The sequence below is a fragment of the Emys orbicularis genome, chromosome 5, assembly GCF_028017835.1.
Source record: "Emys orbicularis isolate rEmyOrb1 chromosome 5, rEmyOrb1.hap1, whole genome shotgun sequence".
Lineage (NCBI taxonomy): Eukaryota > Metazoa > Chordata > Testudines > Emydidae > Emys > Emys orbicularis.
This window is the reverse complement of record NC_088687.1, coordinates 20,490,981-20,779,338: the sequence shown is the minus strand read 5'-3', so window position 1 is coordinate 20,779,338 and position 288,358 is coordinate 20,490,981. Positions and strand designations below refer to the sequence as shown.

The window sequence follows — 288,358 nt, the reverse complement described above, 5'->3', positions numbered from 1 at the left end:
AGGAACACACAGAGGTTCCCCTGCAGCATGTGTTGGTTTTAGGGCTGGGCTGAGGTGGAGCCATTGAGTTTTGTACTCAGGCATATGGTTGGATCATTTCTGTAATTCCCTCAGTTGTATAACCCAAAAGTGTCCAATTATGATTATAATGAACCGTGCCGAAGCTTCAGCTTATGTTGCATGTGTGCTATCCGGGCCTTTGGGAGTGAAGTTAGGGAAAATTTTCAGCTAAAAGATAATCAATTTAATGATATGGAAAATGATGCTCCATTTTGTGTGCAATTGTGTTTGTTCAACAGGATTTCCCAGAAAAACTGATGTTTGCTATTAACTTTGATAAATGACTTGGTAACCCATACAGCCTGGGAGATGTGAATTTATTTATTTATTTATTTATTTGCTCCCATGCTTTATTTAAGGTTGAAATGCATCATGAAATGTCATTGGTTTTTAATCTGTGTGGTGGTAAACTTGACACTTTTTATTGAGCATAAGAAATAAACAGTGACATGTTGTAAATGTGAAAGTTCCCATTTTCAGTTGTTGTTTTTTTAAAAATAGGTGCTCTTTCCTTGTTAGTTTGAAAGGCAGCTGTAGATAAGACTTTAGTAATATCACCTGCCATGAGTCAATAGTTGCTAACAATGCAGTGAGCAGACCCCTGTTCTAAGAAACACTAACCAGAGTATAGAACAGTCACTTTCTTCTCAGAAATGAAATGAGAGTGAGATAATAGCTAAAGCAAAATTGCTATTACTGTATGGTTTGCAAACTTGTTAAGACAGAATGGAGTTTGCATGAATATTTGGGTAGAAAATATTAAAAAATAACTAATTGGGATCTTGCAGAAATGGGAGGTTGTCAGGAATTGTATGAAACCTTTGAGAGCTTGAGAAACCTATTGTATGGCCTCATAGTCATTGCTGCAGAATTTAATTTGCTTTTCCTCTGCAGCTTAATACCTAGCACTTCTGGACTACATTTCAAGGAAAGTATATTTGCTTCGTTTGTTTTCCCCGTAATCTAAAAACCACCCTCCACGTGTATGCAATGGAATGCTAGGAAAAAAGCATCATTGAAAAATAAAGAATCCATTTCCAGGGTTTTGGAATTCCTCTGTTCACTTAAAAAATCAAAAAGAAACCCTAAATGCAGATACCAGTAGGATTTCTTTGGTGGAAAAAAATTAGTTTTCCATTTTAGCTCCATGACACTTCTGAATTTCTCTTGAAAAATTACCTAAAGAAGTGTGTGTTTCTCCTGTAGCCAGTGCTTGTCAGAACTTCTCCCTCTTTGCCCCCCACCCCTCAAATCTTTCTCCAGGGACAACCTCTGTTTTCATTACTAAACAGACTACTCTGTTGCCAAAACAACTGATTCACATTCACCGCAGATGGGTTTATTATTTCTTCTCAGGTATGGTACTTAAACTAATAGCAGTGGGTACAATAAATGTACCCAAAGAGATGCATTATTGCAATACAGCAGTTCTTAAAATCACAGTTACATATGTGATACTTGTTTAAAATATGGAAATATAATTTAAGGGATGATTCATGAAAAAATACTTGCAGATTCTGCATTGGGGAAATCTAAAAAAAATCAGTTCCTCTGGGGTTGAGCCAAGTGGCATGAAAGCTGGATGTATTTTCATCCTTAACTGGGTCCTGTATGTCCAAATTTTAATATTAATATTTTCAACAGCCACAGTTTTGACTATGTTATAGCTCTGAAGTATTTGTCAGGAAAAGAAATATTAAATTTAATGAAATGTTAAGTTCCTTTGTTCACTTTTCTGGGAGGGGAGAAGTAATAATAAACCAATTTTAGTGGTTGTTAATAGGCCACACATTTTAAGCTGCTATTTAAAGCTGACTTTTATGAAGTGCCATTCATTCGTGTTGAGGAGACCAAATCCATGTAAATTAGGTACATAGGAGTATTATGGACCAGGAAAATAAAATCATCCCTTAATAACACGCAAATATCCATCTATAATTTCTGTTGACTTAACCATAAAAAGCCATATCTTTATTGAATGTACCTTTCATTTTAAAAATGTTTTCCCCAGGTTTATCTAAATTTGACCTAACGAACCATTTAATTCTGTTGGTGATTGTAGTTCTTTCTCTATTCCAGCTTATGCGTTGTGTAAGATACCTTTCAATAGGTGAAACTTCAGTTGTCTTCTTGGTATTGGTCTAGTGCCACTCCCATCCTCAGCTTCAGGCTTTTTGCCTGGTGTTCAAGAGACACTTTCATAATAGGGTCAATAGGTATCATTGTGGAGACAGCTAGCAAATATTTTGAGGTAGTAACGTGCTTCTGATCAGGGTGAAAGAGGGAGAACAGTAGTCCTTGTGTTCAATGATCACACAGTGCAGAAGGTGTTTCCAAGAGGTCTGCTTTATTCTGAGCCTTAGGCTGGTCCCAGCTAGCTGACTGTCTGGAAAGCTGATCCTGTAAAGGCACAGACCCTCAATATCCCAGTCCTAGCGTACCGTTGCTGTATGAGGCATTGACACACATTCATATATGTCATTGTCATGTCTGTCATTACAGATACTGGCTTTTACTGGGGAAGGTGGTATATAGGAAATTGCAAGATAACATTTTCATAGAAAATACTTACAATGTCTGTCTCAGTTCTGGCTCCTTGGTATCAGTATATACAAGTTACATGCTGGATTCTGAACGGACTGGAAGCTTGGGAGAAATGTAGAGGCACAAAGGCACTTTATTGAGAAGATGATCAGAAATGTATTGTAATAAGACTGGAACAATAACTTTTTGTTTGTCCTTAACTTCACTGGACTGGGGTCTTGTTTCTAAACATAAGGTTTTCAAACCTTGATTTACCCTGAAACACTATTAGATAGGGCTTTTCTGACTGGCCAGCAGCTTACCCACCAAAGGGGAAAGTCCCCCCATTATACTGAAGGACCCAATTGTCTTCCCACCCCCTAACTAGCCCTTGTGTTTCACTTTGTCTTGGCATGGCTTTTCCTGCTTGTGCCCATTCCCAAAAGTCTTCGTCTGAAACATGCTTCTAAAACATTAGTATTGCTGTAAAAATATGGTCTCATTCTTGCATGGCCCAACATATGTCAGTATCTCATAAATCTTGCACACAAAATGTATTCATATTGGCCTGGATATATTTTTAGATTTTCATCTATCTGCAGTGTTCACCTTGCAAACATTGCCTCATTGTGCTAGTGCATGAGAAATTGAAAGTGAAATTGAGTAGAAACTGACTTTATAAACAGATGTGAAACTGACTAGCCTGCTGTCTTTGTCCACCTTGAAAGAAATACAAACTCTGGCCAGATCAGATTTTGAATGGCTGAAGAAATAGTTTACAGTTTAAACAAAAACAAACTCACTCTGGATTTTTCAGTTTATTTCAGTAGCTCTAGTTTAACTGAAATAATATAAAGTGGTACTGTGTGTAGAGGCATTCCTTCCAAGTAGCATTACAATCATTAAACTTAAGAAGCACAAATATACAGACCAAAGCAAAGCAAACCCCAAAACAGGGTAGCTCTTTCATTTTCTCAGGAACTTCCTATCTCAGTATAGCAACAAACCGCTGTCTATCTACTCATGGGAGAAAACCAGACCCTGTTCAAGGTCCCAGATGGGACTGCCTACTTAAGCTGACTTCGACACTTTTTTGGGGTTAACTTACAGAATCCCCACAGAGAGAGTGAGAGAATTCGGCCACAGCTGTCAGAAAATTTAAACCCTGGTAATGTTAAAAACACGTGGACTGATTTTCCTTAAATTTCACTTGATTTTTAAGTCTCCATGAATACATCTACACTGCAAAAAAATATATAAAAAATAAAATTCCCATGACTGTGAATCTCAGAGCCCAAGTCTATAGACTCAGGTTCGCGCTACAGAGCTAAAAATAACTGCATAGATGTTCCTGCTCGGAATGGAGCTTGGGTTCTAAGCCCACCTTTCTCCTGGGTTTCAGTGCTTGAGCTCCAGCCTGAATGAGAGTGTCTACACTGCCATTTTCAATGCCATAGCGTGAGCCGGAGTTTCTGAGACTCACTGTCACGGGTGGTTTTTTTGCAGTGTAGCTGTACGCAATGAGATCTAACAAACAAGCCTAATTTAAAATATCTTGTGTGGCAACTTGTCTAATTACAAAATTTCTGGTCGACACACATGGAAAATGAATGTTTTTCACTCGTTGATAACTCAGTAACACATAAATCAGTGTTACCTGGACTTAGGAAAATCATTCACTTTGAGCTAAGAGAATGATTCAGAAGAAACGTTTGATAAAGTTATGAGCATCTGACAAAGTTTGAGAACTGCTGTCCTAGCTTGCTGGTAAAATTTTCCAAATCATCCACCTGGAAGTCTGAGTCTCATTTTCAAAAGTGACGTAGGCATTTAGGAGCAATGAAGGCTCAGTGAAACAGAGGCTACTAAGTGCCTAAGTCACTCCAAATGCTTATCACTTGTAAACTAGAAAGTACTATGGTCTAAATGGCTTTTCTCAAGTCAAGTAATTTATTCTCTGAAAGGGACTTGAGCTGGCATCAATCAGCAAATGACAGTTCAAAACTCCCTTTGGCCTTGTGCATTTGTGTTCCGGTTTCATGAGTTCATGGCTTACAGCGTTACCCATTGGCGTAGCACATACAGTGCATTAAACACTAGCTAAGCAGAAAATCTTTCCTCAGTCTTATTTTTGGTACATTATCATATTTTCTGATTTTATTGATACAAATTTGAGATGAGATCTCTCATCTAAAAGGCTCAGTGCTGAAAGCTTATAGTGGGAATGCTTTTACGTACTTTTAATTCATATGGCTGGCAGTACAGCTGCTTTTGTTGCAGGCTGGAGGTGGGGTGGGAGAACCCTTATTTTAATTTAAAGCAACCAGAATATTTTCCAAGGCTTTAGTTATCAGTTTCTATCCACAAATTCTGTATAGTTTTTTATTTTAATTAGTAAAGGAATGTAAGTTAGAATTTGACCTCTGAGTGACCCACTTACTTATACTACCATGTAATCAGTTACACGGAGGCTTACAGATAACTTCAGATCTTTTTGTCAGTAGTTATTTAATTGGGAAGTGTGTTGCTTATTGGAGCATTTGACATGTGAGGTGAAAGATGTCAACTGTAGTACTACTGTGACCTCTGGTATCAGGGACATTTTCTTTAGTTTCCCAAGGGGCCCTCAGGCTGTAACAAATGCTGTAACAGAGGCAAGACATTCATTCCTATAAGGTAGGTAGTCATGTTTGAAAAATTCAGCCATTTAATAAAGGGATCATTTAAAGGGCACCTGCAGCTGAACACACAAATGCTGTTCATCTCAATAAGCTAGCCCGTTCTAATGGAAAAATTAACATTCCAAGATTTGAGGGCATTATTTTATTCCTAGTGATAGGAATAACTAAGAGGCTAAACCAATGAGTGAGGTAAAAGAGTTTCCCCCTCCCCTGTTGGTTTTGAGATTTTAGTCTTCATCCATCTTTTTACTTACATTGAGGGTGAGTATGTTAACAAAAATAGTGGCATACATACAGCAAAATATCTAGTGTCTGTTTTTTAGTAAAGGTTTTCGTGGGAATTGAGGCCTGTTGGCTTGGCGGAGGCGGGGTGGGGAGGAGTATTAAAGAGGCAAACATTTTGATTGTTGTAAAATGTGATGTAAAAAGTCAGGCGATTCTTGAGCATACTGTGTAGCTAGGAGCGGAGGTAATGTAATGTAGTGTCAGACAGAGAGAGTTGGTGCTTTCCTAATGCCAGCCTTCACTCCTGCATTGTTGCGCAACTTCGCATTCCCCTGGACTTTGCAGCATGGTTGCGCTGGGGAAGAGCCTCTTTTTTCCCTTCCCCACCTCCTTATTCAAACACAGAAGTCCACCGTGATTTGGCCCATAAGCCTTAAATTAAATGTATTGCATTACTTGAAATTAAACACATTTAATCTTGTTTTCTGTGTGCCGCTGCTGTTGTATTTAATCCAGATGGAAATGTATTAAAGAAAAAATCCAAGCATACGCTTAGGGGTCCAAGCCTGCCAAATGTTGAGCACCTCTTGTGAGGCACTAAGCACCACAAATCCCCTTGAAGTCCATGGACTTTAAATCAGTTAGCACCTTGTGGGATTGGGTCATAAATGTTTATATTAGCTTTGGACTGTAAAAGCTGTTAAGATTTTTATCATTTGCAGGTAAACAGACAACAGTTTGTACAAGTACTCACAGACTGTATTTTTTTCATAGACTTAACTTTCTACTTGAGGACACCAGTCATAAAAGAGAGCTGTGAAATACATTCTTTTATATAATGAATAATGAAAGGATTGTATTGTTTCTACTTGGGAATTGAGTCTAGGTTATTCAGAATTTTATGTACTTCACTTTTCACAAAACCAAAATACATAATATCAAATAATGGGAAAAAATGTCATTGGTGACTGTTCTGTTGCATGTAAATGGCCTTTGGACACTTCTGATTTTTAACTTGAAATATTTGTAGTTTTTTCATTGTTTTAAGTGTTCCATAATATTTTGTTTTCATATAAAAACCACCTGCCTTCATATTTCACCAAATGTGGCAGCTTTTGCAGTGGGAGCCAATTATATTGTTGCAAACATCATAATTCATGCATGTAAAGTGATAAGTTTTGCTAAGTCAACATATATGGGTATGCTCACAGCAGGAGGAACATATATTCATCTATATAAAACAGTATGAGTTATAAACTGGGAGATCCTTCATCTGCTACAGAATTCTTCTCAAACATATTTCATTCAAAAGATAGAGGTAAAAATTAATTCTTTGTATCTTGCTGAAACATGAGAACACAGTAATAGGATGAAATAATCCAGATTTTTCAACCAATTTACTGAATTATGTAATATTCTTTTCATAGTATGTGATAAAACTTAGTTTTGGAAACTAGTCAGGGAGAACATTAATATCTGTGAACATATATAAATTCTATACATCTGCTGTTTAATGTGAGTTAAACTTATCCTAAAAGTGCAAAATCAAATGGTATTTTGAAATAGACACACTCTGTAGAGATTATTTGCTAGTGACATGATTTACTATGCATACGCTGCTTTAAAGGGACAGTGTCAGGTCGAATCTGACCCAAAAGTTAAGTTTGGTAAAACCAAGTGTTGCTTCTACCGGTTTACAATGTAAGTAGATTGACACAATACAAAGCATGCTGGACGACCCAAAGGATGGTTCTGTCTAAGAGCATCTTTTTCAGGGATGGGGTTGTGGGGCATGGGACACAGCACTTTTACTAATATGGATTGGGATCTGTGGGCTTCTCGTAGCTAAGGTGTATGCTATCAGTGGGCATGTTGCTGAGATCAGACAACCCTGCACCATCATGACTATTAAGTCAGGATCCAGACTAGTTTTCTATGTAGTTCAGACTTGTTCTGCATTCTTTATAGAGCTATAAAAATTATTTTGACGTGTTTGGTGCCCTGTTGATTTGCCATTGGCCCTTGATCAGGTTGATCCTCCCCTGGCAAGGCAATATTTACCTGCTGGGTACATCGCCGTGATATTGGTCGTGGCCGAAGTGCTGTGATCATTCATGGCTTGAATTTATTGCTACAAGACCCTATGCACACTTTTGGGACTCTTCATACAAGAATCTTTGAAGTTTGCTTATTAAGAAACAAATTTATTGATATTTTTTTTATGAACAGACCCAAAGACTTGCATGGGAATCTATATAAAATAATAATAGCAGGCAGTAATTAATTCAGGAAGTGAAGAAGAATAGTTTATTCAATTTAAAGTCTAGAAGATAGGTATGCAGAAACCTGGCCAAAGCATTGGGGCTAGCACCCCTTCTCTTGTGAAATGTGCTACGGTATATTTAATGGCCACACGTGGTCAAAGTCCTTGGGTTTACATCTGATCTGAAAGACAACACTACAGTTTGGATCAGGAAGCAAAGGCAATGTGTTGAGTGCCCAGCAAAAATCATGCTCATACTAGATAACCTGGAAGGTGGATGGAGGCAGTGCCGGATCACCCAAGGAAATGACATGTTTCCTTAAAAGAAAAACACTTTTGGGCAAACATGTTTTTTTTTCCCCCAGCCCTGTTATATCACATGGCGTGATATCTGGGTTTATTTTATTTCCATAAAGAGTTCTCTGATTCCTGTTTTGTGTGTCTGTATCTCTGGGAATAATATATTATATGTGTGCACCACATGAAATAGAAAAGATTTATTTTGCAAGGCATAGGTCCCATGCAAAATGCAGCATCAGCAACACTGCAGCATACCCAGTATTTTTGGCAGCACCCATGTGTTATTAATGCCATCAGGTAGTGTAAAGTGTATTAGTCTTACACTGGAATATATTTCGCTATTGCGTGAGAGAGAAAAATGTCCAACTCCTGGTGCAGGCGGTAATCTGTGGAAGCAGTGCAACAGAGAGATCTGCTCTGTTCGGATAGTGGCTGACAGGAGTACTTATTCTATACAGCAAAAGCTGGGCACAGGCTAGCCTACCTGAGCTAGATTGAATCCACCTAGTGTGGGTAACAATAGTGAAGGAAGCAAAGCACAGGCTTCAACAAGCCTGGCATGCATCCTGGGTACATACTTCACTCACTAGCCCACTCTGAAGCCTGGGCTGTGCTGTCATTACTGCTACTGTTACCTGCAGTGGCTGGATTCAAGTTAGCTCAGGTAGGCTAGCCTGTGCCCAGCTTTTGCTGTGTAGACATACCTGTATATGGACATACGTAATCATACACAGTAGGCAATGCTATCTCAACAAACCTATGGATTTGTGATAAGGTTAGAATGTTTTTTTATTTATTTTTGGAGGTTGGGGAGCCAATTCATTTGAATGCAACCCTTCTCAATTTTCATGGCCTGTGAACCCATGTTCATTAGTTCAGGTGGGGAAAAACAGTTCTGTTCCCGATGCTTTCCCTTTCCCTCTCAAACCATTCCCATGATTCATTCCCTATGCTGCTGTCCATAAAACCTTGTGGGTTCTGATTCTGAACAGTCTCTTCCCAGTGCTGACATTCCTCCCAGTACATCCTGCTAACTGGCCTTCCTTCTCTTTTTGGTGACCTTCTCCGCTTGAGTCTCCTTCCTTATCCTCTAACCCAGTCTTCCATGATACTCCTTTCCTAGCTGTATTCCCAACCATTGAGTACATCAGGAGATAAGTTAACTTTACTTCCACAGTTAAATCACTTGCAAAAGTGATCCAATTTACTTGGGACATACTGGCACTTGTTTAACGTATGATTACACTATGTCTTGCCTAAGAGCAATTGCACTTATTTTAGTTTTTCTTTAATGAAATTTTTTAGTGTCTCAAGGTTTGTTTGTTTGTTTGTTGTTGTTGTTGTTCTCTGGCTTTATATCAGACGATCAGTACCAGTGCTAACTTATTTAAGAAAGATAATTTTATTGGTTTCATGTTGTACTGTACATAATATTATACTTTGTTACTGATAGGATGAAAACAGCAATTCAACCCGTCTGCAACAGTTCGAGATAATTTAACATGGGAACGTGAACGATTGTTTGCTTTTATTTTTCTCTACCTCTTTTTACTTTTTATTAACATTTTTGTATAAACGTGAATATGCTGCTATCAGCACTGATTCCCAATGCCTTTAACTTATAACAGTTTCTTTTACATCATCTTTTATAGATTCGTAGAACTTCAGGGCAGAAGGGATCTAATGAGATATAGTCTCACCTCATGAATATCCCAGGCCTTTAAATTTCACCCAGTTACCCCAGTATTGAGCCTAGTAACTTGTGTTTGGCTAAAGCATAACTTGTATTTAGCTTTAGCATGTATTTCAGAAAGGTACCCAGTCTTTGAAGACGTTAAGAGATGGAGAATCAACCACTTGCCTTTGTAGTTTGTTCCAGTCGTTTGTCACCCTCACTGTTGAAAAAAGAAAAAAGTGCCTTTTCTCTCATTTTCCTGGCTTCAGCTTCCAGCCAAGTGGTCTTATTCTTATCTCACCTAATTAAAGAACCTTTTAATACCTGCTGTCTTCTCCATATGAAGGTACATACATTGTGTAATCAAGTCAACTCTAATTTGTCTTTTTGCTAAACTAAACAGATTGACTTCTTTCAGTCTCTCCCTGTAAAGTATTTTCTCCAGCCCTCCGATCTTTTTTTGTGGTACTTTTCTTTTCCGCACCCTTGCTACTTTTTCAACATATTTTTTAAAACATGGACACCAGAACTGAATGCAGAGTTCTGAAATAAGTCTCACCATGGCCATAGACCAGTGGTTCCCAAACGGGGGTTCGTGAACCCCTGGGGGTTCGCAAAATGTTACAGGGGGTTCTCGGGAAAAAATTCCCTAATGGCGGACAGAGCTGTCCCTAGGGACCCTGGGCAGCACAGCCCGGAGCCGCTGGACTTCCAAGAGCTAAGCAGATCAAAGCAAGCAGATCTATCACACTGAGGAGATTGAAACTTCAAGACTCCTTATAAGAAATGGAAAGGGAGGTGGATATTTTTTGCTGTTTTTAAAATGAAATAGGCAGCTAGTATTGTTTTTAAAATTATTATGAAGAACAAGTTTAAGCTTTGTTGTAACGTGTGTTGTTTGCCTGGACTGCTCAAGACCTGAATGCTTGTGTAGGAGGAGCTCTTTGAGTTGGCTTCTTAAATACCTTCATGTTGTTTCACATCTGACACTCCTTGATGAAACATAGGAGCCTTGTCTTATAACAGGCTGATTCACATTGATACAAGCTACAAAAGTGATAACTTGGAAGAGTGTTGCCGTTTTCATAATGTAATAAAAATACTGTAACGATAAATAATAATAATAAATACTGTGCAATAAGCATGTCATAACAACAAATTTTATATTTCCAAGATCACTGCTTTTATAATTTATACTCGGGTAAAGGAGAAAATCCCTGGAAATATTCATTTTTAGGAGGGGGTTCGCGAGACCTGACATTTTAGTGAAAGGGGTTCCCAGGTTGTTGAAGTTTGGGAACCACTGCCATAGACAGAGGTCTCCTTAATCACCTCCTTAATCCTACTCTTCAGTTTATTTACCCAAGGATTGTGTTAGCCCTTTTAGTTACAGCATTGCATTGGGAGCTCATATGGAGTTGCTTGTCTGTTATGACCCCTTCATCTTTTTCAGAGTTACTGCTTACCAGGATACAGTCCCCAGTTCTGTACATATGGCTGAATGCCTTGTCTCTTAAATGTCTAACTTTTCATTTGGCTGCATTGTTAGTTTGGTAAGCTGGACCCATTCAATCTGGATTGCTCTGTATGACTGTCCCGTTCTCCTCATTACTTACCACTCCTCCAATCTTTGTGTCATTCACAAATATTATCAGCAGTGATTTTATATTTACTTCCAGACAATTAATGAAAATGTTAATTAGCATTGAGCCCGATGTCGAACTCTGTGGAGCTCCACGAGAAACACCAGCATTTGGTAATAATTCCTCACTGATAACTACTTCTTGACATCTGTCACTTAGCCAGTTCTTAATCCATTTAATGTGTGCTTTATTGATATTGTCTAGTGTTATTTTTAATCAGAATGTCATGAGGTACTAAATCAAGCACCTTACAAAAGTGTATTACATCTATGCAGTTATCTTTGTCATCCAAACTTGTAAGCTCGTAATAGAATGACATCAGGTTTGCTTGACAAGACCTATTTTCCAAACCACCATGTTGACTGGCATTAATTATATTTCGATTCTTTAATTTCTTTATTAATTGAATCCCTTATTGGCTTTTCCATGATTTTGTCTGGGAGAGCTGTCAGGGTAAATGACTTGTAATTACCCAAATTGAAGCCTCTCAAATCGATACATTTTTTCCCCACACATTACAGGTAGGTTTGTAAGAAGTAATTCAAACTGTTCTCTGTTTTGATTTGGTGGTCTTCTGCAGATCCCCACCAGTACCACCTCCTCAGCTTTGTTAGTTAGTACATTGTTCCATAGATACATATACACAAGATTCTGTGGTTCAGAGTTACTAATATCTCCAGCAGGTAAAGGTGTATTTAATGAAGAGCGCCACCCCCAGCCTCTTTTAACCATGCAATCCTTCCTAAACAGGTTATAACCAGAGATTTTAAGATTCTAACCATGTGAATCATTTGACCAGGTTTCAGCAATGCCAAGTAACTTTATGGGACTAAAAATTAAACATTAGCAACATGCAGCATTACTAGAGGCTATAATATGGCTATATTTTTTTAAAACAGGCATTCATCCAGATGTTAAGCAGCAGCTATGAATGTTTATTAGTGAAACCAAGTCCCCCCTCCCCTCCCTCCCCACAATATGATCTGTTCTCAATACCAAAGTCCAAATCCAGTGGTGATTAAACAGTGGTGTGCTGATAAATAGTATATTGATTGCAGACTGGTCATAAATTAGGTGGCAAAGTTGTACAGTAACTCCTCACTTAAAGTCATCCCGGTTAACGTTGTTTTGTTGTTACGTTGCTAATCAATTAGAGAACATGCTCATTTAAAGTTGTGCAATGCTCCCTTATAACGTTGTTTGGCAGCTGCCTGCTTTGTCCACTACTTGCAGGAAGAGCAACCTGTTGCAGCTAGCTGGTGGAGGCTTGGAACCAGGGTGGACCAGCAGCCCCCCTATCAGCTCCCCGCTCCCCTAAGTTCCCTGTGCAGCAGCCGCCCAGCAGGTTATCAGTTGCCGGCAGTTCAGCTGTCCCTCCTCCCACTGCCATGTGCTGCTCCTGCCCTCTGCCTTGGAGCTGCTCCCGGGAGCCTCCTGCTTTCTGTGCAGACGGGGGGAGAAAGGGAGGCTAATGTCAGGGTGTCTCCCTCCCCCCTGCTCCTGCCCCTCGCTTACCCCATCTCCAGAGAGCGGTGGGGGGCGGACACGACAGGGCTCAAGACGGAGGTAGCATGCTGGCAGCAGCTGCTGTCTCAACTTCCTGATATACTTAAAAAGGCAATGTACTTAGAGTGGTTCAGCGTATTTAAAGGGGCAATGCGCATCTCTCTCTCACAGAATATCAGGGTTGGAAGGGACCTTAGGAGGTCATCTAGTCCAACCCCCTGCTCAAAGCAGGACCAATCCGCAACAAAATCCCCAAATCCCTAAATGGCCCCCTCAAGGATTGAACTCACAACCCTGGGTTTAGTAGGCCAATGCTCAAACCACTGAGCTATCCCTCCCTCTGTCTCTGTCTGCCATGCTGTCTCCCTTCCCTCCATTCCTGGTGCCTTGTAGAGTGTGAGGCTACATTAACAACAATGGGTTAACCCTCAAGGGCTCAGCTGAGTTCTAGTTCATCATTTAGCAGTAAGGCATTTCCTGGGAAATATCCCACCTCTTCCATCCTCTGACTCCACCACCTCAACCAAGCTTCACAATCATCATTGCTGTGTACAGTATTAAATTGTTTGTTTAAAACTTATACTGTGTATACATATATATAATATAGTATTTTGTCTGGTGAAATTTTTTTCCCTGGAACCTAAGCCCCCCATTTACATTAATTCTTATGGGGAAATTGGATTAGCTTAACATCATTTTGCTTAAAGTCGCATTTTTCAGGAACATAACTACAATGTTAAGCGAGGAGTTACTGTACCTGAATGTATAACATAAGTACAACTTGTAGGTGCGGAAGAGAGGGATGTAGAAGTTTACAGAAGATCATGGAATATAAAATAGGCATCCTTCCTCCTCCCTCAACTTAAACCTCATGATGAGCAATGCTTCCAGAGCTAATTCAACCCTGATATAAGTGGGCACGCTGCTTAGATGAGGGCTAATTCCATACAGAATTCCAAATTGGTTTAAGTTACACTATTATCTGTAAACCCGCTAAAGAACGCCTTTTCCTAGTGTCTGACATACACCTCTATTTGTCACCACTGAATTTGACCCACTAATTGTAATATACAAATGTTTTAAACCTCTTCATCTTATTAGTATTCTGTTTTCAAAGATTAGCAGTGTTGATGTAATTTAACATCTGATTATCTGTGCAAGCATGCACTACTCTACATGACAGCAGTGAGTGCATATGTGGAGTTACAGTTCCCACAGCATTGTTAACTTGGCCACAATAGGAATATGAATAATTTTACATGGTAGCTTGTTGCTAAGTCTATGTATTTGTCAGCTTCAGTCCTCTATGCTCCTGCCAGTCACCAAATTTCCTTATGTACCTTAACGATGGTAGCAAACATTTTGGCAATACCTTTGGGGGACAGACAGTTTTTGCCTTTGGCTTTGTTTTCATTGCAGAGTTAAGTTATCGTCCCTCAAGCAAAATCATCTCAAGTAAACCAAGCTCGAGTGAGAGCAGCAACACTGCAAAATAACACGTACCCTGTACAGAGTGATTGTGTTTGCGGCTGATGCGTTGTCCTACCTCAAGCTTTAGCCTGTACACTATGATGGGCTGGCCAACTTGAGTTAAAATTACCACAAGGGTTTTTGTGTGTGGATGGATCTTGAGTTAACTCTGCAATGAAGACAAGTCCTTAGTCCTTTGTCTGAGTGCCCCTTCTGTCAGAGGTCATGAGTTCATTTTCCTTCTTTCCAAGAAGGGACTTCCTGGAAGTATGCCAAAATGATATCAGACCCAAATATCTCTAAACAATTAAAACAGTTGGTGAGGAGTATGAGAGTGTCATAGGAAATCAAATGGAAAATGGTATAAAATCTATCCTGTCTTGCACTAGATAAGAGTTTAGCTAGATAAGGCACCGTTCTTACAGAAATGAGAAATTATAAAAGAAAAAATTAATGTTCACATCTTTGGCTTACTGTTTGTTATTATCTCATAGCCTTTTTGTTCTTCCAGCACCATAGCTTGTGAATCCAGTGTTCCTTGGCACGAAATCTGCTTGGTGTCAGAGAACCACCCTAACCCTCCTCCCCCCCCCCCCGGACTTCCTGCTCCTGATGTGTTTTAAGGGAGTCTTTGAAGTAGGGTATGTTAGCATGTAAATTCAGGAGTTCTTAGTTTGTGTTCATGTCAGGATAAAGAACGTTTGTTCAGGTGTCCTGTTTTAGGAAACAAATTTATCTCTGTCTTGTCTCAATACAGTAACCATTGTACTGCATACTGATAATCGTACACGTTCTTTTTGAGACCTGGGATTATTTTACTAATTTCCTTTCCCCAAACCAGGAAATTCAAATGCTCCTTTGATCTTGCCTACATCTTGGTCAGATTGCAAGTGTTCTTCATTTGCATGTTAATGGTTCTCTCTCCCTGGGAGTTTCACTCTGTGCCCCTGAAATTATAGTCAGTAGATCAATCATCTTTCAGTCATCACCATAAAGTTACAGTGACGGTTTTTTACTAATTCCAGTACCACAACAAGCATGATTTCTTGATGGACAGTATCCAATAAGTCCCATTATCCTAGAAAGCAGAACCATTTATAGGGTGAAATCCTTCCCTCATTCAAGTCGACGATGTTTTGCCTTAGACTTTGGTGGGATCAGGATTTGGCCTTTAGTGAGTTAGAATGTAATATAGTACAGTATATACTACATTAATAGGGTAATCTCATATTGTTTCAGTATAACTTGTAAATTGCAGTTCTGGCTAGAGTTAACTTGGGACTTAGAGTAATGTGGCTCTGTGGGGATTAATGTAGGATTTTTCAGTGAATTATAGCAGTAGTGGATACTAGTTACTTTTGCTGTGGAGTTGCAGACTAAACAGACCCTTTTCAGTAGGGAAAAGGGTCTGTTTAGAAGAATCTTTTCCCTTTGCTGGAAATATAAACTGTCTACTCCAGGGGTAGGCAACCTATGGCACACGTGCTGAAGGCGGCACGCAAGCTGATTTTCAGTGGCACTCACACTGCCCGGGTCCTGGCCACCAGTCCGGGGGGTTCTGCATTTTAATTTAATTTTAAATGAAGCTTCTTAAACATTTTAAAAACCTTATTTACTTTACATACAACAATAGTTCAGTTATATATTATAGACTTGTAGAAAGAGACCTTCTAAAAACGTTAAAATGTATTACTGGCACGGGAAACCTTAAATTAGAGTGAATAAATGAAGACTCGGCACACTACTTCTGAAAGGTTGCCGACCCCTGGTCTACTCAGTCATAAAGAAGTGATTAACCATTTTATAAAAACACAACTTTTGTTTCTGTGTGAAAAGGCAATTTTTGTTTCTGTGTGATAGAAAACTAGGGGGTGCATTGGGATTGACATATAGCAAGCAACAAGGAAAGGTGAATGTAATAACTTCTTCCTTCTTTTGTGGATCCATATTGTTTCTGGTTTTGAACCAGGTGATTCCCTAGTGACCATGTTATTTCTTGTCTTTTAAAGTAGGGATAAGTATAGTTACTGTAAATAGATACTGAAATGACTTTAAAATATGCTTTCCGGTGCTCCAGGTTTGATATTATTTTCAGTTATAAAAAATGACCTATAGTACTAAAATGGCATAACTTATAATTGCAAAGGTGTTATTCATCTGAATATTGACTTTGTATTTATTGCTTGTTATATAACCATGCAAATTAAAGCTGGGAATCAACAGTTGGGTCATTGGTTTCATCCCCATTTATACTGGGAACCAGGGATTATGTCTTCCCCCGTGTTTCGAAATTATCTATGAGACTGTAGATGCTACTATATTTAGGGTGACCAGACAGCAAATGTGAAAAATCGGGACGGGGTGGGGGGGTAATAGGAGCCTATATAAGAAAAAGACCCACAAATCGGGACTGTCCCTATAAAATCGGGACATCTGGTCACCCTAACTACATTGTAGATAATAATAGTTAGTAGAAAGTTGTATAGCTTTTGCTTATGAGAAAAAGTTGCTTACATTCGAAATTAATGGAAAAGAGAATGGCAAATGTAATCAAATCCATTGTCTGGTCTGGGTTTCCTTATTGCTAATTATATTTGATTTTTTTTCCCTTCAAGAGTAATTTATTAAGAGAGGGTTGAGAAGTTGAGTACCTAGGGATAGTCAGTGCTTCCCTATTAGATTTTTTTTGGCTCTCTTGCATGTAGTCTGGGAAATTCATCCTAGACTAATCTCTTACTGATGTGTCTTTATATGCCACTGCTCCATACACCTGCTGCTGCCTGCCAGCCTGTTGCACTTTCAGTAGCAATGCCTCTTTACTATTCGAAAGAGATCTTTTGAAAATACATACTTTAAAAGTGAAAGGAGCATCAGAGGAGACGAGAGAGTGATGATGTTATCTTTTAAAGTTATACTTATGTTGCCTCCTCTGCTCTAGGGGGAGAAATGGAAGGGGGGAAGAAATTCTTCTATTGACAAGATATGTCATTTGTTTGTGTTGTGACTGCTTAAATTTTAAGTCTTTTACCAAATATGGCAAAACACAAACGGTTTGACTTGTTTTAGAGCTACTAACAATTCTGTTTTCTTGAGCTGTTTTTTGTACATTGTTAGCAAACTGTATTATATATTCTACTGGCATACAAGGCTTCTCAAACTTTTTCCCCAGTAGAGGTGCACTGTTTCTATTAAAGAGTTTTATGGGGCTCCCCACACAGCCTAGCATACTGGCTCTTAAAAATGGCTTTGAATACAATGCCAGGGCCCCCATGGTAACAGATTTATGGGCTCCCTGCAGCCTGTGAGCCCCCTGGTTGGGTAGTCCTTTTCTAGTGGTGTCTGAGTGAGGGATTTTCCAATTAAAATGATGAAATATTTGTTTTGTCTGGTTAAATTAAACATAGCCTACTTGCTGAATAAAACATGAAGCATTACGGAGCTTCATACATTCTTATTCTAAAAACATGCGCAAAGAAAAACTGGGAATAATCTGATGCTAAAATCTGAAAGCTGTCTGCATTTTACTGTTTTAAATGGAAGTTTTGCCTGAATAAAGATTTCTAGATTTGGCCCCTAAAATAGAAACTGAAATTTCAAGTACTGCTTCATCAAGGTAGGTCCTGTTGCTTCCAGACTCTTCAGTATATATTATTGTTCCTGAAGTGGATAAAACTTCATGAACCCAAATATTTTGTAATGCAGTCTTACAGATTTAAGAGAACTCATCAGTCTCCCTGAACATTTAGTTCTGAAATAGTGTGCTCAGAACACTTGCTTCATTATGTTTAAAAAGCTGAAGTAACAGCAACAACAACAAAAAAGCTCTGTAGCAGGACATGAGTAGAAAGCAGCCTTCTCTCCACCTCCCACTTTTTGTCTGAGCCCTGGAGTTGTTGCTTTTGGTACTGGCAAAGCTTCTTCCTGGCATACTCCACTTCTCTGTCCCCTGGGGTTGGGAACAGGATGTTTTTGAGACGGAAAGTGATATCTGACAGCATTTTTGTGAGCCTAGTTCAGGGGTAGTCAATAGGCAGACTGTGGGCCAAATACGGACCGCAAGACGCTTTTGAACGGACCCCAAAATCTTTTTATTTACTTATCATCATTATTGTTATATAGTTTTAGTATTTTCTCTGGTTTCTGGACCTTGACTGTACCTTGACCAAGCAATTTGGACCATGACCAGAATAAAAATTGACTACCCTGGCCTAGCTCTCTCTGGGTTAGAAGTAATACAAAGCCTATTGGATGAGGCATAACAAGTCTTACAGTGAGGTCTGTAGCAGTATAAGATGCCATATAGTGGATCCCATGTTCAAGTGACCAAAATTATAGAGTGCAAATTACAAATTGGAGTAACCTTAGTGATAACTTTACAAAGCTGCTGTTTTTTTAAAAAAAATCTTTGGAGCGAGAGAACTAGAATTTGTTCTTGTAGACCATTGCTGGAACTGTCTGTCAAACTTGTTCAGGTTTGGCAGCCAGGGCCGGCGCAACCCATTAGGCGACCTAGGTGGTTGCCTAGGACGCTACAATTTGGGGGGCGGCGACCGCGGCGGTATTTCGGCGGCGGGACCTTCCGCTGCCTCTGTGGTGGGCAGCATTTTGGGGTGGGACCTTCTGCCGCCTAGGGTGGCAGAAAAGCTGGCGGCGCTCCTGTTGGAAACCCAGATCATTCTGCAAAGTTTGACAGAAGAGTCTTTGTTAACTATCTGAAACAAAGATGTGGGGAAAACTTATTGCACTGTTGAGTTGTATTACTGTTTATATAAATATAATTGAAGAGTAACTGTCTCCCAAGGTAAATGGTATTCCTTCTAATGGTCTAAACAATATAGGCTGTTTTTAAATTGATATTTTTTCTTTTTCATTTTTGTTTTCTTATGTAATTGTAGTTGACTTTTGCTATGAAGCAATGATTATTATATGTTCCAATTTCCAATATGTATTTTATATTCATCTATAAAAAACACACAAACAATTTTCAAAAATGCTCAGACCATGCCCTGGTGTGATATTCACCTCGTGGAATCCTTGCTGAACAGTTAGGGCTTTGTTGCACACTTCCATGGGAAAACCAACAGCAGGGGAAAATGTAAGTAAATTCCACCTGGAGTTTCTGATATATCATTCTTTCCAGGAAATGTAAGGGGGCAGGGTACTTCGTTTTGTAACTACTCAGATGCCCTGAGATCTGTGGGGAAAATCTTAAATTAATAACTTAAAATGGAAGATTCTAATTCCATGTGGGATTGATTCATTTGTTAAAATTGATTAAAGAAATCAAAGCTGTGCATAATCTAGGCTCAGGTCCATCACATACTTACTCATTTGCATACACTCATTTATGGGCTGGATTCTGAACCCCTTGCTGCCATTGGTGAGCAGTTTCTCATACACACAATTGTGGTGAAATGAATGGGACCATTTGTGTCAGTAGCTGCTCACCAGTGGTTGGCCTAGGTGGTTAGCCAATATTTGGGGCCTTGGAGGTTGTTTCTATTAGAAGAAGAAGTTGATAATATAGTCCAGTGTTTATTTGATGCAATATAGTCCAGTATTTATTTGAATGCTGTGATAATCAGAGGAAATCAGGGCATCGCGGATAACATTCTGTGATAACTGTTGGCTAAGGCTGCTTTTAACAATAGAAAGCCCTCTTCTAGTGTTTAAGGGAAAGTGTCAACGGAGCTGTCCGCCACGGGAACTGAGACAAGCGTTGCGGGAAGTGCGGCTACTCCAACGAGACTCTGCCCCACATCCTGTGCAGCTGCAAACCCCACTCCAGAGCCTGGCAGCTGCGCTACAACGCCATCCAGAATTGCCTCGTGAAAGCCATCGCACCACGCCTGGGGGAGATCTCCGTGAACTGCACCATCCCTGGTACTGACAGCCAGCTACGACCTGACGTGGTCGTCACCAACGAGGCCCAGAAAAAGATCATCCTCGTCGACGTCACGGTCTCCTTTGAGAACAGGACCCTGGCATTTTGTGAAGCCCGAGCTCATAAGCTGGAAAAGTATGCCCCCCTGGCTGACACCCTGAGAGTGAAGGGCTATGAGGTGCAGATGGACGCCCTGATTGTCGGAGCTCTCGGCGCCTGGGACCCCTGCAACGAGCGTGTGCTGTGGACCTGCGGGATCGGTCGACGCTAGGCACGGCTCATGCAGCGCCTCATGGTCTCAGACACCATCCGATGGTCCAGGGACATCTACATCGAGCACATCACCGGCCACCGACAGTACCAGGAGGCGTGAGCCAGAGTGACATCATTCTCCCACTACGAGAAAGGGACCAAGTGACCTTTTCCGTTGGATCATATGAACTGGAACCATAAACTCCCTGAACGTTAAATCTCACCAAATGAGGGTCAATCCATCCTCATCATCATATCCACTCATTATACTCCACACCCGAACATAGCGCTCTATGAACTTCATACCCTCATTTCTCAATGCCTGTACTTTGACCCATCAACCTTTTACCCCCAATCGGAGATATTGCAGATTATGTATTCCTTATGCCACCTGATCTTAAACCAAACTTTGCACTGTCGATAATCTGTACGTTATTCCCTGATAACCAGAAACTTCTATGCTCAAACTCTGTTCACTTTTTTTTTTAACATCATCTTAGATTAACTCATCCATAACATATAAGCACAATGGACAAAAACTCATCCCTTCTGCAAAAATGTAGGGTCGTACCGAGTGGAGAAATAGATGTCCTTCTGTTTTAGTCATGATTTAAAACATCAAGCTAGTATGTAGAAATTCCTACCCCTTTAATTTGTATTGGTTAGTTTCACACCTGGGACCGGGGGGGAAGGAGAAGGGTTTATTGAGCACTGGACTGAGACTCAGGAGATATGGGTTCTATTCCTGGCTCTGAAGCTGGTCTACTGGGTGACCTGGGGCAAGTCACTTCACCTCTTTATGCCTTGGTTTCCCAATCTGTAAAATGGGGTTAATAGTAATGACCATTTGTAAAGTGTTTTGAGATCTACTGATGAAAAGCACAGTGTAAGAGCTAAGTAGTATTATTGTTAATTATTATTTATTAAAGAACTCTTATATATATATAAAGTTATGCATTTATAATTGACCTCAATTGATTCAAGCACTATTACATCTGATTTCTTGCATTATTTTTTTTATATACAATCTGCAGACAAAGATGAGAGTAGGGGTCTGAGTCTGTGCTCACAGCAAAAAACAACAACAAGAGGACCGCTGCAACTCCCAGTAGAGGTGATTTGGTTATGGTGGGATAAAATCAGTGTGAGATCAGAATCTGTGCGAATGAACTTTTCTTGATAACAAAATAATTGCATTTTATTTTTATTGAAGTATAGAAAGCTTAAAGGGAGACCAGCTCCCAGTCTGATTTCTAACTGGCTCTTCTGCTAGAACCTACTCCTGTACTGTCAGCATGCCAAGCTAGGGTCAGGAGAACTTTGTTCTCCCTTCACATATTTCTTTAGTTAGGGAACTTGAAAATGTTACTTCTTAGTCATCATATACAGAATAAAACTACTTGGCCATATTTGGCTGGCGATGTCACGTAGAAGGAAATTTGACACTTCAGGCTGAGAAACTCCTTTGATTTGTGAACAGTACTTCTGCTAGTGGGAAAATGTGCAATCTGTTGTCTGTGTTTATAAATATACTGTACATTCCCACACTTTCCCTTAAACACTAGAAGAGGGCTTTCTATTGTTAAAAGCAGCCTTAGCCAACAGTTATCACAGAATGTTATCCGCGATGCCCTGATTTCCCCTATGCCTAGAAAAGGAAATAACTGTAGTTATCTTATGGTGTATTTTGGCAAAAGGTAATAGTGAATACTATAACTTTATTATCATTGAGGTGTAGTCACAGGATGCATGTAATGGCACTTGTACTTTCCTGATGTTGCTGGGTAAAAAGAACCATGGATAGTTGAGAACTGGCATCGGCGACTAGAAAACTTGTCTCCTCCTAGATTTTGTAGATTTAAAGTTTAGTAGTTCATGCCAAAAAAAAAACAAAAAAAGCCAGCCTGCTGTTTCCAAATAGAATTAATAAATTTGTTCTTAAATGTGTCTTTTATGAAGATTTTGATACACATATGACACTGTAAAGGAAGCAAGGCTCTCAGCTCTTACTCGGGTGCTAAGTCATAAGAGGGATCCTCAAACCACAACGTATGGAGCTAGCAAACTTTACCTCAGATCTGCACGTGTATTCTGAATGCGAATGAGGGATCGATAGAGCTTCTGACTGGCTAACTTAGCCAATGACCAAATGCTACTCAGAGCAGTGGCGCAATGTTTTATCCTTACAGAACAGGTAGCTCCTAGAGCATCCCTACTTGGCTGAGATGATAGTTTCAGTGTTGTTGAGGCACTACATAGGGACTTAGAAGAACTGGGTTCAATTCTGGGGTATACAGATTTCCTGTGTGAGTGACCTTAGGCAAGACCCTTAATGTCCCTCTGTCTCAGTTCCCCATTTCTAAAATAAAATGGGGTATTGTACTACTTCCATTCTCCCATCCTTTGTTTGTATCGTCTATTTAGAGTGTAAGTTTTTCGGGTTAGGGCCTGTCTCTTATTATGTGCATGTACAAGTACCTAGCACAGTGGGACCCCAGTCTCTGAAGTTGGGGCCTCTAACTGCCACTAAATACAAATAATTATCAAGTATCAAAATTTCACTTGTTTACATGCAGATTTGATCCACATTAAAACTGTAGTGCAGTCTAGTAAACACAGCATTATGACAACAATGATTTTAACAAACAAGAGCAGAGAGACTGGCTCCAAGTGAATAATTCACAGTTTGTCTGAGGTTAGCTTCTTTGGCTGGCCGCAGAATAGCCTTAATCAGATTGCAGTTTTCTCAAATTTGTTATTCAAGTCATTGTAGGTGAGTATTTGATGTCTCTCTTAAAGATGTATTGTTTGGTAGTGAATGGTCTGAAGTCATATGATTTATTCTTTTTGGTTTGCTGAGTGCACAACTTCCAATGTGAATTTAAAAAAATATTTTTGTACATATTCTTGGATAAGCAGCTTTGAAATTTGCCTCCCTTGAACATTTATGTTAGTAAAAGTCAATGACATGAATATTAGCAGAAGCAAACACAGTAGAGACCTGAGCATGGGCAAAGCATTTAAAAATGTTCGTGAATAGTCACAATTTATTCCCCCATTATATATATTTAACTCAAGCAAGTAAAGCTTGGTGCTAACAGTTTCAATTTGTTGACACTATCACCATTTTTTAGGCTTAGTTTCCTTTTATCTGCACCTTTACAGTATTCTGAGCAGGAACATGTTTAATGCAGGAGTTTAATGTCAAAAGAAAGTGTTTGAAAGTGAGAAAACTAATCAGAATTTGAACTCCTTTCTCCCAACTTCCCCATACTGAGCTGTTAATGCACCTGAATGCTGACCAGGAAGTACCATCTCTGGAAATGAGACTCAGCAAATAGTTTAATTCTAAATTCCCATGTAATCCTGGCCCTCCTTGCCAACAAGATAGTGCCATTTGGGATAGTCGGTTTTGTGATGTGGATACTCTCCACTAAGAACTGAACTGAAACCACCAACTCATTTCACATATGTCAACAAATAGCCATTAGATGATTATGCCTGTAAGTCACTATGAACTTGGCTTGGATTTCAAGTGGTGACATAGAGTAGAAAGTCTCTGAATCCCATTACTAATCTCTTGAGCAATTGTGGTCAATTCAGGATTTTATACCTCAGAGTTGTAGGAATGTCATTTAAAAATGGTAGTGGGTGTACTTCTAGCTGCCATTTTGAATGCTTGAATGCAAGCTTGAAAAATGTGACATTGTTATGTAATTTGATTACGTTGTTTCAGTTAATTTTAGATAGGGGCCGCATTTCAAGAAGCACATACTGTACATCGTACTGTGATTTTCACCATTATTAGCAGGCTCTGCGGTGACGCTAAGAATTAAAAAGGCACGGGGAAAGAACGGGTTCCTCACCCCCAGATGTGAGCAGTGTTGAAGTACACACGTGGGGCAGTGTTTCTGCCACTGCCTCTGTTGAACTTGTCCTTGGAAAAAAATATAGCGCTGTAGTCTGCGGGGCTGCCAATCTTACGTCTTTCCCCAGTGCTAAATGAAATAGAATGAACCTGTTTTCACCACTGTATGCCCCATGATGAGGCCTCCTTTTTTAAAAAAATGACAGTGTTTACCATTTTAATTTTTCTTTGTTCTTAAGATTAAAAAAGCCACAAATATAAAAATTGACCTCTACTCTGTTTAAATTTAGATGTTAAAAATTAACATCTTCAGCATCAGGGCTCATCACCAAATATTTCTTCTCACAATTTTGTATGCACAGTCATTCATGACTTCTCAGTATAGCGTTTGTGTGTCAAAGTAATGTCTCTTGTGAGTATGGATGATTGTGCATGCAAAATAGCTGGTGCAAATGTACAGGGAGGTTTAAGTCTCCCTCCAAAATTTAGCCCAATAAGTTAAGTCAAAAGCAAAAGGCTAGCTGGAAAACAGCCTCATTCATGGTCTTGAGAGGTCTCCTTCTACTTTTAAAATATTACAATATAACAATCTGCCATGGTATTATCTCACTGAAAATGAAGCCAAATATCTTCCTGAAGGAAAGGTAGATAATTGTTTTGTTATATACCAACATTATATATCAACATTGTGCTTTATTAAATATAGATATCACTATTTTTTCCCTTAAAACCTGCTTTTGGTCCACCTTAGGGTAGCTAATTGATGTGGGCATAGTAATGTGATTTCTCAAAGTTGTATACTTTTTGTAGTGGACACCTATAAATACTTGTATTAATCTATCACATCTTACCCAGCAAATAATTATAAATCCAGATTTATAGGAGTGCGTATTTCTCCTTAAAGCATGTTAGGGGTGAATAATTACCTTTTGTTGCCTTGATTACGTCTTTTTATCCCTATGTCTTCTGAGGTCATCTAGTGATGAGGGTAAAGATAACTGACTGGAGGTGGGATCCTGCTTAATTCCATCAAATTGATCTTGATCTGAGAAGTTATGTCTGCCTTCAGCTCGACTGGAGCTTTGTAGTAATTATTTTCCATACTTTCCAGGAGCAAATGCCAGCATAATTATAGTCAGAACTTGGTTGCTGAAGGTGCTAACCTGAATTGTAATGCCAGGATATAACTGGTGTTTTAACAGCCTAATTAATTTGTCTCATGAACGGCAGGGCTGGGAATTAAATAGGGTGTACAGCACTATTGACTTATGAAAATAAAGGAAGTGGGAAGGAAAAGAGAAAATACATGAATTGTTTAGTGGACGTAAGCCAGATCTACACTAGAAAAGATTTGTTGGTATAGCTAACCTGATGAACCTTCCTAGTATAGATACATCTTGCCAAAAAGTGCTATTGCCAGTATAGTTTATATCAGTTCCCTGAGCAAAATAAGCTATACTGCCAAAAGTACTTTTTAGGTCTGTATAAATTTGTCTACAATAGGGCTTTTACCTGTATAGAAATGTAAAAAAATCACCCTGCTAACTGACAATACTATAGTGGCAAAAGTGTTTAGGGTAGACCTGGCCTTAATGTACTACACAACTATTTTGTAAAGCAGGGGTGGGCAAACTACGGCCGGGGGGCCGCATCCAGCCCTTCAGACGTTTTAATCAGGCCCTCCAGCTCCTGCCGGGGAGCGGGGTCCGGGGCCTACCCTGCTCCGGTGCTCCAGCCAGGGAGTGGGGTCGGGGGCTTGTCCCGCTCTGCGTGTGCTGTGGCTCTGCGCGGCTCCCACAGCTCCCATTGGCTGGCAACCATGGCCAATGGGAGCTGCAGGGGCGGCTCCTGGGGATGGGGCAGCACACAGTGCCACCTGGCCGCACCTCCATGTAGGAGCTGGAGGAGGGACATGCTGCTGCTTCTGGTAGCTGCTTGAGGTAAGCGCCGCCCGGAGCCTGCACCCGTCACCCCTTCCCGCGCCCCAACCCCCTGCCCCAGCCCTGATCCCTATCCCGCCCTCTGAACCCCTCGGTCCCAGCCTCCTCCTGCATCCCAGAGCCTGCACCCCCAGCTGGAGCATCCTCTCACCTGCACTCCAACCCCCTGCCCCAGCCCAGAGCCTCCTCCCATACCCTGAACTCCTAATTTCTGGCCCCACCACAGAGCCCAACCCCCAATTTCGTGAGCATTCATGGCCCACCATGCAATTTCCATACCCAGATGTGGCCCTCGGGCCAAAAAGTTTGCCCACCCCTGTTGTAAAGATTCATCTTCAGAAATCAATATTGACTGCTTTGTTCTTATGTTACTGTATTGTAAATGTTACTTTCTTGAATAAGATTTGAATTTGTTTTAGACGTTTAGCAACCCTCTATCTGCAAAGAGGAACACTTTCATCACAAATTTTAGTCATGTCACTACTAGACACTCAACAGGCCAACAAAAATTGTGGGTCTTGAAAAAAGAAATGGTACCCTATTAACTTTGGCTTTCCATTATGATTGCTGCTCTGCACTGAGTTAAGCCATTAAAATTGGGCTTCACTAACATACAACCATACTGCAGGAAAGAAGTTTCATCTTAGATCGATGACTCTTTTCTTTGACATTTGTATTGCAGTTACATCTACATTTCTTCCTGACTCATGGGGCAATGTTAGGTCATCACTCACTTTGAACCCCAGATAGATTGTGTGCTGCCATATTTTGTTATAACTGAAACTTTTAATTTTACATCTACATTTTTTAATTCATTTGGTTTTGTATCTTATTGTTCAGAGCCACTTTGATTACCCCATCCCTCCTCCAACCCCCCCTCCCAAATAGGAAGTAAATATGTTGTGCTTCAAGCAACTCCTGCCCTCTTTGAGCCCCCATACTCTGGGCCCAGTTGTTCCATTCTCTCCCTTGAGTAGACGCTTACTCCCATAAATACCTCATTGATTTCAACTGTATTACAGTGGGCCAGTAACCCCACTATTATTAAAATTGTTACTAGCTTACTGTTTAATTACACTGGTCTACAATTCTTGAGAAGTCATCTGCTTCAGAGATAAAATGTGCTATTTATTATGTATTTTGATGTGCTGAATTCAAATATGACAATTAAAACAACTGATTGGCTACTGTTTCTAAGATATTTAAGTTTTTACATTTTATGTCTATGTATATTGTGTAGATAGTAGAGTTTTAATCATAAATTGTAAACCTAGGTCTTTTCATGTGTTTATGGTTGCTTTACATGATAATATTTCACCTGTCCTGTTTATGTAACACGTTAAAAATCAGCAAAAGGGTTATATAAATAAAATGTATTATGAAACAAAAGGCAAAAAACTATTCTGTACATAGTTTAGTCCTATTCAGTGTCTACTCGGCGCTTCTTGGCTTGTCTCTTGTATTCATTAAATGGAGCATCTCTTGTCACTGTTCAGCAATAGTCTGCAAGCATAGATGGGCTCCATTTGCCCTGATAGCGTTTCTCCATTGTTGCAATGTCCTGGTGAAATCGATCGCCATGCTCGTCGCTCACTGCTCCGCAGTTCAGTGGAAGAAAATCTAGATGAGAGTGCAAAAAATGTATCTTTAGTGACATGTTGCAACCAAGGCTTTTGTATGCCTTGAGGAGGTTTTCCACCAACAACCTGTAGTTGTCTGCCTTGTTGTTTCCGAGAAAATTTATTGCCACTAACTGGAAGGCTTTCCATGCTGTCTTTTCCTTGCCACGCAGTGCATGGTCAAATGCATGATCTCGAAGAAGTTCACGAATCTGAGGACCAACAAAGACACCTTCCTTTATCTTAGCTTCACTTAACCTTGGAAATTTTCCAAGGAGGTACTTGAAAGCTGCTTGTGTTTTGTCAATGGCCTTGACAAAGTTCTTCATCAGACCCAGCTTGATGTGTAAGGGTGGTAACAAAATCTTCCTTGATTCAACAAGTGGTGGATGCTGAACACTTTTCCTCCCAGGCTCCAATGACTGTCAGAGTGGCCAATCTTTCTTGATGTAGTGGGAGTCTCTTGCACGACTATCCCATTCGCAGAGAAAACAGCAGTACTTTGTGTATCCAGTCTGCAGACCAAGCAAGAGAGCAACAACCTTCAAATCGCCACAAAGCTGCCACTGATGTTGGTCATAGTTTATGCACCTCAAAAGTTGTTTCATGTTGTCATAGGTTTCCTTCATATGGACTGCATGACCAACTGGAATTGATGGCAAAACATTGCCATTATGCAGTAAAACAGCTTTAAGACTCGTCTTCGATGAATCAATGAACAGTCTCCACTCATCTGGATCGTGAACGATTTTGAGGGCCGCCATCACACCATCGATGTTGTTGCAGGCTACAAGATCACCTTCCATGAAGAAGAATGGGACAAGATCCTTTTGACGGTCACGGAACATGGAAACCTAACATCACCTGCCAGGAGATTCCACTGCTGTAGTCTGGAGCCCAACAGCTCTGCCTTACTCTTGGGTAGTTCCAAATCCCTGACAAGGTCATTCAGTTCACCTTGTGTTATGAGGTGTGGTTCAGAGGAGGAGGATGGGAGAAAATGTGGGTCCTGTGACATTGATGGTTCAGGACCAGAAGTTTCATCCTCTTCCTCGTCTGACTCAAGTGAGAATGATTCTGGTGCATCAGGAACCGGCAGTCCTTCTCCGTGGGGTACTGGGCGTATAGCTGATGGAATGTTTGGATAATGCACAGTCCACTTTTTCTTCTTTGACACACCTTTCCCAAGTGGAGGCACCATGCAGAAGTAACAATTGCTGGTATGATCTGTTGGCTCTCTCCAAATCATTGGCACTGCAAAAGGCATAGATTTCCTTTTCCTGTTCAACCACTGGCGAAGATTTGTTGCACAAGTGTTGCAGCATATGTGTGGGGCCCACCTCTCGTCCTGATCTCCAATTTTGCAGCCAAAATAAAGGTGATAGGCTTTCTTAACCATAGTGGTTATACTGCGCTTTTGTGATGCAAAAGTCACTTCACCACAAACATAGCAGAAGTTATCTGCACTGTTCACACAAGTACGAGGCATCTCTGCTCACTTTGGCTAAACAGAAATGTGTCCCTTTGCAAAATCAAACACTGACAAATAAGAGAGCACGACACTGTATGATTTCTAGAGCTGATATAGGGCAATTTGTTCAGCAGAGTGATGTAAGCTTCGTTATGATTGCATCATCCATGACTTCTAGGAATAACATGATGCAATTCATATCATGTATGACGCAATACCAGCTTCAGATTGCATCATTCATTGTTTTGCCTAATAAGCAAGTACTGTGGAAACCCAGTCATAGATTTATTCATAGATCCAGTCAAAGATGTATTTTAGTCATTTCTGGTTTAAATTGAGATCCCTTCCCTTTATAACTCACGTATCCTCCGCCATTCTCAAGTCAAGGGTCGTATATACTGACCCAATAGCATATCTTGAAAGCTAGAGCCAATCAACAATTTTAAGCATCATTTTCGTTCTCAGTGACCCAGAATTAGTAAAGTTTGACTACATTTATTTCAGAAGCATTTTGGCTGTAGAGCAGTGTTATCGAATGAGTCTTCAGGGGACTGCTTGCAGACTAAGGCCTTTATTCTGCAAACACTCTCACATGACTTCTTCAATGGGACTACTTACATGGCTAAAGTTGGGCACATGAAGAAGTGTTTACAGGATCAAGCTCTAAACTTCTACTCAACACTAAATAGGGTGGAAGAACTGGGCTCTCAGATGGTGTAAGAGGCCTCATTATAGATGCATCTAGTGTGAGTTTATTAGGTGTGGAATTGGGCTCTCGGGTTTCTCTCCCACCATTCCAGAGCAGGTATCATTTGGCCCTAAGTATTGTGTGTGTTACTTTCTTGTGTTTGGAACACATACGTTTAAAAAAAAAAGGAGCAGAATGGGTGATCCCACTTGTCTGGTAAGAGCAGCACTAAAACAAAACCATCATCACAATGTAAGAGTCTCAATCAAGTCCCTTATGACTCTGTAGTAGTCAAGTCAGCTAAAATGTCCATTAAGTAATGGTAAATTATCATTGAAAATCTATGGAAATTTATTGTATACAAGAGCAGCACTAAATATATATTTTAAATAGCAGTCAAGGAAACTGGCTGAAACACCTAGGAACATGTCCAGCATGACAAGTGAAGGATTAAATTCACAGCTTCCATTCTTAATAGGGGATTGCATAGTAAAATCACTTACCTGGTACTTGAATTTGAAAGTCTGTTGATTGCAGTGTGATTATTGGCTTTTGTGCATTAATAAAATAATATTATTTTGTTTTGCTACGTTTCAGATTGTGAAATAATATTTAGGCTTCAGTCACCCTAATATTTAGGTTTCAGTATTCAGTAAAATGTAAATCAGATAAAAGTTTGAAGCAAGAAGGATTTTTTTATTTTTCCTGCAAGACTCAGAAGTTGACAGCAACTTAGAATGCTTTTGGTCTCAATACTACAGTTCTTACTCAAGTGACTAGTTTTATTGATTGTGTTGTTTAGTTGTAAAAATACTATGGTTTAGTGTCAGCATGAGTTTAATTATTTAATTTATATAACTGCAACATGAGCCATACAAGTAGAGAATGAAGGGCAATCAAAACATCTCCGTGTCTGAGCGTATATGTTGAAAGAGGGGAAAGGTACCTCTTATTAATATGTGCATTTCATGTTGTTTGATTCCTGCCAAACGTTTACTGTTTGGCACAAGTATCCATAAAAGGCATGCTACGGCAAGATAATAGCTAAATGTTTAACTGTTAATTTTCTCATTAAAGTGTAATTTGATGCTCATGTTAAATGTACCATATTATGTTGTCTTGATATATCTTTCTGCTCTATTGTAGGTCACCCAGCGGGGAATGCTCTTGTTTTGTTTAAAGCACAGAAGTGACAAGAAGATTTCTTGAACATTGGGAATTCTGCAGGTAAGGACTTATATCCATTTAATTGAATCAGTCATTTTGTTTATATTAAGGACATAGCTATTATTATTAAGCACCAGCATGAAGCAGACACAGAAGAAGAATGGCAGTTTATGAGCTGTAGTAAGAAAAACTAAATAAGAATAATTGAAAATATGCCGCTTTGTAATGGAATGAAAATGTATTTTGAGTGATCTACCATGGGGAAAGGTGGTTTCTGTTCGTATATGTGGGCTGCCACCCAAAACGTGAAAGGTAGGATGTTGCGTTCAGATATAATAATAGGAACCAACTGAGAAGTTACACGTTTAAATCCTCAAAGTGTAAATATCAGTACTGTGGCTCTGCAGTTAGCACAGAGAGTACCAGTAGCACCAGGCTTGACTTAATCTGGCTATCGTTGCCCATTTTAGATTTTCAGACAAGAATTGGTGGATCTACAATTTGTATCAGGAAACATTCTTCCTTCCCTTTGGGGGTATTGCTGAATAATAACATTTGTACAGAACTAGGTTGTCATTCTTTGATCTTTCCCATGAGATAAACAAGCAGTAGCTCTGTACTGGAAAAACCAGCAGTTCTTTGTTTAAACAGTTAAAACCCTGAGTTGTGCAAAGGAGGGAGGATTCTGAGGTTTTCGGTGTGTAGGTCCTGTACTCACTGGAGATGCTGTTATAAACTCCTGTGATGACAGCTGGCACAGAAAATAAAACTGAGTCTTGTTGTTTTACACCAGCAATACTGACATTTTTCTATGCAGACTGGCACACTACCGATTACTAGCATACACTCTTCCATAGCAAACAGCACGTGCAGTGACAAATTTCACAATAGTTTACAATATATGCTGTGATGGCTTATGAGATGTGAGCCCTAGGCTCTAGCATCTCAGGCAAATCAGCAGTTTCTGAGCTACTCTATCAACAGAACCTCTATCATCTAATTTGAGAGCTACATGCAAAGAGCCAGGAGTTTCTTGCAACTAGGGAAATAACTGAAAATCTTCCATAGTGAAGTAATAATTCTTGACAGTATGATATTTTATGTTGTTTGAGTGTGACGAAAAGTCAAAGCCTAAGATATAGAAATTATGTTGAGACTCTTACATTCTTGGAACTTTTCCTAGAGCAATTTCACTGCTTAATTTGCGTTTGGTGTTAGAAAGTTTATAGGACTCTGGTGCTTTGTTACCTAGGCCCAGGTTTTGAAAAGGAAAAATTGGATGTCTATTAATTTTAAAATAAAACTGTAACATTCTCTTATAAAAATAGGCATGTTGTTATTTAAATGTCGATGCAATGCTTGAAACTGTTAGACAACGTAGGGCAATTCCTGCCTTGAGAATCTTATATTGTGTACAGACAGTGTTAAGAGGGTACTTTTCAACTTTACACATTTTTGAGATCATTAAAGTAGTCATTTATTTTCTGTTCTGTTTTCCAAACTCCATTATCTTCACATCTCTGCTAGGAAAACTCCCCCCCCCCCCCAAAGTTTCACACCTTCTAAAGGCAAAGTTTTGAAATATTTCCTTTTGACATAAACTATAAAACAAATTAAAATGCTGTTGATTTTGAATCTACAGCTTAAGAACCCAAACTCATTTGAAAAGTTTTCTACTTATAGACAGTCCTGGATGCCACAAAACTGATGGCAAATGTTGGGCCTGGTTCTCTACTACTTTCCTCTTTATATATTCATTTACATCTGCACCAAGTGGGTGTGAAATATTATTACCAATTTGGGTGGAGAGTTCTGATTTGGTAGCATTTTACATTTTGCGCAGGTGTAAATGACTACACAAGATGCAGACACTGGAGAATGAGTCCCACTGGGTTTTGCTGGGTTCTGGTAACGTGACAGGCAACTTGGCTATATATTACTCGTTCCCGTCTTTCTCTCTGTCAGTGTACTAGCATCATTGTTGTTGCCAAATGTAATGTATGAAGGGACCCATCTGACCTATGTGCACAGAATGAGTAAAAAAATGAGGGAGAGAAAGGGAGTGGTCACCTGACAATAAGCAATATGGTGTTGTCTCTGAAATTCACACAGCACAAATAGTAGATTTTTTTGAAATTTGACTTATCATGAAATACTTGGGAGGAAACTTCCTCAAATTTACAGCTCTGTTTTTAATCTAAAAAAGCATTTATTTTTATGTAGTTTTTGTATTAGTTAATTTTTTTCACAGTTTGTTTACTCAAGGAACAACCATGTTAACAGTCTACAAATATTTGAAGTGTATAAATATTAACAAAGGAAAGCAACTGCTTAGGATATTACAAAGTGGTATTACTGGTCCCAGTCCTACAGTAAACGCTACATGGGCACATGGGTTTGCCTGCATGGTGCTGATTGCAGGATCAGGGCTACTAAGTATTGTCATCTTTCTTGCCACTTTTATAGCCATCTTCCAAAACTCATGATTATGTGCCAGGCTGTTATGTAGCTTGATCTCTCTGAGGTCTATTGATATCTTGTCTATGTACCAAGTCTTTGGCCTCTCCCTTGGTCGTTTTCCATCCACAAGCATTGCAAGAGCCACCCTACCAACATAAGTCTCCAATCTCCGCTGGATATACCCATACCAATGTAGTCTAGCCTACGAAGTCTGTGAACTTAAGGGAAATGGGGTCTGATCCTGCACCACTGAGGTCAATGGGAGTTTTGCCATCCACATGAGTACGGGAGCAGGATTGATACCATAAAGAGCAAGCTGACTGTCAAGTAAAAGTGAGTTCCATTAAATTTTCTCAAGCAAATTTTCTCAAGCAAAGTGATAGTAGTTCCAGTGCCCACTTTTAGCTATCAGTAGTATTTGTATGATCAGGGTCTAAGTCATTATAAGCAGTAGATCAATGGCAGTGTGATTGGGAAACTCTGAGACTCAAATACATATTTTATTAATTAGGGAAGAGTTGTATATTTCCCTTGCAGATTGCCTGGTATAGATATATGGGGCCAGACCCTGGCACCCAGTTTGTGTGCAACTAGTTTAGCTCAGTGGGTGCAAAGTTCTCTTTAAGCAGCCTTTAAGCCCTATGTCATCTCAGAGCTGGTGGGAGCTGGTCCAGTCCTCTGGTAGTTCTATGTTATGCTGGCTAACCATGGCCTGCTGGAGCGTAGGAATGTAACGGCCATAATCATTGTACTGGTAGCAAATGTGGTTTCGGTATAGCTGCTCTTATATTGGCTCAGCAAACCTGGGCTCCCCTTATGCAAGAGACATCCTACAAGGGCTGTTTCTGCTGGGTTTATGTTCACTTTGATTTGCAGAATTGGGCCCTTAATATTTATTAGATTTATAGTCTCTGTGACGGTGAACTAGATGTAAGATTTCACTAAAGGATAAGTAGGAAGCTCTGAGCAGGGCCATATCTGTTTGGTCTTGCGCACCCATTCCTCCACCACATTTACACATTCATCCTCTCCACCCACAACTTGAACTGTATTTTGAAAGATTTGCAACACACAGATTGTATATCAAATGCTTGGAGGAGCCATGATGTAATGTAATTCTTTTGAACACGGTTCATTGGGTATTCGATTATGCAATGTTTTAGTGCACATAGCATGAGCTACGTGAAGTCCGACAAGAGAACAGGGAAGAACCCAGCAAGAATCGTTAAAGTAGTATAGTAGTAACAAGCCAATTCATTAACAGACAGATTAGGAAAACTGCCACCCAAATAAATGTAAAGTGTCACCCAGCAGGCTTGAGTTACTCAGCTTGGTAGCATTATTGAGACATTTTTGTTGAGTTACTGTTCTTGAACATCTTTTCACGACTGTATAAATGTATTGTATTGTACAAATTACATAAGGTATAAACGTGCTTTGCTATAAATCATAGGGCCAATTTCAATCTCACGTATACTGGTGTAAATTTAGTTAATTCCTTTGAAATCAAGGAAGTTATTCCAGATTTACACTATTGTATCTGGCCATTTCTAAGCTAGTCTGTATTACAAAAGCGTAAATCATAACCAGGACTATCAAAATTTTTGCATTGTGAAGACTTTCCTCATTTGGGGTTCAATTTTGCAAACACTTAGACGTATGAGTAACCCCTCAATAGTCCGGTAGGTGTCTGTGTAAACTGTGGCGGCTGATTGCAGTTGCAGACAACATAGCACTGTGAAGAGATGCTCTACAGCCGCTAGCTCAAACTTACTTTCCAAGTATCATAATTGGGGTTGGAAGAATCCCAACAAGTCATTTAGATCACTTGCCTGGTTTTTGTGTGTCTTTGTTTGTGCGAGGTTTTTTTTTTTTTTCACTAGAGAGGGGTCTGTGTTCCAGAATTTGTATCTGTGTTTTGAATCCCCCAAAGTTGAAAGGGAGTTTGGATTTGAAGTTTTGGCTCAGCCTGTTATAGAAATTTGGGCCAGTCAGGAATTGTGATCTGGTTCCAGGTTTCGGTTCTTGACTTTCCTTCCCCAACAACAACAAAAAATTTAAGGATGTCGGATAAGGATTTATGTTTGACCTCATCCCTAATTTATATCACAGTTTAATTCATTTTATATTCCAGCTACTGAGTGTATTCCAAGATATGTATCCTATGTATCTTGTGGCTACAAGCATTAAACAGGGCCAGCCTTGTTTTACTTATCCAGCTGCTGAATATGCAAGAGAGTCAGCTTGAATGTTTAAATTCTCTCAGTAAATTTAGAAACAGAAGATCTCATCTTATCAGAAATGTCCAGTTATCCTGCCTCGCACCACATTAATGTAATGTAAACATCTTCAGATCCCCAGCAGAAGAAAATCTGTAAGGACCATTATAAGGGCAAAATAAATACTACTGTAGGCTCCCAAATGACTGTAGAACATGTGCAGTATCTCCCGTTTGCCTCTGACAACTTCACATCCCACTGCAGATCCTCTCCTCTTTAATGCTCCTCTATTAGAAGATGAGTAGGGGGTGAGCAGGCCCTGTGCGATGCCATGTACACTGCTTGAGCTCAGAAAGTAGTGTACAAACAGGCTGTTGCAAGAGATGGAATAGCCGAGCACATGTGGTTGCAGAAAGTCTGATTGCCAAGAATGGGTCAAATTGGATGCACATGTGGGGCTCCCATTGACTGCAGTGAGAGCTGCACTGATATATGTAAATGCAGTATTTGAGCCGCCACCCTTCTTACCTCTTAAAGAATGTACAAGTTGATGCTTTGTGTTTAATTTTTTACTTTTACTTCTGTGTACAGAATCTTTTTTGGGAGATGTTCTGAATTCCCTTATAGTCCCAGCTAGCCAGTGGCTTTAAAATAGTTTTAAACTGTTTGATGGATCAAAATGGGCTTGCTTGATATGGAGCTAGTACTGCAGCTTTTGTATGTTGCTTTATTGGGTAGTTCCAGTAGTAAACTGAGTTTATTAAAGTAAATTTATGAAAAGACCCTAATTGCCTGTCCTCAATAATATTTTAATACTCTCCAGTCTTTGCCTTTTTATACCGTAATGTAATGTACATGGCGCAACATGTGTACGCATATTGTTTAAGGGGCTTGAATGGCCTGCCTGTCTGAAACGTTTTACTAGATTCCAGCCTTTTTCCATGACATCATTAAAACAGACTTCCTTGAAAATATGAACAGCTGCTGTGTACTTTTTTTTTTCTGTGTTTTAGGTTACAAACTGTAGCAGCATTTCACAAATGACGGCGATAGGCCAGCTTGATGCAAAACAAAGTGAATGCAGCCAAACTCAGAGCTGTGGAGCTGTTAACAGACCAGTAATGAAACAGGTCCCCATGTCTGAAGCATTTCATAATGCAGTAGGGGATAACTTACAGAACTGTGGAGTCTGTTGTCGCATTTTGGCTAAAGGCTGGTCCTGTTCCCTCATCTCCCTCCTAAACTAAACTGTGCATGATTTAAGAAGATGAAAACAATATTGTTGTCAGACTTATGGCACAGATGGCAAGTCACTTGAAGTATTTTACTGTGGTTTTTGCAGTGCTGTTGTTCAGATCTTTCATAGATAGCCAGTCCCTTAAAGCTCTCTAGCCCAATCCACGGAAACTTACTTCCTTTATTTCTGTATGACTTTTGGAGTTCACACAAGAAAAGTGTGGGATGGAGCTCTCATTGTTGTAAAATAGAATTGCAGATTCAGCAACCCAGTTGGAAAGAATAATCTCCATTCTGCCTCTCCATGTAGTTGGGGGAATCATGTAACAGGAGAACGTGGACTGCTTGATCACTCTATTGCACCATTTTTATCATGGTTTAGCTTCATAGGAGTTTCACCTCTTCTAATGCTGGCATAAGAAATATACAAATTTTTAAATATTTCAAAGAATATATGTAATTTCACATAGCTCTTGGTAAAGAGTTATAGTTTTTATGTGCTGTACTATAGACACACAGAATTTGTTCCTATAATAGCCTATATCAGAATATGGAGAAGTCCTACTTGGCATCCAGCAAGTGGAGAGGTAACGCCCTGCTCAACGCTCTCCCTGGAGCTCAGGTTGGAGTGATGAGGAAGTGCTGATAGCTGAGGGCCCAATCAAGTGCTCATAGAAAATTCTGCCCCTTTTGTAGGGAGAAAGTATCGTCTCTCAGCTCTTCTGGGAGTAGGGGTGCATGATACAGGTGTGTGCCATACCACTCTGGCTGGTTCCATGATTGCCTCATTTACTGGGAGAGCTGCCCAATTGGGTTCAGTTGGCTGTAGGATATAAAAGAGCTTGTGCGGTGTGTCATCTACTTCCTGAAGTGGGATCTGAAGTTTAGTTAGCACCCTCTGCAAAAGTTCTTTGTGTTGCCTGTGGTCATCACGCAGGGATCAGGCGATTGCTCCATCGGATGAGGACGATGATATACCTGTCAGTACCGCCTGTAATGGTGGATCTGGCTCAGTGTCTTCCTCCTCTGTATACACTGGGGGAGTCGGTTGTTGTTGCCTTGCGGAAGAGGCCTCACATGATTTCAGGACGCCATACATACAGATCCCATGGACCCCAACAGGGGAATACAGATAGGGACTGCACCTCTCGAAGACCTTCCAATTACAGGTAAATGACTTCCATATATCTGTCAGAAGCTTCCAAAATATTTCTTTAATCAAACAAAATCATCTGGGTATTTTCCCAAGTCACTCTAATGTTCTTGAGTGCTGTTGTTTTCCCTTGGTTCATTTACCATAGCAGATATTCAGTATGTGTAAAAACATATGTTGCTGTCTAGTCACCTTGTTGATTCCAGATCAAAGGCGGCGATGAAAAGTGAGCTGTTCCATCTAGGGTGGGGAATAACTTATGCGTTTGAACTAAAGTTGAGTTAAGCAATTTTCAGAAGGTAGAAATTACAAATGAAAATGGTTCTGGTGGTCTCATGCTGTTTCCTAGTGGACAGTGATCCACCTCACAACTGTTGTGCACCTTGGCATGATTGGGAACCTCCACTTGGGTCTAGAATAGCTAAGGATCAAATGCTTCTGCAAAGCTGTGTGGTTGCCTAACTCTAGAAGGTACCCATGTAATATGTAGGTGGATATCAAATTAATGGAAATGAGCGGGTTTTTTAAAAATGTAGTTCAGAATTAATTTAGCCTCATTTCTTCCATTTTATCCCCTAGTTGATCCTTAGGTTAGTCACTGAGACTTTAGAATCTTGCAGCAACATGATGATGATGTAATACAATGAAAATTAATTAATTAGAACTTTTTTTTAAAAAGTGTGTTTACAAATAATTGATTTAGTATTTAGGGGAAAAGCATTCTAGGCCCATCTGTGCCTGGCGATGAATGAACACCCAGACATTTGTGGGGGGGGTTTGCTCCCCAGAGTGCAAATGTGAAGGGAATATGACTTAGGGGACTTGGGTTCAATTCCCAGCTCCACCACAAGACTTCCCGTGTGACCTTTGGCAAGTCACTAAGTCTCTTGAGGCCTCACTTCCCCATCTGTACAATGGGGATAATAGGCAAATACTATCTCACAGGGGTGTTGTATAGATAAATACATTTAAGATTTTGAGGTTCTCAGATACCACAATACCAGGGGCCATATAAATACCAAAGAAAGTACTGCTCTAGGCTTGTACTAGATGGTACTTGCCTCCCCACAAGGAGTGAGGGGAAACTGCCCTCTCCTTTCACTGGCCATTTTTTGTGAGCAAGTGGAAGCTTTCCCTGTGCCCCAGGAGGCAGTGTGTGCTATGAACCATGACTGTGCTCTCTGATTACATGATTTCTCAATACTGTTTTGAAAAAACAAACCGACAGTCTGAGCTTAAATATGCCAATGGGAAAAGATTACACTGCAAACTCATGCTGTTTGGAACCATTTTGCAACAAGTTAGGTTTCTCTTTCAGAAGTCTCGTGATGGGAATTAACAAGGATCTCCTTAAGCTAATGTGTTGACACATTTCTTCCCTAAATGCAGGAATATTATTTAGGTTGGCATGCATATAACTTTTTTCTAAAGGGGGTGTGGGGTTTGGGAGGGAAAGGTAACGAGGCATCATTGGAAATATTCCTGAAACCAAATTGCTCCCTAGAAGTGGATTTTAATTCTATGGGCAAAGCCAGACAGTCCGTTGTCATGTCCCGTCCCGCTCCTCCCCACCACCCTTTCTACAGGTCACTTCCATTTGGGGCTCAGAAGATGAGGAGCCATATAGTTACAGTTTAGCAGTAGATTGTTTCCAGTCCTGTATAGGTTCCAAAAAAAAAAAAAGGTGGGGGGGAGTGAGGGAGGAGAGAGAGGATACAAAAGTACTTTCTCCCCATACTGGTGCAGCTGTGCATTGTCCAGGCATAGATCAGGTCCTTGTGCTTCTAGGGTGCAAGGAATGGTGGGTTAGCCTGGTGCTGACAATGGTACAAGACTCCCCGAAAGAGCAAAGGAGTGGATATATGGGGCAAGGATAGAGTCACGGTCCTGTGGTCCCTCTTTATCTCTCCCCTCCCCACCCCCCCGCCAAACTCTACTGGCTAACTGAGAGAGGCGAAGGAGAAAGGGCATGCTGTGCTTAAAAAAAACATGGTAGTGCCCTCTAGAAAGAAAGAATTATAGGGGCCACTGAGGTCCACATTCCTGAGTGCATTTTGCTGGACAACTCTGTGGAGACCATCCTCCGTGGACCCCATCCCACCGCCAGCTGTAGTGGTTTAGAGCAACAATATTGCCAATAATATTCAGTGTTGAATACTTGATAGCTAACACTGGATTCCAATTCTCCAATCCCTGTCCCTCTCCTCCTCTTTCTTCCTCTTCCCTCCCCACCCCCCCAACTGCCGATGAGAAAAAGGTCTAATTCTGCATCAACTATCTGTCCTATTTGGTATGCATTGCAGATTGCTACCTTTTAGATTACAATAGGTAAACTGAAAAGATGGTGAATGGTGCTGGTCTTGCAAAGACAAACTCGGTGAAGTACCACATCCATATGAATGTTCCCATGCCTATGCATGGTTTATGGGTGTGCTGATGTACATGCAATCCTTCCTAAAAGAAATAACTGATATCTTTGATGACATATCAAGTAATATTCCTTCATGTTCAACTAACAAGGAATTACTATTGGAAAAGAATGAGTGGCTGATCTCCTCTATGTTGCACTTCAGATCCATAGGCAAAATTGAAAGGGCACACCTCCATCCTCTGCTGCATGGAATTGTAACACCTGATTAAACGCAGTAAGCCAAGTTCTGTGCTGATTTACACCTGAGGAACCTTAAGTCGTTGGGGAGTGGGGAGTGAGTGGGTGCAGAACATGAGCCAGTACATATCAGAAGCTAATGCTACTCTTTAGAATTTGTGAAGTATCCAGGTACCACAGGGACCAGTGTGGTATAAAAGGGTAGATGGCTTTAATCGACCTAGCACATGGTATAGTAACAAAAACTAACCACATCCACAGCCTCCTAAATCAACTCTCATCTGAATTATACGTTTAACACAAATTCAATCTCAGGATACCTTTTAATATTTTATATAATTAATTTATTTGTGGGCCTGGTCCTGCTTCCATTGAAGTCTGGCAAAACTCCCATTAATTTCATTGCGAGCAGGACTGAGCCCTATGTATAAGTATCCGTTTATTTCTATAGTTTATTTTTTTTTAAATCCTTAATATTTGGGATTTATTGTCAGACTATGGCCCTGCAATGTACTCAGTGTGAGCGGTCGTTTGTGCCTGCATGTATGTACTCTGAAGTTTAGCCACAGGAGCAAGCTGCAGGATCAGGACTGATTTTTCTACCAACTGTATGTAGATCATTTGTCTTTACAAAACAATCAAGGAATTGGCATTTTTTGTCAAGCCTTGTTATAGAAATTGTGGTTCATTGGTAACCTGTATTATATACTAGTTTTGGCAGCTTTGTACTGTGGAAATTGGTTGTGGATATTTTATTACCCTATTTAAGTAAATAACAATTCTAAATAACCATTTTTTAAAATGATCTTTCCGAAAAATCATGCCCAATTTTCTTTTACTAGTTGGAGAGCAATTTATTTTGCATAAATTCATATAAAAGGTTTTGAATAAAGTATCCACTGAGAAATAGAAAGGTCATTAAGAAACCTACAGAAATATTTCACTAAAGTACATTTGATTCCATAAAAGAAACATGGCAAATCTAAAGCTATTTGCTAATGATGAACACTGGAGTAAGCAATATGATTCTAGAGTTATTTATAATTACAATGTATATTATATGTACAGAACCAAGTAATTTAATGATGATAGAACACATTCTGATCAGGGTTACACCAGTTAAAATCTGCAGTAATTTGATTGTATCAGAGGGGTAGCCGTGTTAGTCTGGATCCGTAAACAGCAACAGAGAGTCCTGTGGCACTTTTAAGACTAACAGATGTATTGGAGCATAAGCTTTCGTGGGTGAATGCCCACTTCGTCGGATGTAATTTGATTGAAATCAATATACACCTCTACCTCGATATAATGCTGTCCTCGGGAGCCAATAAATCTTACCGCGTTATAGGTGAAACTGCATTATATCGAACTTGCTTTGATCCACCGGAGTGCGCAGCCCTGCCCCGCCCGGAGCACTGCTTTACCGCGTTATATCCGAATTCGTATTATATCGGGTCGCGTTATATCGGGGAAGAGGTGTAGTTAATTCATATTTATATTAGATAAAAATGTGACCATATAGTTGCAATTTGAACACCAAGAGAACAGGAACATTAGACTTCCAAGCCTCAGCCTCAGTGTAATCTTTACATTAATCCTTTGTTAAATGCATTCCTTCATGTAATAATCTGAACTTTGTAACAGAATAAATGCAAATAAGATAGTGCTCTAAAATTGATCTAATTTGTGGCCCACTAATCATGGTGAAAATGAAATGTGTATGCTAATGAGACTATTGATCTCTGTTTGAGAAGACACATAATGGAGAATATTGAAAATCAGCATGTTTTATAAATACCAGTACTTTGTATAGTAAAGGTACACTTTGCATGTTTTTCATTGGATCTGCTGATTATGAAATGTTGTTAATAGAGTAAAATGGGAAGTCCCCATATTTTAATAGAAAGTGTGTTTTCAAATCTTTATCACATTTCCTTTTAGCTCCAGTGCCAGAGCAGACGCATGAGACAAACAGTTCAGTCAACTATATTTAAACTGTACCTCAAAAACTAATAAATCTGAACATCCAAATTACAACAGTGATGTAGAGATATGCCTGAGACCAAACTTTCCAGAAAGCTGTGTTTACCTGAGTATGTGTTCTACCCTAAACTATAAATCCACATTCCCCTTGATAAACCACTTAGAATACAGTCAGCTGAAGATTGACAGAACGAGGCTTTTCGCTTGCATCTATAATGGAACAGCACCTACTACCATCATTATATATCAGCTTGGAAGTATTGCCATTGCATATCATCATAGCATTTATGTAATAAAACATAGTCATTTTCTTTATTAGTCCTAGTCAAAGTTTGCTATTTTGCATTTTTTGTTTTGTTTAACCTTTTGATAATTTGTGTCTTGTTTGTTTCCTAATGATGTGATGTTTGGAAGGAATACTCACGGCTCAGATAAATGATAATGGAAGCTATTCACCTCTACCGATCTGGGTCAGTTTCAAGATGGCTCTGGTTAGTAGTGAGCACAATTTATTATGAGCTGCTGACATTAATACCAGTAGCCTCCACTATGTGAAACAAATGGATGGCTTTTAGTCCAGTTGCTAGTGAAGAGAATTCTATAGGGCAAATCACCATCGCAACATCTTGTTGGCCGCCTTAGCAGGAAGGCAGAGAGTTGAATTGGCTTCTTTGTCCTGTGGAGTGGGCTCCTTCCAAGGCCAGGATGACTGGGTGGGTGGCACAAGGAACACATATCTAAGGTCTCAACAGTAGATCCTTCAGTATAGCTTACCTAAAATGCTGACTGTCTTTGACGGTTCTCTCAACCCCTTAATTAGCTTTAAATTGATCTTTGCATGGAAGGTACGTTTTGTTCTCCATGAGATCTGTTCTCCTTTCACTGCTTGAGAGAATTAGGAGCATACCTCCTCTTAATGCTAATTTTTTTTTTGTGTCTTGAGAGGCACTCGTCAAGGAATATTGTTCTCTGGGCATCTCTTTATTTTTCTGATGTATCTGATATGTGATGTGCCTAACTCAAAAGGATGGCCCTGTTCCAGTGTTCGTTCAGCTCTCTTATGTAGTTTTTAGAAACATTTGTAATTGTGAAAAACAGAAGACAAAAATATTTGGCATCCTGAGGTAAATTAGGTCTGAAGAGGTCTGCTGTAACTTAAAAACAAAAGAAGTAATGTTTCTAGCCAGAGAGCCAAATATCTTGGAGTCAAATGTGGAAAATGTTTATAGTGTTGTATAGTTTTATTACTACAGACTGAAGGAAAACAGTTTATTGAATGACTTTCAGGGACTAAGAGATTTTTTGTGCAGGTTGGTTATCAAGCAATGGGCAAAACAAAAGTCCCTCTGCCACAGGGAGCGAAGGACTTGTGTAGGGAATACACAGCTTTCATTTACTGCCTGTTAAGAGCCAGATGTTGTTCCCAGATCCCACTGTGAGCCTTGAAGGTCCTAAATGCAGTGAAATGGCGGTGGTTCTGATGCAGGGGTGGACAAGTTGTGAAGAGGCCACACAAGGGGCAACTTGGATGTACCGCATGCAAGCAGTATGTTTGAGGGACTCTTGCGAGGATGTGGGGAGTGAACTGTGGCTCCATAGGCCTAATGCATTTGCAGATTGCCACTTATGCATGCTATAGCACTAGCAGTGGTACAATGGCTTCCTTCCTATCTCCCCCTAACCCTTCATAGACCCCAGTGCAAAACCTATTTGGCTTTGTGCAGGGTGGTGGCAGGGAGGAGATGGCAGCACCACCAAACCATCTGAAATTCTTTAACTACACTTGCCCCTTGTTTGTTTAATGTGGTGGCGAGTTACCATGTGCAGTAGGATTATTTCCTTCTGCCACTGCCCAAACCAGGTATGATAACTGTAGGTGTATGCTGAAACTTGGATCCATTAGGCCTTGTGGAGAAACAAGTAGTTTTAAAGCAATGAAATCCAATAGTGAGCCGGCTGCTGGGTCTCATTCTTTTCCTTTTGGTTTCCTCTCTGTTTTTAGTTCTGTATGTTAGTGCCAGGCAATTGCACTAGATTATAGCTGTAGAGTGCAGTTAGGGCTACAGTGGAGTCTTGAATAGTTCAGCCTTTTATGCTGTTGGAGCAAGAGAACAAACAGTTCCCTCAGCATATTGCAGAATGAGGTGAGATTGAGCTCTCATGTCTTTCTGAGGAGCTGGAGCCGGGAAACTCTCTGAAGTTCAAGCCATGGCTTAAAAAATGTACCCGATGCCAAATAGCCAGGTTGAAAAAATACGTGCACTGCCATCCGCCCCAGAACCACTCCCTTTGAAAAGTAAAGAATAAAAAATGGCATGCTGTCTATTGTATCTGTGACGTAATGTCAGTCAGCATTCTGTTTCACACACTTTTGTATAATGTATTGACTCCCTTATTTTAAACATACTTGCTCGTACTTCCAGGCTTTACTCCGCTTTTTCTTTCCTATAAATCTTTTATGGTGGCATTGTCAGGGTTGGTTTCCTTTTTCTCTCTCACCCTCAATCTCCTTGAATACTTGTCCCAACAGTGGGTTCTTAGCTCCTCCCCTGCATTTTCGGTCTCTCCTTTCTTCTCCTTGTCTCCCAAACTTCTCTCTCTCAATACTGTACTTCTCTTTTCTAACCTATCCCACTCCTCCACATAGGGTTTGGAAGTTTTACCTGACAACTAGTGGCCAGAGGACTACGCCTACTTGCCAAATACCAACACAAAAGATGGGAGAGGGAAACTATCCACAGGCTAAAACCCAGATAAAAAGCCTACCACTGTCATAACCTGCAGGGGAAGTGCTAGGATTTCCATTGGCATGCTGTCCCTGGGCCATGCTGGGAGCAAGAGGGGCTCAGTCTTTCATATCAGCCTTTGGCTTGCAAGTGAATGATACATTTGAAACCACTTTGTGTGATAGAATGAAGTGGGCTCTCTCTATTTTCCCAACCTTGAGTATTTTGGCTGGTGCAAAGGTGGATGGCTATGGTGTCTTCATTATTCTACCCTTCCTACAATTTCAATTTTTGAGGATTCCTGCCTAATGAATAGCTTTGCCAAGCAGCAGCAGAGTGAAATTGACCTGATACTTACGGGTTCACTGCTTCCCATAGGATTCTTAATAGCAGCAGTGTCCTGCTGCAGTTTGGCACAACTATGCATGGCTGAAGAAGCATTGGAGTTGTCTGTAGACTTGGGAAGCTCGCACTGTACTGTTTATTCTCTAGTCACATTTGGAAAGTTGTCTTTGCAACCAAAAGGAAGCTTAGATTCTGCAGAGGTTTATGGCCCTTGCTCTGAAAAGCTTCCTTCTTGCCATGAGTGAGTCAGTGAATGAATTTCTAAGCTCTGGTTAAAGCGGAGGTACTGAGGCAGAAGTTCAGAGGAGCAGCACAGAGCATTTGGGAGCTGAAGTGGAAAGAAGCAAGGGCAGGTAGTGGAAGTAAGGCTGTAGGAGAAGAAGCATCATGTGAGGCCAAGAGATAAAGAAAATGAAGGAGAGAGACTGAAGAGCAAAATAACACTGGGATTGGATGGAACTCCATTAGAGTTGCAAATGGGTAAGAGAAAAAGGAGAAAAATTGTGTGATCTGTGTAGATGGAGCACGAAATAACGAGGCTCAGCCAAAAGTGCACTTGTGGAGGAGAGATCTGTCATCCAGTTATGTCTGATTTAAAAAAAAAAAAAAGTGAATGCATATAGGGTCCACCTTTAAGGTGACATGAGAGTTACACATCAATGAGTGAACATGTAAGGGACTTTGAGTTATTGTAAGTCACATCTGGAGAGGGCTGAAAGACAGGAATTTGCCCCAATTCACTTCTGAATGTGCCATGTTGACTTGCTGACTTTTGATTACTATAATGAAATAATAATGAATAATGTTTTGCACATGATGATGTTTTGCACTGAAATCAGAAGCTGGCCCCTTGAATTTAATTCTTGTGCAGTTCGTTGGCAGAAGGAAACAATCAGTCGGGATTAAAGTGAAATCTTTATTTAAGTTACTGTTCACCAGCGTATTAGCTGTCTACCACCATCTTTTCCTCCTGACTGCCTTCCCGGGTTTTCTCTGGTATTTTATAAGGACAGATTCTGATGCTCACATGTGGCTTCCACTGCCGTCAAGGGGAGCCACATGAATGCATATAAAGGCAGAATGTGCCTCCTGCTTCTTGACTTGGTTTTAGAAAATTGTATTAAAGAGACTATCTGATGAAAAAAATTTTAAGGGTTGGGGCTTAGATACTTTTGGTGGAGAAATTACATTAATTAAATAGGCTTTTGAGAGTAAAAACACAGAATATTTTAACAAGTAAGCATCACGAGGATAGTCTTGACTTTACAAGATCTCTTATGGAACTTTTTAAAACTTAATATTTATTTTAATTAAAAAATGGGGTTAAGTGTGGCATTCAAGGACTGATAGCACTGGCCAGAACCAGGTAGATAGATTCTGTGCAAATTTAATGTCACAGAGCTCTGCCAAGTAATGCATACCAATCCTGACCTATAACACTCCAACATTCTTCTAAAGCTAGTCCCGAGTTTCTCCTAAGCAGAGACTGACACATAAAATTGTGGGCCAGATTCTGCCATTTTTACTCACATTGAGAAATACCTGGCTCCATGAGTAGCAAATGGTGATGAGTTAAGTTACTGAATATGGCCCACAGATGCGACATCTCAGAAGTCCAAACACTTGCTTCAAAGGTTCTACCCATGGAGTAAGGGTGGCAGAATCTGGTCCTACATAAATTGAAATGAGTGGTATCCTCTGTGATGGTGCCACCTGGAACTGGGGTACCACTGAGCCCTCTGACTCACCAGCCTGGGCTCCCTCTCACACTGCTGCTCTGACAAGCTGCAGACCTGCTCCCGGTCCTATACTTCCACCAGCATTCACACAGGTAGAGACACACCCAGCTGCAGTTACATGCAGGCTGACCAGCCACTGCATGAACCAACAATAGAGAGGCTACAGCCAAAATAACCACCAGCTTCCCAGTCTAGGACCCCAGAGCTGTACCCTCCTGCCCTAGTCAAAACCTTGACCGGTATGAATTTATTATCCAGTTCGCCAACCCCTCAGTGTGGAGAGGAAATGCAGTAGCCCCTGATACAAGCAGGCTTGCAGAATCTTAAGGCACAGGCTGCCTTTGCTTTACAGCTTGGGTTTCCCCGGTTTCCATACACAGGCTAGAAATGTCTTTAGCCTGGGTCCAGCACTTCTACCAGTTCAGTCTTTGTTCCTCAGATGTTTTCAGGAGTACTCTTGTGTGGGGAATGAAGAACAATAGATGATGTCACTCCTTGCCTTATATAGCTTTAGCATATGGCAGGAACCCTTTGTTTCAAACTTGGTTCCCAGTCTGTGGAAAAATACAGGCTCCCAAAATGGAGAGCCCAGAGTCATGTGGCCTGGTCACATGCCCTTGCATACCTTGCTGAGTCATAGCAGCCATTACTTATAGGATGTCTGTAGCATTCTCAGGAAGACTCACCAGGTGGGGATAAGCTTCTCCTAAGGCCTATTGTTTTTCCTAATGGTCCATTACCTTCAATTGGCCCTTCAGAGCTGGCTATCTAGACTGGAACCATTTTGCCTAGTGGGTGTTACCCAGGTGTGACTACATGTGAAATACAGATACATAGTCAATATTCGCAACTTAAGATACAGAAAGAAATTATAAATGCATACAAATAAGATAATCATCTTCAGCAAATCATAACTTTTCCAATGATACCTCACATGACCCATCTTGTTGAAAATGCATCATAATTATATCATAATTATATCATCATCATCCAACTAGGAAGAATATGGGGTATAGTGCCACAGCCTCATGCATCTGAAGCTAGAAAAATCACTATACTTATTTTGTGAGACTGACTATTTACCAGAAGATAAATGTTCGACTAGGGCTGTGGGGAGGGGAGAGGGTGGAAATCCTGTTACCTCTTTATGGATCCTTGAAGATTTTTCCCATTATGCCACTGTCTTCAAGATCCTGTATTACTGCAACCATTCTTCTGGCTAAGGAGAATGGGATAAGACTCCATTCAGAGTTTATAAGTCTCCTGGAGAAGAAGAATTGCTGTTGAACTATACTGAGGACTCCTTCCCTTACAGAGACCATTGGGTTAGCCCCTGTGAGAACTGGGGTATCAAAGTAATCCCATAGGTAATCCCAAACACTCAGGGTTCTGCGACACCACACCTATGAGGGTCCTTCTAGGCCTGAGCTCAGGATAGCCCGGAGAGCCTGTAAACTTGGCTATGGGCCCTGTGCTGAGGGGGATAAACTGCAGCTCTGTCCCTTCCATTCCTTGTGGAATGAGCAAAAGGCTCTCTTGTTTCAGTTTCAGTCCTCCTGTTGTCCTTCCAGTGAGAAAAATGGCAGTGTCCATTTTCATAGGATTCCAGTGCTGCACTGAGGTCAGCACTGCCCATGTTCTGGGAGAAGGGGGTGCAGAAATGGGGGCGAGGTGGTTTTGTGAGAGGGAATAATGGTACAGAGGACCCTAGACATAAAAATCTTGAGAACCACTGTGCAGGAGCATTGAAATCTGGGAGTTCAGAAATCTGGATTCTGTTTCCCGCTCTGCCACTTGATTGGCTAAGTGATCATCTACGTTCAAGAGCTTCCCAGATTGAAGACGTAATAAGTTAAAGATTAAGTGTCTTGTCATAGTAAGTACTATAATATAAATAATGTGCTTTTAATTAATGCAAATAACTTTTACTCTTGAGTTTCTGTTTTTTAGTGCTAACTATAAAATGCTGCTTGGGAAGTGGAAAAGGCATTAACTTGAAGGGCAAAGTAAGCCTGCCATCTGCAGTGTCATGACACCTTTTATTAGAGATCAGCTTTCTTGAATATTCTTATAACAGAAGTGAAACATTGTGAGTGTGTTCTCTTCAGTAAATGCAATGGAAATACTATGTGTTGGTTTTTCTAGATGGATGAGTTAGCACCAAATGGCTTTTAATTTTTCTATCCATTGTTGTAAATTCACTACTACCTCACATTGTAGTGAGCATCCTCTGCACAATCCTTTCCCCATAACTTGACGCCATTTATACTTATTCCCCTTCAGGAATAATTTCTCCAGATAAATTAGTAGTCTAGAGTCTGCTGGAATTCACCATCAGTGAATCTTGGTGAGTTTTAGGTTATTTTTAACATGAATACCTTAATCCAGGACCTCAAAATGTCTGGACTTTGAGTAAACATTGGGTTGTTTTTCCCCCCAAACTTATGAAAAAGCCCCTCTTTCCCTCCCTCAAACCATGCACATATATGCAAATGGACATGCATGTAGAATGCCTACCATACTCATCTCCTCCAGTTGACGCTCCAGATCTGTAGTTGTCATCCTAGGGTGAGATGCAGGACCCTGCTCCACTTTCCACAGCAAAGGGGGACATGCCTGCTTTCCCAGCTTGACATCTCTTGTCCCCAGATCCTTTGAGGTAATAGGAGAGGGGCAATCCTTAGTGCAGATTAAAGGAGGGACCGGTGTTGCTGCTATTGTTCATGTGCTCATCAACAGTTAAATGTTCCCCTTTCTTCCTTACCTCTGTGCTATGAACTTGATTGCTCTGCACATAGATGGGAAGGACCATCTCCCCATTAATGGCTACCTATGAAAAGTAGTCTTGAGTGAAACTGCTGTGGGAGGTCCCTTATATTCTAGCTGGAGGAAGAAGGGAGCTCTCCTAGGCTAATCAACATCATTTTTTTGTCTGATTGGCTTGGAGAGGATGAACAAAGGGAATATGAAGAAAATGACAGATTGTGAGTGTATTCCCCTAATCTAGACAAGTCAAGATCCAACAGGCCTGATTCTCTTCTCACTTAACCCAGAGTAATTGCATTAACTTCTGCAGAGGTACTCCTGATTTACTCTGCTGTATTTGACAGGCCAATCAGGCCCGGCCTGATTTTGAAAATAAATAAATAAGTGGAGTTTTACACTGGGAGTTTTCCTATGTGTTTCCTTTGGGCATTGCTGGTGTAATGTATAACCTTGGATAGTAAAGAAGGGTTAAAAAATGCTGCAGGCTTAGCTTCTATGTGCATTTAGAATGTTGTATCTTTGTGGCGTCTTTATACACAGCATGTAAAACCTGTGGAAATCATTGGGATAACCAGTAATTGAGTCAAATATTGTGTCTGGATTTTCAAAACAGCTGGATAATGCACTGAACCCATTAAGTCCATATTCAGGCAAAACTCCCTTAAGTTCAAGTTTTTCCTGAGTATGGGCTGCAGGACTGGGCCCAATAATCATCATGCGTAGTAGGATCCAGCTAATCAAATCTCACGCTTCAGGCAATAAGATCACAACTTTCAGAGCTCAGGATGGAATCTTCTTTCCCTCCCCTATGTACAGCACTGTGCAATTTTAAGTCTTCCTCTAATATAGCAGATATTTGCCACTGTCAGGCTTTTCAGATAGTCTACATAGAGATTATAAACAAACTTCTTTTGGACTTGAGTAGATTTAATGGTGATGTTATTTTTGGAAATATGACTTATTATGTTATTGTGTTTTGGTTTTATACTGCTGCCTGTCACTATAGTATCTGAGTGCCTTCCATGTAAAACCAATAGCGAAGTCTCTAATGGATTGTGGAGTATGGTAACAATATTTGCATATTTATATAGATATTATACATATTTATTTCTCTTATTAAGGAATTGGAATAACTTCTGCTTCTTTATCACATTCAATAGATTTGACGCCCCAGAGCAGGGCGAATTTTAAATTGGAGTCTCCCTGCATAGGTTGAGGTATTGTTATGAGCTGGGTGAAACCTTGTTATGGGTAACTTTTAAACTCCTTCAAACTGATGTGTGAATGCACCCTTCATTTAAGATTGTTGTTAGAGGCAGGTAAGGGGCTACACCTAAGAAAACAAGGCCTATTAGTATCTGCCCAGAACCTAGCACTATATGGGCCAGGGGATTCCACTGGGTATTATGAATGGGGGCCAGGGACAGAGAGAGAACACATAGCAAGTGAGAACAGACAAGAACAGAGAGGCACACACAAAGAAAGAAAGCCATGCAGTAGCCTGTGAGCACAGTGTGACCCTGGAAAGAGCGAGAGAGAGAAATTTTGGGTCTGGTGTTGGCTAACAAGATTTGGGGCTAAAGCTAAGAAACTCCTATTGTTCTTAGTTTCTTCTGTGTTCACAAAAACAGGACTTTCGTTTCTGGGGGAATTCTGTGCCAAAAAGTTAAAAATTCTGTGCACAATATTTTAAAATTCTGCATATTTTATTTATCAAAATAACACAATATAATCACATCAGTTTCAATTATTTTTGGTCATTTATTTCAAAATACCTGTCAGCAAGTATGTCTGTAATAATACAGACAATAAAAAAGATTCGGGAAATGTCTTTTGACAAATAGATTCCTTACTAGGCACATTAATACAGTACTCTGAGTAATAGTTCATTAACACTACAATACAGAAACGTATTTCCCACACCCCTCAGAAGCAGTGCAAAGGCTTGGGGGAGTCAGGAGTAATGGAGGAGCTGAAGGAGAGGGAAGTAAATTGTTGGGAAGGAGCCTGGGTGTGAACCTGGAGAGTTGTTGGGTATGGGTGGGAAAAGTATGGAACAGGGTTTTTTGAGGGGCAGGGAGGGATTGTTAGGGAGCTTCCCCCATGCAGACCCTGCCTGACCCCTAGCCTCTCCCATTCAGTCAGGCACATCTGTCCCGTCCCCATGTGTTCCTGCACCCCCACGTGTACTTGCACCTGCTGTGCACATGTGTCCCTCTACCCCCACTCAGACACCCACTCTCCCCATCCCCATGTGTCTCTGTACCCCCACTCAGCCACCCTCTGTCCCTATGTAGCTCTGCACCTCCTCCCCCATTACCATATGGCCCTGCACCTCTCTACCCCCTGTGGCCCTGTGCGTCCACTCCCATTCAGCCCCTGCTGCAGTCTGCCGTCCCCCACTAACCCTTATGAGCTCCTGTCTGACACCCCCCCCAGCACCCCACGCTGTCCATCTCCCCATAGCCCCTGTCTCCTGACCTGGCCTGACAGGTGCTGCAAAGAAGACAGACTCTTTCTCTTCCCTAGCTGGTTGGGAGCTGCTGCTGTGTTCTATTGCCACAGCACCCTCTGTTGGGAAAAAGGTGGAACTGCAGCAATATTTTGGCAGAAGCTTTTTTCTGTGCAAAAAATTAAAAATGTGTGCCTCATTAATTATGCACACATGCTGTAGCACAGAATTCCCCCAGGAGTAGACTTTATACATTCCTTGCAAATAAACAAGATTGCATCTAAGAAAATAACAGACTCCATCAATTTCTACTTCCATCTGGAACATCCCCAGAGCCCCAAAATTTGCCTAGCCACTTAGGTCAAAAAGGAGCAATGGTATGTAGCAGTGATGGCATCTGATCCTTGAGGTGCTGAGATCCTTCAGTTTGATCAGGTCTATAAAACAGCCACAGTTTGCATGCAAGAAACTCAATCTCACTGTCTTTGCAACACTGAAAAAAAGAAAAGCAAAGGGATAAAAAAAATGAAAAATACTTAGTCTGCAGCACTGCCATGATTTGAATTGTGACCTTACAGGGGATAGAATTAAGTGAAATTAAGAGATCTGGTTGATTCATTCTGCCAGTTGCAGTACCCCAGCACAATCAGCATGTTATAAAGACCATTTTTTCCCCAGAAGAGGGAGTGTGTAGCTTTCTCAAACAAATAAAAAAAACAGTTCATTGCAGATGAGTGAATGGTATATATTAGATGTGATAGTGTCATCTGGCAAAGAACTAATTTAGATCTAGTTGACTTAACTTCAAGAATATAAATGAAAGTTGTGCAGTCACTCTCACTCTCATATAAAATGTTACTGTTGGCTTGGGTAGTCCCATGATGTTTATGCAATGAACTTTTCTTTGGATTTTGAAGTCTTCTGGCCCAGGTAAAATTGAATATCTGATATGTCCCTATCTGGGTTCTATATTTTGTCCTTACAGGGGGTAGGCCCGATGGCGTAATAGACTTGTTCTATATCTAAGTACTATGACTATAGTGATTTTTTGCTTTGTCTCAGCTTTCAGTTGCGGAAGACTCTTCTATAAACTTAAGAAGGTCTTTAGAACAAGTGTGACTCAACTTAAAAATCTACTGTTCTGTTCTTAAAATCTGATATCTTACACATCAGCAACAAAAACAGGATTTGTTTTTTTCCAGATACTGCAGCTGGACTAAGTTTTACCTTTCAAAGCATGTTTACTCAAGTTCTGCTTATTGAGCATTGGCCTTATTGTGGTTTCTTTCATTGAAGATTAAACTACCACAGAAAAATAATCCAATTTCTCCTTCCAGTTTTCAGCATGCTTGCAGGGAAGGGTTAGTGGTGGGGGTGGAGACTTTGAATGAGGCTGAAGTTGTATTTGTTTTTTGTGGTTTTTAAACTGGACAGTATTAGGAGTAAATTGGTCCAAATCAGTGATTGTTTAAGTATAAAGGGTAATGTTTATACACTTCATGGAAAATGCAAAGTACAATATTAGTGCAAAGTTGTAGTATTCTTTTCATTAGAAGAAGAAATTAAAAGATGGGGAAAGTAATATAATTAAAGGTGTATCTAAAAGGAAAATTCCTGTGGTTTTTTTTTTTTTTTTTTTTGTATTTACTAATTGTAAGGAAACACCACTTTTCTTCTCCAAGGGTGAACCTTACCCTTGGGCACAAATACTCTGACACAAGTTGTAAATTGCACCCTCCTGCAGAGAGAGAGAGAGAGAGAGAGTGTAACTTCTGAGAGATCTTATGCTGTTAACATTCAGTGGTACAACAAAAAGTGGAAAGAGCTATTTTAATAGCACCCACTCTTTTTAATGTCCAATTTATTTTGACCTGCCAGAAATGTTTTCAGAGGGCAGTTCAAATACTTTCAGTGTCAGGGAAACTTTACCAAGCACTGGTCTCTGGACAGTGATGAGACATTTTTTTAACCCACTCCCGAGAACCAAGTCATACAACATTCAGTTAGGAAGACATAAAGGAAGCCTATTGATTGGGGCGCTCAGCCTAGTGACATCAAATACTGTAATGTCAGATTTCGGAGGGTCTGAACCTGCAAACCTTCAAAGCACGGGAGTTCCATTGATTTCACTGGGAATCCCACACATAAAGGACTTGCTGGATCAAGCCCCTCATTTCCCTTTATGTTTACGTTTTTTTTTTAAATCATAAGAAAGCCACACAAGCATACTTTCCTGAGCTGCTGGCTTCCTTGATAGCTGAATAGAATTTTCTTTCTTGTGTTAACAAGCAATAACGTGCAGTTAATCAGCTTTTAATCAGTCACACAGTTAAAGGGAGAGAGATGGCTGAAGGCTTCATTTTATAACCCCGTGGACCATAATTGGCTTTCTGGCCACACGTTGTGTGCCCTCGCTGTGAAGTCATAAAATCAGTTTGCCACTGTGTGGAACAGAGTTCTGAACATACGTTCCTTTTTTTGTTTTCTTTTCAACTACTAGCCATCGGATCAAAGATTTGGTAGCAATTTAGGCGTAGAGCAGGAAAGTTTTCAACAAAAGGTTGTTTTTTGAAGGAAATGACCAGTGGTTTCTCAACTTTTGAAGTTTCATTTTAAATAACTTTTCACTATGGTACATGGGCTCTTTATCATTAAATATTAGCACTTTACAAAGGACTTGTTGTGAAGAGTGACAGAAAAAGATCCGTAAGGACTCCAAGTCTGTGAATAATTGTGGAAACAACCCTACTTGACTCGGAGCAAATTATGGTCCTTGGTCAAAGAATTGCTGGTCACACTTAAAATCTTTTCCCTACATTTCCTAATATTTTTTTTCTTACTGCTCCCTTTTTAGTACACTGCCTGGCTTCTACGGTATGTGGATTTGGTCAAATATATTCTTGAGTTCTTATGTTTACTTTTGGCGGTTTCATTAGTTCCCTTCTCCCTACTCCTAGATTTCAACACAGATTTGCCAAAGAGCTAATCAATAGCCAGAAAAGGGCTGAAAAATACCAAAGCCACTAGGTCTTCCTGTCTCTTTTTTGAATAAGATTTATGGTTGATTAATAAATGTGTCTGTTGGAAAATGACTCTGTACCAGCGCTTAGCTTAATCTAATAATATCTGTTATATTTCGTTAACGTGGGACACAATTCTCTGCACAAGTAGAAAAGTTGAAAAAGGGAATCAATGAGCAAATACAGCTTGGGTTCATTGTGTTTCATCTACAAAGACTGCTACTATATTTATTACTGAGATTAGTTGAACGATTCACTGGACTAATCTACAGAGTTCTGTTTCTGAATTGTAAGGAGCTCCTTTATATGAACCATCTTCAGATTTGCTCACCCGCTAAGTAGTGTTCAAATTGTCCCTAAATATTAATTTTTAAAAAAATCAACAATACTCGTAGACTTCAGTGAATCAGTATCTTATGCATGTGTCCCTGTTTACAAATCTTTTGTTATGACCTTTAAAGAGTAATAAAAATGGCATTAGAATTTATTGTATTGTGGTCAGCATCCAGTAGGATGTATAGTGGAGCCAACGTTTTGCCAGGCTGTATGACTGAATACATTAATTGCTTTGGCTTACTGGATTCATAAAATAATAGTGATCTGTAGTTTAGAAACCAGTGTTCTGTATGGGAGCACCTTGCTCTCAAACCATATAGTAATGTGAGTCAGGAGGACAGAGTAGTATTGTAATGGAGGTGGATGACACTGGATTTTGAAACCTCTTCAATGGTGCTTTTTCATCTTTAATTGAACCCCCTCTCTGAGTGTTATCCCCATGTTACACATGGGGAAACTGAGATATAGAGTGACTTGCCCACGGCTGCAAGGAGGAGTCAGTGTGAGAGTTAAGACTAGAACACGGGAGCTTCTGTGCCAGATTCTGCTTTACAGAGTAACCTTACAGGTCTCTTCAGCATCAGCGTTATTCTGGATTTCTGCTGATATGAACAAGTACAGAATCTGTCCTGAAGGCTCTTAGTCCTAAACTCAGGTCACTCAATCACTCTTCAATTTATTACTATTATTGTTAGCTTGTGGAATTCTAAGAATGGCAAACAGGGAGACAAGCAGGTAGAGAGAGTATATCTATAGCAACAAGGCAGAGTATTTTCTGGGTCTGTAACTGTTCTGCCTGGGTTGTGCCTGGCCATACATGTACATTTGAGTGATATGAGGCTTAGAACAACTAAAACCGTTTCAAAACTAATTATTATAGCATTGCACCAAGAAATCAATCAATTAAATGTATTTAAGAAACTGCTGTACCTTATGGAGTGAATTTTCCTTTTCCAGAAAGTGGACTGTTTAGAGCTTTATTTTATTCATCCCCTCCAATGAACCTATCTTCTGACTGTCAGGACATATGCTGGCAATGTGTGTTTTGGAAGGAATTTGACTCTAAACCAAATGTTTAGTCTGCTTCAAATGAACCCCATTCACGGCATATCATTACTTCTATTTTTCCCTCAGCCATGAGCACTGTAGCTATCCAGCAGTATTCATTCAGCTGGGAGGGCAGGCAAGCAGCTATTTGGGAAAGTTAGATGTCAGAAATAAAATGAACTACCTGTGGGAGGTCTGAGTATCTTTTATATATGTGGCATCAGTCACACACACAGTTTGCAGTGCTCTTTTACTATTGAAAAAATATCTGGATTCTAAACCAATTTGCTACCTTACAGTAAAGTTGTAAAAAATTAACCTCTATAAAATAATACAACTAAAAGTTATGCTGCTTTTTTGGGCTTGATTACAGTTTAACATAACTGGAAGTATCTTTCCTTAGTATAATTTTGCAATAAGGAGATGAATGATGTGTTAAATAGCAAAATATAAATAAACAGAAGTATTCAAATGCTTGATTTCTATCATGTAGTTAGCCAGTGTTAGTGCTCATCACTCAGGCTGTGGTGAAGCTCTCATACAAAGCAGTAAGGAAATAGGTATTGTTGTGTGGCAGCTATTTTAGTTATTTCAATTCCAGTGGTTCTGACAAACAGTGATGGACAGTTATATGGCAAAATGAAAAGTAGAAAGAAGACCCATTGGGCTTTTTACCTGTAAAAGGTATTCAGGGAGAAAACTAAAGCTTTTGTGAAAGAGGTTGAGGAATCACCAGGTGTTGGAGAAGTTAAGCATAGGGAGGAAAGAAGAAAATTACAAGGAATGTCTACAATTTATCCTCCAGTTTATATCTAGCTACTACTTCTCTAGATGGATGCTGTCTTTTCCTAAATTGCTATGCACTGCATTGCAGTGCACTGTTAAATAGCTGCTATGCTTCACCCTAGAGGTGGCTGTACTTCAGAGGTGAGTGAAATGGTTCCTGTGTATAATGTGCAAATATAGGATCTTTCAGAATGAAAGGCATTTTGTCAGTGTAAGATTGATAGGTTTTCATTAATACAGTACTAATCTTTTAGATTCATACATTCCAACACCAGAAGGTAGCATTGTGATAATCTGACCTGACCTCCTGTATAACACAGACCATAGAACTTCCTCAAAATAGTTCCCAGCGCAGATCTTTTAGAAAAACATCCAGTCTTGATTGAAAAATGGCCACTGCCAATGATGGAGATGTATACATTTACATTTAGCTGTATTAAAAACTCACATTGTTTGCTTGCCCTCAGTTTACCAAGCAATCCAGACCACTCGGAATCACTCTAGTTGCTAGATTCAGGGATTCAAATCACTCTTCCATGTGATTGCTTTAGGAATTCTGTCAAAGATGGTGGGGAGGAGGCAGTTCTGCATATGACAGTGACCAAGCTTGGAGCAAGCTGAGTTCCTGACATTGCTGGTCAACCACCAACCATGTGATGTGGCAGTGGAAGTGGGATAAGGGTGATGAAGAAGAGGAGGACAACGAGCAGTTGGTACTAGAGGACCAATTCCTGGATCAGCTACGCACCGTGCAGTGCTATTTCTGGGCTCAGGAGTCCACTGTGGATCAGTGGGGAAAGATTGTGCTGTGGACCTGCAGTGGCGTGAGAATTTCAGGATGGGAAGAGTTACCTTTTTTGAGATATCTACTGCTCTGACCCTTGAGCTGCAGCGGCAGCGTGCCTACATGTGGTTCCCCATCCCCATGAAGAAGTGGGTTGCCACTGCCATCTAGAAGCTAGCCACTCCAGAATGGTACTAGTCTGTGGCCAACCAGTCTGGTGTGGGGAGATCAACTTTTGGGGCCATTGCCATGCAGGTGTGTCATGCCTTGGGAAAGGTACTGGGTTATAAAGCTGGGTTATGTTTAGGAAATTATTGATGGCTTTGCATGCATGGGATTCCCAAAGTGTATTGGGGCAATTCATGGAACCCGTGTGTCTATCATTTCCCCCCACACTAGGGTTCAGAATTTATAAACAAAAAGGAGTATTTCTCCATGTTTCAAAGGCTGGTTGACCACTGTGGCAGACTAATAAACATCAATACAGGATGGTTAGGAAGGGTCCACGATGCTAGGATTGTTCAGAACTCAGCTGTATTTGAAGTAATGGAGAAAGGACTGTTTGCCCCCGGGTATGGACATTAATTGTGTTGGGATTTCTCCAGTTATTATGGGAGACCCAGCTTATTCCCTGCTTCCCTAGTTACTAAGCCATTTGCAGGCCAGTTGGATGGAAAGAAGAAACTTTTTAACTACCACCTCAGCAATTTCACAATGCTAGTGGAGTGTACATTTGACCATTTGAAATGGAGATAGATGCTGCTGTTTGTGGAGTAGGTTGGAAGCAGCAGAAAAAATATGCAACTATTATAGCTGCATGTTGTATTGTGCCCAATATTTGAGAGACTAATGGAGAAACCCTTAATGAGGGGTGGCTGAAGTAATGACCCTTGCTTGGTGGCTCAAGCACCCAATAAAGAGTCCCATAGAAAACCAAAATACCTGGGGAAATATTGTTAGGGATGCCTATTCTTATTTTGAGTCACATTCCTGAAAATGTTTGGCTGTATATCCAGCTGTTAGCCTGTGGACAGGGGTTTTTGGGGTTCATTGTGAACTGTGTGCTATAGTCTATGGCTGTTTGAATGTGTGACCTTGCCTGTGTACTTTTAAAAAAAACCCATTAATTATTTCATCTTTAAATAAAGGGATTTTTAGCTTCAATGCAGTGATGAGTTATAATAGATGAATTTTAAACTGTTTGAAGCTACAGACCACCAACTGTGGAAAAAACATTTTGAAAAACAACAGCACAGCCAAAACCCAGAGTGCAGTGCAAGGCAGGACAGTTAAGAGGTGGTTAAAGTCAGAGGCAAGTATATGCCTTCGCTCTTCACATCGTGTTCATGGGGCTTCTGGGGTGGAGTGGCATGGCTCAAACTTGTGAGGGGTGTTGGAGGGCTCAAAATAGCAGCAGGAGGAAGGGATGTGGGGGCTGGAGACTTGGAAAGGCTCCTAGCTTACATCGCTTAAAATGGCTGTGGCCATGGGGCACCCAGAACAGAAGCTAGCATAGTTGATCCAATAATAATAATTAATTGTAAAGATAGGTACTAACATGCCAAAGTTCCCTCCAGAGAATCTTCCTCTTTGATCTTGGCCTGGGTTACTGGCTCAGATTTGGACTTGGCCGGTGCAGGGCAGGAATTAGGCTGTGCTGTTGCAAGGCAAGAATCAAGTTGGCTTTCAGCTAGGTTTGCGTCAGAGTCCGGAGTCCCAAGCAGATCCTGGCTCTCAGGGAACAGCTCTTCTCTAGCCTTTTCCCATTTATTCTCCAATGAGTGTTGCTGGTTGTCCTCAGTGGGTGTAGGGAGGAAGGGAAGAGAGTTGGCAGCAGGATTCACAAACTGGGTTGGGTGGCTGTATAGTTGTTTAAAATATTGTCCAGTTCTTCATAAAATGGACAGGTCACATGGCCTGATGTTTTCCTTGCATTCCTCATTTGAATGTAGACCCTCCTGAGCTGCTTGCTCTTTATCAGACACTGGTCAGCATCCCAGTCATGATCACTTGCGGACATCTGCATTGCAGTGTCCACAAGCAGGTCTTTATTACAGTGGCTGACCACAAGAGCTCCCTGCACCGTTCCTTCTTCTTAGATGGCAGTGGGGATCCAGGCTCTCAGTGCAGCTCCAAGGAGCAGCAAGAAGCATGTTGTGGGGTTTGTGGAGGAGAATGATGGTAGACTCACAAGAATGCTGGTGCTCTTGAGGAGCACATGGCAAAATCTTGCCTTGTACCAGCTTTTATATGGGGGAGAGGGTCATACTGGGAACTTGACACCAAAGCAAGGGAGAACAACAGGTAGACATGTCAGTAATGATCGACCTCAAAGCAGTATGGGATGGCAGTTGGGAAGCATGCAAACAGTCATGTGCAGCTGTTGAGTGGACACAAACAGACCAAACTAATTTAATTCTCAGCAAACTTAGTCCACTTTGCAAGAGGACTCCAGAGTTTGCGGTAAGTGCGGAGTTAATGCACTGTGATGCAGTGCATTGTGTGTACACTAGTGTTTTAGAAGCAGATTAACCTGACTTGAACAAGCTTAAAACCCTATGTAGAAAAGCCCTATGTGTCTGGTGATATATGTATACTGTATGTTAGCAAATACTATAGTAGTATGGATCACTAGTATTATTTCTGTTATTTATTTGTTTTGGAGGAACTTCCATCCCATGCATCTCTCTTATGTACTTATATGGCTCCCATTACCAAAGTAGCTCAGCACCACGCAGTCTTCAAAGTATTTATCCTCACAATAGCCCTGTGAGGTAGAGAAGTACTATTGTCCTCATTTTACAGATGGGAACTGAGACACCAACAGACTAAGGTTATGTCTGCACTTCAATCACAGGGTGTGATTGGAGCTCAGCATGGGCTGTACAAGCCTGCTTGGGACTCTGGTGACTAGCCTCTACACTGAAATCCATGCTGCTTGCTGCTGGTACCTGAGCGAGCTAGATTAAAGCTAGCTCCGGCATGTCTACGTGTTGCAATCACATCCCATCGTTGCAGTGCAGACATATCAGACAAGGTCACACAGGAAAACTGGGGTGGAACAAACAAATTGAAACCCAGGTCTCCCAAATTCCAGACTAGAATCCTAACCACTGGGCCATACTTCCTCTTTTCTGTGGTTGCTCCCTCACGCCCCCCCAACCCAAAAAAACAAATGAAAACACAATAAAACTATCTGTTCTTCATGGAGTGCTGATCCCTACCTGTATTCCACACGTGGGTGTGCATATGTGCCATGCACCTGAGTCCAGAAATTCTAACAAGCAGGGTCCATTGACCAGTGCATGTGCAGTAGTTTACATCATGTTCCAGACCAAGGGCATAAGAAGCAGCACAGGCCAGGACCTCTCCACTTCCTTCTTACAGCTGCATGGCCTGAGTCAGAATCCATATGTCCAGAGATTTCTCCAGCTTTTATCCTTCTACTCAGGAAATACATTTGTAAATAGTTTATATTAGCATTGTTAGAGTTTTTGGTATAGTTAGTTTTTCCCATACCAGGGACTCCCTCCCCAAAGTCTGGGACTATGCCCCGAGTCCCAGGGTTCAAGAACATTGTCTCCTGACCTCGCTCCTTCTCTGTGAGCTATGATCATCAAAGCTGTCTCTACTGTTTGGGAAAGATGCATATTGCTGCAAAGTGTAGCACCTGTTGCTCTTTTCTGCCTTGAACTTGTAAAGCTCATGAGCTTAGATTAATAAAACATCTTGTGGAGAAGGCTGAGGCCTTGTTCTGATCTGGGCCAGGGAGACCTCCACGGTACATAGGCCCCATCAGATGAGCAGCGCAATAAAAGGAAAGGTGGTAGTGGAGGTGCTGCAATACTGCACCTCATCAAGTTCAGGGGTTGGGAGTATAAAATTCAATCATCCTGACACAATCTGCAGGTTGGATGTGTTCCCTGGGAGGAGGACACTGTTGATATTTATCCCATTGGAGTATAAATCCTTATGCCACATTACCCATAACACTGTACCAAGATATATATATAATACATCCAAGCCTCATTTTATGTAGACATTCAGATCACTTGTGATTATGCATGTCCTGCGTGCACTTAATTTCTATTGGTTTAATAATAACCCAGTTTCACTTAGTGGACTATTTATTAATTTAGCTAGGATGAATGGAAAACTGAAAATACATTCCAGAGATTATTTCCTCTGGTGTATTTATTTTTAAAATGTTTTTGTTTCTTCAGTAGTTATGTTACAGTATCGCTCCAGTTGAAAAGAACAAATGGCCTATTTATTAAGTGTTCAGTCAACACTATTTCAGCTATTAATGAATAAGCACTTACAATAATCTGTCAACAGTCAAGGTTTTTTGGAGTCATGTATGATCTTCCTGTCTAGTCCTAGGAGCCCAAAGTATTTATTACTTGGAAACAAAGAACCTTAGAGTCAAAGGTAAGCCACTGTTTGCTGAAAGAGCAATCACATGCCCATAAACTGGAGCATGGTAGAAAACATTTAATAATGGTCCTGTAGCAGGGCCCACTGTATATTCAGTATTCTCTCTCCACCCATTTCCATGTAAGCTATTTTATCTAAAAGTCACAGTTCTCTGCAGTTATGTTCATAGAGTGCGTTCGTACAACATACATATTTTACACACGTTCATTAGTCTGCGAGGAATGTGTCACCTTCCCATGTCATGATCATTTTGGCCAAACATCTAGGGCAGGGGTCGGTAACGTTTGGCACGCGGCTCACCAGGGTAAGCACCCTAGCGGGCCGGGCCAGTTTATTTACCTGCTGACGCGGCAGGTTCGGCCGATCGCGGCCCCCACTCGCCGCGGTTCGCCGTCCCGGGCCAATGGGGGCGGCGGGAAGCCGCGGCCAGCTCATCCCTCGCCTGCGCCGCTTCCCGCCGCCCCCATTGGCCCGGGACGGCGAACCGCGGCGAGTGGGGGCCGCGATCGGCCGAACCTGCCGCGTCAGCAGGTAAATAAACTGGCCCGGCCCGCTAGGGTGCTTACCCTGGTAAGCCAACCAAGGTTTGGGCATATATCCATCAACAATTGCTACTTTTATGGTGCTCTCAAGTGGTACAATAGCTTACCCTTGTAACCATGTGCTCTTATTTTTGTTACTCTAGTTTTCTTCCCCTGTTCATTCTTTATTACCATCACTTGTCGTATCTTGTCTCATTAGATTATAAACTCTTTGGGGGCAGGGACTGTCTTCCCTTGCGTCTAGCACAATGGGACCCCAATCCTGTTTGGGACCTGCAGGTGCCACTGCAGTACAAACAGTAAATAATAAGTTGAACAAGACAATTAATCTATATCGGAGACTGATAATGCGATATGCATAAGCATAGATTTTAAGTCACACTGCATATTTTAAATCTTAATTCATCATAGTTTGCTATGGAGAAGGGGATATTTATCTGCTTCATAATCAGGGAAATATTCAGAGAGAGAACATCTTAACAATTTTATGAATGAAATGTGTCTTTCTATTTGCATTAACTCTGTGAGCAAAAGGTTGCAAATATTATTTGCAAAGTTTACAAGGATCCATTGACCCTGAATATTACATTTCCATCTGAAGATATTGTTGTATCTCATGTTGTTGAAATGCAATGAGATTACTTGTATGAGTTAAAGTTGTAAGATTGAACCTTGATGTAAGAATGCATGAAACACTGTAAACCTTCCTGCATCAGGTAACACCTAGTTAAGAGTGTCAAAAATAGACATCCTGAAAGGTGAACGAGACAAATATACTTGCTCTTTCCTTTTTCATTTGAACAGATGTACATTCTTTGAGGTGTGTAAAATCTAATGCATTGACAATGGCGTGAGACCATCTTCCTTTCAGAACCTCTTTTCCAAGGTAGAGCTGTGTACACAGTACAAACAAAACACCTAATTAAATTTATAATCAGCATAGTTGTAAGAAGGTGCCTCAGGAGAGCAAGGATTTAATGGAGAACATACTGACCCTTTCAAAATAACTAGATTCTCTAAAACCACAATTGCTAATTTCACCAAGTTTGACTCAAATGTTCATCTTCTGGAATAGATGAATTAATTGCTTCTATGCTGTTTACTTTCAAATTACATCATTAGACCCATAACGCTTGTCTGAAGGGAAACTAAAATCCCCTGGCCCTTTGCATAAGATAAGTGTCTTGCCCTGGTGTTGTTGGCCCCAAATCATCTTCCTCTCCTGCTGCACCAGTTGATTGCAGCTTTTCGCCCAGTGATAACTACATTTTAATGGTACTGTGCTTGTAAGCTATTGAGTTCAGTAAAGATGCTATCAAATATGAAAATATCTGATATGCGAAGCTAGAATGTGCAGTAAAGCTCATTTCTGTGTTTGGGAGGAGAAAGTGGAGGGTTCCTAAAACTGACTGTTGTTTGATAAGCTCAGATTGTCAGCAGCTGTTGGTGTTTCCCTCTGGAGACGTGTTTGTCATTTCAAAGGACAACATTATTCACTATGTGCTGTTAGTTAAAAAATGGCACTACTCCTATATACAACATCTAATTTATCTAGGAATCAATATCTAGTAAATGGAGTGGTGTTGCATTCAAATGGACCAGTCAGCTGAAGAAATAATAACATTCCCTTAACAGTGGTTAATGCTGTTAGAAAACATGTATTGAACAAAAGTGGATCATACAGTTCTGTAAATCTCACTTAAAACCCATCTCTTAGCTTTTGATTGACCAGAGTAAATTTCTTTACTATGCATTGGAGACAGTAGATACTCTGTATTGGCTGGAATAATTTAGTCTGAATTTTAACCGTGGCAAATGCTTACATTTATAAACTCCTCTATTGACTCATCTGCCCTGTAAATATAATTGATCAAGAGCACTTGGTTACAAAAGAGTTAAATTTTGTAGTGTGGGTTGAATCTAGCCATTTCTTCTTACGTTGACTGAAATCTTGGACATAGGTTTCATCCTGCCCCCACAAAAAAAGATTAGCTGTATTGTAACCAGGTGTCTTGAGGTATAGGTGTGTCCATAGGTCAGTAGTCTATGTGTGTGCCTAGATTATTTTATCATCCTTAATATGGGAAGGAGACAGCTGTTTTCCATTGGTGGATTGGGGAGGATGTGTACAGATGCACCAGAAATGCCCTTCCATAGCAGCCTTTCCTTGGATTTTGGGAGGTGCCATAATCAAGGAAATTAATACTTCTGACAAATAGAAAATCGAAGCTTTTTAGATGTGGTGCTGGGAAAGACTCTTCTGTATCTCCTGGACGTAAAAGAAGATGAATGCTTATGTTAGAAATATTCTTGGAGAGAAATGGACTCTGTTCTCGGAAATCAACAGATGCTAACATATGTACTTTGGTCACAGGCTTAGAGATAGCCTTGAAAAAATGACCATGGAAGGAATGGTGGTGGGTCATCATAGTAGGGTGCAGCCAGCAAGGAGACGGATACGTAGTGTGTAGCAGTTCACTGGGAAGTCAGCTGCTGAGTCTGTGAAGCTAGTGATGGGTGGAGAAGGTTTCTGAAAATTCTGCTATGATGTCACCAGTATTGAGACATGAATATATAGACTTTACTGTACTTAATCAAGCTTCTCCCTCCGCCTGTTGCTTTTCTAGCGTGTAGCTACAGTACACAGAGTACAGGTCTGTCGCATCTTAGGTGCATTTAACATGCGCGGTTTCAGCTTTACACGGTCGGCAAAAACAAAACAGAAAAATAACAATTTAAATACTGTTTCTGTAGTGCGGGCGATTTCACCCGCCATTACACTCAATGTAATTTTGACTATACGCGATTTTCGCTTTAGGCGCTGACTGCAGAACGTAACCCCAGCGTAAGATGAGACAGACCTGTATGCTCAGAGGGTGTATGGTATATGCAGGAATATGTAACGTACACATGGTGTGTAGATTATGAGCTGTGCCAGTTATATATTTTGTGCATATACATTTCTTCAAGGAGTCTGTCACAGCCCGTTTCTCTCCTCACCTTTCCCCAGTTTGTATGGTAATGACTTTTAAACTTGTACAGGAAGTTAGGAGACAGTGACACTTGTGTCTGATAAATTCAACTCTAAAAACCTAAAATCATCTAGCGGAGCTGTTGGCTTTCATTTCAGTGGTTGGTACCATGGCATCCTGAAACTCATTTTTATTAGAAGAGCTCATTAGTAAATAGTAGCATGTATAATGTTAACTCTGTAGCAGCTTTCAGTAAATAAATAACCGAGACTAAGTCATTCCTATAAAATCTGGCACTGGGGGTTTGATTTGTTAACTAGGGGAGAACTACTCTTATCTGTTCTCCATTGTGTGAGCTCGCTACCTACTACATTACGGGTTGAAACTTAATGTTGCTTGTGAAAATGTAAGTAGCTTCTAATATTGCCAGACAGTATCAGAGACCAAAAGATGGAGTCAGAGGGACACCAAAGGAAAAGTAGAGAAGGTTGTTGGTTACTGTGGGTACGATATTGAAGTCTAGTCTCAATAGCTGAAATTATTTAAAGACTTTACATTTTATAGGCCGTAATTCAGCAAGTGAGAAGATGTTCATTTTCATGACTGCTTCCAACCTAACAAAGTACTGCCTATTTTGCTACAGTTGTGTCTTTCTAGTGCTGTTTTCAGCCTCTGTGTTAGGAAGTACAGTGTTGTGGTTGGGATATTACTTTTGAATTATTCGGAACACATCTTTTATTAAGCAGCTAAATTAATTTTGGATTAAAAGAAAGTTCAGTACTATATGTTTTGACTAACTTGCTGCTACTCTGAAACTTGATTTTTAAGTCTGTCTGTCAAAGAGTGTTAAGCAGAGTAAGTAAATGAGAAAACATTATTACATTAAACTATCATTAAGCCATTGACCTGCTAGTAACCAGTTTTAAGAGATAAGGAAATGGTTTTTGAAAAGTGTAAAGAGCTGGCCCTGTTATTATGAGCTGTGATAAGAACAATTCTTTATGCTTGACCTCAGGCCATAAAAGTTCAGGTATGTTCTGACTTCTTTTCTCACAGTTCACAAAAACGTCTTATGCTGGTGGCCAAATAAATGCATTGGATATACTGAGTATGTTTCTCCATTTGACTTTCATATTTCCTGGAAATAGTTGCGTATTGAGATGTTCCTTTTGCACCCTACTCCATTAAAATCAAGCATATTTAGTGTTATAAAATGGTCCTATAGTGAGTGATTATTATGGGGCTTAATGAGGTTGGTAACTGAAGTGAGTCATATATGGCTTAGTCCTGCTCCCATTCCAAACAATGGCAAAACCCCTATTGATATCATTGATGCAGGAGCAAGCTGCTAATGCTCCTGTTGTTCAAAAGAAAATCCTAATCAAGCAGTGATGTGATTTTAGGATGAAAAATAACTTCTAACAAAAAGAGACACAGAACAAGTAATTGTGGGCAATATCTTTTTTTGAATTAACTAGAAAATAATTACACAAACAAGCTTTTGGGACTCTATCATAGTGAAACAAATGAGATTTTAGTATCTGCATCTTTAATAGCAGATACAAATGTAATGTTGAATGCTAGAACTCAGTAAAGTAAAGAAATGGTGCAGGATTGAGGTAAGGGATCAATCGAGATATTCTTGTCTTTATTGGGTTCAGTTATGACTCTCAGGATTGGAGATCATCTGAAAATATGCATAACTTATGTTTGGATTTTTGTTTGTTTTTGGAAACACATGGTTAGCACCTTATTTTAGTAAATAAAAAAACAATTCAACAAAACCAAGGAGGAAGTAATACTAATGACTTTTCCATTAGATTTGTCTAGATCTGCTTTTTATTTAAAAACAATTTTTTGTATATATGTTACATGGGGTTTTCCCCCCCACCATCTAGCTCTGTCTGCATGCCTGCTCAGAACTGTTCCTGTGTTTACATGAAGTAAGTAGTTACTTCAGCGAATAAGGTTTATGCAATTGCAGTGATGCAATTTATATTGCAAGTGGTAACTTATATCAGAGTGCTTGTAGCCAGAGAAGACCATCATAACAAAAGCCAGGGAATAGAATCTGAAGTCAGTAAAGTTCAAACTGGAAAGAAGACACACATTTTTAACAGCAAAGGTCATTAACCATTGGAACAGGTTATCAGATGATATTGTACATTCGCCATTACCTGGAGGGCAAGATCCTCACATTTGCTCTAGCCCCTTTGTGCTGTATGAAAGGTCTGGAGTCATGTAAATGGGCTCTAAAAACCTGTCTCCAGCCCAGGGGAAATTCTCCAGTACAGGTGCTGTGGAAGATGGCCATGAGGCTGCCTTTCAAGGGCCTCTTTGCAAGTCCTGGAGAAGAAAAGTCATGATGGGGTTGGGTCCACAGCACATAATTCTATGCAGATTTCAGGCACCACTGTTGACCCATAGGGCAGCCCTGTGAGCCTGTCACAACGTAGGCCCTTAGGTCTGTCTGAATTATACTGGGGGCTGTGGAGCAGCCCAGGATTGGGAGGGTACAAAGGTATCTTAGTCACCTTATCCTACCTCCCTGCTGGGCTGTGAGTTCTGTGCACTCAGAATCTTTAAAGCAAAGTTGGAGGAGTTTCTAAAAGATATGATTGAGTTCAACCTCAGGTTATGGAGCTATCTACAGGAATCACTTGGCTAAATTCTGTGACCTGTGCTAAGGAAGAGGTCACAAACCGAGATGCTCATAATTGTCCCATCTTGCCTTAAAATTTATGAATCTATGGAAAGTTACAAACTCCATAAAAGTTACTCCAAAATCTTTCATTGCTTGTGGTATCCAGTAACATTTCTAACATATCCACTTCAATGCAGGTGAACATTTTAGTGCCATGCCTTCCTCTCTGTTAACCAATTTAAATGCAGAATTCAGTATACTTAATTATGTGCTAAGATTCATTATATTTGTGTCTAAGGGTCGGCTCCCATTGATTTCAGTAGGAGTTGGAACAGGCTCTTAAAGAAGGTTCTGACCTGTAACTTTCCTGTGCCCAGAGCTGCATTCCTAGAAGCCTTCATTTCAAAATCTCAGACAATTCTGAGTTTATAGTAATTCTCAGATTGGCACTATGGGGCAGAGTTAAGGCTAGCTGTGTAACCTTAATTGTGCATTTGAATGCTTCTTGAATATTTGAGATCTTTTCTTTTTCCCAGCTGAAGCTAAACATAAACTTGGAGTTTCTAGGCTTTCTAGAATTACAAGTTTATATGGTCCCCCCCCCAAAGTGTTAGATTCATTTAAACTTAGCTGTAGGTTAATTTTTTTTGTTTCAAATATATATAAACATTAAAGATATATGAAATATTAAGCCCACAAAAGAAATATTTGGAACCCATTCCTGCTTCCTTCAAAAGTCAAAGGCAGCTCCCATTGGCTTTGATCGGATTTGAGGCTGTTGATAGTTAACTGATTTAACAAATGCATTTTTATCAGTATTGTCTTACTAAAAATTGTAGCAAAAGTACTTTTGTACCTTTTTGAGACCCTGGAAGCAAACTATATTTTTTTGATCTTGTGATATGCTTGCTTTTACTCAACTATGATAATGAGAACGACAATTATGAAATACTTTTGGAATTGTCCTTAGCAGCTCCTCTTTCTAAATCCTGTTTAGCAGTGTTGTCAGAAGTTACACTTCACTGCTTATCTGGTTCACTACTGTCATGCTCACTTCCCTTTTTGATTGAAGAAATGTGAATTCTTGATCTATCTGGTCATAAAGAAACGGGAGGCAAGGGGTGAAGAGATGCAGTTTATTTCAGTGTGAGATCACCAAAATTACTTTATTTTTTTAATTTTTCTTAAAGTGGAAAGCATCCATGAAGCAGAAATTAATTTGCCTAATTTATGGACAATTAATATACTATATGAGAAAATCCTTGCTGTAATTTCCATAAATTTTACTGGTTGTTGAAGTGAAGAAATGACATCATCCGAGGCCAGAAGATTTCTTCTGGCTTACCCAGTTTCAAACCTTTCCTTTAAACAACTGTAATATCATTTGCTTTCATTATTTCTAGGTTTAGATGTATGCTAGGAATTATTTGTAGACCCACACAAATTTTGGGGCTAGATTCTGGAAGGATACCTGCACCAGTGTACATATATAAGAGACAGGAATGCGTGGGAACATGCAAAAGAAAAAATGTGCTATATGTATATTGGTAAAACAATGCATCAGAATGCATACTGCTACCCCTTTTCCTTTTAATCTATCAAGCCCTAAATGGCTTGGGTCCTGGTTGTTTGAAAACTCCCCCACTTCTTTACTAATACCATCTCTGATGATCTGGTGTAAGCTCTTGCAGGCTCTTCAAGAGGTTTGGAGATTGGTATTTTGGGGCAGTGTAGGGGTTGGTGCTTGGTTTGGATTGAGAAGCATTTTCTAAAGTATTTCTATCCCTGTCTATGATTTCAGGACATGTTGGTTGATAATTATGGTTTTTTTTTTACTTTTGTACTGTGGGAAGAGTTTATGATAGGTTGGCCCTCCATCTTCTTTAGGTGCCTTCATTTTTATCAGTAAATTGAATAAAATATAGGAATGAATAAAGTTATATTTTACTGAACTTCTTTTGCTTTACCCCTCTTTTTTGCATTTTTAGTTCCTTCCCCCCCATTTAATCCTCCACATGTTTTTTTCTATGACTTTCTGTTCTTTTCTTTCACAATTCTCTCCACCCTTCCTTGCTGACATGAAAATAACACAAAACCATCAATGTAGTGTGTGTGTGTGTGTGTGTGTGTGTGTGTGTGTGTTAGTTCAAGAAAAACAAAAATACTGTACTATTAAAATGATTTAAAACTTTAAAATTAAAGTCCACTGTGAAGGGAGGACATAGGGTTGCCAACTGTCTAATCGCACAAACCCAAACACCCTGGCCCTGCCCCTTCTCCGAGGCCCCGCCCCCGCTCACTCCAGCCCCCCTCCCTCGGTCGCTTGCTCTGTCCCACCCTCACTCACATTCACCGGGCTGGGACAGAGGGTTGAGGTGCGGGAGGGGGTGTGGGGCCAAGGGGTTCGGAGTGTAGGAGGTGGCTCTGGGCTGAGTCTGGGGCAGGGGATTGGGGTGCGGGAGGGGGTTCAGGCTCTGGGAGGGACTTTGGGTGCGGGAGAGGGCTCTGGGCTGAGCCTTGGGCAGGAGTTGAGTGCAGAAGGGGGTGCTGGCTCTGGGAGGGAGTTTGGATGTGGGAGGGGGTGCGGGCTCTGGGCTGGGGCAGGGGGTTGGGGTGCGGAGGGAGTGAGGGGGGCAGCGCTTACCTCGGGCGGCTCCTGAAAGCGATCGGCACATCCCTCTGGCAATGGCTCCTAGACTGGCTGCAGTTCCTGGTCAATGGGAGATGCAGAGTCAGCACTTGGGGAGGGTGCAGCGCCTGGAGACCCCTTGCCCTCTCCCTAGGGGCCGCAGGGATGTGCTGGCCACTTCAGGAAGCGGTGTGGCGCCACAGCAGGCAGGGAGCCTTCCTTAACCCCGCTGCTGTGCCGGGCCTTTAACGCCTAAAATCTCTCGGTTTGACTGCTGTAGCCTCCGGCAGATAAAGCGTGATTCCGGGAGACTCCCGGCGAAACCGGGAGGATTGGCAACCCTAGGAAGACAGTTTATTAGTTGTAGCAGCCAAATCCTTCCTTCTGTAGGCCTCGTTCAAAGCAAACTGCCACTGGGTCCAGTGCATATTTTCCTTAAGTAAGGCCTGCAGGATTAGGCCCATGATTACCAGACAACCTGATTGTGACTTTCATGAGCTTCTTTCTCCTCTGTTTCTTCATAGGTGTTTAGCATCCCAGTGACTGTCGAGAGACACTAGCACCCACTGACACTAAGGCCTTGGCTACACTCGGGACTTCACAGCGCTGCCGCGGCAGTGCTGTGAAGCGCGAGTGTAGTCGCGCCGCCAGCGCTGTGAGAGAGCTCTCGCAGCGCTGTAAGTACTCCACCTCTCCGAGGGGAGTCGCTTGCAGCGCTGCGAGCGAGCGTGCAGCACTGCAGGCTCTGATTACATTGGCGCTTTACAGCGCTGTACTCGCTGCGCTCAGGGCGGTGTTTTTTCACCCCCCTGAGCGCAGCAAGTTGCAGCGCTGTACACCGCCAGTGTAGCCACGGCCTAAACCTAATCTTCAGAATCAAACTTCTTTGGTCATGGGCCGACAAGTTGGAAAAATAAAAAATAGTAATTTGACGAGGATGGATCATTTACAGAACTACTTTCTGGAGATGGTACATGATTCATTATACTGAATGATCTCTTGCACTGTGCTGCTGAAACAATGAAAGTATTGACTGTTTGTAGTTGTTGTTTTAGATCCTTTTGACAACCAATTCTTGGGTTTTGTCCTTAAATTCCCCAAACCTCACACACATAACTGTGCTCATGTTCCCTGAATATCTTGTGTAGTTGTTTCACTTCTTTCTGACTATGTAATATGTGCACAAGGGTAGGCCATGATGAAGACTGTAAGAGCTCAAAGACTAACTACAGTTACACATCCTCTGCATTTGAACATGTATCCATTCTAGATGACAGATCTGCTTGTGTGGTTAAAACACGTTCTCCTAAGTTTTTTGCTACATTGCAAAAAAACTGAAGGACACTTATTTTCTTATTTTTCTTGGCCTATTGCAAGGTAGCACGATGGAATATCATAGTAGTTGGTCATTTTGCTTCAATAGCCTGTTCAAGGAACTTCCCTGGAATTTCCACTGTAGGTTCTACAACATGTATTAATCAGAGAAAACAGCAAAATGGCTTGTGGAAGATTAATATCTTGGATTTATAGCTGTAAGGGAACATCAGATCTCTCGTACAACACATTCTGCTTAATGACCAAATTGTACACAAACATCTTTGGTTAGCCTCCTGGTTTAAAACCAAAAAATGTGGCTACTGACTGTTACAGGTAAGCCCCAGTCCTATGAAGTTTCTGTGGGATACCCTAAATTTTTTGTAACTGCAGGCATTTTGGCTTTTACAAATGTAAAAAACAGGGAACAGAAATGAATTCAAGGTGTAACTCAAACAACATCAACTTGTATTTGTTAAATTATCATATTACAATGAGATATTGAAAGGTAGCACAATAGTTCTTCACATGGCTGTAGCTATCTATAAATTCAATATCTCCAAATGAGTTCCAAGTATTTTGGAGGATCGGGCCCATAATCTCTATTAGAATATTCTTTCTATTAGAGAGGAATCTTTTTTGGGACTCTTCATTAAACACAGCTAAAGTTGTAGTCTCAACTTTCTTACTTCATTACAGAGAATGAGAAGATCCAGCTAACAGCTTGCACTCTGAAAGGCAGATGCACATATATAAAGGGGTATTTAACTTAGGGGCAATTTAATTTCCCTATGGAAGTAGAGTTTGTAAAGACAGTTTCCAAGAGATATTATGGGTGCTTTTGTTGTTGCCAAATTCTGAACTTTTTTTCAATATATTAGAATTTTTAGCATGGGTTTACAGTATCCTAACAAAGGTAATAAATGAAAATGGAATAAGATGTTTCAAAAATGTATAGAATATTTGAAATTTTTCAACATGTTAACTAGTTTTCATTTGCCAAACCCAGGCTTATTGGCTAAATCCTGTTCTTATTCTCTGTTACAATCTTCTAGTTTTATAGTATTTCTGGAAACTATTTTTCCTTGTATTGCTTTTCTTAATTATACAAATCATTCCTCTTCTTTTTCCCTCCCAAATAAGCTGAAGTCTATATACCACTAGTTTTTCATTTTAAAATGTTACTTAACACTAGCAACAAGGACCATGATGTATATTTAAAAAAAAAAAAGATTTTTAAAAAGAATCTTGTTTCCACATTGTAGAAGCCCATAAAAGGCTGCCAGACCTAGAAGAAGGAATGGATAACTGAGAATTTTGCATATGTTCTTATATCCACATGCTGTCCTCATTGTGTGCAATCCTATATGATTTTAAGTTATTAATTTCTTTCATTTTCATTAGTTTCTTTCTTGAAGTGCTGAAACTATTGATCACATTTTAAGTGAATCTAGTCAGTCCAACTGTTAAGAGTGATAGAATTTTGGTGCTGGGTCACATGATTACATTTTGAGGTCTTCAACTAAAGTAGCATTATCCCAAAGATTATACATTTTTAAATCACAAAGACTTATTTGAGCTTCTGAAATGCAAGTAAAAGGTGATAATGCAATCTTCACTTTTCTTTTTCAACGTCACTGATTACTACACCCACTACTTTTACAAACTATGGGCCCTGATTGGCAATGACTTGTGCACATGCTCAACACTGTGCGGCGATGTGGTTATGACTTCATGAATAAGTGGCAGTTGATGTATGAAGGAATCCAAATCATAGCTCTGTCAGTTTATTGAGGCTTCCTCCAGTGTGTTCTCTTGCCCTCGTTATTATCCTATAACAGGCCCAAACTTCTCCTGTCAGTAAAGATTTGGTTGGAGGCATTCAGTAGCTCTAAGAAGCATTCCTGTGGTACCCAAGTAAGTGCCCAATTTATATGTTGTGTACACGCAGATATGAGATTTGAATACAGCAGCAACTGTGTCTAACAGAAAAGCCAGTAGAGGATTTGTTTCTGCTTTAGTTAAATAAGAAAAGGCAGCCATGATACCTTGCAAGCGTGGGAGAATAACAACAACTCATTCTACTGTGGGGCATGGTACTCAAATTTTCTGCGCCATAATTCTCTGACAAGGATCAGGATAACCAGCTGCTTGAGTGCTGGATTGGGGGTTAAGTAAATAAAACCTTGCTTCTCAAGCTCAGTGATCAACTCCTCCACGTACTGGTTGGGAATGGACCATGGCTTGGGCAAGCCTTTATTCTTGGCAGTTGAATGAACTGTGCTTGGAAGCGAAGACTAATCAGTCAGTGCCTTCTAAGCACTAATGGGACCTTACAGAGGTTTTGTATGTTTGCATGGATTTCAAAGATCCCACCGCATTTTAGTAAAAGAATTAGGAGTTTGCCCCAGTACCCTGGGCTAAAATGACACCTAAGGCCACACCACATCCTGACACATCACACTCTCTATGTCCTTGTGCAGATTTCTATACCCTTGTTGTCGACTTGGCAGCTGGCCTTCAGCAGTGGGTGAACATCAGTGGTGCTACTCCTATGTAGTTCATGAACTGCTTTAGGACCTTTCAGAATGGGAAGTGCTAATACATGTTTTATTAAAAATTAAGCTTCTTCTAACACAAATTATTTAGTGTCAGTCACTAACAAAATATATCATTCTAAAACTATAGATGGTCAAGAAGATCCTAAAGCTATAGATGTTCAAGAATATGTTTTCCATCTTACACTACACAGCAAGCTGTGCTTAGTAGTTAAGTAGCTTGCTTGATTTTATTAAGCCATTGTTTGTTTTTCTGGTTATCCAGGGAGTTGTTTGTGGCTGCTTAAAGGTTGATGCTTTGACATAATGATACTGTCACATTCAGTTAAATGCATTTGTGCTCTGTGCAGTACTTTTAGAAACTTATAACAAGCAAATTAGTTTGAAGAGCTTCCATCTGGCTGCTCACCGAGGGTTAGTGATTACTCATGGAAGCACAATTCACATTTTTTTAAAAGGAAAATGGTGCGGTGGTATCAATGATGCGCTTTCTAAAACAAGGTTTTCTAACTAACAGAAGCAGTATCTGTACCATATCAGCAAATGACACGCAAATGAGAAGCCTAATTTTTCATGCCTCTGTAGTAATAAAAGAATGAAGGCACACACAAAAATCAACCTTATGAGCTGCAGCTTAAAAAAAGAAAAGTGAATGTGGTGTGAGGGTGTGGGTTGATGAAAACTCCATGCTCATAAGTTATGTCAAACATCATGATTGCAAGGTGAACCAAAATCCTGCAGACTATTATTATTTATAGTCTATTACTACCTAGAGGGCCCAATCTGATTGGGCCTGTTGTGTTAGGTTTTACTTCCTAAAACTCCCATTGACATTAGCTGAAACTTTTGTGTTAATAAAAAAGGTTAAGAGGGGTGTCTCAATAAAGGCATGTGTGTGTCATGGAAAAGTGGTGACCATTCATAGTGGGGAGTATATTTATAATGCAAGTCAATCACCACCACAAATGCTACTTAGACTTACTGTGGTATTTCCCATTTGAAAACCCAAGTTATGTCTTGATACCACTGGAGTTGTACTGGGGTGCATGGTCAGATGTGTAGCAGCCAACCTGTAGTGATTGGAAACGTATCTGCATGTGGTAAAGGCAGGCATAATGCCTCTGGAGGTACTGGAGTAGGCTGTTGTGCCCTTAAGGCATAGCACCTCCACGTCCTCCTAGGTGTGCGGCAGTAGTTTCCTAGCCCGGTCCCCTGCCTTTTAGGTCCTTGCACCTTTGGGGTGTGCAGTATAGCTCATCTCGAGTGCTCAGGAAATGGTGCATGCTGAACCTTAAGGGGCTCCATGAATCTTCCACACTCCCTGCACAGCAGTGCAAAAGGAATTGTGGTCTTGTATGAAGTCATAAAGAATATGGCAGTAAAGTAAACCAATGTGCATGATTGATGTTGACTAGACTTTTTTTTTTTTTAAATGATACCTATAAGTATATACTAGAGCTGGTCGGAAACATGTAGTCAAAACATTTTTTCATTGGAATTGTTTTCCAGACCATCAAAATCAAAAAGTTCTGCAGGACCTTGTTGATTTCAATGACATTTCAATAAAAACTAGGTTTCAAAACCTGCCTGGGTTCTTGCCAGATCATCCACTCAGTTCCTTGGCAGCCCACCTAGCGAGTGACAGGGGACCAGGAGCTTGGAAGCCCTGGGAGTCCTGGTTCCCAGGATCCCAGCTTCTTGCCTGCTCAGGTGTCCAGTCTCCCTGACTCTGGGACAGCCTGCCAGATGGGTTGCTTCGAAGTCAGGGCTTCCAGGGTCCCTCACTCTAGGGCAGTCTGCCTGGAAGGCTGAGGCTTCCAGTAGAGCTGGGTGGAGAGAGGTGAATGCATTTCACAGAGAATTTAGAATGAAACCAGATTTTGAAATCCTCCTTGGAATGAAAGTGCCATTCTTCACCAAGCTCTTGGGTTGATATCTTTGTTGGTATCTTTTGTTAATTCATTCATGCTGTATATTAACATCACTCTGAATCTTGGGTATCAAGCATCTGACCTGGGTTGGCAAATATTTTCATAAGATGTATATTTCCATCACACTGAAAATATACTCAGTGTTCTTTTGGTGCTTTACTGCCAATTATGAAACGTCTGCACACTTTTAAGTCTATGAAAAACACATTATTATTTTTATTCAAGAAGTTAGTTTTAAAGAAAATGCTTTTCCAGAAATTTTTGACATCCTCATTATGCAGTAATTTTATGATCCTAGCGGAGTAATATTTAGTTATAAAGCACAGTTAAGGGGGTTTGAGATTATGCTGTTTGTCCAAAACAAAGGTAGTTCCTCCCTCTTTCCCCTCCCTTTTTTCCACCTGCTTGCAGAAAGCTATATTTCTTCAGACAAGGCTCATAAGTACCCTTCTGTGCTTGATTTGGGCCTCCAGGAAAGGCTCACAGCATCTGTAAAGCTGGCAGCAAAATGGTATTTCCAGGCAGACACAGTGTTGCAGGGTAGAGAGCCAATCCATGGCTTTGTCTGAGCAGCTGAGAACTTCATCCGAGTAATACCACGGTGTACAGTAACACAGACCTGTGCCATGAGCAAGTAAAGCATTGAGCAAGTGTTGGGGCCAATATTTATAGACCACTACGTAGCAGCCCTGGAGAGAGGGGGAGAGAGAGAGAGAGAGAGAAATCACTGGCTGAACTGAAGGCAATTTTATTTCAGATTTTTGCCTTTAAACAAAGTTTGGGTTTTTTTTCACTGTCAGGTTTAATCTCCTCTTGGCAAGTCCTAATAGTCTTGCTCCAAGCTCTGACTGGGAGGAAACAGAATTAAAACAAGAAGCTTGAAGGTAAGTAATTAGCTAATTCGGTATCACATTTACTTTGTGTCCTTGCCTGTGTGCTGCCCTTTGAGGGCACTGCATCAATAAGCAAGACCTAGGATACGTGTTCTGGCTAATAAGTAGTACTGCTGATGTTTAAGGATGTTTTTGGGAGTGTGGTTATTTTGTGTATAGTTACTGGGGAATGTCATGTTGATTCTTATTTAGTAATGTGCTTGAAAAGGGCAATTGGTGTTGGTGTGGGAACACTCACCTCACAGCAGAAAGTCATAACTTGGGAATGAGAACACTATTTATTAGTAATTTATTAATTGCTGTTTTTAAAGCATCTATTGCTTGCAGTATCTGGATGCTTGCATTTGCACCATAAGCTGTTCTTATGTCATCCTGTGTGTGCTGTATTCTTTTTAATAGCAGAAAGCTAAATAAAAATGTTGGGTAAGCTCTACTGAGTGAACTGCTATCTAAGTTGACAGTCAGAGTCACTGCTGTGATGGCTGTGCAGGAGGAGTAGGATAGTAGGTAATAGCAATGCTCAAACATTTCATGTAAAACAATATATTTGATTAGAAGGAGAGAGAGAAACTCTCCCTGGTGCTTGGATGATTCTTACAAGGTGATATAGAAAACACACTTTATAGAATGTTCTCTGATAATAGAAAGGAAATGAGTTTTTATAACAAACTGTTATAACCAAGGTGGAAGAAAGATTCTCCACCTTCTCCCTCCACACAGGTAGTTACAAACAGAATTTGAAAAATGAGTCTCTTTCCATTACATGCCATAACTTTTCAGCAACCTCCACCAAACATATGGGCTGCTGAGTTCATTAGTCTTCTTTGTTTGCATATTCCAGGGTGTAATTTTAAAAGCTGGGTTACCTAAAAAGGGGATAATTCTTCTAAACCTCTTTCCTGGCACAGGTAAAATCTGTGCATTTAGACATTTATGTTTACCATTCATAGTTCAGTGAAGATTAATTTGTTTCATAAAGAACACAGCATTTTCCTGAATGAAATTTATCAGTTGACAGCCCTGAAATTATTTTTTTAAGTTAAGAAAATATGGGCTTTGGCACTGGTTTAAGATTTTGGAGGACTGTTTGGGAGAGTAACTTGCAACTCTAGAGGGTTTTTAGACAAATACGCTGTGAATATATGTTAAAAACAAAAATGTATTAAAATAATTTTAAGGTTGAGGCACAAACTAACAAATACAAGGAACTGCAGGGTAAAGGCTCACAGTGTAGCCTTAACATGACCTGTTAACACTCTGCAACACATAGGGTATGTAACACCATCTACCATCCACTGTGTTGAGACTCCTAAGGACAACAAAGTGAGTTAAAGATCAAGTGTAGCAGCCATGAAGCTGTATTTGGTTTGTTTGGACCATTTGGATATTTAGCCTCTAATGTTGCTTTATTTTTTTATTGTGATGTAAAACTAACTTGGTTTGAGGAGATGTGATGGGTTCCCGGGGTACAACCTGGAACTGGGGTACCGTTGTGCCCCCTTAACTTTCCAGACTGGGCTGTCTCTCACAATGCTTTGCTAGTGACAAGCAGCAAACCCCTCCAGATGCTGTTGTCATTCAGTACAACAGCATGTGGAATCACACACCCAGCTAAATTGCATCAGTGCTCCCTGAGCCACGCATGAATCACACAGAGAAAGGCACCAGCAAATCTCCCAAGTCCCCAGAATAAACTATCTTGCCCTGGTCAGAAGCCTGACCAGTGTACGTTTATTACCCAGTCCACCCCTCCCTCTATGTGGAGAGGACACACACTAGCCTTTGTCAACTGAGCTGAAATATTTCCCAAGCACTTCAACCAAAACACACTGTTTTCGGTAAAATATAAAACAGATTTATTAACTACTCAAAGATAGATTTTAAGTGATTATAAGTGGGAGGCACAAAAGGTCAGAGATAGTTACCAAAGAAAATAAAAGGTAAGCACACAGTCTAAATCTTAAACCTTATTAGACTAGGCACTATTTAGATCAAGCAGTTTTTTTAATCCCACTGGATGTTGCAGGTAGGTTACAGTTATTAGTACACAGGCTTCCCCGTTAAGCCTGGGACCAGTCTCCTCAGTTCAAGTCTTTTTTCTCCCAGTGTTCTTGTTGCTTCCAGCATAGGTCGGGGAGGAGACAGGTAGCTGCATGATGCCACTGTCCCTTGTTTTATACCCTCAGTCCATGTGCCTGGAAAATGGAAAATATTAGCCCAGATATGTCCTGGTGGGCTTTGCTGAGACACAGAGTTGAGCAGTGCCCCGTTGTGTGATGCTTGCGCAACTCTCTTACAGAATTACAAATCCCTTGTTTACAACTCCCCTGCTGATTAACGGTCATGATGATCTTTCAGTGCCCACCCGTGTCAGTCACCTCCTTTGCTGTCACTGGAGAACTAACAGTGGACGACTCCCAACCTTACAACATATTTCAATAACAACTACCTGTATATAGCAAAATCTCATAACTTCATACATGCTAATGCTATACATATTTTGACAGAACAGTGGGTTTCAACAGATCATCACCTTTCATATGATGTCTTACATGGCATGCTTTATATGAAATATCACAACCATTTATGAATGATGAATATGGGGGCTACAGGGGGCTACTTTGAGGTACAGGGTGTCACAGGGGAGGGGAATTAGAAAGGAAAAATAATTAAAATCTCACTGATATTTTCAGTTAGCTATGAACCCCAATGATTTTCAAGAACTCCAGATGAAGAATGGGGACTTGCAGAGAAAAGATGCATAGTTAATAATCATGCTTTTATGTATACAAGATGTGCCCCTGCCCAAACATTCTGTATGTGTTGGAACACTTCTTGACATCACAGATACTAGAAATATTGGGAGGTTGTATTGGAAAATCCAGCAAAAAAGAAGGGAATATACTTATGGTACAAAGACAATTAACAATAACAGAACTGATCTGTAGGTAGGCAGAAATAAACACCTTTCGGTATGGAAGTTATAGCAGAAGATGGGCATTACAAATAAATGTGTAAAAATCTGCTGGGTCGCTGCTGGGCTTAATAAAACACAGGGTGTTGCATCAGTTTTTGAGGTTTATAAAAATACAACCAGCACAATTTCACCTCATAAAAATATATTTATGTATTTAACCACTTAAAGGTGATGTGGATGTCCCCTCTGTTCCCAGCAACATAGCTGAGAGGCAGCTGACTGGGGGTGAGAAAGGATGTAGCTGTTGTGAGAGTCTGAACTCTGCTATACGTGGGCACAACATGCCAGTGGACTGGACTCAGCAGCCTCAGAATTTCACAAGTCGTGAATGAGTAGGTTCCCATATTTCCGTAGACCTAGCAACACCAACCTCTGAAAATAGATTTGTTCTTGTGGTGTTGCACAAAGCCTGATTTTGCTTGCCTTGTGCACTTAAGTGGCTTATGAGGTGTGTTTTGGGCAAGCAAACACAGCAGACTTGTGTCAAAAACTGCTAATATCCCATTCCTAAAACACTCTCGTTTGAATTTTATTATTAATTATTATTTGTATGATCGTAGTGCCTATGAGCCCCAGCATGAACCAGGACTCCATAGTAGAAGGTGCTGTACAAACAAAGAGCTTACAGTCCAAGTATAAGACGAGACAACAGTTGGGTACAGACAGATGGGGCAGTACCAGGAAACAGTGAGACAACATTGGTCAGTATATTGGGCAGTGGTATCAGCACACTAGAAGTTTAACTGTTCTCAAGTTTGATTTATTTTACACCTTGTGTTCATGTCGATCTCGGTATAACCAAGTATAAAATTATGTATGATATGTAAACCTTTATAGGTAGCTTTTTTATTGTAATTCCCCCTCCTAAGTTTCATAAGCCTATATATAGATGCTTTAACTTCAGGGGGAGGAACCAAGTTAGCCTCTTGGTCAGTGGTTTCACTGGAATATTGCTGTCATGAGGTGGAGGGAGAGACTCTCTTTCAGATAGGCAGGACCAATCAAGTAAAGCCCATTTCGTCTGTATGCAATCACCTAAGTCTGACTTTCTTTCTGGGGTTAGGGTAGGGAGAGTCACAAAGTTCATGCTGACTGACTGTAGGAAGGATGATGTGATGAGATAAAACGGATTAGTTCTTGCCTGCCTGCCTGCTGTCTATACACCTGGGAGGACTCTTGAAGGGGCTGCTTCCTGAAACAGATGTAAGGGAAGGGGCCAATCAGAATTAAAATGTTCCTCCCACGACTTCACCAAATCGATGGCAATGGGAGTAATGAGAAGGGAAAGGAGTCTGTTTTTTGTAATGGTGGGCCCTGCACCAGTCTCTAGGAATCAGGGGAGAAGTGGGACCGAGTAAAACCCCTCCAAAACAAAATCCTCAACTTCTTTATTAGCTTTAAGAAAAAAGACCACCAGGTTCTTGTCCTGTCTCCCATGCTAGTGCTGTGTACGAGATTATTCCAGTGCGAGAGCTGTCATCTCCCCAAAATCATAAGATAAGACTTAAAAATCTTGATATTTTAAAAAAATAATTTAATCTGTTCCTTCTATTTGTGTTTTGGTTTTTTGAGCCTTTCAAGTTCATATTTTTAGACTTTCCTCAGCAAACACGAGGATTAGAAACTTCTGTTTTTAATGAAAACATGACTCCAGGAGCTGAGAGTTTGTGAAAAAACACCAAATATTATGAGACATGCAATAGAATTGTGAGAGTTGGCAGCACGGGGAGTTGCCATGCTTCTTTACAGCTCTATAATGCTTGAGCTTGGATCTGGATTATCTTTGTTTCCTCTTGAATGTCAGGCCAGCCTGGTCTCTGGCTTGGTCATGTGAGAGCTCAAGCAACCCATGTACCTTTAAATCACTTGTGTAGGCCAGGATTGTATAAAGTATAGGTGTTTTGTTCTATAAATTTGTTTCACTTACCTTCATGTTCCATTTGTGCAGTCTACTATCATTCCATATAACTAGCTGATCGGGAAGGAATGGCAGCTCCATCGAAGCTTCTACATGTGCAGACCGTGGGTACTCAGCAGAAAAATATTTTCCTCTCAGTAATTCCCATTAGAACTTTACCTTTGGTTCCTGGCTGTGTATTTACGTCTGTCTGCAGTTGTGACATGAAATGTTAAGTGACATGTTTCAACAGTTTTACTATTTTCTGCTGAGAAGTTTCTTGTGTTTGTTTTGCTAAGGCTGCTTTTGGTGTCAGAGGTTATCCTTTTGGTTATTTACCTCACTGAAAGTTACTGCTAAATGCAGAGCCTCACGGTAATTAACTGTGATTGCTGATAGTTTTGTGCTTTGTTTTAATTAGCCTAAAATTGTACAAGCAAAACATGACTCTCTTTTTCCAAACATATCCTGGGATTGGGATTCAGTCTACAAGGCTGTAGTATTTGTATTCCATTAGCACCCTCAGTGTGCTAGGTAGGGTTGAAACACAAAACAAGATGCAGTCCCTACATCGAAGAACTTAGTTTTACAAAAGTAATGTATGGAGATATACCTATCTCAGAGAACTGGAAGGGATCTTGAAAAGTCATCAAGTCCAGCCCCTGCCTTCACTAGCAGGACCAAGTACTGATTTTTGCCCCAGATCCCTAAGTGGCCTTCTCAAGGATTGAACTCACAACCCTGGGTTTAGCAGGCCAATGTCAAACCACTGAGCTAGCCCTCCCTCTGAAGGGAGGAAGAGGGGAATACAGTCAGAGAATGTGTGTGTACGTGAGCATGCATATAATTATAGATATATGCATTATTTATATTTTTATTGTTTATATTGGAGCTGTTTGGAGCCTTTACAAGGTGTTCAGAGCAAATAATATATGTGAGCCCTTCTGGCTAGGATGTAGGATGTTTAGCTTTTGTGTGTGTGTGTGTGTGTGTGTGTGTGTGTGCCTATGTCCATTTCTGGCATCTCCAGTTTTACAAGGACTTGCTATTTGTTGCGAGTTCTTGTGCATCTTTTGTAGATAGGAGAAGTGCTGCTGTACTGTAAAGGTCAAAGTCAGTATAGGGAAGACTTCTCTATTATTGCTGTGAGTACTCAAGTTGGGGAAAACCCTCAAGATGTAGGTGTGGAATAGAGCTGAGGCAGGTAATTAAGGGAAAGAATATTTTGGTTATCAATTTTATTTTTCTAACCTTGGTGTCCTTTCCTGAAGCTGTGACAATCAACTAACTCAGGATTTGTCTAATTATAGTATGTGCATTATGTATAAATTCTGCTCCTCCTTCATCAAACGAGCTCGCTAATGCCCCATTCTTGGAAGAACCAGGAACTTTGAAAGAAGCCCAGTTGCCAGAGGCTGAGTGGAAACTCACACTATGTGGGTTCAGTAGTATCTGTAGAAAGGGACTGTCAGGCGTTCTCTGTTCAGATTTCTTTTCTTTTGTAATGGTCTGAGTGATTTATTTCAATATTTGTAGTGTGTGTTCTATCATCTCTATCTTCAGTTCAGTCTACATCATTGGACCTGAAATGTAGCCTTAGGCAGGTCCCTATGCGATCCATAATGCAGCTGAACAAATGGCCATGTAATTTACCCTTTTTCCAAAATGCCACATAAATATGAGTGCTGCCTAACTCCAGAGAAATGTCTATCCACCTGCCTCTTTCTGTCTCCTCTATTTGCCTACCTATGACTTTGGGAGCATTGTCACAATAGAGGACTGTGTGACCAGCTGGGAGCAAATGGTGAAGCACAGAAAAGAGAGCTCGTGATACTGCATATCAGGGGAAGAGGAGTTTACCTTGTGGACTGACTCGATGTTCTGCTCCTATGTGGCATATGAGCCGCATGTGGTAGCCTCCAAGACAGTGGTTCAGCCATTCCTCCTCCTTTTGCTTGTGTTCCCTCTGTTTCACCCAGCTGGCCATATGGCTCAGAAGTGCTCTTCTCTTGCAGAGCTCCTCTTTCCTCCAGGAACATAGAGCCCTGCTTTGACTGGGTGTAGCTGTTCTGGGTTATTAGCCATCTTTTGCAAGTATCCTCTGCTGTGGTACATACATGCAATGTGGTGTTATGAATTACTGCAACCTGAATTAACATTGGACATTTTTTTAAATGGGAAAAATAAGGGTATTTGGCAGTCAGACTTGCATTTAGACGTCAATATAAAGTCTCTCTAATCAGAGTACTTTCCTTCTGATATAGATACAAATAGAAACTTCACTTTCTAACAGCAACATAACATGTAGATACCACAAAAGGCCTTAATGTCTGAGTAAAAGACTACTCAGCATGCATGCAGGTGCACATTTAATAGACTGTGTGTTTGCAGAAGGTAATATTTGTGGGCACCAAGTTTCCTTGATCATTGATCTTAATCTCTTTTCTTTCATGTAGGAAGTCCAGTCTTATGTGACTAAGCCTTGTTCTCTTATCCAGTTGTTGAAGTAATGCTCATTTAGATCAGATCAAGGATGCAAAGAATTACACGTGCTCACTCATTAATGCTTACTGGTTTAGAAATCATGTATGCAGTGTCAAACATCCCATTGCATTTTATTCAGGCTTTTCCATGAACATCAAGTAGTCCAATCAGTATGATTATCTCAGACTTTCATGCTGCTGTAGAACAGTGCAAAGTTTTGTTTTGTTGATGATTCTGGTTTATTTTTGGAGGGACTGTGTGTACCAGGCCATTCATGGCCCCCTGCTGGAGGACCCTGAGGTCCAACTATACCCCCTCCCAAGAAAGTAGTAATGAAGGTGGGTCCTTCAGGCCTGCCTAGAGAGGCTGCATGGAAGCAGCCAATCAGAGTCCAGCAGGATTACTGCAATCCACCCTGAATTTTTCTAAAATAACATCCCTCTATTGAAAATCACATTTGTCAAAAGTCTGAGACTGTGCCACACCAGTGCTAATAATACTGCTAGCCCAAGGCAACGGTGGAAATCTGATGTGGATTTAAGTTCTGATCTATCTCCTGAATGAGCAAGAGTACAAATAACTTGCTTGAATTCACAGAAGGAAGTGTTTGGGGAAGTGACTGGATCCTCTGAGCTGCTCTTGAGTTGGAGATGGTATACCTCTTATCAGCTGATTTCTGGATTTGAGCAGATAGGAAGGTGGAGAGTTATTCCGTAACCTGAACACACATGGAACTTTAGAAAAATTAACTGCCTGGAGGAAGAGTGAGCCTGTTTTCTAAACCATATATATGACGATGAAAGGCCTGCTGCCTACCATCTTGAGTTGGCACTCTAGAAACATTCCCTCTCAGCAGGGGACAAAATATACTGATTTTTCTTAGTGGTCTAGAATATGTTTCTTGGCCCCACAGGCCATATGTTTAAAATCTTTCTCTTAAGGTCAGCATAGCCTTTGCTTGGACTTTGCTCTGTGTGCCAGAGCACTGGAGCAGGACATACTGCTTTAGTAGAACTTGAAATAAATCAGTGAATTATAGTTTATTTACTGTATATCATCCCACCTCAGAAAGCTCAAGTGTAAAGTATGATTTTTAATTAACAAGCACATTGTCCCAGAGCTTTGACTTGGAAAATTACATATCAGTACATGTACTGTTTGGCAAACCATTCTTTTCTCCCAAGTAGCTATAAATAATATCCCTCTGCTTCCCAGCCACATTTTGTTTCCTCACATTTAAAAATCGTAGCTACATGTTCAGTATTAATTGCCAAAGTACAATAAATGACTGGCAATAATTGAATAAAGCTATGCAATTCTCTATGCAAAAATGATTTTTATTTTCCATCACCGCATCTCCTTAACTTCATCACTACAATGATCTGTCTTTACATCCAGTAGCAGTTTTGTCTACTAGCCTTGAAACATATCTCTATGTTTATTGTCAGAACTCTGCCAGCAAATTGAGCTTGACAATCAGAAGGGAAAATTGGGGAAAGCAGAGTGACCTAGGACACACAGTTCTACTAAAATCTTTCAAGGCTCTTGGAATACTTTTTCTTTTGGAGTGAATCAAATTACAAATGGAGAGGTTCGTTTTGTTAGCTAATCATTAATGTAGAACCAGTGAATTTTTGGGCTTGTAATCCTTTCTCTTGCTAATTAATGGCATATTTTTATTTTGGAAATATTCTTTCTCCTAGTCGTTAGCTAAAACATCTACAATTTAAAAGAGAGCACTTGGGGTCATGGATAGTGATTTGACCCTCTGTTATAACAATATTGCATAAGTCAGCCTTTCAGCTCCGGAGTAAACTAATTCTGTATGCACCCTCTAGTGGTCAGTGAAAAGTTAGAAACTATATTGCTATCGGAAGCATTGCTTGTCATTCCTCTTGCTTATCTTTGCAGCTTGAGACAAGTTGCTGAGAATCAATAAGAGGGCTGTTTCTAGGCCTTTTGTGTTTAAGGGGTGCGTTGAGGCCGAAACATTAAACTGTGCCCTTCACTTGACAAATTAATAGGTTAGAATGTAACAAAAGAATAACGATATCACCTGTATGTGTTATACTAAGAAGGAACTAGAACACCTCTGTTCAGGAATCCTGATCGCTTAATAGAGACAGAGGAGACTGTGTGTTCTGCTGCCTCTTTCACTCTAATTTTCCCTTTCACCTGCTTAACTCCATCCTTTATCCAAAAGTAATAAGAATGGAGATGTGCTTGTTTAATTCCTCCCCTCTTTTCCTCAAATGATTGCCCTAAATCTGCTTACTATTTAAATAGAAATTTAATTCTGATTTACTTTAGTCACAGCACCTCCAAGTGACTTGTACCACTGGGGTCACTCAAGTGATGCAAAATGTTCAACTCTATTCCTCCCTCCCTCCACTGCCTGTGCAGTGAGCCACTGCTGGTTCAGGGATGGAGCTAATATAGATCCCTGTCTGGCAGCGCTCTGATACTGTACTAAACTGGCAGGATTACCTCCGTTTTAAATGCTTCAGGGGTATCATGCCCCAAGTACTTTCTAACACAGGCCACCAACATAGTGTTAATCTCAGCACTGTTCATAGAGTGCATGTTCTCCCTGGTGTATGTCTTCGGGACTACTCTGCTGTGCTACTTTTGCCCCACTGTCCTTTTTGCTGAATGTAATGCAGTTGTGGTATAGGGAAAAGAGGGGAATAAAGAGGATTGACAGGGTAGCAGTATGGGCCCCAGCAGCAGTGTTGGAGGGATGTTATTGCATCTCTAAACACCTAGAGTTGTATATTGTGAGGAGGCAGAGAGGTGTGTGAAAGTTCCTTGCTATGTTCTTATATACTTAAAGCAAAAACAATTTTTATTTCATGGTGGGGTATTGTAAATATCTAATGTGAGCGGCTGTTAGTTATTAGCTCTCCCCAGCCTGCTTCCAATGATAATATACAACCTGAGTGCTTTTTGTCTCTTGACAGGCATAGGTTTTCTGCAATCGCTCTTAGAAGTTTTTAGAAAGGGAAATTTCAGATCATATTGTGTGCTGAAAGAAAAGGGACACTATTTTGGAGATGCAGTAGTTGTTCTGGTACTGAACTAGTTCAGTTATTGTGGAAATGGGAACTCTCGTTAAAGTTTTTTTTTTCAGAAAAGGGACTATGTAAAAGTGTTATCTATCGTTGCATGTCCTCTACATATTTCCACTCTTGTAATATGTGGGGACCAGTGCTGTTGAACAATGCAGCCTTCTACTAGCAGTGCCTATTGGAGCACTCACATGCCCCTTCCGTGTCCCTCCCCTCTGCATTCAAGCATGTTCAAAGGGTAGAGCTATAAAAGGGGTGCAGCAGTGGTTTCTGCCGCTGTTCCTTCCAACCACTACCACGGAGAGAGTGAGCCTTCTTCAGGATTCATGATTCTTAGCAAATTAGATAAGTGTCTTGCTTTTCTGTAAATAGTTACAGTTCTCACAATTGGGTTAGCCTTAGTGTTACTGTTAGTTTATGGCAGATCTGAAGAACAAGAAACATGAATTGAAGTGATGTGCATCATATCCTGCAGTTTTTCCAGCATCTGACACACATGCGCCATGCCTAAAATGCTTAGGAGAATGTCACTCTCCTTCGCAGTGTACTGTCTGTAAGATATTTACATTCTGAGCCAGAAAGAAGAGGCAAAACAGACTGCAGGAAGCCTTCTTGGCTAAAACCTCTGAATTCGAGGGCTCTGAGTTTCCGGATCATGGAAATAAGAGGCCTGGATCAGCTCCAGGACCTTCTGGTTCCAAAAAACCCTCTACATCTAAGTCATTGTTTTTGGCACTGAGCTCAATGTCAAAAGGACTGACCAGTCAGCAGCAAAAACCTCAGACCCACATCCAAAATGGGTATTGATGGTGGCTGAAACTGGCTTAGACAATAGGAGTTCTACACCTGAAGCCTGTACGGAACCAGGACCTTCAATTCCAAGGAATAAGAAGGCCAAGACCAAGCATCTTTCAGGGCCTGGCATTATCTTCTGGTCTGGGGTCTCATCAGATCCTTCAGTTAATGAGTATGAGGATCTGAGACAGATGAGACACCAAGGTCGCTCTGTTCAGTAGGTATTGAAGAAATTGACAGATCCCCCTGTATCACATCAGCACTGATATCTTCTGAAGTGGTTTCTACACAGGTACTTGCAAAACTGCACTCCTCTGATCCTGTCTGCACTTCACCAGCAGAAAAAGAGAGGGTTAGATAAGGATCTGACACAACACTCTCACAAAAAACACAAAGCTGATTCCTCACCATGTGGATCTTCTGTGATGTTATTGCCACCTCCCAGAACCACCTGCGTGTTCACCTAGGAAGACTATCTCACCCTTGTTACTACTTCTGTGGTATTACCAATTGGTTCCTTGTCAGATATGGGCTTGTCATAACTATAAAGGGAAGGGTAACAACCCTCCTGTGTACAATACTATAAAATCCCTCCTGGCCAGAGACACCAAAATCCTTTTACCTGTAAAGGGTTAAGCTCAGGTAACCTGGCTGACACCTGACCCACAGGACCAATAAGGGGACAAGATACTTTCAAATCTTGGTGGGGGGAGGGCATTTGTTTGTGCTCTTTGTTTTGGGCGTGTTCGCTCTTGGGACTAAGAGGGACCGGACATCAATCCATGCTCTCCAAATCTTTCTGAACAAATCTCTCATATTTCAAACTTGTAAGTAACAGCCAGGCAAGGCGTGTTAGTTTTATCTTTGTTTTCTCAACTTGTAAATGTTCCTTTTGCTAGAGGGTTTACCTCTGTTTGCTGTAACTTTGAACCTAAGGCTAGAGGGGGTTCCTCTGGGCTCTTTGAATCTGATTATGCTGTAAAGTTATTTTCCATCCTGATTTTACAGAGATGATTTTTACCTTTTTCTTTCATTAAAATTCTTCTTTTAAGAACCTGATTGATTTTTTCATTGTTTTAAGATCTAAGTTTTTGGATCTGTGTTCACCAGGACTAATTGGCGAGGGTATACTCCCAAACCTACCCAGAAAAAGGGGGGTAAGGACTTGGGGGGGGGGAGGAATTAGTCTCAGATCTGCCCAGGAAAGGGGGGGGTTAGAGACTTGGGAAATATTTGGGGAAAGGCAGAGTTCCAAGTGGCTCTCCCCTAAGATTTGGAACACGCTTGGTGGTGGCAGTTTACTGTTAATCTAAGCTGGTAATTAAGCTTAGGGGGCTTTCATGTGGGGGCTTTCATGCAGGTCCCCACATCTGTATCCTAAAGTTATGATCTTGGTTCCACATCATGGCAAAAATGCATCAGCGGATCCAAGGCATATGGATTGAGGACTTTAGGGGATCCGAGACCAAGGGATAGGTCCCCTATTATAATCCATGACATTTTGTATGATGAGAAAGAAGAAGCTGAGGTGTCTTTAGAAGTTAATATTGTGCATCAAGACTTAGAACCTACAGACAAATCCTCCCCCGAGGATAATGTTGAAGTAGTCTCATCTCCCTCACCATCCGAGGAAGCTATGCAATTCCAGGAATTAGTCAGCAGAATGGTGTCTACAATGACATTACCTTCTGATTCACTTCAGGAAACTCCTCATCCTGTTTTTGATATGCTGGGGAATACTTCTACAGACAAGGTGTCTGCCCCTTTTGGAAGGTCTCTGGCAGCCAGCAAAATCAGTATGGAATATTCCATATTCTAGTCAATCAATCGATAAAAAAGCTGATAGGTTGTATCAGATCCCGTATGAAGGGTTTTCTTATTGCTACATGAATCCTCCCCCTAACTCTGTGGTGAGAGCTGCAACAATGATGTGGTCAAGAATGGAATATTCTACTTCCGGTGACAGAGAGGGTAAAAAAATAGCTTGTTTGGGAAGAAAGGTATATTCTCTTCAGCGTCTCTAAACACAAGGATAGCTAACTAGCTTCCGGTCTTGGCTATGAACCAGTTTCACCTCTGGGACAAGATCTCTCTCTTCAAAAAGAATCTTCCCGAGGAACTCGGCAGACTGATGAATGCCCTTATTCAAGAGGGTCAAAATGTTGCAAAACATGCATTAAGACTATCTTTCAATGTGTTGGGTGCATTGTCAAGATCAGTAGTTGCAGGAATAAGTATTGGAAGACATGCATGGCTACACGCCTCTTCTCCTTCCTAAGAAACAAGGTCAAAGATCGAAGACCTTCCCTTTGAGGGGGATGGACTGTTTAGTTAAAAATGAGTTGTTAGAGAACATTAAATAGATGAGATCAACAGCCAAATCCTTGGGTCCTACAGCCTTGTAAGAGAAGAACTGAGGTGGCAATTGCTGCTGTGTCCCTTTTATAGTCCCATCCTCAGAACATGCTCAAATGCTAAGGGGAGGAGCATGAGTTGTGTGTGCCCTTGAATAAACACTTGTACTACTTGGTCATGTGCTACTTGTATATGATAGGTTGCTGGACTGCTGTTGGCAGATCAGGCTTCTATGCCAGATAGCATAGAAGCCACAGAGCTTCCAGAGATATGCACCAGACGTGTTCACTATAAGGGCACGTCTTCACTACCCGCCGGATCGGCGGGTAGCGATCGATCTATCGGGGATCGATTTATCGCGTCTAGTGTAGACGCAATAAAATCGATCCCCGATCACTCTGCCATCGACTCCGGAACTCCACCGCAGCAAAAGGCAGAAGCGGAGTCGGCAGGGGAGCGGTAGCGGTCGACTCGCCGCCGTCCTCACAGCCAGGTAAGTCGATCTAAAATACGCAACTTCAGCTACGCTATTTGCGTAGCTGAAGTTGCGTATCTTAGGTCGACACCCCCGCCCCCATAGTGTAGACCTAGCCATAGATCCTCTAGTGTTCCGCCAGGTATGGCTGAGGTTAGTGTAAATAAGGTATGTTACACATAGTGCTACCTCCTGGCTGAACAGTAGACTGCAATTGAGCATTCCATTATGCTAGAAGGCTGCAACATTCAACAGCATCGATTGGCACATATCCCAAGAGTGTGAATACGCAGAATCTGTCTCAAAGAACCTCAGTTACAGGTAAGTAACCTTTTTTGCCCCTCCACAGATCTCTACTCTACATTCCAACACACATCTGCTTATTTAGTTAAAAAATAAACGTTGATGACTTTTTATTCCTGTTGGCTTCTGTAGTGCTATAAGAAAGTGACCTGGCTTCTATTCTGCTCATCTGATCCTCTGCTCATCTGATCATCAGCACAATTGTTAAGTAAACTGCAATTGTTAGCTAGAAAGAGCACAGCTTGACTTCAGGTTGAGTTTCTAGAGCAGGCAAGAGAAGAACAACCTTTTCACATGTAAACTGAGGAAATTTACACTAGACTCATGGAAAGACAGATGTTGAAGTTCATTATGTCATTTTTATACCAAACCGCTTTTCAGAGTAAAATTGCACTTTTAGGTCTTGTTTCTTTGGTGGTGCTTTCTGGAAATTTTGTGTGATACAATATCTTTACTTTCCTCATCCCCATAAATTTTTAAATAATTTAATACCTCGCACTTGTATAGGAATTGTCTTTAAAGCACCTTGCAAGCTTTACCTAATGCTCCTGTGATATAGGAAAATAGTAGTATGTCCATTTTAGAAATGAGAAAATACTGTTAGCCAGGGTTAAGTGACTTGGCCAAGTTCACAAAGAGGCTGTAGTGTCAACTGAGAGCAGAATATGTGCTTTAGTCATGTAATGAACTTTAAGTTCTAATCATATCAATTAGTGGAAATTAGTTATCAAAAAGTTTAGCCACAGTGTAATTACACTGAGATTGTGATCCAACTACAGTGAATTACAACCGCTGTCTCTTGAAGTGTGTCTGTAAGGAGTCCTTTGCCAAGACTTCTAGATCACATCTTTATTGTGCTTTTATTAAAAATGTCTTTGAGAAGATGTGTATGAAAGTCCAAGTAAGCAGAGACTTTCCCTCTGGGGGTCCTTAGCACAAATGAAAATAAGTTTTGTGTCCTTAATCCTGTCCGTATTTGCCACAAAATCTATCATACGTGTTAACTATTGGAAGTCTCTAAGGACTTGATTTTGAGCCCTTTGAAGTCAGTGGTAAAGTTTCAGTGGGGCAGGGTCAGGCACTAAAATAGCAGATTGGGACTGCTGTGTTTTGGTACAGTTTTGTGAGGGTGAAGGAGTGAAGCTTGTGCACTTCCTACTGGCTCAATTTTTATTTATGTTTTTATACTCAAAAATATAAAAATATAATGGCTGATTTTTAGAAACAGGCCTATTTTTGTTAAAGTGCCAACTAATTAAAAAAACTGAATTGCTTAAAAAAAATCATTATTTGTTTTGACCTTGTGCAGATAATGAATCAGAAGTCTGATTTGAAACCATCTGGTAGCCTACAGGGCAAGCACAACATATCATAAAGGAAACCTGATTTTGAGAAAAGCCTCTAACTCTCTTGGTGTTTGTGGTGTTGGACATAGGTGATAACGTTGGCCTGTGGAAGGTAATGTATGTACAGTAAATATGGCCAAGTACTCGGAGAAGGGGAATAAAGCTTATAACGATAAGCTCTGGGGGACCTCAGCACCAGTTTTATATGAACCTTTAGACCAGAGGCTAGATTTGGTGATATGCCAGGAATTATGGAGTTTTCACCAGAGAAGTGGAGGAGAGGGCGAAAAATGTGTTGGGACATAATACGCCAAATGTGAACTTCAGCATTAAACAAACATCATATTTATGAACAATAAGGGGCATAAATTCAAATAATCATATTGGTTCAGAGTTAGAGGCCATAACTGGAAAACCTGGTATACAACTATAATGTTGCTGACTGATCTATCTCTGTCAGGATGAGATTCTCCCCCTTTGCACATTCTTTTACTCCATGAACGGTCCCTCTGATTTTAGTGGCACTGCTCAAGGAGAAAGATGATATTCAATACAAGTAAAACTGGTAGAATCTGATCCTTCATGATTTAGAAATATTGTTGGGAAAGGGGGTTGTTTGCTGTAGAGAAGAAAAAGAGTTTATAAGAAATATTTATGTTTCAGTTGGCTTATTGGTCCTTCAGTTTTCATGCTTTTGGAAATGTCACCTCTGATTGTTCCACATAATTGCAGCAACACCTGCTGGTGAGCACAGAGCTGATATTCTGGAGGCTTTCCCATGGTTGACATCAGCCAACAAACCATTTTTGTCTTTAACAGATGTTTTTGATTTCCATTTCACATGGGATTTATTTAGACCCATTCTCTCATTAAAGTAAATGTCAGTTGTCTCTTTCAGGCTTTTTACCATCAGAAACAATGTGCAGACTTGGGTTGTGGCACTGAACTTCAGTAAAATGTTATTTACACACATAATTGCTCTCTGTTGTGTCCTATTAACACCCTTCTTTTTCCCCATTCATTCGCCTCATGGTAGCTAGGCATAGTTTATTACCTTCTAATTCAGAACCATCATTTCTCTCTGTACAATACAAGTTCTTTTAAGCTGCTCTTACCCACAATGCCTTTCTCTGGAGGGGTCGGATGGATGGTTTGAGCTTCAGGAGCTGCCATCAGTATTATCCTAAAATTGGCAGAGGAGTGCACTGTGTGCATTCCTTTCTGAACATCAAGCCAAGCATTTTCCGCTCTGGGCACTTGCTTGAGGCAAAGTGTGTGTCAGGGATATTTTTGAAATATAGGACTCCTGCTTATACTGCCTCCAATGCCACTGGGCCAGCTGAGGTGCTGATTTTTTTTAAAAAAAAGAGTATGTTTGTAAGTACACCTCTACCCTGATATAACGCGACCCGATATAACACGAATTCGGATATAACGCAGTAAAGCAGTGCTCCGGGGTGGGGCGGGGCTGCGCACTCCGGCGGATCAAAGCAAGTTCGATAGAACGCGGTTTCACCTATAACGCGGTAAGATTTTTTGACTCCCGAGGACAGCGTTATATCGAGGGAGAGGTGTATGCACAATGTACCTATTATCCCATCATACATTTTGGGAGAAAATAGTTTCCCCTGGATTTAGAAATTAGGGTAGGACTCACAAGTTTGCCCAGTGGCACTCAGAGAAATTTGTACACCTCATCCCATGTATGGATCTTTGGCAAATAGTTACACAGAGCTCTCCATGTAGAAGTGCTGGAAAGCAGAATAATAGAAACCAAAACTGAGGTAGAAAAGTCTTTGTAAGTCAAGTGGATCTGACTTTTCAAAGGTGCTCACTAGAGCTGGGCAGGAAATGGTTTTTCCATTCTGCTAAACAGAGGAGGAAATGGAGACCTTGTACAGTTTTTTGATGAAAAATGAGAGAGACCTCACCCAGTTTATCTAATAGCCTTGCAGTTAGAGCATTCACCTAGGGTGTGGGAAGCCCAGATTTGAGATCCCACTCTGCCTGGTTCAGATCAAGGTTTTTAACCTGGGTGTCCACATCCCAGGTAAGTGCCCTAAAAACCAGGCTATTTGGGGTGGAGGGTTATTTTGTCCCCTCTTTCTCCGATCCTGGACTGTTTCTTTGAAGATTTCCAAACCCCAACCAGCTCAGTGTTCATCACTTCCCCACCTTGGCGCCAGATTTTCGAAAGAGCTCATCTCCCATTTAGGTACCTAAAGGAAGAATTAGCTAGATTGTTACTTTTCAAAATCTGGCCCACTTGTGAATGCTGAACCCTTCTGGAAATTCAGACCCTCATTTATGTCATTTAATGTTTTTGTTTTACTTCGATGAAGATTTTATCCAAAATATCCACTACACTCCATAATCTAGTTTCTCACGTCCAGATAAATATCAGATACTACAATTGCTGTTTTATGTTGTGACCTTAATACACATGGTGCTGTTAAAAAAACAGAATTCCAGCCTAAACTTGTTAGTAACCTAAATAACTGTGTTATGACATCACTTCTGAATGCCTGTTTGTATCCTACCTCTGGAAATTGTTAAAATGTCAATTCATCCTCAGAGCAGCAACATAGTTCCAGAAGGGACCTCTCTCATGAGCAGGTTTTCTTTTTGTGATGTGCAGATAATGACTGCCTGCTGTGTGATGGCAAGCTAGTATTATGCCTAACAAAATATACACCCAACTTGCAGATACGTTTTAATTAAGATACCTTAAGTTTCTGAAACTATTCCGCTTATAAGTAGTATATCTTCCTTTTTTGTTGGTCAAATAATAGCTTATCATGTCTAATAAGTCTCTGTATTAGGAAGTGTGTCAACTTAGGAGGTGATGCAAGTCACACTTCTTTTTGTTGTCCTGTATTTGCTATATTTTACTTATGTGGGGATCTCCTTGATTGTAAATTGTTATTGTTTAATAGGGAGAATTTTTTAAGGCACCAGTATTCCCAAAGATCAACTCTTCCTGAGTTTCACTGTATTTCTTCTGTCTTTGCTCATACAGTGATATTGACATAAAAGTGTTATTGGTCTGTTTCTATTATAGTCTGAAAGCTGTGTTGTTTCAGCAACCAGTCTTTGAATGCTTTGTTTGCTCCCTAGTCTGTTTCCTTTCACATCTGCAGCTAGCTCTGTGCAATTTCCATATGGTTTGCAAATGGGTGTGTGTGTGTGTGTGTGTGTGTGTGTGTGTGTGTGTGTGTGTGTGTGTGTGTGTGTGTGTGTGTGTGTGTGTGTGTGTACGCGCCACATGTCCCAAAAGCTTCAGGTCACTTTAACAACATTTTAAAAATTAACACACAAGGCAATATACCCAAACAAGTGGCTAGTAAACCCAGAGTGGAAAGAATGAGAAAAGTATAACTGCAGTCTTTGTAAGTTGTATTCTGGTATCAGCTATATTTAGGATGGTGTGTCTGACCATACATTTTTTTAATGACAAGTCAGAGTTGAAGAGGTTAAAGAATTTTCCATTACTTAGGTCTGTTTGTGTTCATAATTATTTAATTAATTTCTGGTCCATTATTCCCTGTAAAGTAAGCTGGATGGCTGAAACCCATGCTTGTGAAATGCATGGGATGTCTATATATGCTTTTATGTAAGAGATCCACCCTGACCCTTGATGATGACCGTCAGGGATAGGATATACAAGAGCAATTTTTCTCCTAGTTTGACTCGTTCTAAACAAAAAACAGAATCTGAAGGAGTAGCTTTATCTGAAATGATTAACCACTTCCCAATATTTTTGCAGAATGTTAAAGGATCCTAAAATAACTTGCAGGGTCCATGATACTAATACACTCTCATGGTGTCATCTGTTGCTGGACAACATCCTAAAGTCCATATTCTGCAGAGATGTGTGTGTATATTCTTTACTCACTGTGAGCAGTCCCATTGAAGTAAATGGGGCTACTCACAGCGTGTAAAGTTAAGCATGCACATAAATCTTTGCAGAATCGCAGCTTAAGTTAGTAACCTTACATGTCCAGTGCTAGAACTTCCAGGGAATAATGTCTTTTCTGGAATTTATTAATATTAGCTTAATTGCTACCACCTCTAAACTTCAGTGATTTATGCACACTCATGCTACATTAAGTATGTATTTTCTGTCAAGAGAACTTAGTGTTTTTTGCATCGCAGGTATACCTTTCATTTGTAGGTTTGTTTGTTTTTTGTTTTTGCATATGGATACTATATTTTAAAAAGTTGGATTACAGAGACCCAAACAGTATTATAATGCTGACACTTAAACATATTTGTCCTTGTGTCTTATGCAGAGTAAAACCTTTTCATCTGGGTGTACTTATCCACACTTAAATTATAGGAAGATTGACTATTTGTCGTGTGATTTTTGAGGCACCAAAGGTATTTGTAAATCTCTTACTAACTTTACTGCTACAGAATAATGCAGATGGGCAGGAGGGAAATTGAGGCTGACTCTTTCCCCACACCCAAGTAAATCCAAAGTAAATTAAAGTGTACTCAATGGGGCTGTACCCACGGAAAACTGATGTGAGAGGAGAACCATGTCTATTTTGTTCAGGTCTTGCCCAAATCAAGATTAAAAATATTAGTATGTGTGTTGCTATACTTAGATGTTCCTAACTGTGATGTATTTACAGCATGAACACTTCAGAATGTATTAGTAAATCAAATTATTTTCCTTTTTCTTAACATCTCAGATGCTGAGATATTTTCATTGATACCATTTACTCTTTTTATACTAGCTTACAGCCTGTTTTATTCTGGAGGGTTCCAGGTATAATCCTCTCGCAGCTTCAATTTATATAATACACATCTCTCTATGTGCTTTTTTGTACCTGTTCCAACCACCTGGGCCACATTACCTCCATTTGGTTCCCATTGCGAATGTTTCCTGTGTGCAGTACAAAGTTGATTTTAATATTTGAGATTTTAACATACAAGGTCCTTTATGGCCTCAGTCTAAAATAAAAAGTTTATTGCTGCTTTTTTCATGCATCCTCACTTACTCTTTGAGATGCTAGCCTTTGATAGCCAAGTGTCAGAGTTGTAGAATACTTTGAGTCCTTTCACACTGCACGCAACACTCCCTTGCCTCCCCCAAAAAACATGAAGTACTTTTTCTGACTTTTCTAAACCATGATGTGCTAGAAGAATTTATGTAATTACTTTTATTTACTCGTGTGAATTGGTGTTCCCTAGCATTAAAGTTAAATGTGCTGTTTCCTCTCTTATTGAGAATACAATAGAATTTAGCTTTTATGCTTATTTCAATTTGTTTAAGGTGTCTCGTTATTTCTGTAAGCAGATATACCAAAAATTGTTAAGAAAATGTACTATGGCTTTTATACTTTAAGTACTGGTATCTTAAAGCACTTTACAAAGTAATGAGGTAGATATGAGGAGTTCATTGGTTGAAGGCAAATACAGCAACCATTATGTGCTAGTGGTTTCCAAGCAGCCTTGGACATAGTTTTCTATATAAATTGTGTAATCAAGGAGGGAATGCTGGGCAGCAAACTATTAGTATCCTGCATGCTCTTCAGTTAGATTCATTAACTGGCATCTGGACAGCACCAGATGTGGTCAGAAAGGACCTCACCTGAAAAAAACTGAGTGCAAAAGACCCCTCTATTGAAGTATATTTATGGGCCAGTGGGAAATTGCCCATCCAACACCCATCTTGATCTCCAGCTTCCTTAGTATTCCTTGCCCACTTTTTTAAAATTCTGTGTAAAAGTATAATTAGGAAGGCCAAAAAAAGAATTGGAAGAGCAGCTAACAAAAGACACAAAAACTAACACACATTTTTCTAAGTATATCGGAAGTAGGAAGTCTACCAAACAATCAATGGAGCCACTTGATGATCAAGGAGCTAAAGGAGCACTCACAGAAGACAAGGGCATTGCAGAGCAGCTAAATGAATTCTTTTACTTAAATCGAATATGTGGAATCGATATTACAAAGTCGAACGTGTGTGTCCACACTAAGGACAGTAATTCGACTTTGTGAGTCCACACTAACGGGGCAAGCATCGACATTGGAAGCGGTGCACTGTGGGCAGCTATCCCACAGTTCCCGCAGTCCCCGCTGCCCATTGGAATTCTGGGTCGAGCCCCCAATGCCTTCTGGGGAAAAAAATGTGTTGAGGGTGATTTTGGGTAACTGTCGTCATACAACCGTCACTACCGCCTTTCCTCCCTGAAAGCGCCGGCGGGAAATCAGTTCGCGCACTTTTCTGGTCAGTGACAGCGCGGACGCCACAGCACTGCAAGCATGGAGCCCGCTGCGACCATCGCTGCAGTTATGGCTGTTGTCAACACCTCGCAGCTTATCATCCACCTTTCCCAGAGGCAGATGCTGAGAAATCAGGCGAGGAGGCTACGGCAGCGCGGTGAGGACCTGAAGTCTGAGAGTGGCACAGACCTGTCACAAAGCACGGGACCCCGCGCCGAGGACATCATGGTGGCAATGGGTCATGTTGATGTTGTGGAATGGCGATTCTGGGCCCGGGAAACAAGCACGGAGTGGTGGGACCGCATAGTGCTACAGGTCTGGGATGAATCACAGTGGCTGCGAAACTTTCGCATGCGTAAGGGAACTTTCCTTGAACTTTGTGAGTTGCTGTCCCCTGCCCTGAAGCGCAAGGACACCCGGATGCGAGCAGCCCTGACTGTCCAGAAGCGAGTGGCCATAGCCCTCTGGAAGCTTGCAACGCCGGACAGCTACCGGTCAGTCGCGAACCACTTTGGCGTGGGCAAATCTACCGTGGGGGTTGTTGTGATGCAAGTAGCCAACGCAATCGTTGAGCTACTGCTCTCAAAGGTAGTGACCCTGGGAAACGTGGAGGTCATCATAGATGGCTTCGCCGCGATGGGATTCCCAAACTGCGGTGGGTCTATAGATGGAACTCACGTCCCTATCCTGGGACCGGACCACCAGGCCAGCCAGTACATTAACCGAAAGGGCTACTTTTCAATGGTGCTGCAAGCACTGGTGGACCATAGGGGACGTTTTACCAACATCAACGTCGGATGGCTGGGCAAGGTTCATGACGCTTGTGTTTTCAGGAACTCTGGTCTGTTTAGACGGCTGCAGGAAGGTATTTACTTCCCGGACCACAAAATAACTCTTGGGGATGTGGAGATGCCTATAGTCATCCTCGGGGACCCAGCCTACCTGCTAATGCCCTGGCTCATGATGCCCTATACAGGCGCCCTGGACACTGAAAAAGAACTCTTCAACTACCGGCTGAGCAAGTGCAGAATGGTGGTGGAGTGTGCTTTTGGACGTCTCAAGGGGAGATGGAGAACCTTATTGACTCGCTCTGATCTCAGCGAAACCAATATCCCTATTGTTATTGCAGCTTGCTGTGTGCTCCACAATCTGTGTGAGAGCAAGGGGGAGACCTTTATGGCGGGGTGGGAGGTTGAGGCAAATAGCCTGGCTACTGATTACGCCCAGCCAGACAGCCGTGCGATTAGAAGAGCCCAGCGGGACGCGCTGTGCATCCGGGAGGCTTTGAAAGCTAGGTTCCTCAGTGAGCAGGGTAACCTGTGACTATTAAGTTTGTTTACAGAGAAGCTGAACCTGCCCCCGTTTCTTTACCCAGTAAATGTTCACTATCCTCTCCAGTTACATACCCCGTTCACCCCGTTCCCCCCCCTTCCAACACACGTTTAAAAATAAAATCACTTGAAATTTGTTAATGAACACCGTTTTCTTTATTACTCTTTTCGCGGGAAAGTGTTGAACCTGGGACGCAGACTGTGGTTGGGAGCGGGTGTAGTGTAGTGATGCAAAGGACGCTTCTAAACTCCAGGAATGACAGGCTCCGCACTGGTGGACTGGTTGTTTCAACGGAGCCTGCCACCCCTCCTGTTCGGGACTCTGTGTATGGGGGCTATGTGACTTTGTGGCAGGGGGAGGACGGTTACAGATCCCCTGCTGCGTGGCTCTGTGATCCAGGATAAGGACCGCTGCATAAGATCTCTAACCGCCCCCCCCCGCCACAAAGTCACATAGCCCCCCCTCACACACACAGAACATGAAAACCACCTCCCAGACTGACCAGGGTAACTAGTGAATGCAATGTGTGTGTGCCCTGCTGCTGAACCTGCCCCCGCGTCTGTACCCTGGTAAAGGTGACTGTCCTGTCCAATTACCAACCCCCTTCCCCCCCTTCAAACAGACTCTCCTCTAAAAGAACATGATGGAAACAGTAATTAACAGAAACTTATTTTTTATTAGCAACTACACATGAAACTGGGGGATGAAACTGGGACGGGGGCTTGGGTGAGGCAGGCAGGAAAGGACTTTTCAAATTTTGGGGAATGACAGCCTTCTGGTGCTTGAGCAGTCTGCAGGGGTGGAGTGAGAGTTTTCACGGACTCTGCCGCCCCTCCTTCTTTGGACTTTGGGCGAGGGGGGTATGGGACTTGGTGGCGGGGGAGGGCGGTTACTGATAGACTGCAGCGGGGCTCTGTCCTCCTGCCTCCGGTCCTGCAGAACATCCACAAGGCGCCGGAGCGTGTCCGTTTGCTCCCTCATTAGTCCAAGCAGCGTTTGAGTCGCCTGCTGGTCTTCCTGCCGCCACCTCTCCTCCCGTTCCATGTGTGATCGGTGCATTTGGGACAAGTTCTCCCTCCACTGGGTCTGCTGGGCTGCCTGGGCTCGGGAGCAGCCCATAAGTTCCGAGAACATGTCCTCCCGTGTCCTCTTCTTCCTACGCCTAATCTGCGCTAGCCTCTGGGAGTGTGATGCCAGGGAAGGTTGGGAGACAGTCGCAGCTGTGGGATGGGAAAAAGGGAGTGAATTCCTCTGAAAGATAAATTTTTGGGTGAACAAAGAACATAGTCTTTCTCTGTGAACAAGACCATGCACAGCACCTATCACATGCGCACTCAGGACAAGGTCGAATTTTCGGCCTTCGCATTCAGTGCCTGGGGTCTTGCAGTGCAGATCAGACAAGCGGGACAGGACAGCGGAATTTGGGTAACAGGCTGACATGGTAAGCCGTAGACTTGTGGCTGCTTAAAACTTTAATAATAGCACTGGCCTCCTTTCACGTTCAAAGCAATGCCAGTCCCTGCTGCCAGCAATCCGGCAAGCATGAACTCTGCCCCTGTCCCACCCCCTCGCAGCTGTCCCAGGGAAAGATCCCTGTATGCTGCTCCTCTCCCGCCTCCACCGCGTGGCTGTAAACCGCCGGTTACAGTTCTGTAAAGGAACAGGCAAGCAGTCCCAATACTAACATTCCCCTACCTAATTCAAAGCAGGTCACCATGAGCGACATCACTCTGATGAGGATTTCAGAGACGGAGAAAGAACGGATGCTTCGGGAAAGCCTGCAAAGACCAGGGCCGTATGCTGCCATGCTCTGCAAGGCAATGATCCCCGAGTACTTGCTTGTCTCCTGGCGCGGAAACGTTTCCTACCACGGAGGACCCAATAAGGCCGCTCTCCCCAGGAACCTGATGCAAAGGCTTTCCAATTACCTCCAGGAGAGCTTCATGGAGATGTCCCAGGAGGATTTCTGCTCTATCCCCGGACATATAGACCGGATTTTACTGTAGCTGCACTAGCAGGGACTAAACAGTAGAGTGCCTAGGGCAAAACAATCATGCTAAACCGGACATTGTTAGATTTTTTTTCAGTAGTTGCACTGCCAAGGACTGAAACGTTAAGCGCCTAGGGCAAAGTAATCATGAAAAAGCCATTGTTAATATTGTTAATATTCCTGTTCTGTTAAAAATAAATGTTTACATGTTTAAAACACTTACTGACTGATCCTTCCCCTGATTCTGTGTCTAGGTTAACGCCTGGGGACGGTTGGTAGGGGATCTCTGTAAGGGTGATGAAGAGATCCTGGCTGTCGGGGAAATCAGCGTTGTAAGCGCTGTCGACTGCCTCGTCCTCCTCATCTCCTTCCTCATCTTCCCCGTCCGCTAACATGTCCGAGGAACCGGCCGTCGACAATATCCCATCCTCAGAGTCCACGGTCAGTGGTGGGGTAGTGGTGGCGGCCGCACCTAGGATGGAATGCAGTGCCTCGTAGAAACGGGATGTGTGGGGCTGGGATCCGGATCGTCCGTTTGCCTCTTTGGTCTTCTGGTAGCCTTGTCTCAGCTCCTTCATTTTCACGCGGCACGGCGTTGCATCCCGGCTGTATCCTCTCTCTGCCATGGCTTTAGAGATCTTCTCGTAGATCTTTGCATTCCGTCTTTTCGATCGCAGCTCGGAAAGCATGGACTCATCGCCCCACACAGCTATCAGATCCAAGACTTCCCGATCAGTCCATGCTGGGGCCCTCTTTCTATTCTGAGATTGCATGGCCATCTCTGCTGCATCGTTGCCAGTGCTGCTGAGCTCGCCACGATGTCCAAACAGGAAATGAGATTCAAACTGCCCAGACAGAAAAAGGAATTCAAATTTTCCCGGGGCTTTTCCTGTGTGGCTGGTCAGAGCATCCGAGCTCGGACTGCTGTCCAGAGCGTCAACAGAGTGGTGCACTGTGGGATAGCTCCCGGAGCTATTACCGTCGATTTCCATCCACACCTAGCCTAATTCGACATGGCCATGTCGAATTTAGTGCTACTCCCCTCGTTGGGGAGGAGTACAGAAGTCGAATTTAAGAGATCTCTATGTCGAACTAAATAGCATCGTGGTGTGGACGGGTGCAGAGTTAATTCGATGTAACGGTGCTAAATTCGACATAAACTCCTAGTGTAGACCAGGCCTAGGTGTTATTCACCCATGAGTTCTGAAGGAACTCAAATATGAAATTACAGAACTACCATTACGGTATGTAATCTATCACGTAAATCAGTCTCTGTACCAGATGGCTGGATGATAGCTAATGTAACCCCAATTTTTTAAAAAAAAGCTCCAGAGGCTATCCTGGCAATTACAGGCTGGTAAGCCTAACTTTCAATATCAGTCAAGGTGGTTGAAAATATAGTATAGAACAGAATGATCTAGCAAATCTAATACTGTAATCGCCTATGGCACTGCTCTCCACTGCATAAGAAGTTAATCCAGATCTGGTCTGGGACTTGATTGCACAACTAGTGGGTCAGGAGACAAGTCATTAACATGAAAGCTATACTGATGCACATTTCTTCATTATGTGCCTGTTGGGGTAAAGAAAGCAAAGAAATTCAGGGCTTTGCTACCAGCAAGTTAAATGGCATATATACAGAATGCTGTTCCATAAATATTAGAATGCTGTAAATTTTTAACTTAGGTATGAGGTGAAAATACAAAAGGTAAAGTTTGTGTGATTAATCTTGTGTAGAAAATCTATTTAGACACAATAACAAAGTTATTCTACAAAAATTAATTAGAACATAGTGCAGTCAATTGTGATCAAGGAGCATACACTTATTGTGAAATACATGGTTGCTAAAGACAATTCATTTTAAATTTTAGGTTCTGTAATTGGTTTGTGATAGGCTAGGAACAGAAATATTTCAGACTTATCTACATAATACTGTGTCTGGTAACTAGCTAAGCATATAGCTTTTGAAATATCTGAGCACTCTTTAATAGTGGTAGAGGTCAGCAGTAAAACTGTACATGGAAGATGTGGTAAATCTTTCTCGGGATTATAGAAGCACTTTTAACTAGAGAGACCTTGTCCATGTCAGAAAAAGAAAAATCAAACTCAGTGCTACTTCTGTTTAGTTTTCTGTATAAATAAGAAAGTGCACCTTAGTTAGTCTCCTCTTGTTACTCTGAGACACAGGGCTAAAGACATGAGATTCTGATGATATCTGGGTAACTACAAGAACCAAACTGAAGGAGGAGTCTGTGATGTTTTCAGATCCTTGAGATGTGTGCAGATTTGTACTGAAGTTTTTACTGTTATGTTCCTTATATTGGCCCTGATCCATCCCCTGTGATTGCACTGGTTTATCCCATTCTGAAACCACATCTCTGACATGGTCCAGGACCTAGATCATTACTTTAAACATATAAGAGTAAAATGAATGTGTTTTGTATTTGAGTATGTGATGTGATTTTTTTTCATCTTAATGTTTTATTTGATGCTGCCCCCGATAGACAAATACTTTTTTGGAACTCTTCAAGATACTTGGGCCCATGCTTTATTGAATCTTGGAAGCAGGAATAATCTCAGGGCTGTTATCAAAGCTCTTAAAGCTTTATTTTTAGTGGCATACTGGTAGTGGGTTTGAGGCCCTGTAAGAATTTCCATACCAAATTCTTCCATCAGATGTTCATGTGCAATTTCTGTTGAAGTCAAAGCGAGTGGGGGTAGGTTCATGTACACATCCGAGGGCAGAATGAGTATTTTAAAATTGCATATAATATGGATCTATGTAATTAGCTACCCAGAAGGTCTTGTTCCCTCCTCCACAAATTCATGCTACTGCCTCTTCAGAATCCTTGGATGAGGAGCCTTGCTGCCAAATCCCTTCTCTCTGCTTGCACAGCATTTTCAAAGCCTAGATCCCACTCCCCATGGTGTAGTGCAAAGGAATAGTTGGGAGGTGCAGATAGGCTCAGAGGGACTTTTCAGTTGTTCTCCGGTGTCTCCTCTTCTTCTCATTCCAAAGCATCTTTAAAGACATGGGGAACAGTACCGCGTTGCCATTCGTTCCTGTCCATGGCTTGTTCCTCCATAAAGTCCAGACTGGTTATGTCCCTGTGTATAATATCCCACCATCTAGTACGTGGTCAGCCTCTAGGTCTGATTGAATTATTTTCGTTGGCATCTGTCATCTGTTTGTCTTCTACAGTGTCCCCTCCATCATAATCTTTTCTACTGCAGCTAATCCCATACCTTGACTTCACCTCCTACTCTTCTTCCAACTTCATTTGTCTTAAAATCATTCCACTTTATACTTGCCATCATCCAAAGAACTTTCATCTCTACTGCCTCCAGCCTTCTGATGTCTGTTTCATTTAATGTAGCTGCTTCCATACCATAGAGCAATATTATTAGTACACTAGTTTGATGCACTTTCACTTTGGTACCTTACATAATGATTTTATCTGTCCATAATTTCATTAACTTCTGTGCAGCACGTGTAGCTAAGGCACATCTCCTTTTAACCTCATCCTTGGTGGAACCATCAGCACTGATCAAGCTTCCTAGGTATATATCAGATTTTACTTGTTCTACCATTTCACCGCTGTTGCATTTCAACACTTGATTTATTGTCCCTTTTCCAATAAGCAACAATTTTGTCTTCTTGACATTTATTGTAAATCCAAATGGACTACACCAATTTTCCAGCGTAACAAAGAATATCATCATTAATTTAAACATGTCTGCCAGCTGTATGATGTCATCTGCATAAGAGAAAGAGCTTAACTCTAGATCACCCAGTGTCACACCCTCCAGCTCATCTATGATTCTTATTGTCCAATTTAAGAACATGATGAAAAGTGACAGTGGTTCCATTGCCCTTTGTCTTACACCAAACATTAATTTCAACTAGTTGCTTAATTTTCCACCAATTCTTACGGGACTACAGGAGTGTTTATACATAATTTTATAATTGTGGTTATACTATCTGGAATTCTATATGATTTTACTACTTTCATAATTCGTCCCTCCAAACTGAATCAAATGCCTTTGTGAAGTCAATGAAAACAGCAAATGTCTTTAATCCCCGTTCTCACATTTTTTTATGTCACCTGTTGGAGCATGATTAGTGCAAAGCTGTTCTGGTCTGAAGCCACACTGTTCCTCACCTACTACTTCCTCTAAAACTGGCCTTAATCTATTGACAAGTTACTTTCATCATGACTTTTCCTGGTGCTGATAATAAGCTTATGCCTCTATAATTATTTGGATTAGCAGGATCTCCGTTTTAGGATTGGTACAACTATTGCCTTTAGCCAGTCATTTGGTACCACCTCTTGCTCCCATGCCTTCTTATATATATTTTCCTAATGTTTTGATAGTACTTGTTGTGACGAAGTGGGAATGTTCATAATGTTTTCTCTGAATACTGTGTGGGTGCCTCAGTTTCCCCTATGCAGTTCTTAAGTATCTAGGTGGTGGGAGAAGGGGGTGTGATTGTTGCATAGCCCTAGAGGGCAGATGTGATGCTGGCTGGACAGAAAATGGCCGACACTCTCTCTCCTGGCAACTAATGACCTGGGCCCCTCCTCTACAAAGGTGCCAGCTGAAGGTGTTGGAGAACAAAGAGATCAGGTGACCTCCTGGCCCGGGCAAGGGACAAAGCCCAGAGGAGGAGGGGCTGGAGAGTTTCAGTTTGGGGCTGGCTGGGGACGTGGAGTGAGTGCAGACCTGGGTGTCTGGCTCACTGCCCCCCAAAATGGACCCGGCTGAGGGGTCCTGTTCTCTGTACCTACAAGCTCTGTTTTAGACTGTGTTCCTGTCATCTAATAAACCCCTGTTTTACTGTCTGGCTAAGAGTCACGTCTGACTGCGAAGTTGGGGTGCAGGACTCTCTGGCTTCCCCAGGACCCCGCCTGGGCGGACTCGCTGTGGGAAGCGCACGGAGGGGCAGAGGATGCTGAATGCTCCAAGGTCAGACCCAGGAAGGTGGAAGCCGTGTAAACTTCTTGCCCTGAAGACAGTCTGCTCACAGAGAGGAGACTTCACCAGAGTCCTGACTGGCTTTGTAGGGAGCCGTTCCAGAGCATCACCCGGGGACTCAGTGACACTTGTCTTGCCAGCTTTCAGCAGCTCAGCTGGTATATTGTCCATTCCTGCAGCTTTCCAATTTTTTAACTGCTTTGCTGCTCTATTTCTTCTCCTGATGGTGGTTCAGTGCTAATATCCATTGTGCCTCACAAGCCACCCTGTTCATCTAGTATGTCTAGAATGCCTGTATCTGGATGAATTGCAGGGTTCCGCACTTCGTTAAAACGTTCATTCCATACTTCTGGCACCTCTTCAGAATTTGTTGCCTGTTTAACAGTAGCCTTTCTCACTGCTTGCATTATTGGCCTGACTGTGCTTCCATACAACTGAACATGTTTGTATGTCATTTTCCTACTTCATTTCCTTGAGGCTCCGTAACGATAGGACATATCTTCTTTCCAGAAATTTTGCTTGTCCAATCTTTGTGATTTCTCCACTGCTTTGCGTAATGCTTTTACTGCTTCTGCTTTCCCAGCAGTCTTGGCTTATTTACATTTATCCTGTAATGTTCTTATTTTGTTGCTTGTCCAGCTTTTCCTTGTTTTACCAGAATATCAGCCTTGCTTTTTTAAAAAAAGTTTCTATCATATTTGTGAAGAAAACTTCAAAACATGACCCTAGTATACTAGATGCAGCAATATCTTTCTGCGATTGCAGAAAGCCTGAAATAGTAACTCTGAGACATGAATTGTCGTGTTCATTTTTGTGGATGCTGGCTAACTCAGATTGCAGTGATGATACTGTCAATGTCAGTGTTGTTAACTATTTCGCTACTCAAGTCATTTAAGAAAGGAGTGGAAATATCATATTATAAAGGTGTAAAATAGCTTTCCCCAAAGTGTGACACACGCCTCCTGGCGTGGCATGGGGTGCAGAAGATAAATTAAGATAGGTAGCCATTTAACACCACATGATGGGGTTGTAGTGGTGTACAATTATGTTAATTTAGCGGAACATGAGAGGCAGGGAGAGGCTTGGCTTTCAAAAGTTTTGGAAATGCTGTCTTAATAGCACATTACCCTTCCATCCATGCTTTTTCTTTCAATACCATCAGAGCATCTTTTACAGTGGTTAGCACTTGGTCTGAATCTCATAATCCACAGGTGTATTATCACACCTGCAAATTAGGAGATTCCTATCAAGTAATCAGTCTTGTGTTGCTATAGGAAGCAATCTTGTTTTTATACATGACCAAATTAAACCAACCTTCCTTTTAGTCTTTTTGTTATCTACGGGCATAATTAATTTTCCAAGGTACAGCCCTGTACCATTTGTATGCCAAGGACGTCTTGTGCTAAAGTACAATAAACTTTTTCATTTAAAGCAATCATAAAGTATATGTTCAGTAAAGAAATCTGGTTCTTAAAGGAAGACGTTTATACATTTTCAGTATTGCATGTGGATATTTAGTAAAGAACATATACCAAACTACTCAGGAAAGCTGCAAGATCATATTTTTGTTTAAGGCCATTTTGATATTTGAAGCCTTTTCTCTGGTGTTCTAAATCTCTTCTTGCGCCATAAATAATTTCTCTCTCTCTCTCAAATCTAGAAGAGAGAGAGAAATTTTCAAAAAAACGGGCACCATCTAGTTACAGGTGTAAAAGATTACACAGTATCAGGCTTTTGTTTTTGGAATAAAAATACTATAGTGAATCAGCAGGCACTGAGCCAAGTTACAGTATTCAGTGGTGCAACTAATAGAGAAATGTATTATAATTTAATGTAGATGGTGGATAGAGATGGTTAGATTGTAATTGAAGCTAAGTGAATAATTCCAATGAATAATTAATTCAATGAATGTTGCCTATTTTCTACTCCGAAAATATTTGCAATTTTTTATTTTTTCATGTGTAACCCAGAAGAAGAAGGGGTTTCTTTGTTATTTAAGTGAATTGTGTTTTTCTAGTTTCTGTGAAAATGATGACACCTCTTACTCACCTCCACTGAGTGCATGTGTGCATATTCCTCTTCAGAGCTCTTTGAAGTCAGTGGGTTTCTGTGAGTGGCAGCCCTGCCTCCGTGGGGCTCTGTGTAAAGGCAGGGGTGCATCTGTGCAGAATCAAATACAGGTTCAGGGTCTTCAGTATTTCCATTCTACTGCAGGTATTCTCTATGTTTAGCAAATGTCAAACTTTTAATGTGATGCCTCCTTTAAATGAAGAACAAACTGTTCAACTAATAAGATCTCAACTTAAAAAAAACAGGGTTCACTCACTGTCCCACAAGTCTGACTTGAGGCTGAAAAAGAAAATATTTTGTAGACAATGAAAATGAATATTTTACTTGGAATTATATCTGCAGAGTTATACCTATATTACATGCATAAAGTAATACAAATACATAAAGAATGTCTCTCTCCTTTTCTTGTTAAATGCCACTGAATGGTTGCAGCATTCTACATTTCAGGAGAGGGCATATAAAAATTTAGCCATGTACATGCTTTTCAAAGACAAATAATCTTCCCTGTGCACAGTCTGAGTAAATGATCTGTGTACGGGTTTTGGGGAATGCTTCAGTCAGGCCATGGAGCAGCAGCAACACAACCTCAGGGTTGCAGTCGTTTCTGTGGTGGCTGGCCCCCAGAACCATTATAGATCTTACTAGAAAATTCCTGTGTTCAGATTCTCCCCTCACTTTCGGACAAACTGAATCCCTGCACATGGTTCAGAGCCCTTTCTTGGATTCCCTCCATCTACCTTGTCCTGCACAGGCTCCCTGCACTCTGTTTCAGTTCTGCTGCCCTTATGACAGCATTTCCCAAACCTTCAAAAGCTTAGATACCCTTAAATCATGACCCCCACCCCCTTGAACTCCTAAATATACTAATGTATATATCTTCTCCACCTCCTTTATTGCCCCACGCAGCCCCAGGCTAATCCTTTGCACCCCACATTGTATGTACACTGGTATAGATTTTCATAATGTGAGACTTCCTCTCTCTTCTTACAGTGAAATACTTTTAAATGTCAATGTTAACTGTCATTGGCATTTGAGTTAGCAGCACCCATTGAAACAAAATGGGACAGTTGACATCTCAGAGGTATTGTTTCAGGCTCTTTGCAAACTCAAGTAAATATTGCTGTATCGAGTATATCGTGGTCATGTTTTAAAGTTGTTTTCACAACCATAGCTGCTGGAAACTTAAGGAAAAATAAAATGAAAGCTAAGACTCTGGATAAAAATTGAGAGGTCTCTCCATGCTTCCCTCAGCTAGCCCTTTCCAACCTCATTGAAATAAATCGACTTGCGGAAGGAATGTAAGTTGGGACAGAATTTGACCAATAGCTCATATGACTTGTTGGTTCTATGGGTCTCAACCTCAGAACTGGGGTCAGTCACAGAATCCTTAATACAGTGAAGAGCGGAAAAGGAAGTGGATTATGATGATCCACTCTCTCTGCTCCCTCCTCTGTCAGGAGCAGATCTGGGAGGTGATGGACATCTGTGGGGCACTCTTCCAGTTGCCACAGAATCTTCACTTTCACGTCATATCAGAACCTATAGCAGAACAACCCAGTGGAGTTACAGAGTAGGGCTGGGCCAATAATGGATTTTTCAATTCGATGGCAGTTTCAAAAACATTAATGGGGAAAACACTTTTGGTTTGAACTGAAAATGAAATTTTTTGCTAATCGAAAAGTTGAAAACATTTAATTGTACGTCAAACAAAACAAGTTTTGTTTCAATTTCAAGCATTGTTCATGTTTTTATTGTTGTTTAATAAAATTGAAGGAAACTCCAGAATAAAAAGTTGTTTTGAACCAAGAATCGAAATACTTTGTTTAGAAAATGTCTATGAAAAGTTTCGATTTTTTGGGAATTTCGAATTTTTTTTCTGGCTGAAACAATTAGGTGAAACAGACATGAATTCACAAAACTTTTCAGCATTGCTGAATCTGCATTTTTCACAGAAAGAAAAGTTTTGACTGAAAAATTTCTCCCAGCTCTACTACTGAGCTCTAAGAATGCGGCCAGCACTTGTGGAAAAGAGCTTGACTTTTCCCATCACATAGTTTTTTATACAAACTTTGGAGGGAGGAGTATCTAAATTTAGCAGCAGCACAAAACTAGTTGTAGTTGGTTTAGTTTGTTGGAAGTGGGACACAATTTTGTTTCAACAAAGAGTTGTATTGTAATGTTTATGATGGAAATATATAGGCTACTTTTAGTGACAGTGTTCCTCTTGAACAACCTTAAAGCATTTAACTGCTTAATGACTTGCTTAGAATTAATTTTTAAAAGCGAATGATTTTAATAGTATGGTATGTGAACAATAGTGTAATCTATTCAGCAGTCTGGCTTATATTTTCATTGATTTTATATTAATATTGGAACAGAGACAGTAATTTTTAGTGCTTTTACAGCTGTGAAAACATACCTATTGCAAAAACAGACTAAACTGTACCAAAGGGTTTGCTATGCCAACAATATTTAGTACTTCATTGTAGGACCTCTATTTTAAACATCTGTCCCTCATTTAGTATATTTTAAATGCAGAATTTTTAGTGTGGTCAAAAATATAACTGTTTATAATAAGATGCTGTCTCTGCTACTGCGGAAAAAAGCAGCACAGTTAAATTTCTATGAGAAAAAATATTTTTTAATGATTTATAGGATTTGGGTCATTGTCCCTATAACTCCCATGGAATGATAAAAGACAAAAACACCACATCACCTGTGGGTGAATACTTTCCACAAAGCAATCACTTTATATCTGACCTATCAGTCCTCATCCTCAAAGGAAACCTGTACAACACTTTCAAAAGACAAGCCTGGGAGCTTAAATTCATAACTTTGCTAGACACTAAAAATCATGGACTGAATTGAGACATTGGATTTATGGTTTATTACAACGATCTATAATCCACTAACACCACCATCCCCTACCTGCTCTCTCCCACACATTTCCTTTCCTCCCTATGGCTGGAGGGGTTAACAGGGTACTTCACCTTGAATGGTCCCTTGAAATGTGTTAACTGCTTATGCTAAATAATCTGTTCCATCTTGTATTTACCTCTGATACCCTGACTAAGTTTCCCAGCCCTGAAGAAGAGCTCTGTGTAAAGCTGAAAAGCTTGTCTCTCTCATCCAGAGAAGTTGGTCCAATAAAAGATATTGTCTGTCTAGGAATTAATAAGTTAGTTTTAGAATACAGACATCAGGAGCCAAATTCTAAATGGCTGTGTACTGTACTGTACACACATTCCCAGAAAACGGATACATAGCCACACTGCAGCTGGAACACACAGTGGAGGATGTATGCCTGGCTCCTATGAATGTGAAGGGCCCATGCAACAGGAAAGCTGAAAGAACATACTGGTATATAAGAAGTGAAGGGAGGTCTGTTTGTATGTGTGTGGCTGTCTACATCAATGAGCACTATGTCTACAATCTAATCTCTTTTAGAGTTTATATCAGTGGTAGTTCTTATAATTATTAACAGAAAGCACCTTAAAGTATTTGAATTTTCAAAGCTTTTTGTATACAGGCAAAGGCGATCACTAGTACATAGATTTGCTACTATGAGTGACATGTTTTGCTTTTGCATTTGGTTTGGATGTGCCTTTGCTAAATGCTGCATATTCCAGGGTTCATTTTTCATACTTCTTTTACCCTTCGTTTGTCATGCTTTGTGAAATTCTTCCTGTCAATTTCTCCAATTATTTCTTCTCCATCCCCCCCTTCCTTTAGACGAATGGATGTGAGATTTATGACATACACACCAGGCCCTCTTACAATATTAGGATGAGGACAATACAAGTAACTGTATAGAGAGACCGACACTCTTGCATATTAGTTATTATTGGCTGTCACTGCTTCAAGGCCGCAGTGTACGCTAGTCATTGCTTACTAATGTTCTTTTTTAATAATCAAGTCAGACCACAGATTGTTCTGTTATCTCCGCTCAAGGTGCATTATGGCACAGACCAGAACATAATATGGAAAAAAGCAGGATTTTGTACTTAAAAAAAAAAAAAGTCCAGGCATTCACAGTACAAAGTCAAGGAAGATCACCACCAATTAATTTTTTCCATGGACTCTGTAGCTGTGCATAAATTTTTCACAAAAGAGAAGCAGGACATAATTTTATTGAATTGGGTCCTTGCAGACTGAATTGCATTTGCCCTTCTACATTTGAATACCTCTTCACACTGCATATTTAAACCATGCTCTTGTCTTGTGTTGGTTTTTTGGTTTGTTTTTGTTTTTTTATTTAATAGAATCATGTTTTGCTTTTAATTGTGTGAGCAGATAAAATGAAATTCGCAAATCAGTGTGTAAGCTTAGGCTTATCAAAAATTATGCAATGTTTGTATAAACTACAGTTTTTAAAATGTGGTTATGATATTTTATTTTCTGTGTTTAATTACATTTTCTAGATAGTATTTTTGCCATATACTATTAAATTACATTTAAAAAATGCTCTATATTAAAAGAACATTAATGTTATGAAGTCAAATACTTAGAAGTTAGGAAATGCAAGAATATTAAGGTTGCCCAGACATCGAATAAAAACATTTCAGCACCCTTTACTTCCCAGTACATGAGAAACTAATATTGTCCCAAACCCAGGGATAAAACAAAACACAAAATAATAATAAAAAAAGACTCTGAACCTATATATTGTGGCAAATTTCTTTGAACCTGAGTCCTTGGTACATATATTGTATGTGCATTTCTTTTTCATGAGGTCTGCTTTCCATCCAGAAACTCTACCACTGAAGCTGATGGGAACTGCAGGCATTCAGCGCCTTTGAAAATCAGGTCACTTTTTGTAAGTACTGAGTATTTGTGATTCTCACTGACCTCAAAGGGGTTTGTGCATGAAAATCAGTCCATTGTTATTTACATGCCTAAATGTGGTTTGAAGTGCCTAACTTTTAGGCAAACAGGTTAAATATATACAAATATGTAATATGTTGGCCTAGATGACAACAACATTAGATAAGGGAGCTCAGACATAAATTCTGTCCACTGCAGAGATTCTATGGAAAATTTCCCATAGGAGTTTTCATCCTTCAGATAGATCTTAGTGTAAAATTGCTTGATTGGTTGCCTTTCAGAGCCAAGTCTTCATGAACAAGGTCTTGCAAATGATACATCACACAAAGGAAAGTAGTAACTTAGAGGCCTTTGTGAACTTGTTATTGCTGGTCAGTGGATATCCGGTCTCTGAAGCAAATCTGTAGTTATGTTCAGTACAGTGTCTGTGCTTTTAAGTAAATCAAAGGCCTTCATGTAGGTTTCTCATTGATTTTACAAGAAATCATGAGAGAAATCATGCTCTTCTTCTTCGAGTGCTTGCTCATGTGTATTCCACAGTAGGTGTGCGTGCTAGCCACGTGCACTGGTGCCGGAAGTTTTTCCCTCAGCAGTACCCGTACGGGGAGTGCTGTTGTGACCCCTGGTGTGGCGCCTCTATAGCGCACTATAAGGGGAGCCGTGCGCTCCCCCACCCTCAGTTCGTTCTTGCCGCCAGTGACAGTGCATCAGAACTACTCGCTCCAGCTTTGCTGCAGCTCGTCCCAGAACTCGTTCGTTGTTAGTAGTACCTGTGTTAGTTTATTAAAAGTTCCAGTTTAGTTAGCTAGTGTTCGGGCCGGGGCATGCCCCGGGCCCCAGGGTTTAAGTCATGCTAGTCTTGCAGGCGCTCGATGCCCAGAAGTGACCCGCACACCGACTGTCTCCGCTGCCTGTGCAAATTTCACATCAGCGACCGCTGTAAGATCTGCAGGTCCTTTAAACCCAGGACGAAAAAAGAGAGAAACATTAGACTTCGGGCTCTTCTCATGGAGTTGGCACTGGCTCCAACCCTGGTACACCGAGCGGAATCAGCACCGGGCACTTTGTCTTCGGCGCGCAGCGATCTCCCGGCACCTTCGGGTGGCCGGCACCGCTCCCCGTCGAAAAAGCAGAGGAAGGCTCCGTCTTCTCAGAAGCGTCAAGGGAAGGCACGGGGTGAGGCTAGACCCGCGTCGGGCAGCCCCAGTTCCCCCCCGGGCTCTAGAGCTCCGACTCAGGTCGAGCGGACCAGCCCGGTTGCGTCGACTCAGGCCTCTCCAGCTGAAGTCCGCATGCCTTCGACACTGAAGGCCCTGCAGGCGGCCAAGGACATTCTGACTCTCCAGGTGCCCGGGGCACCGCCGGCACCCGGACCCCACTCTAGAGGCAAGCCACCACTGGGCTCTCAACCGCCAACGCCGACCCGACGCAGATCCCGGTCAGGGGACCGCTCTCGGGCCCGCTTGCTGCTCAGTGTCCTGTCGGGACACAGCCGCCACCCTCCGCTCTCGTCGCCCTCCAGGTTGTCTGGTAGGGTGCCGTCAGAGTGGAGTTCCAGGCACCGCTCCATGCCGAGTACAGAGTATCGGCGGGACAGGCACCGACGCCATAGACACTCCCACTCTCGGTGGAGCTACCGGAGCCGCTCCCGGCACAGACGCCGTCGCTGATCACGCTCCAGCTCCCGTGCGTTGAGGCACCATGCTCAGGACTCCCGGTGGGGATCGCCACCTCCGCATCGTCGCAGATCCAGGCGTTGAAGCGTCTCGAGGAGTAGCAGTTCGAGGCAGCACCGCTCCTCGACGTCGGAGTCCCAGTCCCGTGGCAGACGTCCTTCTCGGCACCACCGCGCGTACCGCTCGCACAGCACCGATAGGTCATTGGTAACCCCGACCTCGACCTACACGCAGCACCCTATGACCCAGCCGGGCCAACCTGACCAGCTGGTGCTGCGCCAGAGTCAATGGCAAGGCCCCCCGTGGCAAAGCCAGTGGTACCAGTGGACCCCCTGACTCCCCCCCGTGCATGCCCAGCAAGGCCCTCGGTCGATAGCAGGAGCATCGGAGGCTCCTTCAGCCACGCTATCTAGACCTCCGAGGGATAGATCGGTGGATCACGGTTCCTCGGCACCGCACGAGGAGTCCAATCAGGGGGTGGATCCCGTTGCACCGGCAGACGTGCAAAGCCCGATACCGCTCCCCTCCCCCGCACCTGATGACAAGATCGCAGACCCACCTCCCTCAGTACTGCAAGAGGACTTCAGGGCTCATCAGGAGCTACTAAAGCGAGTAGCATCCAGTCTCCATCTCCAAGCTGAGGAGATGGGGAGGGTCCCTCGGTCTCACTGTTCAATGTGCTCTCATCCTCAGCACCGGGTGGAGTGGCCCTCCCTCTCCACGAGGGGGTGGCTGACATCGCCAATGCCCTCTGGCGTACGCTGGCCTCCCTTGCCCCAATATCGAAAAAGGCGGAGAGCAAATACTTCATACCCATGAAAGGGCATGAATACCTTTATACCCTCTTGGCCCCCAACTCCCTAGTGGTAGAGTCCATAAATCACAGGGAAAGACAAGGCCAACCAGGACCCGCACCCAAGAATAAGGACTCCAGAAGACTGGATTCGTTTGGTAGGAAGCTTTATTCGTCCGCCAGCTTCCAACTCCGGGTGGCCAACCACCAGGCCCTCCTCAGTCGATATGAGTTTAACTTGTGGGGGTCACTGCCGAAATTTGAGCCCTTCCTTCCAGAGCGTGAAAGGAAGGATTTTAAGGTGCTGGTGGAGGAGAGTGCCACCACCGCAAAGGCTGCTCTGCAGGCGTCGTCGGATGCAGCCGACACGGCCGTTCGGTCCATAGCTTTGGCCGTGTCTATGCGCAGGGCATCGTGGCTACTGCTGTCCGGGCTCTCCGCGGAGGCGCAGTCTGTGATGCAGGATCTTCCCTTTGACGGCAAGGACCTGTTCGCGGAACAAACAGACGTGAGACTTCATGGCATGAAGGACTCATGTACCACCCTTCAGACCCTCGGGCTCTACGTCCCACCCAAGGAGAAGCCTAAGACGCAAGCCTTTGTCCCTGCGCCCCAGCCGAGATACGAGCCCGCCTACAAGAGGTCCAAAACCCAAAAGAGGCGACCTCAGAAGCAGTCTCGCTCTGCCCCGCAGCCTGGGCCCTCCAGGGGCAAGCAGTAGGGCAAGAGGCGGTTTTGACTGGTTGCAGGAGGGTACCCAGGGGACCCCCGAGAGGACCCTCCTACCAATAAAGTTTGCTTTCAGCAACTGCTTGTCTGCGTTCCTTACAGAATGGTCCCGGATTATATGCTGCAATTTGTCTCGCCCCCGCCCTCCCTTCCCCCTCCCCTGGACGACAGGGGGGACCCGTCGCATTTACTCATGCTACAGCAGGAAGTGGGTTGGCTCCTCAGCTTGGGAGCCGTGGAGAAGGTTCCGTGGGAATTCCGGGGAAAAGGGTTTTATTCCCATTATTTCCTGATCCCCAAAGTGAAAGGGGGACTCAGACCCATCCTGGATCTGCGAGGCCTCAATCGCTTCATGGCAAAATTCCGATTCCGCATGGTCTCTCTAGCATGCAACATACCCGCTCTGGACCCTGGCGACTGGTATGCAGCCTTGGACCTTCGGGACGCATACTTCCATATCCATATATTCGAGGGGCACAGACACTTCCTCCGCTTCCTGGTGGGGCAGGACCACTACCAATTTACGGTTCTCCCCTTCAGCCTGTCCACTGCACCCAGGGTATTCACAAAGTGTATGGCAGTAGTTGCGGAGCTACCTAAGATGCCGAGGGGTACAGATATTCCCCTACCTCGATGACTGGCTGCTCAAGGGCAGCTCGGGGTCCCAAGTACAGAACCACGTGGACCTGCTCTTGGCCATGTGTGCCAACTTAGTCCTTCTAGTAAACGAGGCTAAGTCGACACTGGTCCCGGTACAGTGCATAGAATTCATAGGCACCCTCCTGGATGCCTCCAAGGCCACAGCCTCCCTTCCCCTGGACAAGTTCCAGACCCTGAAGGCACTTATAGCCTCGGTCATGGAGTTCCCCATTACCACGGCCTGCGGCTCCTGGGCCACATGGCAGCGTGCACGTACGTGGTCCACCATGCCAGGCTTCAGATGAGGCCCCTCCAACTCTGGTTGGCCTCAGAGTTCTCCCAGGCCCAGGACAAACTGGACAAAGTCCTCTCAGTACCGGCACGGGTAATTGCCACGCTACAATGGTGGTCCTGCCAATATGCTCCAGGGAATTCCCTTCCGGGACCCGACCCTGTCACTAGACCTAGTGTCCGACGTGTTGGACCTGGGCTGGGGGGCCCACATAGGGAACTTACAGACCCAAGGGATGTGGTTAGCTGCGGAGCTCTCCCTTTACATAAACGTAAGGGAATTCCGGGCGATACGCTTAGCCTGTGTGGCGTTCAGCTCACAGCTGCGCGGCAAGGTGGTCAGAGTACTCACGGACAACACCGCCGCGATGTTTTACATCAACAGGCAAGGCAGGACGAGTCCTCGGCCTTCTGCCTGCAAGCCATCAGCCTCTGGGAGTTCTGTATAGCCCACGACATCTCCCTGAAGGTTTTCCACCTGCCAGACATCAACAACACACAGGCTGATCGCTTGAGCAGGGTTTTCTCCTCCAAACACAAGTGGTCGCTCCACTCGGAGGTCACTCATCAGCTCTTCCGAGCATGGGGCACTCCCCAACTAGACCTCTTTGCGACCCGACAGAGCTGCCGTTGCCCCAGGTTCTGTTCCGGGGGGGAGGGGGAGGAACATGATCTCAGACGCCTTCCTCCGATCATGGTCGGGTCAACTCCTTTACGCCTTTCCCCTGTTTCCCCTCATTGCCATGGTCCTGGAGAAAGTGAAAATGGACAAGGTGCACGTCCTCCTGATCGCCCCAGCTTGGTCCCGGCAGCATTGGTACGGGACCCTCCTAGGCTTACTCGTGGCCCCTCCCCGGCCGTTGCCGCCCCGCCCGGATCTACTCTCCCAGGACCGGGGCCACCTCCTCCACCCCAATCTGGCCACGCTCCATCTGACAGCGTGGCTGATCAATGGCTAAATGTGGAGGAGAGAAGGTGTTCGGAAGAGGTCAGGCGTGTCCTCCTCGAAAGTAGGAAGCCATCCACGCGCTCAGCCTACCTGGCAAAGTGGTCCAGGTTCTCCAGGTGGGCGGGCGAACGGGGTGCTTCCCCAACGTCCGCCCCGCTCCAATTTATCCTTGAGTACCTTTTTCACCTTAGGACTCAAGGCCTGGCCCCTTTCTTTGTCAGGGTGCAGGCTATTTCGGCGTTTCATCCGCCGGTCCAGGGCTGTTCGGTTTTCTCCCGTGCCATGACCGGGCATTTCCTCAAAGGGCTGGACCGGTCCTTTCCTTATGCTAGAACCCCTGTCCCTCAGTGGGATCTAAATTTGGTACTATCCCGCCTCATGGGGCCCCCGTTCGAACCCCTGGCCACATGCTCATGGTCTCACCTGTCCTGGAAGGTAGCCTTCCTCGTGGCCATCACGTCAGCTCGGTGGGTCTCAGAGCTCAGGGCCCTGACCTGCGACCCCCCTTACACAGTCTTTCACAAGGACAAGGTTCAGCTTCTCCCACCCGGCATTCTTCCCTAAGGTGGGCTCCACTTTTCACATGGGCTAGGACATCTTCCTGCCTGTCTTCTGCCCTAAACCGCATGCCTCTAGCGAGGAACGCCGCCTCCATATACTGGATGTGCGCAGAGCTCTGGCTTTTTATCTGGATCGGACTAAGCCATTCAGCAGGTCTTCGCAACTCTTTGTTGCTTCTGCCGAGCGCATGGGGGCCAACCGATCTCCACCCAGAGGCTTTCCCGGTGGATTACATCGTGCATCCACACATGCTACGACCTATTCCCGCACCACCTATCATAAGGGTTCACTCGACAAGGGCTCTTAAAGTAGTTTTGAGAATAAGCAAATGTATTACATTTTAAAGGCACATTATACAATTGACTACACCACTGAAGCTGCTAAAAGTTTTACTGTGCCGCTAAAAGTTTTATTGTGCTAAAAATACAGAGAGATTTGATATTAAATTAAAAATCTGACAAAACACTGCTTGTGAAGTGCCAAGTATACCGTTGGTGCTATATAAATAATAACTAGGGCTCCGTGTCTGTCACGGAGTTCGCAGAAGTCACAGATTCCGTGACTTTCCGCGACCTCCGTGACTTCTGCAGGGGCCAGTGTAGTTGATCCCAGGGCCGCCCAAGCAGCTGGCTCCAGGGCCAGCTGCTCAGGTGGCCCCCAAGACAGCCACACGGGCCGCTGCTGGAGTGGCCCTGGGGACAGCCACACCAGCCGCTTCTCCGGTGACCCCCGGCAGTGGTCCCAGGGTGGCCGGAGCAGCCGTGGTCCACTGACCCAGGCAGCAGTCCCTGGGTGGCCAGCCAGAGCAGCTGTGGCCCCCGACAGCTGGTGCCGCTGGCCCCGGGCACCCCCCCCATAGCGCCTCCCCACAGTGGCCCCCTCATGCCCCCCAGCGTCATTCCCCCCAAGATTTAATCACAGGTATTTTTAGTATAAATCATGGACGGGTCAGGGGCTGTGAATTTTTGTTTATTGCCCGTGACCTGTCTGTGACTTCTACTAAAAATACCCGTGACTAAATCATAGCCTTAATAATAATCCCATAGAGGAATTGATTTTGATTAGAAAACTGACAGTCTCAGTCTCAGATGCCAATTCTATCAGGGCACTTCCGTTTTCAGTTTAAGATGAATAATTTATGTAGGGTCATTACAGAGAATAATATCACAAAAAATCATTTTTTTCTTTTAAGAATCCTGACAAAAATTCTTAATTTGAAGCTCAAATAATCAATAATAAAATTATAGTTCAGGGGGGAGGTTTTTTTTTAGAGATAGGAGCCAAATCCTGGGACTTCTCACATCAGAAAAGTGAGCAGGATTTAGCGGGCAACCCTTCTTTCCTGTGCATTACCAGGATCCATTCCTCATCTGGACTGCAGCATTTGGCCCTCAGTTGTACACTTATGGATAGTGACTCTGGGACCAAATGCATCTCTGGTATAATTCCACTGCAATCGGTGAAGTTACACTAGATTAAATTGATTCATGAAGCCTAATTTTTACCTCAGTTCAACTCTGTCTCAAGTCAGTGGGGGTTATTTATGGATTTCTAAGGATATGGTAAAAAAAAATTGTGTCACTGAGAGATGAAAATAACCTCTGTGAAACATATAAATCCCTGGAATGCATTTTGATCATAAAGGGTAGAAAAAAGTGTCCCACGGTCCTCTCTCCCCCTGCCTCCCGTCCGCACATACATACCGCTGTTGCTTAAGTTTAGAGTCCGCACTATAATACATGTATTTGTAAACAGCTGAGCATTTGAAACATAAAACAGACAGAATATCACTGGTAGTCCTAGACACCTGATGAGTCACACAGGTAAACTTGGGGAAATATTCTGTAGTGTACATCTATCTCCCTTTATCCATTGTAGTGAATATCTGATTATGTAAATTGTGTTGACCCATACATGGGGTTATGAAGGAATTTCCCCCCTGGTTAGATTGGCAGACACCCTTGGAGCTGTTCACCTTCCTCTGCAGCATGGGCCTGGGTCCCTTGCTGGATTGAACTAGAGTAAATAGTAGTTCTTCGAGTGCTTGCTCTTGTCCATTCCACATTGTGTGTGCGCTCTCCACATGCACCGGTGCCGGAAGTTTTTCCCTCAGCAGTATCCATAGGGGAGCTGCTCTAGTGCCCTCTCGAGTGGCGCCCACATGGCGCAGTATAGGGGGTGCTGCCGGCTCTCCCCACCCTCAGTTCCTTCTTGCAGCCAGTGGTGGTGCATGGAATGTTTGCTGCTCTTACTAGCGTTCCTTAGGCTTCGTTCGTATGAACTAGAGTTCTTGTAAAGTTAGTGTTTTATAAGGACAAGGTCCAGCTGCGGCCCCACCCAGCCTTCCTACCAAAGGTGGTATCATCCTTCCACATGAGCCAGGACGTATTCCTGCCTGTGTTCTGTCCCAAGCCACACAAGACTGCTGAGGGAGAGGTGTCTGCACGCGCTGGACCTCCAGAGGGCCGTGGCTTTTTATTTGGAGCGTACCAAGCCTTTCCGTAAATTGACCCAGCTCTTCATCGACCAGAGTGCAGTTGTGTTCGGCAGCCTTCCTGGCGCACATCTGATCCAGGACATCTGTAGAGCCGCGACGTGGTCCTCAGTCCACACGTTTACGTCTCATTATGCCATCACGCAGGCCAGAGACAACGCTGGGTTCGGCAGAGCTCTATTACAATCTGTGCATCTGTGCACTCCCACCTGCCTCCACTGGAACTGCTGGGAGTCACCTAATGTGGAATGGACACGAGCAAGCACTCGAAGAAGAAAAGACAGTTACCTGTTCTGTAACTGGTGTTCTTCGAGATGTGTTGCTCATGTCCATTCCACGACCCGCCCCACTGTCGGAGTTTCCGGCAAGAAGGAACTGAGGGTGGAGGTAGCTGGCGGCGCCTCTTATACTGCGCCATATAGTCGCAATTCCAGAGGACACCCTAGCCACTCCCCTACAGATACTGCTGAGGGAAAAACTTCTGGCAACGGTGCATGTGGTGAGTACACACACCTAATGTGGAATGGACATGAGCAACACATCTCGAAGAACGCCAGTTACGGAAAGGTAACTGTCTTATTCTCTATAACTTGAAGTCTTTAAATCAAGATTTGAGTACTTCAATAACTCAGCGAGAGTTTATGGGCCTATTGCAGGAGCAGGGTTCTTTAGGCTGCAATGTGCAGGAGGTCAGACTAGATGATTGTGATGGTCCCTTATGGCCTTAAAGCCTCTGAGTCTAGATGATCAGAATAAAGCCTTTAACACACACAACCTCTATATCACATTAAAGTCCTTTCAGGGAGGAGTAGAAATTGGAGTAGGAAAAATTAAAAGCCTAATATAATTAAACATTTTTCTAAACTGTTGCATTTTACACATTATGTCGGCTTTTAAAGGCAACAGCCAAAATAAATGTTTTGAATTCATTCCTTGGCTCAACTGTAGTGTACAGATTGACATGTGTTTACAATTCCATTATGAATATTGGAAAACTCTGCTCACCATTGGGGGCAAAACGTACTTGGCATCAAATCAAATGCACTGTGTGGAAGTATTTGCCCAATTAGAGCTTTAACAGCTGCTTAAAGTTTGTTTGAATGGGAAGAAAATTATTGGGCACAATTTTATGTAATTAGTAGAGCATAAAACACGTGATGTGTCTAATTAAATGTTTAAAACTATTGACATCACATAGCTACTGTTGAAGTAAATGATGTGGAAAATAGTAATAATTTTTTCAGTTGGTAAATTACTTCACAATACACTCAAAGACCCATTTGATGAGATGAACTCAATCCTGATGTGTAATGATGAGCTATGCTGGCCTTTTCACACCTCACAGGTATGTGGAGGTATGACCAGTTAACTGCTGTGCCTAGTTGTTATTTCAGCACTTCCAAGTACTGCTCCTAGCATGTTGCCAGCTATTTGGTGTAGTGAATTAAATGCAAATGTTTTCCCCTCTCATTCACTTCCTTTCTCTGAGATTTGTACAAAAGAGAGAAGTCCTGTAGCCTGGAGCTGAACCTCTCTCTACCTTCCTGATTGTCAAACAATAAAAACAGTCGAATGTTGCCTCCTAAACCGAGCATTTTGTAATTACAAGTAAATACACTTTTTAAAACTGTCCTGTTGGACTTTGCACTCAATGAAACCTCTGAGGATTTGTTCTGTATTTGCACAGCAATGCTTGAAACAGAAATTGAAATGTAATTGACTCATGTAGCTGCATCGTTGTTATGAGTCTAAACCTACAGTTCCAGAGTGAAGTTCTTGGTTTCTGCTTGAAGGCTTTCCTGTGCTTGCTTCTGACATCTGCACAGTTGTATGCTATTGAAAATGGTAATGGAATTGTCAAAAGTGCAAATAATGTTTATTCAATCAGTGGAGCTTTTACCTAACTGCCATTTCATCCAAAATGCACACTTTTTTTCAAACGCATTATCAATATTTACAGAAAAGGAATTGGACAAGATTAAGGACCAAATTCTACTCCCAGTAACAGCAATGTAAATCTGGAGTTACTCTTGTAAAGACAATGCAGTGACATTGAATGTATATCAGTCTAAAATTGGCCCAAGTTCTCTATATATTTTAACAGAAATAAGTAGTGGTCAGTTTTTCGTTCCATGTCACACCTCTGACTGCTATGAATGTAATCGTGGAGTGACTGTACATATGGGGAATTAACATTCTGTGAAATAAGCCACCCTTCAGGGCAATAACTATTGACATTGGCAAAGGCAGCATTAATGCAGATCTTAACTGGGCAAATGTAAGCAAGCAGTTACTTTTTCGTTTCACATATGCTGAATGACCTTCAGGAAACTGTGTGGTGGGCTTGTATTTTGGCTGGGTGGTTGTGAAAAGCATGCTAATCATTTCCCCCAAAGAGGTTAGTGTTTTACTATTTCGTCAATAAATGCACACTACAGTAATAGTAACAAAAATGCATAGTAATTACGTAGCCTCTTCCATCCAAAGATTAAAAAGCACATTTTAAAACAGTAGTGAATTAAGCTGCGCAACACCCTGTGTGCTTGATTCTCCCCATGGGCATAGAGGAGATGCAGTTTTGACTCTCCTGCACCAGCAGGGCAGCTCTGCTGAAGGGATAGGAGGATACATCCCTAGAAAAGGTCAAGAAACAGTACTGCTGCTTTTTCCCAGTGGCACCACCAAAGCTCCCTGCGAGCCCTGAAGCAAACTCTGCTAAGGCAATGCAGTGAACCATTGTGGCTTTCAAGTGCCCTGCCCCTCCCTTGTCAGGCTTGACAATGCTTACTCCTGGGGGAATTCTGCACCACTGCGCATGTGCAGAATTTATGTCCCCTGCAGATTTCTTTGCTTCCCTGCAGAAAAGTGACTTTCTGATGGGGAAGCAAAGGGAAGCCACAAGAGCAGTCATGCAACCCTCCCTAGCAGTATGTTTCCAGTGCCCAGGGCAGCCAGCGGAGAGGTAAATCATTGTGGAGCAGGAGGTGAGACTGGGGAAGACCCGACTGGTGGCTCCTACCCTGTGCCAGGTCAGCTGCTAGTCCCGGCTGGGCTGGGGAGGACAGGACTTCCTCTTCCCCTGCATGGCATCCAGGGCTGGGTCAGACCCACCCCCAGATTTCTCCCCTGGCTGCAAGAAGCTCTGCACACTCCCCGTCCCACACTTCCTGCACCGATCACCCCTCAGCAGCACGGGGAGGGATCCCTGTACAGGGAGCTGCACCCCCATCTGCCCAGCTCCCATGCATCCAGACCGCTTCATACCCAAACTCTCCCACTGAGCCTCACCTCCCCCACTCAGAACCCCCCCCCCCTCGATGAGCCCCACTCTCCCTGCATCTGAACCACCCCAATGAGCCACCCGCACCCAGATCCCCACCCTACTGAGTCCCACACCACTAGCATCTGGACCCCCCCACTAAGCACCCCACACCTAGACCCCCCTGCCGAGCTCTATCCCCCCCCCATACCCAGACCCCCCTGCTGAGCTCCAATCACCTTCACCTGGATCCCCCTGCAGAGTCCCATTACCATTTCACCCAGAACCCCAACAAGCCCCTGTGCATCCAGATTCCCCCCGCACTCTCCATTGAGCTGCCCAGACCCAGATTGCCCCACTCAGAACTCTCTAAACCCACACCTGGATCCCCCACACTAGGCCCCTCCACACTTGGATCCTGTCTTGCTGAGCCTGCCTGCCACACAGAGGGACAGGGCCGTGAGGTGTTTCGGTGGCCTGGTCCTTGTGCTATGTCATGGTTGAGTGCAGACTCACTGCTGAGTTCGTGTCCCAGGGAAGGGGGGAGAGGGCAGCTGCACAGTGATCTCCCACCTCTGTGCAACCAGTGACCTGTGCTCCCCATTGCCATGCTGGAGCCTCCACATGTATTTGAAAAATAAAATTTGCAGAATTTTTCAGAATTTTAAAATGTGCATAGAATTTTTAATTTTTTGGCGCAGAATGCCCTCAGGAGTAAACGCGTTGGGATGTTCCGTCAGACACTGGGCCCCCTGACAGAGTGGGTTTTCAAGCAACTTGCACTCCTTTTCTTTTTCTCCCTTCAAGGCTGGAGGCCTGCCACCTGGGATCCACCAAACAGACTTGAATCAAACCCATTAGCCTTACCTTACATTGGGGGATACTAAAACAGAGAGAGGCTAGGGACCTGATTCAACTCCCAGTGAACTCGATGAAAGTCTTCCTATTAACTTCAGTTGGGAATTGGATCAGCCCTCAGTGATTTGCTTAAGGTTACACATAGTGTATGGCAGAGCAAGGACTAACTCTGAATTCCCTTGACTCCTCATCCTTCCACTTAACTAACCTTTTATAATATCTCATGTAAACCTAAGCACTAGAAATATTATGTTAAACTTGTGAGCATGATACATTTTTTTAAACCACATAGCATTGCATGAGAGATTTTTAAAAAGCCAGCAATAGTCATCATCCTTCAGAAAATCATAGTAAGTATGCAGAACTTAATTTCTGGTTTTTATGTGAAAGACTTTTAAAATACCGTAGCAAATGCATCAGGGATGTGTATGAAGTTGTGGAGCCTAAGCTGAAAGAGTTAATTCACAAGTTAGCCTGGCATGGTATTTACTGATCCCTCCTTGTTTCTTTTTGTTAATTGGCACCTCAGATTCTGTACTAATTAATGGGGTTGTAAGGGGCAGGTGGCTCCATTCACTCTTGATAATTCTTGTCAGCAGCATCTGTGTAATCTCTTTGTTTAATTAAAATGAATGTGTAATAGGGGTGCATGAACTTTTGACAGTTTTTTGTTTTGTTTTTTGTTTTTGTTTTGTTCCAGTTGGAGTTCCCTAGTCAGGGACAGTTCTGCAATTGTACTATCACCACATCATGATTCATTACTGTTGCCAGTTTAGCACCTCTGTGCAAATGTCCTGCATCATTAAAACACCCAAAAAAATGTATGCCATTTATCTGAGGAATGTCTCCTCTTTTAAATAGACAGTTCTTCAGCATGTTCTTAAATGAGTAAATTACAACTTTTGTTCCCTTTTTAAAAAGAAATCAAGTGGCATTGAAAATTAACATTATTTGGTTTAAAAGCAAAGTACTTAACGGTTGAAAAATAGTACTGTAATGTTTTCTCTGAGAGGAAGGTTTTAGATGGGGGTTAAAAATAAACAGAGATAATTTGCTCAAGAATTTGCAGGTTTCACTTATGCACAAACTAGACATAATTATCCTGTATAAAAGTAGACTTATAGTTAAAGATAAACTTCGCATCCTTTCTATTTTAGCATGGTGCTGACTTTTAAGGCTTGAATTTGATTCTGAGTTTCTAACAATGTGAATTATTTTGTATAAAACAAAAATCTTCACTGAAGCCTGAAATTTGAAGTTGAAAAGACTGTAATTACTAAGAGATCCAGTCCACATGTGCCATGGGGGAGGGGGTTTCAGAATGTGCACATGGGTTTGCTTTTATTTGACTGCCCATGAAACTGCATTTATGTTGTTCAAATTTTGATGCTACAGGAAAAGAGTTACTTAAAACTGAAAAACAAACAAAAATCCAAGCCCCTTTCATGTGCAAAACACTACTGGTATGGGACAGTTTTAGATAGGTAAATTTTGTTGTTAAAAAAAAATTGCTTTCCAATTGCCCTATAAAAAGGGACTTTCAAATATAGCCAGCTAAAACTTTAAATCCATGCTGAGATAGATGCATCTTACATTGGTTACTTATATTTTTTTTCTTGATGGGTTTCTTAAAGCCTGCCAGTGCCTGTTACAATTACAAAACCTGTATTTACTTAAATAAGAGATTGCTCCCCTGTACCTCTTTTATGTGTGAAACTGCTGCTTAAAATGGTGTGGAGTCAAGAGTAGTATGACCACTAATACAAGGTGTACATTTCAACATTAATGCAGGACTTGTGAGGTCATAGTAATTTCCATAGTATTAGACAGTAATGTGTCATAGTCGTTAGTTTTGACTTCACTAGAGGATAAAACAGGAGGAGGAGTTCTAATGTGATGCTAAGAGTAGAGGAATACCTTCAATAGCAGCACACAGCAAAGTAAATTTTTGTGGTAACTTTTTCTTGCCAAAAGTTTATTAATGTATGAAAGTCCCGTTTGTAAAATGTAAATGTTTACTGGTGTTTTTAAGATCACAGACTTTACCTTAGAATTTCTGTAAGGGGTTCAAAAGGTGTCTTGCTTCCGTGGGGACTCTTGCTAGTATTTTGTCTAGCTAAACTTGGCATTCCGGGCCAGAGAACACAAAGTTGCTGAAGCTAGAACAAAATGCACAGTTTGTTTTATAAACATATTACAAAGATATGAAAGTAAACGTTAGAGTTTGGCTTTGTATACACTGTGTCTCATGTCTTGCACTAATTCGAATTGGAACTAAACTTCTGCAATGGTCTGACATGTCTCATCTTTGATGGTTGCTATACTAGCCACTATGGAATGCAGTTGTACGTTACCCTAGTTTATCGTCATACGCTTATACTAAAGGTATGTTGGAGCTATGCATGAAAAACAACCCCTGTTTTGGTAAGGCCTTAATTGTCAGTAAGCAGTGGGTGGCATTTCCAGAGTAAAGTAAATAAATGATACTGTGAATCTGTGCGCTGTTCAGAAACTAATGGATCCAGTGTGCAATGGTACAGTAACACACACTTTCTCTTGCTGCTTTCACAGACACTGGTCACCCAATGAAAATTTGCAAAGGTAATCTCTCTTGCTGCCTCTTCCAACGGATGTCAAATGGGTGGCAGGAAAAGATAGTGGCCTACGTTTCATCTTTTCACAGATTCTCTAGGACCCCATGGCTTCCCCACCCCGATAAAATTTAACCCTTTCACTTCAGTTTTCGGTTGAATGCACATATTCAACTAATTTTCCTATGGCATGATTGTCAGTGGTACAGATGGAAGGGAGTGTTCCTGTTCTCTGGCTATAACGCACAGGTGCCTCAGGCTAAGATGGCTGAGGACAGAAAACACACCAGTCTCTCTATATCAGTAGTAGTCACACGATAGGAAAACAAAGTCCAAATTTATATTTGGTACAAAAGAGTTTTAGAAAGCCTAATTGGAACAGAAATGTTTTCTTAAAATGTTTTGAAATGTAAATTAAATATTTTCTTGGGTGGCAGGGTAGGGGGTAAGCAGGCAGCATCTAAGCATTCCCCCATGCTGGTGTGAACCCAAACAAAGAGTTGTCCCCCTTGCAATTTCATCATGTCTCATGATATTGGTGTTTTTCTGAAAAGCCCCAGCTCCCGCAGTAAGGTGATCACATGGAATTCTGTGTTTTCATTTAAACAACAAAAGGAAGTTCCTAGCTCTTTTCCAATGACGTGGGGAAATGCTTGAAAACATGAACCCAACAGGCTCAAAAACCAGAAAGCAAATAAAAAAATATCTAGAAATTATTGGGTTTAAATCATAATCTTTAAGCCAATCTCATGATTTTTGGGGACCTGTCTCATAATTTCTGAACACTTTTTGAGTTGGTAAAATGGCAAACCAAATTGTGTTATTGAACAAGAACCAGAAAGTGAAACGGACTGGTCTTATTTCATTGTCCCATGAAAAAGCTGAGTGAAAGATGTTTTAAATAAATAATCCCCCATCCCAATCCTCATAAGACTTATACATGTTTAACTTTACATTGTTGGGACTATTCACAGTGCATAAAGTTTTGCAGAATGGAGGCCTAAATCAACAGCATAAGGGAAAAGTAAATTTGATTTTTATAGTTATTTCAGTTTTACTGTATAGTAACATGTTTAGTAACAAAGTCAGGAGGTTAGTCCACTTGAGCAAATATTTTAAGCAAATAATGTTTAGAATAACGATACTGTATTAAGCACACATGCACTTAGTTATAATTTTTCATAGATGATAAAAAATGGTCTCATTATTATGGTAAGGTGGTTCAAGGGTGCTTTGTGTCTTGGGGTTATACCACTGTATATATGACTGGCTCAAACAGTCTACTGGAAGAAATAGGCAAACAACACACACGTTTTTTGTTAGTGTGCAAGTTATTTCTGTCTATGCTAATTTTTCTAATGAATACTCAGATCTAATGTGTAAATGATGTATTTATAATTCCCCTTTTTGAAATCACTCCACCCCTTCCTCCCGCTGGAATTATACATAAACAAGAGGGGACCAGCTACTCATTTGGGATAATGGGGTGGGGGTGGGGGTGGAAGAGAGCAGGAACTGAGGAGTCATGTGAAAGGGTTATTAATTCAAGTAACTCCACACACTAACTGTGTTCATGTAACTCCCAAAAAGTGTATGTCAGATGAGAAAAAATATTTTCCTTTCATGAATAAAATGCAGTGTGACCAGGTTATGTATGTGTATTCATGTGTAGAACAGTGTCCTGTTTTTTTTCAAGAGCTTAGGTATGTTTGCAGGCTTGCACTATATCAGTGCTAATGTTATTCTAGAGTACTTACATGCAGTTGAGGCTCTTTAAGAGACTTTGACTAATTTGCTATAATTTAAACTCAGAATTCTATGCCTAGAAACCTTTACTTTCTGGTTATAGGGATTCTTTACTGGGGTGAAGGGGCTCAGATACCACAGCGATGAGCATGGCACAAACCCAAGGATAGATTGGTTCTTCCTGCTGCATTCCATATTATTATTATTGTTTGTTTATATAGTGACATGCTTGATGAAATATGCGTGATGCTTCATGGACAAATAAAATCCACAAAGAGGATACAGTGAAAGACCTGGATCCTGACAGCCCTTGTGCTTGCTCCCATGGGTAGTCCCATTGATTTCAGAGGTATTTCCAGGTACAGTGCTTGCTACAATGCGTAGTAAGTGTTTGTAGAATTAGGCCACTAATGAAGACCTTACATAACCCAAGTGATGGAAACCAACACTGGTGGGGAAGGAGGAAGGTAGGCAATAGGTCATGAGTTTGTTTTGGTTAGTAGAGCACTCATCTTGAAGATCAGCTACCTTGTTTTTTGTATTTAAATTCTTTTTACTAAAAGGAAAATGGGGCTATTTGATACCTTCTTAAAAGATGTTATATGAGAATGCTTTATGCCAAGCATGTGATTTCAAATTAGCAGTTCATGGAGAGTAGTTGAAGACAAAAGAGAGTAGTTAAAGACGGGAGTCTGTATTTACAAATGCCTCTATGATTGAATTTTAAAGGACGGCTTGCTGATTTCAGTGAAACAGAAATGGAGCAGTCAGATGTTGAATGGATATCTGGAGGAGCAGGGCCAGCTCTTTGACCTCTTTCAGGATGGAGCCTAAAGACAGAAAAGAGATTATGGCATAACAACTTTGAGTTTATGGGGACTTCTGTGCTATCTCATAAGTAGGTAGAGTCCTAAATCTTTCCAGAAATAAACTTTGTTAAAATAAGCACTGATGAATGAGGCAGATGAAGAGCAGTGTTGTACTGCTCTAGTGAAAGGTAACTTTACCTTTTCCAGTGAGAAGGTATTCACAATCTCGGCAAGCTTAGTAGGTAGAGTACATTTTCTAATCAAACTTCTAAAAATAAACACTAAATGATTCTTCTTCAGGTGCTAGGGACCATATGGCTTATTAAAGGGCTGCTTTGTTTCATTAGCTAGAAGAGACTGACTAAAATGGGAAAGCAAGTCACACTGTTGAAAGAAAGGGAAAGCCTTTTGTACACCGTTGCTGTCAGATGATTGCATTTACTGAGAGAACAATAACAGCTAGTTCTTATTTAGTGTTTCCCAGTCGTAGACCTCAAGCACTTTAGAAAGCAAGTATTGCTATCCCCACTTTATGGATAGGGAAACTGAGATGGAAAGAGTTGAAGTGACTTGCTCAAGGTCACCCATCTGGCTAGTGGTAGCACTGGGAATATAATCCATTTCTGAGTCCCATTCCAGTGCTCTATCCATAAGAAAGGCCGTACCGGGTCAGACCAAAGGTCCATCTAGCCCAGTATCCTGTCTACCGACAGTGACCAATGCCAGGTGCCCCAGAGGGAGTGAACCTAACAGGCAATGATCAAGTGATCTCTCTCCTGCCATCCATCGCCACCCTCTGACAGACAGAGGCTAGGGACACCATTCCTTACCCGTCCTGGCTAATAGCCATTAATGGACTTAACCACCATGAATTTATCCAGTTCTCTTTTAAACTCTGTTATAGTCCTAGCCTTCACAACCTCCTCAGGTAAGGAGTTCCACAAGTTGACTGTGCGCTGCGTGAAGAAGAACTTCCTTTTATTTGTTTTAAACCTGCTGCCTATTAATTTCATTTGATGACCCCTAGTTCTTGTATTATGGGAATAAGTAAATAACTTTTCCTTATCCACTTTCTCCACATCACTCATGATTTTATATCTCTCTATCATATCTCCCCTTAGTCTCCGCTTTTCCAAGCTGAAGAGTCCTAGCCTCTTTAATCTCTCCTCATACGGGACCCGTTCCAAACCCTTAATCATTTTAGTTGCCCTTTTCTGAACATTTTCTAGTGCCAGTATAACTTTTTTGAGATGAGGAGACCACATCTGTACGCAGTATTCGAGATGAGGGCGTACCATCGATTTATATAAGGGCAATAATATATTCTCAGTCTTATTCTCTATCCCCTTTTTAATGATTCCTAGCATCCTGTTTGCTATTTTGACCGCCTCTGCACACTGTGTGGACATTTTCAGAGAACTATCCACGATGACTCCAAGATCTTTTTCCTGACTTGTTGTAGCTAAATTAGACCCCATCATATTGTATGTATAGTTGGGGTTATTTTTTCCAATGTGCATTACTTTACATTTATCCACATTAAATTTCATTTGCCATTTTGTTGCCCAATCGCTTAGTTTTGTGAGATCTTTTTGAAGTTCTTAACAGTCTGCTTTGGACTTAACTATCTTTAGCAGTTTAGTATCATCTGCAAACTTTGCCACCTCACTGTTTACCCCTTTCTCCAGATCATTTATGAATAAGTTGAATAGGATCGGTCCGAGGCCACACTGCTTCCTAGAGTGTCTAAGCATCTCCCTAAGAGAGGGATCTTCTAATTGCATGAATTTAAATTACTTGATCTCAGGAGTCTCTAAAGGTGTTTCTAGAATTCTGTAAGCCATTGCTACTTGTCGTCCCCATGACTTTGCAGGACAACTGTTAGAGACCCAGGGCCGGCTCCAGGCCCCAGCTTACCAAGCAGGTGCTTGGGGCGGCCACTTCAGAGAGGGGCAGCATGTCCAGCTGTTTGGCGGCAATTCGGCGGACGGTCCCTCACTCCTGCTCGGAGCGAAGGACCTCCCGCCGAATTGCCGCCGCAGATCACGATCGCGGCTTTTTTGTTTGTTTGTTTGGCTGCTTGGGGCGGCCAAAACCCTGGAGCCGGCCCTGTACAGACCAGCATTCTAAAGAGCCATGTGCTCCTGCTCTGTTTTAGAAATTTAATCAGCTTTTTCTTCTCATTTTTCTTATACATTGCCTATTTTAAAACATAGCTTCATGGTGTGAAGATCAAGCCTTAAACTTGGTGAGTCAAGTCTGGTATTTGCTTTTTTCCATTTTTTATTAATTTCTTGGGTGACATGAGCAATGTGTGAGCATAATGCTGCTCTAAACTTCAAACAACAAAAATCCCTTCTCACCACCTTGATACCACCTTGTCAAAATACATCGCAGAACATCAAAGAGCATCTTGTAGTGGTGAAAGAATAGTATAAAAACAAAGGAATGCTCCAGACCACAGTTGCTTAAGCTGCCTCACATAGAGATTCCGATTAAATGTGTCCTGAGAAAAAGGCCTTTCATAGCTGGAGGTACTGACCCTGTTTTTGTATTAATGCCATAATATATTATACACAAATTATAGAAATACACTTTACTTATTTGTAAATAAGAAATCTTTACTGATGTGTCACCCATGGGATAGCAGCCAATGAGAATTTTCAAATGGTCCCAAGGTACTGCCCTTTACATTAGTCGCCCCCATAAATAATCAAATTATTTTAAAACTAGGACTGTTTTGTTTGTTTGTTAGTTTGTTTGAAGGTGTAATTGACTAATCTAAGAATTTAAGTACTGGATATGACAGCCAATCTTTAATTATTTTATAACTTCAAGAATGACCAGCTTCTTGAGATGCTGAGAGTCCCCTAGGGAATGTGCTGCTGTGAGAAGAAGGTCTGTGACCTGGTAGGAGGTGGGCCTTGTTTGAAACTCCTGGCAGGGCCCTTTTCCCTCTTCTGGCCTGTACTCTAACTGTGTCCTGCTCTTCCCCCTGCTGTTAGCTTCTTTTGTCCCTAATTCCCCATATGGAACCAGCACGGATGTAGTGTTTCAGAGCCACAATGGCATCATTCAGACTTGTGTGTAATCTAGAAACAGCTCCATACTGCAGAGGTAGCCGGTAGAGGAGGAGACGTTAGTAAGTGGTGTGAGATTATTATTAGGCTACCTGCTGAGAGTACATGGAGGCACCTTAAGGACTGTGGCAAATTCATTTAGAATTTGTTTCTCCCTTTGGTGTCTTCTCTAAAAAGACTAGAGTCCGGCAGTGTAGGATGTCATGGCCAGTAACCCCAAATGAAGACCAGGCAACTGCTAGGTTTGGCAATTATATTTTGTCCATGTGATGCTGCCAGTTCCTCTGATAGATGGACTAGACTCCTAGAGCATGACATTAGTACTGACCCATCACCCTGGGGAACAGGATAGCGATAGACAATCAAAGATCATAATTAGCAAATATAACCATAATGTTCTGAAATGCTTTTGTAGTATACCTGTTTCAGCAACTACTGCATAGGCTCCCCACTCTGAAAGCTTCTCTGTTCTATCTGGAGAGATGGTTTAGTCTCCAGGCTATTTCAATTCTGCCTTACTGTTAAATGTAATGGTAATTTTGCCTTTTATATGTAGTGTCTTTCTGGTGCTGACTTCTGTGCATTATAAATTGAGCCGTGACCAATATTTAGTATTTTATTTCCAACTTGGCTGTGAACTTGCTTGGGAGTTGATTCAAGCTAGGATCTCAGAGGTGCAAGTCCAATAACTTTTTCTCCTGTTCCATGGAAATATTGGGTTGAATTCCTAATGCTAAGGGAATTCAGAGTTGCACCTTCAAGATGTTGAGTAACCTTAACTCCCACTGGAAACGGAGGGCACTCAGCACTTTCCAGGATTATTCCCTTAAAATTACCATTGTGATTTTTAGTAATGTTATTTTTATGGATAAATGAAATACAATAGTAAGTCTCAAAAGAGCATGAGAGCTGTGAGTCCTATTCATCAGTGGTTAAGCAGTGATTGTAGTAATGTATTTCCCAGAAGCTTCAAATACTAGAACAGAAGTGTTTTTCAGTGATGAATGCACGTTTCAGATTGTTTGGTTTGTGGAGAGATCTTATCAAATGGTGAGGTTTTAGATCAGAATAGAATGAATTTGTTTACACTGGTTAATTCTCTTTTATGAGCTTTGCAATATGATTTCTTTTGCATGAGCAATGTGTCAACAATGCAGTGTAATTTAAAAAGAAAACATCATGGTTATGTTGAGGAGGTGAATAATAAATATTTATCATGGTTGATCTTCTATTCTGTAAGATTCTTTTTTAAAGTCAAATAAATAATTGCAGCTAAATGAACATGTCAACTAATTCCTTGTAAATGGTCATCTGAAAAGTAACACTTCCTAAAGGCAGCTGAATTTAAGAAAATCAAAACACCACCACCCCAGTTATAACGGGGGGGGGGCACATTGTGCAGCATTAATCTTGGTGCATGACTGCTGGCCTGCAGATGCTCATCAGAGATTATAACTTTTGCAACCATTCTGGCAGCTATGGAGAACCACATTAGGCCACTGGGCCGCTTGCCTTTCTCACCCCCACACTAATGCAAGCCTCTCTTCTGGCCTTTCTCACGCTCTCGTTCTGCCTTTCTCTCCTCCCTGGCCAACCCTTTCTGTTTCCTTTGAGGTGACCTGCCACTTGTCTTTCACTTTAAGTACATCTTTGCTTCACTGGCAAATGCATAAACTACCATGTGAATTTAAAACCCCCCACCACTTTTATATTCTCTTATTTTCAAGACTTTAAAGCAAAATGTCTTGTTTGGATTGATGCCCTATAAATATCAGAGAGAGTGAGAGATCCTCATAAATGCATTTGAAGCTATATTTAAAAATAGCTTCATTAATTTAACACAACTCTCTGAGTGTTTTAAGGACCATCAGAGGGTCTCAGTAATCCCATATAAATTTGAACTTCTAATATTCAATAAATTCAAATTATATGTAGAATGAGGTTTCTCATACTTTCCTTACCATACTATGGATGAAACGTGATCTTGTTCAATTTCATAATTCCATTTACCAATATTGAGGTTTGATTTGAAATTAAACCCAACCTTTGTGTTCAGCCACCGTGTCTGGAGATCCCAGAGAGTTTAAAAAAACACAAACAAAATCCTATGGAATTTCAAGGCCTAATGTAAGAAAGTGGTTTCTTCATTTTGGTCTTCATGCCATGTAGCATGTGTGTAATTTTAACAGTGGGCTCTATTTTCAAAACTAGGTGCAACAGGTATACATACAAAAATGGGCATGCACTTGTGTCAGCAAAACTTCACATTTAGGTGAGAAAATGGAGTGATTGTATGGGGAAAACTGCACATGGCCGGCTAACACGGTTTCAGACATGTAGCCTGAGTCTTAGCGTGTGTGAAAAGGTCTTTTCAATCCTGTTAAATTAAATGGATTGAGCTAAGATGATTGAAAAGTACATTCTTTTGCCTTTCGAGACAGAGCCAGGGAGCCACTCATCACAACCCTGAAAAAAGGGGGAAGTGAAGTAAGGTTTTTTTAACCTGTTCCTGCCATGAGGTGATTAGCCAAAGCTCTGAGCAGGGTTGTGGTTAGTGCATCTTTTCACTGTAGATCTACTTAAGCTTGCAGAGGCTTTTAAAAAGCTATGTGATCCTTGTGATCCCTGGCTATATTTAAAGCCCAGCAATAACTACAGGTTTATGTGGGATCTCCACTATTTCCAACCCCAAGCATTCAAAAATTATGAGGCAGGCCCCAAAATATCATGAGATTTTTTAAAATAAATTGACTGTTCTTTTTATTTGCCTTCTGGTTTCTGCGCTTTTGGGGTTCAAGCTTTTATCTGCGACTATGAGGGCTAAAAGTTTGAAAAAAGTTGAAATTCTTATCCAATCAAATGACTCCAGAAGCTGGAGCTTTAAGAAACAGACCAAATATGAGACTCGAGACATCATTGCGAGATTTGGTAACAGGGAATATCCTTTTTAAGTTTGAGGTTGAAATGCGTGTTGTAATCATACAAAGCCCTAAACTGTGCTAGGTGCTTATACCTATACATACATACACGGTGGGCCTCTGCCTTGAAGAGCCTACAATTAAATAATGGACAGGAAGGGGCTACAAAACACTTCTTTGATTCTGTTGTATTTTCTAACACTTTCTAAATTAGTTTTTTTCCTCTAACTAGTTACTAGCCTCAACCAATTCCTATTAATATGACTCCCCTCTATGCTTAACTTGTCAGTCCTCATATTAGCAGTCCCCCTTAACTCTTTCTGCTTTTTATTTCCACTTGTTTGGAAAGCTTCCCTGTAGAAGTAGAGCTGAGTTAGGAAGAATGACCGTACTCCAGGCACTCCAGCATAATATCCAGGCATAAGTATTATCGGCATGATTTTGAAGAATGGACTGTTGCTGGTGAGTCAGAGAACTATGTTAGAGACAGTCAGATGGTGTAATGGCTTGACGGTCACACTGGTGCACCCGCTGAGGTCAGGCATGGTTCTGCAGCTGAGCCCCTGACTCAGTTTCCTCTCACCCGAGGTATAAACATGACCAAGCAGGTCTTTCTCGTATTAAAGAGCATGATCTTCAGGTGATCAACATGCAAACATAAATGAAAGTTTCAATAAGCTACTCCACCGAAACTCTTCGTCCCAGGTTAATCAGATTCCTGCCTCACCCCTCTAGCCCCAGAATACACTCAGTTTGAAAGTACCCGGGGCACTTTCTCTCTGGGCCTGTCCTTCTGTCTGTGAGCCTTTGCTCTCTAGAGAAACACAACTGGGAGTAGATTCCTAACCAGTTCCCCTGAGGAGTCTCTTCCCTCAGGAACTTCCTTTGTCTTGGGGTTTTCCAAGTAAGCCTTTATTAGGCCTAAGTGCTCCTTACCTAAATAACTGCTGCCCAGCTACTGAGGCAATTAACTATCCACGGGTGGATCAGGGTTGTCTCATTCTCTTAGCAGAGCCTGTCACATGTAGTCTGGGTGCCTGACCCCCTCAGTGGCCAGCCCCCAGGACAGATGGTTGTTGATGTAAAGCAGTGGTTCTCAAACTTTTGTACTGGTGACCTCTTTCATATAGCAAGCTTCTGGGTGCAACCCCTCCTTGTAAATTAAAACACATTTTTATATATTTAACATCATTATAAATGATGGAGGCAAAGCGGGGTTTGGGGTGGAGGCTGACAGCTCTCGACCCCCCATCTAATAACCTCGTGACCCCCTGAGGGGTCCCAACCCCCAGTCTGAGAATCCCTGATGTAAAGCATGCCCAGCGGTCTGAACTCAGAAAGCATGTGTAGAAAAAGGAAATAGGTAGCATGGCTGAGGATTTCAAATTGGTGAAGATATGTAGAATTCTTTCTCTAACAGTGAAGAAAGCTTTAAGGAGCAGCTACCTTACTAAACAGCCCCAGAGGTTGTGAAATAACTAATATGTCTAACTTTTCTTTACTTTGTTCAGCACTCATTGCTTTTGCCATGAGAACGTAAAGGACCCATTATTAATACAAATGGCCTCACAAATGAATTTGTTCTTGAATTATGAAGATTACTAAAGGAAGAAAAACAGGAGCAAAAAAAAAAAAGGGGGGGGGGGCAGATAGTAGTTTTGACCATGTGTTCAGTGCATCTGTTTTCTTGTTGTTTGTTTTTTAAACCTTTTTTGGAAAAGCCAGATGATTTCAAGGTTTGATACATATGCAGGAAGATATGTCAGATTTAGCTTGCATAGAAAGACAGTTGAGAACACTGAATCTCATTTATATGTGCTGTGTCTTATATGATTCTGAAGGAGGAAGGACTGATGCCAGTAAATCATTTTGAACTGTAAGTGTTCTGAAAATCAGAGGTGATGGGTTGAGTATGTTTAATGGACTGCCAAAACCAACCATAGGAATTTGATACCTATATTAATCCAAAAGAAAGTGAGTCAAATCTTGTTAAAGATGTAAATATAATGGTACAGTGCTGAATGAGAATGTAGATGTGAGGTGTTTACATTGATTAGTATTTCCTGGAGTTATAAAATTATCCAAGAGTCAATATGACTTTCTGTTACAGCCCTAGGCAGCCAAATGCATCTGGAGCCTTCCAAACCTACTCAGAAGAATGGTTGAGTTAATGTGAGGAGTGAAAAGAAAAACCTTGTTTAGAAGCACTGTCTCCACATCAGGATCTTGTTTGATGCAGAGGGAAGGGAGATGCTCACTGAATTTCTTGTCAATAGTCCTGTTACATATGGTAGTTGGGCTAGTAGGAATCTAATTCTGCTTGTGGGAAGCTGTTGATCAGTTGTCCTGGAATCTCCTTCCTTGGGAGTAGAGTGCTCTCTATGAATCTGGAGTAGCCTCTGTGACTACATAGCTCTGGCGGTCCACAGACTTTCTACGTAGCCATAAAGGGCCATCATTCCTTAATATTCCTGTGTAGTTTCTTTAAATTTAAGAAATGCTTTATCTTTTCACATTTTTCTTATTTGTTTACATGTTGCCATAAATACTTGGATCAAAGTATATTGCTGTGGTTTTGTATCATGACAGCATAACGTTTTTGACACCAGAGTTAAAGCTCAGCTGGTGTTTTCATTGATTTTTTTTTAAGCAGTGCATTTGTTTTAATTCACATCAGGCTGTACCTGTATATATGGACAGGCATTTCCTAACTTTTGAAATCTTGACTTTGCAACTTTAACTTTCTTTTAACCAAGGTTATTTTTATGCAGTTTCCTAAACCTAAAACAACAGAAATTCTATTGTGGGGAACCATATCGTGTCCCTCAGCTTGGGTTATCAGTAGGGTTCAGACGTTTAGATATATAGCACAGACATCAACCACTTGAGCTAACAAAGTAACTGATAGCAATAGTAGGCTGTTATCCTCTGTGTGGAACAGGCACTAGAGGGGAAGGAGAGACATTTTTTCAATGAGTGTTTTCTGACAGCAGGTGTTCATGTTCTGACAGCAGAGGACAGTGGAGATGCAGGACTCCTGGATTCAATTCCAGGTTTTGGAGTGGTGTGGGCTCAGTGGTTACAGACCTTTCTGATCTTGCCCAGCCCTTGTACCTGACCCGCTCTGCTCCTGTCCCCTCCCCTATTCTAATCAATGCACCCCACCCCAGTTCCTCCCACTCTGCTCTTATCCATCCTCCCTCCTGTACCGCCCCCACTTGCTCCTGCTTTCTCCACTTCATTCTGTTCCACCATCCAGCTCCTGCAACCCTTTCCCCCCTCTCTCCATGCTCCTTACCTTCTGCCTTCCAATCAAGCAGCTTCCTCCTCCTCTGTGTTGCCTGAGTGCCAGTACAGGGGGCATTCAGATTTTCAGAGCACAGGAGAGTGTGTCTCTCAGTTCCAGTACCAATATCCCCTGGCGTCTGGCAGCAGGGAGGAACAATTACAGGGTAAGTCCTGCTGAGATCCCACAGCTCCAAGTAGAAGTATGTTCTGTGCAGATGGAATTGCTGGAGAATTTAACTACCGAACTCTAACATGCTGTTAGTGAGCATGTGCAAACTGAGAATTTTTTTTTGAAGGCTTATAATTTGGGTAAATTTTCATGGGGATGGCAAAAGGCACATCCCTGACACCACAGTGACCTCCCTGCCAAATTTCTAACCCTTGCTGCAGAGTTTGGCTGTGCTTGCACTTCTCAGTGAAAAGTTCTAGGAGTGTATTAGCAGGGGGGGAAACAACTTATTTTTCCCTTAATCTCCTTCCGTGAAGCAACTGACCCATTTGAGCTGAAACTATCATGAAGGATTCATTCTGAGGCAGACACCCAGTATGGGAAATTTCAGCCTGAATGGTTACAGTTTGGCAAAGTTATAAGCAACTGAAAACAGAGCCTTATAATGGGAAGTATCAGGTAATCTTAAATAGTGATGGCTCTATCAGCTCCACCTATATCATATATTTATATATACAATTAACTAATTTAAATTATATAATTTTTTCAAACGAGAGATAAAATTGTCCCAGTTTGGGGTTTAGTACCATATTTTACAAATGGTGAAAGCTCTTCATCAGGAAGAGCAAACTAAGAGAATTGCCAGTTTAGGCCCACAGGGTGGCCAGCTGTACTGGTTCTTCCTTTCATGGCTTTAATACATCAGGCAAAACAATAACCCCCTCTGAGCCCATCAGTGTCACACTGGCTATACCTTAGTGCCCCTACACAATGGCTGGTTTTCTTTTCTAGCCTAGATTGCTATTTCCCCTTGGAAGTCCTTGTCCTACTCAGAAATCTATAGACACAACGAACTTGTATTAACTAAAGTGACAATTCAGTGGTCCTGTATTCTTTCCCTTTCTCCCCCCCCCCCGAAAAGGGATTAAAATAGTTTTGTTTCCCTTAACTCTTCCTACTCTCTCTTTCACATTGAACTTATAGCAATTGTCTGAGGTTGCCCCCCCACCCCCACCCCCGAAACATGAAGTGTCGTGTTGTAACTGTCAGAAGTATTATTTTTAAATGCTATATTACTGTTTATTTTTTAAAACAAAACTCAAAGGGCAGCCTAGTGAGCCACATTATCTGATTGCCAATAGAGTGCCACAGATAGGATTGTATATGTACATAGCTTCAGATTTCAGGGACTGAAGTTTGAGGTTTTGGATTTGGGTTTCGAACCAAGTTCTCTTTGTTAATATGTTATATTATGGGGGCAAAGAATAAAGTAGTATTTATGATTGAACTGTCTTCAGACTTTCCAGAAGACAAACTCCCCCCCCGCCCCCATTTTAGATCTGTTGAGATGAGATTATTGATTGTTGTCAGCAGGTAATACAGGTTCATCATGAGAAGGGACCTTCTTTGTAGAGTTAGTCATCAGAGAGCTAATTGTTAAAGCAACATAATGAAAACTATTGGTGAAATATTTTATGGACGAATGCACATTGAGCAATGCACTTCCCTTACCTTGTGATTGGAATTCTTAGTCTGCGCTAAACATATGAGAAATAATATTCAGCCTTTTGTAATGTTGAATGGGACAGCATAAGGATAGGTTACTCAAGGAAATAGTGAGGAAAGTGTTGAATTGCTTAAGTAGGACCATCTTCAAAGATGTTCTATACCTTAAAGTGACACCATTAACTTAAAACTTACCTTCTGTCTGAATTTACAACTGTTTACAGTTGTTTCAAGTAAAATTATTGTACTGAGAGACTATTGAAAAAATACTGTTTTCAGTTTGCTTGCCTTGTATATTTGATGTAACTTTTTGAATAGTCAATTTCATTTTAATTATAATACACTCTATCTCTTATATAGCACTTTACATCAGTAGATCGCAAAGCCCTTTACAGAGGAGAACAGTATCTTTATCTCTGTTTTACATATGGGGAAACTGAGGCACAGAGCGGGGGAAGTGATTTGCCCAAGATCATCCACCAGGCCCTCAGCAGAGCCAGGAATAGAACCCCTGAGCCCCAATGTAATGCTTTATCTGCTAGGCCATATAGTCGGTTTCTTCTGTTGTTTGTGTGAGTCTTTCACAGAGACATGGGAAAAAGAAAAACACCTTTAAAAACAGGAATATGCAATTGTAAAACCATTAATTTTGGCATGGGAATTCAGGGCCAGGGTAGTATATAAAACTTATTTGAACCTTTTTTTAAAAAAATCACCAGATTTCAAATTGACAGTGTCCCTTTAACAAATATATGGTTCTAGAGATGAGAACAGGGAGTGCACTTCAAGAAGTGCCCAAAATGATGCTGTTAAGGGGGGAATCTGTAGCACTATCGACAGTGGTTGAAAGTTTAAAAAAATAAGTAAACATCTCTAAAGATAATAAAATATTAAGCATTTGTTTAAAAGGGGAAGTGTATTTCATTTGTATGGTTCACACTTGAATTAACTGGTGTAAGAATAAATTGCTAATTACCATGGCAATTCAGTTGAGCTGAATATCACATACTGTACTGTGACAAAGTTCCTCCTCTATCTTGGTGGGTCCTGCGCTTATTGGCGGATTTTCTTGCCTCAGAGATTCACCATGTGGGTTGGGGAAAAGCCCAGAGACCTTCCCCTCTGGAAGAACCCACAGTCCACGTCAATTGGGAGGTTTGGGGGGAACCTGGGCCCGCCCTCTACTCCGGGTTCCAGCCCAGGGCCCTGTGGACTGCAGCTGTCTATAGTGCCTCCTGTAACAGCTGCATGACAGCTACAACTCCCTGGGCTACTTCCCCATGGCCTCCTCCAAACACCTTCCTTATTCTCACCACAGGACCTTCCTCCTGGTGTCTGATAACGCTTGTGCTCCTCAGTCCTCCAGCAGCACACCCTCTCCACTCTCAGCTCCTTGCGCCTCTTGCTCCCAGCTCCTCACACTCACACCACAAACTGAAGTGAGCTCCTTTTTAAAACCCAGGTGCTCTGATTAGCTTGCCTTAATTGATTCTAGAAGCTTCTTCTTAATTGGCTCCAAGTGTCCTAATAAACCTGCCTGCCTTAACTGGTTCTAGCAGGTTCCTGATTACTCTAGTGCAGCCCCTGCTCTGGTCACTCAGGGAACAGAAAACTACTCATCCAGTGACCAGTATATTTGCCCTCTACCAGACTCCTGTACCCCACTGGTCTGGGTTTGTCACATATCCCTCCCCCCTGCTCAACGCCAAGGGGTTGGGCAGCTTGGGACGCCAGACAGTGCACACGTGACAAGCCATCGGCGTTACCATGACGGCTCCCTGCTCTGTGTTGCACACAGAACTGGAAAGATTGGAGGGATAAGAACCATCTGGTCACCCTTGTGTTCTTCTCCTTGTTCCGCTGCATCCATTGAAGAGGGGCATGGTCGGTCACGAGGACAAATCTGCGCCCGAGCAGGTAGTAGCGCAATGTTTCCATGGCCCATTTTACAGCGAGGCATTCTCTCTCCACCACTGCATATTTTTGTTCCCTTGGAAGGAGTTTCCGACTGAGGTATAGAATTGGGTGTTCCTCCTCCCCGACCATCTGTGATAGAACGGCCCCCAACCCTACTTCCGATGCATCCATCTGCAGGATAAACTCCTTGGTGAAATCAGGGGCTATCAGTACGGGGTTACTGCAGAGGGCAGTCCATAGGTCTGTGAATGCTTCCTCTGCTGCGTCAGACCATCTCACCAGATCAGGTCCACGGGCTTTCACTAGGTCTGTCAGGGGGCTTGCCCTTGTGGCAAAGTGGGGGACAAATCGTCGGTAATACCCCACCACGCCTAGGAACGCCCGGACTTGTTTCTTGCGACTTGGTCGGGGCCAATTTTGGATGGCCTCTAACTTGTTCACTTGGGGTTTTACCAGACCTTTTCCCACAATGTAACCAAGATATTTGGCCTCCGTAAACCCTACAGCGCACTTGGCAGGGTTTGCTGTAAGGCCAGCTCGCCTGAAGGTATCGAGGACTGCCTCCACCTTCTCTAGGTGGGTTTCCCAGTCTGGGGTATGAATGACCACATCGTCCAAGTAGGCAGCAGCATAACTGTTATGCGGGCATAATAGCTTGTCCATGAGGCGCTGGAAGGTAGCTGGGGCCCCATGTAGTCCAAAAGGGAGGACAGTATATTGAAAAAGACCCTCTGGTGTAGAGAACGCAGTCTTTTCCTTTGCGTCTTCTGCAAGGGGAATCTGCCAGTACCCCTTTGTCAAGTCTAGGGTATTCAAGTACCGGGCATTACCCAGACGGTCCACTAGCTCATCTATGCGAGGTATGGGGTACGCGTCGAACTGGGATACTTCGTTTAGTCGCCGGAAGTCGTTGCAAAATCTTGTGGTGCCATCAGGTTTGGGCACCAGCACGATTGGGCTGGACCACTGACTGTGGGATTCTTCGATGATCTCCAACTCCAGCATTTTTTTTACTTCTGCTTTTATTTCCTCCCTTTTTGCCACTGGCACCCGATAGGGCCTCATTGTTACTCTGGCCCCAGGGTTCGTGACGATGTGGTGATATGTCTCGGTTGTTCAACCCGGTTTTGTCGAGAACACATCTTGGTTCCGGAAGATCATCTTAGACACCTCATTCTTCTGGTCTGGTGTTAAATTGGGAGACACCCTCACCTGTTTGGAAGGCTTGTTTTCCTGGGTTAGGTCTTTTTGGACCGTTGTGCATGCCTCTTGTGCATGCCAGGGTTTCAGAAGGTTAACGTGATAAATTTGTTCTTGTTTTCTGCGTCCTGGCTGTCGCACCCTGTAGGTTACTTCCCCCACGGGTTCAACCACCTCATAGGGCCCCTGTCATTGGGGCAGAAGCTTGCTTTCTGCCGTGGGTACCAACACCATAACCCGATCCCCTGGTTGGAACTGTCACACTTTTGCCTGGTGATTGTAATGGGTTCGCTGGGCCTCCTGTGCCTTCTCCAAATGTTCCCGTACAATAGGGGTAACCCGGGCTATCCGGTCTCGCATCTGCATTACATGCTCTATTATATTTCTCCCCTCATTGGGTTCCTTTTCCCAGATCTCTTTGGCGATATCTAGTATGCCACGGGGGTGACGCCCGTATAATAACTCGAAGGGGGAAAACCCAGTTGAGGCCTGTGGTACCTCCCGGATAGCGAACATAAGGTAGGGTAGTAGGGTGTCCCAATCCTTCCCGTCCCGACTTACCACCTTCCTTATCATAGCCTTGAGGGTTCGGTTAAACCTTTCTACCAACCCATCAGTCTGCGGATGGTAGACCGAAGTTCTCAGGGTATGTATATGGAGCAGCGTACAGAGGTCCTTCATTAGCTTCGACATAAATGGGGTTCCTTGGTCGGTTAATATCTCCTTCGGTAGCCCCATTCGGGCAAAGATCCCCACCAGCTCTTTGGCTATAGTTTTAGAGGCCGTGTTCCACAGGGGGACGGCTTCTGGGTAGCGAGTAGCATAGTCCAAAACAACAAGTATATATTGGTGGCCCCGAGCCGTCTTCTCCAGGGGTCCCACTAGGTCCATGGCTATTCGCTCGAAGGGGACCTCTATGATGGAAGGGGTACTAAAGGTGCCCTCAAGTGGGGACGGGGACTGTGCAGCTGACACTCCGGGCAGGAGGCACAGTACCTCCGCACTTCTTCATGTACTCCGGGCCAGAAGAACCGTCGTAGGACTCGTGCCAGAGTCTTCTCTACCCCCAAATACCCCCCAAAAAGATGACTATGAGCCAGACTTAATACAGCGTTCTGGTGTTTTTGAGGTACTAGAATCTGCTGTACCTTCTGCCCCTGTACTGGTGCAACCCGGTATAAGAGATCCTTCTTCATTATGAAGTAGGGTCCTGGTCCCTGGGTTTTCCCTTCCACGGGGACCCCATCTATTTCAGTCACCTCCTTCCTAATGTTGTCATACCTTGGGTCTTCTGCCTGGTCCCGTCCAAAATTTCCTTTCCCGGGGCTAATCTGCCCAAGATCTAGGGGCCCAGTCTCTGTTGCCTCTACTGGTTCAGAAGCATTAGGGTGGGGGTCAGACTCAGGTGCTTCTCCCTCCTGCGTGGCCTCCTTTTCAGCTGCATGGGTCCGCCTACCTACAAGAGCGACCTTCTGGCTTTGGGTCAGTATTCGGGTTCCCAAGGCCTTAGCTGCCCTTCTTTCCCTTTTTGTCTTTCTACCCTGTCTGGGAGTGGAGAACAAATCTGGGGATATTTCAGAGAAGATTGGGGGTTGACAGTCTGCTGTGGATGCCTCACCAATTTTAGGGTCCCCGTCTTTCTCCAATCCCCCTACTGGGAGTAAGTTTCCAAACCCTGGGAAGTCCCTCCCTATGAGCACCGGGTATGGGAGTTTAGGGACTACACCTGCTGCTACCTCAGTAGTGTTCCCTTGGATCTCGATTTTTACTGAGATGGTGGGGTAGTAACTAACTGTCCCATGGACACATGTTATCCCCGTATGTTTAGCCTGCAGCAGCTGACTACGCTTCACGAGCTTCCCTGAGATAAGCGTGATAGCACTCCCCGAATCAACCAGTGCCGTGGTCCCTACCCCATTTAGTTTCACTGGTCTGGTATACATATGTGGGGTTAGTGAGACCCCCACAAGGTGGATTAGGGAGCATGGATCTGCCCAGTTCGCCAGGTTACACTGCATAGGCTCCTCAGCATTGGGACACTGTGCAGCTATGTGTCCCCACTCCCCGCAGGCATAACATCTGTATGGAGCCCTAGGCATTCCCCAGACTCTTGGTTTGGGCAGTCTAACATCACGATCCTCTTCTCCCTCAGTGCTCCAACTCTTTGTGGCCTCTGATGGGCCTTCAGCCTCTCTCTTTTTCCACCTGGGCCCTCCTGGTGGCCCAGTCACCCGAACTTTAGGGCTTGGTGCTGCTAGTTTAACCCGGGGTGCCTCTTCCTTAACTGGTCGGGTCAGCTCCCTCGCTGTCCTTCGCCTCTCTACCAGGGCGACAACCTCATCATAGGTGGAGGGTTCGTTCTGGCTTACCCAGGCACGAAGGTCTGGTGGTAGTCCCCTCATGTATCGGTCGATGACCAGAACCTCTAGTATCTCTTCCGGACTCCAGGACTCTGTTTGCAACCACTTTCGTGCGAGATGGATGAGGTCATACAATTGGGACCGCGGGGTTTTGTCTTCCTGATACCTCCAACCGTGATACTGCTGGGCCCGCACTGCTGTCGTTACCCCAGATCTGGACAGGATCTCTGCTTTCAGCTGGGGGTAGTCTGCCGCAGCCTCTTCAGGCAGATCATGGTAGGCCTTCTGGGCCTCCCCACAAAGGAATGGGGCAAGGATGCCAGACCACTGATCTCGAGGCCAGGCCTCCCATAGGGCTGTCCTCTCAAAGGCCAGAAGGTATGCCTCTACAACATCCTCCCGTGTTATTTTCTGCAGCCAATGGCTGGCCCGTATGAGCCGCGTCCCATCATGGCCGCGATTCAGCTCTGTAAGGGACTTTACCTGGTTTACCAGTTCCCGCAACATAGCTCGGTCTTGAGCAGCCTGGTCCATCAGCAGGCGATTAGTCTCTTGCTGCAGCCGCTCTGCCTCCGGTTGGGCGGCTGCCTGGACACGGGTAGCCTCCTGCTGGGCCGCCATAGCTTGTATCAGTGCCCGCACTACGTCATCCATTGTGGTGAAAAAAAATAAACCCTCTCCCTTTTTTTTCGTTTTGTTTTGTTGTTGTTGTGTGTTGTTTTTTTTTAAATCACCTGCCTTCTTCCGCCGCGCTGTGCACCCCAAGATCCCACCCCTGATACCAGTGTGACAAAGTTCCTCCTCTATCTTGGTGGGTCCTGCGCTTATTGGTGGATTTTCTTGCCTCAGAGATTCACCATGTGGGTTGGGGAACAGCCCAGAGACCTTCCCCTCTGGAAGAACCCACAGTCCAGGTCAATTGGGAGGTTTGGGGGGAACCCAGGCCCGCCCTCTACTCCGGGTTCCAGCCCAGGGCCCTGTGGACTGCAGCTGTCTATAGTGCCTCCTGTAACAGCTGCATGACAGCTACAACTCCCTGGGCTACTTCCCCATGGCCTCCTCCAAACACCTTCCTTAGTCTCACCACAGGACCTTCCTCCTGGTGTCTGATAACGCTTGTGCTCCTCAGTCCTCCAGCAGCACACCCTCTCACTCTCAGCTCCTTGCACCTCTTGCTCCCAGCTCCTCACACTCACACCACAAACTGAAGTGAGCTCCTTTTTAAAACCCAGGTGCTCTGATTAGCTTGCCTTAATTGATTCTAGATGCTTCTTAATTGGCTCCAGGTGTCCTAATTAGCCTGCCTGCCTTAACTGGTTCTAGCAGGTTCCTGATTACTCTAGTGCAGCCCCTGCTCTGGTCACTCAGGGAACAGAAAACTACTCATCCAGTGACCAGTATATTTGCCCTCTACCAGACTCCTGTACCCCACTGGTCTGGGTCTGTCACAGTACATATTAATTTTTACAGTGTTTCCATAATTGTTTTCAAAATGCATAAATACATGCTTATAATGAAGCAAATCTAAACATTTTAAAGACACAATGGGGCTAATTTTGTAAATAGTTCTTAAATATGTGCCTATATGAGCTGTAAGAGTTGCTCTGAATTGCTTGTTAGATGTGACTTGCTGTAAGTTAGAGACATTATGTCCATGTATTGTGTAGCTTGCCTGCCTGGGTTGCTGCAAGGTTCATTATACTGTTAGGGCTGTCGGTGGTATTGATGGATATTCATGTGCACTGAACCATTGAACCTGAACTGGTCATCTGAGTGTTGCCTGTTACTGGAATTGTGTTTATTCGTAACACTGGTTGCAACATTTAATTGCTCCCTAGGAAAAATAATTGCAATCTGAATTTGCTCATACAGTAGAGTAGGGACTGTTGAAATACAGGGCTGGCAGATAGGCTACGAATTTATTCTTCTCTCTTATTAGGCATTACCCATTATCATTCTAATCCTAGGTTCCTTTTTTCCATCAAGTATTTTTGGTTGGGTTTGATCAGAGAATGAAGATGGAACAGAGTACTTAAGTCAAACTGGGCCGAATCCTGCTTCCATTGTAGTCAATGACAGAACTCGCATTAAGGGATGAAGCCCATTGTGAATAAGATTTTTCTGGCCATGTAACATTCACACACACAGCTGTGAAAGGGGAAGAGAACGCTGCTGATGATGATGCCACTTTACAGCAAAGGGGAACAGAAACCCTCTTACGTTTACTCTAAGAATTTCTAATTGATAATTTTGTCAATGATAGTCCTGCTAGAGTTTGTTTGTTTGTTTATTATTTGTATTACTGTAGCTCCTAGTAGCCCTAGTCACAGCACAGGACCCCATTGTGCTGGGTGCTGTACAAATACAGAACAAAAAGACTGTCCCTGCCCTTCGATGAAAAAAAACTGATAAACATTTTGCATGTCAGCAGAACTCCTGTGGTCCTTAGGTTTGTGCTGTACGTGTCTTCGGAGTCGCATTTTAGAGCCCTCTCCTGCCAGAGTGAAGAGCACTTGTATTTCTGTAACTCTAGTGGGGATGCCTTTGACTTGACACAATGCCGGGAATGTCCTTTAAACCATGTACATATGAAGAGCAGATAGCTTTCATGGAAAGCAAAAATTACTGTTCATCATATAATACATTTGCATATATTGATAGTTTTCTAATTTCAGAAATAACCCTTCAGTACTATAGAACAGGAACAATTCTTTGGTTCTTGCTTTATTTTTATTTACCTATATATTTATTATTACATTTGAAAATAAATCTTTATCTCAAATCAAGGATTTATTTTTATCTTAGGGTTAAGCAATTTGTGAGCGTTCATGAGGAATTCACCAATATAATGTGCTGCTGGCTCTCTTTCAGGGCAGGTTTACATATCAAGGCATGTTTCGTATTAAATGTTCATCTTCGGACTGATCAAAAGTTACATAAACATGGTTATAGCGATGGAAATTTAGCAAATATGAGAAGTCATTTTCTAATTTCTTTGTGTTTTCATGCATTGTCACTGCTGACTGTAGGTGTAGCTCTTCTGTAGAATTTCATAAAAACCGGGGAGCCCAAATTTTCACACTTTTGTACCTAACTCAAGCACCTAAATTCATATTTAAGCACCTACATAAAAAGGGCCTGATTTTCAGAGGAATTCAGCACCTGTACCAACCATTGAAGTCTGTGGAAATGATGATTGTTCAGCATGTTTGATGCCATCTTTAAAAACCCTGAGTAAAAAAGCTAGAGTGGCTTAAAGAAGTTCTCAAAGCCCTAGAGTCTGGCAGGAAGATTCTACCATCAGAGGCACGGTAGAACACAGCTCTTCCTGAAGGCGGGCTGGTGTGGGAAGGATGCAAAAAGAGCAGGGCCACAGCGTATAGTTCTGAAGTGCTGCAGCCCATGGGCAGCTGGGGACAGGCAGGCACAATTTAGACAGACCTTAGGCCCGATATTTCCTCTAATTTTTTACATCCATGTGCGGAATGAATTTTGTTATGTGCACCAATATGGTAGGTGATGTGGCAGGGGTGGGGTTGAGGGGTTCGGAGTGTGGGAGGGGACTCAGGGCTGGAGCAGAGGGTTGGAGTGCAGGCACTGGCTGGGGGTGTGGGGTCGAGGATGAAGGGTTTGGGGTGCAGGAGGGGGCTCAGGGCTAGGGCAGAGGGTTTGGGTGTGAGGGGTGAGGGCTCCGACTGGGGGTGCGGGCTCTGGGGTGGGGATGAGGGGTTTGGGGTGCAGGCTGCCCCGGGGCTACGGCGAGGAGAGAGGATTCCCCCCAGCCCTCTCTCGCCGCAGTGGGGCTGGGGGGGAGGTGCCTCTCCCCGCCTGCGCAGCCCTTGATAGCCTGCTGCGTGGCCGCGTAGCTCAGAGGGAACTTAGCTTAGGACTGTCTGTTATACCAGGGACTGCAGTTGGCAGGAGGCACAGTGGCTTAAAGCCAACATAGGCCCCCTCCTTCCCTTGGGACTGAGAGTTGTGGGCTGTGTGGCTTAGAGGTGCAGCATAGAATCTCACCTCAAACCTCTTACTCGGGCGCCAGAAATATGGATATAGGTGCCTAATGCAGGCACCCAAGCTTGATATATCTTCGCTTGCCTTCTAAATCTTGTTAATTTTATCATTTTATAACAAAGTAGCCTGTTATGATTATGGAACAGGATAATTAGGAACAATTTTTACATTTCTGCTATTAATACTCTCTACTGCACCAGGGCCAATCTGGCAATTGTAGTTAACAGTATTGCTGTATCATGAAACAAACTTCAGGTTACACAACCAAATAAAAGGGCAACAAGACAAACTCAATTTTTGAAATTTGGTTTGTAGATACTTTTGTAATACAATCAGGGTTTGATCTTCCCAGTGTTTCCTAATTACTATGAAGACAAAGAACAGAATCTTTAAGTTAATAATATTCAGCTGCCTGTACAATAATTAATTTCACATAACATTAGAGAGAAAAATAAGAATGGTCTATTGTAATTCTTTAATTGAAAATATATTATTGTGGAATTGTTACTTGGATACCACTCATATTCTTATGGAAACATGTTTCCTTTTATTTGCAGTGCTATTTATTTGATATTATATAATTGCAGGTTTAATTTTAATCTAATAATCTTATGTCACAGTGACACTCTCCAGCTGCATGTTTAAAGTAACTTGGTGGTTTCTAGTATCTTATGTTTACTCCTTGTTTTACATCTAAATATTTGCAAATGCTTAGATTAGTGTATTTCTTTTCATTGTTCTTGCATCCAGGGTACTGGGTTGGCACATTTAAACACACACATTCTCACACACATACACTGTCTCACCCACACTAGTCAAAACTAAAGTAGAAAACAGAAACGTTGGATCTACTCTCATAAGGTACTCATTACCTTAAACTAAAGTCAGTAGGAGTTGAGAACATGCAGTACTTTGATTCTTGTAGAATCAGGTCCCTTATTACTAAAGGGACAAAAGGATAGAATAAAAGTAATGTTGTTGTCCAAGTGGTTTGGCTGTTTTAGAATTATGAGTTTCTAGTCTCATTGGGATGGTGGTAACGGTATGACAACTATCACAATTCAATGGAGATGAAAGGCCCATAGACGGTCCATGGAGCTACTTTGGTTTACATCAGCTGAGGATCTAGCCATAAAGATTTGTTGATGAATCATCCAAGCCAAGCAGGATTTATGTATATTACTCTTCAGAAGTATGCTTTATGAAGCACAAGCATACACCCTGTCTGTCTTGGAAGATTTTGCAATAGCTGGAGATGGGTTGAATTCACTGGAGGTAGGGAAATAATTCCATCTTTCTGTATATTCGGTGGTGGAATTTTAGCAAGGAGCTCCTGGGGGCCTCCTCCAGCATATCAATGAATAGAATGTTTCTAGGCAATCTGATTTTATGAGATAAATGGGTGGGGCTGCTCTTGATGCATAGGTAGGTATTTGGGTTGGGGTGAGTTTGGAGGTCCATGTCATGGACTCACTGCAGTTTACTTCTGTTCGAGGGCAGAATGCACCTGTCCCATTGGATGAAGACACATTTTTATTGCACCATGCTTAGAGATTTGTACAACTAGTTTTGTCTGAGTTGACTCTGGAGAAGAATGATTAGCCAACAGACCATTCGTATCAGCAGCCTCATAAGGATATTATAATGTTTTTAGCTTTGATTCTCAATCTAGTAACCTGTTCTCCAGCCTCATCCTCGTAGATCACTGTGGGATACTGATGGCCTGTGATAGAGGAAGTGGGAAGGAAGATTTTCAGAGTTTCAATGGCTGAGGTTTGGTTCCAAGTCTGTCTTACATTAGGTATCATAACTATGTAGGAGACAAGGAAAGGGCTCTTCATTGCCACATAGCGTCTGTGAAGTCTCAGTCAGCAAGATTATTTTGAATGGTGAATAAACAGATTAAGCCATAGGTATGTGTTTCTTTGCAGGTAGGGCTATAAGGATGACTTGCCCAGCTCATCAGGTAAGGGAAGAGGAAGTTAATTGGCAGTCTCAATTTTGTACAACTTCCATGGATGTGTTTTCTAACTGAATACTCCTCCAGAAGGCAAACTTCATAACTTTTAGAAACTGCATAAGGGCTGATGAAAGGTGCTGGATGAACATCCCTAAACATTAACCTCCTGTATTTATGAACGGAACAGATGCCTCAGAAAAGCTCCTGCACATGGCTTTATCACTGTGACCCAGTCCTGTGACATGCCCCATCAATCCTGTCCTCTTTACTGAGGTGGCCAGCTATGGTGCCAGTTACTGTTGATGTGGAAAGTGTCCGCTAAAAACTAGACTGAGAGCACCCGCTGATTTTGTATAGCCATTAAAATGCTATTAGAGAGAAATAACTGTCGCTCAGTACTGACCTGTGCTGGATTTGAGCCGTTCAAAAGTTCTGTATCCTGTGACCAGGTCCCGGAGTGGTCCAGCCCTCCCTCACCTTTATATATTTTAAACTTGAAATTATGCAATTTGCATAGTTCTTTTGGATAAGTCTAGACAGACAAGCAGAAAATAATATTTCTTGGCAGTTAGAGAAGGAAATGTGTGTTTAACATGAAAGTACATCTAAATGAAGCATGCCCCATTCATAAAACTGTTAGATGGATGAGACTGTGCTACAATGGGATGGGCAATGTGTCCAATGGCAGTAGTAGTAGTACCTCTAAAATATTTTTCTAATGAATTCTGAAAATTGTCTGTTGGACAAATTGTCCCTTTGGTGCAATTGACAGCATCCTGGCCATTCTTGTTCTCCCTGTCTCATTTTGAATATGTCACAGAAAAGGCCTTCCAGGGCCCAGGGATCCTGTCTATGGACTTCACTCCTTGAAAATATCTGCAGGAATTCCTTTGAGACTGTCTTCAAGGTTGATGCAGGGCATGACCGTTTTAACCTCTCTGGTTTCACCATCTCTTTCTCTTCAAAACATGTTTCTCTCTTACTCAGTTTAATATATATGGCCTGTTTCTGTGAGCAAAGAGTACAGTTGTAGGTTTTTTTCCTGTATAATGTCCCCATTGCTGCTTTGAGATGGGTCCTTCATAAATTAACAAGTCAAGTTTTTTCTCTTTTAAAACAAAACTATTCACAGATAAAGGAATCTACGGTTATTGCTTGATTTGTTTCACACACAGGCGATATCAGGGATTAAGTTTTTAATGCTGTATTATAGCTGGGCCACTGAAGAGAGTTTCTGCATCTCAGTGTTTGTTTTAGTTTCACACGTTCAACTAAACTCTGTTTTCTCTGCACTGTGTCAGTCATTGCCATGGTTTGTTCTGCAAGTCGGGTTTTGTTTTACACTCTTTTGCAACGAGATTGTTTAAACAACCAATCCATGCTGCAGTTGCCCAGGCTGAGGAAATCCTGTATGAACTGGAAAGTGTTAGAAAGGATTTAATGAGATTATCATGAACTGTTACTTCACAAAAAGTCTCAAAACCCCCAAGCAGCTGTGTGTGTAACTGGGGACAGGTGAAGGAATTTGAGGAAATAAAGAAACTGTCTATTTTTTTTAAAGAGACAGTCAATTTTTTTTTGTTAAAATTCATTTTAATCTACCAGAACTACACCAAGTGTAGTGAATATTGCATGCAGTCAAAATCAAATAATTTTTATCTGATATTTGAGATATTACTTTCTCTGCCCATGTGCTATTGAGATTCTTATTTCAACATCTCCTAGGCCAGCAGATAGTACGTAGTTTTGTTTGCTTTAAAGTTGAATGTATTAATTAGAGGTGGGCCAAAGAGTTGGTGTTAAGGTCCAGATCAGATTAAGGTTTGATTTGAAGTTTTGATTTTGTCCCACCTCCAATTATAATACAAAAGTATTTTTAACAGAGGAGGAAAAATTGTCTAAATATGTTCATAATATCTGAAAACATAGCAGAAATATTTATTTAGGTCCTCTATTCTAATTTTTTGCATAACTCAGGCCATAGAGTAATTTTGGTTGCAAATGAAACTGAACTATTGTGCACAGTTGGAAAAATTATTTAAAGTGTGAAAATGTTAACCAGAAAGCAACAGAGGTATGTAAGGAAATTATGTTTCAGGACTACTTTAGTGATAGACACAAGATGGGTGAGATAATATCTTTTTTGGACCAACAGCTTTCAAGCTTCACAGAGCTCTTATTCAGGTACTTTAAAATAAAGCTTTCCTAGCATTGTAAATATACAGGTACTTTAATTTAATTATAAGTGTGTTGTGAGTAAAGGTGTCATATACGACTGACTGGATATTCTCAGCTTGCTGTATTACATGGAATAATAAATCGAACACTGAAATGTAAATTGTGATGCAAGGATCTTGTTAAATATGGGAACATGCTATATCAAATATTGTAAATTCTCCCCCTCCCCCCCCACCCGCCAAATAACAGGACTTGCTGCAAGTGGTGAAATTATTTTCAAAAACCTTGTGCTTGTTTGTCTCTACATATTGTTCACACCCACCAAATGCCGTTTCTCCAAAAGTTTCAAGGGCACCAAAACTTATACTAGATTGACACAATATTTCAAATGTCAACGTTTAGATGGATCTCGCAAGCTAAAGGTGTACAGCAGCCGTCTCTATCAGTAGGTTAGAGTAGCACGTGCACAGAGTCGGGCAGGGTTGAAAGTTCCCAGGGACACGTGCATTCTGGTTATACCTCCAAATGTGGCAGAGAACTATACTGGGTTCCGTGCCCTAGAGCTTCTTCTCTTCTCTTCTGGCCAGGGCAGAGGGCTAAATTGGGGCACCCAGGTGGTGAGAGATGCAAGGGGGGGGGGTAGAGAGCAGCTGCCAAATCTCCTTGCTGCATGAAAGCAAGCGGTGTCCAAGTTCTCTCATTTTAGGGCTGCTTTCACTCAGCATGAGCAGGCTCTGAACAACTAAGAATTATAGCTCCTCAGCATGAGTCTCAGTCCTTCTTGCTCATGTCCAGTCAGATGGATGTTCTACAGCTAACAATGCAGGTGATTAGGGTGCAAACCTCAGCATTAATATATGCCAACCACACATACGTGTATGCAGAAAACCATCTTGAGCATGACTAAACTATATATCTTACCGGGGTGGGGAGGGGGGTCCTCAAAAAAGTCTAAGTTCTGATAGAGGTACTGCCTTCCTCTTTGGTATGTTCAGGAGAGGGCATGCACGCTGTAGGAATACTGCCCCTCACAAATTGTGGATATTTATTCAGGAAGGGGGTCATAAGCAACTTCTGGAACTGGTGGTATCTGATATGTTTATTAATGGTCTGGAAAATGGGGTGAAAAGAGAGGTGGAAAAATCTGCAGATGACCAAAGTTATTAAAGTTAGTTTAGAACTTTAGATGCCGAACTTCAGAGAGACTTAGCAAAGTTAAGTGAGTAGGCAAATGAAACTCTTCCTTGACAAATACCAGGTTGGAAGAATAATATTAAATACTCATGCATGTTCCTAAGTTTTAAATTAAATGTAAACAAATAAAGAAAATACTTTGGTGTCATCGTGGAAAGTTCTATGTGCAGCACAGTCAAAAGACAAACAAAATGTTAGTCTGTATAAACTATGAGATAGATATTGTAAATATCTAAATGCCACTGTATAGATCAATGGTCACCCTTTCTTGGAACACTGTGTTCATTTCTGGTCACTCTATTCCAAAAAAGATACACCAGAAATAGAAAGAAATCAGAGATGTGTGACTAAAATGAGATATGGAAAGATTTTCTGTGACGGAGGATTTAAAATATTGTGACTGTTTAGAGATGAAATGAATCAGAGGAATCATGATAAGGTAAACAAATTTTTTATACATATAGAAAGAGAAGGTAAACTGGATTTTCCTGTTTAACATTTCATGTTGTACAGGAAGAAGAGACAGCCGACTGAAATGAAAAAGCAACACACTTAAGATTAATAAAAGGAAATATCTTTTGTTGGAGCCAGGAGCAATTGCTCTGATCCAGTATGTCTGTTCCTAAATTCCAAACTGTCTAAATACTTATATGGCCCTTATAATTGTAGTATCTGACTTCCTCACAATTATTAATGGATTTTTGCCCCCAAAACATCCCCGTGAGGTAGGAAAGCATTATCCCCATTTTACAGATGGGGAACTGTGAGGCGCAAGGTAAAGCAGATTAAATGATGTTTCCAAAGTTAACATGGGATGCTGCATTGCGGAGAAACAGAGAAACTCCTTGCTTCTGCCGCCCACATTTTTTTCCACTTAGTTCAGAGATAGCACACAAAATGCAGCAATATCCTCTGAGAATATGAGTCAGAAAGTCTTTGGCTAGTCCTTATGACCATATTGGCTATGCTCATCCAGTCAAGAAATAGGAACCAAATTGGCTACCAACCCGAAGTGGATTTGAACTGGTGACCAAATCAGGTTGGAAATGATTGAAATTTGGCTTTTCTTGGTCTCAGCTCAGATTCCAGTGAACCTCATTGCAAAAATCACCACAACTTGTACTCTTATTGGCAGTCTCAAAAGCAGTGTTTAAACTACGTGGTAGGCGGGGGAGAACGACTAGAGCTGGATGTTCTCCTCCTCTCCTTGGCTTGAGCAAGCAACACTCCGCAATAGCTCTTCCTCCTCCTTGGCTGGAACATGAGAGCTACCCCTCCTGTTTTAATCTATTTCAACCACTCTCAGCCAAGAAGCGAATGGGGAAGGTGACCGAATTAACCATTTGCCCCTAGATAATGACTCCTTATGTGTGTGGAAGCACATTGGCATAGCTCAGTCAGTTTAGCAAATTTCATGAGTCAAAGTTCAAATGGAAATTTAATTATTTTTTTCTAAATTCTGGTCAGAATAATTACAAACATAGGTCCCAATCCCACCCTGAGCTCTGTGCAGGCAAATCCCATTGCAGGTTCCAGGCCTCAGTGACTATACATGTGCTTGATGGTTTTGGGAACTAGTACAATGCTGGGAATACACATTTCTGAGCTCCTTCAACTTTTCTAAACAGGCACTTTTTTTATGATGTTGGTTTCTCGTTGAAATACAATGAGCCTAGTGAAGAGCTTTAGCTTTACAAAGTTGAAGATGAATTCTTCCTTTGCAAGTTTAGATTGTGGTTCAGCCTTGTCTAAAAATGTTGTTTTCATTCTATAAAACAGTCATGCCTTGGAAGCTGACGAATGAATTTGTAATGCTGGGTAGACGGGGGTGGTATTGTCATTACAAATATAACAACTGCAAACTGAAATTTCAAATGATCTTTGATATGTTAGTTCCACACCAGGGGGGGAAAAGAAACAGAAACCTTCGGCTTCAGGGCAATTAAACACCTGCGTCTAGCTCAGGTCAGCTGACTCAGGCTCACTGTGGGGCTTTAAAATTGCAGTGTAGACATTCAGGCTTGGGCTAGAGCCCGAGATCTGGGACCCTCTGAAGGTGGAGGGTCCCTGAGCCCAAAGGTCTACACAGCAGTTTTTAGCCTTGCAGCCCAAGCCCCTCAAGCCTAAGTCAGTTGACTCAGGCCAGCTGCAGCCATGTCTCGGGTCTTTTAGTCCAGTGTAGACGTACCCTTTCTAGACCTAACATTTCTTATATTCTCATGATCCAAATGTCATACAGCTAATGCTTTCAAAAGAATACTTTAATCAAGGCAGAACACTTGGACTGAATTCTTAATCTTTCATTAGCATTGCTACCCTACCACGTCCTGCTTTAAACCTGTATCTGTTGCTGACAGTGGGTGTCAGCAGTTGAATTAATGCTGAAAATGGTTTAACTGCAAGTTTACAGAGTACAGGACTATGTACAACTCCACGTCAGACCTATAATTGAACCTTCATTTGTTTCATGCCTTGCTACAATTGAGTAAATTATACCTGCTTACAAAATTGTTCTCATGCGTGTGATAGGAAGTTCTCTGTATTGTTCATAAGTGAAGATTTCTGAACAAAAAGTGTCCCATTCTTACAAGTTTGGGGTTAAAACACACACAGAGCGAGATGAGAGTGTAAAACTATGATTTTATCTTATTGTGAATGATTAGTTCTGGTAACTCAACTGTGTCATGCCATGTACAGCACTAGACCCTTAGATGCTATAACATTTATATTTATGAATTTATTATTCTATATCTTACGTAAAATATATATTTGCAGTGTAGTTGTGGCTGTGTTGGCCCCTTCCTCTTGTTGGAGGCTGTCCTCTTTTTTTCATTCTCCATCTTCTTTGGAGGCTACTGTATATCCTTGTACCTAATAGCTACTTCCCTCTGTGCACTTCTTGGGGTGTAAACCATAGTGGTCTGTTGACTTCTCTTGGTGGCTTGCTCTCTCCCCACCCCCCATGGTCCCCTCCTCATACCATTCTTATCTTGTATAACTGGGAGGTAATGGGATTTAATTAAGAAAAGTTTCACCTGGAGAAAGCAGAAAAAACGCCTCATAATGAGATCTATCAGGCTGTGGACGAGTCTCCCAAGGGAAGTAGTGGAGGCTGCATAATGCAGGACATCTAAAATAGACTGGAGAAAGCATGGGAAAATATACTGTATGGAACAATCCAGCAGTAACTCTAGGGGATACGTTTTTTCATTTCTAATTTACATTATTTCCAGCCATGCCAGAAAAGCCCATTAGCTGTAGGTTATTGTTAAAATGATTTGCAAAGGAAGAGAAAACAATATTGACCCATTATCATAATTAGACTCCAGAGTTAACAATATGTGATGGGCAGAGCAGTTAACATATTCTCATTAAGCTATTATTTCAGGTTGCCTGTAAACTCTGGAAATGAACCGTGTATAGGGGCCAAGAGGCTTGGGTTTTTTTAAGTGAAAGCTTAAATTCTGTAGAAATGATTGTGGCCATGATAGAAGTACTGGAATGGCTTTCTGGCCTATTTAGACTCACGTTGAGCCCTGCTGATGTGTGCATTCTATAAATACACACACATTTCCTTCTGCTGTGTGCACCCAATTGCCTACTGTTTGTGTATCGTTGGTTTTAAGCTGAATGTGAGTACTCAAAGTGAGGGTTGATAAAACATTTTTGTAGTCCTGGTGCAAACAGAAAATGTGTTGTGTTAGGTGTCAATCTTCCTGCAATAAAAGGTTTTAGTGTTAAAATTGGCTATGATCATGGTACAGTCTTTCCCTGAAGCATGCCCTAGTTTTCAGGAAAAGGTAACAAATATGGGATGAAAATCCTAGGCAATGAAAAATATATTCATATATCGAGGAATAATTTAGTTGTTTGTAAACAGCTGGAAATAAGAGGTTTTTGTTTTTTAAGAATCTGGCTCTGCGTTTGTCCCCTGTCTTCTCTCTCCCCTCCCCCGCAAAAAAAAATAGTTAAAGACAAGTTGTTGTCAGTGGTAACTGCTGAGAATTTGTCGAAAAGCTCACTTTTAGAAGACAATAGACCCCAACTATACTGTGGCACAGCTTTAAACTTTATTAAGTCTGTCTTGAACTAGCCTTTCCTCTCCTGAGTTAAATGGAAGAAAAGTTTGGCAGCTTCCATGCTGTGAGCTTGATTGATGCCCAGAACATGTGAGGGACTTTTGTGTCCAGCTTGCTCTCCATGAGTGCATAATGTGTGAATACTCAAATAAGGTCAGCCCTTATCACATGTAATCTAGGCCTGAAAGCAGATCATCAGTGACAGTCATACTCTGTAAGTGAGAACACAAATCATCCTCTGCATGCTTTGGACAAGTTATGGGATTTTCTCCCTTCTCTCCTTTTACCTCTTTCTGTACAGGGGGCGGGGGTGGGGGGAGGAGGGGGAACCTTGGCAGAGCTCTGAAAGCCAGAGGAATACGTGCTCAGAATACTATACCGCTCATTCAAATAAGTGGGGGGATGGGGATTGTTTATTTGTAACAAAGTGATAGTCTTTTCACTGAGTGGCTGAAATGAGCTTCTCTTCTTTGAGTTGCTGATGTCTAATGATGTGGAATGCTGCAAGTTGGGAATGGAGTGGGAAGAAAAGAAACTTGGGGAAACATGTCAAACTCACTTCTATTGTGTTTTTTTTTAAACTCTCTAAATCCCTCCAGAAATTGTTGAACGCTTCACAACTTTTGTTATTTGAATTTTAAAAAATAAAATAAAATAAAATAAAAATGTTAAGATTGCTCAGGAGTTAAACACAACATCTGGCAAAACAAATTCTGCTCAGAGTTATTCACCCTCTTTTTTTTTTTCTTTTTTCAAATTATGATGAAAATTCTGTCCGCTGCTAACACCTGTGTAGTTAGCTGGCTAGATACCTACACCACACCTATCACCAGGGCCTCTGAGCTCCACTATTCACTGCTAATACACTGTAAATAGTTGACGTCTGTTTACACTGTTCTGGTAGAATTTTAACAGAGCAGTTAGGGGGGCCCATTACTTAGACTGTAAGCTATTTTGGAGCTTGGACCATCTTCTTGTTCTGTGTTTGGACAGAGCTTAGCACAATGGGATCCTGGTCCATGACTGGAGTTTCTAGGGGGTACCTCAATATAAATAATGAAATAAAATTATTTTCAAAAATTCACTGCCAGTCTTTATCTAAAAGAAACCAAACAACAAGAACCCAAGTTTAATGTAGGGATTGGTGTCTGTCTAGTTATGTGGATGTTGCTTGGTTACTCTAGTTTAGTTACTTGGTTGTTTTTTTTAAGCTGGGAAGGGGAAAAACTGTTTTCCTGTCTCTTTCAATGAAATGTTGCAACTGTGACACATTTGGTTGGTGGTTTCACTTAGAAAGGAATTTTACTTTATGGGTAAAGGGCTTTTTAAAAATAAGAAAATGTATAAATAATAGGATAATTAGCAGTAAAGAAATAAAATCTAGAGTTAGACCATTGATGATATTAACAACTATGGAAACAATGATGTCATTCTCCAAGCTGTGGAAATAATTGAGATTTTTTCCACATTTGTGATATCTTGAAAAGTTTCTTTCCATTCTTGGATATATAATAACCCCACCCACACAGCATTTTGCCGTGCTTTTGCTTGCTTGTATGTTGTACAATGGGTAAGTGTGTAATGCCAGTTAAATCTCTGGTACTGAATGGAAGATCCATAAACCCTAGAGTCTGTCTATAAATCCTGTAATTATTGTAATTTATTACTGTATTCATTTTGATTTGCAATCTACTACCATACAGAGCATCCTTGACACTCATTAAAAATATATAATTAAATAAACAGCCTCCTGAACTACTGCTAATAGCCAATATTCGGAAAGAGCACAAATCCAACAGAGACCTCCTCCCATCCGTGTTCCACAGCTCAACTATCATAACTTCCCTTTGTACTGTACCATATTGTTCATATTTCACAGATCGGAGCCACTTACCTAGATCCTTATGGCCACAGGGTAAGTCGGTAGCAGAGTCTGGAATATAACTCACATGATGGATACTCTAGCAATACCTAATTTAGATAGAGAGATCTACTGGCTCCCCACCCTGTGTTTTAGCCACAAAAGGAATTCATCCTTCCCTGATGGTAAACTAACAACCGCTATGATTTTTAATTATACCGAAAGGGGATTGCCAAAAGTGGATTAGTACTTAATGGTGTTTGGAGACGTCAGAATTTTGGGGGGTCTCCCAGGCAGGCTTTTCATCATAGCCCTCCACCTCTCTGAACTTTTGTATTTTCCTTATTTCTCCATCTTTGATCTTGTTGCTCAGTCAGGCAGTCCAGCTACCTCGAGCCCATCTCAACAGGTTTCCAGTAGCGCTCAGCTGGCCACTGCAACCCCATCTGTGGCTCAGCCTGGCTGCTTCATCTAAGATTGCTTCAACCACAGGTCGGGAGTCCAAGAATCCTCTCCTAGTGCAGCCCTGGGAGTTGATATCTATACCTGGATGCCAACATGACTTAAACGTTGATCTTAGGGACACATGCCCCCTTTAGTCTGCATGTGGAACTCCTTTTGATGTTAGGCCAGGTCTACACTACCGCGGTAGTTCGACAGCTGGCAATCGAAGTTCCGGGTTCGATTTATCGCGTCTGGTCTGGACGCGATAAATCGATCCCGGAAGCGCTCGCCGTCGACTGCGGTACTCCAGCTCGGCGAGAGGAGTACCGCGGAGTCGACGGGGAGCCTGCCTGCCGCGTGTGGACCGCGTCTGAACCGCGGTAAGTTCGAACTAAGGTATGTCGACTTCAGCTACGTTATTCACGTAGCTGAAGTTGCGTATCTTAGTTCGAATTTGGGGGTTAGTGTAGACCAGGCCTTAGTGCGGTTGGGGGCAAAATGTGTCCCCCTTGGATTTCTAAAGTATTCAAATTAGCTTGTCCCCGTTTGATAGCTGTCTTTCAAATTCACAGCTATACTTCTAAGACTGACACGGCTGCATTTGAAGCATTTATTGCTAATGGCAGTATAGTATCATAGCTCCCATCCTCCATTTCCCCCCTCCCCTCTTGATGTCCTCTTCACTCACAAAAACTTATACCATGGTGACTGTGCTATTAACCAACCTCCCCTCCCCCCAAAAATACCCATGTCCAACACCCCTCTGCAGCTCCTCAACTCTTCTAGCCCAAGAGGTTGATACAGAACAGCTCAAGTCACTCCCTTTAGGGGTAGTGTACCAATTGAAATCTTGAACTTGGATCTCCCGTTTCATCCGGGCACTCACTGTTTTGACTGGGCTGTTCTGTAGACATTTGGTGAAGGATATGGTATAGTCATGAGTGAGTTTGTTTGTTTGGGTTTTTTGGTAAAAGAAACAAACTTAAAAGTCAGTAGTTGATGAACCATTATTCCAAGCTTCACTCGTGCTTGATATGTGAGCTCTGGAGAGAAACTTTAAAGATGCCTTTGAAGTAAAACACACATATTAAAAATAAAGTAGGAGATAGGATCATGTTTTTCCCATGAAAAATGGTGTAAAATGTACAGCGAATCTCAGAACAGATGGTGATGAGGCTGAGAACATACATGTTTCTTTATTTCTGTACTGGGGGGAGGGATAGCTCAGTGGTTTGAGCATTTGGCTTGCTAAACCCAGGGTCGTGAGTTCAGTCCTTGATGGGGCCACTTAGGGATCTTGGGCAAAAATCAGTACTTGGTCCTGCTAGTGAAGGCAGGTATATCTATATATATTTTATGAAGGAAAATGATGGGAATGGCCGGAATGTTCTGTTAGTGTATTTGGTATAATGTAGTTAGTCACTAAAGAATTAAAATAAAAAAATATATAAGGAAAGAAAAAGTAAATACAATGCAGTAGAATCTCACTAATTCACGCTGAAGTCTGAGAGGCAGACAGTATTATTACTTGATTTTTTTAATTGGCCAGCAAGGGTCTTTTCTGCCAGCAGTGGGCCAGATTAGTCTTACTCACACTGAGTAGCATTTATTGCATTGTTGTTGTTGATTCTTTATTTGCATAGTGGTAGTACCTAGGGGTCCCAGTCATGGATCTAGGTTTCATTTTGCCAGGTGATGTACAAAGATATAACCAAAAGATGGTCCCTTACTTGAAGAGCTTCAATGGGATGACTTGTGGAGTAAGGTACTATTCAAGTATGGGTGACAGGATCTAGCCCTTCGAGATCAATTGGAAACCTTCTCCCATTGATTTCAGTGGGGCAGTATCAGGTCTTAAGTGAACAAAGACTATAAAAAAGCAAGACTAATGCATCACAAAATGTACTTTGCTCATTTATTTAGACAATTATAATGTATTTTAATTATTAATGATAATACATCAATATGTACTAATAACTGTACAATACTGTAGTATATTTGTCAATATATATAACCAATATGAGCCCTCACTAGAGTACTCAGCTATTAAATCTTTGCTCAGAGATGGTGAGACCATCAATTAATTTTGTTGTGTGTGGATTAGTGAGGTCCGGTTACATTCCCTTTTCAGGACTTAGTGTTTTTATTGAATTTTATTTAGAAGTGAAGATCGCAAACTTTTAATATTTGATACCGTAATATTGTTTGTACATCTGCTTCCTGTTTCCATTTACCAAAGCAGGCAGCAGATCGTTAGCGGGTGTAATCTGTCAGTTGGAGATTTATCAATTTATATTAGTGAAGGATCTGTCCCCAGGACGTCAGTTGTGTATAAACAAACAAACTGAAATAAATATTTATCTGTATAAAAATGAAGAAAGCAGTCATTTAGAACTCTGACACATAGAGTAGCCTCTAGCAGAATACAAAAAGTGTGTATTGCGACTGTGACCAATGGCACACAGTTGAGAGATTTAATGAAATCTGTATGCATTTCTAATTCATTAATATACTTACAGTAGTTTCATGTGATTTATATAAATTTAAAGGAGTCCAGTTACATGAGGAATCCACTGACCTTTAAAAAATCTGTTTATTGCAATTTTCCAATAAATCACTGTTCATACGGGGGGGGGGAATAAAATTTCATTTTGAGTGACAGTGTGCAGACACAGACAGTCTATATTTCTTCTCTTTCTTAGCTGTCTTCTGTTATTGCTTCAGAGCAATCCTTATTTCTCCCTTAATATTGGAAGTGCATAGGAAAACGCTGGTGTGACTGTAAAAACAAAAGCCAAAGGCAGTGCTCAGTTTATAAAACAAACAATTTGTAAGTAGTTGACAAGAGGGGTTTGCTTACATCTCGTTGAAAAATGCAATACAAAGTTCATATGAATTTTCAGGGCTTTGTTTTTTGTATGTGTAAAGTAAAGAGGGAGTTAAAGACTCCGGCTGCAGCTTCCAAGTTTACACAAATCCCTGTGTGGGCAGTCAATCCATGCTCCTGTCTCAGGAATCCACTCCAGCTTGGGATCCTTGCTGCCCTTTTGTTGTCCTCCCCACGAGGTGATCAATTGAGGTCTATGTGGTGACAGAACCAGTTTGTAACAGGCTTGTCTTTCACATTCTCCTCTCAGGCTTGCTGGCAGACTCGTCTGAGGATCTGACAGAGGCGAAGCACAGGACTATAATTGAAATAAGAAAAGAAAAAGAAACAGAAGAACACAGGCAAATCAGAATCACTACTCTCCTGCAGCAATGGGTTGGCTGGAAGAATCAAACTGGCAGCTTCACATTTCCTTGATCGTGCTACTTTCCATGCACACCAAGGGTAAGAAGAAAAAGTGTTCTACAATGTAATTATGACAGGGTGGTGAGCTGAAAGATAACAGCTAACTGTTCAATTTTATTATGAAAGGAAAAGTTTAGCATGGGGAATCGCAGCTTAAGAATTTCCAAACCATGGTGCAGTCTGTGAAAGTACAGTATTTTAACTGCCTGTATGGCATATGTAAGTAGTATGTCTGAATTGGAATCAGAATTTCAAAGGGTAGTTACAGAGAGATACAGTAGTTACAGAGAGGTACAATAGAAGTTTTTTATTGAGACTGCAATTGTCTAAATTACTTTCTAATCTGATTTAGACCTGAATATGCAATTGATGCTCTCAATAGACAGTTTGTAGAATCAACCAACATGTTTAGGGATGCAGTACATATCCGCTCCAAGTGATGTTTTCTGTTAGAGTTTTGATGCAATATATGAGAAATTTGTTGCTCAGGTAGAAAGAAAGATTTTTTTTCTAACAAATGCATTAAATTGAAACAGGTAAAGATTACTAATTATAGAGTTATATAGTTTTATCTTTGAACATTTCATAATGTTAAGAGGCTGTTCCTTAACTTCACTCATTTTAAGGATTTATCAATAAACAAGGATTAGGAAACATATTTTGCTTGTTCAATAATATGGACTGATAGATTTCATACTTCACTTTTAAAAGGCAAAAATGAAGAATATGGCTAATTATAATAGTGCAGTATTTACTAGTCAGAAAGCGCAATAAGCAGAGGTTGTAATAAGGAAGAATTGTGAATGACTGACAGCAGAGACACAATAGCATTATACATTGTCGAGTGTGTGATAAGGAAGCTACATGAAATTCACGTGTTTACAATACCACTGTATGAAAGCAAGTGCAATAATTGAGAAAATATTTTTAATAGCAGATAAATGTGCTTAAAGTAATTTGTTTTATACACATACTGTCGTTCCTTATAAATGTTATGCCAGCTTTCAAAGACTTTTTTTGAAGTAGTACACTTTCAGAAAAGATGGCAAAAGGTCCTTTTCCTTTGGTTGGTTGTTTTCACCTTGCGGCAGTTAGCTAGCAAGCGGACTATCGCATCTAAAAAGAAAAATAAATATTCACAACAAGGAAGGTTTTTCTCTCTCCCCATATATTAGTCATTTCTGTTTATTAAACATTTAAACTTTCTGTGACTCACCTACAATCCTTCAGTACTGGACATGTGGTTTGTTTTTGGGGATTTTTTGTTTGGTGGGGTTTTTTGGGGGGGGTTTTCCGGTGCTTTAGGGAATCTTACTCTGGCTCCCTAATAGGACATGATACAGTTAAATCTAATGGCCAGAAGAAACAGCAGTAGTACCTTTGTATAGTCAATTTGCTCTCAAAGATTTAATGTGTGGCAAGAAGGTAGTAGTCAGTAGGAGAAAATTAACTTCATGAGTCTGCTCTGTGCCCTTATTCTTTATCTCTGATGAACTCTTGGGAAAAGAAAGGGTTCTTGGGTTACCTGAAAAGTATAGGAGTTTTGTTTAAAAAAAAAAAAAAAAAAAAAAAAGCATTTAAATTTGCTGAAGCAACCTCTAATAGGTTTTGGATACATGGACCATATTTCAGGGCCAGATCCTTGGCCTTTTTATAAAAGACACACAGAATCTTAATGGTTTGATGGACTCTCAAGGAAGACACATATTCTGAGATACAGGCATCTGTACGGGCATGGACTGATTGATAGAGGAAACTTGCAGTGGATTGGTGAAAGATATGCACACCATTTTTCAGCCATAAGAGTCCCAGTTTGCTTGTCTTATTAGGGCATTTCAAATGGATAAAAATGAATCAAAAAGAAAATAATCTAGAATTATTCATCTTATTGACAGCATAATTACAATGGACTTAAATTTCAGCAAGGGTGGTTTAGCTTGGACATTAGGAAAAACTTCCTAACTGTCAGGGTGGTTAAGCACTGAAATAAATTGCCTAGGGAGGTTGTGGAATCTCCATCATTAGAGATTTTTAAGGCAGGTTATACAAACACCTGTCGTGGATGGTTTAGATAATATTTAATCCTGCCATGAGTGCAGGGGACTGGACTAGTAGACCTCTCGAGGTTCTTTGCAGTCCTATGATTCGATGTTATTGGCAGAAGACCACCTCATACCATATCACAAACACAACTATTTATGAATCCATGTGTTACATTTGGAACATTGTCTCCACATCTTGCCAGATAAGGGTCAAATCCTGTCTTGACTGGTGATGCCTACACAATGTTTGTAGTGACTAGTAACCAGCAGCATGCTTAGCTTGGGGCATCTTGCTGTCTCAGGCCAGGTTGTTTTTGGAGGACTGTTTGGCTGTTACCTTTCCTCTGAGCAAGAGCAGCATGCCCTCAGGTATCTTTATCAGTCAGTGCTCATGCTCATTACAGCAAGTTCACTCACCTACTCAACTTCTAACCACAAGCCTATTTAATAGTCCAACAAGCCATGCCTCAGTTAGACCTTGGTGCATACTGTACTTCATATAGCATAGGTGCTGCCACGTTCTTGCATATTGTGATGGCCTGGGGCCTGTTGTTCGTGTGTTGCAATGCCTTCCTCCTCTCTTTATTGCTTGTATACTTGTGCAACCAAGGTTTAGACTGTATTGCAGCGTCTTTTTATTATTTAAATATTGTACTGTCTCTGCCCAAAATATTCGTACCTGGGTGCCTGTAAGTTAGGCTCCTTAATAGAAATGTAATCACCTAGACAAGTGATCTTATTTCCAACTGTGCTGAGCACCCACAAATTCCACATAGTCAATGAGAGCTGTTTTTCCTCTTTGAAAATCAGCTGATTTCTCTTTAGGTGTCTAAATATGGATTTAAGAGTTTAACTTCAGGCTCCCAGGAGTGAAAATTTGCCCTCTGCCTTTAAATATGGAAGCAGAGACTACTGCAGCAATGAAAAGGATCTGTTCTGTAGGTTGGGATCTGTCCCCAGATCTTTAACAAATTGAAAAGATGACACGCTAGTTGACAACTGAAGTTGTGAAAAATACATCCTCAGGGTAGTTTATGGGGAAATATACTTTAAAGAAGTGTATAGAAGTAGGGCATGTACAATAAAGATTATACTTTTATTTTGTATTGCAGTAGCTCCGGTCTTGCATCAGGGACCTGTTGTGCTAGGCACTGTACAACCACAGAACAATCTAAAAGTAGCTCTACATTTCAGTCGGAAGGGTGATTGCAGCTCTCATAGGCATCACTAGCTTTAATTTACCTGGTGGGCTAACAATATTAGTGAAGACCTGGCTGCATGGACCCTGGCATGGGCTGGGAACATGAGTATGTACCCAGGGTTCTGATTGGACTTGCAGAGCCTGTGCCGCCATGTCTTCACTGCTATTTGTAGCTGGGCTAGCTAAATTAACACTAGCATGAGAGTTTGCTTATGTGAGCTGCAGCACCCCTCCATTTGCAGCAGACACATAGCCTAAGTAAAAAACAATTCTGCATCTAGATAGTACAGAGTTCTTCCCTGCCAGGTATTTCCCGAGGTTTGGTCCAGTCTAATTCAAAACATCTCAAGAGATGGTGCTTCCACACTACTTCCCTTGGACGATTATTCTGTACTCTAATAGGTGTCAATATTAGGAAGCTAGTCTGATTTGGGGCCAAATTTTGCCCACTTTTGCTAATTTCAGAAGCAGTTGTGCCATGAATCTAATAGCAGACTTTGTCCCATTGGGCTTGCTTGCTTGCTTATTTATTTATTTGCTGTAGAGGGACAAAAGGCCATCTTGAATTGGAGAGCAAAGCGGCTCATCAACTCAAATTGCCAAACTTATTTTCTGGAATTTGTACTGTGTGCTACTTACAATTTAAAATTTTGAGAAAAATCTTTCATAGAAATATTTGAGAGAACGTTTAAACCTCAGGAGTCTGCTTTGGCAAGAATTTTTCACTTTTCAGAAAGAGGCTTAGGAAATGCATTTGGTGGTTGAAAATTCAAGAATGTAAAACAAGTGCACAGCTGGTCTAATTGGACACCAAGAAGAGAAAATGCTGACTGAGCTGTATAAAGGGAAGTAAAGGGTTGTGCTGTAAAGGGGAAAATGATGACAAGTCCTTGAAACAGCTTAGTCTTTTAGGAAAAGTGTGGGCCACCCAATAACTAACAAAGCCCCGCTCATTATTATAGAAAGAAAAAAGCTGTGGTAAGAAATAACTGCAGTGCAGGCTGAGTTATAAAGATATGTTATGGGCTAAAGAGGCGCTTTGTCACAAACCCCACATACGGGAGGCAATGCATAGTTGAAGTGACCCAGGAACATACCAAAAAGCTGATTGTGACTGAGAAGTTGCAGGCCGCCTTGTGGTTTTCTCTCTGGTCCAGAGGATGACGTATCTTGCATCACTCTGGCACCTGGCACAGCGTACGACCCCCCCCAGCACACTTTGGGAGTGGAGCCCAGGCTCTAACCACTCCCATGCCCGCTTAGGTGGAGTGTGGGGAGAATTGTGGCTCAGCAAAGGCTGTTTTCGTCCATGCTGATACCTGTGATGATGGTAGTCAGCACAGGGGCATAAGGGAGTGCCTTACTTCTCTTCATGGGCATGCAGGACATACACCACTCTGGTCCTGAATCATTATCTGGAAGCCATGGAGAAATTGGCGGGGGGTTGCTTTTAAAAATGAATTAAAATGAATGTAGTGTTTGTGAAAAGTGTAGGATTAAAGTCCAGGAGACAAGTATGTTGTAGGCACTGGCAGTCCAAGCTTTACCCCTGCATTACTCCCTGCTGGTAGGCTTATCCCTGTGGTCTGAAGAGGACCACCTTTAGGACTGAAAGTTCTGTACTGCATGTGTGTTAAAGCTACAGAGATTTTGAGTAAGGAACCAGTTGTTAATTACAATAGCAATCTGGCGAATATATAAACCTGATGCAACAAAATTCCTTGGTATAATTACTTGTCATGCAGTTCACTGCCCGAGGGGTTTAGCAGGGAGTACCATACTTCAGTCTGATCCAAAAAACTAATGTTCACCTGCTGGCCTAGCTGTTGTCTGGCAAAGTTCCAGACCTCCTCCTCCCAAACTGTAATAAGTGCTCATAGCCAGTGTATTGTAAAACTCCCCAGCTGAAAACCCAGAAACTCTTAGTCATGATACACAAGTCAACTTTGTTCAGTAACCTGAAAGCTGAAGGATGAATCAAGGAACATGAGGATAATTGGTCCCTAGAATATATTGCTTTAGAAGTAGATATGCAGTATATTTATATGACATGCATTTAAAGTAATAATTTTAAAGTGTAAAATGATCCTGGTTACCATATGGCAAAATATACTGGAAGTTTCAACAGTTAAGGCTGACACAGCTGTTAAATACATAACCATGGTTGTGTGTTTAAGAGTTTTATACTACAGCTATTATGTGGCATTCCCAGCTATTAATCTCCAGCTATTAATCGGCAGTAAAAGCAACTTGTGGTGAGCATCACAGATGCTCGAAATCTGATCTCCACTGCACTTCACCTAGGGGGAAAATGGAAAATTTTTGCATCTCAACTCTTTCTTTTTTGCTTTCTTCATTATATTAAATATAGGTGTTATCCTGAAAACAGTTCACTGCAGACGATACAAAGGCATACGTGTGGGTTTTTTTTTTTCATTTTGACAATGAAAATATCCACATTACTTGAACTTGCAAATTTTGATATTAAGACTAAATAATTTGATATGGCTAGTATGAAATACATTAATTAAGCTGATGAATGGAATGCCTATTATTTGGTGCTCATTTCTAACCACAGTATTTGGATATTCTATTGTAAGACCTTTTTTATTGTGTTTTTATTTTGAAGCTGCTTATCAAGAGCATCCTGTCTTTGGGGAAAGAAACCAAATGAGTTTGCTTGCTGGCTTCTTCAATGTTGCATACTACAAAGCGTCATTTTGATTGCTATGACATATTAGTAGGATTGTGGAGCTAGTTTGATATCATGAGAATAGCCCTGATGATGTATCAGCAATTTATTACACTATTGCCTCAACCACAAAATGTTAATGCAAATAGAATGGAAAATGTGCAGCATGAATGCATATTAGTCTTACTGTGCTGAATCCTGACACCCTATTGGCTTTGCAGAATAAATGCATCCTGTTCTTACTACATAAACATTACATCAAAAGAGAATTAAACAATTTGTACCTTTCTTTTGAAAGAGATTGGGAAAATACAGAGTATGTTGCCTACTGTGTTTCTTGATATAAATAGTTGACCTCTTTGGGGAGAGAACTGCGTAGTTGTTCCATTGGCCAGGTTCACCTAATGGCCAGATACACAGTAAAATCAACGGAAGGAGTTTTTACAGTACACGTGTTGTTACAATTTCAGTGGGAAAGGTTTGATTTTTATGTGTTTCTAGTTCACTGAGGTCAGGGGCCTGTTAATTTTTGTGTGAAAAGTACTGGACTGACAGCCCTGGAAACTGCGGCCCTCTGTTAATCCACAAAATAGGTATAATATTAGCAGTGTCAGTGCACATTTACCCACACTGCCCACTTAATGTGTCTTAGATATAAAGGACCACTTAGAAGTGAGTTCTGTGTACATTCCCCCTTTCAATCCTTGGTTTTTGCTTAATTTCATATCTTATTTTTTTTAATTAATAAAGCTGCACCCATTGTCCATTCCCTAAGCACTTGGACATTTATACCAAGCAAATTTCTCAAAATAGCAGATTGCTAAATATCCACAAAAATTAACTCCACACAGATAACGTCAGCTGATATGCTTGGGGAGTTAATCTTTGTGGATATTTAATTCAGTTAAGCCAGAACTCAAGCACATACACCTGTACCCCGATATAACGCTGTCCTCGGGAGCCAAAAAATCGTACCGTATTATAGGAGAAACGACGTTATATTGAACTTGCTTTGATCCGCCGGAGTGCACAGCTCTGGCCCCCCCCCAAGAGCGCTGCTTTACCGCGTTATATCCGAATTCGTGATATATCGGGTCGCGTTATATTGGGGTAGAGGTGTATCTGAGTGAAGAAATAACCAGCATACAATAAAGGTCAAAAATTCTGGGCTCTGTCAGTCCAATAGTAGGGGAAGTGAATTGCATCGCTGAAGACCTTCTAGCAAGAATGTCTGAAAGAGTTCAAATCTGGGCCATTAATAGATGAGCTATTGTTCATCTTCACTGACAACACTTAGCATAGGTAAAGAGGGTGTGCTGAGATAGGCAGGACTCAGACCGTATAGAACTGCCAGTTGTTCTGTTGGCCTTTGATGTGAACATTTTCTGTTGGGAAATTGACTGATGCCATCATGGTCATCTCAAATAGGCCACCATTAAGCAATTGGGTGGTAAATTACTGATCTTTGAAAAGGTGCTCTAAAGTTAGGAGGGATAGCTCAGTGGTTTGAGCATTGACCTGCTAAACCAAGGGTTGTGAGTTCAATCCTTGAGGGGGCCACTTAGGGATCTGGGGCAAAATCAGTACTTGGTCCTGCTAGTGAAGGCAGGGGACTGGACTCGATGACCTTTCAAGGTCCCTTCCAGTCCTAGGAGATAGGATATCTCCATTAATTTATTTATTAATTTATTATCAATCCTCTAAACCACTTAGTCCCAGATTTTATTTAAATTAATGTTGTATTTTTGTCATTGTACCCATTCCCAAAATTCTCTTTTGGTTTCATGGGTATTTTTAGAAAGTCACTTAATTAAAATTGTATGGCATTTGAAGAAGAGAGCATCTGAAAGTCAAGTGTATGCATTTTGATCAGATTAGCTGCTTAACTAATGATGTTCCCTTAAATGTACAGTAGTTCATTTTTTTCATTCCATTGATACTGGATGTCAAATGTACAGTATCACGGCATGAGTAATACCTTACGTGATTTTGACTGTGTGCCAGTCTCCAAAATGCTAAACTTTTGTGCAAAAAAAAAGGGGGGGGGGGCAATGCATAAAATTTCATTTATGCATGTAGTTTAGAAATGCTTGATATACTAGAATTAGTTGTTTCTGGAATGCATGGTTTGAATAAAAGCTAAGCAGCTTGCATGAAACATAATCATTTCAGAGACTCATGTGAATACGAGTGCTATAACCTAACCTGTTTGGGTGAAAAATGTGGTTTCCTGTCGTCATTCGAAAAAGTGTTTCTCAGGCTTACTGACATGCATCCTACAAATTTAATTTTCATAAATATTTCATCTCTTTCTTATGCTCAATTTAACCTATCAAAGCCACACAGTGTAGGAGACATCTGGTATTCTGCTTAAACCCAGACTTCAGCTGGGTTTCATTTGCAAGGGATTTCTAGCAAATTTGTATTTCTTGCCAACAGCAGAATTGTAGTTGGTTGGTTTGGTGGCTTTGCTGTAGTATTGGGAGGTGCAGCATAAAAGGCTCAGGTTCAGGAACAAGTGTCTCAGTCTCTCTCTCTTACTGGGTTGATGAAATTCAGGCTTCTAGTGGAGAATGTTGTACTGTGCCTGGGCAATACATAGCTGCTTTTTGGGCTCTCCTCCTGATCAGTAAAAGCAGCAGTAATGTTGGTCCAATTTCATAATGGCTATCTGTGGGGCTCATAGAAGAAAATGGTGTATGGTGAATTAAACTGTGAGAAATCTTTAGTAACTCATTTGGACTAGCCTTCGCCTGGACCTTAACCAGAAAGGGAGATCTCTACAATACCTCGTTCGCTGTTCATGTTAGCTAACTTTGTGCAGAAGTGGCCATGATTAACAAAACCTACATTTTCTGAAATGTATTAACAGTCTGATTCTATTTTCTATGCAATATTAAAAAATGAAGCTACTTCTGTATTATAATTAAATACATTGCCTAAAGAAATAAAGATACTGGGTGTACTCAGGTGTAGATCCCACCGTGCTCTGAACTGAATATGCACAAACTATATATAGTCCAAATTTTCCCCTTTTCTGGGTTTGCCTTTATTGGAAATTAAAGGAAAAAGGAAAAATAAACATAACCTTACACTTTCTCCACAGTTTTGGTTTCTGCTTGATTTCATCATCGTTCTCTCTGCCCAGGTGGATACTCCTACCCTCCTTATAACATGGTTGAAGTTAACAACTACCTGCTAATATGACCCAGCAGTAGTTACACAGCATTTTCATACAGAGTAGCAGCATCTGGCATCAGATTGACTCAACAGGGTGCTCCTAAGGTCATAGAGTTTGCTATTTTGCTAGACTGAATTAACCCCATATCCCGAGATACAGAGATTTTTTTTTAGCATTTGCTCTGGTTTAGTCCACCATAGTGCAAGTTAGCTGCTGGAAGCTGAACCCAAATACTTCTGCATTTTGATTTTAAGTCGGAATGCACATTGTTTAAATCAGTATCACATTATACTACTGTTTCCTGTGTGATTAGGTGAGAGATGAAATCTCAGTATTATTGAACAAATTACCTTCTTTTCCTTTTTAAAAAAATTGTCAATAAAGCAGATTTTGACGCACATTGAATGGTTAAGTCCACCCATTGAAGGTTGTCCATTTGAAATATTCAAGGACTCAGAAATGTAGCAAAAGTATTGCCCTACTTTTAAAATGTTCATTAATGGCATTAATTTTTGAATGAGTTTTTGTTTCAAGGTGGGTCAGCATTTTCTCCAGGGTCAATTTTCAAAGCGGTTGACTGGAATCTCTGTATATTCACAAGTTCTGCTATTTGTTAAATGGATGTTCTTCACATTCCTTTGAGAATTCAATCCTAAATAGCCACATAAAGTACACCTCTACCCCGATATAACTCTGTCCTCGGGAGCCAAAAAATCTTACCGCGTTATAGGTGAAACCACGTTATATCGAACTTGCTTTGATCCGCCAGAGCGCGCAGCCCCGCCCCACCCCGGTGCACTGCTTTACCGCATTATATCCAAATTCGTGTTATATCGGGTCGTGTTATATCGAGGTAGAGGTGTAGTATTTTCATTATTTCTATGTCCTTGGCTGCTTATTGTTTCATATTTATACAGGTCTGTCGCATCTTAGGCGCATTTAACATGCGCGGTTTCAGCTTTACACGGTTGGAAAAAACAAAAAACAAAACAAAACAAAAAAGAGAAAAATAACAATTTAAATACTGTTTCTGTAGTGTAGGCGATTTCACCCGCCATTACACTCAATGTAATTTTGACTATACGCGATTTTCGCTTTAGGCGCTGACTGCGGAACATAACCCCAGCGTAAGATGAGACAGACCTGTATTACCAAATGTATGCACCGAGAAGCAGCACCTGCTGTAAAAATTAGGGGGTAGGGAGGGAACAGTCTGCAGTAGTTCCTATAGGGCTTTTTCATTTCGTTGCTTATTCTAGCTATTCTAGTGTATCAGAAGTTGTTAACATTTCTTGCGTTCGAAAGGTGGGAGGGAGTACAAAAAGGCAGCCATCACCTTCATATCAGTTTTCTCCTGCAAATGAGAATAATGCAATCGTGGCAGCTACCATCTTGCCCAGCACAACATGGGTGGAACTGGGGACCTTCAGAGTGAAAAGCATGAACTGCTGCAGCTTGAGCTAAAAAGGCAAGGCTCTGTAGCTGAGGGGCTGTAACAAATCATTATCCTCTGCAGATCGCACAGAGGGGAACCTATAACCAGTCAGTTTCTAGCGTTTCCAGTTTTCACAGTATTTTGTTTTTCATAAATCCTGGAGTTCTGTGGTTACCTGAGAACCACATCTTTTGTTTTTTAAAAAAGTGTTCTGCTCTAATGATGAGAAATGCTTGAAAATGTGAACCAAGTGTTCTTTGAAGGCCCAAAAACTAGAAGGCAATCCCTCCCCCCACTTGGCAATATATATTTTCTACAATTGCATGATTTTCTGGTCCACTCTGAGGGGATGGGGAACAGAATGGATTCATGATTTTTGAACACTGGGGCTTGGCAATGTTGATAATGTCTTACTGTTAATTAAAGAATAAAAATGGTTCACACTTCATTCAGCTGTATCTATCCCTCAGTAATGTTTAACATTTTAGGGTAGAATTTTCAAATGATTTCTGTAGTGTAAATACCATGTCTCAAAGTGACAATGAGACTTCTGCACCTAGTCATTCTGTCTCTTTTGAAAATTCTCCCCTTACAGACAAACTTGGTGATTTTCTCACCTCCCCCCTCCACCCCTTTTTTGGGGTTGTTGTTTTTTTACTGAATGAAAGTCTAGAAGTTTAGTTTTATGCAGTTGAACACAAACACAAAGGAGAATGGACTTAATGACCTTACACTGTAGATCTTTTCTATTTCTGATTTTGCATTCTTCATCTAGGTAATTTTTATATATGTTTTGAAGGTCAGTGATGCATTTGGATTGGTCAGAGGGTACAATATATTTTAATTTATAATACATTTGGGGAAAATTAGAGAGATACTATCGCGTCCAATTGGGCCTAAATTTTAGATTTTGTAAACTTAATAATCCTAAAATCATTGAAACATTTTATGACTTTGGGGTGGGGGGGGGGATTCCAATGGGAACATGTTTCTTTAAAAAAAAAAAAAAGGGAAAGAACACCCCATACGTTTCCCTACCAATTCATGAGCATAGGCATGCAGGCATGTGTAACTGACTGGAAGCTGGCTATAAACAAAAGTTGAAAGTGAGTAGTCTATTTTTATTGGTCTAGAGTTGAGAAATATAAACAAACAACATAAATAGTGAAGAGTAAATTATAACAGTGCAATTATTTCTTTGTTAATATTGTAAGGCCTTGTTTGTGACCTATGACAGGAATGGGCTTGTCTACAACATAATTATACCACTGTGTTTCTGCCATTCAGTTTTCCCATGTAGGCAAACCCTTAGTACATGATTTTCAAAAGCACTCAGGATTGTCTAACACTGCTCCTATTGAATCCAATGGTAATACTCCCATTGCTTCAGGGGGACAAAGTTAGGCCAATGCGGTGTGCTTTTGAAAATCCCATCATTAGTTTTAAACATGTAGGGCCAGAACCTTGTTGATATAAATCGATATACCTCTGAATTCAATGGAACTGCATTAAATTACACCAGCTGAGGATCTGGCCCCTGATTTTTAACTCGATGGTGCCATTTTAGGTTTTAAAATATGGTTTTGTGGCTTTTTCATGGATTACTCAAAAAGCTCCCTTAGAAAACAAAAAAGCTAGACTGTCCTTTGCTGTGTACTGGGTTTGTATTGCTTAAATGTTCTATATAGATAACCAAGATAACCAGAGAACAACAACCAAAACCCATCAGTAATAAAATACAATGCCACAGAGTTGTGATAACTTATAAAATGCACAGCCAATGTCTTTGAATAATTCTGTTTTAATTAATTATCTTTACAGCCCTAAACAGGTTGCTAGTTAAATCACTTCACTTGAATCTTGTACAAATACTGAACCATTATTCTACTAGCATGAACGCAGTTAAAATGAAGTAAAATGCCATGTAGTTCCTTTTGTGCCAAAAATAACTCTGCTTATTATTTTAGGTACTATAGGGAAGATGACAGGCACTGTTGGTGGGTATGGGAAGGACAAAATACTGTTGCTAAAACAAATTTGTTTAAATGGAGACGTAACCTTCTGTTTTCCCACAAATATTGTAAGAATGAAAGTGATTAATTTGTAAATTCTCTCAACTATTTGGAGTGCAAGCAAGGAATGTCATCTGCAGCTCTAAAACCCTAGACAGCAGAATTTGCTGAGAAAGAGCCCTGGCACCTTTATATTTTATTTCTTAATGCTAAAAGTACACGCTTAATTGTACCTTTTCTTTGTAGAGTGCCGACAGATATTTCATGTGTTTTATTCATTTATTTTGGTAAATTGTATTTGGATCCCACAGATTTAGACAGGTGGGTTTCAGAGCAGCATTGTGCACTTGCAGTAGGCATGTTTATGAACATTTGGCAAGTGGCTTTAGTGAGCAAATTACCGTAGATGGTGTACAGTTTTCACTGCCTCTCCAAACTATACATTACTTCTAATGGGATAGCAAGTCCCGGCTTTGGATTTGAACAGCTGTGTGAGTGCGTTCTCTTTGATTCTGTGGTTTAGCTTTAAGTCTTGTGTTTGATACTTCATGGTTTTAGGAGCTAATTAAAGATGTAGTATGAATGCTTTACAGCAATTTGTCCTTATGAAGCTGTTAGCTAAAATGGCAAGGTTTTTTTTCCTTATTGTATATCAGGCTTAAAAATTTTTATGCTCCTGTAGTTTTAAATGCGTTATTGCTTTTGGTATATGAGACAGCATTAAAAAAAGAGATAAAAAATGGGGAAAGGAAATGTCATGCCTGTTACTGCAACCATTTTCAATCAAGAATCAAATGTCGTAAGTCAGCCAATGCTAATGCTTTTCAAATTTTACTTGCCTGTTTATTGTTACCCTTCTCTGTATTAATAGAGAATGGCCTTTATCCATGGAAATAAATCTTCTTACTGCCTCACTTCCTGAATGCATGAATTTCTGCTCTAGCTCCTCTAGTGACCTTGGAAGGATGCTCTTGTGGTTAAGTCATTGGAGTGGGAGTTAGGAGCCCTAGGTTCAATCCGCAGCTCTGCCACCGACTTCCTGCATTTCTTTATGAAAGTCTGTCTCTCTGTGCTTCAGGTTCCCATTTATAAAATGGAGATAATACATCCTGACCTCATAGGCTTATTGTGAGATTAATAAACTGTGTGGCACTCACATACTGTAGTGACAAGGGCCATATCTAAATAAATAACCCAGTTACTGGGCTGTTCTTTTCCACATCTCTCATTAAGCTAATTGGATCAACCTGCTTGTAGGGTATTTTGCAACCCTGTGGCAGCCCACTCAGGGCAGACTTCAGTCTCTTTCTACCAGCTTGTTTCCTATTAGATGCCCGTCTCTCTCTTCTTGCAAGGTCAATATGGCAGCTCACTCTAAAATCAAATCAGTCTCTCCCTAGGGACTGTGGGAGGTGTTGTTCCCCATTCTACCACCATGAGTCCCCCCCCACACCCATGCCTAGCTATGAACTGACCCACATTTGGAAGATGACAACAGCCTTCTGGCTGCCATTCCAAGAGCAGTGGGAGAGGTACGGGGGAGAAAAGTGTCTATAATAACATAAATCATCCAGACTAGATTGATAGGCCAGAGAGATCCATCACAATAATCCAATCTGAACCTCGTGCATAAGGTAGGCCATAAAATTTCACCAAGTGATTCCTGTATCAAGCCCAATAACTTGTAGTGGAATTAGAGCATATCTTTTAGAAAGACAATTTAAAGACTATGAGTGATAGAGAATCTGCCACAGCCCTAGGTAAGCTGAATTCTAAGTAACTATTTAGTAGTATACGCACACAAACTATGTTAAAAGAACACGATTCAGGTCAAAAAGTCAAACACTCAAAAGTTAGAAAATGTCTGTGCAACCTTAATTCGCCCCCCTTATGTGTATGCATTATGATGGAGTCTTACATGATCCCATACTATTTTTTTCACAGCACCCTTGCCTCATTCAGTGCACAAAATGGATGGTATTCACTTAATGAGCAGTTATTCAATATTTTGTTTCCTCCTTGTTGTTCAGCATATGGCCCTAGACCTTATTTTCTCCCCACTTTTCAAACCCTGCTCTGAAGACAGAATTGTTAATTTCCTCGGGGGTGTTTCTATGGCACTATAATACCTGAGTGCTTCATAAACATTAATTTATCTTCACCACATCCCGGTGAGGTGAGGAGGTGGTATTATACCCATTTTTCAGAGGCACAGAGAGATAAATAGTATTGACTATTTTTGGGTGCCCACTTTGAGGCACCCTAGGACCTGATTTGTTAGAGTACTTTGCATTATAAAGCTCTTAATAATATTCAGAGCACAGCTCCCAAGACTTCAGTTGCAGCTGTGAGCACTCAAAACCCCTCAAATCAGAATGCACTGTCTGGGCATAAAGAAATTGAGCGACACACAATTAGTGACCATCTGTGAAAAGTTTATATAATTTTACTAGAATCACACATGAACTCTGAGGCAGAGGCAGGGGTAGAATCCAGTTCTCCAGGGCCGTATAAAGCTGCCTTAACCATGAGACCCTCCCTTCTTTTCCTGTGTTCCCCTGCCTCATTCACTACACGCTTTCCAACTCTCACAACAAATGAGGCAGGTAACCTCCTTTACTACAACACCCTGATTCATCCTGACAGCAGGTCCATCCTGTGCACTGAACGAGGCAGGGGACTTGTGGAAAAATAATGTGTGATCATGTAATTGAAGACTGTATTATAATGCATACACACAAATGGACCAAATTATAGATGAACAGGTAATTTTGTAAAGAAAAGGTTGCCAGAATATTTTAACATGGACAAAACAACATACCTGCCCTGCCTATAATACTTAAAGTGTATTTAATAGCAGTATACTTAGAACTGACGACTTATCTTAAATAAATTAATTAAAGAAATCTCCCTTTGTCACGTACCTTGAAAAATCTGTTAGCATCTGCTGAGTGTCAGTACAGTAGTAGTAATTTGAGCTACATAGAAATGTGTGTACTACACAGATAAGATTTGAGTATGGCCCTAAATGAATAATGCCAGGTTTTTGCAAAAGTTCAAGATAAACCTCAGAACACTGCATGAAAATGATTTGTGATGTGTAAACTCCAGTGTGTGGTTAAGGGCCCAGTCTTCCAAGGTGCTGAGTATCTCATATGGTCAGACTGTCAGTTGGATTTTTTTTCCCTATGCCTATAAGACCTCAGTAATGACTGTCATTTGTTTTATTAGAGATTTCTGACTTTGATGTATGTTGAAGAACAGAAACAAAGCTATTTTTTGGTGTCTGGGAGGATGGGAAATCAGGATTAAACACATCTCCTATCTGTACAATGTTTTTAACTGTGCTAGATAAGGGAAAATCTCCGTCTGCTGTTCCCTACCCTCTTGTGTCTGATTCTGTGAAAGGAATTTGGAGTTAAGCAAAACATGGTCTCTTCCTGTCATCAGGCAGGGGAATGTGGATTAAACTCTCTAAACAAAGCCCAGGACTGTTGTCAAATCTCTTTCTCCAGAAAGATTCCAAAAACAGCATAATCATAATGCAAGTTTTAGGCTAAGTGTTCCGACAAAACACCTGTGTGTTCTTCCCAAAGCGTAAGGTTGAATTGCAGTGTCCTTCCTGTCAGACCCTCCAACAGATTACCAGGAGCTTACTGTTTGGAATTGTCACTGAAAACCCTTTAGAGACATGCCAAAAAGAAATGCAAGACATTTCTGCAAAGCTCAAAACACATGGCGTCTGATTCCTTGAACTCTCTCAGGCAACAACAACAAAAATGGTTTTTTTGCTTATGTAGATTTACTTCACCTGAGTGTAACATCTTTGTAACTGGTAATGAAGGAATATCACTTACTCAACTCTATGTGACTTGACTCTATTGCCATTCCTACTCCCCACCCCACCCAACTTTTTTTTTTGGGTGCCCAGACTTGCACAGACTTCTGTTTTCCTGCACACAGCTTGGCCACTGTTGGGTGTGTTGGGATTTTGTGGTTTCCAATGAGTCAGATGCTGGGCAGAATCAAGGGACTTCAATTCGATGTGATTCCATTCTATTTGATTCAATTCAATAAGGCTTTATTCAATGTGCACAAAAGGAGAGCCCCTGGTACAAAAATCAGGCAGAGTCCCTCCAGCAAGGAGCCCCTCCCATTGCTATTTTATAGCACATGGCACTTACATAACAAGTAACATAACAAGTTACATAACACAAACCTCTAACCAATCATATTTAACCTTTCCATATATGGATTTGTTCATCACATGCTTATACTTCTTCACTCCACATGTTGAGCTCATCCCCCTCCCCCTGGCCTTCTCTAGAATGTTCCTAGGGTGGTGAGCCACAGCATGGTTCCCTATGCATAAGCACCCTGCAAACCACATTTTATCCAAAATGAACACAAGCATATCCTTCAGCTGTGACAGCCATTTCCTCTTTAAAAATAAAATAGCACTTCCAAGAAAGTAACCTCCACCTTCACCCCCAAATAATTAACGGTTAAATTCAGTACACAGCATATGAGGTTACTCTACTAATATAAACACATCCAAAAATGTATAAATATAAAAGAAGCAATGAAAATTAGAGCAGTGGTTCTCAACCAGGGGTATATGTACCCCTGGGGGTACATAGAGGTCTTCCAGGGGGTACATCAACTCATCTAGATATTTGCGTCGTTTTACAACAGGCAACATAAAAAGCACCAGTGAAGTCAGTAGAAACTAAAATTGCATACAATGACTTGTTTATATTGCTCTATGTACTATACACTGAAATGTAAGTACAATGTTTATATTCCAATTGAATTTTATGGTAAAAATGAGAAAGTAAGCCATTTTTCAGTTTTCTATTTTTATGTCTGATTTTGTAAGCAAGTAGTTTTAAGTTAAAACTTGAGGATGCGCAAGACAAATCGGATTCCTGAAAGGGGCACAGTAGTCTACAAAGATTGAGAGCCACTGAGTTAAAGTACACAGCTGTAACAGCTATAACACCCAACGGTGGCAATCGAATATGAGGCAGAAGTTAGCACTCACAAATACATTTATTAGGTAACAAAAATGTAGTAAATTCCATTATTTGCCATCATTTTACTTTTACTCGTTTGCATAACAAAATTGCTTTCCAAATTATTTTTAAAAAAATCTTTTGTTTCTTTTTTGACCTTTAAAATGTTACTGTTTGTCAGTCATTTAAAAATAAATGATTGCATATGAAACTAAGCACCTTTAAAGACAGAAGCCTGTAAACTGCATTGCATAATCTAAATTGTGGAAATAATGAGATTCTGTCAACTACTTTATCTGGAAAAACAATTATTTTGTGCTCCATTAAAAATATCATGTAGATGTTGACAAGATAACTTGGGTATTATGTCATAGGGCTGGTTTCAGCACTGTCTTACTCAGCTGGAATTACACTTTCATAAAGCCAGAGATAATGTAATGATGAATCCAACTGTGCTTGGAGAAAAATGAATGCAACTAACAAAGTACATTTTCATTATGCCAGCTGTTTGTTGGCACCTGTACTTCTAACTTCCAGAGTTAAGAAGAAACAAAATAACATTGTCTACAGTCTCTCATTTCTAGAAATTAGATTAGTCAACACCCCCTAAAAACAAACAAAGCAAACACTTTTTGCAAACTTTTAGCATTTTCTGCTACTATCTCCTCTTTATTTATCAATGGCTATGAATTGTCAAGTGGGTGTGGTAATTGAGATGATTGCAAAGTATACCATCAAGTAGAATTTTTCCCTTCAGCTATTCTCTATGCATGTTTTTCTCTGAAAACAATATGGAAAGCATGACTTTTCCTTATAATTATATTTTTATTAAATGAGGCATTTGGGGTCCAGATTCAAATGGCTGTATATGACAATTGTTGAGGTGACTTTTAAATAATAAAGCAAACCAACACATAGATAAAATTGCATCTGTCAATACATAAATTGTATTCATGGTTGCAATAAACTGCATATTACTCATTTATTTTATATTGTGTTTGTGTGTTAGTTATGCTTAAGTATATCTGGAATGAATAAACTCCAAAACCTATTACCTTTTTGCAGCACATCGCAAATACATCAGACAGCAAAAACAATTTAGGCAGAAATATTAGTCACTCTAACCACTCTAACTAAAATTAAAACTTTCAGTGAGGAATAGCTTTGTTATTATCATAGCTGAATAAATTAAGCAGTTAAACACTGCTTCTAATGACCTGATCATTTTCAAGGCCACGGTCATTCAAAATCACTGTTTGCTTTCCACTCACAAGGTGATATAAGTCCATCTGGAGTCTGAAAAACATAAGAATGGCCAGACTGGGTCAGATCACTGGTCTGTCTAGCACAGTATCCTGTCTTCTGTCAGTGACCAGTGCCACATGCTTCAGAGGCAATGAACAGAACAGGGCAATTATCATGTGATCTATCCCCCATTGTCCAATCCCCGCTTCTAGCAGTCCAAGGTTTAAGTACACCCAGAGCATGAGATTGAGTCCCCGACTGTCTTGATGGACCTATCCTCCATGAACTTACCGAATTCCTTTTTGAACCCAGTTATAATTTTGGACTTCACAACATGCCCTGGCAACAAATTTCACCTGGTTGGCTGTGTGTTGCGTAAAGAAGTACTTCTTTATGTTTGTTTTAAACCTGCTGCCTATTAATTTCATTGGGTGACGCTTGGTTCTTGTGTTATGTGAAGGGTAAATAACATATCCTCCCCATCATTCATGATTTTATAGTCGTCTATCATATCTCCCAATAGTCATCTCTTTTCTGAGTTGAACAGTCCCAGTCTTTTTAATCTCTCCTTGTATAGAAGCTGTTCCATACTCCTAATCATTTTGGTGGCCCTTATTTATACCTTTTCCAATTCTATTATATCTTTTTTGGGAGGGGATGACCAGAACTGCATGTATTATTCAAGGTGTGGACATACCATGGATTTATATATTAGCATTATGATATTTTCTGCCTTATTATCTATTCCTTCCCTAACAGTTCCTAACATTGTTAGCTTTTTTGACTAGCGTTGCACATTGAGCAGACATTTTCAGAGAACTGTATCGTCTGTAAACTTTGCCACCTCAGTGTTCACCCCCTTTTCCAGATCATTTATGACTATGTTGTACAGCACAGGTCCCAGGACAGATCCCTGGGGGACTCCGCTATTTACTTGTTTCCATTGTGAAAACTGACTTTTATTCTTAACCTTTGTGCCCTATCTTTTAACCAGTTACTGATCCACCAGAGTACCTTCCTTCTTATCCCATGAGTGCTTACTTTGCTTAAGAACCTTTGGTGAAGGACATTGTCAGAGACTTCCTGAGAGTTCAGGTACACTATATTAACTGGATTACCCTTGCCCTCATGCTTGCTGACACCCTCCAAGAATTCTAATAGATAGGCGAGGCATGATTTCCCTTTATAAAAGTCATGTTGACATTTCCCCGACACATCATATTTATCTAATAATTCCGTTGTTTACTATAGTTTTAACCAATTTGTCTGGTACTGAAGTTAGACTTACTGGCCTGTAATTGCCAGGATCGCCTCCAGAGCCTTTTCTAAAAATAGGTGTTACATTAGTTATCCTTCAGTCAACTGGTATGGAAGCTGATTTAAGCAATAGGTTTCAGATCACAGTTGGTAGTTCTACAGTTTCATATCTAAATTCCTTCAGAATTCTTGGGTGACTACCATCTGGTCCTGGTGACTTATTACTGTTTAATTTATCAGTTTGTCCCCAAATCTCCTTTGTTGACACCTCAATCTGGGACAGTTTCTCGGATTTGTCACTTAAAAAGAAAGGCTCAGGTGTGGGAATCTCCCTCACATCCTCTGCAGTGACCAATACAAAGAATTCGTTTAGCTTATCTGCAATAGCCCTGTCTTCTTAGGGTGCTCCTTTAGTTCCTCTGTCAACCTTACTTTAAAAACTCCTCTACAACCTTTTAAATTTTTCATGTCAGCAATCTGGTTCTGTTTTGGTTTAGGTGGAGCCCATCCTTCCCATAGAGGCTCCTCATTTCCCAAACATTTTCCCAGTTCCTAATTAGCCTATATCCCTCCTCTGAACACTTATCTTCTCATCCACACATGAAGACCTTGTAGTTTTGCCTGTCTAACTGGCCCTGTATGTGGCACTGGAAACATTTCAAAGAATACTACCAGGAGGTCCTGGACTTTTCTCCTACCTTGCCACTGGTACCTACATGTACCATGACCACCGGCTCCTCCCCAGCACTGCACATAAGTCTATCTAGTCTCAAGAGGTCCCGTTGTATGGAACAACATTTTATGTTTTCCTTTTTTTTTTTTAAATGGAAAATATAATAACCAGTCCCCTTGGTTTCATTGGTAGTTCCCCATGTTGCACTGGTTTGGAAATATTCTTCTTGAATACTGATATTCACTACTAGCAGCAGATGTAGATATAACTATTCAAATACGTCTTTAGCACCAAAAATCGATTTTGTATGTATCTTATAGAGGGAGAATTTGTGTATGCTTGGGCATATGTATACACACACATGGAAAATTACATTTAAAGCACATTAAGCTTGCCAAGTCAAGCACTCAAAAGTTGGGAAATCCCAAAGTTATAGTTGCCTGTACAGCCTTTGTATGTATACATCATGATACAGTCTTTACATGATCACATAACTGTTCTTTTTACAAGACCCCTATCTACACCAATTGTAAAAAACAATTTGAACATGGGAAGAACATATTTTCCCTTAATCTTGTTCTCTAAAATGCCTGAGGTGTTTTTGCTGACATTTAAAAAAATAAAAATAAATAAAATAAAAGAGGGGGGGAAAAAAAAGAAGAGGAAGAACCCAAGGCAGATCTCAGCAAGGGAAATTTCAGCCTACTACTACTACTTACATGGCTAGTTTGGCAGACTTATAAGCAACTGAATACCAGGATATTATAATGGAAAGTTTTGAGCAACTTTAAATAAAGGCGTCTCTCTCTTTCTGCTTATATATAAAATGCAACTCAAATTTAACCTTCACATTGCATTAACGTAGGTTGGTACATCAAATGTTTTGCATAGCCTATATAAACATTATCTGTATATACAATATCATCATCAATAGATAGTGCCCTACCAAATTCATGGCCGTGAAAAACATGTCACAGACTGTGAAATCTAGTCTTTTGTGTAATTTTATCCTATACTATACAGATTTCACGGGGTAGACCAGTGTTTCTCAAACTGGGGGTCCTGACCCAAAAAGAGGTTGCAGGGTGCTTACAAGGTTACTTTATCGGGGTCGTGGTACTGCCAACCTTACTTCTGTGCTGCCTTCAGAGCTGGGCGGCCAGAGAGCGGTGGCTCCTGGGCAGGTCAACACCCCACCAGGAGCAGCGCCTTACCATGCCACCCTTACTCATGTGCTTCAGAGCTGGGCGGCCGGAGAGTGGCAGCTGCTGACTGAGGGCCCAGCTCTGCAGGCAGCAGTGCAGAAGCAAGGGTGGCAATACCATACCATGCCATCCGTACTTCTGCGCTGTTGCTGGCAGCGGCACTGCCTTCAGAGCTGGGTGGCTGGAAAGTGGTGGCTGCTTCCTGGGAGCCCAGCTCTGAAGGCAGCGCCCGCACGAGCAACAGCGCAGAAGTAAGGGTGGCAATACTGCAACCTCCCTACAATAACCTTGTGACCCCTGCCTCTCAACCCCATGTTGGGTCAGGACCCCTACAGTTACAACACTGAAATTTCAGATTTAAATATCTGGAATTATAGAAAATTAGGGTTGGAAGAGACCTCAGGAGGTCATCTAGTCCAACCCCCTGCTCAAAGCAACACCAACACCAACTAAATCATCCCAGCCAGGGCTCTGTCAAACTGGACATTAAAAACCTCTAAGGATGGAGATTCCATCACCTCCCTAGGTAACCCATTGCAGTGCTTCACCACCCTCCTAGTGAAATAGTGTTTCCTAATATCCAACCTAGACCTCCCCCACTGCAACTTAAGACCATGGCTCCTTGTTCTGTCATCTGCCACCACTGAGAACAGCCGAGCTCCATCCTCTTTGGAACCCCCCTTCAGATAGTTGAAGGCTGCTATCAAATCCCCCCTCACTCTTCTCTTCTGCAGACTAAACAAGCCCAGTTCCCTCAGCCTCTCCTTGTAAGTCATGTGTCCCAGCCCCCTGATCATTTTCGTTGCCCTCCGCTGGACTCTCTCCAATTTGTCCACATCCTTTCTGTAGTGGGGGCCCCAAAAGTGGACGCAATACTCCAGATGTGGCCTCACCAGTGCCGAATAGAGGGGAATAATCACATCCCTTGATCTGCTGGCAATACTCCTACTAATGCAGCCCAATATGCCGTTAGCCTTCTTGGCAACAAGGGCACACTGCTGACTCATATCCAGCTTCTCATCCATTGTAATCCCCAAGTCCTTTTCTGCAGAACTGCTGCTTAGCCAGTTGGTCCCCAGCCTGTAGCAGTGCATGGGATTCTTCCATCCTAAGTGCAGGACTCTGGACTTGTCCTTGTTGAAAATCATGAAATGTATTATTTTTAAAATCCTATGATTGTGAAATTAACCAAAATGGACTGTGAATTTGGTAGGGCCATATCAATAGGCCTCAAAATGTAAACAGGCTGTAAACTTGTATCCAACCTAGGGAATAGTCATAGAGCAAGTGTATTTCCTGTGAGGTCAGGCAGGGATTGGTTCTTGACCCAACACTATCTAACATTTTTATCTATGAATTGGAAGAAAGCATAAAATCATTGATAAAGGTTGACACACAAGTTGTGGGAGTGGTCAATAAGGAAGAAGAGTGATCACTGATTCAGAGCAATCTAGATCACTTGGTAAACTGGGACAAGCAAATAATATGCATTTTAATACGGCTAAATGTAAATGTATACATCTAGGAAGAAAGAACATAGGCCATCCTCCGAAGCAGGGACTCTGAAAAAGATTTGGGGATTGTGGTGGATAGTCAACTGAACATGAGCTCCCAATATGGCACTGTGGCCAAAAGAGCTAAAATAATCCTGGGTTGCGTAAACAAGGGACTCTCTAGTAGAAGTAAGGAGGTTATTCTACCTGTGTTCACACTGGTGCAACCTTTGGTGGAATACTTTGTCCGGTTCTGTTGTCTACAATTCAAGAAGGATATTGATAAATTGGAGAGGGTTCAGAGGAGAACCACAAGAATGATTCAAGGATTAGAAAACATGCCTTGTAGTGATAGACTCAAGGAGTTCAATCTCTTTGGCTTAACAAAGAGAAGGTTAAGGGTTGGCTTGATTACAGTCTTTATTTAAGTACCTATATGGGAACAAATATTTAATAATAGGCTCTTTAATCTAGCAGAGAAAGATATAACATGATCCAGTAGCTGGAAGCTGAAGCTAGACAAATTCAGACTGGAAATATAGCATACGTTTTTAACAATGAGAGTAATTAACCATTGGAAAATTTATCCAGGGTTTTGGTGGATTCTCCATCACTAACAATTTTCATATCAAGATGGGGTGTTTTTCTGAAAGATCTGCTCTAGGAATTATTTTTAGGAAGTTCTATGGCCTTTGTTGTACAGGAGGTTAGACTAGATCACAGTGGTCCCTGCTAACTTTGGAATCTATGAATCTATAAGAAGGGATGGGGAGTGGGGAATGGAGGTGAAATGGATGGAATTTTGTGTATTTATGAACTCATTCTATATGTATATATAAAATCTCACAAAATAGTTTTAAAATTACAAAGACAGGAAACATAAAAGGTTTCGATAGCACTATTAACTTGGCCACATATCCTATGTTTTATGGTATGGTATGTTATGATCCAGACAGTAATAACATATTAAGCTCACACTTAACCACAGAAACGGGGGTAGGAAATACCAAATATATGCAACAGGAACCGTTGCTGTGGGAACTTACTTTTGGATTTCTTAATTTTTTGTTATTTTTAAATGTGCAACCTTATGTTGCATTCATGCAGTTTACAGCATGTAATTGCATTGTTTATATTAAAAAAGAAGGGGGTAGGTAGAGGAAATACCTGTGCTTAATATGTTAACATTTAAATGGTTCCAATTGTCTGTAGAGTTTGAAGTTCAAACCACCCTGAAGTGGGGTGAAGCAAGGTAGAGAAGGGGGATAATTTTTCATCTTTTCTGATACTGGTGATTGTCTAGGGAAAGTTACCTGCAGCCCTAAGTTAAAAGGGCAGCAACAACCCATCTGTTTACACTGCAAGCAACAACAGTAACACAGTAATGGGAAATGGCAGAACCCCTTCTTTTTAAATGATGGTTTAGAATTAGTAGAGTATTTTACAACGCAGCCAAAATTGTGGAAACTTTCTAAAATGAAGTGACCTGAAAATTATTTATCTCCATCCCTCCCTGCAATTTGACTAAACCAGGGTGCTGGTGGAGAAACGTTTACCCATATGGAAAGACCCTCACACCCAGCTCTGTCCTATAGGCCTAGTTCCAGCAAGCACAGATCAAAAGATTAGATTTGCTAGCCACGGAGGAACCTTTCCAGGGTGCTCAGAAGATACACTATTTCAGTATTTCCCAAAGTGTGGGTCATACCTCCCGGGAGGGATATGAACAATTAGTTGGGGATGAGCAGACATCCCAGTTCTTCAGAGCTTCAGCTTCCATGTTTTTGAAAGGTTCTAGCTGTTGTGAATGTTGTGAATGTTCAAAGTGTGAATCAAGTGTAAGCTGCTGCAGTTTACCTGAGTTTTCCTGAGTTTGTGGAGAGCCTGAAACAATAACTCTGAGGGGTGACCTGCCCCCATTCATTTCAATGGGTGCCTACTCAGAGGCCAGTGATACTTTAAATGTCAACATCAGTGTGGAAGATACATGTATTAAGATGTGTAGGTCTTAGACAACATACTGTGGGGTTGCTTTCATTGACCCTGAAGGGTCTCGCCATTCAGTTTTTGGAAAAACACTGCACTGGTTAAACACATGCCTGAAAAGTCTCTTCTTCGGGGGCTCGTATTAAGCCCTATCCACAAATTATAGTTAGGGCCCTACCAAATTCACAGCCATGAAAAATGCGTCCAGGACCATTAAATCTGGTCTTTTTTGTGCCTTTACCCTATACTATACAGATTTCACGGGGTGGGAGACCAGATTTCACATTTCTCAAATTGAGGGTCCTGACCCAAAAGGGAGTTGCGCGGGGGAGGGGGTCGCGTTATTTCCAACCTTACTTCTGCGCTGCCTTCAGAGCTGGATGACTGAAGAGCGGCAGTTGTTGTCCAGGTGCCCAGCTCTAAAGGCAGCACCCCGTCAGTAGCAGTGCAGAGGTAAGGGTGGCAATACCATACCATGCCATCCTAACTTCTGCCCTGCTGCCTTCAGAGCTGGGCAGCCAGAGAGTGGCAGCTGCTGACTGAGGGCCCAGCTCTGCAGGCAGCAGTGCAGAAGTCAGGGTGGCAATACCATACCTGCCATCCTCACTTCTGCGCTGCTGCTGGCAGCGGCTCTTTCTTCAGAGCTGGGCTCCCAGCCAACAGCCACGACTCTCCAGCTGCCCAGCTCTGAAGGCAGCGCTGCCAACAGCAGCGCAGAAGTAAGGGTAGCAGTACCACAAGCCCCTTTGTGACCCACACCCACCCACAACTCCTTTTTGGGTCAGGACCCCTACAATTGCAACACCGTGACATTTCAGATTTAAATAGCTGAAACAATGAAATTTACCATTTTTAAAATCTTATGACAGTGAAATTGACCAAAATGGACTGTGAATTTAGTAGGGCCCTAATTATAGTTGCCCATCCTTGGTGGAATCTCTGCTCTTCTCTATCTATGAATCCCATCCCCAGTACAGACAAGTGAATCAAGACCTAGGCTGATATCTCTGATATTTTAGGAGACATGATATATTCTGTGAATAGTTCATATCATACATATTTTCACATGCCACTATTCTCTCTAATCTCTTCACCTACATACAACCAGTATGTGATGTACATCTCTTGGAATAACACGTGTGTTCCAAGTAGAAGGGGTTAGATCCAGAGTATGTTATTGTCAAGATCTGTGTTTATCAGACAGCAATCTGTAGTGAACCTTATTAAAGTTATGTACTCATTTTTTTTCATAATTGCCCCCATTCAGAGAATGGCTGGCAGCCAATAAAGCACTAAGTGGAAGCTTCTGTCTGTCTACCTGTCTTTCTGTAGCTAACAAAGTGTGCCGGTTTTTGTCTTGTAGACATTACACAATTCATTGTCACAGGGACTTATATTTAGACTTGTAATAAATAAGTCTTGGACAAGGCCAAAGCCATTCAACTATATTTCTTTGTACAGTAAGTCATGTATTTATTATACAGAGTGACACGTTAATACTATGTTTGGCTTGAGTGCTTGTTCTTGACCGTATTCATCTGTTAAAGATCCTAATTTAAAGAAGACAGCGTCCTGGATAATATCAGTTTCAGCAAGAGTGCCCACCAGTTAGGAGTATGAGCTGCTGCTTCTATCTGCCAGCTAACAGGCATCCAACTTTATGGGTTGCTGTAATTTCCATGGTCTTCTCCTCCTCTGCGGAAGCTTGGCATACTTTACAGCTCCATTCATACTCTATTTTGCTTTGGTAACCTGGTAAAAGAGACAGACATCACTTCAGAACAATCTTGCTGGAGATATGGGCATTTAACCATGCTAGTTTCCAAGAAAGAAAAGTGTTAAGGGTTCCAGTCCTAATCTACATGGAAAATACAGCTGTGGTTTCCTAAACTAGCAAATAGTTTTTTGGGGGGATGGGGCATCAGGAACAAGAAACTGACTCATGAAGTGGGAGGAAGAGCTCCTGCTTTCTATCAGCACAATTCACCTGACAGGCTCCCTTAGCCTGCAAGCAGAATGGTTATAAGATGGCAGTTGCTCCTTCCTGGAAAATGGGGACAGAACTCAGATCTTCCTGATGGTCTGCAAAAGGTGGTACAGCGTGTTAATTGTAAACGATGCACAGAGCAGCCATTTTGTGGGTTTTCAGTAATTTCTGCAGTCAGACAGGAGTTAGTAGCTCACTCAAGTGTGCACGGGAGCTGCACTTAAAAAAGAAAATGAGGCCAGGGCAGCCATGAGGACCAGCCCCCAATGTGGAAATGCTTCTGAACTATCTAAGAAAGGAAGGTGCTTTGTGCTTCGACATGTGGTAGGCACCTTGCTCTTGCTGACACTCAAGACTTCAGCATCTGATTCCCTCATCTCACCGGTTCATTAGGAATAAAGTATCAAGCTTGGCTGAATTAGCAGAGGTTTACAACCTACTCTTCTCTCTGGTACAAGGAACCTCTAGTCTATATAATAAGTTGACTCCTTCCCCCAGAAGGCTTTGCCTAATTGGGATCGTGGATTCCCCTTCCAAAGAACAAAACAGCCAGATGTACACTGCATTAACTAGAACCACCTGGAATCAGTTATCTCCTTCAAGGCTATGCTCCTATTCTAGTCCTTTTATGAGGACTCTTCTGTAAAATATATACGTTAACAAGACTCAAATTCAGACTTAAACATTCTATTTGCTTGCCTATCTCAATTAGCAGTTTTTTGTTTTTGTGGCAAGATAAATATGAGGTTCTTTTACCAAGATCCTCTTCCTGATATGAATGGGATGTGTAGATTTTTGGGTTTTGGCTGCTAATTTTCCTGAGGCTTTTACAAGAATAGGTTAACTGATGTGATTCTGGACCTCCCAGCATGAACATAAATGTGCTTCAGATAATGTTAGACCTTATCAGGATTATGTTCTTTGTCAATTCAGTTGGGAGGATTATTAAGGTGGATATTTACTGTCTGGTAGATGAGACAAAACATCTTATAGCAAAACTACACACAGTTAAATTTAGCCACTGATATCAGATGATTATTGGATGACCACAAACACTTGTTCTAGCAGTGCAAAAACTCTTCTTTCAGCTAAATCGGCAACATCTAAATTTGTGAGGAAAGTAGAAGGAGGTGTGGAATTAATCACTTTACACTGCTCATACACAGCCATTCACAGTCCCTCAGGGAGGTCTGGATTTAGGCACATGTATTTAAATATATTTGTTTATTTGGACAGTAAGACAAAGCCCTCCCAAGTGAAAGTTCTGATCTTAATATTGAATTTAGAACTAATAAATAGTTTATTTGAGGACTTTAGCAATATTGGGCCTGATTCTCGTTTACACTAAGACCCCTTTATACTGTTCTGGCACTGCATAGAGGCCTTATTGCCAGAGAAATAAAGAGGCCTTAGTGTAAAGAGAGTCAGGCCCATTGTATCTAATTTTAAATGAACAGAGCTTATTTGTCTAAAGCTGTCCACACAGCATGGTTCTAATATGCTCTTCCACCACAATAATACTTACTAAGACCATGGTGTTATTTTATCTATTCCTAAGGGAATTCCAGAGACATGAGTTGCATATTTAGAACCTCTCATAGTAAGTCTTGCTGTTGCTCTGCAATTAAAAACATCTATACATTCACAAACATATCTGCCAGTGTCCATTCAACATCCAGAAATTAGGAAAGGGCATTTGATTTGGGGATCTCAACTTCCATCGATATATTTAGACTCGAACTTCACTTCATGTAAATACAACTTATCCACACACATAACAGTTCAAAGTTTTTTCACCTAACAGAATGTAATCCTTTTTTAAAACTTGTTAAAGTCATAAAATTGAGGCCTTTATCATAGTATAAAATCCCAACAAAGAACAGTATTGTGCCCTCAAATACACATGCCCTAATTGTGTTTTGTGGACGTGACTGAGAGCAGAATTTGTCCCAGAATCCAAGTAGTTATCCTTCTCTTCTCTTTGAGTACGTCTACACTTACTTCCTGGTTCGGCGGCAGGCAATCGATCTTCTGGGATCGATTTATCGCGTCTTGTCTAGACGCGATAAATCGATCCCGGATCGATCCCGGAAGTGCTCGCCGTCGACGCCGGTACTCCAGCTCGGCGAGAGGAGTACGCGGCATCGACGGGGGAGCCTGCCTGCCGCGTCTGGACCCGCGGTAAGTTTGGACTAAGGTACTTCGAATTCAGCTACGTTATTAACGTAGCTGAATTTGCGTACCTTAGTCCGAAGTGGGGGGTTAGTGTGGACCAGGCCTTTATGTATGAAGGTAATGCTTCCAGTCACAGAAAGAAGGTGGTATGAAAGAGAAAAAAATCCTGACAGCTATTTCACCTCTGACCTCTATAGCATGGAAAAAATCCTACCACCAAAGCAGTTCCAACTAATCTCTCTCCCATAAAATAAAATCCTTTAATCCGAGCCCATCCTTCTTGCCCCTTAGCTATTGTTCTTTGCATTGTGCATATTACAAAAATAAAATTAAAAGGGGTGACATAACTAGTTTGTAAAACAAAAATATTTACAGTTTGAGCAAGTTTAATCGTAGAAAATTGAAATACCAGCCAAGAAATGTCTCACAAACCCAGTTATTTTATACAAAACTTAAAGGTACCAACTTTTGTTAAATTAAAGTTAATATGAAGCAGATCCGATGTTTGTACCAGAATGGATAAATGTGTTGTGTATAGGAGCTCTATTAAGCCATTTAACTGCTCAAGCTCAATTTATAATATACTGTAGCATTAACTGGGCAGAGAGGTGTATGTCTGCTCTTCCCATTCGCATTCTAAAATCTCATCCTAATAGGATAAACCAATGTGTAATCCATATCCATACCTATTTGACATAAATGAGTCAGGAATCTTGCATAATAAGGGATCAATCCTAGATGCAAACACTTATTGCTGCGAGTAGAACATACTACTGTAAGAAACCCTATTAACATCATTGGGGTTACTCAAGATTAAAGGATTAGAAAACCTGCCCTATAGCGATAGACTCAAGGAGCTCAATCTTAGTTTAACAAAAAGAAGGTTAAGGGGTGACTTAATTAGTCAATAAGTACCTACATGGGGAACAAATATTTAATAATGGGCTCTTCAGTCTAGCAGAGAAAGGTATAACTCGATCCAGCATCTGTAAGTGAAAGCTAGACAAATTCAGACTGGAAATAAAGCGTACATTTTTAACATTGAGGGTATATAACCATTGGAACAATTTACCAAGTCGTGGTGGATTCTCCAGCACTGACAGTTTTAAAATCAAGATTGGATGTTGTTCTGAAAAATCTGCTCCACGAGTTATTTTGGGGAAGTTCTATTGCCTGTTATACAGGAGGTCAGACTATGATCACAATGGTCCCTTCTGGTCTTGGAATATATGAATGGTAGCAAGCAACTATATCCAGTAGCAATTGTTTCCATGTTTGTGCCCTCAAGTTTACACGTTTGCTCCAGAATTTTGTTCTTCATTTAACACTGGTGTATTCCATGTTTGACATAGAGGGTATAACCCTACTGGCATTTCAAAGTCTGATAGAATTCCAAAATGAGCGGATGAAAGGAATGCAGTAATGCAATATATGTCAATCTTAATAAGGCATTTGATATTATATCACAAAATCTGATTTAAAAATTGTTTCAGATTGGCTTGAATATGAACTCTCTCATGTGGACTGAAAGCTGGCTGGGGACTAGAAATAAAGGGTAATTATTAACAGCAATATACCATATTAGGGCAGGTGTCTACTTGGGCAGTGGTTCTCAACCAGGGATGTGTGTACCTCTGGGGGTACACACAGGTCTTCCGGGAGTACTCAACTCATTTAGATCAGTGTTTCTCAACCTGGGGGTTGCAGGACAGGCTTAAGGGGGGGTCGCACGTGCAGGACTGGTGTTAGGGGGTAGTAGGCAGGGCAACTGCCTGGTGTCCCATGCCACAGGGGGCCCTGCGAAGCTCTTACATGCTTCAGCCCCAGGTGGCTGGGCTTGGGCTTCAGACAAGTCTCACAACTGAAACACAGGCTCAAGTATCACACTGAAATGTAAGTACAATATACACCTCTACTCCGATATAACGCTGTCCTTGGGAGCCAAAAAATCTTACCGTGTTAGAGGTGAAACCGCGTTACATCGAACTTGCTTTGATCCGCCGGAGTGCGCAGCCACTCCTCCCCCTCCCCCGGAGCGCTGCTTTACCGCGTTATATCTGAATTCGTGTTATATCGGGTCGAGTTATATCGGGGTAGAGGTGTATTCCAATCAATTTATTTTATAATTCTATGGTAAAAATGAGGAAGTCAGCAATTTGCTTTGATACTTTTTTATTTTTATGTCTGATTTTGTAAGCAAGTAGTTTTTTAAGTCGGGTGAAACTTGGCATACGCAAGACAAATCAGACTCCTGAAAGGGGTCAGTAGTCTGGAAAAGTTGAGAACCACTGTATTAGGGTACTGCAAAATTTAATGTGGAGTCCAGTCTTATTTAATATATTAATAATCTAATAAAGGGAGTAAACATCACATTAATGAAATGACACTCAATTAGAATGAATTCTGAGCATCAGTGAGGACAAAAATAGTATGAAAGTACCTAGAAAAATCAGAAAATAAAGAAAAAGATTCAGTTTTGAAAAATGTAAGCTAATGAATACAAGTAAAAATAATTTGAAAGAAATTTTCAGAGGGAGGAAGTAACCTGGATAGTGATAAAAGAGATTTGCTAGTAATAGTGAACCACCTAATATGGATATGCATTTGAAACATGGTAAGGCAGTGAAAAAGGCCAGTGCAATTTTGGGGTGCTTACATGGAGGCGTCATGTTCTGGAACTAGGATGTCCCTTTTAGAATACTTCATGTATGACCACTTTTGGACTATTCTGTTCAGTTCTGAAAACTACATTATGAGAGATATTTTGCAAGCAATTCAGAGAAGAATCATAGTGCTAGAGGAATAGACAAGGGCCATGATGCTGCAAAGTGAGCCGTGTGGACAGACGTCCATTTTGCATCTTGCAACATATATGGGACTCTTGCCTGGGCACGAGATTAGATGCGGGGAGTCTGTCCACCTGGAGCTTGTTGAACAATGGAAATGTTAGGAAGCAAGATTAAAAGAGTGAATTATATATACAGCAGCTTGGCTAAAAGATGCCTAAGGAGGCATGTTGATAGTCTACACGTTTTAAAGAGTGTAAACTCTATGGATGGAGTATTTTTTTTGAAAATAGTGTTGTTTTTAAATTAAGTATTCCGACTTACCGAGTGCCGTGCATCTCGTGTGCCATTTAATCCTACAGGCTCCCCTTTACAAATCCCCCCAGACTGGGCTAAATGTTGTATGGTTAGCTAGACTCCATGCTATGAGCAGGGCTGGTGCTGCCATTGACTGCTTTGCCACTGGGGCTGCTCTGCAGTCTCCCATTGATTCCTGGGCAGCGTGAAGCTCTCCAGTCCAGAGAAGGAAGATATAGCTGCAGGTGAGGTGAGGTGCTAATGGGGGAGGGGGAAAGGGAAAGGTTAAGAAAGGGGAGCTAATTGGAGGTGGTAGCAAAAGTTAATGGGAGGAGGGACACAGCGTGCTAATGGGGAAAGGATGAGGACAACCTCTAACAGAGGGATAGGATGGGACTGGTGCAGAATTTGGCTGGCTGAATGGGGAGGCTTATGGAAGCAGGGGCAGGATGGGAGAGGGTCCCACAAGCAGCCCTCATTCCCCAGTCTGTTTATTGGGTGGGTCTCAATTCCAGCTCGCACATCACTAGCACATCACCACACTCAGTGCTAATTGCCAGACTCACCAGAGAGGGCAAGTATTACATGGGCCATGGAAACTGAACTCTGCCTGTTTCCCTGTTACTCCTAGAAAAAGTCCCCTTCAATCAGGGATGAGACGTGCAGCCAGAACAGTATGTATGGGAAGCTTTTCCTGTTGTTGCTCGGTAGATTAGCAGAAGACTTCAAGCCCCATTGCTGCCCTTTCACTAGCACAAAATCCACACAATATTTGAAGCTGAAGTTTATTGTTATTGGAAATATTTTTAATATTAGCTTATTAGATAATTTGCATTAATTGTCACAACAGCTGCACAGAGTTTGGCAGCTGTGAACAGTCTCCAGCAGTGATGAATCCAATCCTAACCATGATTGTGGTAATGAATGAGAACCAGAAAGTAAAACTGCCTTAGAAACAAAAGGGAAGCTAGCTAGTCAATTTGCAAGTTGAGTGAAATGATGCAGACCACAAACAGCCAGTAAAAATAACAGGAGTACTTGTGGCACCTTAGAGACTAACAAATTTATTAGAGCATAAGCTTTCGTGGGCTACGTAGCCCACGAAAGCTTATGCTCTAATAAATTTGTTAGTCTCTAAGGTGCCACAAGTACTCCTGTTATTTTTGCGGATACAGACTAACACGGCTGCTACTCTGAAACAGCCAGTAGAGATCGATTGAAAAAGGAAACTCTTAGGTGAAATGTGGGAGATTTTTTTTATAAACATGAGTTTTATGTTGACTATTTATCTTTAAAAAACAGTTTTGTTGCCTTTTATAAGTACATTCAAAAAAGGGAAAGACAGCCTTGCCCTACTAAGATATTTTGAGGAGGTTCAGTTGATCGGTAGAAAGAGAGCATTTCTCACAGAAGCAAAGCTATAATAATACAGCTCTCCTCTCTTACCAAATATTTTTCCATGGAATCATGGAAAGGCATTACTTTGAGTTTTCTCTGTTTCTTGTTCAACAGGTATCAGGGGGTAGCCGTGTTAGTCTGTATCTACAAAAACAACAAGGAGTCTGGTGGCACCTTTGCCACCAGACTCCTTGTTGTTTTTGTTCAACAGGGTTGACCCAGCTGTGGCTGGAATTCTTGTTTCACCCTTGCATGTTAACCATTTATGTGGAATTGCAGCCTTATTTATGTAGAAGAGAGATTCATTTGGTGTAAATTCTATTAAAATACAATATTATTGCTAAAGAAGTCATAGGCATCTTCATGAGTTCACCTTTGTAAGATGAGGTATATCTTCATATATAACCATCTTATAGAGCTGGAAGGTGATTGAGTCCAGCCCCCTGCCTTCACTAGCAAGACCAAGTACTGATTTTGCCCTAGATCCCTAAGTGATCCCCTTAAGGATTGAACTCACAACCCTGGGTTTAGCAGGCTAATGCTCAAACCACTGAGCTATCCCTCCCCCCTGCTAATCAGGGATGCTTGGAAGCATTATAGTGTCTACTGTTAAAATACTTGGCATACCGATTGTAATAAAAAGTGGACACACTTCCAGTGGGACTCAGTATGTGGTGGTTGAACATGTGTGTGACTTTTGTGGATTTTTATCATAAATCTGTGGGATTTAAATGACAATCTGATTTTTTTGTGATAAGGCCCTGCAGTGAATTGCTGTAAATCTTCTCTGTGCTAATTCCAAACTATTTGTGTTTTTGGAAGATAGACATTTTAATTTAGGTTTCTATGGAAGGTCTAATATTTGACAGGAGCAACTTTTTAAATTAATAGATACATGCAAATACCTAACTTCTACATTATTGTTTTCATTTTGCTTCCTGGGACAAATACTGCTCATCAGGATAGGTACTAGGTTGATCCGGTACGTTTCAAGCATTTCAAAAGGAAACTAGGCACTACCACCTTAGGAATGATGGGTACAACACATAAAATGTACATAATTATGAAGATTTTAAAGAAAAGTATTGTATAGTGTCTGAAAGCTGTTATATAAACTCTTATTAGTGTATTGCATGATAGCTCGGACCTTTCCTCTTATTAGTATTACTCTATCATTTGTAATGTTAAATTCTTCAGGAAAAACAGATACTTGCTGTTTGCTTAGATGCACTTCTACCTTTCAAAATTATTTTTAAATTAAACAAGACATTTTCCACACTAGAAATACAAATCAGAGGTTTTCCTCAAATAGAAACTTTCAGACTTCCTCTCCTATTAGTGCCCCTAAAGGAGCACTAGCATACTTGAATTATAAACAAACAAGGGTCTGTGGAAGCTTGCCTGAAAAAATAATTTACACTAAAACATGGTAAATAGTTTACATCTCCTTAGGACTCTGGATTGCATCATGGCGCTGCTAGTTGAAACAAACAAATGTGCCACATCACAAGACACACATTTCTGAACTTTGGCAATGGGAAGGCAGTTGTTTCTGGAGAGACAGGGAGTTTGCTCTATACAGTATCTTTTGCTCTGAAAGCAAAGACATCTGTAAATCTCATACCAGCAGGCAGATCGAGTTTAGCAGCTGACCAAGAGGCAGTCATTACATTTGTTTTAGGCAATGAATGTCAGAACAGTGTGTGAAAGGTATTAGGGAATTTCAAGGATAAAATGCACTAGCTTCATTTTAAAAAAAGGTTAACAGGAGATTATCCTTTTGTTTCTGATTCAGATCCTCAAGGGCACAAAGTGACACAAAGAATAATAGATTTGCATAGGCTGTAAGACTCTTTTTTCTCTCAGTTGAAAATAGACATTGGATGGCAGGAGAGAGATCACTTGATCATTACCTGTTAGGTTCACTCCCTCTGGGGCACCTGGCATTGGCCACTGTCGGTAGACAGGATACTGGGCTAGATGGACCTTTGGTCTGACCCAGTACGGACGTTCTTATGTTATATTCTTAGACATTAAAAAAAAAAAAAGTACATGATTCCTTGTGATGATTTAATCTGAAATGTCAATCTCCGACTCCACAGTACTACCTAGAATACTATCAGTTAATAAACCCCGCCTCACATGGTCTAGGATTGGAAAATGGATGATTCCCCCAACCAATGGCCTAGGAAATACTAGGGATAGGGGGCGCCTGTTCACCCATGATTACCAATGAATTTTACAAGAAATGCTTCTTGTGGTCACCATTTTTTTTCATGGGATAAGGCACTCCGTACAAGCAAAGAGTGGGAGTGCAGTGGAATGAAGTCCTCTGTCCTTACACTAATTGCTAGGTTTTGACAAGCAAGTAACAAAGGTTAATGGCTGGACTGCACTGTCCTCCGTTTCTTCTCCTTGAGTGCCTTCTGGAAACCTTTCGTTGAGATGACATCCAGTGTCACCCTCTTTAAAATCATCTGGCTGACTTGAAGCAGGAAAGGGTCTGTCCCCTGCCTGCCAGGTAGTCCCTTGTGATTGTCCTATAAGCTGGTGCCCTTATACAGCAGCTAAGTTGGAAGGAGACACAGGAAAAGGGTGAAGAGACTGAAAACAATGTTTAATGTGACATTCTGTCTCTGCTGGAGAAGGGAAGTTGGGAGACTGATAAATGAATCATTGTCCATCAAAATCAAGATTGTGAATGCAGGCTAAATAGATTTTAAAATATTGTATTTTATTAACTAAGCCCTCTGGTTTGTGCCCTGCTGCAGATGATTTCCTTCCACTTTTTTGTAAGGTCACGAGTGGACAGCTGCTTCCATGTGACAGGTTAGATGTGTGATGCATGGTACAGTAGTCATAAAATATGTTTGCAGAAACAACGGGCTCTTTCCTCTGCTTCACCTATTTAACAGTTTGTAGATTTCTTTTCAGATGAGTTTAGACAAGTCAGAGTACTAATCTGATTTACTGAACAGATAACTTTATTTTAATTATCCATTTCTGAGGGGGGGGGAAATTCTAACCATGGCCAAACAACCTGTTTTTAATTTGACCATATTTTGGTTTGTGGTAGCTCACTTGAGCTATTCCAGTAAAATAGTCCACATTGTGCTTTTAATTCTTGGATGGAAAATGCACCCATTCTTAACATTGTTTTATTATTATTGCTGCCAAATGTGAAAAGACGCTGTAGTGTAATAGTAAAGCAAATGAGAAATATGCTGTAATGAACTGGCTAGAGCACCACTGTCCTGCTCCTGCTCACCAAGATTCTCTTTTAAGTCGGAGCCTGGGGTTTTAGAGCAGAAGATCCTGACTTCTGTCCCCATTCCCTGCTATTGTTAAGATATTCCAAGTGGTCGTGATGTACTGCATAGAGACAACTGTGTAAGCCTGAGGGAAACCAGCAGATTTTAGACTGTACAGACTAAGCCCAGTTCTGCCTTCGTTTACAATGGTGCCATCCCAGTTTCCTTGAGAGGCTGCAGGCATCCCGTGTACTTAGAGAGAACTGAACTCAATATGTACATTTCTCATTTGATTTACATCAGCTGTGCAATTGGATTGAAGTCACTGGGAATTTTGCCTTAATAAAGACTAGGGCTGTAAAAGCCTGGCCTCATTAAAGTCAGTGGCAAAATTCCCATTGACTTCAATGGGCCAGGATTGCAACCTGTAGGTTCAGTATTTTTACCCAAGTAAAGATTTCAGGATCAGGCCCTATGACAGACTGTTAAAAATTAAACAGCAATCACTTTACTCTTCCCTGAAATGCAGCCACCTCTTGGATGAATCATGGCAACTTAACAACACACAGCAACACAACAGTTTAGGACAAAATCTGAAGTTGAATACTGTATCCTATTAAAATTGCAGCAAGAATTTAACACGGCAGAATGTAGCATAACTGAAATAGTTATTTTAGTATTAGGTTCCTTTTGCATCTGATGGCTATTTAGGTTATGAATTTTTGAAAGTAATTAAAGGGCAATGTTTACATATCTTTCTTCGTACTTAGAATTCTGATTAATCTCTGACACTCTCCTTTTAATGTATCTTCCAGGATTTCTTCATTTGACATTTATTTTCATATAAAAATTTACAGCTTTTACGATAAAGTATTTTTCTCTCAAAGACATGTCATAGGCTTGTCTTAAACGTATGTTTCTTAGACTTTTCCAGGTAATTATTAAAGGATGCCTTATGGTTTTTGTTTTTTTTTTAGGTTAGGTGTTCAGCATTGTACTGATGGTCAGTACAGTAAATTCACTGTATAGTATATTGACACCTCCATAGCTTGTAGGATTGACAATGAAGATCAAATTGTTCTTACCTTAGAAATCAGGTCTTCAAGCTGACTGCCAAAACACAGCTATCAATGTAAATGCATCTGACGGTTTCCCCAAATAATACCCCATCTTAGTTTTCTGGGTACAAATGAGAAAATGAAACATCTGTGTGAAGTGACTCATAGTTCTGTTCTTAAACGGGTTCAAAAGAACCACAAATCCCTTTAAATTTGGACAAGGTTAGTAACGCTTGCTTCAGTATGGTATTGGCATGCTTGTTACTTCTGCCATCTGTTTTGTGTGTCAACTTTAGCTGCAAAACACGCTACATATCACGTGCTTGTGATCTGTAAGCAGGGTATTATAGAGAAATAAACATTGAGCAGGAATAGTTAGTAACCTGTAGACAAACATTATGTTTTACAGAAGAGAATTGTTAGATCTAACCCTTATATATTCTGATGTTAAATACATTTTAAGGCTTTTATTTTGAGTTTCTGCACAGCTGCCTTTGAACTATTTGTGAAGCGGCCATTGTCTAATTCAGTGATTCTCAAACTGTGGGTCGGGACCCCATCATGTCTGCTAAGTCATTGAAAATTTCCCCTTAAATAAGAGTTTACTCTAAATTGATATGTAATTTCCAAAACACAATGAATTTGGTTTTTTCCACTAGTAATTTAGGGCTAAATACTGTATCCTGTTCTGTATCAAAGCAATTGGGCTTCTACAGGGTTTCTCTGAAGCTTGCAAGGGAATTCAGCCCCATTCGCCCAGTCCATAGAGTGACTTATCCCCATCTGCCATCACCAGTCCATGGAGCAGCTAGTTTGGGAAGGAATGCACTATGGAAATGTAAACTATACATGAGGAAGATAGTCAGTGTGTCTACATACACTACATAGTCATAGATTCCCCAGACCCAGCCTTTCATGCTTAACCGGGCTTGCCCTTAAACTCCCTCCATGTGCCGGGGCATAGTGATGCTGATTCTGCTAAGTCCAGTACCCTCTGTGCTTGGGAAGGAGTGTGGGCAGGATAGTGCCTCTAATGCATCGCTCGCCATAGAATGAATATGTAAGCATTGCATTAGAAAAGAATTGCACAGACTTTTATAAAAAAGAATCCCTGTGCATATTTACAGTGTATCCAAACACCTATTTTTGCTCCCTGGTAAACGCTGATCAGACCAATAACAGGGCTATACAGCACAGAAACAACCTCTTGTTCGTCAGAGGTTTGACCACCAACACGTTCTTCAGCAATGTTAATATTTTGCGGAAGAAAAATAACTTCTTATATTTCTTCACCCTATATTTGGCATCTATTTCCTTATATATTCCGATGGAAAATATTGCACAACTAGTGCATTTACTTATGCTTAAGGTATTTATAATAAGTTACACTACATTACACTAATGAAGAAGTTTACTCTAATTTAAGAGCTTTGCCTAGCTATAAAATAAGCTATTTTATACAATTTGAAAAGTTAACAGCTTGCAAAAATATTTTTCTTTCTCTCAGAAGGTATACAGCATCCCAGCATGAAACACATATTTGGTTTAAGCACCTAGGTTCTTGTTATTCAGTGCATTTTTAGAGTTTGTCTGGATATTTTAAATGACACTGCTGTCAGGGAACAATATCCATCTGTGTGGGGTTTTTTTGTTTTCTTTTTAAGTAACAGCCAGAAAAGGGAAAGGAAATACAGCTGATTTTTTTTTTCATTTGCATCAGTGAAAGTAACTATCTTGTAACTTCAAGGAAGGCCTCAAGTCAATTGATATTTGATTGACTTGTCATTAATTTTACACCCAGGTTGAAATACTGGCCTGACTGAAGTCAGTGGCAAAACATGCATTGATTTCAATGGGGTCAAAGTTTCAAGCCAGGCATTGAGGGGCTAGTGAAAAATCAATAACTTGTGCACAACATTAACTTTGATTGTTACACTGTTTTATGCCCAGTTTACTACGACATTACTTTTTATTTCAGTTGAAGTACATAGCAAGTAGCCTACATGCTTCCAAATAGAACAAATTTTAAAAATATATCAGAGATCATCCCCCCAAAAGGAGTGCTCCTATGTTTCAAGAAAATTAAGAACAGTGTGAAAAATATATGACAAATCTTATTTAAGGGGCAAGCAAACACAGTTATTTACTAAGAAACACAATCACATATTTGTATCACAGTGTATGATCCTTTGCATTACTGCTGAACTGTGCTGAAATAAATTGTCTCAGGCAGTCACAGTGGAGGGATGCTGGACATTTGTTAAAGTATAATTATATAGTTCTCCCTCTATAATGCAGTTCCCTATGCTCTGATTGGTTCTAGGTGTCTCATCTGCATAATCATTCTAATGTTGTTTCCCAATAACCTTTCAGTATACAAAACCCGCTATTCTTCCCGACAATCGTAATCAGCTAATCAAAGTGCAAGGATTTGTAGAATCACTGTGCTGTTACTTCTGAATAACCATACTATGAATATGTATATCTTACACTTGCCTATTATAATCACTCTGGTCTGCTTGTTTCCTGTAATCCAAGTTGTCAAGCTACTTGTCAGCAGCAAAGCCATTGCCTCAGCTTCTTACTCCCTTTAAAGGAAGCAAAGGAACTTAAAAAAAAAAAAGACTGCATGAAAGCAAAGTTACAAATACACCTCTACCCCGATATAACGCTGTCCTCGGGAGCCAAAAAATCTTACCAAGTTATAGGTGAAACCGCATTATATCGAACTTGCTTTGATCCGCCGGCGCGCACAGCCCCCTTTCCCCCCCCCCCGCCGGAGCGCTGCTTTACCGCGTTATATCCAAATTCGTGTTATATCGGGTTGTGTTATATCGAGGTAGAGGTGTTCTAAGTGGCAAAGAAAATGGGACCATTCAAAAGGGAAAAAAGTTTGAAAACCTTTTAAGTCAATTCTCTCCTTTTGTCCGAATTCTGCTCCTATGTGGAGTTTGCTGATGATCTCAATGGGTATGGAGCTTTTCCTCCAGTCCCTCACTCCCTTTGTGGTCCCTTCTGCTGGTCATTGTCGTGCTTTGATCACCACAGTATATTTGACCCCTAAGGAGGTACTTATTGATATATCACGTGACATTTGTCAGCCGATGATAAGCAAAGATTTCCTCCATATACAATATGTAGCAATTTGAACTGATATATTAGGAAAGATTCTGTTGTGTGTTTTGCTTGGCATCAGATAAAACAACAGTAGTATATTTGGGGAAAACATAATGAGTATGTGCATATACATTTCCCATTTTAGTAGCTACAACCAGCAGCTCATTAGGCTACAGGAGAGAGAAGAAGTGCTGTTAAGCATTTCCTTCTCCTCCTTGTATAATTGGAGGTTCTCTACTTGTTCCTGCTCTGCTCCTCACCAATCACCACAGCTAGGAGGAAGATGAGGGAAGGCGAAGAAAGAACATTGATCTACCTGTTCTTTCATTGGTCTCCCTGGGGGCATTGGATCAGAGTTCACGTTGAGAGGAAGGCAGGAATAGAATGGTTGGTGACAAGAGTAGATAAAGAGAGAGGGGCTGATTTAAGAAGGATCTTGATGGTTAGGACAAGAAGTTGAACTTGATGCAATGGTAAAGGAGGAGACAATGGAAGGATTTGAAGAGGGAGTGTCTTGGTCAAAGCAAAGAAGATGATTTTAGCAGCTGTGTTTTGAATGGGATGGAGTGAGGTGATGTAGGCATTGCAAAGAGGAGGAGGTTGCAGTTGAAAACATGTGAGATGACAATACGTTTAGTTGTGCAGAGACAGGAAAAAAAAGACCAGTTCTTAGAAAATTTATGGGGAAAGAAATGGCACAATTTAAACCATGATATACCTGGATGTTTAGGGCAAGGGAGAGGGAGCAGTCAAAGAGGATACCTAGATTAGGACCCTATAAAATGAGGAGGAAGGCATCACGAACGATGATGGAATAGGGAAGGGGAAGAAATTGGGAGAAAATATGCATTTAGTTTTGAAAGGGTTACATCTAAATCAATGTCAAAAGTTTAAAAAAATGGACTTCGTACAAAGACAGAATCATGATACATGTTTCTTCTTTTATGAGGGGTGTGTGTGTGAGAGAGAGAGAGACAGAGAGAGTGTATTTAATGTCCTGGGGAGCAGGGAGAGACTTGTATTGATGTTGGGGGCCTCATGTGGAAAGGAGTGGGGGAAACAGTCATCTGTGGAACTAGTTCTTTGCCCTTCCAACTTTGGGGCTAAAATTACTCCACCGTTGATTATCTGCTTATATTTTTACTCATTATGATAAACTTTTAGCATCCCAAAGAGGACCGACCTTCCCAGTCCGATGTCGCCTGCATTTCCTTATTCAATAGTATGCTTATTGCCAGTGCTCTCTCTCAGCTGTTTGCTCAGTGAATGGCAGTTAGCAGAATCGATTGGAAATGAAGTATTATAAAGTCTACTGCTTTCCTTAGTAGGAACAGAAATGCTCTAAAACTGTTTTAATAATTTCAGGGTTGTATGATTCTTTATTTTTTTATTTGTTGTGACTATGAAAGTCAGAAATGCCCTTTCCTTTCGTTGTATCTAGTTTCTCTGTGTGATTATTCTGTGTTGTGTTTGGGGTTTGGTTGTCTAAAAGATGTTTTCAGGAGAGTGGGGGGGGGGAAGAGCTTCTGCAAAGAATATTTTTGCACTAATCTTTGAATAATACCTTTCATTTGAATATCAAAAAACAAATATTTTTGTCCATAATTTACAGAGGGAGAAACTGAGGAACAGAGAATTTTGCCCACAGTCAAGCAGTGGTTAAGTCTGGAATAGAACTTGGTTCTTTTGATTTCTCCATCCCATGCTTTCACCATTAGGCAACACTGCCCTCCACATGTATGCATGCAGGATGCTACCTTCTCCTCCCACTTCAAAGGTGCACAGATGAGATTCTTTTGTGCACAAATCAAGCCATGTGCAAATGTACCATAATTTTTAGGTAGCTTAAATTAAAATGAATGTTGTTCAGATTAACAGAATTTTTTCTAGAGAAAATCACGTAACCGAAAAATTATTTCTGTGTGTGTGTGTACACACATGTACATATGTACTTTCCACTAAAGTAAATCAGAGATTTGTTTGGGGAAAGAAAGAAAACAGGATCAATATCAGCACAAATAAAATTACAGTACTAGGTAAGCACCCTCCATATTTAGGAGCATCATTCTTTTTATTCCCTTGGGAGGTGTGCCTGCCTGATAGCTGTGATGAGTTACCCATATTAAAATATAGCAAACACTGTTTGGAGAATGGCCTTCTTACAGCATATTTATTTAAGGGAACATAACCTCTCTCTTAATCTCTGTGGCATAGTCATTAGGACATGGTTGAAAGACTAGTGTATGATGAAACTGAATATATTTTATTAAACCCATTGTGCATTGTTATTGGAACTGAATAGAAGAAATGACATTGGAGAGAACATGAAAGGATTTTTTTTACATAGGTACAAATTCAGTGTTGCCAGCCAAGCAGCTTTGAATAATGGTGATAAAGAGGAAGTTTAATGAGATTGGTGATGTTTGTGAAAATTAGTCAGCATTAGTGTAATATTCCTTCGGGGAGCGTTTATAATGCCCTCAGGAATGTGTCAGTGGCAGGATCAGATTCCAGCCTAACCTTGCTTGCTTTCAGTTGTTGACATAACGCACACCTGTGTGTTCTCTTTTCTGACCTCTAAAGTGTTTTGAAAATTCCTTGACTTTTGGAAGTGTGAAGAAAGCATGTTTTTTATTTTTGTGACACGAAGAAAATACCCATCTTTTGTTGTTGTTGCTTTTCCCCTCCATCAGGTGCCTAGGTATCCTGGTGTTTTACCCCAGCTTTTTGTGAGAGGGGGTATATGGGCTGCATTGCTGAAAATCACTCTATTTGTCAATATACTTCATTGATGTTTTTGCTTAGAGTATTAACATATGTAGATTCTTAGAGATGCAGCAGAAGAACCAACATTTGATAAATTTCTGTTTGTCACTCCCACTCCTGAAAAAAATTGTATACACTGTGGCTTGTAGACAGAAATTCTCTTAATAATAAATGCAAATGCAGGCATGACTTTTTTAACATTTATCTCCTTCACATAGTGCTATAATAGCATCAGATTTTCAAATGGTAGTAATGTGCATATAGAAACGTACTTTTCTATGAGGATTTCCATTTTAGAATTTTGCACTTTGGAACTGGGATCGAAAGAGAGAACACTTGTGAATTCTACATGTTACAATTGAGCGCAGCTTTGAATTAACCATTTCATAATTGCAGTTTGATTTGGATTTCTTTATCGTATATCCCGAAGAGGTATAAGATCTAATAGCATAATGCACTTCCTTGTCAATAATTTTGTGATACAAGATTGCATTTATTAAATGCACAGATTTTCTTCTTCAAAATTTAAGTGTCCCTTGCTTTGGCATCTGTAGCTTATTTCTTGCAATCTATTTAATTGAGTAGCTTCTACTGTTTATCCTAAAATGCAGATAAATGGCTTTCAGAGCTGTGTTTATAGCTTAATAGTTCCTGAAATAAGAGTCAACATTATCTGCTAGACTCTCCTAGTCATAACTAATGATCCCTCTGCTTACACTGTAGAGCAGTCAGGAGACACTGAACTCTACAGAGAGCAAGGGCCCTGTACAAAGGGAGGATAGTTTGTATGTGATGGCGCCTGGTAGTCAAGGCTTTCATTGCCTTGGTGTTAATTGGGAACAGAAAATTGTCCTCAGTCACCTCTAACCTCCTGTCATTGAACTGTTCTGCTTATGAATATGGATGCAAGGCTGAGCCGAAGCAAACCATTTAACAGAATTCACACACTTTCCTCTCCTTCAGGGTTTAAAGTAAGTAGCATCAATTTGCCTTTAAACTTGATTCAGTTTTGTTTGTCACTGCACATGTTGCAACATAAAATCTCTACAGGAACTGGGGATATTTTTAATGTTCTGAACAGCGCTGGCCAAGATCGTGAAGGATGCATTAGGTTGAGTACTGGGAGTTGGAGAGAATAATTAGGCAGCTGGCAGAGGCTGTGTTTTTGCTAGGTTTTCTTTAATGACATTTTAATATATTAATGAACATAAGATGTTTTATTTTTCCCTGTCCAGACCTTTTGCTTGATTTTAGAGTGTGGTCAAGGGACTTCTGTGTGTAATAGGATGAAGCGGATCCCAAGTGAAGGAGCTTTCATGGGGGGGGGGGGGGAGTCGATTTAGTAATTCTGAGAAGTGTCACATTGATACCTCTAGAAACAAGGCCTTTACTTACTCATAACATGTATAACACAGGCTGCAACAAAGCCACACAGCCCTCACTGATGAGCCGAAACCTGATAGTTCTCTCACCTTGCCCATTTAGTTCTTTGCTTCTCACTGAAACGGTCTACAAGGATGCCAGTTAGTGGCAGTTGCAATGATGGACTTCGTTAGGTGGGCATCTACCCACTGGCTGCAAATCAGACAGCCAGCAGGTGATAACTTTCAGTTATTGCTGACCATGGGTGGTTCTGAACCAGTGATACTGGAAATTAGTCTCTATATTCCGTTGCTAAACTCCTCAGCCATCCACTCCCCTTTTTTGGAAGACTAAAATAAATTGATATTTGGTTGGTGGTCTGCAAAGCAAACTGTATATTAGAGGTGTTTCATGTTAATCAAATTTATATCAACCTTGTTTGTTTGTGTCTGGACTCCTGTACTTCTATTTTGAATGTTTTTTCTTAGTATTTAAAAAACAAAACCAAATCAGTTCAGAACATAATATTGCCTGGAGTACTGAAAACAAGTATACAGCACAGCAGACTGTGTACATAACACTAAGCGCAGTGCTTTAAAGTGTCAAAATGTTGCACTATATAAAGAAAAATAATTAAGAGAGACCACTTACAATTCAGGAGATGATCTTCTTTAACCTGTGTAGGCAGGGGGGTGGAGGAGAGAGGATGGCTGGTGCAATCGTTAGGGCACTAGCATATGTCATGGGAGACCTGGGCTCAAGTCCCTGCTCCTCCACAGGGCAAGTCACTTAGCCTCTCTCTGCCTCAATTCCCCATTTGTAAAATGGAGATAAAAAGTACTGCTTTCCCTCACAAGGGTACTGTGATGTTAAATACATTAAAGATTTTGAGGTGCTTAGACACTACAGTAAATGGGTACATATAAGTTTCTTTAAATATATATATATATATATATACACCTCTACCCCAATATAACGCGACCCAATATAACATGCATTCGGCTATAACGCGGTAAAGCAGCGCTCCGGGGTGGCAGGACTGCGCGCTCCGGCGGATCAAAGCAAGTTCGATATAACACGGTTTCACCTATAACGCGGTAAGATTTTTTGGCTCCCGAGGACAGCATTATATCGGGGTAGAGGTGTGTGTATATATATACATATATATATATATATATATATATATATGAATGAGAGAGAAGGATGATTTACTTGTTGTAATGCATCATTTCAGTTCTTTTACACGATGTATGCATTGTAATGCTGTACACATAAAATAGGAACTGATCCAAACCTTTCAAATTTTCATGAAGTTTTAAACAGTTTCATTAGCCATTTCATTTCCCTTTTACATACTTCTATGCATCCTAATTCTGAAAGTAGAAGGAGTGAAATACTGTAAGAGAGGCTTGAAAGCATAGCAATGAGAGCATAGCAATGAGAGCTTGCTTTATGGCATTGTTGAGCCTGACCAGAAACAGAAAGTTTGGGAAATTTCATCTTTAAAGAGTCTTCTAGCCCCGTCCCGCTGACTAAATAGGTTTGGATAAACATCTAAATATTAGGATGCTTAATCAAACTAAATCCTTAAAAGTTTACAGGTTCATCCATTGATACTCCTAATTACTGTTTCAGTTCTAAACCTTTCTGCACCTTGGTTGGATATGTATCAGGGGGTAGCCATGTTAGTCTGTATTCACAAAAACAACAAGGAGTCCAGTGGCCAAATAAATCTGTTACTCTTTAAAGGTGCCACCGGACTCCTTGTTGTTTTCTTGGTTGGATATTGTCGTCTTGATCTCCTGGTGATGGTCGAAGACCAGATGTCCGGGCTGATTCTTATTGATTTGTCAGCAACATGGATGTAATGAATTCTACTGCTCCTTAGCTCAATCCTCTCTCAACCTGCACTATCACTTTCAAGACTGTGCTTGGCCACCTGTGGGACCCCCGTGGAGGGATAGTTGAGTAGGATACATTTCCCCAACTTGTACCTCCAGGTAGATTTTCTGCTACTGTGACTGTGTGGCAGGGCGTATTCCAGTTTCCACTTCTGTAGATGCTAAGTGAATCTGGCACTTAGTTTATTGGCTTTTCTGTCCTGTGTAATTTGTTCTTCTTTCCCTAGGGGAATTTTAATTGTGACATTATTGTTCACGTAAAGGGATATTGCCCTGCACCTTTGAACTTTTTCCATGTTTCTGATGCTACACCTCTGAACTCTCAGCATTGGCAGTGGTGGATTAACAGTGGTTCTCTGGTGTATGGATCCATTCTTTCCTCAGCTAGACTGCGCAGCTGATAGTGGCATAGCGGAGCCAGGAGAGTAGCAGTAGATGGCACACTACGTGACCGATTGGTGATTGCTGCCTGCCTACTGCTGGAAAACCAAAATTAGAATTCAGGGAGAGACGGGAGGAGGAGAGAGAGGAGTGCCATCTCCATATCCATCCATTCAAACAGAGTAATGTTATAGCCCCCCAAAATGAGGAGAGCAGTAGATGGCATGCCTCGGGGACAAGTAAAGAGGAAGAAGGAAAATACCATGGACTCAAGTGCCCCCTATCCTGGCTCCTCTTCAGGTCTTGTCAAAATGTCATATTAGGAGAGGGTGATATGCCGTAGTAACTCAGCACCTCCTGGACATGGTAGACATCTAGATGGCATATTGTACACCCTACCAGATTGGCTTTGAGGAGTTTTCAGGGAGTATGGACTGACCAAGAGCAAGAATGAGCAGCATGGAGGAGGGCAGATTACTCTACCAGTACCAGAAAGAGACTCAGTTTGAGCAAAGAGTAGTTTAAAAATATCAAGTGTGATCCAGGCTTTTCGGAAAAGGGAAACTGAAATGCATCTATGGGGAATAAAAATATATACATGTTGTCATTTTGTATGGAAACACACCTATTATTTGAGTTTGAGAAAGGACACATAGGCACTGACTCCGTGGGTGCTCTGGGGCTGGAGCACTTATGGAAAAAAAAATAGTGGGTGCTCAGCACCCACCAGTGGACCCCACCGATCAGCTCCTCCCCCTCCTTCCCAGCGCCTCTGGGGAAATGAAAAAGTCAGCCCCTGTGCGCCGGAGGGCAAAATATCGGGACAATTCGCGTCCTGACCGAACATCGGTCGGGACGCGGGACAAACAAGTAAATATCGGGACAGTCCCAATAAAATCGGGATGTCTGGTCACCCTATTCCCACCTGACCTGCTGCCGAGAGGCTCTCTTGGCTGATGGAGGCGGCACAGCAGGCAGGTGAGCAGCAGCGTGGGGAAGGGGGAGAGAGACCTGAGCTGCAGGGGGCAATTGGACGACCAGCTGTCAGAGCCAGGTGACTGCTCCGGAGCAGGGGGAGCCCCTCCTCCGCCCTGCTCCACGTGTGCAGCTGCTGCTCTTCCTGTCCCCCCTCCCCCCCAGCCCTCCGTTCATCCCTGGAGTTGCCCCTGACCACTCCAGACTGGGAGCGTCCTCCTGTTTGCTCTTCGGGGGGGGGAGCTGATTAATGGTGGGGTGTCCCCCCACCCACCCATGTACCCGATTTCCACTAAGCTGGGGTGACGGGACAGGGGGAATCTGTGTGCTGCTGCCTCTCTGGGTCCAGAGCTGCTGGCAGCTGCTTGTGTCTGAACCAGACATAGCTTTATCTGAGCTAATAAGTCCTAAAACTTCTCCTCTAAAAGTATTAGAATTTATAGCAAGAAATGTTTTTTTCACTCCATACACTGCTATAGCATTATGCATTCTTTTAACATTACCAGTATCAGTGTTTGTAATTGTGATTTTGTTAAAATTAAATGAGTACACTAGTAGGAAATTGTTTTATTTCACTAACTACAAATTCTCTGTTTTCATTTTTTTTAATTTTTAAACAGTCAAAAAACAAAACAAAACATTGCAAAGTGCAGACATGTAAAAGCCAAAAAAAAGGGGGGGGGCAGCAAAACACCTAGAGCCGGCCCTGGTGAGGAGTTTTGGAATATCATTCAGCATCCCAAATATACTACTGTGTTCCTTGAGCTTCATGAAATGTTCTTCAGCTGACTGTATTGCACAATCTAGCACCTGGTTAAAGAATTCAACTTTGAATTGTTCTTTGGAGTCTCTTATGGGATTATCTCATGCCTCATAATCAAAATGTCTTCTTTTTCGGTGTCTCTTGCATTCTTGAATGGGTGGGAAAATTGCTTCAGTGTGAAGTTCCTCTGCCAACTTCTGTGCACTCTTCAGAATGTTTTGAAATCCCTCATCTGACTGGTAAGACTGTAGGTATGACTTTGCTTTGTCCAGTTGTTCCATTGCTCCAGATATATCAAGGTCAATACCTTGGAGTCTCTTCCTTACAACATTTATTTCAAACAGTATGTCATGCCACAACACTAAGCCACACGGAAATTTGAAGTTATGTATGTTTCTGGTGATTCCATTTCCCTCTGCCACTGTTCTCCCATGAACAGTTACTGTCGTAGCATTATCCTCCATAATGGCAACTATGGCATCATCTATCTTCCCAACTTGGTGTTTGATAGGCTTTATCGCCTCCACTCGACTTTCCCATCGTGTGACTTTCAGTGTCAGAGAGGATGTTCCCAGATGTTGCTTCAAAATTTGCCATCGATGAGTTGATGCAGAGAAAAATACATAGGTGCTTTGAATTACATTAAAAAATTCAGCAGCCTCACTAGAAGCTGATGGTGCATCTCTGACCAAGTTCAATGAATGAGAACTGCATGGGACAAAAAAAGCTCGAGGGTTTAACTCTCGGATCCGTGTCTGCACTCCTCTGTTCTTTCCTCTCATGTTGGCACCATTATCGTAGCCCTGACCTCTCATGTCAGTTATCGCAATTCCCGTATCTTCCAGCTTTTTAAGAAGCACATTTGTCATACCAGCTCCTGTAGTTATATTGATATTGATCATCAATATCAATACATTCTAGAAAATGCTCTCTGACAGTCGCCATTGCAGGGACATTTTCACTAGGTTCTGTTGTTGTTACAAAATGCACCATTAAAGTAATTTGTTCCGTATGGCTGACGTCAGGTGTGCAGTCCAGAATAACAGAGTAATATCTTGCTGGAACATTAGACTGGAAGAGTTTGCAACAAAAACAGTATACAGCATTCTGGGTTTTTGAGTACATAAGCCATGGCTTCTCCGCTTTGTCACCATTGGGGATTTCACGCCAGTAATGTGTTGGATGGAAACTTCTATTTTCATTGTCTTTGGGGAACATGAAGTTTTTCACTTGCTGTGGCCCATGCAGTACAAGCAAGTCCCTCAGGCTACTGCTCAAGTGGGTCCACAGTCCTGGATCATCTAGACTTAAGGAACTAAACTCAGCAGCAGCTGTTTCTTGTGCCTCTACCACACTCTTCTCTGATCTACACTTTTCTTCAGGAATGTGCATGGTTACATCCATTTGAGATGGAGATATGGGTGCTGCAGTAGCTGCCAGGTCACCTGCACTCTGACTAACCGGAAGATCAGGCATCTCCTCACCACTCACATCCTCACTGGGGCCGGAAAGCTCACCGTGAACATTTGTGTCTATGTATCTCAGGAGAGCTCCTTCCTTCTTAGATAGAAAAGCTTCCTTTGCTTGCTTTCTTTTTCTGAATGCTGCCCCAGCGGGGTGTTTTCTTCTTTCACTCATGACTGCTGTTCTGTGCCAGCTATATTGGCTCTCCACACTCAGTTGAAGGGGACAAATAAGCAGGCTGGTAGCAGGGCCTGAGTGAGGGAAGATATCAGCGTCTTAAGGGCCTAACTGGCTCCTACTACTTCAGTTGATTGCCTGTTCTCCTCAAGTGGGTTCAGGGAAGCAGCAGGAAACAGGAAGCTCCCTGAGAAGCTGGTGTTAATCAGTCCAGGCTCCCCAGGGTGCTAGAGAGGTACATAAGAGGCTCTTCCTCCTCTCTCTCCCTGAAGCCCCTGCTGCTTTGTGTTATTCCCTCTCACCTTTTCTCCTGCCTGCCTGTTATGTCTCTTGTGCCCTCCTTCCTCCAGCACAGCACTCCATCATCTCTTTGCATCTAGAGCAGAGAGAATACATATGCACCAGCAGCAGACACAATTTTCTACACTCTGGGTCCTAGTGGCGCCCCTCCACAGTCCGGCACCTGAGGCGGCCGCCTCAGTTCGCCTCATGGTAAGGCCAGCCCTGGAGGTAGGAGTATGTGGTGAGTAGACAGTCTTGAAGCTGGGAGTTTGGAGGTAATTGGATGGAAGGAGAAAAGAGGCAACTCTGGGGAAGGACTTGGATGGAAAGTGACTAAGCATGAAGATCTGAGATGAGAGACTGCAGTGCGGTAGTTTAATGCCAGTTTTGAAGTTCCAGGGGTCTCGCTAACTCAATCCCAGATTTTAAAAAAAAGTTTGGATTCAGTTCAGAAAAAGGTTTGATGTTCTGTACAGTTATTATAAGAGAGAGTTGTGTCATCCCTGGTGAGAATAACTCTGAAATGTTGTGGGGTTTTGTTAGTGTACATGTGCCCTAAGCATTGGACGGGCACATTTTTATGAAATCAAAATAAGTAAAGTGATGGTAGAGGGAGGGTCGCTGAAACCTAAGGAGAGCTAAGTAAATATCACCGTACACTTTTACCTGTTGATTTTATTTATTACACTGCTGTAGTTTTGGATGTGGCCTGTGAAGAATTCTTAACCTTGGGCCTTATATAAAATCAATAGATGACTAACTAGAGCAGGACTGATCAGGTGAGATGCTGAGTAAACTCAGCTCTGATTCAAGTAAATGGGAGTTGAGAGCACTATGAACTTCACAGGAGGTGCTCAGCATCTTGAAGGATTGGCCCCTCCACACTAGATTTGTTAGACACCTGGATTTTGTCTTTTCTTCCAGATTGACAATTTCCAGGGAAAAACTAGTTTTGGACAGGGTACTGGCAAATACTGGTGTAAACCAGGAAACTGGGAAAAATAAAATTATGATTAAAATATACTAATGAAAATTGCTGAACAATATTTAGCAATTTCATAATATTTGTGCAGCAATATGATCTGTTTAATTTTAATTAAAGGAAGTAAAATAAGACAAAAAAGAGCCTCGAACTAAAGCTGTGTGCTGTTGACTGGGCTACCTCAAACTGCAACTGAAACTTCTGAATCTGGGGATTCACCTTCTTTTGTTTAGCAATGAAAATTACATTTTTGTGTTGCAGACAAAGAAGGGTAATTCCCAGATTCAGAAGTTTAAGTTTCAGTATGAGGTAAACTGCCAGACTAATTGTCCAGTTCAGTACTCTGTCTCTTGATCTGGCTGGCTAGAATGCAATGTCTGCAACTGAACTCAGTGAGTAGTGACTCAAGGCAAAATATTGCAGCATGAGTAGGGTTACCATATGTCTGTTTTTTCCCAGACATGTCCGGCTTTTTGGTAATCAAACCCCCGTCCGGGGGGAATTTCCAAAAAGCCGAACATGTCCAGGAAAAATACTCCCTGGCTTACCTTAGAGCGGGCGCCGGGGGCTGCTGTGCTCCCTGACTCCTGGGCTCTGTAAGAGCCGAGCTGCCTGAGCGCTACCGGCTTCGGGCAGCCCCCATGCCTCTGGACGCTGCGCCCCTGGCCAGGCACTTCCCCTCCCGGGCTCCGGGGGCGCAGGGTCCAGAGGCATGGGGGCTGCCTGAAGCCGGTAGCGCTCGGCAGCTCGGCGCTTACAGAGCCCAGGAGTTCAGGGAGCACAGCAGCCGCCGGAGCCCGGGAGGGGAAGTGCCCGGCCGGGGGCGCAGGGTCCGGAGGCAAGGGGGCTGCCAAAAGCCCGAGTGCTATCGGCTTCACAGTTTGCCGGGCAGCCCCCAGACCCTGCGCCCCCGGCTGGGCGCTTCCCCTCCCGGGCTCCAGCTGTGCTGGGGAAGCGCCGGCCGGGGGCGCAGGGTCTGGGGGCTGCCCGGCAAACCGTGAAGCCAGTAATGCTCGGGCAGCCCTTTTCGTGTGGCTGGGAGGGAGGAGGGAGAATGCGGGGCGCTCAGGGGAGGGGGCGGAGTTGGGGCGGGGGTGGGGTGGGAAAGGGGCGGGGCCAGGGCCCGTGGAGTGTCCTCTTTTTTTATTTTTTAAATATGGTAACCCTAAGCATGAGAAAAAAGGTGGAAGACCCCTTGACCTAATTCATGGCTCTGTTGAGAAAGTTCATGAAGATGGTAAAGAGAGCCTTAGATGCAGAAATTGCAAAGAAAAAGTGAATGGGAAGGCAAGACCATGTGAGGAAACATTTTGCAAAATGCAGTGGAAAGAACAGAGTCGTGCCAGAACCACTGACTTTGGCTAAACCTATGCAAGTATTAGAATCAGACTGAGGATGAAAGTGCTGATAATACTGCATTGCTATTGCCAAGTACATCAAAAGAAAGCCTGATCCAGGCCAGCCAAAGACAACGAGGAGGAAATATCACGGTTTTTCAACCTCAAATTTTGGTTCCAGGTTATGGGCTTTAGTTGAGAGTGATGCATTCGCTCTTGGGAAAACTAGCAACTCTGTAACATTCATTACATAAAGGAAATAAGCTTAAAATGTTTCTTTGGAAAGGCTCCCCTGGGTAACTGACGGGAGCAGTACATTTTCTGAATGTGTAGATGTTTATTGTTTTAATTATTGTACTCCAAGGTTGGGATTAGATTAGATACTGAGGAGCAGAAATCAGAGTGTCATTTTGTGGAGTATAACAATTAAGTGCAAAGTGCTGTAAGCAATTTGCTGTGGGTGAAATGTCAGATGTTCTCAGATGAATATCATCAGGAAAAATGTTGATTACTTGAAGCAGCCATACAGCTATTGACTAGTTTGCAGTGATACAAGCTATTTATTGGATTTAAGAGATGCAGTACATAAATGATCTTTCAATGTAAATCTGTTTCCAGGCATAGTTGCTCTAGGATTAGAACTATTTTTTCCAACTAAATGATATCTAGGGCTTACTGTGAAGAATATTAAGCTGTAATTTTTTTATAAAGCTCTGTAAACTATTAATGTACATTACAGGTTGGAGAATTATATGCAGTGATTTATAGGTGCAGAGCCAGGGAAACCCCTCTCCTAAACTAGTCTCTCTTCCTTGGCTTTAACTAGTCTGTACTTTTCAGCAAGGCGCTATATTTTCCTCTGCACTACATCTTTTTTCTGCAGGTAGCTTTGTCATTTGCTAACTATATTGTGATGTATTATATGTCTTAGTTCACAACCTGAAGGCCTTTTTTGTGGCTGTTCCCGTTCTAGGAATTTCACAGATTGTATGCCACACCATTAAATAAACCATACTCCGTTTTCAACTTGGCATTTTTAATATTATCCAAAAAGTAAATAAAAGAGAAGTTGAAGAAAGCTTGATGCCTTGCAATTGTTGTTCTTTTTACTGAAAAATCTATGGAGTTAAATACTGTGAGAGAGAGAACAGTGAATTATGTTGTATCACATGTAGTTTACCAGTGTGAAAAGAGGCACTGCAAAGAGCTGTAGAGATAGAATGGGACTATAGTATAGCTTTTCACACACACACATCAGAGGCAGCTTTGAACCATCTGGAAATGGTAATGAATACTGTATTGGTCAGAAACCTTTTTTTTTTTTTTTTTAATTCCGGGGTTTTCTTTTTCTTTCACCTTTCTACTGTCATATGCTATATATTCTGAGTATAGCTTTGTGCCTGGCTGGAATAATATTGCTTACTAGCTTACAATCAAAGAGAGTACTGAGAAAAACAGCTGAGCTGTATTAGGCAATCACCGTCTGGACTTCATTTTTTAGCTGCTGAATAACTCATCACAGGTGCAGGATTAGCCCAGCGTACGGTGCTGTGTTTTGTTAGTGGAACCCCCTAGCAGCTCTGTGCCTCCTCACATGACTCTCATCCAGGGGGAATCTGGCATTGATATAACAAGCGTACGGAAATTGAATGTAAGTAAAAGGGTCAGCTTTTTCTCTTACAAAGCTCTTTAAAAAAAACAAAAAAGAATGGTTTCAGCTGAATTCTAAAGAGGTTTTCAGAGTTTGGCCGCTTTTTGAAAAAAGTTCAGTGGTTTTTGACAAAAGGTCAAACATGGAAACACATGATTAGAGAATGCAGCTTAGTTTAAGTGGCGTGCAGATGCAGAGCTATCCCATGGGGCAAAGGATAGACTGGTACTTATTATACATCTATTCTTACAACTTTCTCTGTAGTTCCTCTGTGAACTTTCCTAACGAGAATTATATCAATAAGATCTTAAATATTTTAAATGCAGACTCTTTTCAGAATCCAAATCTGTTAGTTCTGTGGTGAAGTATTTCTGAGAGTTCAAATGGCCTTCATTTTGAATTTTGGTGTATTATCTTAGGATATATGTCAGACCACTAAGAATTCATAAGCATTCAGTAACAAGGTTATCCATCCACACTTTCATTAGCACTATTTATGAAAAAGGAGTGAGATCAGTTTAAAGAAAGAGTATTGTAAAAATCACAGGAAGTTATGCCTTTCACATTCTGGTACAGAAGAGTCCAGGTGAGAGAGATTTTTAAAAGACATCATAACTGGAACTCAGGTTGGCAAAAAAATGAAATATTTTTGTCTTTGTTCCTCAAAAACTTGCTTTTTCATTCATCTGTTTCTGTACATTTAAAAACCTTTATAACATGAAAGGATTTATTAATAGTAATTATTAGCTGTCGCAGTGCCGTGGTAGTTTGTATTTTGTTGATGCTTTATAGTGTTTGGAATTGTTATATTTAGCCATAGTAACAGGTGAATTTAACAATGGTTTCTATTTTAAAGGAACATTATCATTATAATGTATGTGAGGAGAAGGGGATATGTCTGGAAAATAAAATAAATATTAAAAAAATTAGCTAACCTGTTTCATAATAATACTATAAATTATTTAAACTTTAGATAATTTTGCAATTTTATTTATTTTTTCTCCCTGTAAGCTGTTTTTATTTTGTATTTCTGTTTGGCTGGATAATGAAAATAGACCAGTCTTATAACTTGTGTTTATGATCTTTTTTAAGTAGTAGTACTAATTATAGGAAACTTACTCAAAACTTACAAATTGCTTTTTATCCATAAGCCTCAAAGTCCTTACAAAGATTAAGTAAAACTTCTTTATTCCCATGTTCCAGATATGGAAACTGAGGGACAGAGTGCTCTTAGTTACCCAGTGAGTCAGTGGCAGAGATGAGTTGAACACACATCTCCTGGCTTTCGATTGTGTTTTAATCAATGAAATAGTGAGGCTCATCTGAGTGTGCTATGCACACCTTGACTCTGATATTCTGCTCTCTTCCAATATGTGTAAAGATGCAAGATGTGCGTAGAACACTGATAACAAGTGTTATTTCATAACATTTCAAAGTATGACTCTTAGTAGGAATTGATTAAAACCAAAGTGAAAAAGACCAGGCTATTTTAATTTTTTTTAATGAAGTGAGAGACTGAATTGATATCCGTGAAAGATCTACTCATGTAAATACAGCAGAATGGGGAGTCAGCATGAACATAGAACATTCAGACCTGACTTTTGCTGCGCAGTCCTAGGATTTACTTTTGCACGAAGTCAAGTAGGCATCTATCAAGATTTGTAGAGTTTCATTGTGTCTGGACTGATTTTTGGTTAGAAGTTTTTAATCCCTGCGTAACTTGCTTTCTTTTTCTTAATATCAGGGGGTGAAAATGCTGCTATACTCTATACCTCAAAAGACTTGCTTGCATTAATTTAAAAAAAAATAATCTGGGAAGCAGATAGTTGATACAGCGTCTTCCACTGAATAAAGCCAGAACCCAAACCATGGCAGTCTGCCAGAAGGGCCAGTTGATTCCTTGATGTTATTGTCAGAAGATGCAGGGCTGTGAATGTGTTTCCACTCCAGCATAGCCGAACTGAACAGATGCACTATGGTTTTCAAACACAGAAATGCTTTTAGGCTGCTTGAATACTTTTAGCAAATTATACCCCTGCTGTCTGTGGTCAAAATTGATGATTGTTGTTTCATGTGTGCAATTAATTTTGGTGTGTAATAGAGCAGCTTTCCCCAGAGTTGAAACATGATGTGTAGTAGCTTCCTGTCAAACGGAGAAAGTCAGTGACACTTGCTCTTGAATTCACCCATCTTTTCAGCCAGATACGTTTTGTACCTCAGCACTCACTGACTACACTTCTACCTCGATATAACATGACCCGATATAACACGAATTCAGATATAACGCGGTAAAGCAGCGCTCGGGGGGGGGGGGGGGGCTGCACACTCCGGTGGATCAAAGCAAGTTCAATATAACGCGGTTTCACCTATAACGCGGTAAGATTTTTTTGGCTCCCGATGACAGCGTTATATCGAGGTAAAGGTGTAGTTAAAGATTCTTTTCCTTGCTTGCTGTTTCCACATACTCAGTTCAGAGGATGGTTACAGTAGGAGGTAGTAAGAGAATGAGACTTTTATTGCATGTCAAAAAGCAGCATCTCTGTTCAGCATGTGTGTGGTTAGCCCAAGAGGAGCTGTAGTCAGTTCAATTCACTCCCCATTTTGGCAGGTAAACAGTACACTAATTTATACTGTTAGTTATTCAGTTACTTAAAACACTAACTTGCTAGTTGGCCTGGTGACTTGGCAGGGTGGCATTTGCCTCAGAGAAGTTAAAATTCTTGCAAATGGTTGAGCAGCTAATTCAGCAACATATGGAAATTTCAGCGCATCGCTGAAGTCCATGAGATTTTTGGACGTTGGGTATCACTTTGCCATCAAATAACTCATCACACTGTAAAAAGAACAGGAGTACTTGTGGCACCTTAGAGACTAACAAATTTATTTGAGCATAAGGTGCCACAAGTACTCCTGTTCTTTTTGCGGATACAGACTAACACGGCTGCTACTCTGAAACTCATCAAACTGTGTTGGTGTTTTCTGGCCAGATGAACTGATCCACCCACCCAACTCACGCTATGTACACTTACAGCTTAAGTCGGTATAAGTTATGTTGCTAGGGGTGTGAGTAAGCCACCCCCCCACCCCCCCACACACCCCCAGTGTGACATACATTAAACTCAGCTAAGTGCCGGTGTGGACAGTGCTTCTCCTGCCAACATAGCTACCACTGCGTGCGCGGCCTGCAGTAATTAAGTAGACGGGAGAGCTTAGAATGTCTGCACTAGCAGTGCTACAGAGGCACAGCTGCATTGGTGAAGCTGCGTCCCCGTAAGTTCTGTAGTGTACCTGTAACCTCAGTCACCACGGGAAGGGGCAGTGAGACTGTCGGCGAATAGGGGGTTGTGGAAAGATTCAGGATGAATTAATCAGAGAGCCGAATTTCAAAAATGTCCTGTACATTTGTAATGTCAAGTGTATGTGTACAGTGATGAGCTGCCAAAATATTAACAACAGGTTCCCTCCTCCTCACCCCACGAGGAGGTCGTGTCCCCCCCTGGACTCCTGCCCCATCCAATCCCCCATGTTCCTTGAGGCCCCCCCCCCCGGGACCCCTGCCCCATCCACCCCCCTTCCCTGTCCCTTGACTGCCCCCTGCCGCCCCATCCAACCCCTCCTCGCATTCCTGATGGCCCCCCGGGACCCTTGCCCCCATTCAATCCCCCTGTTCCCTGCCCTCTGACCGCCTGACCCCTATCCACCTGCCCACAAGCCCCCGAACTTCCCTGCCCTCTTCCAACACCCCCTCCCTGCTACCTTACCGCGCTGCCTGGAGCCACTCGGCTGGGTCCGGGTCTGGGTGCACTCGGCCAGGGCCGATCGGCTGGTACCGGGACCAGCGCCGCGGGTCCCAAGCCGGGCTGGGCCGGAGCCGCTCGGCCGGGACCCGGAGCAGCGCCGCGGGACCCAAGCCGGGCCGGGCCGGAGCCGCTCGGCCGGGCCCGGGGCCGGCGCTGCAGGGACCGAGCCAGGCCAGGGCCGGGACCGGGCTGCGGCGCTCGGCGGGGGCCAGGGCCAGGGGGCCAGGCCGGAGGGAGCAGCTCGGCCGGAACCGGACTGGGCCGCGCCTCCCTGGAGCCCTCCTTGCACCCCCCTCCCCAGCTTACCTGCCTGCTGCTTGTTTCAGGCTTCCCGCGAACATCTGATTCGTGCGAAGCAGGGGAGGGGGAGGAGAATGGGGGCGGAGCGTTCAGGGGAGGAGGGGGAAGTGAGCTGGGGCCGGGGATGGGGTGGACAGCTGCCTGAGCTTTTGTTAAATTTAAAAGCCCTTTTAGAACCGGTTGTCCTGGAACAACCGGTTCTAAAAGGGCTTCTAAATTTAACAACCGGTTCCTGCGAACCGGTGGGAACCGGCTCCAACTCACCACTGTATGTGTATAATCACTTGCCCTCACAGAGGACACAATTTGTGTCAACTAATGTAGCGTGTATTTAAATTCTGCATGCATGAATTTGCAGCTGGCTTGGGATTCATTTGAAAATATGTCCTTAGGAGAGGGGAGACGAAACAACTCATGTCATGGAACTGAAAAAGAAATGTATCAAATATAAATCTGGTTCAAAAAGGCCTTGTTACTCTGCGGTGCAGTCTGAACTGATACTGTATTTTAGTTCTAGCCATGAACAGCTAAAACAAAATTAGTTGGAAGGGCAGTGGCACTTGTCGGCGCAGTGTTTTGTAAGCTTGGCACATACATGTCATAATTATATTTTAATATGCAGATATAGTCTCTGCTTTTTTGGGAAAAAATCCAGTTGATATTTTGATTTTGTAGTTAGTATTTTCTCCTGGATACTAGTGAGATAGTCCTGGGTCACTTTTTAATTGGAATAGGGAAAAGGAGCTATGATGATTTATCAGTTGTATGTAATAAGAGCAGAGGTTCAAGGTCCTGTATTATTTTTACTCTCAAATGTCATTGTCTTAACGCATCTGCCAATTGGTATATCATCATCTGAAATGATAATCAGTAAAATGCTGTGATGTGCTCGTTGCAATCTTTGATGTTTCCTTAAGATCAAATATCAAAGCATAGTTTAGTAGCAAGAGCATTGGGTTGCATTGTTTCTTGTCTATATTTTCTTCGCTTGCTGGTGTTCAGAACAGTTTTCAGGACTCTGCTTGCAGTGATATTTATTTAATCTGGAGATAGTGGCATTCAGAATTTGCTATGTGACCTGCCAACACATAGGGAAAGGCATCAGGTTTTGCAGCTTGAAAATAGAAATAACTACAGCTTCTTCTTCAAGTGATGGTCTCTAGAGCTATTCCACAGTGGTTCACATGCGCTCCATGCTACTGAGATCGGAAGACTTTTGCTAGCTGTGTCCATAGGTCTGTGCCTGTGCACTTTTCCTCCTCTTCCTCCAAACTGAGGGCATAAGGGGCGTTGCAGGCCAGCTGCGTCTCCAGTTCATTTCTAGTGCTCATGGTCTGAGACGGTGGCTTTCCATGTCTGCAGCATTTGCTACCTTCTTCAACATTTTACATGTACAGTAACTCCTCACTTAAAGTCGTCCCGGTTAACGTTGTTTCATTGCTGATCAATTAGGGAACATGCTCGTTTAAAGTTGTGCAATGCTCCCTTCTAACGTCGTTTGGCAGCTGTCTGCTTTGTCCACTGCTTGCAGGAAGAGCAGCCCGTTGCAGCTAGCAGGTGAGGGCTTGTAACCAGGGTGGACCGGCAGCCCCCCTATCAGCTTCCCGCTCCCCTAAGTTCCTTGTGCTGCAGCTGCCCAGCAGGCTAGCAATTGCAGGCTATCAATTGCGGGCAGTTCAGCTGTCCCTCCCCCCACTGCCATGTGCTGCTCCTGCCCTCTGCCTTGGAGCTTCTCCCAGAGTCTCCTGCTTGCTGTGCAGGGGGGGAAGTGGGAGGGCTAATGTCAGGGTGTCCACCTCCCCCCGCTCCTGCCCCCCCCACTTACCCCTTCTCCATATAGAGCAGGGAGGGGACACCGACAGAGAGAGACATAGAGAGCTTGGGGCAGCAGCTGCTGTCTCAACTTCCTGATCCACTTAAAAAGACAATGCACTTAAGAGTGGGTCAGCTTACTTAAAGGGGCAGTATGCATCTCTCTCTCTCCCCCACACACACAAGGTGTGTGTCTGTCTCTGTCTGCTATGCTGTCTCCCCTCCCTCGTGTTCATGCTGCCTTGTGTGAGAGACTACATTAACAACAATGTGTTAACCCTTAAGGCTCAGCCGATTGCTAGTTCATCATTTAGCAGCAAGGCATTCCCTGGGAAATATCCCTCCCTCTTCCACCCTCTAACTTCACCACCTCATCCAAGCTTCACAATCAGCATAGCTGTGAACAGTTTTAAATTGCTTAAAATGTATACTGTGTATATAGCTATATAATATATAGTTTTTTGTCTGGTGAAAAAATTTCCCTGGAACCTAACCCCCCCATTTTGCATTAATTCTTATGGGGAAATTGGATTCGCTTAACATCGTTTCGCTTAAAGTTGCATTTTTCAGGAACATAACTACAACATTAAGCAAGGAGTTACTGTAAATCATTGTGAATAGTCCCTTTTTTGCTACTTTGTAGATAGTTTTAGATAGTTTCTTAGTATTTAGCTAGTCAGGATAAGTTTGGGGCTTGAGGGTCCGTCCCCTCACCCAATACAGTGTGACTAGTGTGCCCAAGATCCTGGGATTCAGAAACTCTCTCTCTACTGTACCCTGCCCTTCCCGGTCAGCAACAACTACCTAAAGTGCCTCTATTCCCTCAGAGAAACTAACATCTGTTCTAAGTGCAACAATGGTTGATCCTTTGCTAGCAGAACTCACCAAGCCCATGACTATAGGCTCCAAAGATTTCTTGTGGATGGTGCCCCATTCTGAGTCGGTTGGGCAGACACTCCTATGCAATGGACAGAGGCACTGAGAAGCATGCTTCCGAGCACGGTGACTTTTGATTCTGGGGATGATAGGAGTAGAGCCGAAGAGTCCTCCACACGGGAACATTGAGAGGGTAGAAAACATTTTCATAAGAGATAAGAAAAATCCCCCTCCTGGTCCACCTCCAAGAAGAAAACCTCTTCCCTGACACCATCAAAGTCAGGTGAGACTCTGCACCCTGGAATAGGAGGCTCATGAGCACACAAGGGGCACGGTACCAATCTTCCAGCTCCAAAAAGCAAAAGTGCTCCAAGACCAACACCATCTGCACAAGTGGGACCATCCACGGTACCGACAAAAGAAAAGCAGCAAGTGCCTCCTACATCGGTGGCATTGGTGCACTGCAATAAGGAATCATCAAGATAGAGAACTCTAACCAAGCCAACTCTACTGCTATGAAAGGACAGAACCTCCGCACCTCACCATGGCTGGGTAGAAATACATTGCTACTGAGGATATCCTCCTCCTCCCAGATCTGGAGTCTGCCATCCTCTTGGATCCAGTCCTCACAAGAGAGATCATAACACCCCCAGTCCAGGGAGGATGTGAAAGAGAGAGTTACTTTCCAGTATCTTCCACTAGCCATGATATCTCAAGATTCATGGTACCAATGGCACTGGCTGTGGAATTGGAACCAACTTTTTGCTCCTTGGATGGATCTGACATTAGTGAGAGAGTATCACTACCTCTGCCAAGGCAGGACGTTTGCCCAGATAGAGGATCCAGAGTCTATTGGGTTCTCTCCCATTTTTATAAGACAACATACCCCTCTTGGGACCAGTGGTACCCCATGCTATAGGGGCTGCCTCATCCATTACTCAGCTTCTGTGACTAGCATTATTGGGGACCTTGGTACCTGTAGATGTGTTATCCTGAGTTGGTACAATCCCATTGAGTAGAGGAACCTGAACCCCCTCAGGAATAAATGGATGAGAAGAACAGACAGATAGTTCTGATGAGCGATTGTATGGCCTTGCCTTCTCTGCAAGTATTTGCAAGTAATTCCAAGACCTGTTAAGGAAGATCACTGACACATGGAGAAAATGCAAGAGACACTCCAAATTCCTCAGCATTCTGTGGAGTGTCAGGGTGACACTCCCCATTAATGAAGCCATCTTAGAATCCAAAAGGGATAGAAAAGAAATACTTTGTACCAGCAACAGGATCAGAATTTATTTATACACCTTGTCCCAAACTCCTTAATAGTCCAAGCAGTCACTGAAAGAAGATAGCAACATCCACCCCTCCTGATAAGGAAGGTAAACATTTGGATCTGTTTGGAATATTTTTACTTCAACCAGCCTGTGGTGCCACATAGCAAATTGTCAGAGTATTAATGTCTAAATACGATTTTGTTAATTATTCCATATTCATGGAATTCACTGACAATCTCCCACAGGAGAATAGAGCGCAGTTCCAAGCACTTATTGAGGAAGGTGAACGGATTGCCATATCATCCCTCCAACCTGCAATGGATGGAGATATCACGGACACCTGATGGATGGTGAAGACTATTGGCGTGCCTACAGTGTTACAGCTTCAGTCCTCTGGATTCCCCAGGGAAGTCCAGTGTACCGTGCTCCCTTCAAAGGGCAAATCCTCCAATCAGTTCAGTGTGAAGTCGAATGATTCGTTACACTCATTGAAGGACTCAAGGACAACCCTCCACTCACTGGAGATCTATACCTGAGCACCAAGGAGTAAATTCCACAGGCCCCAACGATATAAACAATGACCAGCACTGCAACGCTTAATCATCTGAGGGGCTATGAGCCACCACTGAAATAACAGAGGGTGCAATGGAGCAAGTACAATATTCCCCCCGTCTTCCTCTTTCCAACCTCAGCCTCCTGCTAGTGAACACTTTTGACTGGGCCTTAGAGATCTGCGAATCATTCCAGATTTTGTGTCCCTTTACTCAAAATTTTAATACACAATTTGGTGCCCATCTAGCTCATTTCTCCCAAGCTTGGAAAATGATAATAGACAAATGAGGAGTCCTTTTGGCACTTTAGAGACTAACAAATTTATTTGGGCATAAGCTTTTGTAGGCTAAAACCCACTTCATCAGATGCATGGAGTGGAACAGACAGTAGGGAGGTATAAATACACAGCATATGAAAAGATGGGAGTTGCCTTACCAAGTGGGGGGTCAGTGCTAATGAGCCAATTCAGTTTAAGTTGGAAGTAGGCAAGATCTATACCTGAGCAACTCTTCGTTGTTTTTGCTGATACACACTAACACGGCTACCACTCTGAAATAGACAAATGGGTTCTCAACATGGTTCATATTGGCAACACCATAGAGTTCCTCTCCCTTCCCCTTCCAAAACTCCATTCCCCATCCCTTTTCAGGGACCACTCTCATGAGAGGGTTGCTCATTCACAAAATAGAATCCCTCCTTCACCAGGGAGCCACAGATCCAGTGCCTCTTTAACGCTGGGGAAAGGGTTTTCACTCAAAATATTTCCTCATCCTCAAAAAGAAGGGAAGATGGAGACCCATCTTAGATCTCAGACAGCTCAATGTCTTTATCCACAGATGGAGATTCAGGACGGTCACCATGACTTAAGTAATTCCCTCACTGAACAAAAACTACTAGTTCACAGCTCTTGATATGAAGGATGCCTATTTCCACATAGACATCCATCCCTCAGACAGAAGATGCCTGAGGTTCACTATAGGTATGAATCACTGTCAGCACAGTGTGCTCCCCTTTGGCCTTGCAACAGCACCAAGGGTACTCTCAGTCGTGGTAGCTCACTTCTGTTGCCACAGATCATCACTTCCAGAATAACAATGCAAAACCTACAGAGACATCTCCACTGCTACAATGATCAATACACCACAACATGCCTTTCAAGATCCATGGGTCCTACAGATGCCTATCACAACATGTGGTGTACCTCATACAGTGCATCAAATGCCCCAACAACAACTCTATGGGTGAAATCAGACAAATCACTATGCTCTCGGATGAACTCACAGAAACACCTGATCACCCATGGGCAAACACTTCATAAAGCAATCATTCCATATCTGACCTTTCAGTCCTCATCCTCAGAGGAACCTGCACAGCACCTTCAAAAGACGAGTCTGGGAATTTAAATTCGTAATTTTGCTGTACCTTAAAAGCCATTGACTTCACAGAGATGCTGGTTTTCTGCCTCATGACAACAATTTGTAACATACCTTGTTGCCTACTAACCCTCCTTTGTCCTATGACTGAAGAGGTGTTAAATGCCACTTCATCTTAAGTGATTTCCTACAACAGGTGTAAATATCTTATGACTAACAATCTGTCCCATCTTGTATTTAGCTGTGACACTCTGGTTACCTTCTCCAGATTTGAGAGAGTTCTGTGCAGCTCGAAAGCTTGTCCCTTCCACCAACAGAAGCTGGGCCAATAAAAGATATTACCTCACCCCCCCCCATCTGTCTCATATCCTGGGACCAACACAGCTACAACACCACAAACAATATTTGTGTCATGACTTTTTTTGATAAAATTTGATCTATGCAAAGAGAGAGAAATCCAAAATTGATGACTTCAGTAGGAATTTTGCCTGAGTAAGGACTGCAAGAACTTGTGAACAGCACAGCCAAATAAGCCTAGAAAACAAAATGTCATACAACATAATCCCAAACATATTACATTTCCACTGACATTCCAGCATATCAATATTCCATCAGAAGTATACCAAATTAAATTAATTGTCAAGTAAAATGCATTACAACCTTAACTTTGGTCTTCATAATACTGCATCATATTATTGAAAGGGAGGATTATTTTTCTTCATACCAAATTTAATTTACTCAGTTTTTTAATAAAAATGTGCGGTACTTAACCTGACCTTTTTTCAGTTTTTTGACAACAGTGAGTATAGGATGATGGAAGCCTGTTCGTCATTCGGTTTTTCTTCTTCAGTATATGATCATCACCAATAACATCTCATCAGCAATACTGTGGTTTTACTGTTACCTTTTTACTTTTTTATGCAGTATATCAGGCTGTGTTGAGGCATACTTTATTACAGCTTCCTTTAAGAGCTGCATTGTCATAGCTGATTATTTGCCACACGCAAAAAAAAGGGTGGGAATTCTTTTATCTGATGACTGACTGTAAAGTACAGTGAGTTAGCAGTTAACAATTTCCCTTTCCCATAAAACAGTCATTTCAGTGCTGTAATTTTGGTCTGTTCAGATGTAATCATTCTACAGTGCATGCAGTATAGGTATTATGTGATTTTTCATATTTTAATAAAAATAGACATTTTATAACAATGAAATTGAAAAATAATTTAGTAAGTGAATGGGCAAGTGCAGGATTTAGAAAAGTTAGAAGTCTTGTGTTATATTTCTTGAGACCTAAATTAATTCATTAGGTAGTTGCTGGATTCACTGAGAGTAGTTGTTCTAGATCAAAATTGACTGATGTCACACTGTATTGCTGTCTGCACATCAGTCTCTGCCCAGTGGATTGTCTTCTGATATTTGTGAGAAAAGGAAAGACATCAGGTTGCATTTATAGTGAAGAAGGCATTTACTTGTCTAAATTTGATAGCTTCAGAGACATACTATGATATTTAATTGTTCCAGACCCATTATTTATGTTAGACTTAGGATGTTACCATTTTGTAATTTTTGCCATAGAAAAGCTCTGGCTGGCTAGTAGATAAATCCAGAAAATGTCATGATTAAACCAGAGCCTAGTGTTTTCACTCAGTATTACTATTAATATTTTTATTTAGATTTCCTGCCCCATGAGCCAGCTGTCTGAAAATATTTGACTGGAACATTTTAAAAGTTCAGTTCTTATCCACAAATAACAATGTAATATAGTCAGAAAACCTGCTTTGTGACTGCTTGTTGAAAGAGGACTTAGTTTAAAAATCTGTGTTCCAGTGACCCACAAAGGGAACATTTATTGATGTTAATTTGTTGCATATAGGCTGGATTTAAAATATGATAAATACAAATGACACTTTTAGAGAAATAGAAGCAGATCATAATGCAAATATAATTTATTTAAAAAAGAAAATACTTAATATTAATCATAGCTACGGGAAAGTAGAAAATACATCAGATGCAGTGAATTCCTTGTGTAAATTGGTTTTAATTTCTGATTTTGCTAAGATTAAAAAAAAAAAAAAAAAAAAAAGCAGCTACGGGACTCTGGGGAAGCCAGGTGTATTGTGCACCAAATGCAAATGTTTTATGTTATGGATACTTCACAATGAGCTTTCGTTTGACTTTCAGCAGTGCTGAGTACTCAAAGCTCTCATGGGGTTCAGTGGGACATGAGGCTATTGAGCACCTTCCAAGATCAGGCCATTAATGTATATTCCATGTGCCTTTTAATGTACATTCTGTGGGCTTTTGTTTATATTTCACATGCATTACATTGGTGGTTGTATTCAAATGTTTTTCATGATGGGGATAGTTTGATATTTTCTGCCATAGTCCGTTGAGGTGAAATTGGAATGGGAGGGCTATAGTCTCCCCAAATCTAAGTTTTCTCTCTAGATCAGTGGTTCTCAGGCATTTCACCATCAGGTCACACTTTTATCAAAGCTTATGAGCTCAGAACCCTTTTTCCCAGTTTGCTGAAGATTATGTTCATTTATATCACCCATTAATGAATGAGGAGAACACTAAAGCTTGTACAGCCATCGTAGCTGTTATCTGGACAGGTTTCATTCAGATGGGAAAGATAAGCTCTGTGTGCAGAGTTTAGCCAGGTGCAGAGAGATTGATCCAGTCTGAAACCTGAAAGCGCCCTGTGAGTCCCAGGAGGAGACTGGGCCTAACGGGGGAAAAGGTTGAGGAGGATAGCCCTATGGTTCCTGTCCCTTTAGCCTTTTACCCCTCCAGCCTCTGCCATCCCATTCTATCCCTATCACCTCCTCGCCATTAAAGTGCTGAGGCAGCTGCTTTCTGCCACCCCTCCTCTGCTTCCTCCTCAGTTTTTTTCTGCCCAGCAACTCCACAACAGTGGAGGGAGCAGAGGAGGAAAGCTAGTCTCCCTGTCCTGTCCTCAGTTGCATCAGGGCTACCCAAAGTGGTAAGGAATAGTCACTGCAGAGGAAACTATGCTCATTCCCTGCAGGCCTGCTGGAGGCATGAGAAAAAGTGTTTGGTTGGATCTGGAGAAACAGACCGGGAATCAAAAGTATGCAAATGGTTTTTAAAGATTGTAAATAAAAAAGTAAGACAAGAATGTGGGGGGTTTATCCAGATGCTGTCTAAGCTCCACAGGTTGAGAGAGTTGGCTCCAGATGACACTTGAAAGAGATTACAGGCGGGGGAGGAGGGAGAAAATTAAAAGTAAGAAACTACCAATGCTGGTTTTAATGCCGAGCTAATTTTTTTGTCCTTGAGCCTGAAATTCTAAGTATATGTTAGTTTTAAGTGCTGCGTGAGTAGTACTGAAAAAGAGAAAATCCTTTGAAACTCCCCCCACTTCCAGAAAGACAGAGCCCTAAATCACCTCATGCTTGCTGGTTTGAGAAGGGATTAATAACCTCTGTAAGGTTTGGAATTGTTCATCCTAAAGTGCATTCCTACTCTATAGTTACTATATAAAAACTGGCATTTTCTTACTTAATAGACTAGACTATGTATATTTAAAGTAATATTTCCTTGCTTTTGGTGACAAAAATAAGTTGTTTTTAGCAGGTTTTTTTTTAATTGAAGAGGCAACATAAATTTGGGAGAGGGAGCTGGATTCTATTCCATCCACTCACAATCAATAAACTATTACTAAAATTACGGGAGCAAACCTTGCCCTCTGTTACAACTGTGCAATTCCACTGAAGGTAGTGGTGTAACCAAGTACAGAATTTGTCTTACAGAATCTGGTACCGGTAATGATGCACCAAAGCGGGGGGAGGAGGCGGGGGGAACGGTTTGATTCTCAGCCCCCACTTGAGGTTGTATGGATGGCAGTTAGAAAATTTATACAATTAGCAAATTTGATATGGAATCATTGAGGCACAATAAATATAAAACCCCACAATTACATTTTTAGAGTCATCTTAAAACTGCACTTTAATCTCCAATACAAAACCAAGAACTGTCTAAAATTTTTGCGAGTAAGAAAAAAAAATTAAGACTTGTTCAGTCTTTCACACCCCCCCTCACCTGGAAACTTACATTTCTTCTTTCTTTTGTAGCCAATGGTCTAGACAAACCGTATTTGCGGAGTTCTGGACAGTTGAACTTGGAGAACAGAAAGGAAGATGGTGAGAGTACGGCACCTGCTCCTCCCCAGAAGCCACTGCAGTGTCACTGCAATCACCACTGTCCAGAGGACTCAGTCGACAGCACCTGCAGGTTGATGGGACAAGTAGTATTTCAGATATTTTGGGGGGAAGGTTATGTACAATAATCAACATTTTAAAACTTGGGTGCCTCAAGTTAGGCATCTCAATCTGTTTAGGCACCTTTAATACAATCAGTGTAAAATTAAATGGGAGTGGTGGGCGCTCTATAAATCAGACCATTTTTGTGTAGGTGCCTAAATATAGATTTTAGGAGCTTAACTTGATGCATTCAAGTTTGAAAATTTAGGCCAATACTTATCTTAATAATTTGCATATGAAACATAGTTGAACAAAAAGTTATTAAAAAGTACAAGCCATAGCTTAGTATGGATGGAGCAAATTGCTCTTCCCCTGTGCATAAGGACCAGCGTTAAAGAAATTGTGCTTCTCCTGGAGTAGTGTAATGCATTGCCTCTTTGGAGGGTTAGTGGTGGTTAGTGGCTAAATAATGGCACAATGTAGCCTGAGATGTATATGTGATTAGCCTTTCTTGTAGCAACATGAGGGGAAAATGCTGCTCTCAGATTGGTGTGGTGAATTTCAACTCTGTTATTCTCTTTTCCCTGTATATGTGGAACTCAGTTCTGCTTCTGTAAGGAATGTGGAATACTGAAGATTTTGCTATTTAATGTTAAGTTCCTACAGTGTTTATGCTCTCATCGAAGTCCAGTGGAGTATTGGGTATGCAATAACTATAGAACTGGGACATAGGTATATTACTGTGACTGGACATTCCAGTTGGGTATGCAGTTCAATCTGATGAGGTTACAGGGAGTCTGATATTTTAATACTACTGGACTACGTTTCAAGGCAAAGTGTTATAAAAGAACAGGATGGGAGGAATCTCCAAGGTTGTTCAAGCTGTTGATAGAGATTTGGAGGGGGTGTTTTAAAAACAGTTGCTTCTCAGTTCAACACTATTCTGCACAGCCTGCAGTTTCAAGACTTGTCAAATTTAAAAGTGCCAAAGCTTTGATAAGAGCCTTGGATAGTATTTTTCTGTCCCCTTTCAGCTCCTCCTCCAAGTCTTAGCGCTCTGTCTCGATGAAGCAGCATTTAATCTCTATTGCATGGTATTTTGTTTTAAGGTTTAAAACTCCACACTTGGCTACGAGTTTGCAGGTTCTCTGCTGTGTGAATCAGCCATTTCCTGTTCATGTCTAAGGAGAGCCACTGTTTTTACACATGCCAGCTTTCACAGCAGAGGACTTGTAAAGCAGTAGCTAAAAAGTTGCAGCTGATTAGAAAATAAGAAAATACAAAGGTGTCCACTTTGGAAACATTCAATTGGCTGGTGTGAGCATCCCCATGCGCTAGAAACAGAACCTGCCACCAAGCTCACACTCATTAGCAGTGTAATGTGAAGTTTCTGAGGGTTCGTCTATACTTAAAACACTACAGTGGCAGCAGATATGCCGCTGTCGCATTTCAGAGTAGGCACTACCTATCTCAATGGAAGGGGTTCTCCTGTCACTATAGGTAACCCATTTCCCTAAGAGGCAGCAGCTAGATCAACAGAAGAATTCTTCCATCGATCTAGTGCTGTTTACATGGGGACTTAGGTCAGCTTAACAACGCTGCTCAGGGGTGTGAATTTATTACACCCCCGAGAAACATAGTTAAACCGGCCTAATTTTCTAGTGTAGACGATATCTACATCTAAAGCGCTACAGTTGCAGCACTGCCGTCTAGGCCCTCACTAGGGGGTTCTCCTGTCCCCGTAGTTAATCTACCTCGTCTCTGAGAGGCGGTTGCTCAGTCGATGGAAGAATCGTTCCTTCTGTTGACCTTGCACTGCCTCCACCAGGGGTTAGGTCATCATAGCTACGTCTCTCGGGGTGTGATATTTTCACACCTGTGGGAGACACAGGTATGCCGATGGAAGTTTTCAGTGTAGACCAGCCCTTGGATGTATTTTTAACATAGTGCTCCGGAGCCATGAGCACAAATCCCACTCACAAACATCAGGGTTTATTCAGAGTCCTTCCATGTCACACTTTTAAAACATATCCCTTTAGTAAATCATAACCTGTAGCTGTTTTCAGCTATGTGTACCTAAAGCTAACCACTTACAAACAGTTAAAAAAAAAAGTAAAATGCCAGAATATGATGTCATTTCAGCCTAAATGAGAGGGGAAATTAATGTTAAATTTATGTTCTGTTAACATGATTCTCACATTGTTAAACATCCAGTCGCAAAATCATCCTTATTGGAGTCACACCTCTCTGGAGCTTTATTTCCAGTTTTAATTAGGGTGTCAGGTGTTTAGTTTAAACTGGAATTTACCTCACAAAACCTTATTCTCCCTCCAGCCCAGCACAACCCTTCTACCCCTAAAATGCTTTCATTTTCCCCCACCAGTTGCCCTTTCATATGTCATCTGAACACTGTACTCCTTGTTAATTTCACAGTGAGCAGTGGCATAAAAGAAAAAATTGCTAAGCCAGTACCTGGAAAATGGAAGTTTGTACCATATTTCTTATACTATATTTCTTTTTAAAGATACCCTATGATTTATCAGCAATAAAGTAAACATATAATTCAAAGGTACCTCTTTCCAAATATAAAATAAAAGGACTCTTTTCAAGGATGACGATTTAATATTTGTACACCTCCCATGATTGTAGAATCTATGTCTGAGCTCCAGGTGACACTGATTTTCCTTATATTTGCAGAGTCCAGTTACTTTTTAATATTTTTTCTTTCTAAAGTCTTCCGTACATAATTCAGAATTAAGGAAGAGAGATACAAAGGGACCTCTGTATTGAGAAGGGTGCCCAGCCTCTGAAGTTGGGAAGGAGTGAGTGAGCGATATTAGAGAGACGAGGTGGGTGAGGTAATATCTCCTATTGGACCAACTTCTGTTGGTGAAAGAGAGATGCTTTTCAAGCTACACAGAGCCCTTCTTCAGATCTGGATGGAGGGATACTCAGGTGAAGGAGATAGAGCTGAGAGAGATTGCTAGGTCACCAGTCAGCTGACTGTGTTGTAACCAGTTCTCAAGAGATTTGGCCGAGCCTACCCTGCTAAACTAGACTCCTTTTACTTTGGGACCCTCACACCATAGAACCTTTAATTTTCACCCTCTTACTTTGGGACCCTCACACCATAGAACCTTTAATTTTCACCCTTCACTGTAATATGAATTGCTGCTTGCACATTGCAATACCTTAAAACAATCAGGAACTTTCATTCTGCTTCTCTATAAATGATGTTTCTCCTTATCAGAGTTCAAATGAAGGAGATGCCACTGTATTTGTGTGATGTATAGGTGAACTGATTCTGGTAAAATCTTCTTACAGTAGTTCAGTTAATTATCTCCACTCTGTCTCCCCTAATCACCAAAAGGGCTTCCTATCTTTTATGAAATCCATCTCAGTCTCTCAGCAACCCTATCAGTCTGTTAGGTTGTTGGCTGCCTTCAGATCTCATAAGTTATGAGATTTCATTGTGCACAGAGTTGGAGCAGTGTATTCTAGGTCACTCCTAACCCAACAATGCAAGTGAAATTTCATTAGACCAGCTGGCCAGAGCCCAGCAAAATTTCAGGCTTGAGACCCATCTTGTTGGAACACTACCAAAGGCAGGGGACCTTTCACGGGTCAAGGAACAGCTTTTCTGAAAGTTCAGTGAGAAAGCATTTCCAGGTGTATTCAAATTAAGACTCAGATATAGAGCACTGCCCTATAGCAACTGCAGTGAGCTACAGTATTGAATTTCCTTCTGAAAAAAGCAACCTGCTTCTCTGCCAGAAAATTTTGGTCCACTTTGACAGGTATTTACTTGGGGTGGTATGACACAACTGACTGCCAACCAGCTGTACTGTTATCCATCTGGATGTTTATATAAAAATGAGGACATCTTATGTCCACTTAGAAACCCCTCCAGGATTGTATTTCTTATACTTTTTGCAGGGACTACATGATATAGGCATTACTTCCTTTTCAAGTCAACATTCCAAAAGCAAGTGTTTATCAAATCCATCAATTCCATAGTACTGTGAACAATGGGCAATTTTATATAGCATATGTTCAGCAATATTTTAGCCCTATAGATAAGTTAAGAACACGCTTAATTATTTTCTCTTAAAGCTAGCATGATTTTAACATTAAAAAAATGATTACTGTCATTTATAGCAACAATGATGGCCCTTTTAAACACTTGACAACTAAAATAAATAGCTAGGGTTAGCTCATTATCTACAGTATTCCTCTCCTACTTGCCTATACTTACTGTAGGTAATACCTTTATTACTCTAAACCATGGGGTTATCCAACTGCAAATATTGACTTAGTTATCTAAGGCAATTGGCAAATTTTCAAGGGTCACCTTTATATTATGTAGTTAACTAGTAATTTGGTCTTGAAAATGATTGTTTTGCACCTAGATTTCAGAGACAGAATAGGGTGCTTAGTTTCATGTTTGTCTTTGGGCTTCAGCATGAATTCCCTAGAGTCCGATAGGTTTTCAAGGCTATGGGTATTGTGTATCCTTGTTACCTTACATTATTACAAAAGATATGCAAATAGTGTCAATCTAACTGAGGGAGACAGTGGCTGAGCACACAGGTGTTTGGAAGACTGATTGATTAACAGGGACCTTTCTCAGGAAGAGGTGAAAGTATTTGTAAGAACTTCATATGTCTATACTTGTAAAGATGGTTAACTCACAACCTGTTGAAACTTTAACCCTCTTTCTGCTGTGGGGGTTCAAAATAAGTTTTCAAAACAGAATTTCAGAGCTGCTTAGTTTCAAGACAAAGTAAGCCTCATTTTAAAAATTGAAATGATGCATTTGCACGTGCAAAATGCATGCACAGTTACTGCAGTCATGCATACCCATAGGGTAGTTGCATACAAAACAAAAATTGGACTTAACTGCAATCAGAGTAATCACATTCACTGATTAGGTGCATGGTCATATATACAATTTTCTATGCATAAACATGTTCCTGCAGTTTTAAAAAGTCTGTCCCATAGCTTTTGTCCGACTGCCATGCAAAGCAAGTTCCACCTGGTTTCTCAAATATTACCTAATGATCTGTTTTGATTGTGTTTCTACACAGCTGTGTTTTAAAGTAGATAAAACACTTAACTTTGGTTTATCAATTGTAATAGAGAATAAAATTGCTTTGCCAGAACTAGCTGAGGGGATGTTTGCATGGGACATGCGAGCAATTTTATTCTCATTTTGTTATCAAACTATGGAGCTGTGAGTATCTCTAATTTCAAATGTATGGGGAGAGGATTTCAGCAGTAGGCTGAAATACCAAATTAAGGTCCTTTGCCTTTTGTCAGAAGTAGGGCTGTCGATTAATCACAGTTAACTCACGCGATTAACTCAAAAAATAAATCATGATTAATAGCAGTTTTAATTGCACAGTTAAGCAATAGAATACCAAGTGAAATTCATTAAATATTTTGGATGTTTTTCTGCATTTTCAAATATATTTATTTCAATTACAACACAGAATACAAAGTGCACAGTGCTCACTTTATATTATTATTTTTTATTACAAATATTTGCACTCTAAAAATGATAAAAGAAATAGTATTTTTCAATTCACCTCATACAAGTACTGTAGTGCAGTCGCTTTATCGAGACAGTGCAACTTACAAATGTAGATTTTTTTTTTGTTACATAACTGCACTCAAAAAGAAAACAGTGTAAAACTTTAGAGCCTACAAGTCCACTCAGTTCTACTTCTTATTCAGCCAATCGCGAAGACAAACAAGTTTGTTTACATTTACAGGATATAATGCTGCCTGCTTATTATTTACAATGTCTCCTGAAAGTGAGAACAGGCATTTTCATGGCACTTTTGTTGCCGGCATTGCAAGGCATTTATGTGCCAGATATGCTAAACATTTGTATGCCCCTTCATGCTTCGGCCACCATTCCAGAGGACATGCTTCCATGCTGTTGACGCTCGTTAAAAAAATAATGTGTTAATTAAATTTGTGACTGAACTCCTTGGGGGAGAATTGTATGCCCCCAGCTCTGTTTTACCCGCATTCTGCAATATATTTCATGTTATAGCAGTCTCGGATGATGACCCAGGACATTGTTTGTTTTAAGAACACTTTCACTGCAGATTTGACAAAACGCAAAGAGGTACCAATGTGAGATTTCTAAAGATAGCTACATCACTCGACCCAAGATTGAAGAACGTGCCTTCCAATACGTGCCTTCCAAAATCAGAGAGGGACGGGGTGTGGAGCATGCTTTCAGAAGTCTTAAAAGAGCAACACTCCAAGGTGGAAACTACAGAAACTGAACCACTAAAAAAAAAAATCAACCTTCTGCTGGTGGCATCTGACTCAGATAATGAAAATGAACATGCATCAGTCCGCACTGCTTTGGATCATTATTGAGCAGAATCTGTCATCAGCATGGACCCATGTTCTGGAATGGTGGTTGAAAAGCAAACTTTTGTTGTGATTTGAAGGGGAAAGCTGTATCACTCAGCTATTTTTATTCATATTATTCCAAAAAAAGAATATTCTGCCATTGTTTAAAATGTAGCACTGCCTAGGTCAAGTGTAACTCCTTAAATACTTTGGGGGAGAAGAGCAGGGGTCCATATTAAGCATGGGCTAAATGACTCAATTACAACAAGACCTTGGCGTAAATCTTTCTCCTCCATCCGTGAACCCAATCCAAATATAGTATTGTGTTGAGGTAAGCCTAGTTTTCCTCTGTACTCTCAAAATTAATACAGTTCATGACTCCCACGTTCTTCTTTCTGCATGCTGCCTTAATCTGTTTTGAATGGGAATTGTCTTACTTTGTGTTTTGTAAAAGCATCATGGCCTAAATTTTCCAAGATGTCTAGCAAATTTCAGGTGGCCAACTTGAGCCACTTAATGGGGCCTGATTTTCAGAGTGCAGGTGCTCAAAACTTTCTGGAAATTAAGGCCTTGTTAAGGTCTCACGCTGGTCATTCAAAATCACTAATAACTTTTTGAAAATGTAGGCCCATGTACCTTTCTGTTGCTATATATGTTATAGTAAATAATCACTGATAATATTCCAATCTCTGCTGAACCCCTTTGTACTGTCCCAGCTAGCACAATGAGCTTCAGAGAGGAAGCCCTAGAAAATGGGAGATTTCCACAATAAATTGAATTTACTTAAACCAAGAACACACTCCATATTAGAAAATACTCACTTTACATTTGTCTTTTCATTTTGCAACGTTAAAATAATGGAGCTACATTGTACAGCATACAAATGTATTCACTGGCTCAGCCTAAGATCTTGCATATGTGCACAGAAAATTACTTGTTTTAATGTGCTTTGTTTTTTCAACCAAAAAACTAGAATATAAATTATCTGTATTTTGACCATTCATTTTTGTAAATAACCCAAGCACCTGTTAAAGTGAATTTTGTATGTGGTGATAGAGACAGAAGCAAAAATACAGAGGGATGTCTCAATGGTTGGTAGTATTGCCATGTCAGAGTCACCATCAGGTTGGAAACTGTAGATATAAGCCCTGTACTTAACACAGTAAATGAGCTTTAAAAAGTGGTTCTCTGTGGGAGTTGCGAGAATCCTCCATTCCATGTTGCAGAGTGTCCTCACATGTTTCTGTGCAGTGCTGTAGAGAGGGCCGTCACTGATGGGGTAAGAAGAGTGTCCCTCTGTGACTTCTTGGCATCTGGGATGTGCCCCACACAGCAGAATAGGATCAGTTTTGCTGACTTGGAGGCTTGTGTGGTCCTTTCACAGGCCGAGGATTTGTCCCATTATGAGCCAGATTCTGTGCTTTGTTGCAAGTGCATGGCTCCCACTGACTTCAAATTAGTTGCATACACATCTGAAGGCTGAATTTGGCTCAGCAGGAGTATAATACAATTCTTCTAACTGGGTTTCATGTTACTGTTACCACAATATTTTTTGCCAGAAAATGAGTTTGTGTTGAAAAAATTTACAGTGGCTCTTTGGTTTATGGACAGTGTTCTGCTAAACTTGGCTTTTATGAACATATTCCTCGGGTGATAGATAGGACAAAATGTAGGAAGTAGATGCACGTTGAGAGTTTAAGAAGTTTCATAACTACGGAAAGTCTGTAGAGCTTCACATAAGCATCTGAATGGTCAGGTTTCTATACAAACCGTAATCGAAGTTTCCCCATCATTACTAAGAACCAATGCAGAAGTTGTTTTGCTGATTTGATTGGGACCATATGGGCAATATAATTTATGCTGCCAGTGTATTCAGAAATGTGCACAAGAGATGAAGTTTAAAAAAATAAAATCCTACAGGCTGCATTGCAGACCAAAGTAAGGTGGTGGTAATGTACTGAAAAGTAGGAGGTTTCAGGTTTAGTAGTCAGGGAATTTAACCAACCTGCAGGTTGTAGGAAATGAATGAGGGAATAATTTCATCTGTCCAAATCTTTTTTGCCATCACAAGTTACTTAGCATATTCATTGAAAGACGCTTAAGGATTTATTATGCCTGGTATTTTTAAAGTCCTTCCGTGGTAGATGGGTATTTAAAGCATTTTTGTTTTTTTATTTTAAAAGAAGAGAGGGAGAGAGAAATAGTAAAATAGATATTGATGTCATGCTACCATGGAAGCCTGGGAAGGAAATTTTCAACAATCAAAGTGTGGTAGCTAAGGTGTTGCATCTTTCATGAGAAATGGCTCTTCTCCAGTAAGGACATCTGCTTGAACAGCTGCAAAGCTCTTAGGCCCCTGTGCATCTCTTCTGACATTTAGTAAAGGTCTCAATTAAGATCACCTATGTCATTATGGTAATCGTTAATTGTAGCAGCACCTTCTAGTTCAGGATCTGTCGGCATTTCTGCTATAAACCTTTTTTCCCCCCCTGATATTTGACCTGGTTGTAAAAAATCACCCTAGCCAAAATATGACATACCAGATCTCTGCTTGTGAATTATCACATCCAAAATCTGTGTAATGTCTTTTCTGTACTGTAGGATAACATGATGCCTCACTGGAGGAGGTTTACATGGCTACATTTTACAACACCCAATTCAATTCTACATTTACACAATGAATGTTTTTAATTTTTAAGTGAATGTAATTTTATTTAATAATCCATAAATGTTACACTATTGAGAATGAATAGTAGTTCAATTTATACTGCTTTATATGTACAGGGGGTCACTGGTATACGTCTCCCCCTTATCCATTGTTTCAGATATCCGTCGCTCATCAATAGGGGAACATGTTCCAGTTCGCATTGGTCCTGATCCACATATCCGTTGTTTGCATGGATCAGGATGAGCGTGAATTGGAAAATGTTCCCCTATTGCGCAGTACTTTACTTGCGTCCGCCAGCGGCCCACAGGGCCATCAACTCATCCCTCTCCCTCCCAGTGCCTCCTGCCTGCCGTGATCAGCTGGTAGGCGGCATTCAGGAGGTGTATGGGGGAGGAGGAGGAGGAGCGGGGACGGGACGCTCGGAGGAGAGGGCGGAACTGGGTGGGAAGAGGCAGGGCATGGATGGACGGGGGTGGGAAGAGGCGGGGCAGCCCTGAGTACAGTACTGTCCTGTACCCATCATGAGTGTAAAATGCGTTCAAAGTGTTAAAAGTGGGCCTGTGTCTAAGAGGCAATGTTAGAGTGTAACATTAGAAGTGAAATTGGATGTTATAAAGTGTATTGAAAGAGGTGAGCATGCAGCTGATGTTGCTCATATTCTCGTTTTGCCTGCTTCAACGATACACTCAATTTTTAAGAGTGCTAATCGAATTCATGTAAGTGCTAGAAGTGCTACGAAGTTGTCATCAATGAAGATAACGAAACAGAGCAGCAGTACAGGGATCCTCAGACTTACGACACAATTCGTTCCTCAGAATTGTGTTGTAAGTCGAAACGTTGTAAGTCAAAACCGCTTTTCCTGTAGGAATCAATGGTATAAAGGGGGGATTGGTTCCTGAACCAAGACTTGATACACTATTTTCACCACAATAATCCAGATTTTTGTACTAAATGAATTATAGATGACTAATGGAGCAACATCAATGCATTTATTTGGTAAACAGCATTAAAATAAAAGCCACATACACTTTGACTTTCCAGAACTTTTTGAAGGGCTCTTGGCTGGGGGCTTTGCTGAAGTCTGGGCTGCAGGTTTCTCTGCAATCTTAAGGAAGTTCGGACAGATGTTCTCCTCTTCTCCTTGTAAATTTCTCTGATGTACATGTTGGATATGCCCCTATTCACAGATGCACTGCATTATAAAGAATGGAGCTGGAAGGGGGGGAGGGTTGCTTGTCTGATTGGCTTCCACGGCCAGGGTAGCTTGTTGCTGGGTAGCCATTGCCATGACTGAGCCTGGGGCCAGGAGCCAATCAGAAAGCTCAAACAGTGAAATCAGTGATTGGCTGAGGCTCAGCATGTGATGTGTGCTGTTCTCACTGCCGGCTTTCATCATAAGGGCGAAACAAGAGTCGTAAGGGCAAAACGGGCAGTCAATTGAAAAGCGTCGTAAGTGGAATCTGACGACTCCCTGTACAATGGAGAAGATGGAATGTTTGCTGGCTGATTGGATTGATGACCTCCATGAAAAGAAAACACCTGTGAGTTTAAGCTTGATTCAGGAGAAGGCCAAAAGCCTGTATAACGATTGAAAGGAAAGAGAGGGAGAGAGCTCAACAGCAGAAAAGGAGACCTTCCATGCTAGTCATGGGTGATTCCACAGATTTCAGAAGCATGCCAATCTACATAATGTAAAACTCACAGGAGAAGTGGCTAGTGCAGATGAAGAAGCAGCTGAAATGTTTCCTACACAGCTAAACACAATCGTTTCGGAAGGTGGCTACTCTCCAAAACAAGTTTTTAATGTCAACGAGATGGGCCTTTAGTGGAAGAAGATGCCAACGAAGACTTATATTTCTCATGACAAGAAGACTGCTTCTGGATTCAAAGCCTTAAAAGACCGCTTAACCCTTCTGCTTGGGGGAAATGCAGAAGGTGATTATAAGCTGAAGTCCTTGCCTGTCTACCACAGTGAAAACCCAAGAGCAATGAGGGGCTACGTCAAGTCTCATCTCCCTGTAATTTGGAAGTCGAACAGAAAGGCCTGGATGACACGCAATATTTTCCGTTTGTAGACCATACTGTCCCTGAATTTAAGGCTTACTGTCAAAAGGAAAATTTGGCCTTTTAGATTCTCCTTCTGCTGGATAACGCAAGTGCCCACGAACTGGACTATGAAGCCCTCTGCCCAAACGTCAATGTCCTGTTTTTGCCACACAGCACCACATTGTTGCTGCAGCCTATGGACCAGGGTGTATTGGCCACGTTCAAGGCTTATTACCTACGGAGGACATTCTCCGTGCTGATTAAGGAGACGGCAGGTGAAGGAAAGCCCAATGTAAAGGAGTTTTGGAAGTCCTACAACATCTTGAATAGCGTGGAAAACATTGACGCGTCGTGGGAAGAGGTCACTTTGCAATGTATGAACGGCGTTTTGCACTGTGCAATGCCAGATGCTGTCCACAGCTTCATGGGATTTGATGCCATTTCTGCTCTCAAGCAAGAAATTGTCAAGTTGGCAAAGGATATTGGCTTTGAGGAGGTGGAGGAAGATGATGTACAGGAGTTGTTGGAGTCTCACACTGAGCAACTGACAAATGAGGAACTGATTGAGCTGGACAGCTGGACCAACAACGGATATTTGAAGAAAGCAAGGCCAATGACGACGATGATGTAGGGCAGAAAGCAAGGGTTCTGACGACAAAGTATCTGTCCCGTTTCTTTGGATTGCTAGATGAGATGACAAAAATCATACAGAGTGGTGATCCTTTTCGTGAACGGTCTGCCAAAGTCTCTAGGGCTCTCAGTGATGCAGTGGCTTGCTACAGGGAGAGCTATCATTCAAAAAGTCATGCAGGAGAGCAGACGTCAATAAAATCCTTTTTTAAGACTTCTGCAACCGAAAAGCCAGCCCAAGAAAACCCAGCCGCTACCCCATCTAAGTTTAGTATAATTGACATTGTTTTATACTGTACTACTGTACTGTATTTACTGTATTAAAATGTTCTATGTGTTTGAACACTGTTAGTAGGGTTCTACATTATTTTATTCAATGTTTTGTGTGTAAAATGTGTGCTGTATAACCTGTCAGTGTAAAAAGGTACACCGTTTACGTGAAAAGAGCATTGTCATAGGCGAATGTGATGAAGTTGTGAACGCATCCCCCTCTTATTCCATTATTTCTCATGGGGAAAAATTCCCCAGTATACGTCATTTTGGTATCCATTGCCCTTTTCAAGAACACAACCCCAATGTGTACAGGAGACCCCCTGTATTCATCATCTGTGTTATACATGCATACTTATATGTAATATGCAGTGAACTACAGCATAATAGATGTGGTACATGCTTGTTCAGATTGTTTTTAATGATGGAAAGATTTTAATTTCTGACATGGCTGAATTGTGCAGCTGGAGTGTGCTAGGCACTCCTCTCTATGTAGAGTGCATTATATTCGACCGTGAGGATCTGTTCCTCACCACCACAGTAGAGCTCTTCCAGGAGTTCTAGGAGACACTCTCTCTTCCACTCTCTTGCCCAGATCTCTAGGAGGCTTTCCGAGGGGTGAAGGTAACTTTTACATTGAAAATTCTCCCTCTTAAATCTCATTTTTCCTAATAAAACATTCCCCTTTTAATTTCATTCCACATTCTTCATTCATTGTATCATGGTCTGAAGCTTGTGAGACATTCTTCTATTGCTGTCTCCAAAAAGAATGATTTCTTCCATCCCTCAACGTTTTTGAGCTCTCTCACCCTCTGCTTTCCATGATCTAACTTGCTTTGTCATTTTACATCAAAAGTAAAATTTTCACAAGCACTTAAGTGACTTAGGAGCCTATGTCCCATTTTGAAAAGTGATTTATGAGTCTATGTCCTGTTGAAAGTCACTAGAATGCCAAAACCTCCTGTGGCTTCACTTTCCCTTCTTAATAGTACCTCTTCTAACAATATGATTCTTTTCTTTCTCCTCCTCTTGTATATTGACTTTATTAGAGACCATCAATTGTTGACTTCTTTTGTTTTTCAGTTGATTGCAATTTATTGTTTTGTTACTGTGTCCCTCAGTTACCCTTATTCATTGCTTTGAATCGAAGGTGCCATGTAAACAAATAAAATGTAGTCTAATATAATATTGTACTCTAATGGATTCCTTTCAGTCTCTTTTCTTGGCAATCCTATCATTCCTATCCTGAGACTGAGTAATGAAGTCATGGGAGTTGTTACCCAAAAGGGTTGTTGTCTTCCTTCCTTACTCTCATGCACAATATCTAAGTAGTATAAAAGTAAATTGTGCGCTTCTATGAGAAAGTAATCTGTAGTGTGCAACTGGTTACTTTTCAGATCCAGAAGTTAGTAACTTGTCTTGTTATTGAAAGTAACTGTGAAACAAGCTTGCTCTGACTAGATTTCACATAGTTAATTTAAAAACGTGCCACAGCAAATGTTTGATGTTTTCCTATCCGGCGTCCTTCTGTGCCACAGCTAATATTTCCAAATTGTATTTATGCGTTCAGTGTGTAACGGAATGTTCCCCTTTTCCTACAACTTCTTTATTGTCATTAGTGGTTTTATTTGTTTGTTTTGTTAGGTTTTCCTTTCTTTGAAGTAAAAGTAAAATAATTTATCTGAAATTCTGCTTTATTTAAGCCTTGTAAATCCATTTAGTTTCTTCTTTTATCTGTTTCCCTTTTATTGTCCTTCTTCATTTGTTCTTTTGTTGTGAAAGTATCTAATAAACATAAATATTAGAAAGAAAATAAGAGGTTAATAAAACATTTTATTGCTATATGACTTGATTGTTTGAGGATAAGGGGCTATTTCTTTTTTATTATTCGTTTTATTTCTTACGATCAAGACAGTTTTCATTCATTTTGATCGGTAGTGAGTCCCCAGAAAGTGATGAGAAATTATCAGCGAAGGTTTTCAGTCAGATGCAGGCACTCTTTTTGTTTCCCTGATAACATTCATGTATTTGACCTTCATTAGGGAAGGACATTTATCACCAGCACCATCTAGCCGTCTGTTAGTATACTTGTCCTCTGTTGTACATGTTCTTGTAAACTGAAGTATTATGGATCACTTTAGGCTTATAACCCAAGTAAACAGTTATGAAGGATGTTGATGATAACTCAAGAACTCATCTGCAACAGAGTGTTGCAGTTTGTAATATGGTTAAAGTAAGGACCACAAATCACTCTTAATAGTGTTTCACGGTCATTATCTCAATGACGCTGGCCTCTTCAGGTCTGCACCACAGAGCAAATCTCTGTACAGTGTGTGCATGCACAAGTGGACCTGCTTTAGCACTGATGCTTTTACTAAGATAGGCTTTGCATCATTGGAGACCCATCTATTAGGATAGACCAGTGGTTCTCAACCTATTTACCACTGTGGGCCAGATATGCAGCTCTCTATGTGTTATGTTGGCCATATTCACACAATATATTATACTACCTCTATGGCCCTGAGGATATCACATGGGTCGCAGCTGTGTGCTGATTGGGCCGCAAGCGGCCTGCAGGCCATGGGTTGAGAAACACTGGGATAGACATTTGTGCAGAGGGGATGGGCCTTGGGTGAAGATTTTTAATTATGGGGGTTAGGGTTTTGTGTGAAAATGTCAGCTTGTGGACTGGCTTCTTTTGTTTGAAGAAAAGTTATCGGTTTGTGATTGCTGTCTGTCTTTGTTGGATTTAATTTTAACTATATGTGGGTGCCAAGAGCCTGGGAAAAGCATTTGTTTGTTTTGTATGTTGAAATAACACTGCGTAAATAAATAAGATTTTACATATGTGATAATAGTTTAGTCATCTGCATTTTGTTACATTGCTGTTCAAAGTGTGTTGATTTATCAACTGTATGTTTGTGGGGCACAGCATATCTAATAGCAAATCTCTCATTTTAAAAACTAATTCTGCTTCGCTCTTTCCAATCTTCAGGACTGATGGCTACTGTTTCACCATGGTAGAAGAAGATGAATCTGGAGGACGTACAATTGCTTCAGGATGCCTAGGCTTAGAAGGCTCAGACTTCCAATGCCGGGTAAGAAAAGAGTTATGATCGAGGTTTGGTCTGGCTATCGTGATAGTTTTCATTCAGCTGCAGTGTAGTAAATGCATACATCTGCTGCTTTGAATTTTGGTCATGTGGGAGATGTGCCCTCTGCACTGAATGCTGAGGAAATAGCATCTACTCCCCAAAACTCTTGCTACTTCTTCAAGCACACGATGTTGCTAGTTAACTAATATTAGCCCCTGCTTTCCTGGTGAAACTACCACTCGGGTAATTACATTCTGATTCTCTAAATTCCCCCGGCAGCTTGAATTAGGTAAGACATTCTTTACTTCCTTTCCTAAACTGCTGTGTGCTGCGTAGTAGTGTGCCGTAAAAAAGTTGCTGTTTTCACACTAGAAGTTGTTACATATCACTGATGTGTAATGTGAGTCCTGTATGTGTAGACAGTCATTCAGCCAGTAAATTTGGGGATCCACCTCTATGAAGGCAGTATAGATCCAGGGAGAGAAATGTGTTTCCATTTCATGTACTGCAATCAACGTCTCACCCTACACAGCAATTCTCTTTTGTGCTTGCATGTTTAACACAGAGAAATCACTCGGGGTTAAATCCCCAGCTGTTCTGTGCAAAGCTCAGCATGACGGTGCAGGGAGGACAGCAGGTGGAATGAAGATAACTCTGAGTACATCTACACTGCAAAATAAAACAACAGAAGACCACAACCATGGCAGCGATTCTCAGAGCCTGGGTCAACTGACTTGGGCTCTTGCTACAGGGTGTTGAATAAGGGTACAGGGTAAAAATAGCAGTGTAGACACTCCTGCTCGGGCTGGAGTCCAGGCATTGATACTCTACCCCTTGCTGGATTTCAGAGCCCAGGCTTCAGCCCAAGCAGGAACATCTACGTTGCTATTTTTAGTCCTGTAGTGTGAGCCCAAGTCAGTTGACCCGGGCTCTGAGACTGGCTGACACATTTGTTTGTTTGTTTGCAGTGTAGATGTACCCTAAGTAATCTTTCTGCTCCCACACCCAAATCTGGGCCTGTCCAGGGGCCAAACCAGCTATTGGTTCAAGTTAGAGCAGACTAAGGGTTGCTCTTATTTTCACCTGCTTGTAATAAACTCACAGGAGCCATTATTCCAGTAAATATCTCCAAAGTATAGTGCACTGTGTTCTGTCCCCTCCTGCTCCCTCTTCATACCCTTCACAAATCTTTTTCACTGTGGGGAATAGATGACGGAGTTGATTACATTGGCTTTAAGCCGTCTGAGTATTCCCCTACATGAAGGGAATCATGCGCTAAAGCCAAGATTTTCAAAAATAGGAGTCTAAAATGAGGCTTCTGAGTGCTTACTAAATAAGTAGCCAGATTTTCCAAAATGCTGATCATCCTAAAGTCTCTGTTGAATTCTGGCCTGACGTTAGGCATCTGTTTCTGGAAATCTTGGCCTTGGGGCAAAATTCTGTCTGCTTTGCTCTGGAAAGTGGGACAGAGGATCAGGCCCTCAGTCTCATTGTACATAAACGTGAAATCTGTCTGCCCCAAAATTCAAATGGAATGCTTGAATAATGTAACACTAACGCACACATTCTCTCACAGCTCTCCCGTATGCTGTTACGGCCAAATACATCTTTGTATAATTGTAATGATTTCAGTGGAATTTCACAAGGGATGAATTTGTTCTTTAATGTTTAAATGGCTTTATTAGGGTGGCCCAAATCCTTATTGCAGTCATATTTGAAATCCTTCACTGGTTGTGATGCTGTTTACCATGTCAGGTCTGTCTCCTTCTCCAGCGCCCAAACAACAGTGTCTGTTGAAAAGAACAAAGTTGCTCACACAGTTCTCTGTGAATTTCTCTGTTGCAGGATACACCCATAATACATCACAGAAGAACTATTGCATGCTGCACAGACGAAGATTTCTGTAATGAAAACCTTCACCCTACGCTGCCACCACTGAAAAATAGAGGTAAGAGGAGGAAGAAAATCTAGCCTTAAATCAGTAGATGCATGTATTTTTCCTAGAAAAGAAAAGAGAATTAGATGAGCTGCATGGAAAAACATTTTTTTTTTGTATCCTGTAGCTGTTCTGGTAATATACGGAAACAGTATCTACTTGGTTGTTGCTGGTATTTACCTCTATTTGTATTCCCATCATGCCTACAGGCATCAGTCAAGGATCAGAGACCCATTGCACGAGGTGCTGTGTGTAGTAAAATAACAGTGCCTGCTCCAAAGAGCTCACAGTCTAGGTTAGGCTGGGGCAGGGATTATCTCTTACTTTGTTTGTACAGTGCTTAGCACGGGGTGGGGGGTGGGGTTGACTTATTGAGGCCTCTAGGTGCTCATGCCATACAAATATAAAATAACAATAATGAGTGCCCTCTGTCGTTGCAAAAGATTGTAGTTTGTAGCTCCGTAACAGTTTCAGAACGACACTTGGGACCAGATCCTCAGCTGCTATAAATCAGCGTAGTTCCATTGAAGCCAGTGGAACTAATGACGATTTATAGCCGCTGATAATCTGGCCCTCAGAGAATAAGGTCTAGGCGTTACCATGAACTCTGTGTTTCAGAGGTATAGAACAAACAATAGAGTAACACTCTGCACAAATGCATTTCCAGGTTTGGTTGGAAGTTATATAATATTTTTATTTTTAAAATACAGCAGTACCTGGGTAAGTACAACATGTATAGACATTGGCATAGCTGCTGTGCAGGACTTGTGTGGTCAGCATTAAATTTGGTCCTAGGAGACAGAGTTTCCAATTTTTTTGGTGTTGCCCGTTTAAAGCTGAGAACAAAATTTGGACCGTAGCGTTGAACAGTAAATCTCAGTCTAAACACATAGATATATTCTTATTACTTACTTACTTACCCACACACACACCCCCACACATGCATATAGAAAGGACTATTCCTGCAGTCCTTACCTATATAAGGGCTTACTTAATTGAGATTCTGCACAGCAGGGCTACAGGATTGGGCCCATAGAATGCAATATGTAAAATAATTCAGCATTGACTGGTGAGCCATGAAATCACTGAAACCTCCTAAAATTCTGACTCCCAACATAAGAGCTCTGTGTAATTTTGTTGGTCTTTATTAAGAGAAAAAAAGTTACTTGGACAGAGAGAAAATCCCCCAAGTAAGTACATTTGTATGTTTGTATAGTATATGAATAATATAATTTGATTTTGGAAAATCAAGTCCATGATTTTCCCCCCACACGCTGGTTGAATTAAACCCTGCAGATTCAAAATGGGGCAACCTTGATCTAACTTGTCTCTTTCCTTGGTTTTATATTACATTTGCCTTTCCAGCCTAAACTGGATGGAAATGTAAAAATCAGGTAGTTAGCATAGTCAGATATCTATCTACTGTTTATGCAAAAACTCAAACTCTTTTGCTAATGCCAAATTTTCTTCTTTTTTTTTTGGCGGGGGCAGAGGACACTGAAGTACTAAGGTGACAGATAGCTAAGATGAATAAACACCAAAGAGCAGAGAGAATATTTTTGAATACATTATTAGATGAATAGCTTTTGAGCTGCTTGAATACGGCAAAACTAGTTGTTTAATTTGCTATTTGAGAAACAAATGGCAGTATGTTCATTTAACATAATTCCTCCAACACTAGTAGCTAGATAGCAAATTGTGACTGTAATTTTAGAGCCTGCTTCAGATAATGTGGCTCTATGGTCTGTAGCTGTGAAACAGCACCAAAGTCAGCCCCTTTTTGAAAGCTGTATGGTCAGCTGTGATCCTTGGTGCCAGAAGCCAGGGTAGTTTGCCACTGCTCTATCACAATCTGAACACTCACCAAAAGGGCAGCAATTTAGACTGTGAATTCTCCCACTAGCCATATCCAAGTACATGCAGCTAATATATAACGGTTGACGAGTTCTGTGTTAATAGCCATTCTTCCTGACTTGGATTGTTTTTAAATGTGGTGCAGTGACTCTCAGAATTATCAGGATTTAACATAAACAGTGATGTTAAAATAAATAACTAAAATTAAAAATGGACTTGTTGAAACAAAAACTCCACTGGAGTTGATGCAAAAATGTATGTTGTTTGGTATTTTAAAACATACAAAAAAGTTAGCTCCTGATCAGGAACTTTTGACCAAAGTCATATCTCAAGGGAAACCGGGGTCTGGGGAGGTCCTTCAGCTGTAGGTCAAAGGTTGCTAGCTAGAAATTAACCCATGCACAGAATTATCATCTACAGATGCGTGCAATTTGTGTTCTGAAAGTGTTTCTCCATACCTAGCATTTCCTGGAAGGGACTCACTCTTTAACCATGAACAGAATGAAGCAGCAGATATATGAAAATATCAGACAGAAGAATTAAAATCAAGCCAGAGAACTATCTTTGTGTCAAGCAGGAAGGAAAAACACAACAGCAGCTAAATCCATTTCTGGACAGTGTTCTGGTGCATCCTGCAGTACTAGTAGAATAAAAATACCCTGGAGATAACATGGAGTCCCCTTGCTAGTCTTGCAGCCGCCTTATTAAGGAAATGAGAATAATAATCATGTCTGAAAGGACACCTCTCTTTTAAACATTAAAAATATTACTGGAAATCCCAATGAAAGTGCAGACTGAAAGCAGATGAGAACAAATATGTCTTTACTGATTTAAAGCCTTTATAAGCAGAAGTGGTGGTGCCACCATGTCTGGCTCCCTGCCTGTAGAGCTAGTGATGAATGGGCACGGGAATGATTGGAGGAATGATGATGGGGTCTGATGTGTGCACACAAGTCTCCAAGCCTCAGATTTCACTGCAGTTTTTACCCAGATAATATGAATACTGTGAACTGGAAGAAACTGGGGAAGCAGGAGAATCTTCTGTGCATTTGATATGCTGACTCCACCCAAAACCCATTTTGCTGAGTTTTAAATACACGTTTCAGCAGAGTGCCGTACATGACAAAGTGAGATGGGGCTGGAGGGAAGCACTAGAACTGTCTGAAAGGCTCTTGAGTCTTACTGAAGATATTTTCTAGAGAAACTGTTTCTTAACTTGTTTCTTCTGTTATCATCTCTCCCTCCCTGTACTGAAGACAACCATGACACCCCTGTGTGGTGTCTAGAAATAACATCACTGTGTATTTTCTTATAAAGTATACTCCTTGCATGCTGGGCATTGGACAATGGCTAAAACTCCCCTTCAGCCAGCGTATATAGAAGAGCTTCAGTAATGTATTGCTTGTTTATTACATATCCCTCACATAATAACTCACTGCGGTCTTCTAAAAAAATAATAAAATCCTGCTTACTTTCATAACCTCACAACTTGGTTTGGCTGCAGTTGATAACTTACATAACGTTAGGAAGCACTGGGTCTAAGTCCAGTTCCCATATCACAAAAATTAGTGCAAATTGGCACCCTTTTCAATCGCAGCTGAGAGGCCAGGCATTGAATAAGTTTGAAGACTGAACCACCTGCCTCTCTGCCATCCCCAGGAAATAGCCCCACCAGGTTTGCACTGAGGCAGACGGAGAAGTTTGCATGGCTGCTTTGTATGCAGCACCTGTTCTGTGGACAAAGGGAGGACTTCAGTGTCCAGGGGAAGTCAGTCTGGCACTTTTCACCAGCCTAAATATGATACAATTATCATAGAAATATAGGGCTGGAAGGGACCTCGTGAGATGCCTCCTGTGCTCAGGCAGGACCAAGTAACCCTAGATCATCCTTGACAGGTGTTTGTCCAACCTGTTCTTAAAAACCTTCAGTGAGGGGGATTCCACATCCTGCCTTGGAAGGCAGTTTCAGAGCTTCGCTACCCTTATAGTTAGAAATGTTTTCCTAATATCTAACCTAAATCTCCCTTGCTGCAGATTAAGCTCATCACTTCTTGTCCCACTTTCAGTGGACACAGAGAACAATGATCACCATCCTCCTTTTAAGAGCCCTTAACGTATTTGAAGACTGTTATCAGGTCTCTCCTTAGTCTTCTTTTTTTCAAGATTAAATATGCCCAGTTTTTTTAACCTTTACTCCTAGGTCAGGTTTTCTAAACCTTTTATCATTCTTGTTGCTCTCCTCTGGACTCTTTGCAATTTGTCCGCATCTTTCCTTAAGTGTGGCACCCAGAACTGGACACAGTACTCCAGCTGCGGCCTCCCCAGTGCCGAGTAGAGCGGGACAGTTACCTCCCACGTCTTATATACACCCCAAAATGACATTAGGCTTTTTCACAACTGCATCACATTATTGACTCGTATTTAATTTCTGATCCACAGTAACCCCAGATCCTTTTTAGCAATACTACCACATAGCCAGTTATTCCCCATTTTGCAGTTGTGCATTTGATCTTTCCTTTCTCAGTGAAGTACTTTGCACTTGTCTTTATTGATTTTTTTTTTCCCCAGAACAAATCTCCAATATGTCAGGGTTGTTTTGAATTCTAATTGTGCCCTCCAAAGTGCTTGCATCCCATCCCAGCTTGTTGTCATCCACAAATGTTATAAGTGTACTCCCCACTTCATTATCCAATTCATTAATGAAAATATTGAATAGTATGAGACCCAGGATTGACCCCTGTGGGACATCGCTAGATATGTCTTCCCAGTTTGACAGAGAGCCATTGATGATTATTCTCTGACATTTAAAAATAAAGAATTCTGAGCATTTTTTCTTTACATTTTGATGAACATATGTTGACTGGTTTCCAAAACCCCCAAATGAACAAACAAGCTAAATCCCTCCAGAGTAATTTGAAAACATGTCTGAATTCTGGGCAGGTAACTCACTCATTCTCCAGCATTATTGCCTTGCATAACATGTTGGTAAACATAAAGGACTCCAGAAAGATGTTTTGCCTTCCTTTAGTCTTGGGGCCAATTTCATGCCTACTGTGTGCTTGGTGCATCTTTAATAAAGCCGTGTGTAATATTGTTTTAGAAACAACCTTCTGATCCAAGGTAATAACTTTCATCACTGTAACTAGTTTAGACTCCCTCAATTTTGTAGGCTAAAATGCAGAACTTGTCTTTCACACCTAGATTCCCTTTTATCTTTAAGTGCTTTCTGGGATTTTTTTTCTTCCCACACAAATGCCTTTGATCACAGAAAAAATGAAAATCAGAATTTTCAAGTGTGGCTTTCTAAAGTTGGGCCCCTTATAAAGGGCCTTATTTTAAGAGTTGCAGAGCACTTGCAGCTCCTTTTAACTTCTGTAAAAGTTGAGGATGCTCAGCACTGTTATGCAAGTGCCTAAATAGGGATTTTAGGTGCCCGACTTTGGGTACCCCAGTTTGGAAATGTTGGCCACAGTGTATAGAAATCTAGCCACTCTTCTTTGCAGAATCATCTTCAGTGTTCTTTATTCCATTTTATTTGTATACAGTTTTATACACACTCATAATCCATTTATAATATTAAAGAAGAGGGAGTTTAATTGTGAGCTCATTACAGTTTCTGATGGGTGTAACTCCATTTACCTGAATAGAGTCACTTCTTGGTTTACTCTGGTGTAAGCAAGATCAGAACTGAGCCCTGTATGTGTGGCCCTCAACACTCGTTGTGCTAAAGAAGCACAAAAACGGCCAGCCCCGTTTTTATTGTAACATGTTCTGTGAAACCAGAAACCCCTTGCTGCAAACGTATTTCCGTATTCTCCAGAGTATGAAGAATTCTCCCCCTATAGTCTGCATACTGTGTTTAGCCTCTCCTGGGCTAATAGGCAGTGACATCTTAAACTGTTACAAACCACACATTTTAGAGGGAAATGACTGGCAGACATAGACTGCTAATAAACCATGAAATAGAATCTTGGCCCCCTAAACTGTCACCTCTTTCACAGAGAGAACTGGACTCCCCCGTGGGTTCTCAGTTTCAGCTCCCGGCACACTTAGAGTGACAGTCCAGGTAGAAATCTGCTGCTCCGATGAGAATGATGCACTCTAGTTTTTTCCTGATAGGCCCTGTGTCAGTGTCTCCTTTCAAAGGCGATGGCCATGGCTTGAATGTTTACATTGTTAATGCTCCAGGAGCAGGTAATGTCAGGTTAAAACATGACCAATGTGTTCACAAGGCAGATAATGGTAGGTAATCTCTGTTCATGATGGGAAGGGGAGGGAAGGAAATAGTTGGAAGCAAAGATGGGAGAGGGAACTGGATCTTTAAAATAAAAGTGCATGACAGTAAGCCAAGATTCCCCTAGGATCCTCCTTGTCTCATTACCCTAGTAAATCTGAAACATAATAGTGTTATTCCAGGATGAGTCAATAAGGATAGAATTCTCACAGTTTACTGTGTGTTCAGCATTTGTGTGGAAGATGCAAGACAATCAGATGGTGAGGGCTTCAGAAAACCTCATCTTTATCTGCATAAGAGTGAACACCAGGCTGGGGGTGGGGAGTGTGCTAATGTATCACAATTTTGAGACTCTGTAGTTTTAAAAGAAGATGGTGCAGGATTTCTTCAGTTTTCAGCATGAGAATATGCATGACGGTCCAACACGTGTGTTTGGAATGAGGCTACAAATGTGGAGATGACAGCTAAATTTTAGAGAAGAAAATGGGTATAGCGTGCAAGGATTAATCCAAACTCTTCAGTTATTTTTATATAATCACAATTCTTACATGTTGCTTGGTAATGTGCAATGACACATTTTTCCACAAGTGCAAGAATAAAAAACAAATAATTTTTGCTGCTAGAGTGCTGTGTGAGAGAGAGAGAGATCCTTAAATTGATGTAAATATAACTCTAAGGACTTTAGCTCTATGCCCTAGCAGGGATTAGACATCCCTTGTATGTCTTCTCTGCTAGGATAGATACAGTTGGGTATATTAATTGCTTTTGTTAAGACTCTCCTAGTTTTCTGAAATTAATAAAAGTTAATTAAAATAAAGAGGCACCAAACTAGTCTGTGTCCTAGCTGACAAGAGATGTAAGATACAGGCCTATAAATCCCAGGTTTGAGGCGGTGGGGGTTAGTGGATTGTTCATGAAGGGCTAAATACTCCCTTGCAAACTCAGTCAAAAGCGCCAGTGTTACCAGTGAGAGCTTTGTCTGAGTAAAGGCTGCAGGATCAGTCAGGCCCTCGATTGCTGTTCCATGTGCTACGTTTGCCCTGTTCGATGAGGGCTAAAGAAGGAGCACGTAAAATGGCTCTGAAATCAAGTGATACATTACACCATGTTTCAGTAGAAAAGAAAGGGAACAATTCTGTTGCTTAATATATTTATAAATTCTTGTATGTCTTTTTACATGTGAAACTAAATCCAGGAAGGCAGAATGTATTTTACACCCAACCTAATGTGAAAGACATTTCAGGTGTGAGAGAGTAGTGTTGACTTCTAAGACAAAAATACAGCCATTGTACAAAGTTTTTTTTTATCTTTAAACCAGATTTTGTTGAAGGAAACATTCACCATAAGGCCTTGCTGATCTCAGTGACCGTTTGCAGTATACTCCTGGTACTTATCATCATATTCTGTTACTTCAGGTAAGTCGGAAGTATTTAAACTTTGTCTGCTTCACAATTCTTCCCAACATCACTTTTTCCCCCATGGCTTATGAACTGTAAAATTAAAAAATTAACAGGAGGGAATTGGGGAACAATTAAAAAAACTTTGTTTTTATTATAGGGAAAAATTGAATATTTTGCTAATGTTAAAATCACAAAGGCATCAAAATATAATGCCCTATAATATAGTTGGTCTTTTATATAGCATCCTTCATAGAAAGTATGTCCTGCATCCTTCATAGAAAGTATGTCCTAAAAAGCTTTCCAGTGGGAAATAACACAAAGTAGTATACAGTGAAAATGAAAGAAAACAATGGTGTAAAGACACTATAGTAAATAAAGTAAAGCTCATAAGCCTATTAACACAGTGCACACAAGGTTGCACACAAATTCACAAACTATACCCAAAGAAGGAGATCGATTCAGAAAACATAGGCAAATTCATAAAAATGCCTTTCTTTGGTCATAAAAGACCCACAACATTCATAACAAAAAGGTGAGGTATTTGCTGCATCTGTTTTTAGGACTATTCTCTGAATTAGGGGTTTAAAGTTGGTACTTGGCTATGCAAAATTATGCTGGATTCCCCAGCAGGATGATAGTCAGCCCCTTTCATAGACCTAAAGCGTTCTAATGTTGCAAATAGATCAGAAAAATAGTCGTTGATGAGTCTAGCACGTACTGAGTAATTGCTGGGAACTTATGCATGACTAAATATTAAATGTGAGTAGTGTTTTCTACATAGCATCCGTTCCTCATTGTACTGTCAACTAATTTAATTATCACTAAAATCGTAGGCATAAAAGGCAAGAAACCAGACCTCGTTACAGCATTGGACTTGAACAGGATGAGACTTACATTCCTCCAGGGGAATCCCTGAAAGACTTGATTGAACAGTCTCAGAGCTCAGGAAGTGGGTCTGGGCTCCCTCTGCTGGTAAGAAAGGAATGTAATTTAGATTCACACATAACTCTATAAGGCAAAGACACCAGCATAAAAATTCAAGGGGATTTAATAGGAATTATGTTAGTATGTGAAGGAAGAATTAGGTTCTCAGTGTCTGCAGAAATGACAAGGATATCAGTTGGAGAATAAATACTTAAGAATCAGAGCTCTTTATTTCATGTACCGGGATCTGAATCTGATCTCAGGTACACCAACGTAAATCCAGATTAACCCCATAGACTTCAATGGGATTTATCTGGATTTACACCAGTGTAAATGAGATCAGAATCCGGCCTACGATCTTGGAGATGGTGCTTTTTATAAAACACACAGTTACATTTCAAACACTGTTACATCATTTTTAGAGACAGGATGGTTAAATAGAATCCTTTTACACCTTGGCTTCACTTAGCATTAAAAAGCTAAGAGTAGAATCACTGTATTTTGCGCTACAACAGTGTCGTAGGTTGAAGGTATGTCAGTTGAATGGAGTATAACATTTATAAGTTGTCTCAAATGTAACTGTGACTGAGACCCAAGAACCTATGTACTAAAGAAGGCTCAGTTTCAGCTAGAAGGTTTATATTTCAGAGTAAAGCTCATGGCTTTTCCATTCATCTGTGTTTTAGTTTTCTGATAACCTAACAACCTTGGACCTCCTGTACATCATGGCATTGCAGAAGACTCAAGATACTTATTTTAAATACTACCTTTTAATTTTCCTTTTCCTTGTCATTTTCCAAATGCATAGCTGAGAAGTTATACATCGGTCCTGTACCTAGTAGCTGCAAAGTCCTGTTTAAAATCATATTCATTAAAATACGTTAGCTAAATATGTTTTGAGAAACAGCCAGTTTTCCAAATGTCAACATGGCCATTGAGGGACAGATAAGCAGAAGAATGAGCTTTGCAATTGATTCCAAAAGTGGTGACGTCCGTAGTTATTCTTACTAGATATGGGCGTGAGCACCAATGTGTAGATCCAGCCCTGTCTGCCTCTCTCACAAACCTCCCCGTATTGACCAGCAGTTTCGATGTTCTAGTGAAACATAGCTGTCAAGGGAGATCATGGCCATTGCATGAGAGGGGCAATCTCTCAGGTAGCCAAGGGCATTTCCATGGAGGGAGTAGGAAAACAGGACAGAGACTGTAAATTGGATTCTGTATTCATTGGGGATCCAGTGCAGAGAGCAGAGTACTGGGGTAAACGTGTTCACAGCAACCCAGATTGTTAAGCAGATGGGCTGCTGCATTTCGAATCGGGGGACAGAATATTACCGTATACTCCATAGCCTTAACACAGCCTTAATATAGATTTTTGTACTTAGTTTCCTAAGGCTTTTAATGACAGAAATAAAAGGAGAAAAGGAAAGAACCAGTAAAGCTGGTTGGCGCAATATGGTTTTTCCAAATGTATTTTTACCTACCTCCCTAAGTATTTTTTTTTAAACTGGGCATAGGCAGGGTGGGTGAACCACAGCTCCATCAAACTGTCCAGGTCCTATGATCCCACTGGCAGCATGAGCCCCACTCTCTTCAGCAGACTGCAGGATCTGCTGCTGAGAGAGCATAGAATTCAGCTGCTGGGGCTCTGTTCGCCCTGCCTGTAGCCCTACCTGTACTTCAGTAAAGGAGACATTTGTACTCTTTTCTGTCCCAACTGTGTTCTGCCATACCTGGTGGCTTTGTAGTCACTAGACCGAGTCTTAATTTCTTTTATAAATCAGGAAATATTCCTCCCTTCCTCCTGCCCCTTTGCCTAACTAAAAAGTCATAAACAGATTTTCCTCAAACAGTGATTTTCTAAGAAAATTATAAGACCGTGAAAACAGGTTCATGATGGAAGCTGCATTGCAGCCTTAAAGCTTTTGCTATGGTGAATATAATAATATAAGTTTGCTGTGTTTGTCAGGTAGTTACCACAGCAATACGCAGCTTAGAAGTGCATGGATTGATACTTATTGTCCAAGAGGGGATGCCATGCCTGTAACAAATATGTACAATAATGTGTGGTGAAAACCACTACCCTTCATTTTAAAAGTGTTTATTTCCAGCTTCTTTATTATTTATTTCCAATATAAAACATTTAAAGTTGTTTCAGAGAAAGCAAACCATACTTTTTTTAGAACTTGTAAAATGCCAGCTTATGATAAACAATATTGTCTTTCTTTTGTAGCTCGCTTATTATATTGGATACAAGGTTACAACAAAGCGAAACCTTAACCAGGATAGTGTCGTTACTCTGACATTCAACCTTGTTCATTTTCTCTCTCAAATGTATTTGTATTATTCATAATTATATGGTGGCTCTTAGTCATGCCCATATATTTAAGGTAGTGTAAATGTTGAGTATAAACCACTGTGGGCTGTTGGGTCGTTTTTTTAGATGATTGTATCTCTAGGATAAAAGTTTGCTGCAGGTTGAATGTTGCCATTCAACTTCTAAGCTCTGCTGAAGCGTTTTAAAAACTTGTAAATAACGGTTCCTACACTGCAAGCTGGGTTGCACAGGCAAATCTCTGCATCCAGGCTCCATTTACCTCAGTGGGCCTCCACGCAGCTGCAAAACCAAGGCCAAAAGCACAGAACCAAGCCATTTTCAAGGTATAAGAAGGTAGTGTGCAGTTTGCCACATTAGACATAGGACATTCGATTCAACTTGCTCGTACATTTTTTATAATTACATTTATAAATACGTGTTGGTTTTTGATTGAATACATCACAGCTCTGGTCACAAACATTCGTGTGACCAAAACTTTGTATGAATTTTACAGACAGCAAGTTTTGTGCCTTTAGCCGAGATATTTCCATTCAAGAAGCAAAACCCCTTTTGTGACAAAACAAAATTCTATTCAAGCAACAGTGGAAGTAGTTTGTAAATGTTTAGCTCATCCTGTCAGAGAAAAGAAGCAAAATGCCCTATTTCCTTAGCTGACCAATGTCAATGTTTGTGTAGAAAAATACAAATATTGAAAAATTAATGGATTGTTCGCTGTGAACAGTTTACAATCAATCCATAACACAAAAATGTTTGTAAAATCTGTTTGTCAAACAATTTAGAATAACAAACATATTTTTAAACATCACAAGCCATTTATGAACAGTAAAAGAACTAAATGCATGAAATAAAATAAATTGAACACAATAAATAGTTTGACCAGCTCTAGCAGGAAGAAACCAATTAAGGTCTTCCATGTAGTATTCTGCCTTTTGAAAACTCATAACAGAAATGTGATTTTCATTTTCTTAATATAATTTAATAAGGAACTTTTCATCATTAAATATTGTAATTGCATGTGCTTTATGATGCCATTACATATATTTACACAAATTAAGTTATTTGATGTAATTCCATTATTTTTCAGGATGCATTCTTTAAAGTAGGCAAATTGGAAAGCAACCATGCTAACATTACATTACAAAATGTTAAAGAAAAATTCCAGTGTAATAGAACTGTTCAATCATTACTTCAAAGTATAAAGGAGAATAAATCAGTTTAAAAACAACTTAAGCTCAATTTCTGTTCTTGGCTTGCACTGGCGTAAGTCAAAATAACTGCACTGAAGCCACCATCTGATGATGTGATAATACATACTAAGGCTGTAAAAAATCAGCTTCCATTTGTATGCAAATCAGAGAAGAAACTTGCAGAGTTTTTGTTACATAGGTTAGGTTATTTTTTCCATTTTAGGCAATTTAAAAATAGTTTAAACATAATAGTTTAACATAAACAAAAACAGACCTTACCTGAAGGTTTAGAATGCCCCTGTTTTCACATGCATTCAGACTGGAGCTGAACAGTTTCAGTCCTGTTCTGCATTATCAAATGGGCCACCTGCTGGGACCATAAGGAATATGACCACTTCCACTGAATTCCGGTCAGTTTCAGGGAAAACGAAAGAGTAGCAAATGTTTTTGAAATCCAGTTTTGAATATTTATTTTTAGCAGCCTTGTTCATCAGAATGTTTTGGGAGGACATTGAATTAATGTAACTCATTAAGCGTTCAGATAACACTGCTATTTGAGTGCATTGAATTTCATGAGAGTTTTATGTGGGTGAAGGCAAAAATCTAGACTTAAATATTTAAATATTTAGAAAACTATAACTAATGACCAAGGTCTAATTAATGCCTGATATAGGAAGATGCAACTGCATTGGACTCAATTAAAATTTTTTGTTTTAAAATATCCTACAAAAACAAGAACATTTCAGGTCAGGATTGAACAGGTAATACTGAGGCACAAGCGGTTGCTATTTCAATATTCTATTGTACTATCTTGTGACTGGGAAATAGAGGTTGATTAGCTCCTCAGCTATGAACATCCATGCATTTGTAGGTTGGATCACAACTTTTACCCTGTGAATTGTTAGGAACATATAGCCTCCAGACATGTCTCATTCCCGAGAGGGTAAGTTAGTCTGTATTTGCCCAAGGTAGATTTTTTAGTCATAACAGGTTTAGTTGTTTAGTGTATGAGCGGTCAGTCTTCCTTAACTCTGTGTCTGATCTGTCATCCCCATCAGAGATTACTCTGCAATGCTGTTGGCTGCACTAAACTTCTGGTGCTTTGAATCTAGCTTTTATTCAGAGCGAAGCTACTTGACGAAACCGATGTCAGTGCACAAACACAGATTTTAAGCTGTGCTCCTAAAATTAATGTTTAGGGGAAAATAACTATTTATGAATAATAATGATACATGTGTAGCCACCCAGGCCTCCTAACTCCTGCACTTTATAACTAAAAACTTGTGGCTGACATTTTCACAAATAGGAGGCCAGAATTAGGCTCCCAAATCCACAGATGGGCTCATAAATAAAAATGGGGGTAGGATTTTTGAAAGAGACTTAGTAAACTTCACTAGGTGTTGGGGGATGAACTCCTTCAGGCACTTCTGAAAATCCCAGCCTTGATTCTTAAAGGTGCTGAGCATCTATTGTCTCCTGTTAAAGTCAATGAGAGCTGCTGGGCACACAGCATTTTGGAAAATCAAGGTCGTTCCTAGAGCTGGTTGGGAATTTTCTGTCCCTGTTTTTTCAAAAGTAAATGTGGTTTCCTTTGGGAAATGTTGATTTTGCTGAAATTTTTCAATTTTCCTGAGGGTTAGACTCCCTGGTTGGACTGTATCTTCCATGATGCACCGGGGTCTCCCCTCTGGCCTACTCATCATGGGAGCCCCCTGTTGCATCGTGGAAGAGGGAGCCAGGCCCCTAGAGGAAAACAGGAGCACGAGGCACAATGGCATCTTAGATAGCTACAGAATAACGTTGGACCGAAATATTTCGTTTCAGTTTGGGAATATCAAAATGCTGCATTTCAACGTTTCCAATTTGATTTTTTCCAGAACATTTCATTTAGCATCAACGTTTCCTGGAATGCTAATTTGGGTTTTTTGGTCAGCTCTGTTGGTTATTTAGGTGCCTAAATATGGATTTAGGCTCCTGACTTTAAGCTCCTACGTTTGAAACTGTCAGGTATATCTGTGCCTATGCTGATCCACTGGCATAAAGTCATGTGTGCTCCTAGGAGTGGCCAGACTACAAGAGTGTCTGCGCTAGTACTCCATTCTCTGGGAAGCAGCGGGAGATTCCATCTCCCCCAAGTCTGTGCGAGGCCCGTGCATTCCAGCTTTGTGCAAGGGTTCCTATGTTTTAGCATGAGAGGACATAGACAAAGAGAGATGAAACACCTACGTTGTGGGGTATATTTAAACTGCATTTCTTGGGATTTAACAGGTCCAAAGGACTATAGCAAAGCAGATTCAGATGGTGAAACAGATAGGTAAAGGTCGCTATGGAGAAGTTTGGATGGGAAAGTGGCGTGGAGAAAAGGTAGCTGTAAAAGTGTTCTTCACCACTGAGGAGGCCAGCTGGTTCAGAGAGACAGAAATCTATCAGACTGTCCTGATGAGGCATGAAAACATTTTGGGTAAGTGAGTGAAATAAAAGATAGAGATGATATCGTTTTAAGTTTCTTAGTTATTCTTACTAATAACTTCGTATTTGCTGATGTCCTTTTCTTCATGCATTTTGTTACCTGCCATGCTTTGCAGTTAACCACAAAACGCTTCTCTCCATGGGGCCGATGTCAAAAAGCAAATCATTTTAAGGGTCTCCCTGCAGATAGAGAGTAACTGGATTTGGGAGGCTGTAATCCCCAACAACCATACACCTGTTTTTCCCACCTGTGTCTGGGGTTTTTTTTAGAAAGCAAACTCCAGGCCACTGAATTGACATTTAAAAAATGACACCACATAGAACTGAAAAATAAGAGACACCGAAGGCATTCTGAGGGTATTTGTTTAAAACTCAGTTATGCACTTTGTACAGAGCTCTCTGTAGGGGGTGATGTGAGGCCACACTATGCTAGGAAGAGCCGTCAGGAGGTGTGGCTGCTGGGTGTTTGTGTGATCCTTCCGCAGACAATTATGTTCCTAGAGCGACCAAGAACTGAGCAGACCTTGCTTAGCTGAGCTGAGCTGCTTTTGTACCTGTCCTTTGCACAGAGCGGGGTGGGTTTTTTTGTGACGTTCCCTCCCCTCTTGATCACAATTTAACCCTTAATCTGGGGATTAGACAGAAAGCATTGATAAACTTTAGCATGAGCTGTTCTTAATATAGCCATATAACCACTCAGAGTAATTGTTGCATACTTTTTTCATGCAGTATAATCCACATTTTTAGTATGTGCTGATGCAGGCACGGTTCATATCCTTAATAAGTGAATACAATATAGATAGGATAAAGAAGCTGAACTTGTAGCTAAAACACACAAGTAGCTGAAAGAACATTTAGAGTCGTGTATGGTGTTCAAAAGCTCCGAAAAATATTAATCTGATAATATTTTTCCCCCCCCATAGGGTTCATTGCTGCGGACATTAAAGGTACAGGGTCTTGGACCCAACTGTATCTTATCACAGACTACCATGAGAATGGCTCCCTGTATGATTATCTGAAATCCACTACCTTAGATTCAAAAGCCATGCTAAAACTGGCCTACTCCTCTGTTAGTGGTTTGTGCCACTTGCACACTGAGATCTTCAGTACTCAAGGCAAACCAGCTATTGCCCACCGTGATCTGAAAAGTAAGAACATTCTAGTGAAAAAGAATGGAACCTGCTGTATAGCAGACCTGGGCTTGGCAGTTAAATTTATTAGGTGAGTAAAATTAGGTGCATTTCTTTGTGTGTGAATTCTTTCCTGACGCCAGGCTTGTTAATGTCAGCAATGGGTGTTTTTTATTGAAAGGGATCAGAGAGATACCATGATTCTTTTTGTATCATTGTTTGTGGTGTGTAATATATATGATACACCCTTATACTATACTAGGGGCAGAGTATATTATATATTGCATGTTTATAAATAGCTGTTTTGTATTTAAATAGTAGTTCTAGTAGTATTTGCACACAAATGCAATTTTCAGTAAGTTGTACTTAATAGACAACTGATCAATATTACTGCATGCTGAAATGAGAGATCAGAGACCGGGGTTGGGGTTAAAGTTGTGATCATATGTGTGATCCAACATCTGAATAACTGACTGACAGCACATACAGAATAAATGAAATAATCTGCACATGTAACTAAGAGTCATTGCTGTATGGGAGCTGTTTGGTTCGTTTTAAAAGAGTTTGTGTTCTAGCAGGAATGAATGTTAGCAATTCTGTGATTTTTCTTTTTCAGTGCAAAAGTGAGGGTATGAATTGCAGGTTGCAATGTAAGAGACCACGTTGGAAAATGTGGCTTCCCTTAAGTGTTGTTTTTTTTAATTCCATACAAGATTTTAAATTAAAATAATTTAGAGTACAGATAAAGGCAGCCTTCTGTTCACCACCACTAGGAGAAAAAGGAATCATGATGTTGCTAAGTGCCTAGAAAACAATAACTTGGAATTGTATCAGTGTTACTTGTGCAACTCATAGGAACAATGTTCTCCAGTGAGAGAGGCAGTGACTTCTGTACAGCTGCTTGCCTTTTTGTTGTGCTCAGTTTCTTTACAATTCAGATCCCTGGATTTATGTCATATTTTCTTCAGGAAGTAAAGAAGTATCCCAACATGCATATGCATTAATGACCGTGTAAGTGACCAATGACACATCTCGTAGAGGATCTGCTGGTTTGTTATTTTCAGAATCGTGGGTGGAAATTCATACAGTTCTTCTATCAGATTTTATCATTCTTAGTGGATATAAACCAGTTAGGTGTCAAGGGGTGAAGGGGAGGCAACTGACCTTTTTAAATAATCCACAAATTATGCCATATCTAGAACTGAAAACTATTAAAGTTAATACAGCTGTAAGTGTTTTACATCCTAGGCGAGGAAAGGCTAGGAGAGATCAGGAATAATGCACAAGAAATGGTTAGTCTTTCTTCCTCACAGGTCCGGCTTGGCGGAGAGTTAAATGTTATTGTCCCAGTTTTTTAGTCTTCTCCATTAATTGGTAAGACTAAAGCATTAGGTAGTGCAGTATGTTAAGAAAACAATATTTAATGAAGATTTGATTATCACCTGCATTAGCGTTAAGTCTAATGCTAAACGAAATCTCACAAATGTTACCAGCATCCCCCTTGAGTCTTATCTCTGTTGTGGTTCTGCATTTGAATGCTTAATATAGCCGCAGGCAAGTAAGCCTTTTAAGCAGGGTGGCTGTTCACAGGTTCCATTAAGATTATGCATTATTTTTGACCTTGTTTGAATTTGTTTTTTCTCCACATCCAGTTGGGTTTTCAGAGGTGATTTTTTTTTTTCAAGCTACTTTTTTGTATGTTTGATTTTTTTTTTTTCTTCTTTCCTTTCCTTTCCTTTCCTCCTTCCGCCTTTTAGTGATACAAATGAGGTGGACATACCACCAAACACCCGGGTAGGAACAAAGCGCTATATGCCTCCTGAGGTGCTGGATGAAAGCTTGAATAGGAATCACTTCCAGTCATATATCATGGCCGATATGTACAGTTTTGGACTCATCCTTTGGGAGGTAGCAAGGAGATGTGTGTCAGGAGGTAAGTTCCATCCTTTCTTTCTGGGTAGTAGATTTTGTTGCAATAAACTAACCTGGGTAAACACATTGGTAGTCCTGAGCCTATTAATTTCTGCTTCCTTGAGATCAATCCACCAGCGGTCGATTTGGCAGGGTCTGACATAGCCTCAGAGTGGTAAACATCTCTGCGGTTTGAGCAGAAAGAAAATGGGGTGATTTTGCTTGGGTGTTCTGCCATCCAAGTACAGAACGAGGCCCCAATATTACAGTTGGATGCCATGTGAAGTCATATATCCGTATCTTCCCTTTTTGCATTCCCTCTGCTGTTTCATTAGATGATGTTCTTTTTTGCTTTACCATCTAAAATAATCAGGTTAGTTTTTACATTGCACTTTCCACTTATAGATCTCAACGCTCTATTCACTGGACATGTCTGGTTTATTTTCACCCTAGAAGAGGAGCTGCACTTATGTTGTGGGTCAATTGATCTCTGTAGTTATAGCATACTAATAATAATATAAACAACTATTCTTATTCTTTATCTAAAGGAAATGGCACATTGCTACATTTTGTCAAGGGCATACAAAAAAATCAATATTTGCCAGCTACTCCTACATATATTCCCCTTTTCTAAGTGAAGGGATTCATTACTTTTTATCTTCTGAATCTCATATAGTTGAGCCACAGAAAGGTGGAGTCCAAAAGGGTGTAGTTGATATAGTCCAGACATCCTTAGTCCCCTGGGATTTTTATCCTGCAGTTATGATGCATCTGGAACATGTTTCTTTCAGGAATAGTTGAAGAATACCAGCTTCCATACCATGATCTTGTGCCCACTGACCCCTCCTACGAGGACATGCGGGAGATCGTATGCATCAAGAAGCTCCGTCCCTCATTCCCCAATAGATGGAGCAGTGACGAGGTAAGAAGTCCTTTAAAATTATCTGCCTTTTCATCCACAATAGATAGGTGGGATTTTCAAACATAGTTATCACTGAAGTAGGTGCTCTGATTCTCTGGCCTGAAATCTTTTTAGAAAGATTTTTTTACTGCCTACCAGAATGCGTGCATTCAGACTGCAGCATGGAAGCGAGTAGACCAATCCATGACGCTAATGCTATTAGTGTAGCGGTTTGAGTATAGAGGGACAGCAGCCCCTATTTCAGCTTAAATAAAGAGCTATCACCCTTCTACCCATGTAGCTTGGAGAGGTGATCCTTTATTATATTTTCTTTCCACAGTGCCTAAGACAAATGGGAAAACTCATGACAGAGTGTTGGGCTCACAACCCTGCTTCTCGTCTCACAGCCCTGCGAGTAAAGAAAACACTTGCCAAAATGTCAGAGTCACAGGACATTAAACTTTGATTCAATAAAAGACAACTTTTTGCATTTTGCAAAAACCCATAAAAAAAATGACTTACTTTCCCTTGTGGTCAGAGGACATGAAGAGAAGCCTTCACTAATATGTATCCTGAACACAGTCATCCTTCAGAGCAACTGTAGATTTGATTTAACATCTTTTGAGGAGAGCAGCCTTTGACACACACCATCAGACAAGGCTTGTTTGCATGGGAAAATACCATTTCAGTAACTGGTTCAAGATTCTTATGTATGTGGCTTTCTGTGAAAGCTTTTTTGTTTAATATTGTTTAAAAGATACTGCTTTAAAGTGACAGTTTTTCATTTATAAAAGGATTTGCACTCCAAACAGCCATTCACTTTCATTTACCAGAGAAACCACTACATAGTTTCTCACTCAACTTTAGTTTCAGATTTGTGGTGATGCTAAGTCCGGAAAACAACACATTTGTTTTCCAAAGTGGGAAGAAAGAATAGCACAAACAAACAGCTTCTCTGAGGTAAAAAAAAAGTTGGGAGGTCAAGATGTTCAGGTTTGTAAAATGTTATGGATGATTAAAGCACTAAATAAATGTAAATGAAACATATTTATTTATTAACATGCATAGGTTGACAATGTAAAGATTTTTCAGACACTACCTTTTTGGGAACCAGTGCCTTATGAAACCTGTAAATACTGTAATTCTAAGAACTAGGGAACAAATGGTTATGTTGTATTTGTTCAAACTGTGTATGGTTGTTTTAACTTTTAACATTCCCCAAATAAATGGTTCTATCTCCCTTCAAGCAAGCATTCCAAAATGATTTCCCCCAAAGGTAACCTGGGAATTTGAACAGAAAAATGCTGATCTCAGCTGAGTGACACAGACTTTAACTAGTCCTATGTACTATCAGTTGATAATATGTCTGATCCTTCTCATTCTTTGTACCTCAGGTGTTTCTCCTGTTGTTGTGGTAGGCTGTCAATTGTCCACTTCCCCCCCTCCCCCCCCCAAGCTCTTGTGCTGTGACTTGGGTCAATAAATAAATGTTACATGCATACAGGTTGGATAAACACAGTCCATCACTAGGTTTTAAGTTTTGGAATGGAATGACACAATACCCTACAACAGGTATCCCAGGTGTAAACATTGTTTCTTTCTAAGGGGATATAAATCTCAGGGATTATATCTAAAGTTGTACTACCAGCTTAGTTCTGGTCTGCTGCCACCATTCCCTACCCTGGGAAACTTTTCACCAATTCCCTGGTGAATACAGATCCAAACCCCCTTGGACCTTAAAACAAGGAGCAAATCAATCAGGTTCTTTAAAAGAAGGCTTTTAATTAAAGAAAAAGGTAAAAATCATCTCTGTAAAATCAGTATGGAAAATAGCTTTACAGGGTAATTTAGGTTCAAAGTATAGCAAACAAAGATAAACACTCTAGTAAAAGGTACATTTCTTACCTGGCTTTTTACTTACAAGGTTGAAATAAGAGAGACTTGTTTAGAAAGATGGGGAGAACCTGGATTGATGTCTGGTCCCTCTCTGTCCCAAGAGCAAACAACCCCTTAAACAAAGAACACAAAACAAAAGCCTTCCCCCCCCCCCCCAGATTTGAAAGTATCTTGTCCCCTTATTGGTCCTTTGGGTCAGGGGTCAGCCAGGTTACCCGAGCTTCTTAACCCTTTACAGGTAAAGGGATTTTGGAGTCTCTGGCCAGGAGGGATTTTATAGCACTGTACACAGGAGAGCTGTTACCCTTCCCTTTAGACAAAAGTGGTGCTCTAACTTGCCAGCTCAGGGATGTAATCCCCTCATCAAGATGAATTACCAGGAGCAGCAGCACTTTGAAGTGTGGACATAGCCTCAGCAGGTTAGATCAGACAACGACAGGCAGTGGGATGCCTGTGAGAGGAGAAATAAAAGCTGCTTTGCCTACCCCCGCCATTTTTGCAAACATGGGTGTCTCATCATGCTGCCTCCGGACCAGTAAATTTCCACCCCTGCTCCGAATCGCCCCCTTTGCCACGTTTTAACTCATGTCAAAAGCAGCTGAGTTCAGTACACTACACTACACCACACCGGCCCGGCCTAACCTAGGCCGGGCGCCCGCCGTGCGGAGAAGCTGTAGGCAGGACGCCGCACCCGCCCGGCTCCCCTGTGCTGGGGAGCGGTACCTTACCGGTACGCTTGCCGCGCCGAGCCGGGCGCTGTCGGAGCCCCGGCGGGACACACGTCGCTCTAGCCTCTCCCTTGCTCTGGATGCTGGAGCAGCCGCCGCTCTCTCGCGCGTGAGCCGCTTCCGGCTTTGTACTCCCGCCCTCGCGTCCCCAGCCAATGGGAACGCTGTTCCCAAATGCGCATGCGCCGGGCCCTGATTGAGGTGCGGGACGCGGACGTGTGACTCCACCAGCCGCAAGAGGCCAACTCGCTTGCTTGTTCCCCGCCCCTGTGCCAGCGAGTTTATTGTGTGTTAGACTGCTGCTTCCCCCGCCCCCCCCGCCTCAGACTGCACAGGCAGGGCTTCCTTAGTGCGCATCATTACTCGCTCCCTCAGCCAAGCGCTGCAGGGACACAGACCAAAACGACAACAGCCATCATCTCCCCCCCCCAAAAAAAGCTGACAGAGAAATAAGCACATGGGGCACAGGTCTTAGGCCAGCAATAAGTACCCCTCTGTCACATTTATTATTACCACCACCACTGCACGTGTATACAGACCATATGGGTGAGGTGGCGCCTCACTTCCCCCCACTCTTTAAGGCAGTCTTTGCTGTGGAGCCACTCTCTTACACCACCAGCCTCTAGTTACACGCACATTGGACAGGAAGAGCTAGGTACACACACCGAGACTGTGCCCCTGAACACTTTCCCAAATAAACAGTACATAGGGGTTTGTTAGATTCAACTCAGGCCCATCACTTGGCTTAACCACAGGCACTGAGATTAGTGACAAATGAGAATAAATTTATTATTGAAGAACAATGTAATGAGAATATTGGAAACAAGTCATTACCTAAACAACCAAAATCATAGCACACTTTCTAGACGCTTAGTAAAACTAGCAGGTTAACCTCCTGGCTGAAGACAGTTCTCTCACCCAAAGTCCTCTGCGACGTTTTCAACTGAGGCTGCCTGCGACCCATGCTGTCCATTCGCTTCCCAGATGCAGGATGAAGGGGTATCTTCTGTACCTTCTATATATACACCCCCGACGTTCATTGTCTTTCCTCCAAGGCAGGATAATCCCCCGGGGCTTGTTTTTGCCTGCTTGCTCCTTTTCTGTTGACTTCACATCTCTTTATTAACAGTTGACTTTGTATATAAACAGGCCTGCATTCTGCTATTTTACGCTACATTTACATCCCAACACAGAGATACACTTTGCAGAGTTTAAACCAGGGGTCGGCAACATCTGGCACGCGGCTCGCCAGGGTAAGCACCCTGGCGAGCCGCGTGCCAGATGTTGCCGACCCCTGGTTTAAACACATATTTTCTGTATATATACGTAACTTCTCACATAGTATCTGTACACCATTTGACAACACTATTGATTGTCGGAGAAAAACTGAGTTCTCACTCTTTTGTTTGGGTACAGCAAGTCAGAAGCTTTATTAACTCTCACAATTGTGCAGAGGGAGAGAGCTAAGCAGGTCTCCCTCTCTGATACCTAATTACAACAAGCATTTATACCTTTCATTACAGAAATAATGAGGGACAGCTGCATTTTGTTTATACATAAGCCATCTTGATATCTTATTTCTTAATTGTTTTGACTCTTGCCAACATACAATATTTCCTATACCTTATCTACACAAGGTCTTCTACACCTTATCTATACAAGGTCACAATAACTTCTCACACAGTACTTTCTCACCCGCCTCACACAATCCTCGCTTCTACAAATCTCGCGTTATCAGGGCTACAGTTAGCCTGACTCTTGCTAACAAACTGTCATGCATTGCAGTTCTTTTCTGACAGTTCTTTTTCTGCTTCCACAACCCCCCCTTTTGTACTTCTAGTACAACAAACATTCTTAAATCTCTATTTGCATTAAGTCCTGGACTTCAGATTCTACATCAGATGCTTCAGTCTTAGGGGTTCTGATTGGATGTAATGACAATGCATGATTAGCATGAACATGAAAGGTATTACTATTATTACGTCTTTTACAACAACAATAACATAATCCTAAAATAATAACAATACAAGCAATAACATTCCCATAGCAATACTATAATGGGGTTGTTGTACAGCCTTAGTCACAAAGCACAATACATCATACTTAGTACATAAAGTGGATACTCTATAAGCAGTCTGAAAGGCATACTTTTCAACTTGATATATGTTTTGAAGCATGTGAATTTGCCCTTGTACTTCAGAGATTTTCTGAATCTCTGGTAACAGTGAAAACAAATTCTGAAATCTATCAGGTACTAAACTAGTCCAATTAAAGGGTATCTGGAACCTAAGGGCTACTTGGAAAACTCTATCTGCAGGCCAGTAAATAATATGATTGCCTGCAGTGGTAGTGAGATTAAAATGTATGTCTTGTAATGTGGTGTCATTAACATACACACAGCTATCGTTAGCTTGAAAAAGTAAGTGTCCTGTCAGGGTAGTTCCTTGTCCCCTACCCTCCCAACAAACGTAGTCATAAACAGTGACAACTTCTCCTAGCTCCAGTTTACGTATACACTGAAGCTGTGGGGGTTCTAATGGCCAAAATGTCCACTGACTTCCTAACCCCATCCAAATGTGAGGTGTAATCCCAGGAGCACTGACTAAAAATCGATTGGGCATACCAGGTGGTCTAATTTCCCAGATGTCTCGGTGAATTATCCAATCCCACATGCATCCTCCCCATGGACCCGGCAGGATACGGTATGTGGGAGCCCACACCCCCTTTACCGGTCCATATGCTTGGAAGGAGCATTGAGAACGTCCGCACTTCCATCCAGAAAGTTTCCAAGTAAGTCTCCATGGCCACAGATCAGATGGTACTCCTGATGTGTCTGTAAGGGCAGTGGGCCAAGCCTGATGTTCTAGATCATTCCGAATGGCCATCAGCTGGTCATTCAGGAAATCCTGAATCTCTGAACATGCTAGATCCCACTGCAATGCCTTCCCAGCCTCAGTGATATTCAATACCATCTCTGTCAGCAACTTCTGGGTCATAGAACTAAGGGCAGAAATAACATGTAACTCACCAACTCCAGCCTGTACCTGGGTTAGTTGTGCTCCAGAAACAAGGCCAATGGCCTTCTCTAGTTGGCCCAATTTCTCATCATGTTCCTGGTTCTTAAAAATATTCCACACTGCTGCTGCACTATTGGCCCCATCCCACAGGGATCCGGTCAAGTCTCTCTTCTTTCTAGAGGAAATAACCCAAGCCCTCTGTTGTGCTAATCTAATGGCAGCCCCCTGTGAACAATTTGGGTATTTGTCTGATTATTCACTAATTGGGTGACCAAATAACAATAAGGGCCTCTCTCATTTAACACAGTACAAGTTCCAGGAACAACCATCATATCTACTTCACTATAGAACCCATCAATTGCAATTATTAATTCTTGGGGTTCGCTGGTAGTGATATCATGTATTTCTATCTCTACTGATCCATTTGTTTTCCATTCAATTGTTTGCTCATATACATTATCCTGAACTTTAAAGAATAATTTCTCTGAACAAAATTTCAGTAAATCACTAAGATGTGAAAGCCTTGGCCAATGGGTTTCATTGGAATATACAGTACGGATTGTATCTGGGTGAGTTACAGTGGTGGTGGCAGGGGTCAAGGGACTAGTGGGTGTAGTCCTAGTGGTGGCAAGGCGGTTTTGATATTCATCTTCTGAAAGCCAATTAGGAAGGGCAGTGCACCCTGAAGGTACCTGTCCATAAGCACAAAGTCCTGATCCTGGAAAGAATCCACCCCACCACTGGACCCTGCATTCCCAGGAACGGTCCCCACAGTTCCCTCCTTGCCAATAAACGATGCTCCATCTTTTCCACCAGGGCCAGTTCTTAATGTCTTTTGTAGTCAGGAATTCCTGGACTTTGGTGGTTTCAGCAGAGCGAGTGTTTCTTCTTTTCTTCTTCAAAAGCAGTTGTGATTCACCATAGTGCAGGGGAGAGGTTACTAGCACTTCACCCTGTACTGGTGTGATTTCTGTAAAGGAATTCAAAGGCATTGTAGATCTGTCAGTGGACAAGGGAGAGGTTACTAGCACTTCACCTTGTCCTCCTTCCCTGCTGTCCAGGAGGCACAGCAGAGCTAGCAGGAGAAATAGGCTGATCAGCAGCTGGAGAATCCTCTCCAGGTGGAGGGGTCTTTTTGCAGTAAGAAGCATGGTTCCAGGTGGGCAGTCCTTGGCACTTTACAGCGGTGTTGGTGGTTAACAGGACTTGGAAAGGGCCCTTCCAGCATGGAGCCAAAGCAGTCTTTCATTGATGGACTTTACGTAGACTCAGTCTCCTTGTTTCAATGAATGGCAGGGCTGCTAGGGTCTTTGGGTAGCACTTCTTTTATCTGTGAGAAAAGAAACCTAACACATTTCATTAATGCCTGGCAGTGTTTTGCAGATATCATAGTTGCTTGGGCCCCCCTTTTCTTGGCTGTCAGCCAAGTCTTAGCTGTGGGTAGTATCCTTGGATGGGGCCAACGTCTTATCTTTGGACTGAGCTTGCTAGCTATTTTTTCCTCAGTTAACTCATTCTGTTCTTTTTCCTTCTCCCCTTCTTGGCTTCTTTTAACCTACAAAGGAAACTTCCACTCTTCACTCATACACCTTTTCCCAACAATGAACACATACACATTGCCATTATACAGTACATTAGTCTTATTATTCAATGTATGCCATGTACACTCTTCCAGTAAAATAACTTATTACAGAGCTTTGGAGCAACAAACCAGGACAAGCACACCCACTTTTGAGGAGTTCACTCGGTACAACCTCAGGTGTCCAATAGCTTTCCTCCCTCCCCAGCCCTCTGGCTAGAAATCTGAGGTAGCCAGAAGGATCCCATGGGCAATATGGGGAGTGGGTTAACCTTCCATGTCCTTGCTTCCAAAGACTGTTGGTATGCAAATTTTAACAACAATTTTTTTCAATTAAAAATCTGGCCAATGAAGTTTCTTTTTCTTACTTAAGCAACTGTATTAGACTTTAGTATATCACATTTTCCTGATTTATCCAAACACTTTGTATTCCAAGTTGAATAAAACAAGTATCTGCTTTTTGATTTAACCCTTCTATTTAATTTTGAACTAGGCTGTCTTATGAAAATATTAAACACAACAATTCTGGCCACAAGACAAACACCACAAGACAGGACATAGAACACAAAAATAATTCCTATTGTACCAGTAAATGCATGGTACGTTGAATGCTGTTCAGCTGGCATCCGTTTTCTCTGATGATCTGAAAGACAAAAGAACAGAGGTCTACCCCTTCTGGGTAGTCAGTCATTGCTTAAAATATTTCCTTTATATACACATACTCTTGTTGATTTTAGACAAAACAGAGGAATTACCCCATATTTCCTTGTATTTGTTTCATAGGCAGCCCAGGTTTCAGTGGCTTCTACCTTATTAGTTAGAAAATTGCATTAATACAGATGCTTTCTGGCTTGCTTCCAGATCCAAAGCTATCCACAGCTTAAAGATTCTTACTTTAAAAGGGACACAATTAACTTTCCCAGACTTTTGATTGCCTTTTACTTCTAGCTCCTGCTTTCAAACACCCAGTGATCTGAAAAAGACAACACAACCTATATTGGTAGGTTTGCATTTCTTTTACCTCTGCTACAATATACACTGCACATGTTCTGGGGAAAATGCACATCCTCTCCACAATTCAATTTCCATAACACTAGCCACATCAATTTCTACACAAGGTGTAACTGTTTCTTTTGTGCTTACAAAATCTCCATGCACCCCTAGTAAAGTGACAGCTCGACCACACAGAGCCAGGGGCACTGTCCTTCTCTATCTTTTTACCAGAACTTTTATCTGCTATTTTGTTACCCAAAACCAAATTCAGATCTTTTATTCTCCTGGCTTTGACTACCCTGCTGCAGTCACAACCTTTGGTCTTTAGTTAAAACATTTTAAATCTTGTAAAGCATTAAGTCACCTTAAGGATTAAATGCTAAACACCATATTAAACAACACTAGTTTCCTGTGTCTGGCAAAAGTATTTTCGGTTTTTGCAACTTTAAACAATATCAATTCATCTCAAACTTATAAAACACAGATCCCACAAAAACCAATAATCTATTTGTCCTGGTGCCTGGTTTTCCAGTACCAGGCGCAAGGGAGTTAAGTAAGTCGGAATGTCAAAAGATCTGGATTCGGGCCAATCAGTGCCCAGGGCTGGCCAATCCTGGGTACAAAGCTGCAACAAGCGTCTCTTCCACATTCTTTTCTCACAAGGCTACCCGAGTCCTCCCTCGTGAGGCTTGCCACTTGGGCAAAACGCATAGCCCATTGGCGTTTAACTATTCAATTTTCTCTTGTGGCAAACACACTGCTGTTACAGCATATGCAAACACAAATGGTTAAATTCTGACAAGTCCCTGAAGGACCGGTACTTGCTTAGCCAGTGCTTCCTTTTCTGCCTGGAAGTCCTGTCTCAAGGCTTGCAACTTGCCCTGGGCATAGGTTTGAGTTGCTGCCTGGTTCATGATCTATGCTCTTAATTGCTCAATTCTAGTTATCAAGTACACAACTCTTCCTATTACTCCAACTTCTCTATTGCCCAGTCCTGCTACGACTGGGGTAGATCCACCTGACACCCTTCCCGGTCAACCGGGGTGGAGAGAGGAATGCTAAATCCCTCTCCGGTTCTCAGACTTACTGCGGCTGAGAGTAGGCACACTTTCATACTCACACACGTATGTCCAGACTGGCCACGTCTGTGTATAACGTTGAGAGAAGGTGCTGTGCAATCTCCAACTTGCTTCCTCTCTTGGGAGGGCAGTTCTTTTACACCCTGAGGTCTCCTGGGGCGTCTTTTCAGTGATTCCAGTCCAGGCCGGCTGCCTGTGGCTTCTTCAGCGTCCCCAAACCACGCCGGCTCCAGGGTCGCAAAGGCAGACTGTTGGATCTCACTGGACAGTTAAGCTTTGCAAATGTAATCTCAGCACTGTAACTTGTATTGCCTTTGGTTTGACTATGTCTATATTTTTTCACAGCCAGCCGGGGCCGAAAGCAGTTTTTCTTTGTACTTAGCCTGGTCTGCATTGATTCTTGACCTTGAACGCAGATTAACTTTCTCTTTATCTCTGGACCAAGCTGAATTTCAAATTAACCCGTTCCTTTCCTCAATAGACAAATTGCTCCCATTGTGTGTCAGAGGCTTTCTTTTAGTGATTAAAAGCTCCTCTGAGATGTATGATCTTATCCAGATTGAAGGTACCTTCTAGTGGGCATTGTTTAGATGAATTTTCACGTGTGTAATGATTCCAATTCTCTAAATACCTGCAGGTTTTAGGACCATAATGTACGTACATAAAATAAGCTGGGGAACCCTTAGGGGGTGAGAGGGAATCCTTAGACTGTCCCCCACCCATTTTCCAATCACACACACAGGGAGGAGGATGCCCTGTCCGCGCTAGCGGCATATAAACTAAGGATCTCTCCCTACAGGGTATTCACACAGGAAAGACTAACGAGGATAGCCATGACCTCCTACACCTCCCTTCAGCAAAGAGCGTCGGCTAATCTCAGAGAGACGGTGCCGCATACTCTGTTGCATCCAGTGAGATGGTCAGACTGTCAGTGGCTCACACGGAGTGGAAAAGGGGAGGGAAGATGGGTTCACACACTCCTAGACCCAGGTAGCCTCCTCGCCGGACGATGCCAGGCCGAGTTAGCGTACCGTGGGTCGGATCTCCTAAAAGATCCTCTAGTTACCGGGCTTGCGTTAGAGTAGTTCTGGTCACGAGCCAAAAGACTTCGCAGAGTACTCTGGGCGTCTTCCGGTAACACTCAATTCACACTGGTGTACACACACACACACACACACACACACACACACACCAAGGCCTTACCTCAGGTACTATTCCCAAGTACCTCAGGTACTATTCCCAAGTACCTCAGGTACTATTCCCAAGTACCTCGATGCATCACTCGAGGCGGTAAAAACCCCTCTTGAGGCGGTAAACAACCCCTCTGTCCAGACTATGAGGCGGTAAAAACCGCTCCTGTTGAGGCAGTAACAACCCCTCAACACAGGTGCAATCCTATGCACCTCGCATATGCATACAGGGGGCGGCAAACAATTCCCCTACGCCGCTCAGCATCTGACCTTGCTGCACAGTCAATAAGTTCGGATGGCGTGAGCCCAACAGGGACAGACGGCCCCACGGACAGTCCTCCTCCGACACCCCAATAGAGATTTCAAAAGGTCTCTTACCTCTATTGTGGCGCCATGGGGTTCGAAGGGGAACGATCCGTAGTAACTGCCGGTGCCTCTGAGGGCGTTGCCATCCCGGACGAGCCCCCAAATTGTCGGAGAAAAACTGAGTTCTCACTCTTTTGTTTGGGTACAGCAAGTCAGAAGCTTTATTAACTCTCACAATTGTGCAGAGGGAGAGAGCTAAGCAGGTCTCCCTCTCTGATACCTAATTACAACAAGCATTTATACCTTTCATTACAGAAATAATGAGGGACAGCTGCATTTTGTTTATACATAAGCCATCTTGATATCTTATTTCTTAATTGTTTTGACTCTTGCCAACATACAATATTTCCTATACCTTATCTACACAAGGTCTTCTACACCTTATCTATACAAGGTCACAATAACTTCTCACACAGTACTTTCTCACCCGCCTCACACAATCCTCGCTTCTACAAATCTCGCATTATCAGGGCTACAGTTAGCCTGACTCTTGCTAACAAACTGTCATGCATTGCAGTTCTTTTTCTGCTTCCACATGATGACTAGCATGTCCACCGCTTTCAGGTGAGACCTCACCAGAGATTCTGTGGGAGAACCAGAATGTTCATAGCAGACTCAGGAGATTTTTGTAACCCCGCTGCACCCCCTTGCCAGTTGCCCTTAAAATATTCTTGTGTCACAGACACCAAAGCGGCGGCAATGAGTCAACGTGGGGATTTGTGACTAGCCACCGAGCCCTGTGTTAACCCATTAAACAAATAACCCCCTGGTCTCAGGAGGTGGATTGCGGCGGCCCTGGGATGGCTCTGGTTGTAAGCAGAAGGCAGGCAGGCCGGTCTGAGCACCCAGGCGGCACGAAGGAGGTAAGCTACATTCTGCCATAGTACTGCTTGACCGTTGACATAAGTAGATAGGTCACTTGTTAAAAATCCAAATACGTTTGTATTTTGCCCCGAGACAAGTTACAGAAGTTCCTTCGGGGGGCAGTACCTGGAATGCTAGTATCCAAAACAAGGAGAATGAAAGGTTTAGAACAAGTGGAAGGACTGGGACAAACTGATGCGCTGGGTTTTAGTGACGTGAAAAGTTTTATAACTTGTAAAATCATCCTACAAATGCTGCTAGCATGAAATTTTGGGAGCAAACCCTCTGCGTACGGTGAGTTCAACAATGCCGCATGAGACGGCTTCCCGGAAACTGCTGTCAGACATTTTGGGGTGCGGTCCAGACCGGTCAGTGGCCGTGTCATGACCTCCTCTGCGACGTGGGGTGCCTCACAATGCCTTGCTGCTGTGGCTCCCAAACAGGGCTGCTCACAAACAGCCAAACGGCTTGCAGGTCACACCCTGAGCGTCTGTGTATCGCCATGGCCCTGGTCCGGCAATTCTGAGCCCGGTGGCCTGTTAGCGAAAAGCAGCTACGCTCTGGCTTCCGGCAGCTTCGATTACTATGTGCACGGTGACTCCGACTCACTCCCAGTCCCGGATTTCCCCACAGAAATGTCTGTTACGCACTGTCCAGATATATTTGGTCCTCTCGCCTCTGTGAGGGCATCGAGCTACAACACCTTAAATGGAGTTCCCCACACGATTCACAATGCTAGATGAATTGTGATTAAAGAACAAAACAAGTTCATTTAACTACAAAGAGAGATTTTAAGAAAGTACAAGTTATAGTCAGAAATGGTTACAAGACAAACAAACATAAAACGCTTTCTAGTATTCAACAAACTAGACGTGGTTCAAGGTGAAATTCTTACCCCAGGTTTTCAGTAGCTTTGCCGACCAAGTTCCAGGACATGATCTGCTCCCAAGGTCCGATGGCTGTTTTCTTTTGTCCTCTTAGGTGAAAGAGAGCGATAGACAAGAAGAGACCATTTGAGATGTTTTTTGCCCCTTTTATAGCTCAGTCACCCTTGGAAAACCATTTTCCTGAGTGTGACCCCTGGTTAAAAGCTCTTTCCAGCTGAGAGCAAGGAGACACAGAGTCTTGTGTGGGAGAGGATTCACGCTGTCGTTTGCTAAGATCACATCTGCACTTTCCTGCCCTGCGTCCTTGCCAAAGAACGGCTGCTTGCCAGGTGATGACACCTGGCTGGGATGTCAACTTGTCTTTTGTGTTTGAGAAACAGGCGTACCCAGTCCCCAGATGTGTCCAGTAAACACATAGTATTGATTTTGGCTTATGTTCATAACTTTACATATAATGTTGCTACATACATTTTACCGTGACATTAATGACCAGCAAGTTTTACTTTTCACATGGTACCTCCAGCAGGCGTTTTTTGTACAAAGATTTTTACAATAGTGTACCGGGTGTGAATACAGGGGTGTGTTCTGTCACGGTATCTTATTGAACTTTTCGGCCTTTACGATGCCATCATTGACTTTCTGCAATAAACCTGATTGATATTGGTTAGTTTGGCTGTTCTATATATTTCATAACAAACCAAAGCATAGCCAAGTACGCAATGCTATAATTTATCAACAGTGCCCACCAGCCACAAAGGTGATTAATTACAGGCGGGTTCCTCCTTTAAAAAGCTCATCCTGGATAGACCAGACCCTGGCACCTCTTAAAGAATCCAGCTACCCTGGCACTTTGGCCTTAAATGTTTGGTACATTCACTACTGAAGTAAACCCGGTCTTTGCTCCTCCCCACCCCCTTGCCCTTAAATAAGGGCCGCCCTCTCCTCTGGCATTTGATACCGCTTTGACTGGAAGAAGATATGCCTTGGTCTCAGCATCTCTCTTCATGCAGAATTATTTCTGTGAATTAAAAAATGCCCCCAAAACTATGGAAATACCGACAGGGTTACAAACATACTGTGACAATTCAGCAAAGCCCCCTGGTCCCTGATTGGCTCATGGAGAGACCTGGCTATACAGTGGTCAGTGGTGCTCCGATTAGACCCCTGTGAAACCAGAATGACCCAATGGGGAGAGACGGGGGAGGGGGATATCAAGATCAAAATCCAGTCTGAAGTGGAGTCAGCAGGGTTACACAGAAGGAATCAAAAGCAGAATCCAGCCCAGAGTCAAACAGCTGCTGGGCTTTCTGAGAGAGCGACACCTCACTGCACCCTTTAACCCTTTCTGCTCTAGTGACTCCAGCAGTAATACCATCCAGGCAGGCTGTGCTCTTCTGGTGATGTGACTCCTACTCCCCTGGAACTGTAGGATGCTGATCTGAGAGCAGCAATGAGAGAGAGAGAGTTAAAAGGGGGGTGGGGGAGGACAGCGACAGCCAGGAGGCAGCGTAGCTGGGCCGCTTGGGAACATTATTGTGTGGGCTACAGTAGCGCAGCCCAAAATCAGGGCCCACTTTGGGCATTATTAGCAGTATTACGGTAGCACATAGAGGCCCAAAATTAAGGAGGAGACACTATGACATGCACATTATCAGCATCACGACAGTAGTACCTGGGGGTGGGGGGCATTATGAAGTGCACATTAGCAGCAGCACTACAATAGCGCCTATGGGCTCCCCTTTTTTATAGTGCGTGGGGGAAGCCCCCCTGTATAGGAGCACCTGTCCCAGAACAAGTGTACATTACCATAGCACCTGGTGGGGGCTCCCAGTATGAA

At 41.5% G+C, this 288,358-nt stretch overlaps 1 protein-coding gene across 1 annotated transcript; it reads left to right on the top strand.

Annotated features, from left to right (window-relative positions):
• The first annotated feature begins 168,763 nt into the window (after nucleotides 1–168,763).
• Nucleotides 168,764–274,388, top strand: BMPR1B (bone morphogenetic protein receptor type 1B). Its single transcript, XM_065404550.1, has 11 exons — nucleotides 168,764–168,836; nucleotides 238,429–238,588; nucleotides 253,539–253,641; nucleotides 255,484–255,586; nucleotides 262,981–263,077; nucleotides 263,896–264,034; nucleotides 269,780–269,972; nucleotides 270,904–271,201; nucleotides 272,868–273,043; nucleotides 273,813–273,943; nucleotides 274,263–274,388. Exons 1-11 carry the CDS (start codon nucleotides 168,764–168,766, stop codon nucleotides 274,386–274,388), a joined length of 1,599 nt encoding a protein of 532 aa, XP_065260622.1.
• The last annotated feature ends 13,970 nt before the right edge of the window (nucleotides 274,389–288,358 follow it).

Coding starts and splice junctions, on each gene's coding strand:
- BMPR1B (XM_065404550.1), top strand. CDS start 168,764: ATGGGTTGGCTGGAAGAATCAAACTGGCAGCTTCACATTTCCTTGATC. Junction 263,078..263,895: donor ATCATATTCTGTTACTTCAG/GTAAGTCGGAAG, acceptor CTAAAATCGTAG/GCATAAAAGGCAAGAAACCA. Junction 273,944..274,262: donor ATAGATGGAGCAGTGACGAG/GTAAGAAGTCCT, acceptor TTCTTTCCACAG/TGCCTAAGACAAATGGGAAA.